This window comes from Cervus elaphus, chromosome 16, assembly GCF_910594005.1.
Source record: "Cervus elaphus chromosome 16, mCerEla1.1, whole genome shotgun sequence".
NCBI classification, from domain to species: Eukaryota; Metazoa; Chordata; class Mammalia; order Artiodactyla; family Cervidae; genus Cervus; species Cervus elaphus.
The window spans coordinates 9193482-9481839 of NC_057830.1; the positions used below are offsets into that span (position 1 = coordinate 9193482).

At 45.5% G+C, this 288358-nt stretch overlaps 3 protein-coding genes across 20 annotated transcripts; 2 read left to right on the forward strand and 1 right to left on the reverse strand.

Annotated features, from left to right (window-relative positions):
- The first annotated feature begins 2833 nt into the window (after positions 1–2833).
- Positions 2834–14212, forward strand: LOC122673050 (alpha-1-microglobulin/bikunin precursor). Its single transcript, XM_043870626.1, has 10 exons — positions 2834–3270; positions 4485–4627; positions 6248–6324; positions 7227–7343; positions 7798–7899; positions 8604–8650; positions 11452–11533; positions 12598–12765; positions 13038–13211; positions 14076–14212. The coding sequence occupies exons 1-10, from the start codon at positions 3154–3156 to the stop codon at positions 14105–14107; spliced, it is 1059 nt and encodes a 352-aa protein (XP_043726561.1). The 5' UTR covers positions 2834–3153; the 3' UTR covers positions 14108–14212.
- Positions 14213–18505: 4293 nt separating this feature from the next.
- ZNF618 (zinc finger protein 618) lies at positions 18506–219365 on the reverse strand. Of its 18 annotated transcripts, none has more exons than XM_043870599.1 (16): positions 219113–219365; positions 107848–107891; positions 89957–90219; positions 77246–77323; positions 76628–76666; positions 71970–72059; positions 71056–71091; positions 70887–70964; positions 61273–61332; positions 60644–60733; positions 51393–51632; positions 47336–47416; positions 45188–45232; positions 44215–44292; positions 27047–27148; positions 18506–26384 (listed from the first exon to the last, which is right to left on the reverse strand). In XM_043870599.1, the coding sequence occupies exons 1-16, from the start codon at positions 219143–219145 to the stop codon at positions 24868–24870; spliced, it is 2874 nt and encodes a 957-aa protein (XP_043726534.1). In that variant the 5' UTR covers positions 219146–219365; the 3' UTR covers positions 18506–24867. The 18 variants fall into 18 exon arrangements, with proteins under 18 accessions (XP_043726534.1, XP_043726533.1, XP_043726543.1 ...); XM_043870598.1 differs by having other exon boundaries at positions 47336–47419; XM_043870608.1 differs by lacking the exon at positions 219113–219365 and adding an exon at positions 172213–173851 and having other exon boundaries at positions 47336–47419.
- On the forward strand, positions 36560–37097 carry LOC122673054 (60S ribosomal protein L26-like). Its single transcript, XM_043870634.1, has one exon. It carries the CDS (start codon positions 36603–36605, stop codon positions 37038–37040), a length of 438 nt encoding a protein of 145 aa, XP_043726569.1. The 5' UTR covers positions 36560–36602; the 3' UTR covers positions 37041–37097.
- Positions 219366–288358: the final 68993 nt, after the last annotated feature.

Genomic DNA, 288358 nt, shown 5'->3' on the forward strand with positions numbered 1-288358 from the left:
AAGTCTAAGAGTTGGACACAACTTAGTGACCGAACAACAACAAATATATATAGTATGTGTAATATATGTATTTTAGAAAATTTATGTATTTTTGCCTAGCTGAAAACCTTATGACATTTTGATTCCTGTTGTTTTACTCAGTGTGAACAGAGTAAAATCTGTTCACAATCTAACAGAATGTTAGATTTCTAATTTATATTCACTCAAAACTTTAGTATAGTTCCATGTATTTTGGCATCTAGTATTACTGCCTAAAGTCTAGAAAATTTAGTATCTTAGTGATCTAAGAAAATTTGAATGAGGCTTGAAACTTTGAGTCCAGTTCTGAGAATATGAAGAAATACTATGTTGTAAAAAAAAAAAATCGGGAGATTAACAAGTGATACTGAGGAGCCTAGAGGGCTACAGTCCATGTGGTCACAAAGAGTCGGACACAACTGAACAGCTAACACTTTACTTTTCACAGTATTATTAACTAAAGTACAGATTTTGTTCAAACCCCACAAAATTTTATGCTGGTGTTCATTATTTGTTTTCATACCTTTTTTAAGACTCCGTGTTGCATTTAATTGCATGGAACAGCTTCAGCTGCATGCAACAAATTCTAGTAAATTCTCTTTTCATTTTTATTCTGTTACAAATATTTTCTAATCTTCCTTGTTATTGTTTCTTTGATACACCCATCATTTATTTTTTTTTAATTTTTATTTATTTATTTTTCTGATACACCCATCATTTAAAAGTGGACATCTAATTTCCAAATATATGGGATTTTGTTTAAAATATCTTTAATATTAATTTCTCATTTTATACAAAGTTCTCATTTAAATGCTTTCTTCTCTGCTATCACCGTCTGTGTTTTTTTTCAGTCTAACTTTACTGAGGCTTTCAATGGCTAAGTTGACGGTCTCTCTTGGTAAATGCCACATTGCACTTGAAAATATGTGGGTCATTTTCAAATATCTTTTGGTATTGATTTCTAATATAATTCCACAGTGATAAGAGAACAAACTCTGTACGATTTCAATATCTTTAGACTGAAAATTTTGCACCTTGTTTTACATCCCTGGATGTGTTTCAGTGTCTCCTGGCTTACAGTCTATGGGAACTTGAATAGAAATTGGTTCCTATTATTATGTGAAAATTGTATAAATCCTAATTATGTTGAATTGGTTTTCAGGTTGAAAACTGCTTCAGTGCTTTCCACGCTTTCATGCTTTTCAGGCTAATAGCGCTTTCGGTGCTTTTCATATCCTCCTACTTCTCTGAATATTCATTCTGTTAATGTTTGAGAGTTTGATATTGAAACTCCAACTAAAAATCTTCATTTATCTACTTAAAAAAAATTTTCTGTATTTTCCAAGTTTCATGTAAATTTGTCATCATACTTTCACAATTTAAAAAAAAATTTAAAAAACAGAGAGGACCTGCAGTATCACTGGCAAGAGTTTGATCTTTGGAGACAAATGGATTTGCTTTTTAAAAATTCCTGTTAAATATTTCAAGGGAATGAATGCTGACTTGTTTCCTAAGGCTGCCATTAATAGAATACCACAAAGTGGGTGGTGTAATAAAACAGAACTGCTTTTTCTCCCAGTTCCGGAGGTTGCAAGTTTGACAGCAAGCTGTCAGGAGGGCCACGTCCTTCCTGAAGGTTCTAGGGGAAAATCCTTCCTTGTTCTTCCCAGCTTCTGTCAGCAGCCCTTGGCATTCCTTGGCTTGCAGCCGCCTCATTCCAATCTCAGCCTCCGTCTTCCCGTGGCCATCTTCCCTATGTGTCTCTGAGTTCAAATCTCCCTCCTCTTTGTTTTATGAAGACATCAGTCCTTGGACTGAGGGTTCATCATCCTCCGGTAGGACCTCATCTGAACTCATTACATATGCAAGTAAGGTGTCTGAGGTCCCAGGTGCACTTGAATTTGTGGGGAGGGGACTTTATCCAACCCTCAGTGTACACATTCAGCTCCCGCCATGTGCCAGCTACTATCCTAGTGCTTTGCAAGCATGAACTTCTTCAGTCCTCATGACAATGTTCTGAACAGGAACTGCTACTATCCCATTTTCAAATGAAGACACAGATGTGGTGAAAGGTAAAGTCTTTCACCCAAGGCCACCCCCTCCCCCAGTGAGCAGCACAGAGAAACAGCCTGGCTCCCGAGCCCACGCTCTCAGTCACCATCAAAGGCTGCCTGTCTATAAAGGGGGAAAACAGCACTTGCTTGATGGGGCTGTTGTGGGGATGAGCCATTTCAGGGCAGGTGTAAAGTACTTGTGAATAGCTGGTCCATACTAGGTGCTCACTGCCTCGATGCTGTGGGCATCAGCAGCAGCATTATTATTTCTACTATTAATATTATTTGCTAGGGCTGTGGGAAGCCATGGGTCAGAGAAGGAGCTCCGGGGACAGGACATCTGAGCTCTAGTCTTATCTTTGCCATGGTGGCGGTGTTGTCGCTCAGTCAGGTCCAACTCTTTGCAAGTCCATGGACTGTAGCCTGCCAGGCTCATCTGTGCATGGGATTCTCCAGGCAAGAATACTGGAGTGGGTAGCCGTTCCCTTCTCCAGGGCATCTTCCCAACCTGGAGATTGAACCCGGGACTCCTGCCTTGCGGGCAGATTCTTTACTATCTGAGCCACAAGGGAAGCTAGCTTCACCATAGACCTGCTTATAGTCTCTGCTAAGCCACTTACTCTCCCCAGGCCCTAGATTTTTTTTCATATGGGAAATAGGCCCGTTGGGCTTGTCCTCCTGGCTCACAGGTGGAATGACTCAGCGGGAAGGGCTTGGGCTGCCCGCCTCTCCCATCCTGCCTGGGACAGGCGAGGAGTTTCTGGGGAAGTCCTTGTGATGCCTGAACCCAGCGTCCAGCTGCACCAGGGCCAGGTTGCATATGACCAGCGGCTCCTCTGAAACAGCTACCCTGGCCCCTGGGGGCTGTGACCCCGGCCAGGGTACAAAAAAGGATCGATCAGCCCTGGCCTTGGGGCTCTGATTGGTCCTGGCCGAGCAGGGCAAACAGCAAGGTCACCTACAGCCGCAGGCCCCTTTCCCAGCCCCAGTCCGTAGCTGCCTTGAGCAGGGAGCTGGTGGCTCTTCCATCCCCAGACCAGCCAAGCCCGTGAGTGACACCCCAGACAGAGGAACCTGAGCCATGCGGAGTCTCAGGGGCCTGCTGCTGTTACTGACCGCCTGCCTGGCGGTGAAGGCCAGCCCCGTGCCCACATTGCCTGATGACATTCAAGTGCAGGAGAACTTCGACCTGTCTAGGGTAAGACTGGCGTCTCTGGCAATGATTGTAGGTTGTCTGAGTGGCTGGGCCTTGCTGGCAGAGAGGGACAAGTCCTATGTGCCTTGGGGTCTCACTCTTTGCATCTGGAACTCCAGGGATGGGTCTCTGAGGGTCCTTCCTCCTGCTCAGACGGTCAGGATTTCATTGAAGCTGCAACTCTGCGCTCACCCTTTGGTGGGACTCTGGGCTGCCATTCTGAGTCAAAGATCCTGAAGTCTGAACCTGCACTGTTGGACTCCAAGGGAAATTGTGCTCTGATGAGAACCCACCCAGAGAAGGCTTGGTGCCAAGTCCTACTGCCCCTGCAGCGCCTCCCCCCAACAGCACCTGGCTTTGTGTGACTCTTCCGCCCACCCCCTAACCTGCATCCCTTCATCCTTTAACTGCTCACCTCCGCTGCAACATCTCTGGCAGCCCATCCTGGGCCCTCTGCCCTACCTGTAGGATCATGGGGATAAGAGGATCAGGACAGAAATCAGGCTGGGGGGACTAAGTGGCCTGGGCAGGGCGCTGTGCAAGGGAAGTCTGCCGTCCAGCCCCGGCTCCGCCCGAATCGCTGGGTGACCTGAGCAAAGCCTGTCCCTCCACCGCCGCCCCAGGTTCCTTCTGACCTTCGTAGCCGTGGTATGGGTTTTGTTTACGTTTAGCAATGAGGAAGGGTTGTGGGGAGCGGGGCATGAGGAACAGGTCTCTGGTGGTCTGGGATGGCGAAGGGTCTGCAGACACCTAAGTTCTCTTTCTAGAGGCAGCAGTCTCGTCCTGGGTCAGGCTCAGCTTAGGGAAAGGAGTTACTTTCTAACACAGAGGTACGGGCTGTGTGCAAGGTGGTGAGCACCCCATTCCTGGAGGAGTAAGAGACAGGACCCTGCTCTTGGGGAGCAGTGGTTGATGGTGACCCTGGGGCATGGGGATTTGGACCCTATCCAGTGAGCAGCCCAGAGCCTGCATCTCAGCAGAGTCAGGCCCTCTGCCAGTGGGCGGGGTGGGGTCTACCTGCCATCTCTCTCCTAAGCCAGCCATGATGCCTGGAGTTCCATCATCAGGGCTCCATCCTCCCTGGAAGCCTCGTAGCCTCCAGTTATCTGTAAGACATGATCACTTAGGAGGAGAAGTCATTGAGAGGGGGGAGGGGGACAGACGCCCTCCCAGTCTTGTCCAGGTCCAGATGCTTAGGGCTTGTGGCTGCCTCCTAGATCTATGGGAAGTGGTTCAATGTGGCCGTGGGCTCCACCTGCCCATGGCTGAAGAGGTTCAAGGACAAGATGACCGTGAGCACACTGGTGTTGAAAGAGGGGGCGACGAACAAGGAGATCAGCGTCACCAACACTCACAGGCGGTGAGTGGGGATGGGGTTAGAGGACTGGGACCCACCCCCACCCCCAACCCCACCCTGGCTTCAGCCTCCACCCTGTCCTGGAAAGTAGCAGGTCTCTACTTCCAGCCAGGACTCACTCCTGAGGGCCAGACTTCTCTGCTTCCTAACGCTGGGGCAGTCCATACTAACTGTCCCATCTACACCTCAAGGGCAATGCCCCCAACACTCTGCCTGTTTTCCAATCTACTCTTGCTCCTTGGCCTTCCATTAGCTCAGGAAAGGCACTTCTACACAACCTGGAAAGCTGGGTGGTTGGTGGATGTCCTAGACTCTTCTTTCCTCTGCCACGACCATTCGGTCCACCATCCAGCCTTATCCCTGCTCTTTCTTATTCCCTCCAGCCTGTTTACTTCTTCCCTATTCACCACCACTGCCCTGGACCAAGTCACCTTCACCTTTCTTTCCTACCGTTATCTATAGTATCCTCTCTACATTTCTCCCCACCTCTAACCTCCAGCTTTCCATCTAATCCACTCATCACCTCACAGCCAGGAAGTCCTTTCAAAAACTCAAATCTGCTTAAACCTTTCCAGAGTTCCTTCCCTATTGCCCTTGAGATAAACTTCAACTCCTTCAGCAGAGCCTTCCAGCCCTCTGTGACTCCCAAGAGCTCACTGTTCCCTTCCCCATGCACCCACATACTCTCTGACCCACCTAGCTGGATCTTCTTTCAGTTTCTGGAACCCTCCTTCCTCTGGGACTTTGCATCGAATATTTCTTCTACCTAGAAAACCTCTCCCCGCTTCCTGCGCTAACTCCTAGGGATCCTCCAGGACTCAGGTTCTTTGTTGCTTCCTCCAGGAAGGCCTCCCCGACTCCCTCCACCTATCCAGGTTCAGGTTATGTGCCTTCTCTGAGTACCTCGTGCTTCCCCCCACGTGGCAGTAACCACACCGACTGCATCTGCCTTTGGCCTGCCCACCCCCCTCACTGGATTTTACAGTCCAATGCTCCATGAGGAGACAGGGTCTCCCCTGCTTCTCTCTGAATCCCCAGCCTGTAGCACAGTACTTGGCACATAGACGATGCTCGTTAAATATTATTAAGATAAACGATAATCATTATAACAATAATGGGCTTCCCTGGTAACTCAGCTGGTAAAGATAGTAGTTAATGTATGCATAGTACTTACTCTAAGCTCTTTGCATAAAATATCTCATTTGATGCTCTCACCCACCACATGAGGTAGAAACTATCATTATCCCCATTTCTCAGATGAGGAAAATGAGGCAAAGAGAGACACAAAGTAATAAATGAATTAAGGTGTTAATGAATCGTTCTGATTTCCTGGCGTATATGCATACTGTGCAGATTTGGTTAAGGCAGCTGATTTTCAGTGCTGGGTTTGCCAAGAGGATGGCATCAATTAGTTCCTTTCTTCCCTCAGTCCCTCTGCTCTCTTATGTGAAACAGATGTCTCTCAGGACTGGTGGGAGAATTAAACCAGATATTTGGAAATGCTACTTTCCAAATTACAAAAAAAAAAAAAAAAGGTATTTGGAAAGACACTGCAGGAGAGCGGGGTGTCAGGACAATGGTCTCTACCAGATATTATCTTTCTTTTGGTTTGTTCATTTCCAGGAAAGGTGTCTGTGAATCGATCTCTGGTACTTATGAGAAGACAAGCACTGATGGGAAGTTTCTCTTTCACAAAGCCAGTAAGTTGAGTCAAAGGGGACACGCGCAGTTCTCTCCTTTGCTAAAAAAATGCCTGATGTCTTAAGCTCTCTTCCTCTCTGCCCCTACAACCATTCCTCCCATTTTTCTGCAATGTCATCTAGCCTCCCTCCAAATTCCCCCCTCCTTCTCCTTCTTCCTCTTTCTGTCTCTAGCCCCTACCCTCATGACCCTTGCCCCACCATGTACACGCTCATCAAGGGCTGGTTTTAAGTGATGAGCTGAAAACATTACTGAATTCAAGTGATGGTTCTGAGTGCTGAGGATAACATCAAGGTTTCATCAGTCTTCCTGTTTAGCCATCTGCGATCTACTGATAGCAATTTGCTAAGCATCTACCATGTACGGTGTGTGTGGTGCTAAGGGATAGACAGACATGGACTTGAGTTTATCATTAATCCAGCAAATGTTTATTAAATTTGCTCTATGCATCAAATAATTGTGTCAGGGCTTTAATGTTTGGGTAGATGAATGGTTGGGTAAATAAATGAGTGAGAGAATTAAAAATGGTAAGTGAATATATGTGTGATGGTAGATTAGTTGAGTAATCAATCAATCGTTAAATAGATAAACTGATGGATTAACAGATGGAGGAAAGAAAGAAGGAAAGAGGGAGGGAAGGAAGGAAAATGGATGTACTTATGGACTGATATACAGAGAGGATGGACAGATGAAATGATGGTGGATAAATTAATTGATGAATCTATGGAGGAGATGGATGGAGAGAGAGAGTGAAGATGGACGAATAGATAAACGAAATATTCAAAGGATGGGTGGACAGAAGGATGGATGAATAGATGATATGTGGGTGAATAGGTGAAGGATCTCAGGATAGAAGCCTTCTGACCACTGATCTTTTCATCTTCCTGCATCTTCCATGCAGAATGGAACATCACCATGGAGTCCTATGTGGTCCACACCAACTACGATGAGTATGCCATTTTTCTGACCAAGAAATTAAGCCGTCGCCATGGACCCACCATTACTGCCAAGCTCTACGGTAAAGACCTGGAGCTGGGGGTGGGAGGAGACCTGTCATTTGGGGAAATGAAGTGGGGAAGCTCAGGGAGTTTTGCGTTTTCCTTCCAACAAAACTCCAGTTACGGGAAAGGTGGAAACATCTACTCTCCCTGGAGGAGGTAGAGCTCAGTCTCCCCTTTGAGGCTGAAGCCTCTTCTTTTGATCTCAAAATATCCAGAGAATTCTAGCATCTCTGGGCCCTTAAAGAACCACTCTTGTGCTGGGTGGGGAGCTGGGAGACCTGGAATGGGGAGCCTGGGAAGGCTCCTCCTCCTCTTCTGGAGCTGAGCTTTCCGTAAGGGTGCCAAAGAGACCCAGTTGAGTCAGTAGGTCTCAAATGTCCCCGAAATGAAAATCCCTGGGCAAAATAATGCCAGGCCCTGGCGGCCCTGGCCCCTGTGGTTCTAGGCATCTCCCCTGCCTCCCACTTGCAGGGCGTGAGCCGCAGCTTCGGGAAAGCCTGCTGGAGGAGTTCAGGGAGGTGGCCCTGGGTGTGGGCATCCCCGAGGATGCCATCTTCACCATGCCCGACAGAGGTAACGGCACCCTGCCCCATCTCACACTTCTGTCCCCTCCTCGTCCTCTGTGGCCCCCAGAGCCCCTGGGTCTCTCCCACCCCCCTTTGAGGGAAACTGGGCTATACTTCCCCTCGTCTCTTTATAGAAAAGGCACGCTGGGTCCCTGGACTAGTTCCAGGTCACACGGCGTGGACCTGGCAGAGCTGAGACTAGAGCCAATTCAGCATTCACGCTGCGGCCACCTGCCAAGTGCGGGGACAGCCAGAATCCAGGGCCCCCTCTTGGGAGGTAATAGAGGGTAGGAGTTAGAGCCCCGAGTTTCGAACTGAGCTGAGCGGCTTCAGGTGGCTTTCAGAGCCTCATTTTCTCATCTGTAAAGTGGGGATGATAATGTGTACCCCCCCTTAGAAGTTGCTCTGAGGGGTCAATGAGATAAAGGCGTTAAATACAGTAGCACCGTGGTTTCTAGTAAGTGCTGGATAGATGTCAGCCTTGGGATGCTGGTGGCGGGATGGAGACAATAAGGGTGGCAACAGTGGTACTGCATCGCTTTTCCAGCGATGACCTTCAGCAAGCCGTGCGGGTGGAGCCGTCCCTGCAGTGGGCTGGTGCACGGGACAGGTCCCAGAGAGGGGGCCCGCCCGCCGCATGGCCATTAGTTCTGTGGAAGAAGCAAAGCCTGTCTGGGTCTTATTCCCTCTCTCTCCTGTCCTCTGACTCAGGCGAATGTGTCCCTGGAGAGCAGGATCCAGAGCCCACTCTACTCTCGGTGAGCCCCTCTGTTCCCCCGCCCCAGCCCCACCTTGCCCGCGTAGGGTCCCCTGCCGTGCTGGTGGGTGGGGTTGCTGACAGCAGGCAGCAGTGGGCATGGGTTGTGAAGTCAGACCCACCTGGGCTCAATCTCAGTTCTGCCATGAGGCTAGTTGCTGCCCCATACGGATGCCCCTTTCCTCATCTGTGGAATGGAGTGATTACCTTTACCTTCCAGGTGCTGGGATCCAGTGACATGTTAGAAGACTGCCTAAAAGCAGTGACAGACTCAATAATGAGATAAAGATACTCAATACTCAATAGATGAAAATAAAGTCAATTGAGCTCTGAAAAACAGCAAACCTGAGGGCAAGCAGCTTCTCAAGCCAGTGCCTCTTCTATGCTGACTTTTGATTTGGGGGGCTTCCTTCTTTTCCTGCCTTTGCCATATTGATTAAGTCTTCATTCTTTCTCTGATTATTTGGAAATTATGTATACTAATTTAGTCTACTGTTGTGTCTATGTGTGTGTGTGTAAAAATACATACATGTATTTATTTTAGAAACATATTTTTGAAATTTTTTTCACTTTAATCTTAATTTTTTTAATTATGAAAGTATATAAACATATATACAAGGGACTTGGAAAATACAGAACAAGGTTACATATGTTCCACTATACATTACAATTATTTTTTTAAATATATAAATTAAGGTTGTTAGTTGGAGTTTCAGTATCTAACTCTCAAAAATTAATAGAATGAATATACAGAGAAGTAGAAGGAGACAGCAGACCCGAAAAGCACTGAAAACCAACTCAACATAGTTAAGATTTATATAGTTTTCACACAACAGCAGAATACAAATTCTATTCAAGTTCCCATAGACTATAACCTAGGAGACACTGGAACATATCAAGGGACATAAGATGAGGCGCAAAAGTTTCATGGTCTGAAGATATTGAAATCATACAGAGTCTGTTCTCATCACTGTGGAATTATGTTAGAAATCAGTATCGAAAAACACTTGAAAATAATCCACATATTTTCAAGTGCAATGTGATATTTACCAACAGAAATCTTTGACTTAGCCACTGAAAGCCTCTATAAAGTTAGACTGGAGAAAACACAGAGGGTGACTGCAGAGAAGAAAGCATTTAAATAAGAAATTAGTATCAAAATGAGAGATTAATATTAAAGATACTTTAGACAAAAATGCCATGTATTTGGAAGTTAGATGTTCACTTTTAAATGATGGGTGTATCTAAGAAGTCGTAACAAGGAAGGTTAGAAAATACTTGTAATAGAATGAAAATGAAAAGAGAATTTACCAGAATTTGTTGCATGCAACTGAAAAAAATTTTAAAACTGAAAGAAAGCAAAAAAGGACAATAATGTCCTATTTCTACATAGAATTCATGGTTAACATATTTCTTTGCTTTCCTATTTTTTAAGAAAAATTACCATTGCTACTATAAAGCTAACATACTCTCATTATAAAGAATTAAAACAATGCAGTATAAAAAGTATAAAAAACAAGTTTTGAAAAATTGCACCACCTAGAAACTCTGAGCATTCACCTTATTCCAGGAATCTTGACCTGTATACACCTGGAGAGGGGCAGGGGGAAGGAAAGTTGGATAGACAGATGCACAGATTTAGATATGCTGTTATTAAATGGGATTCATTCCAGATGCTATTCCTGAATTTGAAAAGGCATTCATTGTTGTTTTACTTGAATTAAAAAAAAAATCTGAAGTTTGAAGGTTTAAAAAAAATCTTCAAATAATTATTTCTCCTTGCCAAGAGGTTTATTTCTTAAAGAATGCTCTGTCAAGGTTGGGCTTCCCTTATGGCTGAGCTGGTAAAGAATCCGCCTGCAATGCGGGAGACCTGGGTTCAATCTCTGGTTTGGGAAGATCCCCTGGAGAAGGGAAAGGCTACCCACTCCAGTATTCTGGCCTGGAGAATTCCATGGACTGTATAGTTCTTGGGGTCACAACTGAGCGACTTTAAATGTAAGTAAACACTTTTAGAGGGTATCTATTGTCTCTGGGACTTGGTAGACAGTCGTCTTTACTATCAAACTGTGTTCTATCTCCTCCTCCCTTTTTCTTTTACTGTGTCCAGATTGATACCATTCCCATTCTGTTCTGTCTCTGCAATTCCCAGACATTTAGTAATAGTTCTATAATTTAATGGATTCTACATTCTCTCCTAGTGAATACAACACAGCTTCACCATTCCTGAGTTATTATTTCTATTAATCTAATGCCATTTCTTCACAAAGTGCTGTGTTCGAGGAAGTTTTGAGTATTTTAATCCTGGAATTCTTCCCTGTTTGAGAATATCTTCCCGTTTCCTTCAACCTTGAATGAGATTTCTGAAGCGGGTCTGGATAGTTTCTGTTCCGCTTCTTTTTATCTGTCTCCTGCCTCTTCTGTTTTAGCCAGTTGTTTTTGTTGTTTGGTTTCAAAGTTGTGTCCAACTTTTTCGACTCCATGGACTGTAGCTTGCCAGGCTCCTCTGTCCATGGGATTCTCCAGGCAAGAATAGTAGAGTGGGTCGCCATGCCCTCCTCCAGGGGATCTTCTCGAACTAGAGACTGAACCCTTGTCTCTTGAATTGGCAGGCAGATTGTTTACCACTAGTGCCACCTGGGAAGCCTGATGCTTTGGGAAAAACAGGCCATTCATCAGTCTAGTAGCTGTGTTTCTGTCTACACCTTGATCCTCAGAGTAAATGGCATTTTACATTCCGGGGGTCTAGGGGAACAACCGTGACTACGTCCCTGAAACAGCTTCTTCTGTTTTTTCCCCCAGAGGGCTCGGCGGGCTGTGCTGACCCAGGAAGAGGAAGGCTCGGGGGCTGGACAACCAATAACTAATTTCAGCAAGAAAGAAGGTGAGTATCACTCTCTGTTTTTTTTTTTTAAACCCCCTTCTGCCACACTCCAGAGAGGAAGGGCCCACAGTTGGTTCACTCCAGCTGCCCTCATCACCATGAAGTCTTTCTTATTCTTCTACTAGAATGAAGAACCGAGCCTAGAAAAGGCAAATCCCGTCCTCTGCCCTGTGCCAGACATTGTTGAGAGAGGGAGGGGAGCATAAGGCATGGTCCCTGAGCTTAGAAACGTTCAGCTCTGTGATGAGAAGTGAGTTCTTGGCCTGTTTCACTTCGTGGCCTCCTGGCCTTGGTTTTCTCATCTGTACAATGGGATAACAGCCTGCTGAGCTGACCTCAAGGGCCCTTGTGGGAACACGTGTGTAGTTGATAGACCTATCACTCTTCAACTCTAAGCAAACACTGAACCACCCTGACCCTGCTTCACCCCCCAGGCCCTCTGCTGAGCACTGGGATCATGGACAAACACACCTTCTGGTCTAGTAGAGAAGGCAGTCAAGGAAGAAAATAAGGGACTTGAAAGAGGAGGGTCAGCTAAAGAGTTGAGGGAGCTCAGAAAAGGGAGGGGTGAAGTGGTCAAGGAGGACTTCCTGGATGAAGGAGAATTCATGTTATGTCCAGGTATGGTTTATGCAGGAAGGCATTCCAGCATTCTAGGGGCAGGATGATGAGAGCAAAGGCACAGGGCTGGGACATCTGGCAGAGAGGCCAGGCTGCCAGCATGCATGCTGGTGAATGTAGCCTCACCCACCATCTTTACAGAGCTCTTGGGCAGACAAGACCAAAGGGGGATGCCGGGCCTCTGGGTCATTGGCAACGCCTCATATTATGGCATGGGTTTTTGAAGTCCAACAAATATGACTTGGAATCTCAGCACTAGGTAACCCTGAGGAAATCTCTTTACCTCTCAGGGAGTCGATTTCCTTACCTTTAAAACGGGTTGAGAATGATTCCTCTTAATGCAGAGATGAAAACTAAATGAGGTGATACCCGTTGACGTGTCCGGCCTGGTGACAGGCACACAGTCAGCACTCCGCGAGCACTGCTGCTCTGCCCCTCCGCAGATTCCTGCCAGCTGGGCTACTCACAAGGGCCTTGCCTGGGGTTGTTCAAGAGGTATTTCTATAACGGTACGTCCATGGCCTGCGAGACCTTCGATTATGGCGGCTGCATGGGGAATGGCAACAACTTCCTCTCGGAAAAGGAGTGTCTACAGACCTGCCGGACCGTGGGTGAGTGCCACCCCATCTCCCCTGCCCTGCCCACTCCTGTCCTCCCAGCAGACCGCCTGCCCGCTGGACAGGTGGCCGAGAGAGGATGCTCCAGCGGTGGAATTCCAGGGCCAGTGTCCTGAAGGCATAGGAATCGAACACTTGGGTGTGGGTGACCCTCAGCACGTATGTCTTCTAGGTCTAGGTGTTCCAGGGGATAGGGGCCCTGCCGGGGGTCTCAGGTCAGCGATCATGAGGTTTTCTAAGGCTCTCTGCTCCCCCCCACCCCGCAGAGGCCTGTAACCTCCCCATAGTCCCCGGGCCATGCCGAGCCTACGTCGAGCTCTGGGCGTTTGATGCCGTCAAGGGGAAGTGCGTCCGCTTCAACTATGGGGGCTGCAAGGGCAATGGCAACAAATTCTACTCGGAGAAGGAGTGTAAGGAGTACTGTGGCATTCCTGGTGAAGGTAGGAGGCTCCGCAATGCCGGGCGGGGCTGAGGGGCCACCGGAGTCCGGGTCGGGGAGCCCTGGTGGGTGGTAGGGATCTGGAGAGCTGAGTCCTGGACTCTGTCCTGGTGACCAACACACCCACTCTCTCAGCTTCCCACCTGTAAAATGGGACCAAGCCCAAGGCCTTACCCCAGCTGGGATGGGGCACCTGGGGGGAGGTGCTGGCCTGAGCAGAGGGGGAGGCGGTGGGTTGAGTGGGCCAGAACCGGGCTCCAATCCTGGCATTCATTGCCACATTCGGACTGGCCACATCGTTACTCAAATGATTCAAATACTGCCAGCCACTGCTTCCTGAAGGCTCAGATCCCTGGGCCATCTCAATCCATGTCTGTCCCTGTTACAGTGCTTCGTGCTCAGTCATGCCCGCCCCTTTGTGGCCCCGCGGGCTGTACCAATTTAAACCTCAGTTTTCTCTTCTGTAAAGTGGGACAAAGGACCCACTTCCTAGGCGGCACAGTGCCTCGCCTGGTTCATACCCATCTAGCAGCAGCCCGTACTAGTAACGGTGGTAATGCTGCGATGATAACAAGAAGAGCATTCCAAGAAGCCGCAGCCATTGAAGATTTACGTGCCTTATCTCCCCACCGGAAAAACGGTGCCTAAAGTAAATCAGGAGGCAAAAAACCAGGTCATCCTGTGAAATGCATCTTGGAGTTACCAAGGCACCTGGCAAGCAGAAGTTTCTGGCCTCAGGCTCAGGCTCGAACTCAGTCCAGGCTGCCTTCCCTCCTCCCTGAGGCATCCCCATGCCCTGACCGCCCCCAACCACAGACCCTTGGGTGACCCCACACCTACTCCCCGAGCCTCTCTGTGTCCACAGGGGACGAGGAGCTGCTGCGCTTCTCCAACTGACCGGCCCGGAGGCCACTCCACAAGGCAGCAGGAAGTGGGAGGGTCAGAGTCTGCCCCGAGCCCTGCTGCAGGTTCCAATAAAAACCGAATTGTAGACTCCTGAAATTCCATGTCCTGACTGTTCATCACAAAGTATAATGAGACTGGGGGGATGGGAGGAGGAGATCAGCTGGGGAGGGGGCATGAACTTTCCCCAGAAATGAAAAATGTGTGTGTGGGAAATGTAATGGAGCCATCTTCAGGACATGAAATTGGCTATGCAAATTACGAAACATAAATCACAGTTCTGTATAAAATGGGATTATTTTGTTTTGTTTTAATAAAGCCAGGAGAGAAAAGAGGGAGCAACTCTGGATACTTGTTTCCCGGAGAGGTATGATGGAGGTCATCAGTGGCCCAGGGTCAGAAGAAATTACCATGCCTAGTGTGTGCCCAGGGGGTCAGATAAATGCCCACAAGTGCTTGGAAGAATTCCCCTGCCCTTGGCCACACAGAACCCCCACCCACCCACCCCTGCAGCCTTTTACTTTGTTCACAGCTTAATCCCCAGCTGTAGCTGCTGGAAAGCCTCAGGCTGTTCCTACACAAGGACCCTGGAGATCCCATCTCCTGCCATCCTCACTCTGGCCCTTGGCCCCGGAAGGAGACTATTAATTGCCCTTTTCACTGTGTCCAGGACGACCATCTGGCCCTGGACCACAGCTGCAAGTCCTAGGTCTAGCCCAGCTTCTCCTTCTCCTCCCTGGAGGAAGAGAGCAGGTAGGCTGTCCAGCATGGCTTGGGCACCAATTTGGCCCAAGCACAGGACTCCAGGAGCTCACACGCACCAGATCTACAAACATCAGATTCATAAACACCTCTTGCTGGCTCCATCCGCTCAGAGCCCTGAGGACTGCTGCTGCTGAGAGAGCCAAAAAATCCCAGCTTCGTGTGTGCTGAAATGGAACGCTGACCCTGGCAGCAGAAATCTAGGCAGAGACAGCACCTCTTCCCCGTGGGGTGAACAGCATGCTAAGGGCTGGCGGCTCACTTGGTCAAGAGTCCCTTTCATGCCATTAGCCCGTTGGATTAAGAGACCCTCAGGAAGGGAGAAGGGTGGGCACTGCACATCTCCGGTGGAGGGGACAAACCCAGAGGCAAGGATTCTGGGTGGACACAGCTTTGCAGCCCTCTTGACAGACCACATAAGAGACTCCTCTTCTTTTTCCCCAAAGCCCTGAGCTTAGGGCTTCCTGATTCCTGAGGGACAGCATTTGTGGGTGTAGCCAGGACTCTGTCTTGACAGAAGTGGCTGGAGTTGGGGACGGGGACACAAGGAGACGCGACAGGCTCTCCAGGCTGCAACTCACAAATGTCCTCATGTCCTGCGTCTATCCATACCTGCCCTTCCATGCACGCTTCATGCACTGGGGCCACCATCTACAGCAGTCTGAAGGTACCACTCTGAAGAGGGATATTTTGAAGTGACCCAAAGGACAAATGCCTAAAGCAGAGGATGCCAGCCACAGATGGGTCAGCCACCCTCAGCTCATCTGGTGGATGGGAGTTTTTGGCTCATAAGGTGTCTATTTCACAGTTCTGAATTCACCATTTAAAAGTGAACCTCTTGGGGACTTCCCAAGCAGGCCAGTGGTTAAGACTCTGCAATTCCACTTCAGGGGACACGGGTCTGATCCCAGGTTGGGGAACTAAGATCCCACATAGCACGCAGCATGACCAAAAAAAAAAAAAAGAATGTCCATATAAAAATTTAAGTTTCTCAATTTTCTTGAAAAATAGATTCTGGCAGCCCTGGGCCTCCATCCTGCACGCTAAGGTGCAGGAGCTGAACTGACATGGCCCGTTTACATGGAGCCGCCCTTGAGGGTCACCAGCCCCTGCCGCCACCCTGCCTGCTTCTGGAGACACGTCTCCACGACACGTGCTAAAACTTTCACTACACAAAATTCCCTTGGATCTGATCTTACCACCTCAGGGGACTCCTCCAGTCAGGAGGCACCAGAAGCATTCCCAGACAAACGCTGTGATGACCTATTTTTTTGTTTGTTTGTTTTTATTTTTGGTCGTGCTGGGTCTTTGTTGCTGCACAGGCTTTGGTCTAGTTGCAGCGAGCGGGGGCGACTCTCTAAGTTGCAGTGCATGGGCTTCTCATTGCAGTGGCTTGGAGAAGGAAATGGCAACCCACTCCAGTACCCTTGCCTGGAAAATCCCATGAATGGAGGGGCCTGGTAGGCTACAGTCCATGGGGTTGCAAAGAGTCGGACACGACTGAGCAACTCCACTTTCACTTTTCTGTTGTTGAGGAGCACGGGCTCTAGGGCCCTTGGGTTTCAGTAGCTGCTTCATGCAGGCTCCGTAGTTGGGGCCTCCAGGCTCCAGAGCACAGGCTCAAAAGCTGTGGCGCACAGCCTTTAGCTCCTCAGAGGCATGAGGCTCTTTCCAGGTTGGGGCTTGAACCCGTGTCTCCGGCCCTGGCAGGCAGATTCTTTACCGCTTAGCCACCAGGGAAGCCTCACCTGTTTGATTCTTAAACCGTCTCATCTCAAATTTTCTCTTAAAGATACAGGTCACATTCATCTCTTCTATAACATAGATGTGGCTACTTAGAAAAATGTGGTTTTTGTTTTTTAATTTTAAAATCCAGAGGCTGGCCCCTCAGCCACACCAAGGCTCTGGCCACACCCTGGCCTTACTGGATCCTGGTATTCTGAGGTGGGTGGAGGGAGTCTTTTTGCTCCAGCAGGGCTCCTGACTTTTGTTTCAGAGCCCATAGAAACTCCTTGGTTGAACTTCACCCACCGGCTCTAGGACATCCACATGGTATGCTGAACAGCAGGAAACTCCCGCAGAAGGGGAGGGCAGAGCTGATGCCTCTGGGAGGCTGGCCCAGACTCACAGCCCATTCATGCTGTGACCCCTGCGATCTGATTGATGGAAGTTGTTCAACTGACCTAGCAGTGCACCCTTTTAAGGGGAATGCACTGACAGCTGTTGGTAAAGAAATCCGCCTGCAATGCAGGAGACCCCAGTTTGATCCCTGGGTTGGGAACATCCCCTTGAGAAGGGAAAGGCTACCCACTCCAGTATTCTGGCCTGGAGAATTCCATGGACTGTGTAGTCCACGGGGTCGTAAAGAGTCGAACACGCCTGAGCAACTTTTTTTACTTTCACGGACTGTATCGGGTGAAGGACGGGGATGAAGCCCAAGGCACTGGCTGTTCTGGCAACAGCAGGTCTGCTTTAGGAGAAGCGGTCACCCCTCCTTCCCTGCTCCCGCTCAGGCCGCGGCTGCCTTCTGGTGGCGCTGTCACAGATGCGCCTTCAGTCCGACTGTCCAAGCCAAGCATCGATGAGCCTGTCTGCAGCGTGAGGCTCAGGGCGAGTCCACCCTGGCTGGGCCCTTGTGGCAGGTGCTGATTCTTAACCTGGCTAGAGTGATGGCCGCCCTGGGCAATCTGGAAGGGCCAGACACCCTTCCGCAGACACTTCGAGCTCCACACACGTGGTCTGGGAGGCCAATGCCGGGGGGCGGAGCACGAGGCCTGCAAGTGACCGCAGGGCAAGGCGCACGTGGACGTGCGCTTCACTTAGGAGATGGGTGTGCTAACTCCGGGCAGGTGGGGGACGACCGTCACCCCGTCCTGGAGGAGTGGGAGAGATGTCTGGGGGGCTGGCTCGGAGGACGGCAGCGTTTCAGCAGTCAGTAAATGGGGAGGGAGGTTCAGGGAAGGGGACGCTGTGAGAAAGCCACTGGGGAGCCTGGGTGGGCTGCCGCATTGGGACGCGGCTCAGAGCTTCAGGACAGAGAGGAGGCCACCCAAGGGACCTGGCCTGGCTGCCTGGCAGGCCCACCAGTCTCCGCGTTTGCACCCAGTGAGGTGTCTGGGCTCTGTCTGCACCTCTCCTGGGGTGGAGAGTGCCTTCCCTCCCCAGGCAGGCTTTCCACTCTGGACTGCATTGGAGACAGTGTGTCCAGACACTGGGTTTGAATGTGTCTACGACAGCTCCCACTGATTCTTCAGAGTCACAGATGCCATCTGGAACTTGGCAAAAGCCACGGCACCCTTCCTCAGAAAATGGACGGTACACACAACCCACAACATCACATAAAAGGCATCAGTCCAGGCAAAGCTGGGTGTGCTCCTTGGGGCCTGGGCCACCCTTCCTCCCCGGGACAGCGCTCAAGAGCAAGGCCCAGGGGGCCACGTGCTCTTGGGCCTCATTCATCAGATACCACAGGCTCGGCTCTGGTGTCCAGGGTCACCCCGACCTCATCCAATGTCCCCTCGGGATGGACTCCAGCTCCGTCACCCCCAGGCGACATCTCTGCTCTCTAGCGCCCTGCTCCTGCCTGGACGACATGGCCCAACCCCAAGCCCAAGAAATAACACCACACACTGCCATCTTCCTAAAGGTTGTTTTATTGTAAAACCATAAATACAACACTGACATGAAATCATTTATTTAAGCAACTGATTCTCTCTAACCATTAAAAGGATATCTTTTTGCCTTGGCATCAACCAACCAGGAAATAATGTTGCAAGAATCCGGGGGAGGAGGGTAGGGGGTGTTGAATTCTGGACTGGGGCTTTTGGCGATTTAAGGAACCAAGTGGACCCTTCCTCTTCACCCTGGGAATGTCCCACTTTTGGACAAGAACAGACAGGTAAAAACAGCAAACATTTAAACAGCTCAGTTTTAAATTTTATTACTCTGTAAAAATCTCTCTTTTTTTTTTTTTTCCTGTTCCTTTCCTCCATTTGACATCAGTAAAAGTTTTAAACACCACAAAACTGATTTGGCTATAAATGGAGAAACGGTACCCAAACCAAAATGAAACCGAAAACCCAAAGGACAAACAGAAAACCTTAAATAAACCCTCAAGTTTGGTCTCGGGGGTTTACAAATCACAAGAACCATCAACTCAACCCCCATGCAACGTGACTCCTTGCAGAGCTGCTGGATCCACATCAACGACAGAGGAGACCGCGAACAACGTCTTTTGTTAATTAACACAGCAAGGGTGACACTAGGTAACTTTTTTTTTTTTTTTAAATACAGTACATGGTACACAGGGTCCCAAGAAAACCCTGAACAAACCCCTTGTGGAGACTTGAGCCAAGCACTGGCTGTTTATAAAAATATTGTGTTGCTACAAAAGTATAAATTAATGCTACCGGTATTAAGAAATATTAAACACATAAAACTTATAAGGATTAAGAAAAATATTCATTAATACCTGTAGAAAACTCTGGCCTAAAAAAGATATTTTTTTCGTGTGTTTCTTTTTTTTGTAAATTTTTTTTTTTTTGTATTTTTTTAAGATGACTTGAGTTTCTTGCACTCGAAGAGAGAGACACAGTCAGATGTGTCCATGGTATTGCCTAGAACGTCTTTAACTACTGAGAAAGAATGGGGGGGTGCACACACGTGGTTACTGAGGGGGGCCTGGGAGGGAGGGGGCACCAAGGCTTTCATAAGATTTACCTGATGTGAAAGAATCACCGACATGAAGTTATGGGCAAAAAAAAAAAAAAAAAAGGTAGGGTCATCAGAGAACAACTGAAAATAATTTATGCTCTTTAAAAAATATCTCGCTTCAGGTGGTTGTACAAAATGACCTCCTGATGCTTGGAATCTGAATGGCCCTGGACACGCTGCCCAGTGGGTCTGGTAGCTTCCAGCCCCGCGGGGCCCTCTGTCTCCTGGCTGGCAAGTTCCAGCCCTGTGTCCACGAGCTCGCTCACCGCTTTGGAACCCGGCTACCCTGTCTGGGACCCCGTTTGGGTGGGAGGGAAGGGTCCTAGGCGGGGACCGGCTGGCACCTGGGTTGTGGGAGGAGCCCCCCTTCTGGCTGGCCTCAGACGTCATGGTCTCCGCCAACCTGGACTTTAGGAAGCGCCACGGGGATCCCAGGCCCCTGAGGTTGCGGACAAGGCTGGGCTGTGCCCCTAAAAGGAACTTTGGTTCGAAGAGTCGAAGGTGCCCGGTGGGACGTGTGGGTGGGGAGGCCCCCAGTGGGTCCTGATGCTGACACCCAGCTGCAGACCTAGCACATCTTCTCGGTACCGGAGGTGAATCTTAAAGCAACGCCCATGGTGGCGGCCGCGGTGGGGCCATGAAAACACAAATAGCAACCCGACGCCCTTCACCCTCATCAAAGCGGAGCAGGTGCCTCTGCACGGAAACTACAGGGCCCCTCTAGAGAACGATGGGGCGCCACGGACCACGATCCTCAAACCCAAATGAGAGAGGAAGGAAAACAACAACAAAATCCTCCAGAAAACCCCGAGAAGGGAAAACTGGGAGGGGAAACATAAGAGGGAGAACACTGTATCATTGGTTCACCATAACTGGCCTAGCAAACATTAGCCACAGTGACGAGGGGGCAGGCCCCTTCCCAGTTCTAACACGGGCCCGACTGGATAGAGGGGGCCGAGGTGGGGCCGGCAGGGCCCACACAGGAGCCCCCCTCCCCACCTACTGTCTCCAGGGGACAGCCTGAGCCTTACTGAGCCTCTTGGTTTCATCTAAGCCAGCAGCCTTTCTGGAAGCCCTCCCCCAGGAACAACCCAGGCACAGAGGAGCTGCCGCTGTTCCCCAGGCAAGGGCAGGGCTGTGAACTTGCCCAGCTCCATGCGGGCAGGAGGAGACTTCCGGGTGTGCCCTGCATGCCTCCTCACTCCATCTTTGCCAGCACACCCGTCGTCATGGCAACTCCCCAGTACTGTCCCCTTCTGGGTCATTCCTCATAGGCCCTCCCTTCTCCATCAGCATCCCAGGTTTGTTCCAAACCTTCCCTGTGAACCTGTGGCCTCCGAGAGTGCCTGCGGCATCCCCAACAGCTCTTCAGGTACCCACTTTCCAAGGAGTTTAGTCCAAGTTCAAGCACAAGCCTGGGTGACCCCTAAGGGCAGAGGGCCAGCTTCACGGTGGAAAACATGCCTTGCAGAGTGTTTCTCTGGTGTTTCTTGAAAGTGCAGGAGAGAAAAGAGCAAGCTGAAGGAGAGGAGGCTCACCAGCCTACAGAGCTGACGTCCGAGTCCTTCCCAGAAATCGGGAGATGCAAAACTTCTCAACTGTGTCATCGGACTGTTCTCTCCTCACCAGGAAACCTCAGCATCCTTTTCCCAGCCAAGAGCCAAAGCCAAGATGCCAACTATGAAGCTGCCAGGCAGGGTGATGGCAGTGTCCTTGGTCACAGACACAGTAGGTGGTTTTCTGCGCCATGAACCCTGAAATGAAGAGTAGCCACAAAGGAGCTTCATCTGATGGCCCCTCTGTTTCCCGGTTCCCAGCTACCATCTGGAGGGAGGCCTGGCTGGTGGACCTGGGCGGAGGGAAGAAGAACCACGTTGACACAAGTCCGGGCATCCATTCATGACAACTGGGATGGCACACCTGCTCTTGGTGGAGCAGAGACCACTCGGTTACTCCACATCTGTGGCCCCACCCATGAGGCTATGGTCCTTGGCTTGGGGTTTGGTGGTGAAGCCCACTGACCTCAGAGGAGGCGGGAAAATCCTGCAGAGTGGAGGTGTGTTTTCTCCGCCCCCTCGCTGGGGTCCATGCATATCAGCAGCAAGGCCCCTTCTGTCCTGGGAATCACATGCTTCTGGCAAATTGTGTCCAAGTCAGCAGGCAATCGACCGCCTTGAGCTGCAGAGTCCCATAGTGGTTAGTGGTCACAGAACTGGGAGGCAGAAGACAGAAACTTTCTGAAGGTCCAAGTCAGGCTAAGTGCCAGGAGATGAGCTGGAAGAGCCGACCTCAATCCTTTGGCTGAGCTAGAATTTGGATAGGGTGGATATTGCTGGAGATGAGGGGCCAGTGGCTGGGCCTGTGAGATCTTTGGGTTTTATTAAGCTGTTCACTGCAAGGGGATCTGCAGTATGCGAGCTGCCTGCGTGAGAAGGCAGACAGAAGGCGGGGGCACCTTGGTACAGCCCTTCCTATTGGCAACAACAGTGTCTGAAGAACCAAAGACTGGAAGAGAGAAATGATTACCTGCCACCCTCTGCCCGTACCTGGACAAGGCAGTCCCAGGAGACAGCCTTCAGAAACCTAGTGGCACTCACATCATCTCTGCAAAGCAAGCCAAGTCCTAAGGATCGAACTGAGGTGGAAAGGAGGGACAGAACAGGAGGTGACATGTGTAACTCGATACCTGGAATTTGGTGAAGACTTCCTCGAAACTTCATGCTGGAGGGCAGACATCCCCGAGTTCCAAGGACGCTGATACTTGGGCTTGGTCCTGATGGCTTTGCAAGACAGTGAAATGCCGATTTGCTGAGTGGCCCTGAAAATGAGGCAAGACCAGCACAGCTCCCCGCTCAAAAGGAGAGAGAGGATGGGCTCCGAGGCTTGACTCCCACCAACTACACAACACCGGCAGCTTCCACCCTCCTATGTGGCTCAGAGTGCCAGGTCTCCCCAGCAGCAAGGCTGGAGGCCTTTGGTTGTAGGCATCTCACCCATCAACAAGCCTGCAGCCCCCTTCTTGAATGTCTCCCAAAGTCTCATCAAATAGCCTGTCGATGCTCCCATACACTACAGAACGTGACACAAGGTGACGGTCCAGTGCAGATAAGAGGCTCTTCTGACCGTGTGAAACCCCTTGGAAATGTTGTGGAGTACGTGCCCAGAACTTCTCTGGGAGAGGAAATGGCATGGTGGTTCCTGAGACCATGGCTTGCTGCAGTGAACGTGGAAACGACCCTCTGGGATGCATTTCAGTATGTCCAAGACGCGGAGGGTTAGTTCTCATGAGGCAAACTGAGCAGGCTTGGCACCTGGGACAGTGTTCTGGTCCATGATCTTAAGCCTTGAGTTTTTAAATTAACTTCCCCAACGTTACTGCCATGGACCGGGGCGGGGGGAGAGGGCTGTTGTACAGTGCTTTTTGAAATCGAGGTATCTCGCAGTTGAACAATGTTTTATTACTAAGGAGGGATGTGGTGGACTTGGTCAACCCACCAGGATGGTAGAATGTGCCTTTGCAAATGGCGCCCCCCCAGCGATGGTGGGCACCGAGGGGATATGGGACCACCAGTACATATTCACTGAGAGGTGGGGTGGGAGGCTGAGCATTGATCCTGACAAAACCACCTCTTGAGAGGGGAAAGGGTCACCGTGTTGGCATTTAGGCTAAGTGTGTGGAACATAAACCGCTCACAGAGGAAGAAAAGCCTAAAACCGTCTTTCACAGCATCAAGTTGAATGTGGCCTAATGCCATTCCACCCTCAAACATCTGTCATTTGGCCCGCAAGGCACCATGCTCAACTACCATCCTAGAAGGAGGGCTGAGGCTCATGTGGGGGACCTCCAGGGCCGTGGGTAGTGGACCCCCCGGAATCTCCGGGGTCCTGGGGAGGAAGAGGAGGTTGTGGGTCTGAGGTGTGATGGATGTGAACATGGATCAACTCAGGATTCCCTGCTGAGCCGGAAGGGTCAGTGACGCGGCAAGTAGTGTAATGCACTCTGGGTATAGAAATCAGACATTCGCAGTACCAGACACAGCGAGCCAGGAGGGTGGTCTTCCACTTACAGTCAGCACTCCTAAGCCACATGTTTCTCTATGGCTTCCACCAAATCCCACGTCTGCGAGACCTGTGACTCCAACACCTCTCCTGGTCTCCAAACAGCACGGCCAAGTTCACAGTCTTGGCTGTTTCAAATACAGGAAAACTGGACTGTACAGGGAAGGTTGATAAAAACCTCAGGATACTGAATACACCACTGAGATGAGCTAGTTTACAGTGTGACTTGAGGAACAAAAAGGGCAATCAAAAAAAAAAAAAAAACCACAAAAAAACTCTCCAAAATATAAGTTATAGACATTCAGTGCCTCCTAGCAGAGTCTAAATCAAATTTGAAGAAAAAAAAAAAAAAGGCAAAAACTCCTAAAATGTTAGGGAAAAAATTATTAAGGAGTGGAGACAGTTATCTTATACTTCTTTGAAAATGTCTTTTTTTTTCTCTCTTATATTAAAAAGCAAAAGGTCAGCTTTATATTCTTAAAAGTCTCCTTTCCTGATTTGGGGAGATAGATAGGTGTGTTTCTAAGGCGGCTGCCCCCTGACACCCAGGGGTATCGCAAAGGCAGCAGCTCAATGCCCTGAAGGTGAACGAGAACAAAGTCCAGTGCAGAAGCTGTCCATCTGATGCAGTTTGGAGAATCCATGGCAGGGCAGCTGGGGAGGAGTGGGGCGTGATAGGGTCAGGAAGGCTGGGGGCAGGGGTGGTGGGCAGTGGGGGGGGGGAACCACAGGGTGAAGGACAGAGAGTGTCAAGTCACTTCAGATCTCAGCTGCCTGAACATTTCACAACATCAGTTTGTACAATCTGCACACCTGAAAATGGAATCTTTTAAAGCCCCCTCACTGAGAAAAGGAAGTGAAGCGTCTTCCCTCTTTCCCAAACACTCAGCTTTCCTGACACGCCCAGTTTAATGCACACGTGCCCACGAGGGGGCATGCATGCATGCACCAGGGGAGTATGTGTGTGCACACGTGTGCAACGCTTTGGTGGCCACGCAGATGAGCACAGAGCCGCCCGTGCACACACATGCACGCACACACTGAAAAAAAAGCACTTAAGTTTCCAGGGGGCATTTATAATGAGGTCCACAGTGTTTAGAACTTAAATTCCTTTTCTTTGTTTGCGACAGTGTTGTGTGGTTTTTTTTTTTTTTTTTCCTTCTTTGAACATTCTCTTTTCTTTTTCTCTTTCATTTTTTTTTTTTCCCAATCTGGAAGTCTTAAAGCATGTTGGATTTCAGAAACATGAGTTTGTTCATATCTTCTGGACTGAGCAGTCGCCTCCTTTTGATGAGAAGTGCTTGTTCACACATATTTACACACCCGCTCCTGGCCCCCACGGCCGGCACCGCGAGGAGCCAGAAGGCGAGCTTGGCGAGTTTCGTGTGCTTTTGGGTCACGCACGACCAGTACTGGAAGAGATCGGGGGTGGCCTGGAAGAGGGGCTCCTGCAGGTAATCGTACACTTCGTTCTTCCCGAGCCGGTCGTCCTCCTGCGTGGCAGGGTTTTCTCCGGGGGCGGAGCGGGGCTTCTTGGCTGCGGGCTCGAAGTCGGCCTCCTCGGTCCAGGACTCCTTGACCTCATTGATGAGCTCGCACACCTTGCCGATGATCTCCTCGTGCTGGTAGGGGGGGACGGGCCGCAGCTTCTGCTGCGGGTCCAGGATCATGGCCACCTTGTGCGCCGGGTGCACCTTGAAGTTCTCCTTGAGCGCCTCCAGGAAGAGGTGGCAGAGCTTGCTGACGGTGCCCGCGTCGTTGGCCTTGGCCGTGAACAGCTTCTCCAGCCGGACGTAGGTGGGGAGCACCAGCTGCAGGGTGGGCTGGCTCTCGTTGCTCAGCTCGATGACCGCCTGCTTCACCGGCGTCAGGATGGCGGCCAGGTTGCTGAGCAGGTGCTTGTTGAGGCTCTGGATGAGGTTCATCTTCTTGGCCCGGCTGTAGAACTCGCAGATCTGCTCGTAGCGCTCATGCACCAGCAGCAGCGAGTCCGTGACGGAGTTCCAGCAGGGCGGCGGCGAGGTCTCCTCCAGCGAGCCGAAGGTCTCCTTGGCGAGGCCGGTGGAGCCCGCCAGGTCCTCGCACACGTTGAGCAGCTCGATGACCTCGTGCATGCTGCGGGCCTGCAGCGTCCGCTTGCTCAGCACGCTCTGCACCACCGAGTTCAAGGCGCAGGCTGAGCAGCGCAGGCACATGCCGGCCTTGGAGAAGGCGGACGCGCTCACCCGGCAGTCCGTCACGTACACCGTCCTGATCTCCGACATCACGAACTCCGATAGCACATTCTGCACCCAGTGGTGCACCAGGTCGCCGCTGTCGCGGATGTCCGCGCCCTTCACGCCCAGCACGTAGCTCTTGATGTGGTTGCCCTCGGCCTGGTAGGCCGTGAGGATGTAGCAGGAGTCGGGGCCGACGCTCTGCGAGTGGCAGGTCACGCCGATGCCCAGGCAGGCGTTGCTGCCCAAGGCGCACGTCACCTTCACCTTCACCTGGTTGTACATGCGCGGCAGGTGCTTCAGCGCCAGCGTGTTGAAGTTGCCCAGGATCTCGGTGACCGAGAAGGCCCCGTAGCGGGCGCCGCTGTCCACCAGCGTCTGGGCCAGCTTCAGGAACTCCTTCCCGCTCACCACGCTCAGAGCACCCAGGTCGGCGCACATGACGCGCAGGAGCCGCTCTGCGATGTTCTGCCGCTCCTTCTCGGGGATCATGCTGTTGGGTGTCAAACCACTGGTCGTGGCTGGTGAGGGGGACACAAAGAGAGAAGTGATTAATCCTGGCATTCAAGGCTCCGTGGTCTGGCAGCAGCATAATACTCAAGCATCTAGTATTAGGCATTACGAAGCGATTTCATCTGGTGTGCAAACTGATGGTCGTGGCAAGTCTTTAACATGTGACAGTCTCCTGGGAATGAAGTTCTGTGATTGACTAGTAATGTCTGCCCTGGGCAGGGGAACGGAGTGTAGTGGTTATGTGTGCAAATAGTTGCTGCATGTGCCATTCAGCTCGGCCTCTGAAGCTAAGTAGTCTAACCTCTTCCTCAATCCAGAAACAGCCTCTGATACAGAAGGTGTTAGTGAATAAGATACATGAGGCCACAGTGTCAGGAAAAAGCAGACCAGAGAAATTGTGGAGAGTGAATTCTAACTCTGAATCTGTCATGAATTTGTGTTCTCTGATCACAAATAGATCACGTCTCCCCAGGCCGCCTCCATCCATCCCGTGAGGTCAAATTCCCATCAACTACGTCTCAGGTGTGAAAGTGCTTGACAAACCGTTACGCGTGGTCTTGCATCACCATGGGCGGTACAGGGGTGGGGAGGGGGGCAGAGGGGAACAAACTGGGGGAGGTGCTGGAGCAGACTTCCACCAGTTCCTGGCATCTGCCTGGGAAAGACCTACTGTTGTTGGCGCTGTTCCTCTGGGCTTGGGGCTTCCACTTCTCCTCCACGACAGCAGGGGGCGATCGGGACTGGTTGGAGGCGATGTTGTTTTCGTTGTCCGCTGTGGGCACAAAGGGGACAGTGTATTTCCCTGAAGTGCCAGAGGCCTGTCTGCTAACAAGGAGAGAACGAGAGCATGCAAGTGAAGGCAAGCCTGGTCTCTGGGACATGGGCCTGGGTTCAAATCCTGGCTCCTTAGACAACTATCTGATGCCTGCAAAGCATCATTTTCATCACTTGGAAGAATGAAGATAATCCCACAATTGCTGGAAGGACTAATAAGAGATAATATACGGAAAGAGCAGTGGGCACAGTGCCCAGCATGGAGTCAGCACTCGGGGAATGGGAAGTGCTGTGTTCTGAGTCTGGATGGGAGGCCCCCCAACACCCACAAGCACAAAGTTCTAACTGAGACTGCGGAGGGGGTGCCCATTATACCCCAAGAGGCAGAAAGCATCTCACACTTGCTTCTTTGAAGTGTGTCTTTTTGTCTTTTTAGTGTACTTACTAGAAACTTAATTAGATGAACACAACAAAACCAGAGCCCTATATGACATAAAGTATACAATTCTCAACCCCCTCGTTACATGCAGAAGGTGGAAACTAAAGGGCACACATAGCAAAGGATCTCCTCGGGATCACACGGAAAGCCAGCAGCAGAGCTGGGACGCACAGCCCAGGTCCTTTGGTACCGAGGTATGCCCTCCATGAATTTCCCTAATTTTTGTTAACATGTACATATACACTGGTGTTCAGTTTTAAGTAATGGGCACACGCCATACTCTTCTATGCACGATTACTTCTTGACATTTTTTTAGAACTGTCTTGAGTAGAAATCGTCTTGAGTTACCTATTTGCCATCAGAAATGACCACACAATCTTTTACTGCGCCATACTTTACCAATTATTAACTACACCCTAGGTCCTGAGTTTCAGGGCTGTGCCATTTCCAGTATGACTATTCTGCTATGAACCTATTTGCCCAATATTCTAATACTGTTTTTCTGTGCTCTTTTATTGTTGTGGGTGTACCTCCTTGAGACATCATCTGACAGGTAGAATTCACAATCTGAGGCTATCAGTGGGTCAGTGGCCTCTGTTCAGCATTGCCAGACATTGTTCTTCCTTTCTTCTCAATTTAAGGCATCAGACCATAGAGGTCAAGGCCAGAATTTTCATACCTAGAAAAGAGACTTCTCCAACTTCTACATATTCACAGTCAGCCATCTAGAAGACTCTGGGATGGGCATTCAAGGAATATTTTACAGCCACTAGAAAGGTGGCTGTGTACCCTGGAGAAACATGTGAAAATGCATAAGATAATGAAAAGCACACTCTAATCAGAACTTCATATGTATTTTTAGAGATATGTACTTAAGACTCACAAGTCAAAGAATGAACAGATTTATGCATCAAAATCTGGGGGGAGGGGACTTTCACTTCTGCCCATTAAGGATGACCTACCATAGGAACTGCTCTCCAGGTGCAAACAACTACTGATCATGATACAACTGCTTTCAAACAGGCAACCTGGGGTGTGAGCCCAGAAAAAGCAAATGTGGTGAGCTCTCTGACTGCCCTGCTTACCGCCTGTTTTCATGCTGCTGCATATAGGGGCAGGGAATTTAACAAGCACAGTGATCACCTTTAAGAGATAGAGATCAAAATTCAGGCAGAGACAGCTAGAATTTACAGGGGAAAGTACTAAGGCAGAAGAAGTGTCAGCAAGAGAGAGCTCTGGAGATTGTAGGGGGTTCCCTGGAGTTTTTGATGAAACTGATCTGCCTATTGCTGCTTACACGCTAAGTTGTGTCTGACTCTTTTGCGACCCCATGGACTGTAGCCTGCCAGGCTTTTCTGTCCATGGGATTTCCCCGGCAAGAATACTGGAGTGGGTGGCAATTTCCTTCTCCAGGGGATCTTCCTGACCAGGGATCAAACCTGCATCTCCTGCACTGACAGGTGAATTCTTTCCCACTGAGCCACCTGGGAAGCCCAATACATAGGACCAAATTCCACAGGAACGGGGCAAGAATCATTAAAATGCAGTAGGATGGTAATTCCTAGGGCTACCCCACTGGGGAAGTCACCTGCGTTCCCTCAACCAGAATGGAGAGACCAACCTCAATGCATGAGAAATTGGACAGTCCCCTTGTATGCGTGCGTATATGCTACGCCACTTCAGTCAGCTCCTCTGTCCATGGAATTTTCCAGGCAAGAATACTGGAGTGCGTTGCCATGCCCTCCTCCAGGGGATCTTCCTGACCCAGGGATTGAACCCAGGTCTCTTATGCCTCCTGCATCGGCAGGGGCTTCTTTACCGTTAGTGCCACCTGAGAAGCCCTGGACAGCCCCCTTATTATGCAGCTAAATTAGCCATAAGCGCTGCCCTAGACCTGCCCTAGTACATTTTAAGAACAAGCCTCAAATGTATTAAAGTGACTCCAGTTAACAAACTGTAAGCCAAATGTAATACTCTCTAAAAAAATTAAAAAACTAGCACCTAACAATATGAAATTCACAATGTCATTCATCTCATCAGTACTGCACATCCAAAATAGTAGGCAAGTATGACCTATAACCAGAAAAAAATAAACAAAAAACAAAAAAACAAAAACCAAAACCTAATCAACAGAAACAGACCTAGGAAGGACAGAGATGATATATTTAGCCAATAAGAAATCTTACAACAGCAGTTGTAGACATCATAAATATGCTCAAGATATGAAGGGAAACATGAATATCCTAAGGAGAGAAATGGGAGATGTGAAAAAGAGCAAACTAAACTACACTCAAGTGGAACTTCTAAATATAAAAATAAGTGGTATAGGAAAAATACACTGTATGGGACAAAAACTAATTAGATGCCACAAAGAAAAAAAAATTAGTGAAGTTGGAGACAGAACAAAAAAAAATATCCAGTGAAAACCAGACTGGGTAAAAGGTTGTAAATAAATAAAAGGGGTATGGACAATATTAAGCAGTTTAACACACTTGGAGTCCCAGAGAAAGGGGGTGAGGCAGAAAAAATATTTGAAGAAATGGCCAGAATTTTTCCAAATGAGATGAAAACCATAAAACCAAGTTCTAAAAGCTCAAAGGAAACACCACCAAGGCACAGTGTCATAATAAAATTGTTGAAAACCAATGACAGGAACAGTGAGAGAAGAGGAAAAATTAAGTACAGGTGAACAAAAGTAAGAATAACAACAGACCCAGCAGGCAACAGAACAAAGTTAAAGGAGAAGGTCAATCTAAAATTCTAAGGGCTGCCCTAGATGAACGGATAAAGAAGACATCATAATGCAGTTGATATAAACTATATTTATACAATGGGATATTACTCAGCTATAAAAAAGAATGAGGGACTTCTGTGGTCCAATGGCTAAGACTCCATGCTCCCGATGGAGGGAGCCCAAGTTCAATCCCTGCTCGGGGAACTAGATCCCACATGCCTCAACTTAGACCCTGTACAGCCAAATAAATAAATGAACATTAAAAAAATGAAATAATGCCATTTGCAGCAACACAGAAGGCCCTAGAGATGATCATACTAAGTGAAGTAAGCCAGACAATGACAAGTACCATATGATATCACTTACATGTGGAATCAAAAAAGAAAAAGGATACAAATAAACTTATATACAAAACAGAAATAGACCCATGACAGATAAAACAAACTTATGGTTACCAAAGGGAAAAAGGAAGGATGGACAAATTATGAGTTTGAGATTAACATATACATACTAATATATGTAAAGGAGATAAACAACAAGATACTATCTTTCACAAATGGAAATAAATAAGGGAAAAAAAAATTAGACCTGCAACTATAAGAAATACTAAAGGAAGTTCTTTAGGTATAAAAAAAAAAACGATACCAAATAAGAATCTGGATCTACAGAAAGAAAAGAAGAGTACTGGGAACTGTATATATATGAACATAAAAGATGTTTTCCCTCATTTTTAATCTCTTTAACAAGGTAACTGACTGCTCTATGGAAAATAGTAACAATGAATTGTGGTAATTACATGTAGTAATAAACTGTATGGCAACAATAATAGAAAGATTAGGAAAATGATATAGAAGATTTCGTTGAAAGTTTTTCACACAATATACAAAGGGGGCTAATATCCTTTGAAAGTAGACTTAATAAATTAGAAATGTATAGTGTAAAACTGACAGAAATCATTAAAAACACCCAAAGAATTACAGTTAATAAATTCATCGTAGAGATAAAAATGGAATCATAAAAAATTCTCAGTCCAAAATAAGGCAAAAAAATTAGAGAAAAAGGAAGAAAGAACAAATGAAACAGTAAACAAATAGGAAAATGGTAGATTTAAACCTAGGAATATTGAAATCACATTAAATGCAAATGATACGATCTCCACATTCCAAGTAAAAGTTAGAGAATGTCATACTTAAAAAAAAAACCAAGAATCCACTCTATACTATCTATAAGAAATCTATTTAAATATAAAGACATGGGTAAATTGAAAGTAAAAGGTTAAATAAAGGTATACTCCACAAAGAGGAATGAAGAGAAGGCAGGCGATGCATGTGGGAGTACTACAGAAAAAACAGACCTCAGAACAAGAAATACGACCAGGGGTAGTGAGAGACCTTTATCATGCTAAAGAAGTCAGATCACCAAGAATACATAATGATCCTATGTTGTGTGCAAGTGATGATAGAGCATCAAAATCACATGAAGCAAAAGCTGAGAAAACTGAACAAGAAACAGACAAACCAAACCCACAACTGGAAATTTCAAACTGTCTTCTCTCAGTAACTGTTCCTCTCATGAGAAAAGAAAAAGATTGAATACAAATGAGCAGAAAGCAGACAACATCAAGCAGTCCAATATACATACAATTGGATTCCCAGAGAAAGGCGGTAGAATACAAAAATACTGAAATCATATAAAGTATAGTCTCTGACCATAACTGAACTAAATTAGAAATCAATAACAAAAAGATATTTGGAAATATTTCAACTATTTGAATATTAAACATCACACCTGTAAGTAACTCAGAGGTCAGAGAAATATTAGGGAGGTCAGAAAATGCTTTGAGCTAAATACTAAAACATACAGATCTCAGATTTCAAAATTTGTGGATACATCTAAATGAATGTTATTTATAACATTAAAAGTTTTATTAGAAAAGAATAAAGGTTTAAAATCAGTGTCACAAAGCTTCAACACTAAGGGATCTAAAGACTAAGTTTAAAGAGTAAGTTAAGTCTAACATAAACAGAAGAAAATAATACAGATAAAAGCAGAAATGAATGAAACCGAAAATGGATAAACAATAGAAATCAAACTAAAAGCTAATTCTTGGTAGAAATCAGTAAAATTGATAATCCTCTAATAAGAAAGATTAAAAAAACAAAAGAGAGGAATGCAAATTACTAGTAGTAGGAATAAAAGAAGGGGACATCACTACAGATGCTAAACATATTAAAGGGATTAATGGGGACATGAATATAGGGATTTCCCTGGTGAGCCAGTTGTTAAGAATCCACCTTCTAATGCAGGGGACACAGGTTTGATCCCTGGTCGGAGAAATAAGATACCACATGCAATGCTAGGTAACTAAGCTCAAGCACTGCACCTAGAGAAGCCCCGCATGCTGTAAGTACTGAGCTCTAGCACTCCGGACACTACACACAACTAGAAAGCCCACGGACTGCAACTAAGACCTGATGCAGCCAAATAAATAAATATTTTAAAAAATGATTATGAACAATGTTATGCCAATAAATTCAACCATTTAAGTGATGCCCAAAAAAAAAAAACCTAAAAATATAAAGTATCTAAGTTCACTTCAGAAGAAATAGGCAATCTGAATCTTTCAAGTTCTGTAATTATTAAGAAATTCAGATCATAGCGCACATAATTTCCCACAAACAAAAACTCCTGCATGAGTTGACTGCAACGTTTCACCAAATATTTAAGGAAGGAATAATACGGATTCCAAACAAATTCTCCCAAGAATCAGAAGAGGAAAGAGCATTTCCCAATTCATTTTACAAGGCTGTCATTATCTCGATCCAAAACTAAAGAAAAAATTATAAGAAAAGAAAATCCAGGGACGTCCCTGGTGGTCCAGTGGCTAAGACTCCACACACCCAGTGCAGGGGGACCCCAGGTTCGATCTCTGGTCAAGGAACTAGATTCTACTTGCTGCAACTAAGAGTTTGCACACCTCAACTACAAAATCCCGCTGGAAGATCCTGCTTGCTTCTTCAACTAAGACCAGGCGCTGCCAAATAAGTACATAAATAAATATTCTTTTTTAAAAAAGAAAGAAACTACAGACCAATATCCCTCAACATATACACAAAATGCTTAACAAAATATTAGCAAATTAAATATAGCAATATATAAAAATTGTAACACATCATGGGAGCTCCCCGGTGGTCCAGAAGTTAGGACTCAGAACTTTCACTGCTGTGCCCTGGGTTCAATTGTAAGCCATGTGGGATAAAATAAAAAATAAAAGTAATAGCACATCACGAATAAGCAAAGTTAATTCCAGAAACGGGATAGTTAATAAAAGAAAACCAATCAGTGTAATTTCCTATACTGAGGGGAAAAAAATAAGAAAAATCATTTTATCTCCATAGATAAAATGCACTTTAAATGTGATAAAATCCAATACCCACCCATGATACAAAATCTCAGCAAGCTAGGAAGAGAAAGAAACTTTTTCAACTTGATAAAGGACATCTAAAAAAAAACCCTTGACTGATCTGATAGAAATAAAAAGGATTATTTATAAGGAAATACTATGAACAGTAGTATTCTAACCAATTAGACAACCTGGATGAAATAGACAAGTTCCTAGAAAACATAAACTATGAAAACTTATTTAAGCAGCAGAAAATCTGGATATATCTATACAAAAACTGAATTAGTAATCAAAGTACAGACCATAAAAAAGAAAAGCAAAGGAAAGCCTAGGCTCATTGATGAATTTTATCATACGTTAAAGAACTTTTCACAAATTCTTCTGAAAATAGGAGGGAACACTTCTCAATTTATTCTATGAGGCAGGTATTATTCTGATACCGAATCCAGACTAATAAGTCACAAGAAAATAAACTATAGTCCACTATGCCTTTTGAATATAGATACAAACATCCTCAATAAAGTACAGCTAACCAAATCCAACAACACACACAACAGGTTATATCCTATGACCAAGCAGCATTTATTCCAAGAATACAGGTTGGTTCAACATACAAAAACCAATACTATATTAACAGAATAAAGGACAAAAACTCCCTGATCATTTTAATTGATGCTGAAAAATTAAATGACAAAATTCAAAACTCTTTCATGATAAAAACACTCAACAAACTAGGAATTGAAGGGAATTTTCAACCTGATAAAGGGCATCTATGAAAAACCCATTGCTAACATTATAGTTAATGGTTAAACATTAAAAATTTTCCTCTTAAGATCAGGAACAAGGTAAAAATGAACACTCTATCTCTTTTATTCAATATGCATGAGAGGTTCCAGTCAGGGCAATTAGAAAAAAAGAAAGAAAAACAAAAAGAAAGGGAATCCAGATGAACAGAAGAAGTAAAATTATCTCTATTTATAGATTACAGACTACATCATTGTGTATATAGAAAATCCTACAGAGAACACAGATACACACACAACTATCAGACCTTGTAAATAAGTTCAGCAAGATTTCAAGATACAAGATCAATATATTAAAGAAATTATACTTCTGTACGTTAGCAATGGACACTCCAAAAATTAAAGTAAGGAAATAATTCCACTTACAATAGCTTCTAAAAGAGTTAAAATTCTTAGGAATAAATTCTAAAATAAGTATAAGACTGCACACTTAAAACTAAAAATATGTTTGAAAAATTCAAAGAAGGCTTAAATAAATGAAAAGGCATTCCATTTTCATAGATTAGAAGAGAATATTGTTAAAATGGCAATATTCCCTAAATTGATCCAGATTCAACCCAATCCCTATCAAAAGTCTTGCTGTCTTTTTTTGCAGGTATTGACAAGTTGATCCTTAAGTTTATGCAGAAGAGCCAAACACTCTTGAAAATGAACAAAGCTGGAGAGTTTAGACTTCCTGATTTCAAAGCTATTTTAAAGCCATGGTAATCCAGACAGTGTGGTACTGGCACAAAAATAGACATACAGACCAATGAAACAGAATTTAGAATCCATAAATAAACCCTCAAATTTTCAGTCAACTGATTTTTGACAAGGGTGCCAGGACAATGCAACAGGGAAACAAATAGTCTTTTCAAAAAATTGCGTTGTGACAACTGGATACCCACATGCAAAAGAATGAAGTTTGACCCCTACCTCACACCACATACAAAAATTAACACAAAATGGAATATGCGCCTAAATCTAAGAGCTAAAACTAGAAAACTCTTACAAGAAAACAGGAGTTAAGTCTTTGTGACCCTCGACCAGGCTATGATTTCTTACACATGACATCAAAAGCACAAACAATGAGAAAAAGTCTTCATCAAAAATGTTTGTGCTTCAAAGGACAGCATCAATAAAGTGAAAAGATAACCTACAGAATGGGAGAAGATATTTGTAAATCATCTATCTATAGAGGCCTCATGTCTCTAGAGATAAAAAGATCTCTTACAACTCAGCAATAAACCCCCGCAAAACACCCAATTAAAAAATGGGCAAAGGATTTGAACCAACATTTCTCCAAAGGAGATACTTAACTGGCCAATAAGCACATAAAAAAATGTTAAACATCATTTGCCATCAGGAATACACAGAAAAGGAAAGATACACCCATCTGAATGCAAAGTTCCAAAGAAAAGCAAGGAGAGATAAGAAAGCCTTCTTCAGCGATCAATGCAAAGAAATAGAGGAAAACAACAGAATGGGAAAGATCAGAGATCTCTTCAAGAAAATTCGAGATACCAAGGAAACATTTTATGCAAAGATGGGCTCAATAAAGGACAAATGGTATGGACCTAACAGAAGCAGAAGATACCAAGAAGAGGTGGCAAGAATACACAGAAGAACTGTACAAAAAGGATCTTCATGACCCAGATGATCAAGATGGTGTGATCCCTGACCTAGAGCCAGACATCCTAGAGTGTGAAGTCAGGTGGGCCTTAGGAAGCATCACTACAAACAGAGCTAGTGGAGGTGATGGAATTCCAGCTGAGCTATTTCAAATCCTAAAACATGATGTTGTTAAACTGCTGCACTCTATTTGCCAGCAAATTTGGAAATCTCAGCAGTGGCCACAGGACTGGAAAAGGTCAGTTTTCATTCCAATCCCAAAGAAAGGCCATGACAAAGAATGTTCAAACTATCGCACAGTTGCACTTATCTCACGCGCTAGCAAAGTAATGCTCAAAATTCTCCAAGCTAGGCTTCAACAGTATGTGAACCAAGAACTTCCAGATGTTCAAGCTGGATTTAGAAAAGGCAGAGGCAGATCTCTTCCCATCTGTGGCCATCGCTGAAGTGCCGGCGGCCAAAATGAAGTTCAATCCCTTTGTGACTTCTGACCGAAGCAAGAATCGAAAGAGGCATTTCAATGCGCCTTTCCACATTCGCAGGAAAATTATGTCTTCTCCTCTTTCTAAAGAGCTAAGACAGAAGTACAACGTTCGATCCATGCCCATGCGAAAGGATGATGAAGTTCAGGTTGTACGAGGGCACTACAAAGGGCAGCAAATTGGCAAAGTAGTCCAGGTTTACAGGAAGAAATACGTCATCTACATTGAACGAGTGCAGCGGGAGAAGGCCAATGGCACAACTGTCCATGTGGGCATTCACCCCAGCAAGGTGGTTATCACCAGACTAAAACTGGACAAAGACCACAAAAAGATCCTCGAACGTAAAGCCAAATCTCGCCAAGTAGGAAAGGAAAAGGGCAAATATAAGGAAGAAACAATTGAGAAGATGCAGGAATAAAGTCATCTTGTCTACAACTTTCATTAAAAACTGTTAAAATGAAAAAAAAAAAAAAAAGGCAGAGGAAACGGAGATCAAATTGCCAACATCTGTTGGATCACAGAAAAAGAAAGAGAATTCCAAAAAACATCTACTTCTGCTTCATTCACTATGCTAAATCCTTTAGCTGTGTGAATCACAACAAACTGTGGAAAATTCTTAAACAGATGGGAATACCAGACCACCTTATCTTCCTCCTGAGAAATCTATATGCAGGTCAAGAAGCAACAGTTAGAACTGGACATGAAACAACAGACTGGTTCCAAATTGGGAAAGGAATATGCCAAGTCTGTATACTGTCACCCTGCTTACTTAACTGATATGCAGAGTATGTCATGTGAAATGCTGGGCTGAATGAAGCACAAACTGGAATCAAGATTGCAGGGAGAAATATCAATAACCTCAGATATGCAGATGACACCACCCTTATGGCAGAAAGTGAAGAGGAACTAAAGAGCCTCTTCATGAAGGTAAAAGAGCAGAGTGAAAAAGCTGGCTTAAAATTTTTCAACATTCAAAAAACGAAGATCATGGCATCTGGTCCCATGACTTCAAGGCAAACAGATGGGGAAACAATGGAAACAGTGACAGACTTTATTTTCTTGGGCTCCAAAATCATGGCAGATGCTAACTGTAGCCATGAAATTAAAAGATGCTTGCTCCTTGGAAGAAAAGCTATGACAAACCTAGACAGCATATTAAAAAGTAGAGACATTACTTTGCCACCAAAGATCCCTATAGTCAAAGCTATAATTTTCCCAGTAGTCATGTATGGATGTGAGAGTGGGACCATAAAGAAGGTTGAGCACCAAAGAATTGGTGCTTTTGAACTGTGGTGTTAGAGAAGACTCTTGAGAGTCTTCTGGACTGCAAGGAGCTCAAACTAGTCAATCCTAAAGAAAAGCAATCCAGAATATTCATGGAAGGACTAGAATGAAAGAGGAAGCTTCAATTCCTTGGAAGTTCCAACACTTTGGCCACCTGATGTGAAGAGCCTACTCATTAGAAAAGACCCCAATGCTGGGAAAGATTGAAGACAGGAGGAGGAGAAGACCACAGAGGATGAGATGGTTGGATAGCATCACCGATTCAATGCACATGAGTTTGAACAAGCTCCGGGAGATGGTGAATGGCAGGGAAGTCTGGTGTGCTGCAGTCCATGGAGTTGCAAAGAGTCAGACACGACTGAGCAACTGAACAACAACAATAATACAGAGATTAAAATAACAATGAGGTATCAGTTAATGTGTGTGTGTTAAGTCGCTTCAGTCATGTCTGACTCTTTGTGACCCTATGGATTGTAGCCCGCCAGGATTCTCTGTCTATGGGATTCTCCAGGCAAGAATACTGGAATGGGTCGCCATGCTCTCCTCCAGGGGATCTTCTCGACCCAGGGACTGAACCCACATCTCCTTTGGCTCCTGCATGGCAGGCGGATTCTTTACGACTGAGCCACTGGGGAAACCTCTCACTTAATGTAGCAGTCCCCAAGCTTTTTGGCACCGGGGATCAGTTTCATAGAAGACAATTTTTCCACGGACTGGGGCGGGGGCACGGTTTCAGGATGATTCAAGCACACTGCATTTACTGTGCACTTTATTTCTCTTATTATTATTACATATATCAGCTCCACCTCAGATCACCAGGCATGAGATGCTAGGGGTTGGGGAACCCTTACTTAATGCATTAGAATGGCTATAACCAGTCAGATAGTAAGAAGCGTTATCAAGGATGTGGAGAAGTTGGACCCCTCATACACTGTTGGTGGGAATGTGAAAATGGTGCAGACACTTTAGTAAACAGGGGAAGCTCTTCAAAAGGTTAACTGCAGCCTGACTCTATGACCCAGAATTTCCACTCCTAGGTAACTACGTAGTAGTTAAAAACATGTCTCCACAGGGACTTGCACTTGGACATTCACAGCAACTTTATTCGTAATAGCTCCAAACTGGAGACAGCCTAAAAGTCCATCAGTTGGGGGAACGGGTAAACAAACCGTGGTATATCCAGACAATAAAATACTACTCAGAAATTAAAAGACTAGTATCATAGAATATGAATGAGTCTCAAAAGTATGCTAAGTGAAAGAAGTCAGACACCCAAGTCAGACACGAGGCTAAATATATAATCTATTTATACAAAACTGCAGGCTTCCCAAATGGCACTAGTGGTAAAGAACCTGTCTGCCAATGTAGAAGACTCAGGAGACACGGGTTCAATCCCTGGGTCAGGAAGATTCCCCTGGAAGAGGAAATGGCAACCCACTCCAGTATTCTTGCTTGGAGAACCCCATGGACACAGGAGCCTGGTAGGCTACAGTCCATAGGGTCGAACAGAGTCGGACACGGCTGAAGCAACTTAGCATGAACGCATGCACACAAAATTCCAGATACTGTAAGGAAAGAAAGCAGACAGTGGTTGCCAGCATGGGCGTCTGGGAAAGGGACTTTTTGGGTCAATGGTAACATTATACATTGTGCTTATGATGGTGGTTAAATGACTATACATTTATCAAGACCTATCAAACAGAACTCTTAAAACTGGTGAATCTTATTTATGTAAATTATAAATAAATACGATTTTAAAATAGACTGAAAAGAAACCATTAAAAGAGGAATAGTGGTTAGCTTTGAGTAGTAAGATTATGGGTGCAGGGTGGTTCCCTCATTCTCTGCCTTTATGCAAGCCTTGGAATCAGGATTACTCAATCTCAAATTTGATAACGATGTCTAGTATGGTTGATTAAAAAAAAAACCTTTTTTTCTCCTTATCTCACAGATAATGCTGCTGAATGGGTGAGGCACTCAGTAAATGCTCTGTGAATGGTCTGATTTATAGCTTGAGCTGGAAACAAGGTTTATTCAGTGTGGCTATTCCCATGTATCACAGATGCACATGTTCACACATGAACAGACAGACACGTCTGCAAAGGACTGGATGCAAAGCTGGAATAAAGAATGTCTCCCAGGGAGGGATCAGTTGCAGGAAGGAGAAAGCAGCTGTTTCCAGCAGTGGATGGAAAAGGAGAAACTTGTATTATTTGGTCTTATTTTAGAATGTGCCACAGTCCTCAATATTTTACATGCATCATCTCCAGAACCATCACCCAGGCTGTGGAGAATGGTGATGAACCCACTTTACAGATGAGAAGACTGACACCCAGAAAGGTGATTAGGTAATCCCTCAAAGGGACTAGAAGTTCAGTGTGGCCATTCCCACATCCTACCACTCTGAGTTGCCAATATGTTTGCCTCCTAGGAAAGTCCCCAGGCCTCACTTAGCTGAAAAGAGGCTAGAAGGGATGACCTCCGAGATGCTTCCCCTATCCCTAATCCTCCACCTCAACCACCCTGCTGAAAAGGGCACCTGGCTGTTGAGTTCATGAGAGGGTCAGAATTATAGTCTGATTCAGTGGTTGCAGAGCCTTGGGTAAGTTACTTAAGTCATTTTATTTTATAATTCACACATTTTATGAAAAGAACAAAAAAAATAAACAACATAGAAATAGCACACCAAAATGAACTGCATAATGTACACCTCTAAACACAAACAAGCAATATAGCACTACAACTTGGAAAAATTTTAAAAATCAGAGCATCTCCCCTACTGATAGCAGTTGAAGGAATGACCTATTGCATTCTGGAGGCAAAACATTATGGGAACAGCTTATGTTTATTAAATATGGCAATCATTATTTAAATCATTAACTGTTGGACAGGGCTAACAATTTTCTTATTGATAAATTGTGCTTCTTTTTTTTTTTTCTGCAGTGCTGAGCGGCATGGGGGATTGTAGTTCCCAAACTGGGGATCAAACCTGCGTCCCCCAAAGTGGAAGTGTGGATTCTTAACCACTGGGCTGCTAGGCAAGAAAGTCCCTGATAAATATTTTTTGACTGACGCTTTTCTGCCCACAATATGTGCTTCCATTTTCTATAAAGGATAGCTAATTCAAGCACTTAACTCAGAGGGATTTCTGAGGATCAAATGAGCTAATGTGTAAGAACTCAAACGATGTTAGGTATTACTTTTCACGAGCCGTGCAACTCTGGGCCAGCAATTGCATTTTCTGAGCCTCAGTTTCCTCATCTGTATAATGGGGATGATAACGCCAGCCAGCTTATTGAGGAGCCTTGATGCTATAACCAGGCCCGACACACAGTAATTGCTCACTAAGTGTTAGCTACCTTCAGTATCACTGCTGCCAAAACCCGCTCCTAAACTGTCACCAGGGACCAGGCAGGTTTCCGTACCGCACAGAAAGGAAGTTTATTAGCGGGAATTACTCTGTGCCATTCAGCAGCTTCTTAATGAGATTGGTGTTATTCGAGGTTGATCCCCCTTATCAGCGGCCCTGTGAACTGCGCAGATCATGACGCTTAATTTCTCTCTATGGAGTCAATCCTTTAATCCTGACTCAGCCTGGCTGGGCTTCAGCCTGGCTTTGCACTGGATTGCCGGCGAGGCATTCTCTGCTGGCACTGAACCAGAACAAAGCAGCCCAAAGCTCTTCTCGGGAAAACCAGTTGGGATGCCTGGGGGAGGCGGGGCCTCCACAGGCACATCCTTGATTTGCATGTTAATGGCCTCCGCCCAACTGCCTGAGGGTCAGAGAAGCCCGGGCACCCAGACTCTTCCCTAATGAGAGCTCAGCTCCCAGAGGTGGCGGGCTCCCCACGTGGCTCAGCGGTAAAGAATCCGCCGGCAGTGCAAGAGATGCAGGAGACACAGGTTCAATCCCTGATTAGGGACGATTCCCTGGAGGACGTAGTGGCAGCCCGCTCATGGACAGAGGAGCCTAGTGGGCTATAACCCAAAGGGTCACAAAGGGTCAGACAGGACTGAGCGACCAAGCACATTCCAGGGGTTGCAGGGGGGCAGAGGGCCTCGGCGGGGAGTGAGCAGGGGCTGGGTCATGGGGGTCTCGGGCCCAAGGGACCCAAGTGTTGTGCTCAGGCAAGGGTCCCCAGCAACCTTCCAATTTTGGCCACTGGTTCCCCAGGGTGAAGTCTAAACGCTCCGAAGGCCGTCCCTGCTGCAGGATGGCTGATGGCAAAGGCAAGCTGGAGGTGAGAGACACGTGGAGATGGAACGAACCTTGGTGTGAAGAGGGCAGCTGAGATCTGTGAGCCCTTGTTTCAGAAATGGAGACTCAGAGAGTAGGACAAGGTTTCCTGCTCGGTATGTGGTATGGAGACCCATGGGTTAGAGAGGACTGGAACTCACACCTCATGGAAGCCAATCCTGCTTTGCACTGATTTAATGAGTACATTACAAATAAATAATCTCCCCTCTCCACCTAAAATCATATGAATTGGCACCTAGTGTATAGCAGGTACCCAACAGATACATGCTGAGTAAGTGAACAAATGAAGAGAGGTAACACTAACAGAACAGTACCTGTCTAAAGAACATCTAGCCCTGTAATACTGTGCTAGTCAGGCCCAACCTGGAAGATGATATGAAAGATTTATAAACCTAAGAGAGATGAGCGTGCGTGGTAAGTCGCGTCAGTCGTGTCCGACTCTTTGTGACCCTACAGACTGTGGCCCACTAGACTCCTCTGTCCACAGGGATTTTCCAGGCAAGAATACTGGAGTGGGTTGCCATGCCCTCCTCCATGGGATCTTCCCGACCCAGGGATCGAACTTGCGTCTCCTCTGTCTCTGGCGGGTTCTTTACCACTAGCAGGTTCTTTTCCCACTTTCCCACTTAGGGAAGCCCTAAGCGAGAGACAGTAACAATAACAGTAACAGGAGAAATAACAGCAGCTTAACAAACACTCCGTCTCTACCTCCTATCTTTTTCCTGGTCAGCTTCTGTGTGGCCTGTCCTGATCCACCAACTGCTTTTCTCACATCACCTCCAGTGCCTCCGGAGGGTTACCCTGGAGGAGGGGCGGTGGGGTCAGCGAGCTGCTTCCCTCACATTCCCGCTTCCCTCCACGGAGTGTCAGGCTGCCCCTGGGCAGGGCTCTGGGCGTGCTTCCCAGAATTCCCCTGGAACTGGAGCATCTGTGTGTCATTTGTGGTCTAAAGGGTAAAGAAAGAAGGGTGCCCCTCTCTCTGCCCGCCAGTCAGAGGAAGAGGACTCTGTGACCCAGGGGAGGATGGAGACACACGAAGGAAGGAGTCTGGGTCCCTGAGTGGCCACGTGGAAGGTCATCTGCATCAGGCTGTGCTCTGGCTGAGATGTTAAGTGGTTATGTCAAACCACCGAGCATTTGGGATTTACCTGCTACGGCAAATAATGTCTCCCTGCCTACATAAAAAAATCAGTGCTACTATGATAAAAACCTAAAATTGGAGGCTGGATGGTCTAGTGAGGGAGCTGACACTGTAAGCTGGGCGGATGGAGAAACAGCTGATAAACAGGTTGTCCAGACAGCAGACTCCTAGCTTTGCCTCTGAAGTGAAAGTAAAAGTTGATCAGCTCTTTGCAACCCATGGACTGTAGCCTGCCAGGCTCCTCTGTCCACGGAATTCTTCAGACAGGAAGTATTGGAGAGAGTTGCCGTTTCCTTCTCCAGGGGACCTTCCCGACCCAGGGATTGAACCTAAGGCTCCTGCATTGCAGGCAGATTCTTTACCTCTATAGCAGTGGTTCTCAAAACATGGCCCCTGGACAAGCCGGGGGTGTGTGGCATGAGGACCTGCCAGTAATGCAAGTCCAGGCGCCACCCTAGACCCAGGAGTCTGAAATTCAGGGCAGAGCCTAGAAACCCGGGCTTCCACCAGCCCTCCTAGAGACTGAGGCACCCTCAGATTTGATGGCAGCTGCTTCGTGCGACAGGGCTTTCCCCTGAAAGCCACGGGGTTCACCCCAGGCTGCCCTGGGCTGAGCCTCTCCACTGCCCTCCCCACCTCCGCTCCCCTGGACCTCAGACCACACACCTCAACATCTGTCCTGCTCAGCTCCTATGTGGCCTCCAGGCTCCAGGCAGAAGCCACAGCCTCTGGAAGCTTCTTCAGCTCCACACTACCCTGGGTTACAACAGACTGACCGGGGCTCCCAGGCCCCCTGTGACGGTCTCCTGGGAGCGTGGCCCCCGGCTGGCCCTGCCTCTTGCAGGATCCGGGGGAAAGGGATCGGAGGGGGCTGCAGCATCCGGCCGGCGCCTGCCGCAGGGTCCTTACCCGCATGGGACTGCATGTGCTCCAGCAGGTTGTTGTAGAATTGGAACTGGATCCCACAGGCGCCGCACGTGTAGGGCTCTGCGGGGAGAAACAGAGCGGCCGTTTGAAGGGCCGCACAAACCCCAACGCCTTCCTGCTGGGTCGCTGCGGGCCGCTTGGGAGCTGGGCACCCAGACACGCAGGGGGCGGTGCCCTCGGGGCTCCCCATCACTAGCTAGCGAGGGAGAGGCTGGGGAGGAAGGAGCGACGGAGAGGGGAAGGTGGCCGGTGACAGGCCGTCGAGTGCAGCCACGGGGCATTTATCGAGGGCTCACTGTGTGCCGGGCACTGTTCGGGCGTTGGGGACGACGCAGGGCATGGACCGCATCTTCTCGGCTCCCCAGCCTACCTCTCTCTCTCGGCTGGCGGAGGCACACAGACGGCTTAGTCTGCTGAGCGGACGACTGAATGAAGGTATGAATGAACCAAAGACAAGACGAGCGACGCGGAGGGAAGGGCAGAGAAGGCAGGAAGGGACGAGAGAAAAGGGGAGAAGCGGAGAAACAGCGAAGGGCCAGAGGAGCAGGGATGAGGCGGAAGGGGCGCGGAGGGGACGGGAGGGTGGGAATTATGAGAGCGTATACAAACAGGGGCTCGTGTGCAGGGCCTGTTATCTTCCCATCTCTGCGTGCCTGGCACATGAATGCGGAAGGAAGAGAGAAGACACCAAAGACGAGGAAGGAAAAGAGCAGGATGATGGCGGAGGTGGGGCTCGGGAGCGGCGTCGTGAGGCCAGCCCCGTGGGCAGGAAGGGGAGGCTCTGTTTCTGCAGGGCTGCAGGCTGTCCACACCCCTCCACCCACCTGGGCTGGGCCTCCCCCTGCCTCCACCAGCTGCCGGGTCTGCCTGGGAGGGGTCCGGAGTATGTGGCGGCCTGAGTTCACTCCCTGCCCTGTCTCGCCCTCTCCAGCCCCCCGACGGGACCCTCACTTACTCTGTAGGAGAGGGAAAGGATTGGAAATCAGGGGACTTGCAGTTTCTGCAAAAGAGAAACAGTTTAGCTAAGTCTCTTCCAGTTCTGGTGCTCGGGGCTGTCATGATTTCTGTTCTTGGGCAGCAGCGAGCCAGATGGGCTCTCAGAGAAGGGGGAGGCGGGTGTCTGGGGTGGGACTGGGCATGGGGTGTCTGGGGTGGGGCTGGGCATGGGCAGGGTGAGATCAGCCAGGGCCATCCTTCCAGGACACCCTCAGCTCTCACACAGCGAGCCCACTGAACACCGTGAGAAAGTACCCACATGTGGCTGCCCGTCTCAGGACAGGGAGCTGGGACGGCTTCTAAGTCTGGGCACCCAGGGTGGACACGTTTGATACCAAACACCAGGGCAGCCAAGGGAGCGCTGCGCTTTCCCTTCGTGTGTCTCCATCCTGCCCTCTGTCTGCTGGCAGCTCCCCAAGCCTCTTGGTATCGTCAGGTGAGCCTTACAGGCAGTGGGCAGCAGAGTGGGGCAGACGGACCACCCCGGGGAATCCTGGCTCCACCACTTACAAGCTAGGGGCCCGGGGCGACAATCCACCTCTCCTGAGCCTCGATTTCCTCAACCGAAAAGCAGGGATAACAGAAACACTGACCCTCGCTGGCCGTGTGGCAAGGGTGAAAACAGGTAAGACACATACAGCTCTGAACAGGTGCCAGACACACAGTAAGCACTCAATAAATGGTGGCTGCCAGCAGGAGCGGTGCCTCGCACCGTCCCAGTTCTGAACATGGACTCTGATGGAAGGAGAGGCAGGGGCTGCCGCCTGGCTGGCTGACAGCAAAGGCTTGCAGGAGACCGGGGTTTTGGTCCCGGCTCTGCTGCTCATTCCTGCAAGGTCTGGACCAGTCACTCCGTCTCTTTAAGGCCCACCTTTCAGAGAGACATTACAGTTTTCAAAAGGATGAAGCAGTTTGGAACAGCTGATGTTCTCTCTAGTTTAAAGGACCATGTCAACATTCTCGGGGCTCCCACGGCATACTTCACTGCCTGCCTCGGACACTGACTCATGAAATCTCTTGGTTAACTTAACCCCGCCACCCCGCCCCCCCAAACAGTGTGGATACAATGTGGATGTGTCTCTCTTCTGCAGGGCCCCGACTGAATGATCCCCGACCACGGGGACGTGTGTTTCACTTCCACTCTGCAGCAGAGGAGAAACTCAGAGGCGAGCCCAAGCCACCAGCTTGTCGATGGTGGAGCTGGAGTCAAGCCTCAGCTGCAGCTCTGGGCACCGTGAGGAAGACTCCGCGTGCAAGCCTGAGCCCCCGCGTGTTTCATAAAGCCCCTGACTCACGGTCAAGTCGCGTTCATCATCCATCCACACCCAGCCAGGGCTCAGCAGGGCGCTGAGCACTGGCCAACACCTAATCTGGTGAGTGAAAACTTGGAGCAAGAAAGGGAGCGATGCCTTACCTTCGTGTAAAGGAGTATCAGAACAGAATCCTTTTCACGCTCTGCCTCGGCTGGCACTGTGCAGACCAGCCTGCTGTGCCTTTCTCGGACAGAAGCTGATTGTGACGGCTCAGGGCTCCGCCAGGCTGGCCCCAGGTCGGTCTGTCTGTCTGTCTGGGGGCAGCAGCCTTATGGCTGCTCAGTTCTAAGGTGCCAAGCCTCTGTCAGGGTCTGGCAAGAGGCAGCCACCAGGGGGCGCCAAAACACCACCCGGAACCTCAAGCAAACCTACTTGGGCTGGTAAGGCTAGAAGGGAACCTCTGGATGTTCCCAGGTCCAAAGGCGGACCAGAACATGGGGCCTCTGGCTCTTGGGCCACAGCTCTGTCTCCTGTACCCGCTTTGCTTCTCCTGGGGAAAAAGTGGCTGCAATGTTCACCCTATAAACACCAGCAATGGCTCAAAGAGGGCCATCCGACTTAATGTATCACAGGCTGTGGGCACGGGGGAGTTTTCTCTCTCCATGGCAAGATAAAGAGGAGCCACAGTCCCCAAGATGCTCCTGGGACCTAGTGGGACGTGCCTGGAAGAAAGGGACCCTCCGCTTCTACCTGGCCCTGGCCGCCTTCTAATTCTCTGCCCCCAGCCTCCCCCCAGCACAGACCACAAAGACCCCAGACGCACAGGACGGCGGTCCCGGGGCACACCAACTCACCGCTGGAGTTTTGGGAACTGCTATTCGTCTCTTCAAAGTGGTTTTGTGCTTTGCCTTCTACCCGCCGACTGAAAGCACTTTCTGCTGGGTGGGGGAGGGGAGAGAGCAAGAAAAAAAAAACCACCACGGTGACTGGTCAGTACCAGGTCCAAAGAGAGGGCACGCCAGAGAGGGGGGAGGGCTCGGAGGCCAGGGACGTGGGACCTGCCCCTGCCCCTGGACTGGGTGGTTCCCTTTATGCTTGGGAACCAGCACAGTGAGGGGCTCCAGAACCCCAAACCACACACTTCCAGCTTCTCAGGCTCACCTGAATTGCCTGACACTGCCTTGGGACCCCAGGAGATCCCCCAATAGTGCCCAGCGTGGGCGGAGGTCCAGGCGCCGTGGGGTGTGAGTGGGATGTGGGCACACACAAGAGGTAAAGCTGATGCAGCAGATGGCGAACGGGCCAGGGTCTCCCATCTCTGGCCCCTGGGGAGTCACAGGTGCCTTCTAAGTGATGTGGACCCACCAGAGCGCAGGGAGGGTGACAGCCTGCTTTCTGGTGGTGGCTTGGGCAGAGCAGAAGGGCCCGATGGCTGCTGGGGCCCCTGGGTGGCAGAGAAGTCGTGACAGGCAGAGCCGGGGTAGCTCCAAACCCTGGGAGGCCAGCGACCAGGTGAGGTCTGTCTGGTCAGGGTTCACTCAGGGAAACGGACTGGCTTCCCAAGTGATTTCTGGGGTGTCCCCACAGACAAGGGGCGCCTTCCTGAGTGGCTCCCATAACTCCCTGTAAATACTGGAGTCAGAGACAGGGCCCAACCAGGTGGGAAACACCAACTCGGTACCCATCCCCCACCTGCCGAGGCACTCAGACAGGGTATCTGAGCCGGCCACGGCTTTTCCAAGCTGCTCATCGGGGATGCTGGAGGCGCCAAGAGACAAAGGCTTCTGGGAACAAGTCAGTTTGGGATAAGCATCTGACCAACAACTTGGGTGAGGAGAGCAAAGGCTCTGAGAAGTTTGACCAGAGAGAGACCCGTCTAGCTTTTTCTAACCCAACCTTCTCAAACATAATTGACAACTGAAGCCCATTTAAAAAATATGAGGGACCTTCCTGGTGGTCTAATTGTTAAGAGTCTTAGCTTCCAATGCAGGAAGCACGGATTCAATCCCTGGTCAGGGAACTAAGACCCCATATACAGCCAAAAAAAAAAAAAAAAAAAGGAAAAAAGTAAAAATATGAGATTTCTTAGTGTCTCTCAAAAATGGTGATCCTGGGAACCAACTTTGGCAAGTGTCATTGTCCCAAGGCCGCCCGACACCAGGAAGGCAAGTGCTCAGACTGTCTGGGGCCAGTGTTCCAGACAATCATTGGGGTGATGGGAAAGAAAGCCAGAGATGGCTCCTACAGGCCCCACTCAATTCCCCTGTGCCTGACTCTGACAATGCCCTCTGATGCAGCTTCCTTTTTGCAGAGGCTGTCGAGGACATCACAGGCAAGACTGTCTCTTCCAAATGTGTCTGTAAAATGCCTGGGCTGAGCACTACACACCTGCCCGCTTCAAGATACCATCTGTAAATTGGCAAAGAAAGCCCTTCAATTCTTTATCTAGGGCAAAGGGGAGGGACTCTTACTTATGAAGCACCTGCTATGAGCCAGGCACTGATCCACGTGCATTATATCCATGGTCTCCCTTAACCCTCCAAGAGCTCTGTGAGATCCACGTTGTCACTCCCATTTTACAGGTGAAAACCCAGAGAAAGAGGCTGTCGATTTCCTGGGGCTAAGTTCCTAACCCCCGAAGATGGCAGAATAAGGAGATTTCATTCCCGGGACAGAGCCTTCCTCTTTAAAAAGGTCTGGGGCAGGGGAGTGATTCCCTTCTCCACCTTCTCTTGTACGCATGGAATGGTTACCCATCTGTGGAGGATTTTCATGCAGCCTGACCAATATATTGGTAGAATTTAGCACATCTGAGGTTACAAACTATTAGAATCAATCTCCTATGGCTCAGCTGATAATGCAGATTTTGATCAGCTATTCCTGCTATCGGCACCTCTGCCTGAAAACCACCGGGTGGCTCTGCAGGGGACATCCCCGTGCAGGCACACACACACGCATGGGAGGGGCTGCCTGTCTGTTCTAGCATGAGAGTTGCAGTGGCCACTTCCAGCTTCAACATGCCGGCTCCGGCTCACGTCCTGTGCAGCTGGTAACCCAGGTGTGACACCCACCGCGAGTCTCATATGTCACATAAAGGCAGCTAGAGGCAAGCCCCATGGCTTGCTGAAAGCTTCCATGGTGACACTGGGTTCCAAGAGCTGCCGCAAACCACACAAACCCTATAGGCAGTTCTCTGCAGAAACTGCAGAAACTCCCAGCCACAAGGTCAAGAGTAAAAGCAAGACATGAAAGCCATGATCCTTAGTTGAGCTGGTATCTACCACTAGTAAGTCTGTGATGACCAGCCTGTTTAACTCATTTATGACTACTGTTGCCAAACCCCAGCTCTTCTCTACACAGTACCTGAAAACGGTTACCTTCAAGGCTGATTACTTACTCTCCTTTCGGGAGATGTAAGCACAATGACTGAAGTTGCTCAGTCGTGTCCGATTCTTTGCGACCCCGTGGACTGTAGCCCACCAGGCTTCTCCGTCCATGGGATTTTCCAGGCAAGAATACTGGAGTGGGTTGCCATTTCCTTCTCTAGGGGATCTTCCCAACCCAGGGATCGAACCCAGGTATCCCGCATTGCAGGCAGACGCTTTAACCCTCTGAGCCACCAAGGAAGCCCAAAAAGCATAGCTTCAAAATTTGGGAGGGAGCTCCCCAGGTGGCGCTAGTGGTAAAGAACCCACCTGCCAATGTGGAGATGAACATTTTTAAGAACCACATCCTTGCTCCTGAACCAGAATAAGGCAGCACAGCTCATTCCTTGGCTGTCCCGGTCCAGCCTCCTGACTTATGTGAGTTCTCCATTGACTTGCTTGTACATTTCATGGGTGACTTTGGGCGTCCTGAAGGCACCTGAAGGGCCCGTAGTCCCAGAAGAACTATGTCACCACTCCATCCCTATATCCCACATATCTAGGCAGGTGGCCCAAGGCTCCTTCCACCCAGGCATGAATCAGGATTCCCAATTAGCTGGTTCTCAGCACACAGTATGTCTCAGCAGTTTCCCCTGATGACTGGTAAGAAATGGTTGGGGTGTGCCATTCACTACCTGTTCACCCTTCTGCAATCTGAGCCCTTCCTGCATAGACTCAGACAGGTTTCCTGTCTAGCAGGTTTCCTGTTAGGCCATGGTTCAAAGAGGGGTTTCACGAATAGTACCCGGTAGAGAGAGGCCAAGAGAAGAGAGCTCCCAGTCAACCACTCTTCTCCATGCAGAGCAGCTCTTTGTAGAAATGAGTTTTTAGACTGGGTTTTCTGAAAGATGGGGGAGGAGGTGCAAACTCATGCCAAGAAGTTCCAGGCAGGTGACGTAAATGGATGAACTGGGCTGGATGCGAGACAGACAACAGTGTGATCACAATGAGAAATGGCGCCTGCCACGTGGCCATTGTGCTGGGGAGGCGGGAGGGAGCGGCGGGGACTGTGGAAAACTGGAGAGCACATGCTCTGTGACTCCGCCTCAAGGCAACTGGCTGCCCTGCGGGAAAGTGAGCCCAGGACTGCCAGATCTGACTTTTCCACGTCAGCGAGAAATCAAGTTTCATAAGAACATCTAACGTTCAAAGGTTAGCAAATAATTAAAACAAATTTAAAATCCCGTAGGCCATGACTTATGAAAAAACACTCTCCTGCTTAAAAAAATTAGTTTGCAAACCATCTTTGACAACCCTCTGACTTAGGGTAAGAAAACCCAGACTCAGAGAGGCTAGATGGCTCGTTAGAATCACAGAGCCAGCAGGAGGCAGAGCAGGGACCCAGATCTGTCCCAGAGAGCCACGGGCCCTCTACCGTCGCTTTTGCAAGGGAACAATGACCGCGGGCACTGCTGTGGCGGGGGCGGGGGGGGGGGAGAGGGGCGGGGAGCGGAGGGAGCGTGAAGGGGACAGAAGCCGTTGGTACCTGCGGTCGCCTTGCTTGCCGGAGATCCCGAGTTTGGAGTGCGGAACGTCTGGGTTTGGGTGGCTGGAGGGGTGCGGTGTAAGAGGGTGGTGCATCGGACCACGGAGGCCGGAGCCTTTTTCCCCGACTGGTTCGTCTGGGTCTTCGCTGCCACGAAGCGTGGAGACGGGGAGACCTCTGGATGCGAACACTCGGAGCCCGTGTCTGGATCATCCGGTGGCTCCCACCCGGGGGCGGTACCTGAGAGGGTCACGCTCTCAGTCGCCGAGGACCCTTGGGGCTGAGCCACAGACCCCTACGCTCGAGGGCCGAAACGCCTCTCTGGCTACCACCCAAGAAAGTCTGGGAGTCTAGAACCTTCTCCGTCTTCTCCCTGAGTGAAACCTGATCGCCAGCTCACACTCACCATGACCTGGAGGCCACTGACCAGTCCACACTGTAACCCTTGACCAGCCCAGGCTCTGAGTGTCTAAGAACTCACCCTGGGACCCACGCTTGGGGCACCTGGATGAGTCAACCCAGGTTCAAATGCACTTTCTAAAATGTAGGTCCCTAAGCCTCTCTTCCTTCTAAGGCAGGCTGGCTCAGAAGTAACAGGCAACAGAGAGGCAGAGACTAGCAGGGCCGACTGGCTGGGGTGGGGCTGGGGAAGGGAAGAGCAGAGGGCTGATGTCGCCCCGTGGTTTCAGGGGAAGGGGTGCGTGGTGCTCCTGGACACTGCCTGGGATGGATGCTCTCAGGGGACAGTGGTCAACCCGATGACCGATGCTTTAAGGAAATTAAGTGCAGCATCTCCCTGGTGGTGTCAAGGGCAGCTTATGTCACCGATTCCCAGACCCCCTGCCTCCATCACCTGCATCCGCTGCAGAAGCTGGGCCTCCTGAGAGCAGGAGTGTGTGTCAGAGAGGACCTGACCCTCAGGTGGTCTCCAGCTCAGGTGGTCTCAGGTGGCATCAATCTGCCCCCTTCACACAGCACAGAGACATGGTTACTAGCGGTGGCAAGCCCTTGAACATGCCCACAGGGCCACCTTCAAACCAAGAGGGGAGGCAGTGGCTTTAGTCCACTGTAACTCTCTGCTGAGGATGAGAGTGGACCGGGCGGCAAGAGAAGGGGCCCCTCTGGTGCTGACCGGGGCTCACAGGACCCACGGCAGTGGGAACATCTGGAGGGCACCACCTTGCCACAGAGCTTGGCTGGGACCTGAAGGACCCTGCCCTGCAGCCTGCCTCGGGGGAGAGGAGAGGCCGCCTTACCCCCGCTCCCAGGGCAGTGCCCATCCTGGGCACAGATGCTGCACTTGCCGCTTTCACTGCCAAAGGGCAAACAGGCACTCTCTGTTCCTCCACTTCTGCCCATTCCTGGCCGGAGGGGAAGCACAGGCCCGGAGAAGCAGGAGGCAGGGCCGTGTTCACGGTCACACAGGACTCAAGGCCCTGAGGTGGGCTCGCAGGACTGAGGCTGCCCCCCTGTCCCTTTGGGGAGTGACTGCCTTCCCAGCACAGCAGTGGCCAGATGCCGAGAGCTGCGGGTGGAGAGTCCTTCAGTCATGGCCCCTAAGCAAGACCTCACCTGCCCCCCTGAACTCGGAAAGAAATCCCCCAGGCTCAGACTGCGGAGAACACAGCTGTCGTCCAGTATTCTCTCCCTAAGCCCCCGCCCCACGTTCTGGATTCTTACTTTCTCAATCACGACCTGGAGAGGGGCAAGTGGAGAAGGATACCTACAAAGGTCCCCTCTTTCCCTCTCCTTTCCTTTCAGAGAAAGGAACTTGAAGGCCCTGAATCCAACCGCAAGGCGGCTCATCTCACACTTTCCAATTTTTTTTTTTTTTGGCCACAGATTAAACCTACACATCAAACCTTGAGGGAGATATCCAGTGTCCCATCTCTGATTTCTCCCCCATTTCCCTGAAGCACAGTCTGGGGACCACAGCTCATGGTTCGCTGTAATGGAACCAACAGTGTGTGTGCTGTGAGCCCGGCCCACCTCTGAATTCCAGGTCAGTCACCTCTGGCCTCCGTGTCTTGGCCTCAACTCCGCCGATAAAAGTGGGGCACTCACCTCTGCACTATCGACCTCATGGGGATTTTATGAGAATCCACACAAGTCACAGAAGCACCTTGAATACTCTTCAAATGTAAACAGGTACGAAAGGTTATTTTTTTAGGATTAAGGAAGTTAAGGCCCAGAATGCTTAATAAGCTTACGGCCACACAGAAAGTCAGGGCCAGGATGGGATGGGGCCCAATGCTGCCAGCTTCCCATGGAAGCCTTTGTGCAAGACCACGTGGTCCCCTTAGGCACTAACACAAGCTCAAGGGACAGAGAATTTTTGAGCAAAGGACAGAGCACGTTGCTTGCCCTCTTAGGCCTCATCTCCAAATGCAGAATGGTTTCCAGGAGACCCTCTGGATCAGATCTCATGGTCTTCGAACCTGCTGTCAAAATCCTGGCACCCATGTGCAAGAGCCCCTGTGTCCCTGTGGCAGGGAGCTCAGGACACCCAAGAACACTTGATACAATGAACCCGAGGGCGTTACCTGCTTGCTTTGGCCTGGGACCTGCCCACCTTCTGCCCCCTCAATCTACAATGCCCTAATCTTCCAAGCTTCATGGCCTTTGCTCAGGCTATTCCCTCTGCCTAGCACGTTCTTCCCTCGTTTCTGCCTGGATCACTACTGCTGGTCCTACATACTTCCAAATAAACATCACTTCCATTGGAAGCACTCCCTGATACCTACTTGGTCATTTATCTTTCAGTCCCCTCCCCTCTTCCCTTCTAAGATCTGACCACCACCAATAGAGACACATGGTGTGATCTTTCAACCAATGTCTTTTGCCCGATTATCCTGCATGTTCTGTGAGGGAGGGACTCCGCCAGTTTGGCCCAACCAGGGCTCATTCCCTGGCACACAGGAAGTGCCAAAATAAGAGATTTCCACAACATTATTAACCACCTTAACCTAACTGACACTATACTCAGGGAACACTCTTCCCAGCTCACTTTATGAGGCCAGCATTACTCTGAAATCCAATTTAGACAAGGACATTACAAGGACATCTCATCTCATGACAAGATGAGATGGCTGGATGGCATCACTGACTCAATGGACATGAGTTTGAGCTCTGGGAGTTGGTGATGAACAGGGAAGCCTAGCATGCTGCAGTCCATGGGGTCACAGAGTCGGACGTGACTGAGATACTGAACTGATTACAAGAAAAGTAAAATACACTGCTGGTTGAAATGTAAAATGGCATATTGTCTGACTGTTTCTTAAAAGTTAAACATACACCTATCATATGATCCAGACTAGGTAGTTATACAAGAGAAATGAAAGCATCTGTCCATAGTAAGACACATTCAGAGCAGCTTTATTTATATTAGCTCCAAACTGGAAACCACCTAATGTCAATCCATAAGTAAACAGATGAAGGAAACCGTGGCATCCGTATCCAGACAACAGGGCACTACTGTTCATCAATCAAAAGGAATGAACTACTGATACATTTAAACATGGATGAATCTTTAAACAAAAGAAGCCAGACCCCACCACACATAGTAGATAAGATTCTGTATTTGCAAGATTCCAGAAAATGTTATGGGCCTTCTTCCCTGGTGGCTCAGTCAGTAAAAGAATCCGCCTGCAATGCAGGAGATGTAAGAGACAAGGGTTCGGTCCCTGGGTCGGGAAGATGCCCTGGAAGGAAATGGCAACCCACTCTAGTATTCTTGCCTGGAAAATTCCACGGACAGAGGAGCCTGGCAGGCATCAGCCCATGGGGTCGCAAGAGTTGGACACAACTGAGTGACTAAACCACCACCACAGAACATGCGTAAACTAACCTGTAGTAATAGGAAGCAGAGCAGTGCTCGCCTAGGAAGAGAGAAGAGGTGAGTGAGGGATTATAAAAGGGCACGAGGAAACTTCTGGGGGTGATGGCCATGTTCATTATCTTGACTGTGGTGATGGTTTCATGGCTGCATACATAGGACAATTTATTTACTTTAAATGAGGTACTTAATTGGATGATGACATATTAATACTTCTGGTATCTTAAAAACACCAGAAATATTTACTTTCTTCATTATGACCATGATTAATGGACCAATGACTGAATCTGGGGCACTCTCCTAATCCTAGGACTGTAGTTTCCCACTGTTGAAGGGTCAGTTTTGGAAATGATATTAAAAGCCAGGTAAAACCCTAGGGAATTTTAGATAGAAGTAATCAGAAGACACATACTTGATAACCGATTAACTCTACAAACTACCTTAGGTATCAAAGTAATTTAGATGCCTTTCCGAGAAAAAGAAGCTTAAAAAAAGAAGTCATTCTTCTGGAGAAGCATCTGAACTCTGCAATGTTTTTCAGTTCATTTCACGGTTTTCTGATAATCAATGTATTTTAATAAAGAACAGGCGTGATAACTTTTTTTTAGAAAAATCAATCCATGTAATTCACCACATTATCAGAATAAAAAATAAGAATCCTAGGATCAGCTCAATAGATGTAGAAAAAACACATAACACCAATTTATGATGAAAACTTTCATAAACCAGAAACAGAAGGTAACTTTCTTAACAGATAAAGAGGTATCTATGAAAATCTATTTCAGCTAATACGATGCTTAATGATGAAAATGATCAAATTTAATGATGAAAACTTGAACCCTATGATTAGGAACCAGGCAAAGACATCCACTCATTTCATTTATTCAACATCTAACTGGAAGGTCCTAATCAGCATAATAGGAAAGAATAATTAAAGGAATACAGATTAGAAAAAAAAGATGTAAAGCAGTCTTTATTAGTAGATGACATGAGTATGGACAAGAAAAATTTCAAGAAATTTACAAAAAAGCTAACAGAACTAACAGGTGAAGTTAACAAAATTGTAGGATGCAAATTCAATATATATAAATTAATTGTATGTAATAGCAACAAAAACTGAATATAAAAAAATCACAGTAGCATAAAAAAACACAAGAAACTCAGATATAATGTAATGAAATATGTGCAAGACCTCTATTCTGAAAATATAATTATTGCTAAGAGAAATGTAAACACACCTAAACCAGTGAAGAGACGTACTATGTTCATGAATTGGAAGATCAAATATCATGAGGTCTATTCTCCCCAGATTGGTCCATAGATTCAGTATAATCCTAAACAAAATCCAAGACATAATTTTGTTGCAGCAATTGGCAAGAAGACTAATATTTATACTGCAAGGCAAAGTTCCTTGTTTCGTAAAAGTATAAAAAGTTGAAAAACTGGAAGCACCTGATTTAAGACTTAGAGTAAATAAGACCACGTTGGCATAAACATAGGCAAATAGCTCAATGGAACAGAAATAGACTCATACTTACTCCTGCATTCAACTGATTTTCAACAAAGGTCCCAGTGTAATGTAATATATAAAGGACAATCTTTTCAACAAATGGTATTGGAATAACCAGATATCCATATGGCACAAAGTGAATCTCAAATCATACCTCTCACCATTCACAAAAATTAACTTGAAATGGATCAGACACTAAAATGCAGAAGCTGATAGTAGAAAGCTTCTAAATATAATAAAGGAGAATATCTTCGCTACCAAGGTAGAGAAGGATATCCTAAATAGAACTGAGAAAACACTAGTCATAAAAAATTGATAAATTAGATCATTAAAAATGAAAAACAGCTGCTCATCAAAAGATACTGAATGAAAATCAACAGTCACACCGAAGACTGACAGAAAATGTTCATTTTATATATATATACTCAAAGCTTCAGCTTTTCCAGTAGTCATGTATGGATGTGAGAGCTGGAACGTAAGGTTGAGAAGGTTGAGAGCCAAAGAATTGATGCTTTTGAACTGTGGTGTTGAAGAAGACTCTTGAGAGTCCCTTGGACTGCAAGGAGATCAAATGAGTAAATCCTAAAGGAAATCAACCCTGAATATTCACTGGAAGGACTGATGCTGAAGCTGAAGTTCCAATACTTTGGTTACCTGATGCAAAGAGCCAATTTATTAGAAAAGACCCTGATGCTGGGAAAGACTGAAGGCGGGAGGAGAAGGAGATGACAGAGGACAAGATGGTTGGATGGCATCACTGACACAATGGACATGAGTTTGAGCAAGTTCCAGGAAGTGGTGAAGGGCAGGGAAGCTTGGCGTGCTGCAGTCCATGGGGTCGCAGAGTCGGACACAACTGAGTGATGGAACAACAAAATATACATATATATATATGATGAAAAACCTGGATCTAGAATATATAAAGAACTCCTAGGGACCTCCCTGCTGGTCCAATAGTTAAGACTCTTGAGCTTCTAATGCAGGGGGCATGGGTTCAATCCCTCAGGGGAACTATGATTCCACATGCCATGGAGTGTGGCTAAAAAAAAGAGAACTCGTACATTTTAACAATCAAAACAACCCAACCAAAAAAATGGTCAAAAGACTTCAACAGTTCCCCAAGTAAAATATACAAATGGCCAATAAGCAAATGAAAAAACTCTCAACATCATTAGTCATTAAGAAAACATAAATTAACACGACAGTGAAATATCACTACACACTCACCAGACTAGCTCGAATTAAATAGCTTCCTACCACCAAATGTTGGCAAGAATTCGGAGCCAGTGGAACTCCCATCCGCGGCTGGTGGGAGTCTAAGGTGCTATAGTCATCTTGGGAAATGGTTTGTCAGTTTTTAAAAAGGTAAACACGCTCTCCCCTATGACCTGTCAATTCTACTCATTGGAATTTATCCAAGAGAAATGAACACATATGTCCACAGAAAGCCTGGTACAAGCATTTCCATAGCAGCTTTATTCGTTAATAGTCTAAAGCTGGAAACAACTCAAATGAACAAGCAAATGGCTAAACTGGTATTTTCACACAACAGAATATTGCTAAGTAGTAAAAAAAAAAAAAAAAAAAGAACTGATGTATACATGTATGAATCTTCTTCCACCCACAGTCAGCCTACATCCCTCATGCTGTCACCAGACCCAGGAGCTCTCAAGGCCTGGCCCTGGTTACCAGTTGATGAAGCCATCAAGTCTAGCCCCCAATTCCACACAGAACCTGTGGACATACAAATCGCTAGCTCCAAAGGCCACTGGAGGGGCTACTTCTTGGTCAGCTTTAAGAATCAGTCCTCTGTTGCATTTAGCCTAAATCTCTCATGCTGTATTTTTAAACACAGATGATCTCAGAGTCTCTAGACTTCAGCAATAAAGAGATGCATTCAACAAACAGATGCAAAAAGACAAAGAGAGTCCACAATAGAGAGAACAACAAAATGAGGAATGGAGAAAGAGGGGACAGCCCTTCAGGAGAGAAGTACCTGGATGTTAGGGGGAAAAGAATCAAGGAACAAATGAAGTACCCGTTCCCATTGTACCACTTGACACATGATGCACGAAAACGTCATAGTTACAAGTATGGGTCTGCAGGTTGCTTGTCAGGGCTATAAGCCAAGCCCTTCTTCTTCTTAACTCCATGATCTTATTCAACTTGTTCCAAGAGTCATTTGGGGGAAGAGAAGAAACAGCCCTGAAAGTTTCCTCCAAAGGCTGAAACCCAAGTCGCAGGCTGGCTTTGGAGCTAACACCACCGTAAGTGCACTTTAGGTAAGGAACTGTCAATGCACCCTGGGGAGCACAGGTAAGCAGGTGTCCATGCACAGATGCCCCTTTCCCCGCCCATGGAAAGCGGGGGCCTCAGAAGGGTCTGAGTGATGGAGCTCAAGCCACAGCCCTGATGCCTCAGCAGGAGCAACATGAATGGGCAAAATGGATGGGTCAGTGCCCACCAAGTGGACATTGGGTCCTCTCTCCCCCATGCGCAGGACCTTGCCAGGTAACCCACACATCCTTAGCATGGGTGCTGGGACATGTTCCTCTAGTTGGGCCACTGCAGATGCCCGCCTGAGGGTCCCCTTAAGGAAGAGATGACTTGAACCCAGACTCCTGGGCTGAAAAGACCTTGAGAGCTCCCATAGGAGGGAAACTTGAGCCCAGAGGAGGGAAGTGACAGACTCAAAGGTCATGCTGCAGTCAGGGGCCAAGCAGGACAAGAATCTTAGGAGAGCTGCCTCCACCACCTTCCGGGGCTCTGAACACCTCTCCCTGGGCACCTGGAGGCCCTCAGAGGGTCACATGCCTGTGCCATTGCCAAGGCTCAAGGAGGGTCAGGCCTCCCACACTCCGGACACCTTGAACCCTGATGACCTTGCATAATTCCTCCCCCTTCCTGAACCTAAATCTTTCCACCCACTGACTGTGGAGGGAGATCCCCACAGCTCTGTTGGGAAAAACAAAAGCAGAGATACTCGCAAAGAGCTCATAAACATTCCCCCCTACTGCCCTGTAATTCTGGTTAAGCCCCGCCCTGTCAGAACTCTGGTTGAGAACTGAGGGCTCATATAATTGGGGACCTAAGGATATAGCACCTCTGATACCCAGAAAGGAAGCTGGCAAATTGGAATGGAAGGCCAGGATGTCCCTGTGGTAGGGGTCCTTAGAACCCTTTCTCTCCCAAGCCAGAGGAGGAGGGAGAGATTGGGGGCCAGAGGCAGGATGGGGCCTGCCCAAGGCCACACACAAGCCTGTGACCCCACTGGAACTGATAACCCGGGGCTTCTGAGGCCTGGCCTGGCACTCCTTCTGACTTCTCACCCTTCCTACCTCCAAGGGCAAAGCCAAGGGCAAAGCCAAGTCTCATCTAGCCAACCATGCTCTAGCCTGCGTTAGGCCCTGCAATGGTTCAGACTGAAGGTGCTGGCTTCAGGGGTGGGGACTCAGGAACCACATGATGTAGAGGTGCTTAGAAGATGGCATCACTGACTCAAGGAACATGAGTGTGAGCAAACTCCAGGAGCAAGTGAAGGACAGGGAAGCCCACGTGCTGCAGTTCATGGGGTTGCAAAGAGTCACACATGACTTAGCAACTGAACAACAAGAAGAAGTAAGGACAAGGGCCCTGAGGGACTCGGGCAAGTGATGCCCACTGTTCCTAACCCCAGATCCCCGTGGGCCCCAGGCCTCTGAGACCTTTGGGGGAGGTCTCAGGCTTTCCTGGCTTAAGGGTGGGACTTCTAGCTCCTGCAGGCAGGTGGCCCCAAGTCAGACCTGGATACCAAGAGACTGGCCCACCCAGCATAAGTTCATCCTTGCTTTCGCCCTCCCCTGGGAAAACTCCAGAGCCTCAGCCTATGGCTGGCTCACCCCTCCCCCAGGCAGAGAAGGTACTCACTGATGGGGGCGTGTAAGGCCACGTGCTCCTGGTAGGGCGTGTAGTACTTGTACTGCTTTCCGCAGAATTCACAGGTGTAATTGCCGGTTTCTGTCCAAGAAGAGAGAAGTGTGAGAACGGGCGCCTGGTTCCCACCCAGAAGCAGCAGTGTGCTCCCTCCCCACAAACTCCTCATTCTGGGACCACCAGCTAGAATCAGCAGCCCCTTTCAGTCAGACTGCCTGGGTTCAAATCCCAACTCCTCTATCTCAAGCTGTGCGACTTTAGGCAAACCTCTTACCCTCTCTGTGCCTCAGCTTTCCTATCTGTAAAATGGGGGTAACAATAGGCCCACCTTATAGGGTTGCTGTGAGGATTAAATTTGTATGTCACATGCTTAGAACAGTACCTGGCACACACTGTCGTCAGCCATTGCTCCACCCCCAGACCCCGGTGCTCAGGAAACGTGTGGGGACCTGACTGACCTCCAGCGTCAACCTCTTCATCACCCCCTGTTCAGGCCTTGCCCTCTGCAATAGCCACACCTGGGTCCCCTCATCTCCAGGACCTGCCCTGCCCCCAAACACCCCCCACCCCCTGGCAGAAGGGGTCACCTCTTCCTCTCGGGTCCCACCAGACTTTGTCTTTACCTCTCTTTTGGCACTGCCTAACTTCTTTCTTCTTAAAAATTTCTGATGTAATATTGTTCACTGGGGGAAAATTATAAAATACTGATAAATACAAATACAAAATTTTAAATATAAGAGAAACTTCAATCATCTATAATCCCCAAACAAAGAGTAGCAGGTACCCCATGGGGTGGAACGTTCACCTGGCCACTTGCCCGAGACCCCGCCTCTCACTCCCATCTCATCTCTCACTGACATCAGCCTTCAGTCTTCTGCGGGCCTTGAATTAACCGGCCCTGATCTATATGCTCTTGGTAACCTGGTGCATTCAATTGACAATATTTTGTGGACATCTTGCTCAAATCAATAAGCATTGATCTCCACTGCATTTATTGGCTGTCTGGTTCCCACTGGACTTTGAAATTTGCTGAGCCAGTCTTCTAAACCAGAGGACACTGAGATTGTTTCAAAATTCTTTCCTTATTAAAAAAAAATGCTGCAATCTCCATCCTCGTAGAAATTTTTGCACATCTGCTCATTATTTTTGCACATCACTGCAAAATAAAGATTATCGCTCATAATCTGTGCACAATACTTCTTCAGGATAAATTAAGGGTGTGTATTTTTAAGGTTTTTGATCACCAAAGCACCAACTACTTATTGAAAGGTTGGGTCAATTTTCATCCCCATAAGAAAAATATGAAAACGATTGTTTCCAGAGTTAAGGACTATCATCTTCTTACTGTGCCTGAGAGGGAGAAATATATTGCACTGCTGATTTTATTTTCCATTTCTCTGAGTTCTAAGGAAGCGATTTTTCAGGATTAATGAACTACGGTTTTTATTCCTTGGCTTTCCTATTTGAATTTACAGTGAATGTTTCTATAGGCATGTTTACCTTGTTAAAATCGTTAAGAACTCTATAGATTAAGGACATCAACATTTTGTTCTGTAAGTTACATGTATTTTTTCTTGATTGGTTTCTTAGTCTGTTTACATTTTTTTCTTGGCATACAGAAGCTTTAAAAATTTTAGTAGCTAAATAATTTTTGTAACTGAATCACCAACACTGGGAAAGATATATTATTTGCTCTTTGTAGGCTTTTAAGTTGTTAGATCAACTGTTATTAATTGTCTTATTCAGACTCTATATAATCTTGTTTCTCTTCTCGCTCTGTCAAAGACTAAGTGCTGTGATCAATTCTTCCATTTGATTGTGTTTCTAAAATTATTTTGTAAATTAGATATAATGTCGTTTGATGCAGACAGGCTCATGAGATCAAAACCTCTGCTGTGAACTGGATCCTTTATTAATGTTACACTATTTTCTAACACTGCCACTGCTGTTTAGTCACTAAGTCATGTCCGACTCTTTTGGGACCTAATGGACTGTAGCCAACCAGTGTCCTCTGTCCATAGGATTTCTCAGGCAAGAGTACTGGAGTGGGTTACCATTTTCTTCTCCAGGGGATCTTCCGGACCCAGGGATTGAACCTGAGTCTCCGCCTTGGCAGGCAGATTCTTTACCTTTGAGCCACAGGGGAAGCTCTATTTTCTAACACAGTGCTCCTCAAATGATGGTGGTCCCTCATCAGTATCACCTGGGAACCTGTTAGGAATGCAAATCCTCGGGGCTTATTCAAGGTTTTCTGAAAGAAAAATCCTAGGTATGGGATCCAGCAAATTGTGTTTTAACAGGTCCTACAGAGAATCCTGAAGTGTGGGAAAGTTAGGAACTACTGCTGTAACTTTTAATTCTACTGTTTATTAGTTTGCCTGGTATTCATATTAATATTATTAATTCTTGAAATGACTTTGTTAGATTCTTCCTGCTACTTGTTCACACGTGTCTAAAGCCACTATCCTAAAACTTTTTGTACTTTCCTTTATCAAACAGGTACTCTTGCTAAATGCTGGCACAAAATGTTGAGCAAAAACAGTCATTGTTCCTGCCTTTAAGGAGCTTACAGTCTAGAAGTGGAGAAAGGACATTCAAATAATGACACAAATTTAAAGTTGGAACCACAACAGGTGTTCTTAAGGAGCTGTTAACAGTGCTATGGAAATCCTAGCAGGGAATTCAGTTTAGTTAAGAGAGCAGGGAAGTGTTCCCTGGGAAAGACAAGTAAAAAATAAGGAATTAACTAGTTATGTTTCTATTACACTAGCAGCAACTGGATGTTGTGTTTTTTTTTTTTGATTGCACCATGTGGCTTGCAGGATCTTAGTTCTCTGACCAGGGATTGAGACCAGGCCCGAGCAGTGAAAGCACTGAATCCTAATGATTGGACTTCCATGGACTATTTTAAATTAACCTGAGAATCTCTGTCCTCTAATAAAGGAAACTATGACATCTGCTTTTACTGCTATTATTGACTTGGTTTTACGATTCTCTTTTGTTTGTTTTTTTTCATGCTGTACCCTTTCTGGTTTATTCCCTTAGGTTTTGGTTGTTGGATGTATGAACTCGTTTCTTTGCCTTTCCATTATTCTCTGGTACTCCATCATTTTCCAATATTCTCCATTGCTTTTAGATGGTCTAAAAGATACATTTCTCTAATTTTTATAGTCAGGCAAGAAGTGCTATTTTTATATTTATTACGATTGACAAAGGCAGTTCAACTCAGTAACTCTCAAACTTCAGCCTGAATAAGAATCATCTAGAAAAGCTGTTACAACAGATTTCTGAGCCCCACCTTGGAGATTCTGATTCCACAGGTCTGGTGTAGGGCCTGAGAATTAATATTTCTAACAAGCCTCCAGGATATGCTGATGCTGCTGGCCTGGGGACTGCACTATGAGTAAGACAGGCTTAACCTACTTCATTGTATCCCTCACCTATTCCTTCCTTCTTGGTTTTGAAAGTTCATTCTTAATATTTTAGAATAATCTCTGTCTTCCTCATTTAATTTTATAATCAAATTTGCAACATTTTAAACTTACTTCTAGTTTACCTGGGTTCAGTATTCACAAGTCCTCCCGTACTATGAATTCAGTTCAGTTCAATTCAGTTGCTCAGTCGTGTCTGACTCTTTGCGACCCCATGAACTGCAGCACACCAGGCCTCCCTGTCCATCACCAACTCTCAGAGTTCACCCAAACCCATGTAAATTGAGTCAGTGATGCCATTCAACCACCTCATCCTTTGTCGTCCCCTTCTCCTCCTGCCCTCAATCTTTCCCAGAATCAGGTTGACTCATTTCAAATGATGCAGCTCTTTGCATCAGGTGGCCAAAGTACTATAGTTTCAGCTTCAACATCAGTCCTTCCAATGAACACCCAGGACTGATCTCCTTTAGGATGGACTGGTTGGATCGCCTTGCAGTCCAAGGGACTCTCAAGAGTCTTCTCCAACACCACAGTTCAAAAGCATCAATTCTTCGGTGCTCAGCTTTCTTAATAGTCCAACTCTCACATCCATACATGGCCACTGGAAAAACCATAGCCTTGACTAGACAGACCTTTGTTGACAAAGTAATGTCTCTGCTTTTTACTATGCTGTCTAGGTTGGTCATAACTTTCCTTCCAAGGAGTAAGCGTCTTTTAATTTCATGGCTGCAATCACCATCTACAATGATTTTGGAGCCCCCCAAAATAAAGTTAGCCACTGTTTCCCCATCTATTTGCCATGAAGTGATGGTACTATGAATTAATGTCTCATAACTGAGCCCTTAAATCTCTTCAACCAGTCAGTTCACTGGAGTATATCTTCAAGTAATTTTTTTTGAAGATGGGTTCATAGGAGAATCAGCCTGATTTTGAGCTCTTGCTTTTTTCTTTACACACAAATAAAAATTTGTCTAGATAGAAAATTCTTAAGATTGCAATCTTTCCCCTTCAGAACATACTCCACGATACTTCAGTATTTAGTATTGTAGGGAAATCCGAGGCAAGTCCACCTCGGAGTCACTGAGTCACTTGAAAATAACTTGCTTTTTTATTTCCAGGTGCCTGTATGGTTTTCCCCCTTATATTCATAAGGAGTCACTAATATCTTTCAGTTATGGGTCTTTTTATATTGACTACCTAACATATGACAAGCCTTTGAATCTGCATACATAGGTCTTCCTTTAGCTGAGCATTTATTTCTTCTCCTGAGTCTTTGGGGCATTGCTTCTGGCCCACTGGTAGAGGAACACCAATGACCTGGAACAGGTTTCCTATTCTCTGTATTTATCATGTTTTCCTCTTACGATGCTCATCTGTTCAAGTTTGTCTTTCACATCATTAATTCCGTCTCTGCAGACCAATTCTGCTCTTTACCATCTAAAATGAAGGCTTTAATTACATACCGATTCTGTTCTTCTATTCATCTCTCCCATTCTTCTCATCTCACTTCTCTCTCTCTGCCTTTTCATCTTGTTGCTTTGCTTCCTTTCTCACGCAGGTCATGTTATGGACTGAACTGTTTCCCACCCCCACATTTATATGTTGATGCCCTATCTCCAAAATTGATGTCAATGTAGTGCTATTTGGAGTTGGGGCCTTTGGGAAATAATTAGGTTTAGATGAGGTCATGAGGATGGAGGCGGGGGGTGGGGGGGTCCTTCATGATGGAATTAGTATCCTTATAACAAGAGGCACCAGAGAGCTTGCTCTCTTTTTCTTCTCACCATGTGGGAGTACAGCCAGAAAGAGGGTCCTTGGACCAGAACCCAACCATACTGTCACCCTGATCTCAGACTTCAGCCTCCAGAACTGTGAAAAAAATTAATTTCTGTTATGTAAGCCAGTCTGTGATACTTTGTTATGGCAGCCAGACTGAACTAAGGTCATATTTTCTCATACTTGACTGTGGTTGTCCAACAGGATTTTCTTCCAAGTTCATTAGTTCATCACTTTCAGAGGCATTCTCTTCCTCTAGGTCTCCTAAATTCCTTTTCTTGTCATGCAGAATTTTCGTAATTCCCAAGTTTTCTTTTTTAAAAAACAAAACCCCAAAACTTTTCAAGTCACTCTTCCTTCAGTTCAGTCACCACTCAGTCGTGTCCGACTCTTTGCGACCCCATAGACTGCAGCACGCCAGGCCTCCCTGTCCATCACCAACCCCTGGAGCTTACTCAAACTCATGTCTATCGAGTCGGTAATGCCATCCAACCATCTCATCCTCTCTCATCCCCTTCTCCTCTGGCCTTCAATCTTTCCCAGCATCAGCATCTTTTCAAGTGAGTCAGTTCTTCGCACCAGGTGGCCAAAGTATTGGAGTTTCAGCTTCAGCATCAGTCCCTCCAATGAACACCCAGGATTGATCTCCTTTAGGATGGACTGGTGGATCTTCTTGCTGTCCAAGGGACTCTCAAGAGTCTTCTCCAACACCACAGTTCAAAAGCATCAATTCTTCGGTGCTCAGCTTTCTGTATAGTCCAACTCTCACATCCATACGTGACCACTGGAAAAACCATAGCCTTGACTAGATGGACCTTTGTTGGCAAAGTAATGACTCTGTTTTTTAACATGCTGTCTAGGTTGGTCATAGCTTTTCTTCCAAGAAACAAGTGTCTTTTAATTTTATGGTTGCAGTCATCATCTGCAGTGATTTTGGAGCCCCCCAAAATAGTCTCTCACTGTTTCCATTGTTTCCCCATCTATTTGCCATGAAGTGATGGGACTGGATGCCATGATCTTCATTTTTTGAATGTTGAGTTTTAAGCCAACTTTTTCACTTTCCTCTTTCACTTTCCTCAAGAGGCTCTTTAGTTCTTCTTTGCTTTCTGCCATAAGGGTGGTATCATCCGCATATCTGAGGTTATTGTTATTTCTCCTGGCAATCTTGATTCCAGCTTGTGCTTCATCCAGCCTGGCATTTCTCAAGATGTACTCTGCATATAAGTTAAATAAGCAGAGTGACAATATACAGCCTTGACATACTCCTTTCCTGATTTGGAACCAGTCTGTTGTTCCATGTCCAGTTTTAACTGTTGCTTCTTGACCTGCATGCAGATTTCTCAGGAGGCAGGTCAGGTGGTCTGGTATTCCCATCTCTTGAAGAATTTTCCAAAGTTTACTGTGATCCACACAAAGGCTTTGGCATAGTCACTAAAGCAGAAATAGATGTTTTTCTGGAACTCTCTTGCTTTTTCGATGATTCAGCGGATGTTGGCAATTTGATCTCTGGTTCCTCTGCCTTTTCTAAATCCAGCTTGAACATCTGGAAGTTCTCGGTTCACATACTGTTGAAGCCTGACTTGAAGAATTCTGAGCAGTACTTTGCTAGTGTGTGAGATGAGTGCAACCGTGCGATAGTTTGAACATTCTTTGGCAATGCCTTCCTTTGGGACTGAACGCTTCCTTATCTAGGTATAAAAATCAAGTAACCTCTAAATCCAGATTTACTCTGTTTCAACAGACTTGAATGAATTGTCCTTGATCATCCCATTATCATGGCAGACCATCACCATGGGAGCAGTTCTCAGATCTACAGCTGAAGAGCAAGCTGACCCTGGGGGCCTCTTAGACCAACTCCCTCTTTCTGGCAGGACTCCTCTGCTCTGTTCTGGCTCTGGCTTCCTCCTCGTCGAGTACCTAGCTCTCTAGTTTGCACAACTGACGTGGGTGTGGAAGGCGTACTTCCCAGCATGCACTGCTGCTGCCGTTTCTCCTCTTCTCTTAACCTCCAGAGCTCTACCCATGGGGACTAGTCTCTCCACAGGGCACTGTACCTCTACCAGCTCCCCTTATTCTGTGGCTCATCACCATCACGGTGCTGTAGCACCAGCCAGCTTACAGAAAGTGGCAGAAGCCCAAGAAGCAGGATTCTTATCTCTCAAGGCAGCCTCTGAGTTGTAACTCTCATAGACATCTCAGTTCCACAGCGTCAAGCTGGGAGCCAAGCTCAGTTCAGTTTTCTCAATGCAATTCTATCCCATATAATTTGTGATAATTCCTCCCAGGTCCCAGCAACTGGCTGGCTGTCAGATGTAGATACTGACACAAAGAACAAGTTTCAGCTTGCTCTGTACCTTTCTGGGTAATTAATAGGTACCACGTATTTAATGTTTTCCATGTCAATGTCAAGGACTATGCTAATTCCTTTACAAATATAACCTCATCTAATCACCACAACAATCCTGAGAGGTGAGTTTTACTGTCACTACTGTGATTAGAGAGATTATAAAACCTGCAGGACGTCACGCAGGCATTAAGTGTAGAGCTGGGGTTCATCTTTGGGATGGCTCTAAATTCTCAACTATCTCTCAGCAACATCGCTCATTTGTTAAGCTCAGAACATGATCCAGGTGCTGCTGATGTGAGCAACCTCCAACAGCAATGAAGAAAAAATAGATGTTCTTTTCTTTTTTTAAAGTCTTTATTGGACATGTTACAACACTCCTTCTGTGTAATGTCTTGGTTCTGCGGCATGCGGGACAGCTCCCTGCCAGAGACTAACCTGGCCCCCCGGCACAGGAAGGTCAAGTCTTAACCACCGGACCACTAGGGAAGTTCTGAGATAGATGCTCTTGCTCCCAACTTACACACGCGTCAACGGACACTGAGAGGGAGTAAAAGAAAGTGCAAGTTGCTCAGTCGTGTCCAACTCTTTGTGACCCCATGGACTATACGGTGCATGGAGATGCTCCAGGCCAGAATACTGGAGAGGGCAGCCTTTCCCTTCTCCAGGGGATCTTCCCAACCCAGGGATCAAACCCAGGTTTCCTGCATTGCAGATGGAATCCAGGAGCCCCCAGTTCAATTCCTGGGTTGGGAAGATCTGCTGGAGAAGGGATAGGCTACCCACTCCAGTATTCTTGGGCTTCCCTGGTGGCTCAGCGGGTAGAGAATCCCCCTGAGATGTGGGAGACCTCGATTCGATCCCTGCGTTGGGAAGATCCCCTGGAGGAGGGAAAGGCTACCCACTCCAGTATTTTGGCCTAGAAAATTCCATGGACTGTCTAGTCCATGGGCTCGCAAAGAGTCGGACATGACTGAGCCACTTTCAGAAGCGGTAAGCAGCTAGTAAATTGGGGATGTCGGCATTCAAACCTGGGCTTGCGTGATTCTACAGCTTATGTAGCCTACACTCAATCTTCCTAATCATGATGCTACAGATGGAAGTAGGGTTGCTGTGCTGGTGCTGCTGTTAGATGGAACTGGAGCAGTGGGAGGGGAAGGTCAAGAGATCCCAATGTCCCTGTCCTGTACTGGTCAGGAATGTCTGTCATGGAGCATGTCTGATTTACCTCTGGGTTTTCCCACAGTCTAACTTCTAGCAGTTCCAGTGTGAAGGATCTCATCATTTTCTTCCAGATTACTTTAATGTCACTGTTTATCAGATGTTTGTCATGCACATGGCAAGCACTGTGGAACCCCTTTACAGATGTTATCACATCTCTAGTTCCCTGAGTGTTTTAAGAGGTAAAGAAAAGGAGAGGAAGGAGGAAGGTCCTTCTTCAGAGGTTCATCCAGCGCTTTTCCAGGGCCAGGACCAGGCCCCACCCTCTGAGACTTGTCTCTGGCCTCGCGGTCCCAGCTTCCTTGACTCTCCTTTGCTAAACTTCCTCATCCCTTCAATCTACGTATATGTGTATATTTTCACAAACTGCCGTAATCCTCACTGCAACAAGCAGCACCAGCGGAGGTCTCCTCTCGCTGATTAGTAAGAGAGGCATGGGAGACAGAGAGGAAGGAGCCAGTACGCAAATTCCTGAAGGGCTGGACCAGTCTCACCCGTGAGAACCCCGCCCCCACGCCCCACTCCAATCCATATTCCCTGCAGCAGTCAAAGTACCTTCCTAAAATGCCAGTCTGATCAAGTCCCTCTCCACGGGGTGAACTCTGGCTCAGTCCCCTCGGGATGAAGTCTGCCTTCTGGTTTCCAAGGCTCTGTTAAGACCTGAACTCAGAACCGACCTGCCTTTCAGTTTCTGGGACAAGTGCAGTTCTCCTGCCTTCACCTGGGGTGCAGGGGTTCGTCCCCACCCTCACCCCCACACAGAGGCCTCCTGGATTCCCAAGGCTGGCCAGTCACCTCCTGGCCTCGCTGCTCCCCGTGCTTCTATGTTGTAACTACTCGCTTATTGACCGACTGCCCGTCCCCCCACTCCCACCGTGTAAATTACCCAAAACAGGGCCACATCTGTCCTGCTCACTGCTGTGTCCCTACGACACTCAACACACGTGTTGCAAACAGGCAGGTCAAGCGAATGGCTCCTGTCCCCCAGGGGTTTACTGGGATGAGGACTAGAGCATCCGCAAGCGGCTCCCCTGGACAGCTTCACTGGCTAATAAACCCCCTCAACAAAAATAACAACAGTATTTTCCAAGCACTACTATGTACCAGGCACTGTGCTAATGAATAGGTGATTTACATCCATGATCTCATTTAATCCCCCAACAAACCTGCGGCAAAGTGTCCCCCTCACTCCACAGGTGAGGAGCCGGGGCTCAGAATGGCTAACACCAGCCACCAAGCACTGTGCTGTCCTGCTGCTTCTCAAAAGCTAAAGTCCTAAGCGTGACTGACCCATCTGACAGGTGGGCAAAGTGAGGTACAAGGAGGCCAGCGGCTCATTGGCCAGCGCTGTTGCTGCAGGATTCCCAACACTACCCCTTCCAGGAGGGGGACCTGCCCTGCTGCCCTCGGCCACCCCCGGCCTGTCTCCCCACCCAGCCCCGGCCCCAGACAGAGGCCTGCATACTTGGCCCGATTTTCTGGAATGGTTCCGGGGGCTCCTCCTTCACCTCGTCAGTGGCCACGACACCTTGGTCGAAGGGGTCTGTGGGAGAACATACGGCCCTTAGCACCCTGGTAACCAGGTCTCAGAGCTCAGCTGGGGACAGGGAGGTGGGCTGCCACCGAGGACTTACCTGCCCGATTCTCAGGGGCCCCTTCCACACTAAACACTGCGCCCGGGCGGGAGGCAGCAGCCGCAGAAGAAAAGAAGCAAACAGGAGCCCTGTTAGTCCCTGCCTCTGCCCGATGCCCCAGCCTCGGTCCCACGAGCCTGCCTTAGCCATTGTGGATGCCCCAAAAAACCAGGGGCCCCAGGAGGGCACGTCCTTCTGTTCCTCATCCTTCCCATGGGGCTGGGACCCTCCCCATAGGCTGGGACCATCCCAGGGCAGAAAGATGCTTGCTGGCTGGCCTGTTTTTAGATCTCTGCCACTCACTGGAGGGGCCAGGGCAGCAGAAAAAGAAAGGATAAGGGGGTGGGAAGGGAAAGAGGCGGAGAGAGGAGGGGTAGGACCTGGATGTCAGGGCTTGACTCCGGCTGGGGGTGTGGGGCTGAAGAGGGAACCTTCCAGGATCCTTTCCCAGGCAAAGACCCTATTTCCAGGATTCTTGAGATTCCAAAAATAAATTACCTAAATTTATCGTTCTAATTTCTAACTCAATAATCTAAGATGCTAAAATATCATCATTCATTTAAAAAAATTGGTTTAATTTCACCAGAGCATGTGAATACTCAACATGAAATCGCAAAACAAACTGATATAAAACTGCTGATATGCGACTGATTTTTGACCTACAAAAACGGCGATTTCACTTGGGTTACCCTAATCAGAAGTATATATAGAGGGAGCATGGTGGGGGCCTTCCCTCGCCCAGAATCCTTGCAAGCTGGTCACTCCGATTGCTCGCTTGTGGTCTGTCTGCGGCCTGACCTCCCCTGGGTGTGGGAGGGAGGGGAAGCTGAGGGCGGGGCGGGGGCCTGGTAAGAGCCCCGGAGAGAGGTCTGTTTACACGACTCTGCTCCCCAGGAGTGAGGGGCCTGACTCACCATCCACCGCGTGCAGGTCCCGGTGCTCCTGGAAACAGCTGTAGTATTTGTACTTCTTCCCGCAGATGTCACATGTGTACCTGAAGTTGTCTGTGGAGGATGGAAGGACACGGGGTTACCGGGCCTTCGGGCCCTTGGGGGCCGTGAGAGGTGGGTCTGGGCCAGACTGGGTCCAATTGGCGATCCGCAGAGAGGAGCCCCTGGGGTGTCAAAGAGTCTTCTCCGCAAGGAGACCGGGGAGCCTGGAAGTCACTTTCCAAGGCACTCCCAAAGGCACCCCGTGTGCGCTGAGCCCCGAAGGGCCGGGTTCATAACTGGCCTCCCTTCCTTTGTGAAGTTCCATGAGAATAACCATCCCGGGAGTTGGTGATGGACAGGGAGGCCTGGCGTGCTACAGTCCACGGGGTCGCAAAGAGTCGGACACGACTGAGAGACTGAACTGGTGGGGCAGTACTGCGCTGCGAGAAGCCAGGCCAGGAGCTGGCCGGGCATTCCCTGCATTTGTCCCTGCAGCCGAGGCTGGAAGTGGTAACCATTTCACACTCAAGGCTGCTGAGGACAGGAAGGGACCTCCGCGAGCCCCACAGCAAGGCAAGCCTGTGTGTGGCCCTTCACGGGGACCAGGCCGGGTCCAGGCGTCCACCATCCTACCAGGCCCTACCATCTCCAGGCCTCTGCCCCAGCCAGCCACGGAGTGGTGTGGGGAAGAGGTGGTGGGGGTGGGGAGGAGAGTCTCGGTCCTGGCCTGCCTCACCCAGACTGCCAGCAAGTACCAACCCCACCATGGGACTCAGAGTCCCCCATCTCCTCCCTAACGTGGGAGGGTGGAAGATGAGCCGACTCCCAGGGCCTCTCCTGTGCTGACAGCTCCAGAATTCCAAGGCTGGCACATGATCTTTGCCGGTGGCCAGCAATCCAGCATAGACAACCTCCCCTATCACGTGCCATCTGGACCATAATCCTTCTCGGACATCTGGCGGTGGGTAAGTAAAGGCCACCTGGGTCTGCTGGATCCAGGTGGGTTCCTGCCTCTGCAATGCCACCCCCCCATACTGGTCACTGCTGGTCGCCCTGCAGCTACCTGTCCCACATGTCTCATCTCTGTCCACACTCCTCTCCTACCCACTGGGCCACGTACATCTGCCACCTCCGATGAAATGCGAACCCCCAGCTTCCTGCCGCTGCAAAGTGCCCCTACGCTGCTCTGTCAAATCCCATACCACTGCAAGGATGGGGCCATATTCCCGGGCTCACCTAAGGCTGGAGGAATTAGGGTGAGAGTTATACCCAAGGGAAGAAAGGCAAAATGCGTTTCTTGTCAGTGAAACTTTATGTCTCCAGAACCCCAGGAGAGCTCGGTGTCTCGAGGAATGCCACGGCCAATCTGCCTTGGGAGGCAGGCAGGCCCTGTAGTCAGGCTCCCCAAGTCTGAAGTCAACTTCACCACCTTCAGGTGTCATTAATGTTGGACATGTGCCCTAAACTCTCCATACCTCGATTTTCTCATCTGCAAAATGGGAATGAAAAAAATAATAATTCTTCATCTCCCAGAATTGCAATAAAGAATAAATGAGCACAATAAATGAGCAATAAATACTCAGTAAATGGTACCTAATATTATAGCTGAACAAAGGGAATGAATGCAACAGCAGCCAGAAAGCTGGATGTGGAGCTCATCTTTGAGGTTTGTAGTTGACAGACTGGTAACTGGGTCTATGCCTCTATGTATGACTGTGCTATTTTTTTTTTTAACAAATACATGAAAGATCCCTGGACTAGAAGGAGACTTGGATTCTCTGCCCACCTCCACCCTGAACAAACTGCATGACTTCTATCTGGACTCGGTATCCTCCTTTGCAAAAACAATGAGGCTGGACTGAACCTTCTCCCCAGGACTCCACGGCCAGGCTCCTGTCACAAGACTGGGGTGTGAGGACGCCAGGCTTTCTGAGCAGATGCGGCTGCCCAGGGGTCAGGGCAGCAATGCTTTTGGACTGAGGGTCAAGTCAGGCACACTGGCCACGGGGAAAGAATACCGCAGGGAGGAAGAGAAAAGTGACGGAAGGACCAAAAATACCTCAGCCCCCAAGTCCTCCACAATCAGTGAGCCTCCGGGAATGACGGAAGCCAGACAGAGCATAACAGAGCATTGAGGGGCTGCCCGGAGAGGCGGGGGCCCAGAGCAGCCAAGGAAGGAAAGATAAATAGGGAAGTTCTTCAACTGTGTGGCTGACCACAGGCAGGCGAAGAGAAGGGAGCTATTGAGGGAGAAGGAGCCAGCGGCCAGGCAGGGGCAGGGTGGAGCTCAAGGAGTGGACACAGGATTCGCCACCTCCTGCTGCAGGCCTGGGGGCAGGTGCCTGGCCAATCTGATGCTCAGATTCTCCAGAAAACGGAGAGGTAGTCTCAGCCACACCGGCCTTTCATGTGGTGTAAGAATCACGTGGTGAGAGTCCCTTGGACAGCAAGCAGATCAAACCAGTCAATTCGAAACTAAGTCAACCTCGCATATTCATTGAAAGAATTGATGTTGAAGCTGAAGCTCCAAAACTTTGGCCACCTGATGCGAAGAGCCAGCTCACTGGAAAAGACCCTGATGCTGGGAAAGACTGAGGGGCAAAAGGAAAAGGGCAACAGAGGATGAGATGGTTGGATACCACCCCTGTTTCAAAGGACATGAGTTTGAGCCAACTCTCATGTTGGGAGATGGTGATGGTCAGGGAAGTCTGGTGTGCTGCAGTCCATGGGGTCACAAAGAGTCGGACATGACTTAGCGAATGAACAACAAGAAGAATCCAAAGAAAGAGTGGATGAGAAAGTGCCTCAGGAGAAATGCTATTAGACTCCAACGGAACTAAGGTCCTTCCTACCTCCTTAAACTACTGTTTTGGATTTTTAAGCAGTGGGGGAGTCCTGTTTATTTATTATTTTAACAAATATTTCTGGTGGTATACCAAACCAGTAGAACAGAAGTGCCCAAACTGTGGCCTGCCCAGCATCTGTTTTGGTAAAGAATTCATTTCCATATGGCCCTGACTGCGTTCATGCTCCATGGCAGAGCTGAGCAGATGTGATGGAGACATCTGGCCTGCGAAATCTAAAATATCTACTCTTTGGTCCCCTACCAAACAATACGCTGACCACTGATACAGCAAAATGTACAAATCCTAAAAGGTTCCACTCGTCACCCTGCCAGAAACTGCAAACATCTGTGTAACCAGTACCCAGCTCCATTCTTGAAACCCAGAAGCCCCTTTCTGAGGGTGACCGTGGCTCTGACTTCTTCCATCGTGAGTGAGTTTCCTTCCGTTTCTACACTTTCTGTACACAGATCGTAAGAGGAGGACCTCTGTGCAGGGCTCCTTCTGCTAATGTTCTGTCTGTGGGTAACACACACCACTGTGTGTAGCCGCCGTCTGTCCTTCTCACGGCTGTACTGTCGTCCTGCAGTTCTCTGTGAGAACACCCTCTGCGTTACTCACCTGTTCAGCTAGCGCTGGGTGGTTTTTGGTTTGAAGCTGTTATGAACAGTGCTGCTAAGGACATCTTTCTTTTTTTTTTTAATATATTTTTTGATGTGGACCCTTTTTAAAGTCTTTATTGAATCTGTTACAATATTGCTTCTGTTTTTTTTTTTTTTTTTTTTTTTGAGGCATGAAGGATCTCAGCTCACCAACTAAGGATCGAACCTGCACCCCCTGCATTGGAAGGTGAAGTCTTAACCACTGGACCCTCAGGGAAGTCCCTGCTAAGAATGTCTTAATTCCCATCTTTGGGTGGACATGCGCACACTACGCACCGGGGAGGGGAACTGCTGGGTTCTGGAGCTCAGGTCTGTTGAGTGTGGTGAGGTTCCACCCCCGCCTACACCCACTGGCTGGCTGCCCACCAGCCCTGTGGGTGTAGATCTGGAGCGAAGGCAAGCAGGGCCCCTGCAAGCAGCCAAGTGGAACCATCCCCAGATGCTGAGGCTCCGTGCATCCCCAGGGCTGGGACACCGCCCCCCAGGATTCGTGTCTGTGAGTGCTCCTGAAATAACTCTCCGAAGTAGCATTTCCCAAACATCAGTTACGGCGACCGACCCCTGAGCCACGCATGCGTGAGTGCGTGCTTAGTCGCTCAGTCCTGTCCCACTCTTTTGCGACCCCATGGACTGTAGCCCGCCAGGTTCCTCTGTCCGTGGGATTGTCCCGGTAAGAATGCTGGAGTGGGGTGCCATCTCCTCCTCTCTTCCTGACCCAGGGATTGATCTCGAGTCTCCTGCATTGGCAGGTGGATTCTTCAGCACTGGAGCCAACAGGAGAAGCCCCCCAACCCATGAGGGGGAGTCAGAAGAACAGAGTGCACACACTGGGTCCCTTTTGGGGTGCATGTACATATTTTGCCAGCGAAGGGCCCTGAGAAGTCTCCAGCAAAGAAACATGTTCATCTTAGCAGAACTCAAGGTTTCCCCAGGTGATCTGGCCAGAGCACCCTTCATCGCCTGTTAACTTCCCTAGGATGACTACGCCACGGAGCACGCTTTGGGAAAGGGTGCTCTCAGGCGCCTCCCAGGCCCACCTTGGGGTGTAGGGTTGAGCGCTTCACCCCGGCCCTGGCTCTCCCCCCACCCTGGCCCTCTCAGCCCCCATAGTTCAAGAGGAGGGCAAAATACTCACTGCCTTGGGAGGCTCCCTCCCCTGAGGTGGCTTCAGTGTCTGTAACAGAGAAGAAGCGGGTGAGCGGACCAGACAGTGGAAGGGCCGCTGCCAAGAGGGAGAGAAGCCGAGAAGGCAGGGCCAGGAGAGGCCGATCCTGCGAGCCCAGGGATGCCGCTGTTCCACTCAAGATGCGGGCACAAAGCCTTCCCTGTGTTTCCTGCTGCCTGGCAGGCCTTGACCTGGTGCCGTTCGTCCCTACCTGCCAGGGTCAGGCGCAGGGAGCGGCAAACACCGCCCTTCCTGTCCCCGGCGTCCTCATCTCCAGCAGGCTGCTATCCCGTGAGCAATATACGAGGTGATACATGAGTACCTTCCGCCGGGGCCGCTGACACCGAGCCATACCAAAGCCCCTTGGGAGGAAGCGGGCCCATGTGGGGCTGGCAGAAGCCTCCTCCCCACCCCATCCCCACCCCAGGGTGCTCCCCCAAGTTAAGGAGGCCTCTGCCCTTCGCCTCGGGTCCCACTTCCACTGCAAAAAGTGCTCTGAGGTCACCCTCGAGGGGTCAAGGTGGAAAAAACAGGCAGGGGATGGGGAGGTAGGGGCCCCTCGGCTCTGCCCCAGGCACACCCACCCACCTCGGTGTGCGCGGACGTGGGTCTGGAAACAGTTGTAATATTTGTACTTCTTGCCACAGATTCCACACTCGTAGGACCCTGGAAAACAGGAAAGGAAGAGACGGGTCAGCCAGCATCCAATGCGTACAACCACGAGGCCCCAGGACCCTTGGTGACAACTTGAGGTAACATGAGATGTGTATGTGCTCAGGGGTGTCCGACTCTTTGCAACCCCACAGACTGTAGCCCGCCAGGCTCCTCCGTCTGTGGAATTTTCCAGGCAAGAATACTGGAGCGGGTTGCTCTTTCCTCCTCCAGAGGATCTTTCTGACCCAGGGATCGAACCCGCATCTCTTACATCTCCTGCACTGGCAGGCAGGTTCTTTACCACTGCGCCACCTGGAAAGCCCCAGGTGACACCAACTCTGTGCCAACAGGCTATCTTGTTCCCTGCAAGCAAGAGGGCAGTAAGGACCAGCAAAGACAGCACTGAGCTGAAGGCTGGGAGGCTGGGGTCGAGTTCAGGGTTTCATCTCAACTCTCTGAGTGACCTTGGCAAGTCACTTCCCACCTCCGGGCCTCAGATTCCAAATCTGTAAGACACAGAATGTGACCTCTTAGGTTACTCAGTTATTCCTTGAACGGAAAAAGGAGATGAATGTGAAAGAATTTCAGGGTAAGGAATAAACTGCATCCATGTAAAGAAATCATCCCTCAGCTGCAATGGAATAATTTCCAGCTACTACTCCTCCTTGTCAGGATGGACAGAGGTTAAGAGGACAGGCTTTGCACCAGACACATCTAGATCCCTGTCCCTGTTCTGCCACCTGCCAGCAGTACGACCTTGGTCATCTCCTTGAACACACGAAGCCTCAGTCTGCTCCACTGTAAAATGGGGCTAAAAGTACCGACCTCATAGGGGTGGCTCCACGCTGTCCCCAGAAAGTGCCCAGCCCTACTACCCATGTGTTTGGCAAGGAGGGGACCCCTCTCGTCTGCTGAGGTGCCGTCTTACTCCCTCAGATGTGCAGAGATCAACCTGATGTATGTGCCCGACTCCAGCCCTCGTCCAGGCCCTTCTGGAGTGGGCAGCCATTCCCTTCCCCAGGGGATCTTCCTGATCCAAGGATCGAGCCCAGGTTCTTGCATTGCAGGGAGATTCTCTGCCATATGAGCCACTACGGAAGCCCTCTCCCAGAGGCAGGGAGACCGAAATGGCTGAGTTCCCAGTGGGCACCAAAGACTGGTCCAAGGCAGAGCCTAGCCATGCAGAGCAGGGCAAAAGCCCACAGCAGGGAAGCGAGCAGAGCCCATCAGACTCAGCCTGGCAGAGGCCCCAGGAGTTGGAAAGCCTGCCCATCCCTCACATGGGTCTGCCTGCCTCACAAAGACCTAGGCCCAGGCTCCATCCTTCCTAGCAGAACGGCCTGGGAGCCTGCACACACACACACACAGTCCCTGGCCCCACTCCACACTAAGGGTACCCGAATGGCGGGGCGGGGTCGGGGGGAGGGCCTAGGAATCTTCCTTTCCCCCAAGTATCCACAGAGGATTCTGATGCTCAGCAACTAGGTGTGGGAACCACTGGTTTAAAATCCAACAGCTCTGGGATGGAGTTTCAGCTTAACCGTATACTGGCCAGGCGTCAGTCTCCTTATTGGAAAAATGTACGGAAGATTGAATGAAGTATGCGTGGTGTTCCCACCACAAGTCCGGACAGTCAGTGAGTCGAGGCACCTCCAACTTCCCCTGCCGGGGGTCTCACCCGGACGCAGGGGCCCGTCTGTGTGAGTCGCTCAGTTGTGTCTGACTCTTTGCAACCCTATGGACTGTAACCCGCCAGGTTCTTCTGTCCATGGGATTCTCCAGGCAAGAATACTGGAGAGGTTTGTCATTCCCTTCTCCAGGTGATCTTCCCAGCCCGGGGATGGAACCCAGGTCTCCTGCATTGCAGGCAAACTCTTTAAGGTCTGAGCCACCACCGGGTGTGAACTCCAGGTATCAAGTTAAGTCAGAAGAGCACTGGGCTTGGAGCCTGATGGTGAGCTCGGCTCTGCCACTCCCTCCCTGGCTGTTTGATTGCAGGCACACTCCTTTTCCAGTTCGCGCTTCAGCTTCTTCACCTGTGAAACAAGACTGTGATGCCTGCGTCTCATGATCAAGGTCAGGATGAATGAGCTACAACCCATGAGTCAGCAGGCCCACCAGTGGGCCGTACCACTTGGCCCCCGTGGGTCACTCCAGGGAATGCTGTCCTCCAAACCAGCATGGGATTTAGCAGCCTGTTATTCAACAGTTTTATATGTGTTACCCTTGTCTCACTGGGAAAAATATACACAAACGGAGGGCAAAGATCAGAGTGTATATTTCCCTGTCTTTAGCCCCGTGACTGGCACACAGCAGGGGCTCAGTAAATTCACAGCGTCCTGCTGCTCTCCTCATCTGTCACCGAGTAATAAAGACCTGGACTGCCTCCCCGTGCGTCCACCCGCTCCTCAACAGCTTCTGCTGACTCCCCTTCAATGATCAGGAATTTGCAGAGCATCTTCAACATGCCAGGCACTGAGGCCCCAACCATGAGCAAGAAGCAATCACTGCCCTCCATCTATCTGATGGGAAGCAGACAGGCCACCAGGCAAGGGGACCTGCAGGGAGATGATGCTATGACAGCCAAGGGCAGGGCCTGGTGGCCACAGTGTGGGACCCTGACAAGGCTGCAGCAAAGGCAGCCAGACAGGGGACTTGAACAGGCGGGAGAAGGGAAAGGCAAGCGGGAGGTGGAAGGGCCGGAGTCCCATGGAAGGCGAGGCGGGGTGTCTCTCCCCAAAGGACCGAGGCCACAGTCTTGTTCAGACTTGACCTACTTCCCGATGAGGTCTCTGCCCTTCTCTGCCACAAGACCTGGGCCTCAGTTTCTCCAACTCCCCTCAATGACCTGAGCTCTTTCCTCAAACTGTACAGTAAGTGTAGGCAGATGGATGGAGCCTGCAGGCTGTGATGTCCCCAACTCATCCACCCAGTTGACACTGTTTATAAGCAGGTCAGTCCCACTGGCTTCTCCCTCGACCCACAGAGCGCCGAGGGTACCTGCAGCCTTGCTCACAGACCTCCGTCCATTCAGAGTCACAGGGGCACAGTTTGCCAGCCTCGGGCCCTCTCCTGGCGCCAGAGCAAAACGGACCCCCCCGACCCTGGCACGCTGAGTCTCAAGACTGAGCCCTGTGTTGGCAGAAGGGACACCTGAGCTCAAGGCCCTGCCTGCCCCTCACTCACCCTGGGACCCCAGGCTGCAGGTGCCCTGTCCGCAGAAGGGTCTGGATGGGCAGAGGGGGCTGCGGCATGGGGCCAGTGCAACAACGCCAGCGAACCTGGGTTCAAATCCCAGCTCACCACAAACCAGACAGGGCCCTGGACGAGCCAGGGAAAAACCCACACCTCAGGCTTCCTTTCTATAAAATGGACATGGTAAAATACCGCCCAGTTCATTGAGGGCGTGGGGGAGAAATAACATGAGCAATAACACTGAGATCCCTCAGCACAGTACCCAGTAGCCAGCAGGCACTCGGTAAAGGAGAGCTGCCATTACTGTCAGTTTTCCCCAAAGTGCTCTTGGACCCAACTTCCTGAATGGGTCCTGGGGAGAGGCACCCATGGTCAAGCAAGTGGGAGGCATGGCTCGTCTGGGTAGACACGATGCCCAGGAGCTGTGCCGACTGGAAGAGGACCTGCAGTAAAGGAACGCAACTGACTGTTAACCCCAGGTTTCCCAACCAATTTGACCACAGAACTCCTTTCTTTCCAAGGCTCGTTTCAGAGCTGTAGTCCACAGCAAGTTCTGCCAAAACGGGCCCCCACTCCCAACACCCAGATTCCTACACGCTCTACCAGCCCTCCAGCAGACAGCTTCCCGGGTCCCGGGCAGGCCCAGATTTGCTGACCGGGGGCACTGACAGGGTGGAGGAGGTTAGGGTCAGTCCCTGCAGATACTAACAGGCCTTGCACACTCAGGGGTCTGCAGCTGATGCCGACATTCAGCCGTGCCCCCACCCTCATGCTGGCCCCACTGGGTCCTCCTGCCCCTCAACCATCACATACCAGATGAGCATCTCAACGCTTGGTCAAAAATCCAGGTCCCCGAATACCGCCTCACACAGATCTGCCGTGGGGGCTGCCACTCTGAATTCCATCTGAATTATGTAAAAAATCAGAAAGAGCCCTTAAAGATGGGGTGGGTTGGGGGGGGGCCAGGTAAGGAGGACTCTTGAGTCTAGGGCTGGCCAGTCCCCTGAGCTCTCAGCACCTCAGTTTCCCCATCTGCACACGAGATGGATGGACAAGGTCATGCTGTCTGCTTTTTCACTAAAGAGTTTGTGCTGGCTAAGAGGCAGCCACGCTTCCCCAAGGGAGGCTGGGGTGTGGCAGAAGGCAGCAAGCAGCCCCAGGACCAAATGCCCCTGAAGTTTTGTGCTTCTTCTGTCCTGACTCATAATATGGATAGAATATAAAAGCATCCATCGTTGAGGTTCATTTTCAATTCAGTTCAGTCACTCAGTTGTGTCCGACTATTTGTGACCCCATGGACTGCAGTACGCCAGGCTTCCCTGCCCATCACCAACTCCCAGAACTTGCTCAAATTCATGTCTATTGAGTCAGTGATGCCATCCAACCATCTCATCCTCTGTCGTCCCCTTCTCCTCCCACCTTCAATCTTTCCCAGCATCAGAGTCTCTTCCAGTGAGTCAGTTCTTCGCATCAGGTGGCCAAAGTATTGGAACTTCAGCTTCAGCTTCAGTCTTTCCAATGAATATTCAGGACTGATCTCCTTGAGGATGGACTGGTTGGATCTCCTTGCAGTCCAAGGGAATCTCAAGAGTCTTCTCTAACACCACAGTTCAAAAGCATCAATTCTTTGGCGATCGTGAGGTTATAACCCAACGTTTCTTGCCATAATCCTGCCAGCAAAATGACCCTCCAGGGATGATATGCCTCATGTGTGCGGTGGCCTGGTATCCCCCTGGCCCATGGCCACCGTGTACCCGAGGCTGCTGCAGCGGCAGCTGGAGGGCCCTCTCAGGGACTCTCACTTCAGGCGGTCCCCGTTCCATCGTCTGACTCCCTGCCCCGCAGGCTTCCTCAGTCTGCTGCATTTCCCGACTACTCTCCTGTCCTCTGTCTCTCTCTACTAAGTGCTGGCGCTGCAAGTCTCCACTGTGCCTCTCCAACATCTCTTCATGGGCTGGTCTCTGACCCCCCTGCACCCCACTGCATGGGTGGGAAAGCAGCAATATACCCACACAGCCAGCAGGTGGGAGTAGGGCAGGGTGTGAACTCGGGGGCTTCCCACCTATCAGCTCAATCCATCCTCACAAGTCCAGCACAGAAAGGTGACGATTATTCCCATTTTTCAGACGACGGGGCAACACATCAGGCCAGAGGTGGCCTGATCTGTCCTGCTCCGGAGCCTGTGAGTGATCACCAGAGAGTCAGCCCCAGGGAGCAAGGAGAGAAGGCAGGGTGCCTGCTCACAGCTACCATTTACCAAGCATATCCAGGCTTTTCATTTCCACCTTCCACCTTCCCAGAAGTCCTTGGGTGTTGGGACAACTCAACACCCACTTCAACCATTAACGTGAAAAGTTTTAGGGGCCAGGTGGCCCAGGGCTGGGGCCACTCAGCTAGTGGTTAGTGAGCAGCTGGGCTCAAGGCTGGCCCTCAGGGATCCAGAGCCAACCCACCATCCTCACGCCGGGTCACCTCCAGATGCCGTGGGAGCCATGAACCCCTATTGGACATGGAGCTTCCCCAACACTGGGTAGCAGAACCCCCTATCATGTCTGGTACCACGACACAACCCCCCAGAGCGCCCGATCAAGGGCCTGAGAGTGGCTGGCAGAACATGCCAGGCACAGATTCAAGTCTTTTCCTCTCCCCCGTCCTGCTGTCACCAGTGGTACAAGAATCAGTAAGTACTGATGAAGAGCATCTGTCCAGCACTGTCTATAACCACCTGGCAGAAAGCCTGGCTTAAACGCCCTCACGGAAGCACTGGACAGACCAGGTGGGGCCAGGTGAGAGTAGGTGGGTCCAGCTCCCAAAGCCATGGAGGGGAGAAGTAGGAGGCCGAGGTAAAGGAGGAAAGTAGGCAGCAATCCTCAGCTCTATGCCTTGCACCCGTCGAGCTCCTGATCAGTTCCAATGCCTTGCAGGATACACAGATGCAACAAGGCAGAAATCCAGTGCAGCTGAAGGAGAGAAGAAAAACACAAGGCGGGCAGACAGAGAGACAGCTCCTTACAACAGGCAATCCTGTATTCAGCTCAAGGCAACTCAGGAGCTCACGTGCTCGGAAGCATCCTGCCCACTCGGTTCTAAGATGCCCCAGAGCTGGGCCCACGGCCTGCTGGGGGACAGGAACCCTGGAGAGGTAAGCTGGTAAAAGGACAAGTAGGTTTCCTGAGGTTCTCTAGTCTTGGACTCGAACAAATGTCCTCGGGCCAAGGTCCTCCATGTACAGTACAAATCCCCTGGGGGTGCTGGAGCACAGGGAATTTTAAGAGGATCAATTCCCAATTATCAATTGCCCAATGCATTTCTTCCTAAAACCCTAAAACCAGCAGGCCAGAGAACATAGCAGGCAGGGAGCATGCTCAACTGGTTCTCCTCACCGCCACCCACTTCCACATGGCAAACACGATGGTCTTTTCACGTACCCCTAATTCTCCTACGGTGGCATACAAGAGGGATGGACATCTAAGAGCTCCAAGCAAAGACTTGGAGTCCAGCTGCGCTGGACTTAGAATGCAGGTGCCTCGAATGACTGGGAACAATTCCTTTTGTAAACTGAGTGATTTCTAATTCTTTGCTTTCCACAAAACTGAAGAAGGATCTAATGGAGTTGTCAGTGAAGAGACCATTAAAAATAATGTCTGATGATAGACCCGTGTGATTTTTGGCATATAACTTGGAAGGAGTTCAAGGAATTGAGTGACACTGCTGAAACAAGATTCCATCCTATCCCTGGTTCTTTATTTATATGATCAAGGCTTCTAAGCACTTACACTTAAGAAAATGGAAAAAAAAGGAATTAAATTAATGCTGAATCTTGTCTCGCTCGACAATAAGAAATATTAATTCACAGAAACATGAGCCAATGGAAGAAGAAATAAAGCCCCATCCATTTCATTAAGAGGTGCATTTTCCATAATGTTTTACTTTTACGTTTGCTATTTATCTAAATTTGCTTTTGACAAATTGTATGCTAATAACAACTCGATCAGGGGAAAAAATGTTTTAAGACGTAGAGCTTTATGATCCCAACAAATTTTTTAGAAATTTCTATTTCAATTTACGTACATCTTGTTGTGGGAGATGAGTGTGAAACAGTGATCAATAAAAGACTCTCAAGCATAAAAAATATATTACAGTAGGATAAAATCCTGTGAGAGAAGCGGACTGGAAATATGAGTTCAAGGAGAAAAAGGAAAGATGTAAAATTTCTGACTGTTAAAGACGAGCCTGTTCATTATGTTTTTGTTTTGTTTTTTTTAAATGGATGATGGTGGATATCAGAAACGGTGGAGTTTGGAGTCCCCTGGATACATTTAAGAGTGGTTCACAGTTTTATTTCCAAAATGCCACATTTTAAAAACACAGTACTCCAGAAATTCTGTCCTTTGCAATTATTTAAACTTTGGATAGAAATGTTAGATGTCAACTCAAAAATGTGAAAGAGAGTATGATTCCTCAAAATTCTTCTAGGAGATACTGAAGGAAAGAAGTCTGAAGCCATCAGCCTTTCTGCTCCCAGAGGTAGCCCTGTACATGTCAACATCCAAGGCTTTGGCTAGCAGCACTGGCCTCTGTTTTGCATTTTTCATGTGCCAAGTCGCTTTAGTCGTGTTGTGTCCAACTCTTTGTGACCCGATGGACTGCAGCCCGCCAGGCTCCTCTGTCTCCAGAATACTGGAGTGGGTTGCCATGCCTTCTTCCAGGGGATCTTCCTGACCCAGGGATCGAACCCGCAACTCTTACATCTACCTGCATTGGCAGATGGGTTCTTTACCACCAGCGCCAGCTGGGAAGCCCCACTTTGCATTTTTTGTCCCCCCTTACAAACACTTTCACACCAATCGCTTTACTCTGACCTCAACAATCCTACTAGAAAGACAGGTAGATTTTATTATACCCACTGATCAATGAAGACCTAATGGCTTAGAGATGTTAAGGGGCCCTCACACAGCCCCACAAGGGGCAGACCCCAGGTCTCTTGGCTTACAGGCCGGGGGTCCTTTGCCATGGAGACCCTCCAATCAGCACCCCCAACCCACCTTGGACCACCTGATGAAGAGTCAGCAGCAGGGATAAGATATTCCTGGGAAGGAGGCCAGAACCCTTCCTTTCTGAGAGGCTGCAGCAAAGAGCCGAGGGTTGGTTCTGGCAGGCTCAAGCCCAAAGCACTGCCAACACCAACTGCAACAGGAAACTAACTATCAGCTGGCACTACGAAGCAGGACCTTCACTGCTCAGCTTCACAACAGACCAAAACCCACGTGGCTGTGTCTGAATGGCTGGCTGCTCTTCCGCGGCTCCTTCCAGAGCTGTGGCCAAGCCCCCACCTCCCTTTTCCCCTCCTCTCCTCCCCAGGCAGCCCTATGTGTGTGTGAAAGCACCCCCAGCCCTCCTGCCCAAAGCTCCCTGCCTAGAAACATCCTTGCAGGATCCAGGCTCCCAGCTGATTGACTCTCCCTCCTATACCAGATCTAGGGACCCCCTTCTGCTCACCCATTTCCAGGACAGGAACCGCCTCCCTCACAGGCCTGTCTTCAGTTACCAAACACTTTCTGTAATCACAGAGCCCTCCCTCGTACTGATTTGCAATCACCTCCTGGTGACTTTCCTGCACTGGGGTTGGGGCTACTTGGAATGTGTCTGCTCAGTTCCCTCCCATCAAAATGCTCTAAGTTGTGAACACTTCTATCCATCATCTCTTCTGCGCCATTCCTCCATGGGCTGCATGATTTTTGCTGTAAACCCAGTTTGTCTTGTCTTCATCACCTAGGACAAGGATGGCAGCAAGCGGGTGTCCATTTCAGATTTTTCAATTCTAGCTGACTGGCTGTGACTTCTTACTGTACTGTGCTGAGAAGGATTCTGATACACTGTTGGGACAGGTGCAGCCAAGAGTGAGGGATGCCTTTCATTTTTGGTTTTACCCAACAAAGTTGTCACAGTCAGTATTATCTCTGCTCTTCTTGCTAAAACAGAAACTTGATATGTTGCTCCCAAGCTCATATCAAGTGATTTCAATGGCAGTGACATTCTTTCAAGAGTGAGAAGTACCCTTTTCGGTACAAAGAATTTCTGGGCAGCAGGGAACGAGCAGAGACTACTTGCAAGCCTGGCAGCCAGCCTCCTGGGCACTGATGCCCCTCCCCATGCTCCTCGTCTGAGAAGCTGCCAAGTGCCATCCATGTGTCCATGACCCAGGCTCCTCCACGGGAAGTGCCTCGGATACTGTCTGTGTCACGGGGAACACTGTTTATCTGATGGCTGTTAAAGGGCCAGTGAGGACCTGGGGGTGGGGACCAGGGGGATGGAGCTCAGAGAGCAGGCAAACAGGAGGTTCCCTCATGAGACAGCACTGGCTGATTGAATAGGAACGCTCTTCTGTTCAGTGAAAGAGCTGGCCGGAGCCCTCTGCGCCCCTGCCAAGCGCCTTGGGGACATGTTAACTCCACAGCGCCCAGTCACACTGCAGCACAAACTCATTCAGAGAGTAACTCTAACCAGCATTCCGCCCTGGCCGCAGCCCAGGGAATGCCTTCCCTCCTTGTTTCACTTCTAGAAGCAGGTGGGACGGGGTGTTATGAAGTGGAGTTGCCAAGCCTCTTCCATCTCCCAGGGCTTTGCTTGCCCCTCTATAAAAGGAGGGCACCAAGTGCCAAATCTGTAGCACGTGGGGCTTCATTGCCCACTTCCACATCCATGGCAGACATCAATAATCAATCATGCCACCCTTCAGAACCTTCAACACGGAACTCCTAATAGCCAGCAGCGACTGCTTGGACTTGGCCCATAAGATAATGTCTACTTGCCATTCTGAGAAGGGATGAGTTCATAAGGTTCCATTCTAACATCAATTTTTTTTTAATTGCCTTTCATTCCTGCTACTAAAAGGCCAAGCCAGATTCCTTCGAGTCTGACCCTTGGCAGAAACTATACCCTCAAGACAGAAGGTCAGCCTTGATGGGTGTGAGCCAGCCGTCACCACCAGCAGGAAGCGCTCGGCTCCGGCTTTGGTACCAGCTCCCAAATGGCAGCTCCACAGCGAACCATGGCTTTTAAACCTTTTCCACAAGGGTCTTCAAAAGCAGTTTACTCAGAAATTTCACAACATCCTGAAAGTCCCTGGATTCTGGAGGGGCAGCAGGGAGCAGTACTAGGAGGAGCGCAGGTGAGAAAATCAAGAACCAACCAGAAGCCATGTCTTCTGACACCTCATCCAGGGCCGACTTTCTTCCCCATCCTATTTCTTCTCTACAGCACACTGGCTTGTTTCTCAGACTCGGGAAAAAAGCAGAAACTATTACTCCTCTTTCCTTTTGAAGGGGTACTTTATACTATCCACACTAGGATTACTGCGAACGATGGTGAATGATTAACTAAGTATGATGTTGAGTACTTTATACACATGATCACGGTGCATCCTCACATAGCCCCATGAATTTGCAATTGTGAGAACGAAGGCACACACAGGTCAAGCAGTCTGCCCAAGCTGTAACGGACGCTAAGTCAGGGAACCTGCGCTCCCAGGCTGAGGAGCCGAGGTTTTCCGCGCACAACACCGTTCCCCATCCCCTGCCCCTGTGTGTGGTTTCCACACCCGTGGGGTGTGGGGCTGGGAACCCGTGGGGCTCCCAGGACAGGGAGCATGCCTGCTTTAACAGAAGAGGAGAGCAAGGCACAACAAGGGCAAGGACCCTGCTGCTGAGAAGCAGCTGAGCTGGAACCCAGCATCCGTGGCTGGCATGGGGCCCTGGGGCCTCTCACGGTGCAGGCAGCTGGCCCAGGGAGGACCCCCTAGCATTTCCTTAGCATGGCTGCTCCAAGCTTCCCCCCGCTTGAAGCTGACCCCATCTCAAGATTCAGATTCAACTGCCCTTCACTGGACACCTCCTGGTGAAGGGCATACATAGCTCTTGGGTCCAGTGAGTCTTAAAACACCGGCTGCCCCGCAAAAGTGAGCCTGGGCAGGCCCTCTCCTTGATTAATTAACACCTCCCTTATAGGCTAACACAGTCCTTGGCCGTGGGGTGTGAACCCAGGTGGAGAGAGGTAAGACACAAGCCCTGCAGAAGACTCTTCTTTCACTTGACACCGGGCTAGGTCACTCATGCTCTTCAGCAAGTTATTTCTGGTTCATTCCCCTTCTGTCTGGGGGGAGGATGGCACTTTCCAGCCTCCCTGGGGATGCGTGTAGTCCCCTGACTAACCTGGACGATGCCAGAAGCAGGCTGCCAGCAGGACACTGGATCGACCCGGGTGGGGCGATGGAGGCCACAACAGCGCGGAAAGGGAGCTCGAGGCTGATCCCCAGTGGTCGGGGAAAAAAGGCAACAGGGCTTTAGTCTAAACTCAGGGAAAGAGCCAGGGGAACCTCCCCCCACCAGGCCCTGCCTGCCTCTCACGGGACAGGACAGGAGCCTGGAAGTCAGGAGGAGGTGGGCGGAGCTGCCCCAGGAGGGACAGGCAGGTGGCCTCCCGAGCATGCGAATGCGGTGGACAGCAAGGATGCAAATGGAGGTTTGGGAACTGACCAGGCAAGGCCTCTGTGCCAGGATGGAGCACGTGGACTATAATATTTTACAGGCCGGGGCTGCAAAACTGGTGGCCCATGGAACGATTCTGACCACAAATATGTTTCCTTTGGCAGATTTTAAAAGTCAAATTAGTCACCAATGTTTAAAGCCAGAAGAATTTACCTTAAAATTCTCATTTCTGGCACGTGCTGTGTCCAGAGATCTAGCCACACTGAGCCCATCTTCGCAGTTAGTTAACCGTAACTCTCCAGCTGGACCCGAGCCCCACCACCTGCCTGTCTGGCTCATCTCCACAATGCTAAATAAACGTATCTGTTGGGCCTTGTGGGCATCTGCGTTTGCAAACCTGGCAGGACTGCAGGCAGCCTTGGTGGGATATCCCCTGGCTCACGCTGAGAAGCGGGGAGAGATGGTTTCTAAGAAGCTCATTTCTCTGAGCTCCTCTGAGCCCGGCCCAGACCACAAAGAGGCAGAAGAAAGTGCCAGACTACGACTCATCCGATCCTGATCAGACAACTAATCTGAACAGGACCCATACTGAAAGTCGCCCCTGGGGAAACCCAGGAGGAAGAAATGCAGACGGGCATTTAGGACACTGAGTGATGTGGGCTATGCTGGATGCACAGTGGGAGGGATTCCACCAAGCCTGCAGAAAGTTCCAGGCATCTGACTTGAGCAAAATCTTAAAGGACAGGTAGGCTTTTGCCACGTTAAGTGGGAAGACAAGCGCTCCAGAGCAGAGCTGAGCAGATAAAGGCCAGTGTCAGGAGCCAAGGCCCTTCCCTGAGGGCAGAAGGGAGCCACAGAAGGCCCCTTAGGCCAGGGCGGGGCAGGGATCCCAGGCCTGTCTCCCCCAGCATTCAGCGGCACAGTCCGCCCTGGCCCCAGCCCGACCCTGCAGACAGGTGCTCACCCAGGGTCTGCTGGTTGCGGACGCCACCAATCACCACGCAGATCTCGGCGGGCACGTCGCCGGTGGTCCCATCCTTGCTGACGGCCTTCTTCTCCTCCTTGGCCTCGCCCTGCCAGATCACCTCCTGGATGTACTCGTCGGGCAGCTCCGTCTTGACCTTCACCTCCGTCATCGTTCCCTGCTCGGCGCTGAGCGAGGCCTCAGCGGGCGCGGGCTCTGGCCCCTCCAGCTTGGCGCTTTTCTGGCTGCGCTTCAAGCGCTCCCTAGCAAAGAAGAGAGTCTGCTCAGAGTGGACCCCAGCACTGCCCCAGGCCTACCTGGAAGTCCCCCCTCCCAGTCCAGGAGGTCGCAAAATGTTCAGCTGCAGACCCACCTCTCATGTAACCATTGCCTTAAAAAGTGCATGCCACTCAGCTGCTCCTGAGGATCCTCTAGGGAACCCTGGGGGCTTCAAGGAACACAGTTTGAAAATCACTGGGCTTGGATGGCTCCAATTCCACCCATTTTGCTGATGGAGAAGCTGAGGTCTAAACATGACCAGTCATTCTTATAACTGGAGCTACATGAGACCTGCAAGGAAAGCTCTGGCTGGGAGAACTCAGCTCTTTTCAAGCTTCAATGTGCCCATGAATCAGCTGGGAATCTTGGTAAGACGCAGATTTGGTTCAGCAGGTCTGGGGTCTGGCCTAAGAGTGCATTTCTAACAAGCCAGGGGGGCAGGTGCTCACTTGGAGCGGTAGGGGTCTCAGTGGCTTGATGTGTGCAGAGCGGGGTCTGCCCCTCCCTTTGCAGGAGGGCTGCAGAGTTCCCCCTGCTTTATAGACAGGAATGTACAAGCTGAAAGGCAGGGAAGCCATGGAACAATCTGGGCCCCTACCTCTGGGCCTCTAGGTGGCTCTTCAAATAAGAGAAACCATCCTCAAGTTAATATGCTCAATACTGAGGTGGGCACTGAGGTCTCGCGCAGAGCTGTGACCTGCCCAGGGCCACATGCAAGACTGGGGGCCAGCCAAGGCATGAAGCCAAGTCCCCATCATCCACTGGAACCACTCTCCTTTCAAGGAGACTCTGTGTTATCACAAGCACTCCTCATCCTTCTGGCGTGGGTTGGAAAAGCCAAGGTGGGCACAAGCTGGGGAATCTGATCATGTTCTAGGCCTGTGATGCTGCCTTGGCCAGGTCCAGCCCTTTCCACTGCTCCAGAAAGGCAGATGCACCGTGAACGTCAAGGCCCAGACTCAGGCAGGCTGAGTCAGGGCTGGTTAGCATACCCACTGGAGCTTAGTGGAGGTGTCTGGGCTGGGAGGCAGGACCTGGGGTCTCATCCTGGATCGATAGGAGGCTTGCTGTGTGACTCTAGACAAGACCCTTCCCCCTCTGGGCTTCCAGCTCCATCTACCCCAAGAGCATGGATTTTATCATGGCCACTGTCCCTCCCAGCTCTCAGCTTTCTCCCAGGTTGGGGAACTGAGCAGAGACAGAGAAGGAAGGCCCTAGCTGATGAGGAGGGGGCACATGAAGGCCATGGGGAGGTGCTGTGGACGGCACTGCACCCCCCACCCCCACTTCATATGGTGAAGTCCTAATCCCCAGTGAGACTGTATCTGGAGATAAGGTCTTCACCAATACCTGGAGAAGGAAATGGCAACCCACTCCAGTACTCTTGCCTGGAAAATTCCATGGACGGAGGAGCCTGGTAGGCTACAGTCCATGGGGTCACAAAGAGTCGGACACGACTGAGCGACTTCATTAATTCATTAAGGTTAAATAAGATCAGAACAGTGGGGCCCTTATCTGATAGGACTGTGGCCTTTGAAGAAGGAGAAAGACCTTTCCCACTCCCTCCCTACCAGGTAAGGATGCAGAGAGGAGGCTGTCTGGAAACCAAGAAGTGCAGAGGCAGCCTGACGGCCTGGCGGGAAAAGGATGTAGGAACTGAATTTGGATCATCCCAGGGCCCATCTCAACACTGCCATTCTCAAGTTGTGGGTTCCTGCTAAAGTGACTTCACTTCCCGAGCCTCAGTCTTCACACCCATACAATGGGGATAAACACAGCACCTACTCCACAGGGCTGTGATGCAGATACACAAGCCAGCGTCTGCAAGGGACCTAGAAGAGTGGCCCCGGTGGAGACGTCCTAAGGGTACCTGCCGTCTACAGGATGGTGGGAGGGAAAGGAAGCGTGCAGAGGCCACTGGAGAAGGGTCTTACATGGCATTGATTTTAGTGCAGGGTCTGTAGAAGTAAACCAGTGGGGCTTAAGCCCCAGTACTGCCATCCCAGCTTGGACCCCTGCGTGGGCCCTGACTTTCTCTAAGCCTGTTTCTGCCCAGGGAGGCAGGGAGCCCTGCACCTACTCAAAAGGCCTCGTGAGGATCAATTGTAAAAAATGTAGAACCAGAACACAATCTAGAGTGACTAAGAGAAACTTCTGATGGAAGTTGCTGAAACCCCTATTCCTGCCCTAAGACTAGTAGGAGATACTATTGGCCAGTCCTGCCCACCCTGAGGCTCGCGGGGCACAGAGATGGGACTCAGGGACTCTGTCTGACTCTCTGGGCCAGTCTGGCAAGAACACAGCCCACAGGTCCTGGGGCAGCTGGGCAGGCAGGCCGCTGAGGACCCTCCCTGGCTGGGCCCCAGCTGGCCCCAACCTTGCCTGGAGAAGGGCCTCAGCCTCAAGCTCAGGGCAGACATGCTTCCCAGGGCCGGAGAAGAGATCATCAGGGTGGAGGGGTTCTACCTGTCAGTGGTCCCTGCAGCTGATGTCACAGGGCAGGAAGGACAGCCCCCTGTCCAGAACACCCTCACCCTGGGGTCTGAGACTATCCCAGCTAAGCAGACTCAGGGTCCCTTCCTGCCCTCGAGGACCTCAATAGCATGTGCCGTCCTGGTGGGAGGGAGGGCTGTTGAGAATCTGACAGGCTGGGCTGTTGGGAGTCTGACAGGTTGGGTGTCCACAGACCCTGCAACCTCAGGCCAGACACTCCCCCCTCAGAGGCTCAGCATCCTTGTCTGTTAAAGGGGGACCATCAGGAACCTTGCCAGCGTGGGGTAGGAGGTGAGCCGGGGAGCTGCACAGATGGATGTGCATGGATGGCAGCTGCCATTATGATGACACTGGTCCACGATGACGTCCCTGCCTCCAAGAAGCCTTCCCTGATGGCTCAGGATGGAGTTAGCCCCGTCTCTGAATGCACCCACCCCCGCATCTGCCTGGCATGGGTGACTCTTACACCAGGAGCTACGTCAGCCCCTCTTCTCACCCATGGGCACAACGGCACACAACCAACCACTCCCTTAAAGGCGACACCCCCAAGCCCACGCTCCACTGAGAACATGGCGACTTCTCTTCCTCCGGCTTCACAGTTTAGATTTACAAGCCCAAATGTTGCTTTTCTTGGATGCTTTACATTTAATTAGGTGTCCTAATAACAATGGAATTGCAGAAGTACTTATATCACTTTGAATTAGTGGTGCAGCTCTTTCAAACTTCTTTAAAAATTTTTTTTCATATATCATTTTTTAAAATAGAGCTCATTATTTTAATTATATCCATTTAAATGTACAGTGGAGCCCTTGGATATTCTCAGCACGAATCATTAGGTATATTAGTGAAAAAGCACTTGGAATCTATCTACATGCTGACACTCCATAATCTATTCTATTTGTGTCGCTGTAAAATAGATTTATATATAGATAACTACAAAATAGTTGCTCAAGATATGCTATGAATTTTATATTTAACCCGAGTCACACTTCAACATAAAATCTAAAGTCAGGCACTAAAAGGATATTTCTCAGTAAGTACATGCTGTCTGTGGTCACTGCTTACTGCTCAGGCCAGAATGCCAGGATAAGAGCCAGACCAAGCAGGTTCCTGCCCAAGGAATTCTCTAAGAGACCTGGCCTTTCACTAAGGCAATGGTTCTCGAAGTGTGATCCTTGAAGGCCTATGGGTTCTAGAGTGATGGCCCTAAAGCACCCATGGGGCCTGAATTACAGGGGTGGTGGTGAGTAGGCCTCCAGGAACACCACTTTCTCTGTCTCTGATACCTACAGCTTTGCTTTTAGTGGTGATGGGGGGTAAATGGTGGCCCCTCCAAAAGACAAGAAGTGTGAGTCGTTCAGTGGTGTCCCGTTCTTTGTGACCCCATGGACTGTAGCCCGCCAGGCTCCTCTCTCCGTGGGACTCTCTAGGCAAGAATACTGGAGTGGGTAGCCATGCCCTCCTCCAGGGGATCTTCCGGACCCAAGGATCGAACACAGGTCTCCTGCTGCAGGCAGACTCTTTACTGTCTGGGTCACCAGGGAAGCCAAAAGATAGACCCCTGACCTAATCCCTGGAATCTGTGAATGTGAACTCATTTGGGAGAGGGCTCTTTGCAGATGTAATTCATTTCAGGATCTTGAGACAAGACTGTCCTGGATTCTCTGGGTGGGCTCTATATGCAGTGACAAGTGCCCTTATAAGAGACACAGGTGGGATCTGACAGACAGAAGCGGGGACAATACAGAGAAGATGAGAAGGCAGGAGAACCACATATTGGATGGATGTGGCCACAAGCCAAGGGATGCTGCAGCCACCTGAAGTTGGAGAAGCAAAGAGTAGATCCACCCCCAGAACCTCCAGACGGTGTGTAACGCTGGCCCAGACCTGGTTTCAGACTTCTGGCCTCCAGAACAGTGAGGGGTCTAATTTCTCTTGTTTTAAGCTACTCAGTTTGTGGTATTTGTTACAGCAGCCACAGGAAACTAATACACCATGTGTGACTGAATTAGAAGAAACAGCCCCAAAGCAGTTAACTCTGCAAACCCGTGGCTTCCGCCAGCCCCAAAGTTTTCTTTTGCTTCGTTCTTACTCATCCCCATGGTCGAGTCTGATCTGGTCAGTCAATGTGCCCGCATGCCTGCCCGGGAAGGTTTCAGAAACAAACCTCTTCCTCTGGGTCTTACCAGATGGTTCGCTGCTCACATCCACCCCATCACATCTGGCGCTCACGAGTGCCCTGTGGCCAGACAGGGAACCAGAGCAGAGGGCAGGGCCCATGTCTGTTCCCACCCCCTCCACATCCAGCCCCAGCCTGGGGCCTGCAGCACAGGACAGACTCATCAACATGATGCATAATGAACGGTGTGCCCAAGGGCACACAACCTCCAGCAGTGAATCTGAGACCAACTCTTGCAACTTCTGTCCTAGAGTCGTTCCCGCTGAGCCCTGCAGTCCAAGAGAGCCACCAAACAACTTCTCAGTGGACTGGAGGCCCAAGGACAAATGTCATTTCTGGCCACGTTGAAGGAAGAGTTCCAGCGATGCCAGTCAACCAAAGTTCTTTCTGGGTGGAATTTCTACATCATCGCACCACAGATGCTAACACTTATAATCCTAGCAAGTCTCAGGGGTCATGAGAAGTCCTCAGCACACTGGACTTCTGTCCTGCCCCAATTTGAGTCAGCTGTCCCATCTGATGATGACTGAGCTGGAGTCTGAGATGTCTAAGGCCCTGGTGGAGGCCAGACCTCTGCCCAACAGGTGTGTGAATCTCCTGTCTCTGCCGCAAGGCTCAGCCTCACGGCCACTCCACCTTCACCAAAGGCCACTGCTTATTTCCTCTGGTACTTTAGCCACTGAAACAATGCTAAAGCTGGTGGGGGGGGTGGGGATCTCTAATCACAGTGTGTAAGTAATGACTTGGTTAACTCTCTCTAGAATAAAACCTCATTAAAAGACTCTACTCATTACGAAAGAGGGTTAACAGGCCTCAAGCTGTGCTTAAATACAACACTGTCTATGAATGCATGGATGCATGTGGTGTTAAATGAATTAACACACATCCAGCCATGATGTCAGGGGCCGTGTGTACCCTGCTGCAGAGGCTGACCACTGACCTAGTCCTCCAGTTCTACCCAGCGGCCCACCTACCGATAACCGGAGCACAAATGATTATTATTTGCAAATGTTGGCAGGCTCCCCCTTGGCAATGCTTCCCAGGTCCAGTGAGGTTCCTGCTCCCAGCCCCCATTCCATCAGAGCAGTTCTTTCCAAGGCCTCCCAGGACCTCCAAGCTTCTAGATCCAACAGTCCCTACTCAGTCCGGACTGAATTCATCTCTATCAGCAGCCTTTAATGAGTTCCCCTCTCTTCTCCTCCAACTCTTTCCTCGCAATGCTCTGGGTCTTCCCCATGGGCCTCTCACCTTCCAGCCACTCCTCTTTCTTCTGATTCCTCTTCACTAACCCACCCTTTCCATGTCAACCTGTCCCAAGGATAAGCTCGAGAGCCTCTTCTTTTTACTCACACTCACTTCCTACATGATTGCACCTAGATTCATGCTTTTACGTGTGAACTATGTGATGATGAATTGCAAACCCTATCTCCAGCCTGGACCTCTCCCTGAGCTCCAGACCTGCCTGAACAACTGCCCGGTGGACACGTCCACCTGGATGCCCAACAGGCAGGCACCCCTAGTTACAGGTCCAAGCTGAGCTGCGGCTGTGCCCCTTCCCCCAAGCCAGGAAATTCTCCTGACTCCAACCCCAGTGCTCTTCCCGCTAAACCCTGCAGCTGAGGACACAGTCATCGGTTAACAGCGGTCTTCTCCGTCTCGGTTAGTACAATTCCACCACTCTGGGACCATCCTCGTCTCTTCCCTCTCACTCCCTACTCATCAGTCTACCCGCAAATCCTATCAACCCCACCTTCAAAATATGTCCAGAACCCGACACTGCTTACCAGCCCACCGCCACCACTCTCATCCAAGCTGCCTTCCCCTCTCTTGTCCTCCTGTAATATTCTCACAGCCCGTCTCTCTGTTCCTATCCTGGCCGGGCCAGCTCATGTCACTCCTTGGCTCAAAACCCACTTACGGTTCTGAATCTCACCCAGAGTAGCAGCCAGAGTCCTTGCTTCAACCCTCAGGGCTCTGAGACATGCCTCACGTGCCCACTGACTTCATCTGCTAACCTTGTCCCTCTCGTTTCCTCCCCCGGGGGCCACATCAGCCTCCTCCCTGTCCTCTGAGCAGGTGGGGCAGGCTCCTGCCTCAAGCCTTTGCATCTGCTCTTCGCTCTTTCTGAATACTCTCCCCGGTCCCCAAATGCCCACGGCCGGGTCTCCCCTCCTCCAGGTCTTCACTCAAATACCCACATCCCTTCCCTGCCCTACGTGTTCTGCTCAGCATTTACCCTGCACTCACGTACGACTCTTGTCACCGCTCGTCCTCCTCAACGTCTCCCCGACTAGAACGAGAGCTACAAGAGGACAGGGACGTTGTCTCCTCGATCTGCTGCCACCTGCAGCGCTGCCTGATATGGGCGAGGTGATCAATCAACACCTGCTCCCCTAAGAAGCCAAGCATGAACCTTGCAAAGGTCAATGCAGCATAGCCTTTGAGGTGTCTCCCTCTCTCCACCACTCAAAAGAATTGTCGAGGGCTGGACTGCTTCAGCTGACACCCAGAACTGAAGGCAGCAACGTCCCACCCATCTGGCCCTCGGGAGAACACGAGCTGGAGATGTTTCATTGGAGCCAATGTTCTGAATAAGGGAAGCTTCTTCCTGAAGTGTCATAGTCTTATCTTCATCCTTTCCAATGGAAATTTTCTTGAATGCAACAAGCTCTTCCTACTTTCTGAAATGCCAACAGGGCAGCCTTAGCAATGCTCTGACACCATCACTTTTTTTTTCTCCTCCAGCTTTGAGATACTATTGACATATAACATGCAAGTTCAAGGTGGATAGGGTGGTGATCTGGTATTACAAAATGACACCAGCCCCTGAAGATACAGGGTCACCATTATTTCTTCCATTAGCAGATTCAGGCCGCTGGGCAGGGGTGGGGCGCTGAGGTCTCAGGATGATACCCACAAAGGAGCCTGCAGCCTCAGACCAGTGGCTCTGGGAACGCCCCCTCTGCTTCTAACAGGGTCAGAGTCCAAATCTCACCGCCAATTCAACATGGCTCTACACTTCTGCCTTCTGTACCTGGACCTTGGCAGATGTCAGCAATGATGCAAGCAGTAAACAGCCAGATGCAAAAAAGCCAGCATGTGGAGCAGAGGAGATGCTGATGCAATGATACAGTCACGGGGTGAGGGAGGACAGGGCAGCTAGGACACGCTGAGCAGCTAGGAGGGGCCAGGCGGCGTGGCGCTGCTTCAGGCCGTATGCAAGCACCATCTCCTTGCTCTTCACGATGCCTTACGTGGCAGGTAGTTTTGTTCCACAAATAAGAAGACCAAAGATCAGAGAAACAGAGTGACTTTCTCATGGTCACACAGCTTTCTAGTGACAGAAGCAGGATTCAACCAGGTCTGTCTGATTCCAATCCCTAGGCTTTTTTTTTTTCCCCCTAGGCTTTTTTAAAACATCATCTGGATGATTTGCTTTTGTTTTTTTTCCTAGAGAAAATAATAAAAACACTTGTTGAATGAATGAAGAAATACAAGACTGAATGACCAGAAGCTCCAAGAGATGGGGAATGTGTGCATTTCCTTGTCTCCTACCGTATCCTTAGTATCTTGGCCGAACAGGCACATGCTCAATGCTAAAAACAGAAAACACAGAAATGCAAGAAAACAAAGAAATGGAGGGCTCCATCTCTGCCACAGAGAAAGGTGCTTGGGCTATGTTCAGCACTGACCTTTAGCTCTCCTTGATGTGCCCCAGAAGGGCGACTATGTTCACATTTGTCCTTTGGATGTAAAAAGTTTCCTGTTTTCAGCTACAAGAACAGAAATCATGAGGATAAAGGTCACAGCTTCACTACTCACCTGGAAGGGCCAAAAGAAAAAGAACTTACAGCAAAACCCCAGTTGCTGCAAACCCCAGTATCAAGGCAGCTGTATTTACTATTCCACCCGTGATCCAAATCTTCACGCCATCACCCATGCCTTAATAACCCTCAGAATTATCCACTTCTGTCATGTATCACTGAAATATCTTAATAAATAGTCAAGTACGAAAGATTAGATTAATAGATTAAAAACTATTAACCTATTAAACAACTCTTAACAGTCTAGAAATTCAAAATATCCTACAATGCATAAATATATCATTAGCCTGAATTAATTTTCAGGCACTTAATTTTCTTCAATGTATGGTTGTCAGTCAGCTACAACGCTGGGTAATACCGCAGCTCGGAAAGACAGCGTGAAGACTTAAATATTAAGAGTTAATTCCCTGGTTAATTTAAACCTAAAATAGAGAAGAGCAGGAGTCTTGAGCAACGGCTGTCAAGTCACAAACTCCGACATTTAGCAGGTGGGGCCCTCCAGGGAAAGCTGGAAGCTTCTTTCAAGGGAGTCATGGCACATGGAAGATTGGTCCAGGTCATTAATAAGAGCTGCTGTTAACAGTATCTTACACAGAGGCACTGGCTGTGTTTTCCAATGGGTCTGTCCGTGATATGACACGTATCAGCTAGCCATGAGCACAGCTCTCTAAAGACCCACTGTGCTGTGACTCTCCCCACACAACTTTTGGGATTCTGCAGACTCAGGAATTCTCACTCCCTTAGAATGCCCTTGACAGGCAGGTGGGAAAGGGGAGGCCACACAGGAGCCTGTGCCGACTGTCCGGTACCTTCCAGGGCACCCACGGTGTCCTACACAGATCCCGGGGAGCAGGTGACTCAACCATGAACAGTGAGGCTATAGCTAGGCTCTCACACTGGCTGTATAAACAGAGAATACACCCCTTCTGCCATCAACGTTATTTCCTACCGAGGTTGTGACTTAGCCTCGATCACTGATGCCCAACAGTCCTGACCATTCACCTTGGCATGAAATGTAAAGGGGCTTCCCGACAGGACTGCACCCCTTCTCTCCTGCCCACCTTGACAACTGATGCCAGGAGCTGCCCAGCTGCTTAGGAAGCTCTGCCGTCCCTCCACTGTGCTTGCCCCATCCTGGTACTACATCTGGCTTCCACCCCTCTGTTCTCCATCCACCAGATCAGCTGATGACCTTGTCTGGGATCTGGAATGCACAGCCAGCTCCATCCACACGGCCTACTATGAACACCCAAGCCTGGCCCCTTACTGCCCAAAGGTGTGCTGCCCCCAGATACACAAACGAGACTCTTCAATACACAGTCCAGTCTCCCCAAGGGGTTTGACGATGATAAACGAGGTGTGCGGGCTGTTGCCAGGCTTCCTAACCTGCACACACCTCCCTTTCCTGACGTGTAAGCACGAACCTCGAAGGGTTATTTAGAAGATTAAAGCACAGAGGTGTTCCTAAGGCGCCCAGCACAGCACCACACACATAGAGGGACTCAGTAACTGTTATTCTCTTCTCCTGTCTCTACCAAGCACTTGTCGGGCAAAACAAGAAAAGTGTGATCCAACTGTGGAAAAGAGGAGCTCTTAGGTCACAGGTGGAGAACTCACAAATGAAGGCAAGAGAGGAATGCTTTGCCCCTGTGAAAACCAAGGGAACGGAGGGCAGGAGCCCCTGCATACATCAGCAATGAATAGGAGGGAGAGGGGGGCACACACGTGGACAGGTTCACTGCAGGATGGGAAGGTGGTGTGATCAAGGTGGTGGGTGTGATGTACCCACGCCCTTTACCATCGTGGTTTGCGTGAAACCTGGAGGCGGTGGAAGCCGAGGGTGGGCAGAACAATATAAACAGTGAGGCTGTGGACATTTCCAGGGTTGCTTTCTCAGATTGAGGGCTTTTGTCATCAAAGGGTTCAAGGGACTTCCCTGGTGATCCAGGGGCTAAGATTCCATACTTCCAATGCAGGGGGCCTGGGTTCGGTCCCTGGTCAGGGAACTAGACCCCACATGCCACAGCTAAGACCTGGCACCATCAAATAAATTTTTTAAAAGGGGGAGTTTTTGAGAAGCAACCAGGTCATATCATCCTGGTTCCATTCTCAAGACCGAGTTTCTTCAGGACAAGATGAGACTTTCGGATGCTCTATACTGGTAACTGCAGCTTCAGGAGAACTTTCTTAAATTTGCTCAAGGAGCACAGGTAGGAAACTCAAGCTGGGTGGTTAGACATGTCCGGATTCCCTAGAGACCCCAATCACTTCCCATAGCTGGACCACCCCATGCTTGAGAACCACAGGGCCATTTGGAAAAATGATTCACCATTTTTGATACATAGGATTTGCAGTTTGCATTTCTGTGGCCGTCTCCAGAGGACAATCCCAAGGATGTGGATGTCTGAATTTTCCAGCATCTGCCTTCTTTGTGCAGTTAACAGTAACTGATTAAGCAGAGTGAACTCTGCCCACCAGAGAAGCAAGGGGCCCCTTTGGAGTAAGAAGATGAACTCTTAAGAAGCAGCATGCAATTTATGATTTTTATAGTCGAACTCTGGTCCCAAGTTTGGTAGTGTAAGAATACACATTTCTGGAAATCAAATGAGTTCCAATAACAGGAACACAAACCTACAGTCAAGATGAAGATGAAAGTGAAAAGTGAAAGTGAAGTCACTCAGTCATGTCTGACTCTTTGTGACCCCCATGGACTGTAGCCAACCAGGCTCCTCTGTCCATGGGATTTTCCTGGCAAGGGTTCTGGAGTGGGTTGCCCATTTCCTTCAGGGGATCTTCTAAACCCAGGGATTGAACCTGGGTCGCCCACATTGCAGGCAGACCCTTTACCATCTGAGCCACCTAGGAAGCCCCCAAGATGAAGATGGCATACCCAGAGCTGGTTCTCACATAATTCATTCTGCCAATACCATCCTGGTCACCGACCAGCATCAGGCCTACTGGTACTACGGAATTTTGTGCAAATAAGGTTAACTTGTTTAGGGCTACTTTAATTTCCCTGCTGAAAGCCAAAATGCTAAACAAGAAGAAGCTATTATTTAAAAACAATTCCACAGCCATACACATGCGGTTATGAGATTTAACTGTCCACCGGGGGGAAAACCTTGGCTTAAAGCACAAGACTCAGCGAGGCCCAAAGCCATCTGATTATTTGGTTGACCATGAACAAGTCTATTTCTCAGGCCCTGTGAGAAGGAGGGGTGCCAACTGCTGCCTCGGCGGGACCCTGGGAGGGTCACTTGAGATGTTCAAACCGCAGGACACAGGAAGCGGATCGTGGTGGGCCCTCAAACACAAGTTCCACCCCCACAGTCATCCCCGCCTGCAGGCTCCCTCTTACGTCCAGGCTCTATGAGAAGTCACCTGCCACCCACTGTTCCCTCCTCCTGGGAATGGAATCCAGTATTGCAGTGACGGTGGCAAAAAAAAAAAAAACAAGTATTTACTGAACATCTACTACAGACCAGGCATTGGGCTAAGGGTGTAATACCACTTAAAAAAAAAAAAAAAATTATCTGCCTGTGCCAGATCTTTGTTGCAGCAGACAGGATCTTTTTTTTTAAGTTGTGGCATGCAGCATCTTTTAGTTGTGGCATGTGGAATCTGTTTCCGTGACCAGGGATCAGACTCAGGCCCCCTGCATCAGGAGCATGGAGTCTTAGCCACTGGACCACCAGGGAAGTCCCTACATATCATCATTAGTGCCCTTCACCCTCACTGACACCGCTATGAGGGCAGAGTATGAATATAGCCCCCCATTTTACAGATGAGGAAACTGAGGTCAGGTAACTAGCCTAAGGTCATACAACCAGACAGCAGGTGGTGCCAGGATCTGCACCCAGGCTGTGTGGGCTCAGAGAGAGGGTGAGTGAGATGCCCCACAGGCTGGGCATGCAAAGTGGGAGCCACAGGGACCATCCTGTTCCACTCTGGGGCTCTCCCAGGACCAAGCAGAAGGCCGTGCATTTTGAATGCAGGACTCACAAAATGCTTTGCTGAAACAAATTCCTCAGGCCTGAAAAACATGGCCTTTCAGAAACTCCCTTCCAAGCCTACTGTCTAAGGTCCTGCCTGCCCCGAACTCTTGGCAGTACCTCTTTCACATCTTGCCCCCTGCAGTGTATTCTTCTGGCAGACAGAATGATCCTTTTAAAACCAAATCATGTCACTCCTCTGCTCAACACCCCCAGTGGTTCCCCGGTTCACACAGGGTAAGGGCCAAAGTCCTGACAAAAGTTTCCAAGGCCCTAGGCAGCCGTATCAGTCTCCCTGCGGTTGCTCCAACACATTGAGCACACTCCTGCCCCAGGGCCTTTGCACCGACTGTCCTCTCTGCCTAGAATGCACTTCCCCAAATGACTGCCTGAATCAGTCCCTCATTTCCCTCAAATCTCTGTTCAAATGTCACCTTCTTATTGATGCAATACTGCTTCTGACTCTCCCAGTCTCCCTCTCTGCCCTTCCCCCAAAGCACTTCTTACCATGTGACAGGCGAGGTACTTTCAGTATTTCTGTCTCCTCCATTCCCACAAGAACATGAGCTCCACAAGACCAGGGATTTCTGTTTTATTTGCCACTGTATTTACAACACCACGGTCAGACCCTAGCACTTAGCAGGCACTCAGTAAGTGTTTGTGGAATGAATGAATGAGCCTTGATCTTATCGCCTTCTCCTCCACCCCAGTCTCCCTGTCTATATGGCCCAGATCATTTGTTAGGCAACTGGAACACATGGCAAACAAACCAGTCCCTCACCGCCTCTATCCCTGGTCTGCCTTATCTCCAGATGAAAGGGCTGGACCAGATTATCGACAAAGTCCTTCCAACTCTGAAAACCTTCAACTGACCAAAAAAAGCAGGGGGGCGGGGAGGTGCCTAATTCTTCATTACAACAAAGCTGAAGCTACATTTACTTGATTATGAAAACTGCATTTAGAATGTTAGAATTTTCTACAGTTAAGGCCCCACAGCCCTCCACGCCTCTTAGAATAAGTGAGGTTTGGCTGCATTGTGGTACGTGATCTGTAACCTGCACACCAGGTTAGCATTAACCTCAAGTGCTGAGATCACTGGTCTTGTAAAACCGACCCAGGTTGGGTTACAGGGAAGTAAACCAAACCACTGGCGGTCGTCTCCTAGGATCAGAAACACCACCTCTCCTCCTCCCCCTCAACTTAACACTAATTCCTTAGCAGCCCATGCTGTTGCTTTTGGGGTTTAGCCAGAGGACCTCTGGAGAAGGAACAGCATGAGGTGTTCTGGGCCGAAAGGAAGGCGCTGGAACGAAAGCAGACCCTGGTGTGATGACACAGCATGCGTGGCAAAGCGTGGAGCGGAGGTCAGAGAGTCACAGGTCCTTCCAGGTCAGTCCCAACCAGGACCACTCAGCCTCACTCTTGACTTCGGGGAGCCTTGGGCTTTAGTCTCTCCATCTGAAGCAGGGACTGCATGAGTCTAACGCTCCACCAAGCACCCAAGACTCTTAAGCCCACCTGGCCAATCTAACCCGATATCCGGGCTCATGCCCGGATTGTCATGCCCGACAATCTCTGCAACCCCATGGACTGTAGCCCACCAGGCTCCTCTGCCCAAGGGTCAAATTCACCAGTGGCATCAGCTAAGGGCTATATTAATGTTCTCTGGACGTTTAAAGCAGAACTCACTTCTCACACCGATTACTGGGTCACTCGACAATAAAGCTGCTCTGGTCTTTCAAAGATGCTCTATTAGCTTTAATAACAGAATCAACATAAACTCCCTGGTGAGCTCCTTCAGAGGCCCCGCCTTCTGGACAGGACCCCAGTCGACGGCCCAGCCCTGGTCCCCTCCCAGGCTCCTCTCAGCTCTGTAAACTGATCACTTCCTACAGCAGCAGGAGGGCACGGTGGAGAGGCAGCTGCATCAGAAGACTCAGACCGGGATAGGCACCCTGGCTGTGCTGCTCACTTCCAACTGGATACCTCTCTGGGCCTCAGCAGCTTCCGTAGGAAAGTGGGAATAAGAAGATCATCCTCCACAGAGCTGCGATAAAGATTATGGGCTGTGCTGCATTTAGTTGCTCAGTCATGTCTGACTCTTTGCAACCCCACGGACGATAGCCCGCCAGGCTCCTCTGTCCCTGGGATTCTCTGGGCAAGAATACTGGACTGGGTATAGACTATCCTTTCTCCGGGAGATCTTCCCGAACTAGGAATCGAACCACAGGGTCTCCTGCACTGCATGCAGATTCTTTACTAGCTGAGCTACCAGGGAAGCCCCACAAAGATTCTATCATTTAGTAAATGTAAATCACTTAGCTCAGAGCCTGACTAAATGATAGTTATTATTAGAATTTTTTTTCCTACATCAGAAGTTACACAGTAAGGTCTGGGCTGACCCTTCTTGGTGTATACTCTGGCACTGTGGCAATAACATGGGGCTCCATTACTAAGTGTATGCAAACATAGGTTAATCAGGGAGAGCAAAGAGATGGCACACAGGCCACCTCCCACCTCCCACCTCCCCTGACCAGGCCAGGCATCTCTAGCTGATCTCAGCACTCTTCTCCCCGTCACTACAGCCTTGGGCTGATAAGACACAATATAGAGCTTCAGGCACCTATTAGCACTGTGGGGAAACCCATCTGCTGTTCTCCGATCACCAGGCAGAGATGGTGGCCTGGGAGAGATTCATGCATTAGAGAGTGAGGGCAAGGGCCACACCCACAGACAAGTGACGAGGAATGAAGGGAAATTTGTTCCCACTGCTGCAGACCCAGCACTTAATGGTGCCTGCCACAGAACAGGTGCTCAAATGTCTGTTGGATGAGTAAATGAACATCTAATCCACCTGAGTCCATAGCACAGAGCACTGGGTCTAACCTAGCAGGTGCTCAATGAACAAGAGAGGGTGGTGAGGGAGGCTGGCTAGACCCTCACTCGAGTACAGCGTCAGTAAGTAGACAGAGCACCAGCTTAGGGAGGGTCAAGGCCTGATACTGCTTTCCTCACTCAGCACATGACCCTGAGCAGGGCCTTCTCTCCCCATGTGTTCAATGAAGGGAGTGACTAGACAAAGCCAGGCCCCTTTCAGTCCTGACATTGAGATCTAGGAAGCATTTCCAGGCACTGGCAGTCTAGAGACTCCCACGACCCCACAAGCCACAGCCTCATATACTGTTCTTACGCAAGATTCTAGTATCAGGGGTCCAGGAGAGAAATCCAAGGGCGCTGGGCAGCCACTGGCTACATGAATCACTGTCCGGATTCCCAAGCCCAAGCTCGACTGTTCAGCCCTTCAATCTAGCCCACATTCCTTGCCCCTAGACTATCCCATCTTCTCCCACCTCAGTCAGGGTACCCATCCCATAAACACTCTCGAGTGCTGGCTGGGGATCAGCCCACAGCACTGAACAAGACAGAAGTGGCCTCTGGAGCTGGCACCTGAGAAGCAGAGAAAAGTACACAAATACGTGGAGTAAGTGAAGAGTGTAAACAGGCCACAGGGGACACAGGCCACAGGTGGGGTAGGCGGGGCTCAGAGAAGGCGTCTCGGAGGGGAGAATGAACTGAGACCTAAAGGATGACAGGGCGCTGATCATGGAAAGACTGGGGAAGGGGACATCCCAGGCAAAGGAACAGTGGTTGCAAAGACTCAGGCCGGGAACTGGCGAACCACGGCCATTCGTGTATTTACGTATCATCTGTGGCTGTTTCTGGATTATGCCGCCAGAGGTTCCAGAGAGACCTATGGCCTGTGGAGTGTGAAGGACTACCTGATCCTTTATTGGTAAAGATGGGCGACCCCTGGTTTACAGAGTTAGAGGGTCAGGGTAGCTAAAACAGACTGAGCAAGGAGGAGACATACGCGAAGACCAGGGAGGTGGGTGGAAGCCGGGCCATGCTGGCTTGGGTGGGTTACACTGATTTCCAGCCTGGTGTCAATGCCCCCTTTCAGGCCGTCTCCAATCCACCCTGCAACTGGGGGCCAGGGTGATCTCCCTACAACACAGAGCTGATCACCTTACCCTCCTGCTCCCATGGTTTCCCAAAGCACATTACAAGGAACACAGGCTCCACGGGATAAACGTCAATAAAAGCATGCCACACTTAAGTAAGTTTGAGCAACATGTCACTCTCCTCTCTCTCTCGGATGCTCTCAAGCAAGCACCCTAGCAAGTGAAATGTTTTGGAAAGTTCCACAGCAAAGAAATTGGTGGACTTTAACTTGCCAGTCTTCAAATTATTTGGCCAAAGAACCCTTTTTTTCCCCCCATAAAAATCTGTTAACATTTAAAGAACCAGTGTTCCATGAGCTGAAGGACATACTCCTGTGCTTGGCACACCCAGCTCCAGTAGGCAATCCTAGAGCCTGTCCTACACTTTGCGGATGTGGCCTGGGAAGCCTTCTCTCTAGGCTGTCCCTTGCTTTCTTCTTGCCATCAATGCCCTAAATAAAGGTCATCTGGCCACACCAGCTGCTCTATCTAATGGAACGGCAGGAACAGCACTAACATTTACACCAAGTGACTGCCCGCCTGCGCCCCTGGTGGGAGACGTCTACTCCATGGGTCTGTCCAGCATTGCTTTCCCCCATCTTCGGTCATGACACTCCCGCTCTCCTGTGGGGACCACGCTTCCGCCATCCCCTGCCAGCTCCAAGGGTGCGGTCTGGCTAAACACAATAGTCCACCCTCCTGATTTGGAGGGACAGGCTCAGGGGAGGAGCATAGGACCGAAGTTGGGCCAGTGAATTCCAAACTGGGCTGGGCGTCCTTGGAGTTCACGATGAGGCAGTCGAGATGGGATTCAATCCCAGGTCCTCCTGCCCCGTCTTGCACTTCAACCCCCAAGTCTCCCCTAACTTGAGCAGCCAAGTCCAGTTTGGCATAGAGTCATCCTTAAGATTCCAGTCACAGATGCCCACAGAGGAGGGCTGGAAAGTGCAACTCACAGCTCCATGTCCTCCAGGGAAGTATGGCTACTTCTCAGCAAAGGGGGCTAACCTGGACCATCCATTCTTTCAGGTAGTAGGTGATGATCGGACAGGGGTGGGTGTTGGTCCTGAGACCAGGGATGAAGGAAGGGGGAGTGGGGTGGGGGGCGGGGAGGGGGGCATACCTGCTAGCCGTGCTCTTCCTTCCAGCCGCACTGGCTCCGTCAGCCTGCGAAGGAAATCCAGAACAGCTACATCAGCCAAGAGGAAGACCCGGAGGCTACCCACTGTACCCTGCCAAGCGCCAGCTCAGACACCAGCTTTCAGAGGGGTGAGCGGGCCACCACCCGCTGCTCCATTCCTCCAGGCTAGAGAAATCTGCCCCCCAGTGGCAAGAGGGGGTCAGGACAGCCATCCCCCGACCCCGGCCCCGCCCCACCCTCCACCACCAATCTGCTTGGCCCTTTAAATCCATCTGAGCACCCACTGCCAACATAAACCCAGCAACCACAGAGCTCGTGGGACTCGGTGAAAAGTAAGTAACCAGCTAAATCTGAGATTGAATTGCACCATTTTTATTTTCAGCTGGGATTTCCAATAAAACAGTAGCCGCAGATTTATTCCTACCAACTGGAGGGGGGAAATCCTATTATGTTAAAATAGGCTGTCCCCCAACCCTGCAAGCAGAGGGAGGCAAGAGAATGCTGGTTTGTAATCGCTTTTATTTGGGGGGTGGAGGGGTGGGGAGATAAGGCTAACCAAACGAAATTTTCAGAAATCATAAAATTCTGGTTCAGATGGAGAGACTGAGGCCCCAGAAGAGAAGAGAGTTGCCTGAAGTCTCATGAGGACTGAGTGACAAATACCCAGGGATCCTGACACCTAGGCCCATGCTGGGGAGACCTCGATGCTAAGACCACGGACACGGGAGAAACTAAGGCCATGGGTTCTCCAACACCCCTGGTTGGAGATGCACTGCCCAGCTTTGGGGAAACATTTATGATAATAGTAATCACAGTTGGAATAATGCAGGTTCAAAACTCAAGCACACATGTGTTTCGAAATTCAGACGCTTTCCAATTTTAGAAAGGTAATGTGGTGCATGTGTTCTATATTTTGAAACAACCCTGGAAGGGTCTGGGGAGCCCCCAGTGCTCAAGCACGTTGATATTTCTATAGTGAAACATATGCAGTCAGCACATGGGTAACATGAAGCTGGCGCCTAGCCTCTTCTCCCTTCAGGTCAAGTTCTGTCGCCTCACCAGTTAGAAAACATCTTTTTGTTTCCAAGCTTTCTGAAATTCAGGGTTGCAAATGAAGGACTGAGGACCTAAAAACAGCAGCAGCTACCTGTTAAGGAGTGCCTCTGAGAAGCTGCAAACTGGCAAAACCAGATGGTGGACTTCGATTTAAACAGTTGATATATAAAAATAAAGGGATTTCATCCTCCCCAAAGCCAGATGTTCAGCTTCTGAAAGCAACACGCAGTCCCACGTGACCAATCAGCTTGACTTGACATACCTGGTTAGCCACAGTCCCCACCACTGCCTCTTGTCTACTTCCCCACCCCGTCCCCTGTGGGTACCAAGACTCACTCCCCCAGCTAACTTCCCACCCAGCACTAACGTATGGGCACTGAACGCCTCTCATTTAATCCTCTGGACAGGTTTCCCAACACACATACACAATCTCCCCATTTCACATGTGAGGCACTGAGGGTCAAAGAATTTAAGTCATTTATCCAACATCCCTTGTGGCTCAGCTAGTAAAGAATCCGCCTACAATGTGGAAGACCAGGATTCGATCCCTTGGTTGGGAAGACCCCCTAGAGAAGGGAAAGGCTACCCACTCCAGTATTCTGGCCTGGAGAATTCCATGGACTGTACAACAGTCCATGGGGTCACAAAGAGTCAGACACGACTGAGCAACTCTCATTTTCACTTTTATCCAACATCCCACAACTACAAGCCCAGATGTGGGTCACTCCAACACCCACCTTCCTCAGCTCTGGAATATTTTATCTCCCTCCAACACTCAAGAGAGCCAATTGGGAAATGGGGTGAATGTACAGAGCCCCCACTGCCCACAGGAAGCAAACGGACAGGTGAAGGACAAACAAGGAGGCAGAAATACAAGGCTTGGGAGGGAGCAGCTAATGGGATGCCAGCGTATTATTTCCATGGAAGAACCAAGAAAGCAGAAGATGGTTCACAAGTAATATCACTGGGAGCAAAAGAACAGGATCAAGTACAGCCTCTTTCCGACATCTTGCATTCCTCAAACTTGTAAAGAAAACAAATGCAAGGAGTTGTTCGAATGCTCGAATCAGAAAAGGCAAAAGGGGTGGAAGTTCTGTCCCCAGAGAGCTTAAACACAGTAAAACCCCCAAAGCACCTTTCAGACTCAACTCTACGCGTGTATTTATAGGATTTCATACCTATCTTTCATGTTATCTCTTTTTTGTCCTTTTCCTTCACACATAATTTCACACAAAGTTGACGAGTTCAAGTGTATTGAACATGCAACTGGGCAGGGAAAAGGAGTCTCTCTCTTTGGCACACCTGCCCATCTCCACGTGTGTTCCCATTTTCCCTTTTATTGTGTTCATGATATTTGAACTTCTCATCACTGGTAGCCACATACATTTTTGTTTTCCACTCATTTTTATCAAACTAAGACAAAGTGCTAAAAACGTTCAAAGAGCTGTCTAAGCAAATCTTTCTGTAGAAGCCTAGATGGGATGGGATAACTGGAGGGAAGAGCACATCCCTGCAGGGTGGGAAATGTCTGTTTATTGGCAGATATGGGAAGGCGGTAGAGATGGACCATGGGCCACGAGTGAGAGATGCTCAAGAGAGCAACTCTCAACCTCAGCTTTTGGGCCTGAGTCCAGACCTACCCGAAGCTCCAATACTTTGGCCACCTGATGTGAAGAGAGGACTCACTGCAAAAGACCCGGACACTGGGAAAGACTGAAGGCAAGAGAAGAGGACAACAGAGGATGAAGTGGTTGGATGGCATCACCGACTCAATGGACATGAGTTTGCGCAAACTCTGGGGGATGGTGAAGGACAGAGAAGCCTGGCATGCTGCAGTTCGTTGCAAAGAGTCAGACAAGACTTAGCAACTGAACTGAACCAAAGTGAACCAGACCACCTTAACGACAAGGGACAGCCTCTAGGGGCCTCCCACCCCCACCAGCCACAGTGCTGAGGACACCAATTCTCAGTTGTAGAGATCCCTAAGGAGCCAGGCTGGCTTTGTCTGTGTCCTCACAAATATCTCAAAGCAAGTCTTACTGTTTGAATTCAGTTGATAGTGCCATTTTCCTGGGCCCAAATGGTCTACTACCAGCAATTTCATTCAATTTGACCCAAACCACAAACTCACTTTTACCCAGTGTAATCTGATCTGATTCTCAATTTGAACCAAAGTTCAAGAACACTGGGCGTAGAGTCACAGGGTCTGAATTCAAGTCTTGGGTCTGCCATTTTTGAACGGTACAAACCCTGGCAAGTCATCTGTACTCTCTAGGACTCAGTTTCTTCATCTGCAAAATGGCAATTTTGCCAACACTAAGATCTATCTCTTGGGACTGGAGGGAGACTTAAACATGATAAATAAGCTAGACATGTAAAACTACTTAGTTTGAGCCCAGCTGTAATAATAATAATAATAATCGTTAACAACCCTAGATATAGCTATAAAGGTACCATTTATTGGGCTCAAGAAACTGAGGCACAGAAAAACAGAGTGACTTGTACAAGGGTACACAGCAGATGGGCAAGAGGCAGAGTCAGGCCTGGACCGAGCCACATTCCTTCCCAGCCTGTCCTGCGGCCTGATCTGAATCCTCAGCTGTAAGACAGAAGGTCATAAGCATCTACCAGACCCCGCGGCCCTGAGGCTTTCTCCAAAGGGCTGGTCAGTGACAGTGAATACAGTGATGTTGGCAAAGCACTAAGCAGAGGCCAAGTGTGTGTAGAAATGGAAACTACTGCTGATGGCGCCACTGGACCACGTGCATCTAAAGATGCAGCTTCTGCCTGGCTCTGTCTGGGTCTCCCCTTCAACCTTGGGCATGCTCTTTCCTTTCCCTGGACCTGAGGTTCTCACAGGTAAAAACAAGGACAGGAGGCACAAGAGTTCAATCAGATCATCGCACCTCCTCTCATCTCTGACGCTCTACGCGGAGTTGACCCAAACCTAACCAGACCGCTTAAGGGTAAATGAAATATGGTGGGGGGAGTAGGCTCATGAGAGACCTTCCTCCTCTTACGCAGGTGGGGGTAAAGGTACCCAAACCCAGGACCCCCACCCAGCTCCCCACAAGGGCACCCAGCCCCACCCATTCCTTACCACACCAGCTTCTTCTCAGGGCCTGGGCAAGGCTATTTTTGGTTTCATTCAACCCTCCTCTTCCCTCCCAAATGAACGTTGAGTTGTTCTTTTCCATTCTCTTATTAAGGATTTTCTTGGAAAGAAAATATTATTCCTAACCCAGAAATTTTATTTCTAAATTTGTGCAAATGTAAAGTTGTAAGACATCAGCTGCATTTCACATTTTGTGCAAACGGCAGAAACAGGCAATTCGTGTGCTACGCGATGGGGGCTGGCCAACGATTTCGATAAAATAAACCCTTTTTTAATTTAAATGCTAATGCACTGAATTAAAATTTAATAACTGAGGAAATTGAAAAGCCGAGCAGGAATATTGGAAATAAATCCAAGCAGAAACAGCTGAAATTAAAAATTCTAGAGAGTGGGAGGATAGCAGCTAAGCTGTCTTATATGATTACATTTTTTTTTTTTCAGAATGAAGCAAAAAAAAAAAAAAAAAAAAAAATCCTATCTCTCGCTGGCTCCAGGGCAGTAAATCCACAGCGCTGTGATTTATTGCTCAATTTTCCTGAGGGAAAAAGGCTTTCTTTCATGCTGAAATATTTCATAAATTTCAAGCCAGCATAAATTCTTAATTTAAAAGTTATGGAGGTCACATTTAGTGCACTGGTACGGTTCCAAAATCTTAAAGGAATAGCAGCAACCAAAAAAAAAAAAAAAGGCAAAAAGGAGGGGTAGAATTTGCTCCTTTTTTTTTTTTTTTTTCCTTTTTTCCATTTTGGTTTTAATTCATGAGTTGAAATTTCATTATTAAAGATTCTTCCTGGATGGATGGAACCCAAGCAAGCACGTGGGGAACTGGTGTGTGTTTGGAAATCTGCTGCAAAAGATGAAGAGATAAAGATTTAATTCAATTATAAAAAGGCATTTTTTTTTTTTTTTTTAAACCACTTGAGGAATTTCTGGTAAAAATTTCCTCCCTTCATTGCCCGGGAAGGGGTGAGAGTGGGGGAGGGTGGCCAATGTAATTGCTTCTCTTAGATCGCCGATCTTTTGTGCACACTGATATATTCATTTGTTATACAGCTGTTCAGCGGCGGAAAGAATGCTGGGGCGCCCATAATTCTAAGCAAATCAATCAAAAATTAATGATTTGTCATGCTTGCACAATGGAGGAAAACAGCTCCTTGGGTCCTGGCTGCCTGATCTGGAAGAATGAAATGCCTTTCTGCGATAAGAGAGCAGACCCAGAGGCTCAGGGGGGCCGAGGGGCCACTGGAAATGTGGGGGCTCGTGGCCCTGGAGCTCCGAGAAGATGGAGCGGGAACCTCCAAGATGGCACTTCAGCGGTCAAGCCCGGGACAGACCTGAGACAGCACATTTCCATGGTGGTATAATTAAGATCTTGCCTTTTCCCTCCCCCACTGCAACTCAAAAATTGCTTCCTCCCTGGAGACTTAAATGATCCCCATCCCCCCACCAGATCTGATTAGTCCCTGTTCATTGTTCTCCCAACAAGGCTAACACACTACCACCAGTGCCTTTCGCCAGCTCTACGGGATAGGGACCACAGTTCCGGGACAGCCTGTGTTGCCCCAGACTCCTCCTGGATAAAGACCACATCCCACATGTGGTTGTGTCTCTAGCACCCAGCTAGGGGCTTGGCACAAGCCAAATATTCAGCAAATATGGTTGAATCCATTAATTACTATTTCTCAGGTAATACTGATCAGCTGGTAAAGAATCCACCTGCAATGCAGGAGACCTGGGTTCAGTCCCTGGGTTGGGAAGATTCTCTGGAGAAGGGAAAAGCTACCCACTCCAGTATTCTGGCCTGGAGAATTCCATGGACTATAGTCCATGGGGTTGCAAAGAGTCGGACATGACTGAGTGACTTTCCCTTTCACTTTCTCTGATACTGAGGTTCCTTAGATGAATAATAAATTGCACTGGCAATTATACATGGGTAAGCTATGAAAATCGATCTTAAATAATCAATCATTCCTTCTTTCATTCAACATGTGTTTCTTGAAAGCCTACTATGTGTCACGTACTATGCTCGGCTTTGAATGGACAACCTCAAACCCACTGATGGACGATTCCATACCCCCAGTGTTCACTGCTTCTCGGCTTCCTTCCATCCTTGGAAGGGAAGAATCAACGTGAACCTGGGAGAGGAAGGGACGTTTCCTGATTGTTCAAATCCCTTTGAAGTCTCATCTTCTTTCTTACTAAGTCACGTGACTGTTATATTCGTAAGCACCAAATGCATAGTGGTCCAAAACATGTCTGTGTACTTTATACATATGTATATCATTTTGCACATAGAAATTGTTTTAAATTACCAACTGGTACAACTCACCCTGCAGGAAGATGCTCAGGCTCAGTGGTGAATGAAATCAAGTGCACTTGACCTGGAGGCCTGCGGGAGGCACCAAACCTTTGAGAAGAACCTACCAGAGCCTCAGGACCTGCCCAGAGGATGACTCTATGTCCCCTACCATTTACTGAGGACAGGGGGACAAATGGGTCTGAAAGAACTCAAGCCCTATTTACATATCTCTTTCCTTTCCAACCACCAATGGATCCCTCAAATCTAACTTGAACTTTTGTCCCAGTGAGTCACATGACTCAAGTCAGGAAAAAGTTGTTCACTCATCTCACAAGTATTTACTGAGCTCCTTCTATGTTCCAGACACTGTTCTAGGCAAATATGGTTGAACCTGTTATTATTTCCCTGTCCTCACGGTGATCACACTCAAGTATGTGTGGTAGTTGCTCAGTCGTGTCTGACTCTTTGCGACTCTATGGACTGTAGCCCACCAGCCTCCTCTGTCCATGGAATTATCCAGGCAAGAATGCTGGAGTGGGTTGCCATTTCCTACTCCAGGGGATCTTCCCGACCCAGATATCGAACCTGTATTTCTTGTTCTCCTGTACTGGCAGGCAGATTCTTTACCACTAGCGCCACCTGGGAAGCCCCATACTCTAGTATGCAGGTGTGTGTGCATGCTAAGTCGCTTCAGTCACATCAGACTTTACAACCCTATGGACTGTAGCCTGCCAGGCTCCTCTGTCCATGGGATTTCCCAGGCAAGAATACTGGAGTGGGTTGCCATGCCATCCTCCAGAGGATCTTCCTGACCCAGGGATCAAACCTGTATCTCCTGTGACTCCAGCATTGCAGGTGGATTCTTCACCGCTGAGCCACCGGGGAAGCCCATACTCACATATAATCAAGTATAATTGCACTCAAGGGCAGGCGGGTAATCAGAATGCTGGGCCAAGGGAAGAGCTGTGGGCTGCAATTTTAAATAAGTTGATCAGAGTAGGTGTCACTGGGAAAACAATGGAAGGTGAGGGGGCTGGCCATGCGGTGACTGGGAAAAGAGGAATGGCCAGTGGGAAGACCAAAGGGCAGACGTGTGCGTGGTGTGCTCAATGCACAGACAGGATGCCAGCGTGTCTAGGGCAGACCAAGCGAGGATGAGAGGTCAGCTGTGCAGAGCCTCGCAGCCACTGAAGGGCTTTGGCTTTTACTCTGCGGAGCCAAACCTTCCTGGAAGGTTTGGGCAGAGTCATACAATTTGACTTCCATTTTTAAAAAAATCACTGTGGTTGCTCTGTTGAGAACAGACCATGGGGCAAGGATGGAGACAGGTGGGAGGTTGGTAAGGAGGTTACTAGTAGCAATCCAGGTAAAAGATGAGGGTGGCTGGGACAAGGGTTGTGGGAGTGAGGGAATTGAGGAAGCATTCTCAGTTTTGAATATACGAGAAGGTAGAACCAACAGGACTTGCTGATAAACTGGATATGTGAACTGAAGAAAAGGAAGAATCAGGAAAGATTTTCAAAATCTTGGACCAAGAAAAATGGAATTGCATCCGTCTGGTGATGAGAATATTAATCATCAGCCTATCACTTTACAGATTGTTCCACCTCTTTGAATCCTCCAAATAACCCCATGAAGAAGACAATGCAGTTTATGCCCCTTTGACCAAGAATTAACGAAGCACCCAGAGGGGCCAAGTGACTAGCCCGAGGTCACACAGCTGGCCCAAGGCTTGGGCAGGGCTTATGCAGGTCTTCTTACCTAAGTCCATGGTCATTTCCTCTACAGACTTAGCCCTTCATCTCTAGAACTCATGAATCAACCCTGGCCCTAAACAATGTAGACGAACTATTTTCCTATCCAACCACTGGGCTCCAACTCAAACACAGGTAGTCCCTACTTTTACTCACCAGGTGTTCCTGAAAAACACCCATTAAGGGTGACTGTATCAGCACTGAACAACAAGCTTTGCAAGCTAAAAGAGGATTCCATTCCCAGGGAACTAAATATGTTATAAATTCCCTAATTAGATCCTGCTTCTTAGATCACAATCAGTGATATGTTCCTACCATGTGGTATGTGGTTTTATTTTCTATTTATTTTCCCAACTGAACACAGTTACTTAAAGCCACTAACTGAGTGCTTTAAGGGTCCGAAGCTTGCGGGATAGAGTGGAGGCTGCCTGAGAAGACTCTGGGTTAAAAGAACTGGAACCCAGGAGGCTGACACCATTTTTCAATAGATATTTATAGAGTTCAGACTAGATGTGTGATTCTGAGCAAGGCCTTGGGGGGATTGACACTATGATGAATCAGACATGGCTCCTTACTCATTCACCAAAATACTACCCATTAAGTGCCTACTATGTGCTGGGTACCAAGATTATTACTGGGGACACAATAGCAACAAGAACAGAGGGGGAGGCAGACCGTGATTATTCACTTCACACTCTCAATTTAGACACTTGCTCTGAAGAGAAAGGTCTGAGTTCCCTGAGTATCTCTGACAACAGGATCCACTGAGACAACAGAGTTGGGATGGGCTTTCCTGAGGGAAGGATGTTGGAACGGGGCTCACAGCACTCCCATTCAATAGTGGGAATGCAAAATCTAATGCAAATGGAGCTAACACAAGCTAGGTGCCAGGGAGCCAGCAGAAGGATGCCATCTGGCCCGGATGGAAAGCCCGGGTCTCTGAATCTTGTGGGGCTACAGCCTTCTCTGAGGGCCTCCACTTCTGGAGGAAGGGACCAGCCCACTGACATGGCCAGGCTCATACAGCAAGCTCCTGACCAGACCCCAGGCCAGAACCCAGAGGCTGAGGGAGGCAGGCCCCTCCCTGACTAGCCAGATTTCCAACTATAAGAGAAATCTATAGGAGATGACCAGTGTCTTTATTCCTCCAGGTTACCATGTCTTTCTGCTCTTTCCCAAGTCCGTGTTATCTGAAGACATGTGTCAAGAATACAGCAGGCTTCCTGGGAATGGAACCAGCACAGGCTGTCTCTGTTTTATGCAAGTTTCTCCTTCTCTCTGGTGGGCAGCCATGCAGACTGGAGCAGGGTCCTTTTACTGCCTTCATCATCACCACCACCACCATCATCATCACCACCACCACCATCATCACCACCACCACCACCATCATCACCACTATCACAGTCGCCATCACTGGCGTTACCACCATCATCACCACCACCACCATCATCACCACCACCACCACCATCATCACCACTATCACAGTTGCCATCACTGGCGTTACCACCATCATCACCATCATCATCACCACGACCACCATCATCACCACCATCATCACCACCACCACCATCATCACCACCACCACCATCATCACCACCACCACCACCACCATCATCATCACCACTGTCACAGTCACCATCACTGGCATCACCACCACCACCACCATCACCACCACCACCACCATCACCACCACCACCACCATCATCATCACCACCACCACCATCATCATCACCACCACCACCATCATCATCATCATCACCGCCACCATCATCATCATCACCACCACCACTATCACAGGTGCCATCACTGGCATTACCACCATCATCACCACCATCACCACCACCATCATCATCACCACCACCATCATCATCACCACCACCACCATCATCATCACCACCACCACCATCATCATCACCACCACCACCATCATCATCATCATCACCGCCACCATCATCATCATCACCACCACCATCACAGTCGCCATCACTGGCATTACCACCATCATCACCACCATCATCATCACCACCATCATCACCACCATCATCACCACCACCATCATCACAGTCGCCATCACTGGCATTACCACCACCATCACCACCACTGTCACTGTCACCATCACTGGCATTACCACCATCATCACCATCATCATCACCACCACCATCATCACCACCACCATCATCATCACCACCACCACCATCATCACCATCATCACCACCACCATCACCACCATCATCACCACCACCATCACCACCACCATCATCACCACCACCATCACCACCACCATCATCACCACCATCACCACCATCATCACCACCACCATCATCACCACCACCACCACCGTCATCACCACCACCATCACCACCATCACCATCATCATCACCACCACCACCATCATCACCATCATCACCACCATCACCACCACCATCATCAGCATCATCACAATCACAGTTGCCATCACTGGCATTACCACCACCATCACCACCACTGTCACTGTCACCATCACTGGCATTACCACCATCATCACCATCATCATCACCACCACCATCATCACCACCAGCACCATTATTACCACCAGCACCATCATCATCATTGACTTTGTCATTGCCACCAGCAGCTGGTAACTACTGAGCACCTGTAAGCCAGGCTGAGGCGTTTCAGATTTATTCTACGGCTCATAGGCTGCTCAAGAAGGCATGTGCACCTCCGAGAGCAACTACCGGTTACAGGGCGGAGGCAGGGAGCCCCACACAGAGGCCACTGTCATCTTCCAGAGAAGAGATGATGACGCTCTGGGAACCGCGGTGCAAGAGAGAATGCTCCAAGACCTAGAGCTATTGGGAGTGACAAAGATCTCCTGAGACAGCGTTTGGAAAGTGCCCGGGGTGGAGCTGGCATGCAGTGGTTGCTCAATAAATGACAGGTTTAAAAATAAAGGCACCATTGCAGCTGCTGAAAAACTCTGTCAGCCATGGACCGCATGCAGACGACTGGGAGTAAAAAGTGAATCCACTTCCACCCCTGAGGCCTGACTCGTGGGCCTCAGAAGAAGCGGGGAGTCCTGGTTCAGAGAGGAGAGGCAACAGCCTCCCCTGGGCTGCCGTGTGGGACTCACCCCTAGACCACAAGCCTCATTCTCATCCCAGGGTGCCAGATGCCACCACAATGGGAGCCCACAGTCCCTCCCTGGACCTAAAAGATCTAGAATAGTTCCTGGCTGCTTAATGAGTGTAAATTCTATTTGCTTAGCTGGGCTGGATCACAAAGAGTTCTAAGGTTGCATCAAAAAGTGTGAGGCTGTTCCTGGGGTCAGGCCCAGCAAGATTATTAGCTTTTGTTTTTCTTTCTTACTTTTTAAACTGAAATAATTTTGCATTTATAAGACAGTTGCAGAGAAACTACAGGGATTCTGTCTGTAAATGGGGCTGCAGGAGGAGGTGATACGCAGGGATTAAGACCAGTTCGGGGGCTGATGCCAGCACCCAGGGAGGGTCAGGTAAGACCTGAGCTAATCAAGGTGAAGCCCAGTCTCCCTCCCCAGGCCCAGCAGTCAAAAAGCCCTCAGGCTCTAAGGCTGATCCACGAAGAAGGGCCCCAGCAGCAGGGATGTTGGGCACTGGGAGTCAGGCAGGGGGCTGGGGGTGGGCACAAGCCCTGACACTTGCTAGCTGCACCCTGGCCAAGTGACTTGATCTCTCAGCGCCTCAGTGGCTTCCTCTGTAAAGCAGGAGTGATGCTAGTGGCCACCTCAGAGGCTGCGTGAGACAAAGTGAGCTCATCAGTCTCACACTTAGAGCAAGGCCTTCACTCCCGCACAGTGTCAGCCCGGATTATTAGTCCAGCACGAAGGGCCTCAAGGGGGATAACACCAGCAATCCCTAGCGTTCCACATCTACTGATCACCTCTGTATGCCAACCCAGAGCGCGGGCATCATGTGCGCCATTTCATCTCCATGACCACCCTGAGCGGTAGGGACCACCTTCACCCCCACTGCCCAGGCGAGGACCCAGAGTTTGCAGGGTGCTGGGACAGCGAGGAAGAGCTCCAGCCCAGCTTCCAATCCAGATGCTCCAAGTTCAAGTTCACATTCTCAAACCCAGTGCCATGCTGCTCCAAGGCCCAGCAGGGTGACCTTGGCGAGTGACATTCCCCACCTTGAGGAGAGGACCCACTCCTCTGCGCACACAAATGCTCTCTGCTTGTTTTCTTTTGAAAAAAGAACTGCATCTCAGTTCTCTACCATCACACAGTTAATCTCTCAATTTACAAAAGAGCGAGTCATGTGACTGGATTCCACAAAAATTCTCTCTCCAGGTTTATGATTTTACAGAAAACTCCAGGGAAAACCGCCTGGAGCGAGTTAAAACCAGATCAGCCATAAACTATGTCCTGGTACAGCCTCACCAAGCCAAGACTCAGATTACTCATTAAATACGTGATAAATATTCACTTCAGATCAGCAGGAACTTGGGGAGGGTGGGTAAAAAAAAATTTTTTTTGCTTCATGGGGGGAAAATCCATTATGAATACAGAGTGTGTCAAGCTTCAAATTAGTGAACCCAGAATTGGGGAATTGGGGGACAGAATTTTTTAAGTCAACCCCATTAAACCATGACCACCACCCTTAGGTATTTCCAAATAAGGCAGTAAGTAAGTGCTGCAGTTTATGGGGTTGCAAAGAGTCAGACATGACTTACACTGAACGACGACAACAAAGTAAGGGGACCTCAAACCTCTTCAAGAGGACCAAGCAAAGGGCGTGGTGATGCGCGCGTGCTCGGACAACCCTGAGGAAACAGCAGTAGCCCCCAAGCCAGGAGACCCTGCCTCTGGCTGCTGGCAGAGGCAATGTCTGGCCTCCATCTGCCCACCCATCCAGTGAGGCTGCTGGACTCACGACCTCTCAGAAACCTTCCAACTCTGACATCTGGAGTCCGGCAGACCTGATTTCAAACTCTGCCTGGAACATGATGTAGCTGTGTGATCTACCTACCTCCAGTCACATCACCCCTCACAGCCTCAGTTTCTTCATATGTAAAAGAGAGAAAAATCCCCATGAACCACAGCTGCTGGGTATATTAAAACATACAAAGTCTGTAACCTCCCAGCTGGTGCTCACAGTACAAGAGCAGAGATCTGGATGCTGTCATTATGATTCCACTGGTGGTGGTGGCAAGGAGGATTAATACAGTAAAAAAAAAAAAAAGAACAACATATTTTGATGACTCCCAACAGGATTCACTAGTCTCAGAAGTTCCCAGCAGCGACTCTGGAGCTGGATGGCCTAGGTTCAAATCCTGACTGCAGCACTTACAAGCCATGTGACACTGGGCGAATCACTTAACCCTCTGGGGCTCAGTTTTGTCACCTGTCCATACAGGAAAGACAATAGCGGTCACCTCGCAAGGTTACTTAGGACTAAATCAGCTAAGATACTAAAGCTCTCAAAACAATGCCTGACAGGACTTGCCCGGTGGTACAGTGGATAAGAATCCGCCTGCCAGTGCAGGGGGCACGGGTTCAATCCCTGGTCTGGGAAGATTCCACGTGCAGTGGAGCAATTACAGCCTGTGAGCCGCAACTAGTGAGCCCTGGTGCTGCACCTACTGAAGCCCATGAGCCTAGGTCTGTGCTCCACAACAAGAAAAACCACCGAAGTGAAAAGCCCACGTACCACAGCGAAGAATTGCCCCGGAACAATACAACTAGAGAAAGCCCGCGCACAGCAACGAAGACCCAGTGCAACCAAAAATACATAAATGTGCCTGACACAGAGCGCTGCATAAGTATTAACCATAGAAATAATGATCATTTATTAAAATGATCTATCATGTATTAAACGTTAGCTAAATAATGATCACTTATTAAAATTCGAGCAAGTCTTCTGAGCATTCGTTTCCCAAGCTATAATCTAGAGAGTTCTGACCACATGAGTTCTGAGGACCCTCCTAGTTCTGAAACTTGTTTTTCCTCCAGCTGTCCCACTGCCTAGACTACATTCCACTCTGACCCACTGGACCCCTTACCCTGCTCCAAAAAGGCTTCCCTGACCACAGCGGCAATCTCCTAGAGCACCAACGGTGCACCTGAGCATACCTGGGAACATCACCTCTCTCTGCAGCCTTGCCCCCAATCAAACTGCAAGTCCCATGAGGGTGGCCAGCGGCTGTGCAGCACATGGGAATGTAATAAAGGTCAGTCAACTGATTTAAGGGGTTTCCCTGGTGGCTCAGATGGCGAAGAATCTGCCTGCAATGTGGGAGACCCGGGTTCGATCCCTGGGTCGGGAAAATCCCTGAAGAAGGGAATGGCTACCCACTCCAGTACTCTGGCCTGGAGAATTCTGTGGACAGAGGAGCCTGGCGGGCTACAATCCATGGGGATCACAAAGAGTCGGGCAAGACTGAGGGACTATCACTTTCAATTTCAACTGATTTAAAGAATAAAGGAATTACATTGCCAATACTTAGAGAACCATTATGGTGAATGGGGTAGAAGGGATCTAATTAGTCCAAGAATGGCAAACAGGCAAATTTTTGTTCAGTGCCAGTTCTACACAATTAGTCGTGGCTGCCTGGGGCAATGTGCTGAGGATTCTGGGGCCACACTAGCACTCCTCAAGAAAAGTACTGTGATTGATTATTGATGTCTGTAGCGAGTGAGGTAAAGCTGGGGACAGTAGCATGCTTGCTCCCACAAATTTAGCCCAATATTATTCTTTTACAGATAGAGAGGTCTCCTGGTCCCTAAAGTGCCCTTTTTCCAGTCTTCACATTCTCATTTGCGAAAACATTCCTACATGAAGAAGGAATCATGGCTTTTTTAAATCGAGTTAAAAAGAGACACCAAAGGAGAGAGAAGACCAGAGACAAAAGAAATACACATTAAAAAACTATGCAAAACAGAAGGCTTACTTTGGTTGTGAAAGAGAAATAATTACAGAAGGGCAAAGGGGAAGCTCTACGAAAGATTTTTTATTTCTTTTTAAAGAAAGAAAAGTCTGGAACACATGCTCAAAGTAGAAATCTTACAAATTCCTATTGCAAAATAACTCCTGGTCAGCCAACCACAATCTCTATAAATATATCACAAGATCAACAGCCCAGGCAAATAGGGGGAGGGGGAAAGTGACTGCACACATTTTTTAAAAAATCAAAATAGTTCTTCTCACAGTTGGAAAGGAAGGAGTTGCCCATTACCCTCAAAATGAGAGGCCCATGAAGAAAAGAAAGATTGTAATTCTACACATCCCCATGGGTGCCTGCTGAAAAATCAAGACAGCCAGACTATTTTGAAATTATTCTACAATTCTGTTTTCTTTGCAGGGGAAAACAAAATCTGGTATCCTGAATTCATTAGGGCACCCATTATTTTACCATGGCTTCCATGGGATTATTCACAGTGGGAACAGCCAAAGGCTCCACAGGGTCTGATCTGGGTGGTACATCCTTCAGGGTCTGGGGCAGAAGAAGAGAAGCCACTCTAGATCTTTAAAGTGGAGGCAGTTTAATACAGGGATCTGAGTAGAGTAAGCTACTTCTTCCTTGATGGCTCAGTGGATAAAGAATCCACCTGCAATGCAGGAGACACAGGAGATGCAGGTTTGATCCCTGGGTCGGGAGATTCCCTGGAGTAGGGATTGGCAACCCACTCCAGTATTCTTGCCTGGAGAATCCCCATGGACAGAGGAGCCTGGCAGGCTACAGTCCAAAGGGTCGCAAAGAGTACATTCCAAAGGGTCGAAAAGAATAGGACATGACTAAGCATGCAAACTACTTCAATTCTGGGTAAAGAAGACCTATGGGGGCAAAAAGCAACTGCGGATTAGCAGGTGAGGAGCAGTCGCCATCCCCTCTAGGCCTGGAGAGAGAGAGGAACACGTGGTGTTAACCGGAGTTGGGACAGTTCCGTAAGCCCTGCTCAATGGGAGTGGTTCAGAGAGGGAGGCGCTGGAATTACAGGGAAAACACCACAAGAGGCAGGGAACGGGTGGGGAGAAACACCCTGGCTTCTCCCTCCTTCCCATCTCCCAGTGTTCCTGCTGTGAATCCTTCCGGCTAAACCATTCAAAGGCCAGAGAGCAAGGATATCTGAGAAACGTTGCTTCTGGCAATCCACAGCACACAGAGGAACAAGAGGGATGCAGCTGAGGGCCAGCCAACAGCAGATCAATTCCGATCGGAAAACTCCTGGAGGGCTGAAACCACTTGATGGTATCCTCACAGCCTACCACAGGGCCCACCTGGGTCCCACTGCCCCGTTTAGACTGCAACTTCCTCACAGGCAACGACTATCTTCCCTTGGCCTGCATCATCTTCCATGATATCCAGCAGTCACAGCTCAGGGCGGAAAGGACCCTGGCAGCCTGAGAAATGGAATCTCCTACTGACTGAGGAATCTCCTACTGACAGGAAGCACATAATGTGGACGTCTGTGAACACGTGTGCCAAGCCATCTCAGTCGTGTCTGACTCTCTGTGACCCTATGGACTGTAGCTTGCTGGGCTCCTCTGTCCAGGGGATACTCCAGGCAACAGTACTGGAGTGGGGGTTGCCATGCCCTCCTCCAGGGGATCTTCCCAATCCAGGCTTCGAACCCACATCTCCTGCATTGGCAGGCAGGTTCTTTACCAGGAATTTCACCTGAAAAGCTAGCTGTCCTTAATATTACTTGGAAGACCCAAGCACCCAGTGGACACTCTGGAAGCATCTCCTGACCAGATCTAGAACGCTGCGTTCCAAGGATCAGGAGTGGAGGCTCTGAGGTATCAAGTCTGATGCCAGCTGGGTGGGCTGTGAAGACCCCAGACGGTCCATCTTCAAAAGCTACTCCAGATGCACACTGCAATGGCATGGTGGTGGTTTCTGAACCGTATCACAGAAGACAGGTGTGTTCCTGTCCCCTGGGGCACAGACTCGACTCTGTCCCTCTTTGTCCCGGCTATTGCTGAAGGCGTAGTTTCACACTACATTCTGCAAAGAAAGAGAGGACCCTTCCCTTTCACCGAAGGCTCCATTTCCTAGGCCGACCTCGCTCCCCTGTTCTCTTATTGCCTGAGCCATTCAAACAGTATTGATCAACCAGCTGGTACACTCAGTCATCTTCTTATGACCTGTCTTTCCAGCTGGACCATACATCTTCCCCAGACAGACGCCATGCCTCTGGATTCCCCAGAGCCTACCACACAGCCCAACAGACAGAAAGCATCTACACAGTATCCTTAAAGAGGAAAATGACCCAGCTTCCCCAAATCCCGAGTCTGGGGTGAGGCAGGAATAACAGTCTCTATCAGTGACTCATATCTGTTTAGTGATTGATGGGACTTTTACATCCACTACTTCATTTAATTCTTTACAAGGTAGGAGCCACAATTTCCACTTCAGAAAGGAGGGAGTGGAGGTTAAGGAACTTTGCCCAAAGTTACTAGTTACTGGCAGGGCAGAATTTCAAATCCAAGTCTTCTTCCAGGACAAATACTAAGCTCCTTCTGTCTCCTGGCTCCAGTCTTCCTTTCCAAGATTCCCTGTCTTGCTTCTCTTTCATGAAATGAATTGATTAAATGAAATCATTAAGTGATAAAAGTTAATAAATGTAAGGCACTTAGAACAGTGCCTGGCACAGACTAAGTGCTATGTAAGTAACGGTTACCACTGTCTTCATTGTTAACACCATTATTTCTCCATCAATAAGCTTATTTCAAAAAGCCAACCCATCACAATATCTATAGTCAGCAAACTTGACAGCCAAAGCAGTAGAATATGGAAAATGCCTACATTTAATTAAAACTGGAAAACTACAGAAGCTCAAATGACTTAACAGTTAAGAGGCGGCATCGGAAGACATTGTATGATTCTCAGAAGTCTATTCAAAGCACTGACCTCCTCTGCACCAGGCAACCACTACCACTTTATTCAAAATTAAGCTTGAATCTCCTTCCCTGATGGACTTCAGTGGGGAACACTTTCGGTGCACAAAATACAGTACTTTCTCATCCATGCACAGTCTTTAGAGCCAGGGGTCTGTTATACAGATGGAAAATAAAGGCCCAGAGAGGAAGTAAAATGAGTGAGGTCACATGCATTTCAGTGCCATCTGCAAGTCCCTTTCACAGGTGTTAGCTTTATCAGGCATGGTGCTCTGCTAAGCCCAGTGTAGGACTCTGCAGTCATGGGCATACATGTTTTAGGCTGCTGCTGCTGCTAAGTCACTTCAGTCTTGTCCGACTCTGTGCGACCCCATAGATGGCAGCCCACCAGGCTCCACCCTCCCTGGGATTCTCCAGGCAAGAACACTGGAGTGGGTTGCCATTTCCTTCTCCAATGTATGAAAGTGAAAAGTGAAAGTGAAATCGCTCAGTCATGTCCGACTCTTCTCGGCCCGTGGACTGCAGCCTGCCAGGCTCCTCCGTCAGTGGGATTTTCCAGGAAAGAGTACTGGAGTGGGGTGCCATTGCCTTCTCCGTGGTTTTAGGCTAGGTATGTTTTAAAAAAAAAAAATCAATGTTCCAGCCACTAGTTCGAGGCTTGATCTGAAATCTTTGGGCAAATCAAACAAGTCATCGGCTTCCAACCCCAATTAAGACGGAGGATGAGAAGGAAGCATTCTGCCATGTCAATTTGCCCAAATGTGATTCTTCTAAAGAATCTCCAAAGCAGCTGTGTGCCCTCAGCTGTCACATCCACTGTCAACCTTTCTCTGATTTTAACGTGGTGCACCGTCACAACCAACTTACCCACTCTCATATTCTTTAACCACGTTGGGGAATAAATCCTATCAATATTGTACAAGAGAAAGAAAAGGCTTCATGAACAAAGATGTCCACTGTGTTACTTATAACAGTGGAAAGTAAAGTGAAGTCGCTCAGTCATGTCCGACTCTTTGCGACCCCTTGGACAGTAGCCCACCAGGCTTCTCCATCCATGGGATTTTCCAGGCAAGAATACTGGAGTGGGCTGCCATTTCCTTCTCTAGAGGATCTTCCCAACCCAGGGATTGAACCCGGGTCACCTGCATTATAGACAGATGCTTTACCGTCTGAGCCACCAGGGAAGCCCTTTTAATAGTGGACACTATTATAAATAAAGTCTTACGTGTACAAAAACGGAACACATTTTTGTGACCCTTATATGCATGCTTGCAAGGTTGCTCCAGTCATGTCCAATTCTTTGTGACCCTATGGACTATAGCCTGCCAGGCTCTTCTGTCCATGGGATTCTCCAGGCAAGAATACTGGAATAGGTTGCCATGCCCTCCTCCAGGGGATCTTCCCAACTCAGGGATTAAACCCACATCTCTTATGTCTCCTGCATTGGCAGGTGGGCTCTTTACCACTAGCGCCACCTGGGAAGCCCATGACCTATGTGTACAACAATATAAATAAATACCTTCTTACAATTTCATTAGAATGGATGCTTGTGAATGGTGGAGACCTACATGAAAAACGCTTATGTACTAAAGTGAAATATCAAGAACAGAGTCAAAAATATGTACACAACTTTATATAAACACTGCAAGCACATATACAATATGCCAAAAAGCACCAGCCCTGGATGACTAAAAACTATACGACTTTTTTCCTCTCCTTCCTAGTTAGCTTTCTATCACTATTACTTTTGAGGAAAAATTCACCGAACTTTAAAAGACCCAGTCTGCACATCTATAAAGGCAGGTATCTGGACAAGGAAATTTCCTGGGCTGCTACCCTTCTCCAGATTAAAGATCTGTGAATCTCCCAAGGCCTGCATCTACCTCATGTCCTTTGAGGATGCAGCCACTTGAGTAGACACGGTGGTTGGGCCCAGGTACACACCAATCCACTGGGAAGCATTCAGAGCAGCCAAGCTTCACCCAGGAGTGAGACAAGATGACCTGGGAATATCTTTAAGCACTGACCTTTTCCCTAAGAGGCTCTGGGGGGAGGTAATGTTTAGCCTACTGCCTTTTTAATACAGTAGACCCTGAGAGTGAGGTTTTTATGCTGTATGTAACTGCAACCACAAAATCTATATGACTGCTAGGGTGGATTGAGATACTGTGCTGTGCCAATGACTCGGAAAGGCTCATTAAATATGTGAGAAATCATGTAACATCCTCATTATCTAGAGATCATTCCTTCACTTCAGAACTGAGGAGACTGAGGTCCTGAGAGGCAGTGACTTGCTGTTGTAGGGAACCGGGTCCAAGTGAGAATGTTCACAGTTGAGTGGTCCAATGAACGGCACCGTCTGGAATGTGAGGCTGGCTTCTCCAGTTCAGTTCAGTCACTCAGTCGTGTCTGAATCTTTGCGACCCCATGAACCGCAGCACGGCAGGCCTCCCTGTCCATCACCAACTCCCGGAGTTTACCCAAACCCATGTCCATTGAGTCCGTGATGCCATCCATCCATCTCATCCTCTGTCGTCCCCTTCTCCTCCTGCCCTCAATCTTTCCCAGAATCAGGGTCTTTTCCAATGAGTCAGCACTTCACATCAGGTGGTCAAAGTATTGGAGTTTCAGCTTCAACATCACTCTTTCCAATGAACACCCAGGACTGATCTCCTTTAGGATGGACTGGTTGGATCTCCTTGCAGTCCAAGGGACTCTCAAGAGTCTTCTCCAACACCACAGTTCAAAAGCATCAATTCTTTGACACTCAGCTTTCTTTATAGTCTAACTCTCACATCCATACATGACCACTGGAAAAATCAGAACTTTGACTAGACGGACCTTTGGCAAAAGGTCCTTTTGGACCTTTACCTTTGGCAAAGTAATATCTCTAAACCATCTCATTTTATCCTTGCCACTTGTGTACAGTGAAGAATATTGTTGCCACGTTCCTGGGGCTTCCCAGAATCCCTAATATTACTGTGATTTTATACTAATAGATAAAGTGAGACTCAGAAAGGTAAAGTTACTTGCCCTGAATCACACAGCTAGTAAGCAAATCTGTACCCAAGCTTGCCTGGCCCCAAAGCCCATATACTCAACTACAGTGCCGTAACTAACTCATCCACCAAAAAAAATATGAAATAAGAGCACTATAAATAATCAGATTGCAACACAACATAAAGAAATAAGGGGACTTCCCTGGTGGTCCAATGGTTAATACTCTGCACTGACACGGCAGAGGCTGCGTGTTCAATCACTGGTCCGGGAAGCTCGGCATGCCACAGGGTGTGGCCCAAAGCAAGCAAAGAAAATAAAACAAGGAAATAATGTTTAGAGCCGCACAGTTTGCCCAGAAGTGGTGGGCTTCCAGGGGGAGGTGTGTCATTAGAGAAAAGACAGCCATCTGGAGAAAAAATTATCAATGTTACAAACAGAAGGATGGATCTGCTCTGGGGGGAGGGAATAAGAAGGAGAAGAGAGCAAAAGGGATGGTGTTCCTTGCTCCAGTTCTGGATTCTTCTGGAAGATCTCAGGCCTTTCAAATACTCCCACAGACCAGCTCTAGACATCCAGCTTTTCCATCCTCCATATTTAAGGACTACCAAATATTTCATTTCCTTTTTTCCCCTCTTCCCGACTTCGCAAGTGTAGTAAAAAGTTAATGAATCTATAAATTGCTCACTGGCTTTAAAAAATGAGAAAAAAAGCAGTTAATGGAAATTTTAATGAAAACACCCTATCCGCATAACTGATGGCAAACCGAGGGCTGAAATACCTGGGATTTCACGGCCCAAACTGGGTGTCACGAAGGCTTGCACACATTTATGGAAAGTGGGGTTCCAAGCTCATCAATATCTGAAAGACGACCAAGTCTCCCCGTCAGGCTTCAAAGCGGCACTGTGCGTGACAGCTACCCTAAGGAAAACATCGTCAGCACGTTCCATCGTCAAACTGGGAGACCCTGTTTCTGAGAAAAGGAAGATGGCAGAGAACCAGGAATCTGTACCGAGGCAAGACGCCAAGGTTTGGGACTCGGCTCCAGAAATGGTAAAAGTCGTGATAATTGAGGAGCTATCACGTTCTGCTGGGGTTCTCAAGAAGTCCATCACCATGTAATTGCCTGAGTTTCCCTCCCCTGGAAATGAAAGTTGATAAGATGGGGGTACCTGCATTCTGGAAAAATATCCCAGGCCACGTGGGCACATCCTCCCTATTCAAAAGTACCACTTCAATGTTTATTCTACATCAAGCACAGAGCCAGAAACTTTACAGACTATATTTCTCATACACACCCCCCACAACATGGAAAGGTAAATATGACTAGCCTCATTTTAATCTCGCAAGGAGAGGAAGGTTCAGAGAAGTGAAGTGACCTTCTCAAAGTCACACAACACAGCCAGTGGATCGACATCAAGGCAGGCAGATACTTGGGCAGTCAGCAAAAAAAAAAAAAAATCACCAGGCTTTCTTCAAAAGCCTCTAACGGGCCTCCAGCCTCCATTCAAGGCCCTCCAGTCCAACAGCCTCCACCGACAGCCTGCATGGTCTTTGTAAGATGTAAATATGACCATTCCCATTTAAACCCTTCACAGGCTCCCCTTCTCCTGCAAGGCAAACACCACGCTTCTTTACAGTTCCCATTACCCCAACCCTTACACCTAATGTTCCAGCCACACCAGGCTTCCTGCATCTACTCCCCACACTCACTGCCTGGCTAACTCTCCTCCTTGTCCTTCAAGTCTCATCCTAGACATCACCTCCATCTAGAAACTTCTCAACATCCCCACCCTGCCCTACTCCACCTCCCATCCCTGTCCCAAGCCACCCTAGGCAGGGCTGGATCCCCTCTGATGTACATTCTTCTCAATGGCCCCACTGCTCCACGACCTACCTGCCTGCCTTCTTCCCCAGGCCATGGGTGGCCCCCAACGCTTGTTTACCTCTGAGCACATACAGTTCCTGGCCAGGAAAAGAGGCCGGGAAAATGCTGAGGATGGATGGGCAGGGTGGCAGGAGATCTCTCTACAGCATCCTTGTCACATGACAGGCTCAAACCCTGAACCAGGTCTGGCTCCATCCAGCCTCCCCAAGGGAGATCACACGAACCAGGAGCCTACAGATACTGGCGATGATGGAGTGTTGGCAAGGGCAGGAAGAAATGTCATTTTCCCCAAAACATCCACCTCCTTGCTTGTTCATCCTTTTCTCAGTGGCTCTAAAAGTATAAAAAGGGTTGAGATAGAGAGTCAAAGAAATGAGAGCCAGAGGAGCAGAGAGAGTCAGTAAAGTACAGGAGGACAGGAAGAGGATACCACAAGCACGTGCAGAGAGGAGCGGGGACAGGCCAGAGTTTGTTCTAAGGCTGCTGGGGACCAAAGGCAGAGCTACTGGACGCAGACTCCAGGGCTCCCAAGGAAACCCAAGGGGGCAAGAAATACCTGGAAATGATAACAGCCGCTTTCAGTTTCCAGAGATTTTGAAGCCTCTTTCTCTTTGTTTTTCCCCTAAACCAGTTACAATTAGCATTGAGGGATATAATTACGTTGTTAGTCTAATTGCCTGTTTGAAGCAGGATCTACGGGGGTTTAATGGAAGATTTGAGGAGGGAGGGCAGATAAAATAAAAAGTCAGGATAATCACAGAAGAGACGTGCAATGTGACTTTCTTCCCAGGTAAGAGACGAGGCCTGAACTGCACCAGAGACCGGGGAATTGCCTCCCGCGCCAACTCACTCGCCCGGCTGGGCAGGGAACGGCGCTACCGGGCGGCGCGACTTCACTGGAAATTGATTTTGGAGACGCTGACCTAATTAATCAGGAAACGATCCTAGAAAGGCCCTCGGATTTGGAGCCTTTGCACTATTATTGGCAGTGACACATTTACACATTGGCGGGCAGTGCTCTCCCCAGCGGAAGCCAGTGCGGTGGCAGCTGATGGAGCAGGGCTGTGTGGGGCCAGAGACCTGCCTCCAGGATGGGAGGGTGGTCCCGTGCAGAGGGAGCATACGGTTCTGTGGCCCTGGGCACAGAAGTCAGAGGCAGGCAGCTCTGAGCTCGGGATGAAGAGGAACTTTCTCCTCCAGGCAAAGAGGACAGCTGAGGGGTAGTGAGCACCCTGACCACAGAGGCATTCAAGTCGGATGACCTTGGGGTGAGGATGCAGAGGAATCAACCTGGAGGAAGAACCAAGTGTCTTTGAGGGACTGTACAAACCACTCCATGGGCGTCCCAGGTGGCATAGCGGTAAAGAATCCACCTGCCACTGTAGGAGACACAGGGATGTGGGTTCGATCCCTGGGTCAGGAAGATCCCCTGGAGTAGAAAATGGCAGCCCACTCAGGTATTCTTGTCTGGAAAATTCCACGGACAGAGGAGCCTGGTACGCTACAGTTGCACACCACTGAAAAGAAAGTGGAAGTGTTAGCCGCTCAGTCGTGTCTGACTGTGTGCGACCCCACAGACTGTAGGCCGTCAGGCTCCTCTGTCCATGGGATTCTCCAGGCAAGAATACTGGAATGGGTTGCCACTTCCCATTTTCTTCTCCAGGGGATCTTCCCGACCCAGGTATCGAACCTCGGTCTCCTGCATTGTAGGCAGATTCTTTAACGTCTGAGCACACACACCAAACCACTCCTATCTCCAGATCACAGAGAGGAAATCCAGGAAAGCAGCACACTTTCCAACCCAAGCCAGTAAGTGTAGCGATACGCCACCACACGTATCTGAGCCTGTATACACACCTCATCCACGGCGGGCACTCCCTTCTGAATCATTACACCTGGCATCGCCGTGATGCCAGGGGTCCCCATCTGCTCACCTCAGCACAGCTGGCTCCCAGCACAAGGCCTTGCACAGAGCAGGCACCCAGAAGTAGGTGGATCAATCTACTTACGCACCAACCACAGCTGATGAAATGACACATGTCCTTTTAATCAAGTAAGTTTCTGTCTGTAAACATCTCAGCTGCACATTCAGAGGAGAGGGCTTTTTGTTGCTTAGTCGTTAAGTCGTGTCTGACTCTTTTGCGACCCAATGGACTATAGCCCACCAGGCTCCGTCCAAGGGATTTCCCAGGCAAGAATACTGGAGTGGGTTGCCAGTTCCTTCTCCAGAGGCTCTTTCCAACCCAGGGATCGAACCAGCAGGTGATTGAACACAGAGAGGGTTTAGATTCTTTCTAGAACCCTCCAATTCCCAAGGCCACACACATTCTCAGATCCTCCTCTGAGTCTGACGACTGCAAAGCTGTGAGGCCCAGGGGGCAAATCTCTTTAAAGCCTTGAAACATTCCACAGAAAAGTGTGAGGCTTTGGGTCTGGAGGCGAAGACTGCTTGCCACTCCACATCTGCCTTGCTCCCCCACCCCACATCCTGACTAGCTTGTGCCTACAGGACAAGAACAGTCATATTCTAAACCTCAGGGATGCCTGAGAGAAGTGAGTTCTGCTGAATTTTCTGCATTTTCCACATTTGGGTTGACAATGGGGCTAGAGTGCGCTTGAGGCCCTCCATACAAAGGGAGCAGAAATTCTACCACACCGTTTATGGGGCTGCACTGAACATATGACCCAGGGCAGACAGATTCATTGAAATCCAATAAAGATGAGAGGCCGGGAAGGCTGCTCTGCCTGGAGAGAGCCACAGCATCTCCTTCCATGCAACCTGCCCGGCTCTGCCAACGACCAATGGGAAGACAAACAGCTGATTGGATGCTCTTTGCCAAGGGCAACAAGATGATGGCCAAGGGGATACCCCGGACTCACCCTTTCCCCCCATGTTGCTCCAGGGTTCCAATTTTAAGGCCTTTTAAATGTCTGAGGCAGCTGTGCGGGTTTTTCTTTTTCTTTTTTGGAGGGGGATGGGGCAGGAGGAAGAGTAAAAGTTTAACTTCTAAAACAAAAACAGAGCCATGGCACTTGTTTTTTGAGTGGAGACTACGGTTGGCTCTTTTCACTCGATAGAAGGCTAGGAGACCTTGTACCTGCTCAAAAGCGCCCACATCAGGGCTGGTCCCAGCTGCAGAGGGCAGTCAGGGAGATGTGGCAGGCCTGGTCCCAAACCAGAAATGTGACCCTAAGCTTTGTAACAGAGGCCAAAACTCTTCATTCAGTTCAGTTCCATTGAACAATCACTTCATCAGAGGAGGAGGCATGTGGCCATAGGAATTGGAAAGTTCTAGAAGCCTACATGTCTAGTCTTGTGCGGGACTTAACGGACACCTAAGGAACTTGCTATGGAGGGGGGCCAGGATGCCGTCTCCTGGAAATTGCATCAGTATTGTGTTGTTGTTGTTCAGTCGCTAAGTTGTGCCCAACTCTTTTTGACCCCATGGACTACCTACAGCACACCAGGCTTCCCTGTCCTTCACTATCTCCTGGAGTTAGCCCAAACTCATGTCCATTGAGTTCGTGATGCCATCCAACCATCTCAGCCTCTGTTGCCTCCCTCTCCTCTTGCCCTCAATCTTTCCCAGCATCAGGGTCTTTCCCAGTGTATCAGCTCTTCTCATCAGGTGGCCAAAGTATTGGCGCTTCAGCTTCAGCATCAAGTCCTTCCAGTGACTATTCAGGGTTGATTTCCTTTAGGACTGACTGGTTTGATCTCCCTGCTATCCAAGGGACTTTCAAGAGTCTTCTCCAGCACCACAATCCGAAAGCATCAATTCTTCAGTGCTCAGCCTTTCTTATGGTCCAACTCTGACATACGCACCGTGAGTGGAGGGTAATCCCTGGTACCAGAGTGTTCACTGTGCATGTACTAAGTACTTTACACACATCACCTCTTTTAATCCTTACAGTAATGCTGCAGGGTAGGTATTCTACAACCCAACTGTCCGGATGAGGAAACAGAACTACTAAGATTTAAGTATCTTGTTTACATGAATGAGCCCAGGTTCAAATCCATCTCTACTGGATTCCCAAATACCCTGGAAGATCCCAACCCATGGCTGGATAAGGATTCACCAAAAAGCCCCAGGACAGACTGTCAAGAGACCCAGATGGGCACGAGCTTGCTTCTCTCCTTCATTCTATAAACCTCCTGTGAGCCCCTTCTCTTAATCAGACACTCAACCTACACGGTTTGAGTGAAGGGCGGGGTGTAAAAACAGTGGGTCCACTTGGAAGGGGAGAGAAGAGATTAATCTTGAAAACAGAACAAGAATTAGAGAATCACGGACAGGAGAAGGCAGGCCCTCCCAGAGCCATGCAAAACAGAATGAATGGGCTGCTGGAAGAATCGGGTGAAGGCCATCACTGGAAATGAGAAGGACCACCCTAGCTGGGACTCCTGTCTCAGGGACAGACATTTGGGAAGCTTCCTTTGGATAACCAACTGGCCACCCATGTCTCCCCTTCAGCTCTGTGAGTACAGATGAGTCTAAGAGCATGAGGCCCCCAGCTTGCAAGCTGCCACTTACACACACTCTGCCACCCACCTGCTCCCCATCATGCCCCTGCAAGGGGTGTTTTCCCACCCTGCTGCAGAGAAGAGACAGAAGCACACAGATCCTCACTGCTTGGCCCACAATCAGTAGAGAAATGTAAGGGTCTGTGATGGTGATTAACATCCCAGCTTGCCCCCCACCTCGCGGAAGTAATTACACACGGGGTCAGGTCTGGAGCTCTTCCCTGTAGGTACTGTGTCTGCAGTCAGGGGAATGATGGGGGAGGGTGTGTGTCTTGAAGGAGCAAGAGGCTGTCTGTCTCTCTGAACTCACAGGAAGTCCCAGGACTCCTTGTTTCTGTGGCAAACAGTTTCTAGACCCATCACCGATAAATTGCCTGAATTCTTTTTTTTTGGAAGGTTTTCCCCACTTCACTAATTGCTTTCACTGCCTTTTTCTCTACAAATTTAATTAACCTGCTATGTGACCACAGGTTAGGTAAGCTTCCACCCCTCTTCAAACTCAGTTTCCCCTTCTGTAAAGTGAGAGTGGGCCCTAACCTCTCAGAGGTCTGACAGCTCAACAGGATTCTGTGACCAGGCTCGGGCTAAGCACGTGACCTTGATGTTCCTGCCTGCTTCGATGGCCCGGAGCTCCCTGGAGCACCAAGACTGCTCTGCTCTGAAGCACTCCTGGCCCTGATTTGGTGGCGCCAGCTCTCAAGGCCTGGCATTATCCTCTATGAAAAGGCAGGACGACCTCACTTGGCTAAGTCCCTCTGTCCCTGATGGAGCCCCAAAGCTCAACTTTGCCTCTGGCATTTCAGCAGAGCTGCCAGTCCCCGGGTGTAGGAGAAACTCCAGATCAGGGGCTGGATCAAGAGCATAAGCGTGAGGCTGAAATTGTAATAATAATAACTGACATTTATATCACGCCTTTCATCCCCAAATCCCAAATTAATTAACTTTTTACGAGACATTTTTAAACTAGTGCCATTTAATAAAATTCTATTAGGAGAAGTCTTTTTTTTTTTTTTCCCCCAGCCCTATATTTTTATTAACAGCCACCAAAAATATAATTTACAGGCAACTGAAAGCCAGTCAAGAGGGGGACAGGGAGTGGTGGGTTCTGCCAGTGAGAAAGCAGGAGATCAGCATTGACCACAGGGGTGGACGCCCCCCACCCCGCCCACCACCTCACTGCCATGGGTCTGGGCCCTCTGGGGTCCACGGCCCCTGGTTCCTCTGCAAGACTGAATCTCAGTCTTGCATCATCATATTTTCTAATAGTCTATTTTCTGCAGCCGCCACAGGAGCTGCTGTGCATAAAACAAGCAAACAAAGCACTCACGGTCCTTGCATTCTTGGGGCGCACGATCTAACGGGGCAGGGGGATGTTCAATGATTATCTCACTGATAACTGGATAATTATGATTGTGCTGGGTGCCGAGAAGAAAGGACAGCATTAAACAGGGAAACTTAATCTAGCCTGGAGTTTGGGGCCTGAGGATCAAGGAAGAAAGACCGTCCTAAAAATGGACATTTAACCTGAAAACTGATTAGATGCAGCAAGGTCAAGGAGGGGGTGGAAACTGGGGAGGCACTATTCAGGTAAGGGGAACAGCCTGTGTAAGGGCTCAGAGGCTAGAAGGCGCCTGGCATGTTGAAGAAAAACAGAAGGCCCGTCTTGTAAGACAGAGGGAGAGAGGGTGAGAGATGGAGCTGAAGGGAGGACAGAGTCCATAGAATTCCATCCTGTGGGGAAGGGAGAGCTACCCAAGCAGGGGAAAAGCATCATTATATGTGCCCTTTTGTTAAAAATATTATTTATTTATGGCTGTGTTGGGTCTTCGACGCTGCATGCGGGCTTTCTCCAGTTGTGGTTCTTGGGCTCTAAAGCTCGGGCTTCAGTAGTTGTGGCCCACAGGCTTAGCTGCCCCCAGGCATTTGAAATCTTCCCAGACCAGGGATCGAACCCATGTCCCCTGCATTGGCAGGCAGATTCTTAACCACTGGACCACCGGGGAAGTTGGTTCACAGCTGGCTTTTATATATATATTTTTTAAGACTTTTGGGGGACCATTTTTAAAGTCTTTATTGAATTTGCTACAATATTGCTTCTGTATTATGTTTCGGTTTTTTGGTCAGAAGGCACGTGGGATCTTAGCCCTCCCAACCAGGGATCGAACCTACACCCCCTGCATTGCAAAGGAGAAGTCTTAACCACTGGACCGCCAGTGAAGTCCTCGGTCTGTATATTCCTTTGTGTCTGTGGGGTATCACCTTCTCACATGCACCTGTTACAGCCACACTTGTCCAACATGACAGCCACTAGCCACATGTGACTTTGCATTCGAAATGTTGTAATGAATCCAAAGTGAGACGGGCTATACATGGAAAATATAGATTTCAAGGACTTTGTACAACATTAAAAATATAGTAATATAGTATATAATATAAATATAGTAACTTAAAAGAATTTTTATATTGATTACATGTTGAAGTGATAACATTTTGGAGGTATAGGGCTAAATAAATTATATTACTAACATTAATTTCAACTGTCATTTTCCCCTCTGTTGTGGATACTAGAAAATTTAAATTATCTATGTGGCTTACATTATATTTCGAATGGACACCTCTGTGTTATGAATTTAAGAACAAGAATTTTAAACAAAATCTTTATCCATCTACTTCAGGGAAAGATAAGCATATGTGGCTACTGTGGCTAGTTTAGGCTCAAGAGTATATTTACCGGGCCCTATCTCCATTATCCCACAAAACAGAACAAAAGGGTGGGAAGGGGAGAAATTCCACGTGGGACCAGAACCATGCAGGGCAGGAGCATGTGGCAAGGGGGTTTAAAAGTTCTGAGAGGCAAACCAGCTCCATCTGTCACCATCACATTCCCCATGCAGTTTTAGCAAAGGAAAAAAAAAAGGGGAGTGGGTAGTAATAAAGAGAAAACCTAAAAGCCCAAAACTTCTGACTCCCATTCCCTGAGTCAAAGTAAATAAGGTTAGGGAAGATCAGGTTTCTCCAGAGACCTATCCGTTTCAAAATTCAAGGCCAAGCTCTCTTTCCTGACATTTGCAATGGACAGGACACAGATCATGGCGGGCTGAGTCCCTCTTCGTCCTTGTTTCTCTCAACCTCCCACAACAGGTTTCACCAGCTAGTGGCCTGCAATGGGTTTGGGGGGGTTTGACATTATTTTAAAATTTTTCAATGAGCTGCCACAATTAGAAATTTAGGAAATGTTACATAAAATTTTAGATCTAGAGCTTCTCTTAAAAAAAAAAAAAATCCAAAGCTCTGGCCACCCTGGGCCTATGTTTTGATGTGGCCACCGGCAGGTAGAGCTAAGAGGCAACAGCTCCCCTTAGACGGAACACAGGGGCTCCCGGCCATATTGCACGCGAGGCTGCACCCTGCAGACACGCTTTACCTCTCACTGTGCTCGCTTAGGGTGCTCCGTTTGTGCAGTGACCACTGTCCAGAAGGCCCTTCCCTCTCTCATCCATGGCGAGGCCCTCTGTATCCAACACGGCCCTCACCCCTCCAGCTCTCCTGAGTCGGTCGGGTGCGGGGTTTATACTGACCACGCTCTACTGCACTAATTCAGGCCCATCCTCCCTCCCTCCCCTGTCTCATCAGTGCCAGGCAGAAGAGACGCTCAAAATGTGAACCGTGCCAAGAGCAGAGAAAATAAGTTGGGAATCATACCCTACCCATATCTCCTCCCCAGCCGAATTTCTCCTGTGATGTTTCCAGATGTGCCTGGGACGGTCGGCAACTTGGTGAAACCAACCTAGAACACTCCTGTAAATAAACTTTCACCAATTACCTCAGAGGCCAAAAAAGCCATTAGAAGTTGGAATTATATGGAGTTTGGAGCGACTCTGAATCCATGTAACCACTCTAAATAGTTCTTTCTGTTGAGCAAACAAGAATTTCTTGATTGCCCTTTTTGAAGTTGCCAGAGCCCTGTCTCCTTGCTATTAAAACGGAGTTTCACAATGGTCCAAACCAGTTCTTCCCGTTTTCTGAAAGAACTGTCTGTCATTCGATCACAAATAAAACCTTTTATAAAACAGCAAAAGCAAAGGCACCTGCCCAGTGAAGTGAGACGCAATCATGTCTCCAAGCAGGAAACATGGAGCACTGATTCACCGCATGCTCCGTAAGCTTTTCCAGAGCACCTACTGTATGCAAGCCCTGGGGACGTGCTGGACAGTTTGTAGCCCAGGAGAGTGGCAACAGATAAAGAGGAGACACCAGAGGGCAAGTCAGATGCAGATCATGCGCAGACGTCCAACTTTTCCTTTAGTCACCTAAAACAGGCTCTGATAGGCAAGTCTGAAGTCCTTTCTCTTCAGCAAATTAAAGGTTCTTCGAACCCCTGGATCCAGGTGGCGCTAGTGGTAAAGAAGCTGTTTGCCAATGCAGGAGACATAAGAGACACGGGTTTGACCCCTGGGTAGAGAAAATCCCCTGGAGGAGGGCATGGCAACCCACTCCAGTATTGTTGCCTGGAGAATCCCTGGACAGAGGAGCCTAGTGGGCTACAGTCCACAGGATCACAAAGAATAGGACACGACAGAAGCAACTTAGCATGCATGCAACCAGAAAGACCAAATACTGGGTTGGCCAAAAAGTTCGTTCAGTTCTATACAGTCTTATGAGGAAAAGGGAACAAACTTTTTGGCCAACCCAATAAAATTGATAAAAGGAAAGAACAAGAGAGAAAGAAGAGAGGAGAAAGAAGAGAAGAGGCTTAAGATTCCAAAGTGCTTCAAGTCATATCCCTCTGTGTAAAATTAAAAAAAAAAAAGAATAATGATTACCTATAAACTTATCAAGCTCCATCATCTTGAGTAGAGAGACTGAGGCTCAGAGCAGGTTCCCATCTTGTCCATTCGTCAAAGTCCAGTTCAAAAGCCCATTTGTTCCTCCATCTCTGCTGCCTTCAGGGGACTACAGAGACAGCAGCTGCCACCACTGACTACTTCCTCCATGCAGGCACTCCCAAGTGTTTTTCTGTGTTCTGTTTCATCTCCCGACCACCCTATTGACAAGAGCTGTTCTCACTGCCTTCTACAGATGAGAAGTGGGTGGTTTGTAGAGGGTCGACCAGCTGTCCAGCTGCATGCATTCCCAAGTCATCTGGCTAACAGGGCTTCACTGTGTCTCTACCCTAGACCCACTGCTGCTGCTGCTAAGTCGCTTCAGTCATGTCCAACTCTGTGCGACCCCATAGATGGCAGCCCACCATGCTCCCCGTACAGGCCCAATATTCACTCATTTCTCCAGAGTGAAGAACAAAACAGAAATAAAGTCTGGAGTTTTTGGAGCACAAAAGCCAAGTGCTGAGGATGAAGAATGAAACAAGATTCTCAAGACACACCCTGACAAAATTTCCTAACTCCTAGAACAAAGAGAAATCCTTAAATGGTTCCATAGAGGGGGGAAAAAAAAACCTACAGAGAAATAGGACTTAAGTCTAGCATCAGACTTCTCAAGAGCAGAAGATAAAGACTGCAAGGGTGACAAAGCTCCAAGCAAAAGAGCTTTAAACCTAAAACTCAACTGTAAACCAACTCATCAATCAAGTAGAGTGAAAAATATATATATATCTGACTTCTCAGGTATACAAAGATTCTGGAGTCATCCCAGCACCTTTTCTGAAAAACATAAAGGAAATTAAGTATAAGAAAGAAGACATCAAACAAAATTTTAGAAAGAAGAGAAAGAAATTCAACAAAATAGAGTTAAGTCTACAAAGAGTGACTGAAAATGTAGCTGTGAAACTCAAGGCAGCTCTTACATAATTTCCAAAACCACAATGCAGAATTTTGTAAAGCTGGAAATAAAATTCCATATCATATTAACCAAGAACCGATTATAGAGAGAGGATAAGGAAACCATGGTACATTTAAAGGTCAAATATTTGTGTGTAGGCGGGGGATCTTTGAGGGTAGAGATAATAATTTATTCTTGCCCAAGTTTAAATATGTTTGCTAAAAATCTTAGCCTTAGTGAAAAAAGTGAGAAATAAGATTATGACTTCCAAATGAGTAAGAATGGAGCTGGGGGGTGGGATTCAAGCAGCAAGGGTAGAAAGGATAAAAAATGGAAGTAAGAAAAACGGAGACTAAAGAAAACTTTGGCAATCCAACAATAAGCAGGAGAAAAACATCATGGAAAACCCAAAACAAATTAAGGTGGCAGAAGGAAGTTGAAACTTAAAACAAGCAAACACAATAAATATGGATGGCTCAGATGGCCAAGAATCTGCCTGCTATGCAGGAGACCAGTTTGATCCCTGGGTGGAGAAGATCCCTCGAAGAAGGGAATGGCTACCCACTCCAGTATTCTGGCCTGGGGAGTCCCATGGACTGAGGAGCCTGGCAGGCTATAGCACAAAGAATGTCGAAGGAGTTAGACATAACTGAACTATTAACACACTCTGCGTCTACACATAAATTCCCCGATTAAAAAAACAGTGTATCACAGATGGGGGGATGTAGCGCAGGACAGAAGCTAAAACAAAAAGACGCAGAAAGGCTAAAATAGAAAGGATTATGATGACATGAGATGATATCAATGAGGAAAGCTGAGTGAAGGGTACATGCAGACTATGAGCATTCTTGCTGCAACTCTTCATGAAGTCTTAAATTACTTTAAAACAAATTTTTTAAAAAAATAACAAGGAATTGACAAAATGACACCAGGCATATGTCATAAAATGCAGAAATGGCAACAGACTTCAAGGTAAAAAATAAGAATCACAAACGGCAAAAGTAATTTTTCAATTGATACTAAATTTAACCACTAAAAAACTATTACTATATTCATTACGTACACAGAGCAGAAATTGTTGAAAATACAAGAAATGTAAAAAAAATTAGTTATAATAAGAGACAGTGGCAAACTTCCCAGAAATGGACAGATTATGAGGATTTAAAAAATGGGGGTAAAAAATAAATAAGTAAAAAATAAAATAAAATAAATAAAAAACAGGGGTGGGCAATAAAAGACTTGAAAAACACAAAGTTTAATATATTTTTGTATGTGTTTATAAAACAATGCACATCTTTTCAAAAATCCATGGAACAATTACAAATTGATCATGTGATGGGCCACAAAGAAAACCTCAATAATTTTTTTTTTAAGTCAGAAACTACACAGGCCATATTCTCTGACCACGAAGCAATAAAACTAAAAATTAAACAAAGAGAGAGCCACAAAAAATTTAACTACTTGGAAATGTAATCCAAAGGTTATTTAGAGGAATATTTTTTAAAGAGAAGTTAAAATAAACTGCAGCCTGTTTAAAAATGAACAATGAGAATACTATACAGCAAAACCCATGGGATACTTCTGAACTGTCATTCAAAAAATAAGTGAATAAATGAAAAATGGAAATAGACTGAAAGTCAAAAATGAAGAAAAATAACCAGAAGTTAAAGAAACAGAAAACAAAAGACCTGACAACAAAAGCAAGGGCAAGTCCTCTGAAATTATGAATAAAATAGCTAACCCTGCCTGCTCCCACAATATGTCTGGACAAGAAAATAAAAAGATACATTTAAAACACTAAGAAATGAGAAGGAGGCGGTAACTTAGAACCAAAAGGATGGGTAGAAAGAGAGAAAGAAGAAGAAAGACTTTTTATTAAATGCATACAAAACAGATCTGTTTCTAAATAGAAAACTTGAATAGACCAAGAATTAGATGAAGCAATTCGAATTATAAAATTATTGGGAATATTCAAATAATTTTACTGGCAAATTCTACCAAATCCTCAATTAACAGATTATATTTATATTTTCTAAATTGTTGGGGGGAGAATAACATCCCAGTTCTTTCTACAAAGCCAAAATACTTCTCCAACTAAAACTGGGCACTGATCATTTAAAAGATAAAATTATAGATAAATCTTATATAAATTCAGACCCCAAAATCCTACATAATTGTTAGCAAATAAGTGGCTGTTGTTTAGTCTCTAAGTCATGTCGACTCTTTTTGACCCCATAGACTGTAGCCCACCAGGCTCCTCTGTTCATGGGGATATCCAGGCAAGAATACTGGAGTGGGTTGCCATTTCCTTCTCCAGGGGATCTTCCAGATCAGGGATCAAATCTGTGTCTCCTGCGTTGGCAAGTGGATTCTTTACCCACTGAGCCACCAGAGAAGCCTTAGCAAATAAAACATGGCACTAAATTACAAAAGTAATACAACTCTAAAAATAAGCATCAACCTACGTCTTCTGGATTTTGAGTTTCATTTTTTTGTTTTTTTTAAAGATCAACATAATTCACTAGGAATTTTTTAAAACCTCCACATGAAGGGTATCTCTCCAAAATCTCCCTCCAATACTTAATATAACGCCAGAGCTACTTCAGTTAAAGTCAGGAATAACCAAGAATGCCCAATATCGCTATCGTATTATTCAAAACTATTCCGGAGATCTCAGCCAATGTAAAAAGACTGGAGAAAAGAAAACAGAAGTATAAAGGAAGACACAAACCTGCCATGATTTGCAGATAAAACTGTCTACATTTAAAAAAATATTCCAAGAGAATCAACTGAAAAAGATTAGAATAAAAGAGAATTCAGCAAACCAGCCAGATCCAGGAAAAATATTCACAAGTCAGTGGTTTTCCAACATCAACAATACTCAATTAGAAAATTTAATGGAGGAAGAATTCCCTTCCCATGCGTAACTTAAGTTATAAAACACCAAGAACCAAACCTAGTACAGTTTGAAGGTATCATATAGTAACAGGCTTTATCTTCTTAGGCTTCAAAATCACTGTGGACAGTGACTGCAGCCATGAAATTAAAAGATGTCTGCTCCTTGGAAGAAAAGCTGTGACAAACCTAGACAGCATATTAAAAAGCAGAGACATCACTTTGCTGACAAAGGTCCGTATAGACAAACTATGATTTTTCCCAACAGTCATGTATGGATGTGAGTGTTGGACCATAAAGAAGGCTTAGCAGCAAAGAATTGATGCTTTTGAATTGTGGTGTTGGAGAAGTCTCTTGAGAGTCCTTTGGATAGCAAAGAGATGAAACCAGTCAATCCTAAAGGAAAGAAACCCTGAATACTCACTGGAAGGACTGATGCAGAAGCTGAAGCTAGAATAGTCTGGCTACTTGATGCAAAGAGCAACTCACTGGAAAAGACCCTGAGGCTGGGAAAGACTGAGGACAGGAGGAAAAGGGGGCAGCAGAGGACGAGATGGTTGGATGGAATCATAGACTCAGTGGACCGCAGTCTGAGCAAACTCTGGGAGATGGTGAATGACAGGGAAGCCTGGCATGCTGTAGCCCATGGGATCACAAAGAGTCGGACACAATTGAGTGACTGAACAACAATTATTATAAAACAGCTGGGGAAAAATGGCACAGAATTAGATAAACTGATCAGTTGAGAAGAACTGCAAGTCCAGAGGCAGACTTATGAACATGTGAGAATTTAGACAGTTGTGAACGTGTAATTTCAGATCAATGGGAGAAGGACAGACTATTCACTAACAATAATGATGCTTTCTGATACTAGTACTGAGAAGGTTATATCTCCACGTCCAGGTATTCCTGCAAAAATTGCTTGGCCCGAATCTCTGAACAAGGAAACATCAGAAATATCCAAATGGAGGGATAGTCTACAAAATAACAACAACAACAACAAAATCAAGGTCAGGAAAGACAAAAGGAAGACTGAAGAAGTGATCCAGATGTAAAAAGACGAAAGAGACGGGACAATGGAAAATTTAGCTTGTGACCTGAGGTTTTCTTTTCCTACAGAGCAGGGGTCCCCAACCCCTGGGCCAAGGACCAGTACCATGTTAGGAACCCAGCTGCAGAGCAGGAGGTGAGCGGTGAGTGAGCCAGCAAAGTTTCATCTGCATTTACAGTTGCTCCCCAGTGCTGTATTTCCACCTGAGCTCCGCCTCCTGTCAGATCAGGGGCAGCGTATTTTCCTAGGAGCTGTCAGATCAGGGGCAGCGTTAGATTTTCCTAGGAGCTCGTATACTGCTGTGAACTGCATATGCATGAGATCTAGGTTTCCTGCTCTATGAGAATCATTCTGAAACCATTCGCCACCCGCTCCGATCCGCGGAAAAATTGTCTTCCACGGAACCAGACCCTGGTGCCAAAAAGGTTGGGGACCCCTGCTACAGAGGACATTACTGAAACAGATGGTTAAACAGGAATAAAGTTTGTAGACTTGCTAATAGTATTCCACCAGTGTTAATTTCCTGATTTTGATCACTGAACTGTAGTATTATAAGCAAATATCCTTGTTTTTAAGAAATACACCCTCAAGTATTTAAGGGTAAAGGGACATCAGGCCTGCAACTGTATCTCAGATGGTTTAGAAAAAGGATTAAACGGAGACCTGTAGTGGGGGCAGAGTGAGGGGGTGGGAAAGCAAACACGGGAATGTTAATTTTGGGGTAACTGGAGTGAAAGTGATACAGAAATTCTTTGCACTAGTTGTAAACTTTTCTATAAGCCTGAAATTATGACAAAATAAGTTTTTTTAAAAAAAATGTAAGTTGCAAGATCCCTTGGGATAGTTGTGGTTTCATCCTTATTCAGCATTATTATAAACATGTCTGGGAATTATAAACACCAATCTGTAGATTCCTGGTACCTCTGGAGGGAGTGCACTGACCCTGGAGAAGGGGGTCTCAACTCTGTCAAGTTTTATTAAATAAAATCAGATGTGGCAAAAACAAATAAATAAAATTTAGAAATAGATAAGAGTGGGACACCTGGAAAAATACATAAAAATAAATGCCAGAAGGATTAAATAGCAAAACAGGAAAGAAAACACTACATAAATACAGGAGATTTTTTAAAATAATATTGGAGGTATTTCTAAGCATCTTCAGAAAATAAAGTAGGAAAAGAAGTAAAGAAAGTGAGTCACTCAGTTGTGTCCAACTCTTTGTGACCCCATGGACTGTAGCCCGCCAGGCTCCTCTGTCCATGGGATTTTCCAGACAAGAATATTGGAGTGGGTTGCCATTTCCTTCTCCAAGGGATCTTCCCATCCCAGGGATCGAACCCAGGTCTCCTGCATTGCAGGCAGATTCTTTACTGTCTGAGCCACTAGGGGAAGATAAAATAAAACAATGACAAAAATTAATATAACACTTACCAATCTGCTAGGCTTTAAGCATTCTGTACACATAGTATCTCAACTGATCCTTAGAACAACCCGATGATATAGGTGCTATTATTCCCAATACACAGATGAGGTCAGGGAGAAGCTTTGGTCACAGGTCCAAGCCACCTTCCCAACTCCAAAGTCTGCACCAATACCCATCCTCCTATGTTGCTCAAGGCAGAAATTCCCCAGTTCTTGCATTTTACACACAGCAAGCCAAAGAAAATCAAGGAGTAGCCAGATTCCAAAAGGTTCCAGAGGATTCTCATTCTTTATTTCAGCAAATATTTACTACTCATAACAACAACAAGCTACCTTCTTCTATTGTCTCCATAGTAGGCATGTCATTTATTTGATTTGATCGGCACACCACCATTATGAGGTGGGTTTTTCTATTCCTGTTTTTGAGCTGAGATAACAGGCTCAGATTCTGGGAGAGGGTTGTTCAAGGTAACAGCTGGTCTGGCAGAGTTGAGATTTGAATCCAGGTCTGTCTGCCTACAGAGCCTGGTCCCTGATCACCTAGTTGTACTGCCTTTTCTATGCATGCTCCATGTGCTGGGTTCTGCAAGAGAGGCTTCCCCTGGAGTAGGAGAAAGAATCCCAGCCTGTGGTTTCAAGTCAACCACCCCCTTCCCTGGAACATTAGGCAAAACAGGCCCCATTTGCTTCTGCTCCAGCAGCTGAGCCCCCAAGTGATGGAGTACCCAGGGCCACAAGTAATGTGCATGTGATCCATTCAGCGAACATTTGCGGAGCAGCTTTTATGTGCCAGGTCCTGGGGACACAGAGGGGAGAACAACTTCACCCCATCCTCAAAGAACTTGCAGTCTAGAGCAGGGGTCCCCAACCTCCAGGATCTAACGGCTGATGATCTCAGGTGGAGCTGATGTAATAGTAACAGAAATAAAGTGCACAATACATGTAATGCGCTTGAATCCTCCTGAAACCCACCTCTCACCTTAACCCTGGTGCCAAAGAGGTTGGGGACCACTGATCTAGAGAACTGAGCAGCCGTAATTATGGATGAAACCAATCAAGACTGACTAGGGTAGGAGGAGAAGCGAGGCGGTAAGGGGGCTTCAAGAGGCCCCAACACCCCCTCTTCTTTCAGAAGGAACACAGAGGCCCAGAAAGAATTCTCTGTCCAAAGGTGAGGCAGCCAGGAAGTGGAAAACTGAAATGCAAGGTTTCCAACAAAGTCCTGGCGGTATGCTCCTTTTCTGGGGTGAAGCAACATGGAGACACGCCCTGGGCACAGCACCAGGGGTTTCCAGAGCCAGGGAGACAGCAGACGGTGCTTCTTTGCCTGAGAACAGCCCTCATCCCAATGCAGCCTTGCGGGAAGCCAGCCAGAGGCCACGAGCTGTGTCCCTCCCAGGGACTGGCAGCTCCCACCTGGGCTTCTAAAATGACTCACCTTCGTGATCCTGTCGTTGGCCATGGTGGAGACTGAGAGGAAAAGCCCTGCTGCTTCCACAGGGGCACTGGTCACCAAGCTCAGAGGAGCCAGGGCAGGCCTCTCCTCCCCACGGTCTGGGCCCCAAAGCAGCTTCCCACCAGGCAGGGCATGCTGGTGGCAGCCCCCCGGCAGCCACAGGGGCTCCAGCCAGGCCACCTGCACGCATATCCGCTCAGACCTGACCAGCGAACCGGCTTGGGGCCATTCATAAAACCATGTCCTGGGTCTGAGGCCACTCACACCTGCACTTGGGGAGGGCTGGAGCTGGTAAGGGATGCTGACTCTGGCTCAACCCTTCTGAGCCCCATTCTTCTGTTCATCCTGCCACGGCTCTTTCACAGAGGTGCCATAGCAAATGAGCTTATCAAGCATAAAGGACTCTACAAATAGGATACCCCGGCGGCCCCAGTCTTCCATGCTCAGGCCAAGGCCAAGAGCATTCTCAGAGCCAAGGGCTCCCTGATTCTTGTCTGCACAAGTCACACGCTGCTCAGGAATTAACTTAATCCAGCTTGTATCATTATCTACACTCTGTGCCTAGAGAACCACACTTCACCCATGGGCCTGAACGCGTTATGATGACCTTCAAAGTGCCCTTGGGAAGCTGCATTCCCATTCCAACAATCCCACTTTAGGGGAGCACCTCGACGGATCCCTCCCTCTCTGGGAACAAACTGTCCTCATTTAAGGACAGCTCTGTTTTGGAGAAAACAGTTACCAGTCCCCGGCACGTACCATAAACCAAGCACTGGGCCTAACCATGCTGCATGTATTCTGTCCAATTAATCCCTGCAGTGGATGGATGAGGCCAGTGCAATGAGTAACCCCCCTTTTCAGACGAGGAAGCCACCTGCCCAATGGCAAACACTGATGCAGAGCCAAGGCGGGCCTGGGGTGGGCTGACTCGGTCTGTGGGAAGTTCTCCTTGCTACTCAGCCAGCTCCGGGGCATCTCTCATCCAGCCCCCGCTTTGAACTTGGGAACAACACTGAAACACCCAGCTCAGGCAGCTCCTGCCACCAGCTCTCCTGGTGGCATCTCCATAGACACCTCATGCTGAAGACGTCAGCCCAGGCTCCCAGAGCCTGTCTTCCCTCCGTGAACAGCCCCTGTGACTCTGGCCAATCTGTTCTTTAATCTCCTTTTCCTCCAGAGCCTTCCATGCACCTCCCTGCCACCCAGCTCAACTACCCACTCCCTCACTCACACCTTGACCTTGCCCTCGTCAATGACACCATCACACCTCCAGCATCTTAACCTCCAGCATCCAGGGCCCAGACTCACGGTCCCTGCCCTGAGTCCTTGCCCCAGTGGGACCTCCCACTCACAACCCTGTCTCCCCCTTCTCACTGCCATCCTTCCCCGGCCAAGACCAGGCCCGTGGCGATCACCCTCCCTCCGGCATAATCTTTCAACTCTCCAGCTCTCTCTAGCCTTTCACTCCCTGGCAAAACCCCAAGTCAACCGCTTGCACACCTCGCGCTGGAGGAACGCACACAACCATGTGGATTGTCTCACTTTAAATTTATGACCACAAACCTCAAGTGGGTCCTTACTATAGCCCAACCATTTCCCTCCTCAATTTACTCTCCTAGATGAGCACGTGAGACTTTCCGCTTTCTCCTCAAACCTCAACAAACCTGCTTTCTCTTCACCGACAATTCCTTTCTCTGAGAAAAGAAAAGCAATCAGAAGAAAAAGACTCATCTCTCCATCCCCAAACCTAACAGGCTGCTCCATCTGGACTGAAGAGTCCCCTTTTCCTGCCTGTTACACCGGCCCAAGCCGAGCCCTCACTCAGCACTGGGTCCCATCCCCTCTTCCCAAACCAAGGTCACTGCTCCGGTAATTCCCCATGTACCCACCCCCTCCCAGAACAGTGTTCCCTTCTCCACCAGAACCTGCCCACAGCACACAACAGGCACAGGTACCAGCACCAGGGCCCACATTCTCTCCTCCTAACTCTGCCCTCTTTGGAGCAAAAATCCCTTACTCCGGCCCAAGCTCTCCAGCTCCACCTCCTCCCTCCCATTCTTTGAGTCCACACCACTCTAATCAGCTACCATGGCCCCCGGCATGCTGAAATCATTCTCCCCAAGGTCATCGGTGACTGACCCTCCCACTGTTGCAGCAAGCCCAGGGGACCTCCCTCAACCCTCACCTTGGCTAGCTTGGTTCTCTCTCCTTCCTTCCTGAAACTCTTTTCTTGGCTTTGAAGACCCCTCACCTCCTGGTGTTGCTCCCACCTCATGGGCCATTCCCTGGGCTGGCCCCCCCAACCCCGTCCCTTCCCAAGTAAGGGGCTCAGTTTTGGGACTCTCTCTCGCTATACTCACTTCATAGGTGACCTCAGGAAGTCCCAGAGTCTAATGCTATCTACACACTGAAGAATCACCAATTTAATATTCAGCTCTGATCACTGCTCACCTAACTCCAGATTCTTCCATCCGACCACTTACTTATCTCAGAGGCATCCTACACTTCACAAGTCTAAAGGGTCCCACTTCCTATCCCCACCCCAGCACGACCTGCTCCTTCCCGAGTCTCTTGATTCGTTCCTCTTTCCCTCCCACTCGACACCCAACTGGTGCTAAGTCCCACTGATTCTGATATCGAGATGCATCCCACCTCTGATCCCTCCTCAGCATCTCTCCATCACCTCTCCCCCACCCTCCCAACAGCATCTCCTCTCACCTAGACTCCCTCTAAGTTTCCAAGCCAGTCTTCTCATGTCCATTCTTTCCCTTCCAACAGCCCAGGGAATCCTTTAAAAACGGGAATCAATTCCTGTGAACAACCCAGTACAAAACCTTATAAAAATCTTCCACCCGCTTCATGGTGGTCTGCTAGGTGATCCTCCAGGATTCAGTTGACCCTGTCTATCCGGCTGGGTCATCTCCTGCACCCCTCAGTTCTGCCAACCATTCACAGTTGCCTTTACTGTTTCCCAAACACACCACACTCACTCCTACCCCAGGGCCTTTGCACGCACTGTTTCCTTCACCTAGGCTGTTTTTCCCCATCAGTCACAGGTTTATTTCCTCATTCCATCCAAGCTTCTGCTTGTCAGTGGTCTTTGCTGATCCAATCTCAAAGAACCCCAGACCCCATTCCCTGTATATTACCACAGTATCCCAAGTGTATCCCATTTCATTCATCTTCATGCCACTTAACATTATTTGAATTCCATTACTTACTTGTTATGGTTATTAAGTCTCTGTGAGGGCAAGGGCCTTGCCTTCTTCACTACTGCATTCCCAATGCCCACAAAAACCCCCGGCCCACAGCAGGTGACCTACGTGCCACGTGCTTGGTTGCTCAGCTGTGTCTGACTCTGCAGCTCCATAGACCACAGCCCGCCAGGTTCCTCTGTCCACAGGGATTCTCCACGCAAGAATACTGGAGTGGGTTGCCATGCCCTCCTCCAGGAGGTGATCGATAAATAGATATAAATGTGTGAATAAATGAATTCACAAATGAACAAATCAACTGACACACTAACTAGCTTCCCATCAGCCCAGAGAGTGGAGAACAGCACTGTCCACCAGATAAATAATGTGAACCTCACATGTGATTGTTAATCTTCCAGGAGCCACATTTTTAAAAGAAACAGCAAAATTAATTCTAATATATTTTTTTATTTAACCCAATACATCCATAATGTTTTTTGAGTATGACATCAATCCCGAGAGAACTATTCACGCATTATCTCACTCTGTTTCATACGATGCCTTTGAAAACAGGTGTGTATTTTAAAGCACATCTGAACTTGGATTAGCCACGTTTCGGAGGCTTAATAGCCACATGTGGTGAGTGGCTGCCATACCAGCCAGCACAGATCCAAAACATGAGTCTGACCAGGTCACTAATGAACCCAAACTACCCCCTGAAACCTCACTGTTCTCAGGATGAAGTCCCAGCTCCTCCACCAGGCATGAAATGTGTCTTACAACCTGCCCCTCTGGGCTCTGAACATCCCCCTGTACCAACCACACCTTCAGATCTTTGAATGTGCTGTCTGTTCACTTGCCTCTGAGCCTTAGCACATGCTGTTCCTGCTGCCTTGAGGTTCCTTTCCTATTCAACAGAAACCTCCTACTCAATCTTCAACACTCCTTCACCCAGGAAGCCCTGGTTGACACCTAAGTTTGTGCTCCCAAGCTGCCAATCACTCTGACTTGTGTGTGGTCCCCAAAAGAAGTGACTACCTTGCTCACCTGTGCTGAGCACACAGCAGGTGCATGGTGATTGTTGAATTAATGACTGAATGGGGCTCCCCTTTGAGCCAGTTCACAACTCATTCGTACTTCTGCTCACTTCATTTCTCAACATCTCTCTGTCCTTACTCAAGGCCTAAGAAGGGAGCCAGAGTCGTGTTCTCAACTCCACAACCTACCCTATTCCTTCTAAATCTAGTAATTTTTGTTGAATTTTATCCTAAGAAAGTAAAATTCCATATTTCCCCCAGGATTCTGATTTGGGGGGAGGGGAATGCTGGACATATATTTTAATGTCAAATATATGCCTATGATTATCTCTTTCCCTTTCCCTCTACTTCCCTTTCCTACCCAAACAAGGCTAAAATCCAGGCAAGACAAATAACCGTATGTGAAAACTGATCCTATTGAGTAAGCATCCATCTTCAGCTTAAGAAAGCATCAGTTCAATACCAACACCAGAGATACTGGCAGGTACCACTGTTGCCAAAAGATGAGACAGACGAGAGGCCTGAGCAAGGAAGGCAAGGAATCAGAGCCTGCTCTGCTTGTGGGCATCTTTGTGTCAAGTTTTGATAGACCAACATGTGGGTATGTTACTATATTCACCAACTCACTCAACAAACATTAATGTGTACTTTCTCTTTGCATGTACCATGCTAAGGTGCTGGGATACAGAATGAAAATTATGCCTCTGGGTTTGTTCTGCTAAAACAGCAATAATGTCCTGTCCATTCAAGGACCAATCTGCTTCTTTGGAACAAGTTTCTTAAAAAATAGGAAATCCCTAAAATTACAAAGCTCACCATCATGAGGTTCAGTGCATGTCCAAAATTTTTTAAATTTTAAAAGGAAATTCACAGAGAGTAGAATTGGAATAATGACATAAACTAACTGTGGTTTTAAATGCATGAATGTTTTTATGAGCAAGGAGAACATATGCAACGCTTTTCCCGCCCCAAATGACTTTAAGTGACATCATATCTAAGAAAATTTACAAACATTAACCCCAACATATATTTCCATTCCTCTCCCCCTCATATTTCAGCTTTCCAAAAAGGAAAGCAATTTCCCCATTTTGGCTTCAGAACCCACAGAGAATGTGTAACACTAAGTCTCCTGTGCAAATAAGGAGGAATGAATGAAGGTCACTGGTTTATCGCACCCTGGAAACACCCCATCCCTCTCACAAGGCGTGGAAGCCCCGTAAGCCAGGCCTGTTATCAGAGGAAATGCTTTTTAAAAAACACTCATCATGGGAAGAACAGTCCAAGATAAACTTGCTCCGAGTTACTGGTTATTCATTTGCCTGCACATGACTGCTGTCTCCACTCTTTCTATTAGGAAGCCTTTTTACTAGTTAACAGTAACACCAAAGGCAAAGCTGGCGTCTGGAAATACTTCCATAAAACACACAGTCATTACAAAATCATTTCCTCAGCTTGGACGATGTATCAACTAAAGCTGGTGTTATTCTCACAAGAGCATGCAGTTCTAGAAGGGGTTCCACCCTCTCCCCACTGCACAGATGGAAAAACTGAGGCCCAGAGGGCACAGCTCACCCCTGAACACAGTACCCTCAGCCCAACTTGGTTTACCCTCACTCATTCCCCAAATAAGAGCCAGGAGTACTAATCAGACCACAGACTGTGACCGTCTAGTCCGGCCAGACAGGGCCAAGAGGAAGAGGGAAGGCAACAGAATCATGACATGCCCAGGCCCTCGCTGTGTCCCCACCACCCAGAAAACCGAAGGCCACCAAGTCCTCCAGCACAACTATGACCTAAGAGAACAAAACTGACAAAATCCACCCGGTGGGGACTTCCGGTTTTCGCTTCCATATGTAAAGAGCACGGACGTCATCACTCCCACTCTCATAAGAAGAAACAAGATGCCGGAACTGAAAACCCACAACTTTCTCTGAATGGAGAATCGAGGTCACCCAGCGAACCATCACTCTGACAACTGGACAGACAAGCAAATACAGAGAAGTACAGCTTGCTGGGAATAGTCACAGAGCTACAGGCAGTAACTGGTGGGTCACTTTAACCATAACTGCCTAATTGCTGGAAGCTGAGTGTCCGCTGGTTTGGGACCCCTGGGGACCCAGTCTCAGGGGAGCCACCATTTTGTGGGAGCCTCAACAGGTTCATACTTCCGGGAGAAGGGAAACCGTTTTTGAATCAGTGCAGAACTCTCTGTTCTCCAGAACAAAATCCTGTCCTCCAGAGGAAGTACTTCTCACAGACTTATCGGAACTACTGTGCTGTACACTCTCCTCTGTCCATGGGATTTTGCAGGCAAGAATATTGGAGTGGGTATTTCCTCCTCCATGGAATCTTCCTGACCCAGAGATCAAACCTGCATCTCCTGCATCTCCCACATAAGCAAGGGGATTCTTCACTCCTTAGCCACCTGGAAAGCCCTATCTGACCTGGGGGAAGGGCAATGGGACCACGTCAGCCCCTTTAACCATCATGTCTCACATAAGGGGAGAGAAGGAAAAGGCTCAGAAACTCTTCTAGAGGTCCCAGCCCAATAACTAGCGAGAGCTTTAATCCTAAAATTTAATCCTTTCCCCAAGAACTTACCACCACATCATAAAGACGAGAGCACAACAGTGGACTGCAACTGAGAGCTGCAAGACACAAATTCTATTTAAGAAGGAGTCCTTAAGGAAACCCAAAGACAACAGGAAGAGGGGAGGGGGATAAACAAGGAGCGAACTGAAACCTCTGGCATCTACAGGTACGTGTGTGAGTGCTAAGTTGCTTCAGTTGTGTCTTTGTGACTCTTTGTGACCCTGTGGACTGTAGCCTGCCAGGCTCCTCTGTCGATGGGATTCTCCAGCAGAGAACACTAGAGTGGGTCACCATGTCCTCCTCCTGGGGATCTTCCCAACCCAGGGATCAAACCCGAGTCTCTTATGTCTCCTGCATTGTCAGGCGGGTTCTTTATTAACTAGTCCCACCTGGGAAGCCCATCTATAGGTACAAAAAGCATTAAACGTGGTCCAGTAACATCACATAGCCATAAAAACAAAGTTTTACACTAAAATTCTCACAATCTCAGTTCTTATTAAATTCATAATGTCTGGCTTTTAACAAAAAATCATAAGACATGCTAGAAGACAAGAAAAAATAGTCTGGAGAGTAAGCAGACTGGAATAGTCTGGAAAGTAAGCATCAGAATCAGATACAGATATGACACAGGTTTTGAATTGTAATTTAAAATAACTATGATTAATATGTTAAGGGCTCTAACAGAAAAAAATAGATAATATGTAAAAACAAATGGGTGACATAAAAGAAGAAATCAAAACTCTAAGAAAAAATGCTAGAAACCAAATACAGAGCAATAAAAATGAAGAATGCCTTTGACAGGCTCCTCAGCAGACTGGACACAGCTGAGGAAAGAATCACTGAGTTGGAAGGTGGGTTACACAATACCCAAACTGAAATATGAAGAGATAAAGAATGAGATGATAAAAACTTTTGGTTTCCATTTCTGGTTCCCACTCTTGGAAGGAGTTCACAAGAGAGAAGCTAAGGACTTTCCTGCTGGTCCAGTGGTTAAGAATCCTCCTTGCTATGCAGGGGACGCAGGTTCAATTCATGGCCAGGGAACTAATATCCCACATGCCACAGAACAACTAAGCCTGCCAACCACAACTACTAAGCCTGCACGCTACAACTAGGGTCTATGTGCTGCAACAGAAGATCCCCCATGCCGCAACTAGGACCCGACACAGCTAAAACAAATAAACACATCTTTTTTAAAAGAGAGAAAGAAAAACTAGACAAACTGAAAACTCAATAACTTATCTTAGGCCATCAGAGAACAGAGACCTCCAGACCCTGAAATCTGGAGAGACAGGTGAATAAAAAGACTCATAGCTTACCACGAGCTGAAGCTGCCCCCTGGAGCCAGGAGCTGGTAGGAACACTTGGGGGTAATTGCGGAGACAGCACATATGGGCTTGAGGGAGAAAAAAACTCCTGGGGGTTGCAACTCCTTCCTGAGTTTTATCTCCAGGAGACCTACCAGCTTCTCAGGGTTTTAAGATGGAAGAAAGTTCTCCTCTTGGTGAAAAGTAACAATTTTTAAATATACCCAGAACATTCTGTGCTATTTAACAAAGGCCTACCCTCAAGGGAAAATATTTATGGAGTTTAACCAAAATGAGTCCTACAAGGAACTAACTGACATTAGGGCAGGGGAATACCCAAATCCAGTCCCCTCTGACCTTCCGGTCTGACCTAAAGAGGAAAAAAAATAGAGAAGCACTTGTTAAGGTCACAGGCCAGGGACCCAGGCCCACTAAAAGACTGAACACTAATCACAAGAGTCTAAAATGCTTCTCCTATCCCCACACCCCACCACATCAGTAGGGCTCCTGAACAATTAATAGAGGATTATAGCTAAAAGACCTGCAAGGATCAGACTCTACTTAAGCAGTCTCAAAGGAAACCTGAAAAATACAGGGAAGACAAAAACAAGGCCACCAGAGGAAATTCTAGTCTCTGACACCTACAATTATAGCAAATTGTTAGCACAGCCCAACTCCTAACCAGATAGACATAAAACCTCAAACTAAAATGCTGATTACCTCAGTTCCTGTTACTAGTTATATCATGTCTGGCTTTCAATCAAAAATTACAGGGCATGATTAAAGGCAAAAGACAAGTCTAAAGAGACACAGCAGACATCATAGTCAGACTCAGATATGAAACAGACTTTAGAATTATCAAGCCAGGAATTTAATACAACTATGATTAATATATTAAGGGCTCAAAAATGGAAAAGGTGGACAACACATAAAAATGGAAAGCAACATAAGCAAAGAGATGGAAACTCTTAACAAAGAATTTGAAACTTCTCAAATGCCAGAAATTGAAACTTCTCAAAATGATAAAGCAAAGACACGAAAGAACGTAAAAAAAAGAAAAAAAATAACGTGAATGTCCAAGAACTATGGGATAATTACAAAAGGTGTAACATACACATAATAAGAATGTCAGGAGAAGAAAGAAAAGGAAAACAAAAGAAATATGTGAAATGATAATGGCTGAGAGTCTTCCAAAATTAATGACAAGACACTCAACCACAAATCCAGAAAGCTCAGAGAGCAGCAAGCAAAATAAGTAACAAAAAATCTACACCTAGGCATATCATATTCAAAGGACAGAAAAATCAGAGACAAAGAGGAAATCATGAAAGCAGCCAGAAGTCATTAGAAACAAATGAACAACAACAAGAAAAGCCTGCTTACCTACAGAGTAACAAAGACAAGAATCACCCTGGAGCTCTCACCAAACACCATGCAAGCAAGAAAACAGTGGAGTGAAATACTCAAGGTGTGGAAAGAAAACAACTACCAACTTAGTAAACTATATCAAGTAAGATTCTCTTTTAAAGGTGAAGAAGAAATACAGACAAAAATTTAAGGAAATCTGTCACCAGCAGATTCCTAAAAGAAATGTTAAAAAGTTCTTCAGAGAGAAGGAAAATAACAGGTCAGAAACTCAACATACACAAAGAAAGGAATGGTGTGGGAGAAGGAAAAAATGAAAGTAAAATAAAATTTTTATATGTCTTATTCTTAAGTTACCTAGTAGATAACTTTGTTCAAAATAGTAAGAAAACAATATATTGACATTAACTACAACTTATGAATTAGTGAGATGAATAACAGCAGTTTCATAAAAGATTATTATTGTTGTTGATGAATTGCTAAGTCGTGTCTGACTCTTTGTGACCCAATGGACTGCAGCATGCCAGGCCTCCCCCATCCTTCACTATCTCCTGGAATTTGCTCAAACTCACGTTCATTGAGTCGGTAATGCAATCCAACCATCTCATCCTCACAAGACATGGAAGGGAACAACTAGGAATCCTGTTATAAGGTACCTGCACTACCTGAAGCAGAATAGTGTTATTTTTAAATGGACTTAGATTAAATGTTAATGTATGTTGCAAAGTCTTGGGCAATCACTAAAAAAAAAAAAAAAAAAAAAAATTTAAGGACTTCAGATGCTATGAGAGGGGAGAATATAGAATCATATAAAATGCTCAATTAAAACCAGAGGAAGCAGAAAAAAGGGAAAGACAAAAAAGAAAAATTCAAGAACAACAAATAGAAAATGGTTCCAAATATGGTACACATTAATAATCACTTTAAATATGAGTGGCCTAAATACACTGATTAAAAGACAGAGACTATCAGAACAGATTTAAAAAAAAAAAAAAAAAAACCTCAAGATCCAACTATATTTTGTGTACTAAAGACAAAATCCACTTACATATTGATATAAAAACATATATATGTAGATTAAACATATAGGGAAAAATATACCATGCTAACACAAATTAAAAGAAATCTAGAGTAATACTAATTTCAGACAAAGCAAGAATCAGAGCAAGAAAAACAGGGATAAAAAGGAGTATTATGTAATGACAAAAGGGTCAATTCTGCAAGACATGACAATCTTTAACATACATGCACCTAACAACACAGCATGAAAATATATGAGGCAAAACTGACAGAACTGCAAAGTGAAGCCTAACATCAGTAAGGATATAGCTAAACTGAATAGCACCATCAATCAACTGGATCTAACTGACATATATAGAGTACTTCATCCAACAACAACAGAATACACATTTTTCTCAAGCTCACATAAAACAGTCACCAAAACAGATCACATTCTAGGCTAAAACACACCTTAACAAGTTTAAAAAAAGAAAAAAACAGAAACCATACAAAATACGCTCTCAGACCACAATGGATTTAACCAGAAATAAATAACAGAAAACTGTAGTTAAATTTCAAAATATTTGCTGGAAATATTGATGGAAAACTTAAATATTTGGAGATTAAACAACCGTCTTCTAAAAAACACAGGGGTCAAAGTGGAAGTCTCAAGAGAAATGTTTAAATATTTTTAACTAAATGAAAATGAAAATACAATTATTAGAATTTGTGGAACGCAGTGAATGCAGTGCTTAGAGGGAATTTTATAGAACTGAATACATATGTTAGAAAAAAGCTAGATCTAAAATCATTCATACATGCATCCATCTTAGGAAACTAGAGAAAGTAGAACAGTATAAACTTAAAACAATCATAAGAAAAAAAAACAATCATAAGAAAAGAAATATTAGAGCAGAAATCAATGAAACTGCAAACTGGAAATCAATAGCAAAAATTAACGAAAGCAAAGGCTGGTCATTTGAAAAGACCAATAAAACTGATAAACCTCTAGCCATGATCAGTTCAGTTCAGCTCAGTCACTCAGTCGTGTCCAACTCTTTGTGACCCCACGGACTGCAGCACACCAGGCTTCCATGATCATCACCCCTCCTGGAGCTGGCTCAAACTCATGTCCATCAAGTCAGTGATGCCATCCAATCATCTCATCTTCTGTCATCCCCTTCTCCTCCTGCCCTCAATCTTTCCTAGCATCAGGGTCTTTTCAAAAGAGTCAGCTCTTCACATCAGGTGGCCAAAGTATTGGCGTTTCAGCTTCAACACCAGTCCTTCCAATGAACATCCAGGACTGATCTCCTTTAGGATGGACTGGTTGGATCTCCTTGCAGTCCAAGGGACTCTCAAGAGCCTTCTCCAACACCACAGTTCAAAAGCATCAATTCTTCAGCACTCAGCTTTCTTTATAGTCCAACTCTCACATCCATACAAGACTAATGGAAAAACCCTAGCTTTGACTACACAGACCTTTGCTGGTAAAGTAACATCTCTGATTTTTAACATGCTGTCTAGGTTGGTCATAGCTTCCCTTGTAGCTCAGCTGGTAAAGAATCCACCTGCAATGTGGAAGACCTGGGTTTGATCCCTGGGTTGGGAAGATCCCCAGGAGAAGGGAAAGGCTACCCACTCCAGCATTCTGGCCTGGAGAAGCCAAGGACTGTATAGTCCATGGGATCGCAAAGAGTTGGACACAACTGAGCGACTTTCACTTTCACTTTTCTTCCAAGGAACAAGCGTCTTTTAATTTCATGGCTGCAGTCACCATCTGCAGTGATTTTGAGGCCCAGAAAAATAAATTCTCTCACTGTTTCCATTGTTTCCCCATGTATTTGCCATGAAGGGGGGACCAGATGCCATGATCTTAGTTTTCTGAATGTTGAGTTTTAAGCCAACTTTTTCACTCTCCTCTTTCACTTTCATCAAGAGGCTCTTTAGTTCTTCTTCGCTTTCTGCCATAAACGTGGTGACATCTGCATATCTGAGGTTATAGATATTTCTCCCGGCAGTCTTGATTCCAGTATGTGCTTCATCTAGCCCAGCATTTTGCATGATGTATATAAGTTAAATAAGCAGAGTGACAGTATACAGCCTTGACATACTCCTTTTCCTATTTGGAACCAGTCTGCTGTTTCATGTCCAGTTCTAACTGTTTCTTCTTGACCTGCATACAGATTTCTCAGAAGGCAGGTTAGGTGGTCTAGTATTAGCATCTTTTGAATAATTTTCCAATTTGTTGTGATCTACACAGTCAAAGGCTTTGGCATAATCAACAATGCAGAAGCAGATGTTTTTCTATAACTCTTTTGCTTTAGTTTGATCTCTGGTTCTTCTGCCTTCTCTAAATCCAGCTTGAACATCTAGAAGTTCATGGTTCATGTACTGTTGAAGCCCAGCTTGGAGAATTTTGAGCATTACTTTGCTAGTGTGTGAGATTAGTGCAACTATGCAGTAGTTTGAGTATTATTTGGCATTTCCTTTCTTTGGAATTGGAATGAAAACTGACCTTTTCCAGTCCTGTGGCCACTGCTGAGTTTTCCAAATTTGCTGGCATATTGGGTGCAGCACTTCCACAGCATCATCTTTTAGGATTTGAAAAAGCTCAACTGGAATTCCATCCCCTCCACTAGCTTTGTTCGTAGTGATGCTTCCTAAGGCCCACTTGACTTCAAATTCCAGGATGCCTGGCTCTAGGTGAGTGATCACACCATTGTGGTTATCTGGGTCATGAAGATCTTTTTAGTACAGTTCTTCTGTATATTCTTGCTACCTCTTCTTGATATCTTCTGCTTCTGTTAGGTCCATACCATTTGTCCTTTATTGTGCCCATCTTTGCATGAAATGTTCCCTTGGTATCTCTAATTTTCTGGAGGAGATCTCTAGTCTTTCCTGTTCTATTGTTTTCCTCTATTTCTTTGCATTGATCACTGAGGAAGGCTTTCTTCTCTCTCCTTGCTATTCTTTGGAACTCTGCATTCAAATGGGTATCCTCCTTTGCCTTTAACTTCTCTTTTCTCAGCTATTTGTAAAGCCCCCTCAGACAACCATTTTGCCTTTCTGCATTCTTTTTCTTGGGGATGGTCTTGATCACTGCCTTCTGTACAACTCACAAACCTCCGTCCATAGTTCTTCAGGCACTTTGTCTATCAGATCTAATCTCTTGAATCTATTTCTCACTTCCACTGTATAATTGTAAGGGATTTGATTTAGGTCATACCTGAATGGTCTAGTGGCTTTCCCTAGTTTCTTGAATTTAAGTCTGAATTTTACAATAAGGAGTTCATGATCTGAGCCACAGTCATGTGGCTAGCCATGATAACCAAGAAAATAAAACAGAAACACAAATCACTAATATCCAACGTGGGAAAAAGGCTATCAGCATTGACCTCATGGATATAAAAGAATAAACAAATATTATAAACTCTTTGCACATAAATCTAACTTAGATGAAATGGACCAATTAATTCCTTGAAAGACACAATTTAGTAAAATTCACATAAGGAGAAACAAATTATCTATTTCATATATATATTATATACACAACTGAATCAATAAAAAGAGCCTTTCAAAAAAAAGCAAAAAAAAGGTACCACGTCCAGATGGTTTCAGTGGTGCATTCTGACACTTCGGGATGAAATGATACCAATTCTCTACAATCTTCTCCAAGAAAAAGAAGCATAGGGGACAGTTCTCAACTCATTATATGAAGTCAGCATTACTCTAACACCACGACCAGATAAAGATAATACAAGAAAGGAAAACCACAAATGATTCTCTCTCCTGAACACTGATGCATAAATCACCAATAAAATATCAGCAAACTGAGTTGAACGAGGTATAAAAAGAGGCATGTGTGTGAAAGTTGTTCAGTCATGTCTGACTTTGCAACCCCATGGACTGTAGCCTGCCGGGATCCTCTGTCCATGGAATTCTCCAGGCCAGAATACTGGAGAGGTAGTCATTCCCTTCTCCAGGGGATCTTTCCAACCCAGGGATTGAAGTCAGGTCTCTTGCATTGCAGGTGGATTCTTTACCATCTGGGCCACCAGGGAAGCAAAAAGAAGTATATACCATAACCAATGAGATATATTCCAGGTATGCAAGGCTGGCTTAAACACTGAAAAATAAATTCACATACTCCATCACATCTACAGGCTAAAGAAGAAAAATCACACTGTCATATCAATAGCTGTGCATCTGACAAGATCCAACATCTATTCATGATAAAAAAAAACTCTCAGAAAACTAGGAATAGAGGGGAACTTCCTCAACTTGATGAAGAATATGTATCAGAAAACCTACAGCTAAGATCATACTTAATGGTGAGAAACCAGATGTCTTCTCCTGGAAGCAAGGCAAGGATGGAAAGACCAGAAACAAGGCAAGGATGTCCCCTTCTCCATTCCTATTCAACATCATACTGAAGTCCTAGCTAATGCAATAAGATAAGAAAAGTAAATTAAAAGTATATAGACTGAGAAGGAAGAAATAAAATTTTCTTTAGTCAAAGATATATGACTACTATTTAGAAAATCCAAAAGAAAAACCTTGATATTTAAAAAAAACTGGAATAAATAATATAAGAAGGTGGCAGGATCCCAGCTTAGTATTTTAAAAAGTCAATTGCTTTTATATGTACTAACAGTGCATTGTAAATGGAAATTTAAATTTAAAACACAATACCACTTATATTGGCACTAATAAAAGAAAGCATTACTTAGGTATAAATCTAACAAAATATGTAAATGATACATGAAGACTATAAAGCTTTGATGGAATAAATTAACAAGACTCTAAATAAATGAAGAAATATTCCATATTCATGAAAGAAAAACTCAATATTGTTAAGATGTTGGTTGTCAACTTAATCTATGGAATCAACACAATTTCAATCAAAATTCCAGCAAGTTATTTTGTGACTGTTGACAAGCTAATGGTAAAGTATATATGGAAAGACCAGAAGACCCAGAGTAGCCAGCAGAGCACTGAAGAAGAACAAAGTCAAAAAACTCACACTATCTGACTTCGAGACTTGATGTAAAACTATGGTAATCAAGGGTGTGGTATTGGTGAAAGAACAGACAAATAGATCAGCAGAACAGAATAGAAAGCTCAGAAAAAGACCCACAAATACAATTAAATGATCTTTGAAAAAGGCAATTCAATGGAGAAAGGATAGTCTTTCAACAAATGGTACTATCAACAGAACAACTAGATGGCAACGTGAAAAAAAAAAAAACAAAAAAACTCAGCTCAGTTCTGTCCTTGTTCCCCCAGTATACAGACACCAACCACTACCACTTTCTTTGGGCAGTTTGTATCAGCTCTCCTGGAAGCTGTCAATATATCCTCCCTCTCCCCGATCCAGCCATTTCAGGCCCAACCATTCCCGAGTCAGGTCAAAACTCGCAGAGGTCATGACAACTTTTACTTTCAGTTTCAGATCTTTCCTTAGTCCCAATTCCACGTCAATTTCTTTCCTTCCTTTTGTCTACATAAATTACTTCCTGGAGGAATGGTATCTATTTTTTGCTCCCTGGTTTCTCTCCAACACTGTGCCCAGGGTAGAAGTTCAGTAAACACTTCCTAAAAGAGTGAACTTTTATGTTCTGCACGTCATATGTCTCCTGATACATCAAATTATCAATACATCAAATATCAACATCCAGAGGGATTATCTCCAGGTTCTGGGAAGGTTACAGGCGACCTTGATTTTTTTATTCCTTTTTTTGCTCATCTGGACTTCCTAACTGTTCAGTAGTGAACATGCATTCCTTTGGTTAATAAAAATAATAACAGAAATAAAAAGGAAAAAAAAGCAAGAAAACAACATAAGAAAGGTCAGGTTTACACAAAGGAAATATCAGGAGTGATGATTCACTTTACAGAAGGTACTTTTTGCTTTGTAAAAAAAGCTCTGTCATAAAAATCTTTTATGCAGGGAATAGTCCAAAAAAGGGTTTGATAAGCAGGGAACTTTTCAGGATGATGTGAAGTTCAGAAAGTCTTGTTTGCCCTAAGGGAAACAAAGAAGCTGTGCCTTCTTCCTTCCTTCCAGCCATGTGTTGTTTCCTCTGTCTCCTCAAAGGAGGTCACGGCAAATCCCAACTCATCAGTTCTGAACTCAGTGACCTCTGACCCCATCAGCCTCGGAGGGCTTTTCCTTCAGATGTGGATGTCTTGAGACTCTGGGAATAGAGACTGGATCCTCAGTTGCTGTATCCAGGAAGAAACCTTTGACCCACTGGATGGAGACAGAACATCCTTGGCCTGACAGGCAAAAGGCTAGAGTAATTCTCTGGCCTCAGAATAGAAACCAGGTGCCTAACTCTCACCTGGTTTGAGAGGTGGGGAAACAGACCAGAAAGGAGAAGTAATTTACCTACCCTAGCCATTAAGCAAAAGAAACAGGGCTCAGGATTCCAATCTCATCTGACAGATACGAAAGCTTCATGATAAATGAAGCTTTATGGTCAAGGAACTTTAAAAAATGGCAAAAGTACTGAGTGCCTGATTCACGCCAGGTTCTGAGCCAAGACCACCAACAGGAAAGTCACCGGCCCTGTCCCTGGGGAGTCTGCAAACAAGCAAGAGAAAATCATCCCATCACACAACGCCTAATAACCACAGAACTGCCAGTCATCATACAACCGACTTCCGCCTGTGAAATGAACTACCAGGCAGAGCTCATGCCTTCAAGCCAAGTAGAACACAAAGACACCTAAGCTACCACCAGCCACACAGCAATCTGCAGAAACCCACCGCTAAATCCTACTGGGACTACTACAAACTGTCACTGTGGCTCCTCTCATATGCCAGGCACTGTGCTTAGCACTTCCTATTCAGTACTTCACTTCGTCATCACGACCACCCTATATTGTAAGCTCACTTCTCCTCATTTTGTGTTAGCCACTCAGTCATGTCCGACTCTTTGGGACCCCATGGACGGTAGCCCGCCAGGCTCCTCTGTCCATGAGATTCTCCATGCTGCAGTGGGTAGCCAGGAGCTCCTCCAACAGAGATTCTCCGTTTTGGACCCAGATGATGCAGAGGCTTCCATGCCCAGCCCAGGGCTCCATTTGCTCCCCAGCTGCAACCAGGCATCAAGCCCCTGCCTGGTTCAGACGGGACAAGACTCTGGCCACAGGCCCTCAGCATCCACACTCACTCCTGTTCACAATAAGTCAGGGAGGCTGGGGTGATGGAAAGTCTGTCCATTTAGCCACGGACTGACTGTTAACACACTGGCCAGCTCCTTCCTTCACTGGGGAGTCGAGCCCGTGGGCTCCAACGTGGCTTTGCTATCTGCTGGCGAAGTCAACATCTGAGCTTCAGCGTCCTCATCAGTAAAAGGAGACGACGAGAGCATCTATTTCAGAGTTGTCCTGAGGATGAGGCACGTGGACAAGAGGGGCCTTCTACAAACCCCTGGATTGCCACCACCAGAGCACTTACCCTACATACTGGAAAACTGCCTGCCTGTTTACTAGTGAACCCCACAGGGCAGGGGTCCTGTGGTCTAATTCGCCCTGGTATCTAGTACAGTGCTGGACCTACTGCAGGCACGCAATAAACTCTTCTGGGATGGATGGATAAATGACTGAAAAGAATGCTAGAATGGGACCCCTCGCGACTCTGGGCCACACGTACCCTGGGGAGGTGTATGCTGAGTGCTAAGCTGGGGGCATACACAGCTCACCAGTGCTTGGCTTTGCTGACGGCTGCATCCCCAGGCTGAGCGAACAGGCCTCCAGTATCCCTGACCAGAGACCACGGAAGGCGTGCCGTCCTTGACAGGTAGTCTTCCATCACCTGCTGGGATCTCTCCATGTTCTTGCCCCTGTTAGGTATCACATCGTATACGTGCTTGATAAATACAGACTCAAGGCAAGCTGACACTGCCCTCTCCCTCCCAGAAGGCCTACTCTAAGAACTCTTAACTCTTCCTCCTGCTCTTCCCCTGTCTCCTCCATCCACATAAACCTTTGCTATGTTACCCCAACCCAGGAGAGCCCTGAGGAGCTGGCAACTCCACCTGGGCACTGTGACATTTTAAAACATGTTTATGCTTCCCAGACCCTTAAGCACGATGGAGAGGCAGTCATTTCCCTTTTCCTGGGACTCTGTCTCTCTGCCTGCAAACTGAGACAACCATGCCCGCCTGGCCCAGTTCCCAGGACCGCCCTGCAGAACTGGTGAGAACACAAGACATCACGGTGCTCTGCAAAGCTGAACCGCTGGGTAGAGGTGGTATCGGAGAAGGTACTGCCCTATGAAGGGGCCTGTGCCGTTCTCAGGGGCACCAGCAACGGCATCTCAGGAGCCGGCCAGGCCTCTCCTGACTCGGAAAAGGGGCTACCACTTGCCAAGGCTGCTCCTGGCCCAGAAATGTGCCAGAAGGGTCGGCAAGAAAGCCTGGCAGCCAGTTCCCCTCTTCAGGGGCATGCGCACACATAGTCCAACTCATAAATAAAAATCTGATTATCACAAGCTTTTCCAAAGCCAACGTGACTGAGTTTTAATCTTTTATAAAGAAAAACTCATAAAATATTCAAGCGAGACCTGTGCATCTCAGGAGACCAGGAGTGGCTCTTGGCAGCCCCCCAGCTACAGACACGCCGGCGGGGGTCCCCGGACCTCTGCCGTCAACTGCTGGAGCCTCCTGCCTGCCGCGGCTGGTGTTCAACCAAGTCATTAGCAGCGAGCAGGCCCGGCTCTGCCAGCCCCAGCTAGCTCTCCAGCCAGCCTGCTCCTCTTGGCTGCTTTCCCCGCCTTTGGCTCTTTCTACTCGACAAGATCTATTTCTACAAGATCGGGGATGCCCTGGGATCCTTCTCACACTGTGCAGCAAGGAGAACAGGCCGAAAGTGACAAAATGGGTCTGTCAAAGCCCCTGAGGCTCACAGGAGAGGAAAACAGGGAGAACCCTCCCTTTCTAAATCATTCATTCAGGCTTATCAGGAGGAGACTAGGAAAAGTATGAACTGTATGGAGCCTCTGTACCCAGCCGGTGGAATCTTCCTTCCCAGGGTTCACGCATTCATCCAAAAATTATTTGAGGTGAACCTACTACATGCCAGACCCTGTGAGCACTAGGATGCAACAGAATGAAGAACACAGACAAAAACCCCTGCCTGCCTTCATAGAGAAAGGGTTGATTCCGGGGCTGGGACTGCACAGGAGAAGCCCTGAATACCTTGCTGAGTATAAGGACAAGCTCAAAGAATAATGGGCATTTTTCCAAAGGACAGAGGAGCCTGCATGAAGGGGCTGTCACTGGCCAAATCTGGAACAATTTGAGCAATAGAATATGATAGTAATGGATTATAATCCATAAAATAAACAGCCAGGAGTTAAACCGGTATAAATAACTAAATGAATAAATGAGGGAGAAAGGAAAGCTCTTTCTACAGTAGAATTCCAACTAATAAATGTACAAAGAATGACAGAAATAGGAAATCACTATTTGGCAAACACCACAGTAATAACTGTTGAAGGCAAGAATCATCTAAGGATGTCAGGGAGAAAAAGTGTGATGAGAATCAAGTTATTCGCATAGTCGCAAAGTATCTCCCCAGAAGATACTTCTTAATATAAAACGTAAGACAGTAACTTGGGAAACCAGGCAGACACCACCATAACTAAGTGTTCAAAGTTCACATCACTAATGATAAGTCATACCAACATCCCATATCTTCTGCTGTGATGCCCAGGGTGGGTACCAGTCCTTGTGGGTGAGCTATGACCAGAACCACAGAACCCAACTCAGTGATCCAGCAAATATCTGGCAAACCTATGAGGGGCATTCTACAAAATAATTAGTAAGGACACTTTAAAGGGGTCAAGGGCACAGAATTCAAAGAAAGGCCCACGATCTGTCCCAGACTGGTGAAAATTGAGGGGACATGACAACTAAAGGCAATAGTGGATTCTGGATTGAATCCTGGACTATTCATGGGGCCACTGGTGAAGCCTGAATAAGGTCTGTGGCTTAGTACACAGGATTGCATTGCTATTCATTTCCTGTGCTAACACAAATTTCATAACATAATTGAAGCATTATGCCATGGTCATGTAAGGTGCTAACATTTGAGGAAGCTGAGTGTAGGATACATGGAAATTCTTTGCATTACTTTTGCAAAATTTTATGTCTAAACTGCTTTCAAAAGAAAAAGTTATTTTTTTAAAGTGTTTTTTAAGCCCTGCCTTCACAAAGTTTATATCCCTGGAAAAGCAAAGGAGGGAGACAGAAAGGAAGCATAATTTCTTTCTAAAGGTAAAATAGAAAACAGTACTATGGAGGAAAATGGAGCAAAAAAGGGTGATGGGATGAATGGAGGACATAACTTTAAATATCAAGGTCAGAGGAGGCTTACTGAGAAGACTAAATCAAAATGAGAGAAGAGTCAAGAAAATAACTGGGGAATGCCTTCTAGGCAGAGGAACAGCAAGCGCAAAGGCCCCGAGGTTGCAGTGCCTAGTGTAAAAGAGGAAAAACAGGGCCCGAGTGAGCCAGGACTATCTCTCAGCTCCATCCCTGCTTCCAGGGGAGTCTGCCACTCTATTCCACCCTCTTCACACTTCCCAGTTCTTCCCGAACAAGCTGCCAGGTCAGCCACCAGCAGGCAAGGCAGGGTGACATCTTAGGGGAGGTTAAGTCCTAAAGCCAGTACATAAACCTGGGATCTCACAGTTAAAACTTGCAAAATCACTGTGAACTGTGACTACAGCCATGAAATTTAAAAACGCTTGCTCCTTGGAAGGAAAGCTATGACAAACCGACTGCTAAGTTGCTTCAGTCGTGTCTGACTCTTCGCGACCCCGCCAGGCTCCTCTGTCCATGGGATTCTCCAGGCAAGAATACTGGAGTGGGTTGCCATGCCTTCCTCCAGGGAATCTTCCCGACCCAGGGATTGAACCCTTGTCTCTTAGGTCTCCTGCATTGGCAGGCAAGTTCTTGACCACTAGCACCACCTGGGAAGGCTAGACAAACCTAGACAGCATACTAAAAAGCAGAGACATCACTTTGCCGACAAAGGTCTGTATACTCAAAGCTGTGGTTTTCCCAGTAGTCATGTACAGATGTGAGAGCTGGACCATGAAGAAGGCTGAGCACCAAAGAACTGATGCTTTTGAATTGTGGTGCTGGAGAAGACTCTTGAGAGTCCCTTGGACTGCAATGAGATCAAACCAGTCAATCCTAAAGGAAGTCAATCCTGAATATTCATTGGAAGGACTGATGCAGAAGCTGAAGCTCCAATACTTTGGCCACCTGATGCAAAGAGCCAACTCACTGGAAAAGACCCTGACGCTGGAAAAGAGTGAAGGCAAAAGGAGAAGAGGGTGGCAGAGGATGAGATGGTTAGATAGCACCACCGACTCAATGGACATGAATTTGAGCGAACTCTGGGAGATAGTGATGGACAGGGAAGTCTGGTGTGCTGCAGTCCATGAGGTCACAAAGAGTCGGCCAGAACTTAGAGACTGAACAACAAACTTGCAACCAGTGACTCCTTGGGAAGGCATCATGTTGGAGACTGTCTTCCCATTTTTCCAGAAACCCAGTGGCCAGTTGGTCCTCTAGAGTTGGAACAGAGCAATGTTTTTCTGGTTGGGCACCTGATGAAGATGCTGACTTGCATTAAAGGACCCTATTGTATGAAAGACACATATCTTGCACCATAACAATCACAGTCAGTGGGTCAATATGCTCTCATTCTGAGAGGGACCCAGAGAACACCAGTTCTCACCTCCTGGTCATCTCACCCCGGGACACCTGCCACAGGCACAATACATATTCTCCGGAGTTAAGCGCATTTCTGTTGAGATGTCATGGTACCCATTCATGAAATCACATCCCTGCTTCAAAACCTTCCCATGGGACAATTCTCAGGCTAGACTGGTACTCTTTACATCTACAACTAAACAACACTGGACATTTCCTAATTGCAGGAGAACCGCAAACCAAACTGACGTTAAGCTTGTCTTCTATAAATTTTCTGCTGGGACCTATTACCTCCTACCTGAAACAGAGCTCATCACTGGCACCAGGAAGGAACAAGAGCAACCTAACACTGGCAGAAAGACAGGGAGTCAGCGGGTCCTGCCTACACCGTCAGTTTGCTTCGCTTTCTGAGCCTGGGCTCACGGCTGTGATTTTTTATTGCAGCCATATAACACGGTCATATTTTCCGCTAGTAAAATTGTCCCTGTGTCATACAATAGAATCAAATTGATCAATATTTCATGGTACTGCAACAACAAAAAAAACCTTTCTGGTAGCCCTGTGTTCCCCCCCACCACCATAATACACACACATACACATAAACACACACACAAACTCACACCTCTAAGAATGGTTCAAAGGAGTAACAACATCTTTTCATAGGGTTACCATAAAGAGAAATGTGATAAATACTGACTAGGTACCTTCATTCACTCACTCAACAAATAATTAGTAAGCATTCACCATGTCAAGGCCTTGCTGGGAACTGAGGACACAGTAATGAACAAGACAGACTGTGCCCTCATGGGTCTTAAGACCGGTTATACGTATTTCCTTAGTTAGCAAAATTCTTCACTTCGTTCTCAGGGTCCTCCACCAAGACAGCTGGTACGTCTCCATCCATCCATCCATCCACCTCTCTCTTTCTCTTCCTCTCCTTCCATCCCCATCCCCTCCCCAACAAGCAGACCACCTGCTATTTTCATCTCCTGATATTTTTTATGCATTTGCAAATATAATTCACATATAAAGCCTCTGCTAATTATCATCTTCCCACCTCCTCATTAGAGCCTGGGATGGTCTCTCCTCTCCCCTCGGCCTGTCCAACGTTAACCACCCCTCAAGGTCACACACCTCCTCTGGCAGGTCCCTAACCCCTCCCTTCCCCCACCCCCTTTCCCTTTCCTCTCCCCACGCCCACATCTCACATACCCAGAGCTCAAAGGGACCCCACAGTCTCACTTCTCAGGAGTTCACCTCGCCCTTCATCTCATCTCTCTACAAAGGCAGGTCAAGGGCAAGGACCTCATCCACCCTTTGAGAATCCTCTGCCCCAATTCAAGGCACGCAGGACGGGCGCTCTGGGTGACACCTGGCTGGTGGCTGCACCGCATCCCCCACTACACTCCTCCACGGCCAGCAGGAAGGTTTATCTCAACCCCACGTGGAGATAAGACATCTGCACAGAACCTGATGTCTAGTAGATGTCCAATAAAAAGACACTTGGTTGTTTATCTTCGAAAGTTTTGCTGAACAAGGCAGAAGACTTCCTCCACAGTTAATGGAGAGGAAATGAGCAGTGACATGCTAACTATACTCTTAAGATATTTGGGGAAAGTGTTAGAAAGGCAGGGGTGTACATTCCAAGGGGTGGGGCGGTGCAAGTCACTCCCACAAATAAACCAGGCTGGGAAGACAAGGAAGCCACCCTTAACCTTTTACTGCTGACAGCTGGCCAGGAGGAACTCATGTCCACTGCTGCCTGGGCATTCAGGCTGTCAAAACTAGTGGGAAATCTGAATTGCTAAAGATGGACAACCAACTCAACTAGTGTGGACCGACAGTGTTTAAACTCTGGTTGAACCTCTGTTCAGACACTCGTTCCCTCCTCCACCCAGCTCCCATCTTGTTTACCCGAGTTTTGAACAGAAAAGGTGTTTTTATAATTAGCATAGTGTTTGTGTTCCACAAATGGGTGCTTTCAAAAGGCTTAAAAATAGACTGATTCCTCACACACCTTACAGTTCTTCCCCTGAAGATCTTGTTTACACTAGCATTTTCCTAAGCAAATCTTCTTTTGGAAAGGTCCGCCGCAGTTCACAAATTCTTTAACAGGCAGCTCCGGATTATCAGGACATCATGATATACCTTCAGGCAACTTCCGAGCTCCACCAATGGGCTCCTCTGCCTGCTGGTATAAAGTGGGAAGGAGGGTTTCTCTGAAACACCAAATACTATAGCTAATACAAAGGGAACCCCAAGTAGAGGATAATCCAGAGCTGGAGGGCCTGGCTACTCGCGGGGGTAGAGAAGCTCCTGGAACATGGCCAGCCTCTGGGATCTGAGGACAACATGGACTTCAGTTTAAGAAAACCCAGCTTAAGGGAGTCAGACACCACCTTGCTAAAGGCTGGTTTGTCCTATTTACAGAAAGGATGTCCATGACAAAAAGAACCACCATAAAAAAGCCACTCTCTCCAGGGTAATATTTTAGGCTTTCATGTCTATTCAGGTTGTTAAATAAAAGGTGTGCTTGGACAGGGAAAGAGTGGCCAGGTTGGCAAAGGCCAGATAAACAAAGCTGATCTCCTTTCTTGACTGCAGGACCTTTCAGAGCCTTTAAAGGTCCAATGCCTGCTATTACTTCCCTGGTGATTCAGATGGTAAAGAATCTGCCTGTAATGCGGGAGTCTAGGGTTTGATCCCTGGGCCGGGAAGATCCCCTGGAGAAGGAAATGGCAACCCATTCCAGTATTCTTGCCTGGAGTATTCTATGGACAGAGGAGCCTGGTGGGTCCATGGGGTTGCAAAGCGTTGGACATAACTGAGTGCAACTAACACACACCACACACTCTTTAAGATTGTATATGCTCCATTTAGAAGTGTATCTGGCCCTAAACTCATCCTCCTCATTCTTCCTCTCGCTAGGGACCACCTCCTAAGCATACTGTCTGAGCTGCCTTTCAGAGATGAGGGAACTAACCTAAACTTCTAGCATCAGGAGAAGAAGAGCCTTGCCAAAAATCTACCGTTGGTTAATTTAAAACAGACGCTTCCCTCGAACCCAGGACCACAGTCATACTCAAGACCAGCACTATCCAGCCTACCGGTCTGGCTAAACAAGACCTGATCTGACAGAAAATAAGACAGTAAATCCAGTGCTCACGCGCCAGGGAGCAACTGCTGCTGAATTCCCAGCCTGCCCTTAGCACAAAAATGCTGAAAATAGTATAAACCAACAGCTGGGCCCAGAGTGGCAGGATCTTGGTTCTAACGGGCCTATCGGAGTGGTCAGCCAACCACTGCTTACACACCTCTAGGGACGGGGTTGTCACTCCCTCTCCTCAGTTCCTCCTGTCTGGATACTAATTAGACAAAAAGAACACTTCTCGTGTATTCGTTCCCACACTTGCAATGTGGCACGAAGCTGGGCACAGAGTTGAGAAGACAAGGAAACCCGCTTACCTGTTCCTGCTGATGGCTGGCCAGTAGGAATTAATGTTCACTGTTGCTGGGCATCCAGGTTGTCAAAACAAGTGGCAAATCTGAATTTCTAAAGACAAGCAACTAACTCAACTAGTGTGGACCAGGTTTGGCCATGGGATGCAGCTTTATTTTAAATATGTCTACAGAGGAAGGAGGGCTTCCCTGGTGGCTTGGAGGTAAAGAATCCACCTGGCAATGCAGGAGACTTGGGTTCGATTCCCGGGTTGGGAAGATACCCTGGAGAAGGAAACAGCAAGCCACTCCAGTATTCTTGCCTGAAAAATCCCATGGACAGAGGAGCCTGGCAGCACTACAGTCCATGGCATCGCAAAAGAGCCGGACACGACTGAGCAACTAAACAACTGCAAGCAGTCAGCCAAGGGACTTTGAGGCACGGCAGCCCTGAGCTGACATCTCAGCACCACCAGGTACCCATGGGGAGGTCGCATGGAGACCTGGGACCCTCCGGATCCTCACCCGCAAGAGCGTGGGTACCAGCCCCAGCCTGGGGAGGGGGCGCCGAAGGAGACCCCGTGAGCAGTCCCTGACCCCAGCACAGGGTTAGGGCTTAGGTGAAATTCACTCTGCTTACTCTCTCTCCAGAGCTTGCACTTCCCCTCTGGGTCATCTGTCCACACAGCCAACCCAAGAAAGAGCCCAGACAAACTTGATGAGAAGGGAGAGCAGCGAAAAGGGCAGTGCCTCTGCAGCAACAGCTCCCTCTGACCCGACGCGACTGGCAAATCCTAATAACCCTGGTGCTGAAGGGGTGTTCAAGAACCAGTCCACCACTCAGCTCTGCAGGAGGGAAACGGAAGCCTGGGGCGGGGGCGGGTGGCGGGGGCAGGACCTGCCTTGGCACACACAGCAGGTCATCAGGGGTACCAGACAGAGCATCCCCACTCACATTAGGGGAGGAAGCCAAGGGAAGAGCCAGAAGGTGGAGCAGCAACCCCAAACCCTCATCACGTCCCACTGATTTTTTAATAGACTTTAACAATTTACTGACACCAGCGGAGCTTATAAAGTAGTTTAATTGAATTAATTAGGCAGTCACGACTTACTCCCGAGTTCCCCCTTTTGGCTCCGGGGAGGCTGTGCCAGCCGCCTGTTTAACCCCTCGCGTCCTAGAGGGGCTGTCACTCACTCTCGTTTAAGATGATTCACTACGGTCTCCGCCGGTGTCTTTCCTAAACTGGTTCTCACCCTGGCCCCCATCTGTATCCCAACACTAAGTTCACCTCTGCATCTGCCTGCCCTGAGTGGCTGGATGGAGGAGATTCTCTATCCTTGGGTGCATGAAGGCTGCCTTCTCTTGCAGGTTCCCCAGGCAGCAGGGGCAGCAAAGGGTAGGGGTCCCTGACCGAGCGTGGGAACCGCCCACTGGTCCCCCCGGGCAAGGGCCACCCACCCCCTCCACTGTCCTGACTCATCAGCCTCAACTTCACCACCCAGGAGAGGCTGGTCGATGCCACCTGGAGTGTGGTCCATTTACGAGTATCACTGGCACCGCCAGGAAGCTTGTTAAAACCCAGACTCTCGGGCACCACCCTCACCCACTGAACCAGAGTCTCTGAGGGGTGAGGCTCAGAGAGCTGGGTTCAACAAGCCCTTCAGGTGATGCTAACACACACTACCGCTGGAGAAGTGGTCTGGGTGATCACAAAGATGCCTTCTAGATGACGAAGTCTGGGAAACAATCCAAACGTGAAAACCAATTCACTTACAAGATATTCTTCACAGCATTATTTACAACAGGGGAAGACTGGAAATAGCACAACATCCCCCAACTGGGCACTATTGTGTAAACTAGGATGCAGCCACTTCATGGAACACCGTACAGCCAAAACCACGGAGTTTACAATAAAACTGGGAAATGCAAATCCTGTGAGCTGAGCCTTTTTTTTCTTCTAAGCGGGAAAGAAGCTGAACCTATTGCAGTCATTGGTTTAAAAAAAGGAAAACAGTCAAAACGTCCAAGATGTAAACCTCGGGTACAAATCTATAGGTGACTTTCTTTCTTCCTCAGACTTCTCTGTGTTTTCCAACTTTTCCTATAAAAATATTTGCTACTTTTTATAAGGAAGGAAAAACAAACTGTTTTAAATAAAACAGAAAGTTTCTGAGAGAAGTTACTACCAACAACGCAGGAAGTGCTGCACTAACTTGAAACTCACTCTGCATCTGGCTTCCTGGGCCTCCCGCTGGACCATGAGGTCCCTGCTGCCTGGGACAGAAGGACAGGACAGCCCTGCTCACAGAAGGTGTGAAGGGAGGGAGGGGGGAGGGAGGGATGGAGAAAACTGGCTTCAGACGAACTGCCCTACTAAACTAGCTTTCCCTTGGCATAAAATCGGAGGAGTTATTTAAGCAAAAATGTCAAGATGTAATGGCAAGAGAGAATATAGCCCTGAAGAGCCAGACCCAAGAGAAAAGGGGAAAATTCACCCCGTGCCCATGAAAATGTCCTGTCCAGCAGCTCACATGCTCATGCTTTTTCCTGGACACACCTGGCTGGCAGAGACACGCTCATTAGGGGAGTAATAAGTCACTGTTTCCAGGAACTTCTAAGCTGGACGGCCAGTCCACCCCAGCTGGCTCACGGTAAGCGGACGCGGCAGGAATCAATAATTACAAAGTGCAGAGCAGGAGCCAGGTGAGCAAACACCAGGCTGGGCAGGACGTTCCCCCACTTGAAGGCCAGGGTGGGGGACTCACCCCGCACCCCACTCTCCGTGGGCACCCACCGCACCAACTGCCCTGGCGGGAGGGACGATAAGAACCAAGCGTGGAGGTTGAGAAACCACAGGTGGGTCCAGGAGAGCCGTCTAGTGCGGTAGGGACGAGGGGTGGATGGGGGGCTCATAAAGATACGCTGGGCCATGAGGACTGCGGACAGGGGCTGGGGCGCACCCCTCTCCCAAGCAACAGGAACTAGGGGAGGCCGGATGGGAAAGGGGGGAGGAGAAGAAATATCCCACGCTGGCGAGCTCCCGTTTGTCTCTAAGCAAGTCCAGGCTTTGAGGCCAGCAGGCCTCAAGGAAGAAATCACCATTCTTATTCTCCTCTCCCCCAACCCGAGCGGACAAGTGCCTGGCACCATGAGGGTGCCATGGACAGGTGCCCACGGGGTTCCAGGGTGGCCATGTGTCCCGAAATCTCAAGAAAAAGGCAACCAGACGGAGGGCCCAGGAGTGGAATGGTCATCCTAAAACCACCTGACCCTTCCCCTCTTATCCAAATTTTCTCCTGTGGTCTAACAGTGCCCCACCCGGACCCAGGGGGACAGGGACATACAGAGTCTCTGGCCCCAGATCTCTGAGCAAAAGCTCTACATCCCAGAAGAACCTGGGCTACAGGCAATCCCTGCCCAGGACAAGCCTTGGTCTCACTTTACCATCACAAACGGCGGAGGGGGGAGGGGCAAAAGTTGCACCTTAAACCCCAACTCCTGACTCCCTCCTGGGCTCCGCAGGATTCTCTGGCTTAGGGGACAAATGGGGATCAACCCAGAGGTATGCTGGGTACCATGACGCCCTACAGAACTGGGTCGGAAAGAAGGCAAGCACGCTAAGGCGCTCCCTGTCCCTAGAGAGGCTCAAGCAGAGGCTGGACAGTTGACCTCTTGGTATGAATGATGCTCAAGAGATTGAGTTGGGGGCAGAGGGCAAAAAGGAGAATGACTGACATTCCATGCTTACTCTGATATGTTTTGATTCTTCCCCAGTGAGACAGACAAGCATCTGATAAGGTTTGAGCGATGAATCTGTGCAAGGGTCTTCCAAATGGGTCCCTCTCCTCCAGCATGCTTATGAGCCACCCAGGAGGCGGTCAGGCCAGGATCTGTCCCCTCAGGGCCCACACCTCCCCGCTGGACAGAGAAGACACAGTGTATAGGGTCCACAAAAAAAAGCTTTGATTTCTTTAAAACCAGAATAAAGTACTGAACTTTCAGGTCAGAGAAAATGCCTGCCATATAATATTACCACAATCATCATTTATACCAATGAAGTCATAAAAAGTAATTTAAAAAATTTTTTTTAGATTTTTTTTTATGTGGACCATTTTTAAAGTCTTTATTGAATTTGTTACAATATTTTTTCTGATTTATGTTTTGTTTTTATGGCCAAGAGACATGTAGGATCTTTGCTCCCCAACCAGGAATTGAACCCACACCCCCTGCATTGGAAAGCAAATTCTCAACCACAGGACGGGCAGAGAAGTCCTCAGATTTTACATATATTTTAATGAAGGAAGCCGATCACAAAGACAAAAGTACCTGGGGCCCACGAAAGTCATAATGTGACTGTCCCTCTCCAATTAAAAAAAAAAAATCACTTTTATCTATTTGATATACTGAGCTCCTCTGTAAGACTTCATTTGTGAAAAGGTTCTTTGGCGAAAAATATTTTTGAAATCTCCCAGTGAGTAAAAGTAGTATTTTACTCACCCGAGTGCTAGGATCTTAATTTATGAACCAATGAAATGTGGTCCCAGGGTAGTCACTGAGTTTTTCCCAGCTCTCACAACCAACCCTGATATGTCACTGGCTTTAGGCATCAGTGGTTCGTAGTAGGCATGCGGGCTCACTGTGCACTACCCTCTCTTTTCATGTTATTTCCAATGTATGTCGTGAGACACAGAAAGTTTTAGATGGAGAATAATAATGCTGATCTCTTCAAAAAGGGATTCCACACTTCAGACTCTCTCCCAAGCTCAGTGACACCTCCTTCCTCTGGAAGTGAAGTGAAAGTCGCTCAGTCGTGTCCGACTCTTTGCGACCCTGTAGACTATACAGTCTATGGAATTCTCCAGGTCAGAATACTGGAGTGAGTAAGCCTATCCCTCCTCCAGTGGAACTTCCCGACCCAGGAATTGAACTGGGGTCTCCTGCATTGCAGGCGGATTCTTTACCAACTGAGCTATCAGGGGAGGAACAGTTCAAATCTGAAGGAGGGAAATCCCTGAACTGGATAAACCAGGTGAATAGTCCCATCAGGAGAAAGGAGAATCCTTTAAAGAAAAACCTAAGGCAGCGGGAAACTCAGCCAATTCAAAGACAGTCATCAGCCGTAGGACCTCAGCCCGCAGCATGTGAAAGCAATGCTCGGGGAGCTGGTTAAAAGCTCAGATTCTGGGACTTCCCTGGCAATCCAGCGGTTAAGGCTCCTTGCTCCCAGCGCAGGGGGCTTAGGTTCCATCCCTGGTTGGGGAACTAAGATACCACAGGCCACACAGTGCAGCCAAAAAAAAAAAAAAACCCAAAACTTAAACAAAAAACCCTCCGATTCTCCACCTCCCCCACCCACTATGATTTCAGAAACAGCAGGGGGAAGCTGAATGTGCCAGCTGCTTTTAGTGCAGGAGGTCCCAGACCTCCCTTGGAAAGGAGCTCATCTACTAAAGAGAAAAGAGAATTTGAGGGAGTCCCCACCCTGTTGGGCTCTTGTTTCCTGGTGCCAATTAGAGGGTAAGGCCCCCAGGGGGCCTCTTGTTTTGTAGCCTCAGAGTGGAATGGTAAGCTTCTCTCAACATGCAACACCCACCCTCCCCACACACACACACACACACACACACTTCCTCTGCTCTCCCAGCTTTACCTTCCCGGGGAGCGGTTCACACACACACACACACACACACACACACACACACACACACACACACTTCCTCTGCTCTCCCAGCTTTACCTTCCCGGGGAGCGGCTCTCTCTCACACACACACACACACACACACACACACACACTTCCCGGGGAGCGGCTCTCACACACACACACACACACACACACACACACACACACACACACACACTTCCTCTGCTCTCCCAGCTTTACCTTCCCGGGGAGCGGCTCTCACACACACACACACACACACACACACACACACACACTTCCTCTGCTGGGACACACACACACACACACACACACACACACACACACACTTCCTCTGCTGGGACACACACACACACACACACACACACTTCCTCTGCTGGGACACACACACACACACACACACACACACACACACACACTTCCTCTGCTGGGACACACACACACACACACACACACACACTTCCTCTGCTGGGACACACACACACACACACACACACACACACACACTTCCTCTGCTGGGACACACACACACACACACACACACTTCCTCTGCTGGGACACACACACACACACACACACACACACACACTTCCTCTGCTCTCCCAGCTTTACCTTCCCGGGGAGCGGCTCTCACACACACACACACACACACACACACACACACACACACACACACACACACACTTCCTCTGCTCTCCCAGCTTTACCTTCCCGGGGAGCGGCTCTCACACACACACACACACACACACACACACACACACACACACACACACACACACTTCCTCTGCTCTCCCAGCTTTACCTTCCCGGGGAGCGGCTCTCACACACACACACACACACACACACACACACACACACACACACACACACACACTTCCTCTGCTCTCCCAGCTTTACCTTCCCGGGGAGCGGCTCTCACACACACACACACACACACACACACACACACACACACACACACACACACACACTTCCTCTGCTCTCCCAGCTTTACCTTCCCGGGGAGCGGCTCTCACACACACACACACACACACACACACACACACACACACACACACACACACTTCCTCTGCTCTCCCAGCTTTACCTTCCCGGGGAGCGGCTCTCACACACACACACACACACACACACACACACACACACACACACACACACACACACACACACACACACACACACACACTTCCTCTGCTCTCCCAGCTTTACCTTCCCGGGGAGCGGCTCCCCTCCACCCCGGGGAGCGGCTCTCACACACACACACACACACACACACACACACACACACACACACACACACACACACACACACACACACACACACACACACACACACACACACACACACACACACACACACACACACACACACACACACACACACACACACACACACACTTCCTCTGCTCTCCCAGCTTTACCTTCCCGGGGAGCGGCTCCCCTCCACCCCGGGGGCTGAAGAATGGGGGCTCCAGCACTGAAAAGTCAAGGCCCGACATCTCCCCCCGTCCGCTCAGTGTCAATGTGGTGCAGCTGTGGGCGGAAGCTGACCCATGTCAGAGGGAGTGATGGCCTGGAAGCCTCACCCGCCCCAGGTGGTGAGAGAGAACAACTGATGGAAACCGGAAGGAGGAATGCCATTGTCAAACCAAGGCCAGAGGAGAGAAGTCGCTCAGCAGGTGCCAAGTAAGCACCAAGGATGAGGGACACTTTTATTTCTGCCTATTCAGCATCCCTGATTCCAACAAAGAACTTTCTTGTCCTCTCAGGAATCTACAATCCCAGTCCCCAAGACCAGGAGACTCAAATGACCCCCATGTCCATGAGTTAGAACAACACGCCCTCCTGCACCGTGGCTGGTTCAGGGATATGTCTGTGACTCAAGCTGGGCCAACAGGAGCCTTCCTTAGGACTTCGGTTGAAACCCTTGGGAAACAGGTCCTCTCTTTTCACTAGGATGAGCTACTCCAGTGGGGTGAGAAATAAGGCTGGGGACACTACAGCCATTTCCGCCACCACTGGGGGAAGGCCTGCAAGAAGAGCAAGTCAACACAAGGACACAAGAGCTGAGAGATGCAGAGCAACACACTCCTGATAACCCCAACGAAGTTACCTGACCCCAGCCCTGGACTTTTCAGTAGGTATGTCAACAAATGAGCTCCCCTGGAGGCACAGTGGTGAAGAGTCCACCTGCCACTTCAGGAGACACAGGTTCAATCCCTGGGTCAGGAAGATCCCCTGGAGAAGGAAATGGCAACCCATTCCAGTATCCTTGCCTAGGAAATCCCATGGACAGAGGGGTCTGGCAAGCTACAGTCCACAGGGTCACAAAACAGACACAATTTAACAACTAAACAACAACAACGTCAACAAATATCCCTTTTCATGTTATCACGTTTTAGATTTAGATATACTTTGAGTATCTATCATTTGCAATCTAAACGATCTAGAAAGACCTTTTTGAGAAAAAATGGACAGTCAGTTGCATGAACCAGTAGATTTGGTTTAAAGGCAGAAAGAATCCTCACTTTCCTGGGACCTTGAGCAAGCCATGCCACCTCTCTCAGCTTCCATTTCATCCCAAGCTCCCAAGGTTGTGGTGGACATTTAAATTACATCACAACGACTACACGAAACACTCAGGACATGATTTAGCATTTGTAGGTGCTCAACAGATGTCAGGGAAGAAAGTCTCAGCCTAACAGTAGATCCCCTCCGGCATCCCCATTTGCTACGGAAATAATATTAGTCCTACGAAGCCAAGCTGGTGGAGAGTCTGGCAAGGCAAAATGGCCACCAGGGACACAAGTCAAGAGAGAAACAGCTAGGAGAAGCCCTTTCTTAAGAAGCATAAGCCCTGGCATGTTCCCAGCACTTTACAGAGCTCAAAGCAATTTCATATCATCGTCTATTCCCACAACCTCTGCTATTAGAATGAGACTCTCAAAGTATAAAGTGGCACACCCTTTACAAGGGCCAATTTGGTAACATCGTTTAAAATGCACAGCCTCTGACACCATGATGCCTGTTCCAGTACTCTATCTTTTCAAAGTACCCTCAAAGTACTTTCAAAGATGTAAAATAACATTGCTATAAAAAGTGCTGGTGGCTTCTGGTCATGAAGGAGTCAGCAGAACCAGATTCGCCACCCACCTTAAACAACCAAGAAACTGGACAAAACATTTGAAACAATTATTTCTAGACACTGGGCGGCAGGCTTACAGGACAGTAACCCCGAAGAGAGGAAAAGCAAACATGCTGGGTCCTACAATTGTCCCAGGTGACTGCTCAGAGAATTTCTAAACTGCGGTGCTGAGAGGAAGCACTCAAGCAGAGTTCAAGGGTTCCCCTGAGTTGAGCAGACAGTTTAAAACAGGGGAGGCCAAGGAAGCTAGACAGAATAGAGTCAGAGGAGAGAGAGGGGCCCAGAGAATGAGCTCCAATTCTCCAGCTGTTTCAGTGCTGATCACACATGCATATAAGGAAACTACCTAAGGCTGGAGCAAGAAAGAGAGAACCCAGCAGAACAATTCTCAGAACTCACAACAAGGCTAAGAATAGGTCATAGCGCAACCAGCCAAAGGGAAGAAATCTCCTAATACACAAGGGCATTGGGGAGGGTACTCAAAAAGGTATGTCCTCAATAGTGGGGAGAAGACTCCTGAGAGTCCTTGGACAGCAAAGAGATCAAACCAGTCCATCCTAATGGAAATCAACCTTGAATATTCACAGGAAGGACTGATGCTGAAGCTGAAACTCCAGTACTTTGGCCACCTGATGCGAAGAACTGACTCACTGGAAAAGACCCTGATGCTGGGAAAGACTGAAGGTGGGAGGAGAGGGGGATGACAGAGGATGAGATGGTTGGTTGGATGGCATCTCCGACTCATGGACATGAGTTTGAGCCAACTGGGAGATGGTGAAGGACAGGGAAGCTTGGTGTGCTGCAGCCCATGGGGTGGCAAAGAGTCAGATATGACTTACCGACTGAACAGCATTAACAACACTGAGGAAAAATTAGCACTAGGCCAGGATTCACAACACCTTTTCTATAAAGGTCCAGAAAGTCAACATTTCAGCCTTTGTGGGCCACTGCAGAAGGAAAGCAGCCAGAGACAACACTTAAACCAATGAGCATACCTGTGTTCCAATAAAACTGTATTTACCAAAACAGGCCAAGGACTTCCCTGGTGATCCAATGGCTAAGACTTCAACTCCCAATGCAGGGGGCCCACGTTCAATCCCTGGTCAGGGAATAAGACCTCACATGCTGCAACTAAGACCCAGTGCCCCCACCAAAAAAGGTCGGACTTGCCCCATGGACCAGAGTCTGCCAAACTGTCCTCTATTTTAAACCCAGCTCTTGTCCTTCACAACAATTTAACTGCTGTGGTAGGCAGAATGTGTGTGTTTCAGTCGCTGAGTCATGTCTGACTCTTAGGAACCCCATGGACTGTAGCCCACCAGGCTGTCCCTGAAATTTTCCAGGAAAGAATACTGGAGTGGGTAGCCATTCCCTTCTCCAGGGCATCTTCCCAATCCAGGGATCAAAGCCAGGTCTCCTGCACTGCAGGCAGATTCTTTACCATCTGAGCCACCAGGAAAGCCTGGTAGGCAGAGAGTGGGCTCCCAAAGATGTCCACATCCTAATCCCCAGAACCTGTGAACATGTGAGGATACATGCAAAGGAAATGAGGCTTACTAGTCAAATGACCTTGAGATGGAGAGATTATCTGGATGGGCTCAATAAAACAGTCCTTCTAAATAGAAAAGGGAAGCAGAAAAGAGATGGCAGCATAAGAAGGACTCTGTCCAACATTGCTGGCTTTGAAGATGGAGAAGGGAGCCACAGGCCAAGGAATGCAGGTAGCCTCTAGAAGATGGAAAAGGAAATAGATTCACTCTTACAGCTTCCAGAAGGAACAGAGCTTTGCCAACACCTCAATTTGAGCCTAGTGAGACCTTGGACTTCCAATCCCCAGAGCTGTAAGATAATAAATCTGAGTGGCTTTCAACCACTAAAATCGTGATAATCTGTTACAGCAGCAATAGTAAACTAATACAAAAATGATAACAGAATAAAGTACAAAATAAAGGAATGTTAATACATCCAGCACTTAACAATGTAAAAGTCACTATCTATGTAGTCACTATCACTATCAATGTAAAAGCATCTATCAATCAAAAATCACTAGGCCTGGAAGAAGCAGAAAAATCAATTAACAGGAAGAGACCAATGTCCTTAATGTTGATAGACTTTAATGTCCTTCAAGTTGATAGACTCTAAGGACATTAAGACTGCTGTCATAAACATACTCCATAAATTCAAGAAGGTAGGGAAGCACATGAGCACATTAGTGACCAATCTTTCTATTTAAAAGATACAAGTCAAACTTCTCCAGACAAAGAATGCAATGCCTGGCATGAAGAAGAGATTAGATAGTGAAGAAGAAAAGACTGACATACTTGAAGACACAGCCATAGAAACTAACAGTAATAAAACAAAGAGGAAAAAAAGATGGACAGAAATAAACATAGCATCCACATGCTGTAGGACTTCTTTAAGCTACAGAAAGGGAAAAAAAGAAAATCTCTGTCAACCTAGCAAATACCTAGCAAAAATAGCTTTCAAAAATATAGATGTACAAAGCTAAAGGAATTCATCGCCAGCAGACTAACATCACAAGAAGCACTGGTTCTTTATTAAATAGCCAGAAAACTGGCTACATCCAAAATGCCAATCAGGAAGGGACTAGCCACATAAACTATGTTAGACACTTAACATGGAACACGGAGCACGATGAAAACTGAGGTAGATGTGCTGGGGCTATGGTGGAATGCCCTCATGACATGCTATTAAGTGAGAAAAGCTAGGCTGTATAATGGTATAAAAGTTCACATTTGTGCCTATAAGTATATTTGTCGTTCAATCACTAAGTCGTGTCTGACTCCGTGCTCCCATGGACTGCAGCACACCAGGCTTCCCTAGTGAAGGAGGCCTTCACTGTCTCCCAGAGTTTGCTCAAATTCATCACATCCACTGAGTCGGTGATGCCATCCAACCATCTCATCCTCTGTCACCCCCGTCTCCTCCTGCCCTCAATCTTTCCCAGCATCAGGGTCTTTCCAATGAGTTGGCTTTAGTCCACTATCACCAGTGCTTAACTCCTCAAAATGGGGCTTAGGAGGATGGGAGGCACGGTGAAAGAGTCCTTTCCATTTTTAGTCTTTCTTCTACTTACTTCTGTGTCATCTAGACTGTTTTCAAAGAATATGTATTCATGTGATTTTTAATTAAAAATTTTAAAAACAAGAGTCTTTTGCTGGGGTTCAAAGCAAGCTCAGTAGATGGTTAACTTAACTGGCCAATTGTTGTTTAAGATTTTATTCAATTCAGGGCATGAGAATATCCATTCCATTTGCTTCCTTCAACTATTCTCCATTTTATTCTAAATTCCACACCTGGGCACACATAGCAAGGTCTTACGGGGATCCACATGGGAACATGCATAGGGCAGTTCACCACAACTCTTTTTGGGGTCGGGGGGTTAGGGGGGAGTTAAGGAGCCTTGGTTGGGAAAAATGTGGTGGTTGCACCACAGAGAGAAATAATGTGATAGATTTCAAAAACTCAGAGCTGAGGGACAAAAGTGAGAAACAGAATGAGATCCAGACACTAAAGCACTGACATCAATTTTTGAAACACGCACAGGAAACAACAGCACAAATTTTTTAAGAACACATAAAAACAAAACAAAAAAAGCATGTTAAAAACACAGAATTAATAGCTTGGAGATAGGGGAGAAACAGGAGGGGCCAATGAGAATACAAAGAAGTAACTAAATAAAGCAAGAAAAGGTTATAATGAGCCAAAAATGATCATGCACCCTCAACTGAGCATAATTAACTTCACCTGTTGCATATGAGTTTAAAAAGGAGGAAGTAAAAACAGGTACTATTTGAATACTTATTATGTGTCTGTGCATTATATGTACTACCTCATTTAATCTTCATAACTAGCTCTCATGGGGTTCTCTGATCTCCAGTTTCTGCAGAGGAAACGAAGGCCCAGAGAGGTTCAGCAACTTGCCCAAGGTCACACAGGGTAAAAGCAAGACTTGAATCCAGGTTGGTTGGCCCCCAAACTTGTGCTCTTCACCCCCACCAAGGTAGCTGACTCTACGCAATGAAAACAATGGAAGCCCTGCCTTTTCTTCTCAGGAAGTTAGAATGTAATATACAGTCTATATTACACCCCCTCAGACCTCTTATCTGAATGCAAACAAGCGTGTAAGTCACTTCAGTTATGTCTTTCAACCCTATGGACTGGAACCCTGCAGGGTCCTCTGTCCATGGGATTCTCCAAGCAAGAATACTGGAGTGGGTTGCCACTTCCTCCTCCAGCGAATCTTCCCAACCCAGACATCAAACCCTTGTCTCTTATGTCTCCTGGATTGACAGGGGGGTTCCTTACCACTAGCGCCACCTGGGAAGTCCTCGAATCCAAAAAACAAGCCCAAAAAGGCTCTGCAGGAGGCACCCTGAGGCCGAGAAAACCCAAGCCAACATCCCTCCCTCTGCGGTACACTTAGTCTGGCTGCTTCAAGACTAGTTAGGAACAAAACAAAAATAATCTGAACAACAGTAACTTGGAACAAAAGACATGAAAGGCTAGCGACCAAGGGGCTGAAGCGAGAGAGGACAAATCTTGCCTCCAGGCTTGTGACCCAGTCCCAGAGATGATGGCAAGAAAGCCTGGGGTCCCGCCACGACAAGGCGGCAGGACCCCGGGGAGGCCCTGCACCTTGGCTGGGCCTGCCTCTCAGCTGGGACGGGGACTCGGGCCAGGGAACAAGGGGCTTTGCTGGGCCTGGGTTCGTCACGTCCCGGAAAAGCCCGTGAGGCCCTGGCACGGGTGCTGATGTATCAGCTAATGTCTCATTCAAGTTGTCAGCGTTTTGTTAGAGCCAATTCAGTGGGTAATTAAGGAAAAAGTTGGGACCAGATGGGGAAGCAGATGCTCACTCAGCCGCAAGCACAGTTCCCTGCAAGTGTCTGGGAACGCGCCGGGCCGGCCAAGCGCAGGAGGGGAGGGCTGAAGCAACAGGGCCCGGAGAGGAGGAGGGGAAAGGAGATGCCCATTTTAAAGATGAAGAAAGTGAGGCCCAGAGAGGCAAGAGGACCTGGAGACGGCTGGAAGGACGACAGAGAATAAGGATGAAAGGAAGACCAGAAGCTTAAAGCAAAGGGGGTGATCCTGCTGCGCCGCAGTGCCAGACACAAGGCAGAACTACCCCCACCCAAGCACAGCGGAGGGTTTCCGGAAAAAGCGGGAAAGGATGATGCCGGAGGCAGGAGCCTGGGTTCCAGCCTCAGCTCTGTCACTTCCTTGCCGCGTCACCTCAGTGAAGTCACTTTTCTGTGCCTCAGTTTACGCATCTGTAAAATGGAAGAAGGGACCCCTGCAGAGTCCACTCAAAGGAATGATGAAGTTAGTTACTGTGCCTAAGTGTTGGGGACAGGAGCCAGCATGCCTGGGTTTGGTTCCTGGCTTCCCTGCCCACCAAATGTGTGACTAATTTCAAACCTGTGAATTGAGAGGAACAGTAAGTACTTCACAGGTACGTTGTGAGGATCCAGTGAGTTAATAAGACTTAGTACAGTGCAAGACAGTGTAAGAGCTCAAATGACAGACCCCCTACAGCAACTATGGAGCCGATAAAAAATGATTACTGACGTCCATGTAGCAAGCTAAAATTACTGCTGTTTCAGTGTTGGGTGAAAAAAGCAGGATATAAAATTGTATGCACTATGATGATAGCTGTAAAAAAGTACACCTAGAAAAAAGACAAATTTAACAGAGAACCACTAATCATGATTATGAAGTGCTGTTAACACTGATGGATTTATTTTCCTTTAATTCTCAAGTTTTTAACATGTGAATAACTGTTTTTATAGGTAAAAGAGGAGTAAAATACAATGAGTTTTAAATGCGGGGGAAATGCTGGGGGTTCTTCATTGGGTTCCTAAGTTATAACACTAGCAGGATAGAATAAAAACAAAAACCAAAGGCAGTGATTACCTAACAGGACCTTGAACCCCAAACCTGCAAAAAGGTGAAAGAAGAGAGTCCTACAAGGCAAGTGACACAGGGCCACCAACACACTCACAGATGGACCACAGGAATATAAAAACAGGAGGCGTGGTTTATGTAAATTCTATATCTAGACCAGGTGAATTAGTCTAACATGAAGGCAATCTGCCTTCTGGGGGAGGAGGTGGCAACTGACAAAGGACACAGGGACACCTTCTGAGAGGCGGAAAGGTTCTATGCTGCAGCAGATATACGAGTCACTCGAGTGCATGGATGTGAGAGCTGGACCATAAAGAAGGCTGAACACCGAAGGACTGATGCTTTTCAACAGTGGGGCTGGAAAAGACTCTTGAGAGACCCTTGGATTGCAAAGATCAAACCAGTCAATCCTAAAGGAAAGCAATCCTGAGCATTCATTAGAAGGACTGATGCTGAAGCTGAAGCTCCAACACTTTGGCCACCTGATGTGAAGACCCAACTCATTAGAAAAGACCTTGATGCTGGGAAAGACTGAAGGCAGGAGGAGAAGGGGACGACAGAGGATGAGATGGTTGGATGGCATCACTGACTCAATGGACATGAGTTTGAGCAAGCTCTGGGAGATGGTGAAGGACAGGGAAGCCTGGCGTGCTACAGTCCATGGGGTCACAAAGAGTTGGACACGACCGAGCCACTGAACAACAAATCTCTTTACCGAAACCTTCACTTACTTATGTCCATTTTACTTATGAAAGTTTTTCCTGAATCAGCTGTAATAGTTTAATAACCACCGTCATCACTGTGTGGGGAGAGTAGGTGGAGGTACACATGATGAAAGATTAGCAATATATGTTGATGGCTGTTGAAGCTGGACAATCAGGCATGATGGGTCCTTATACAACTTTGTTTGCTCTGCATATTTGAAATTCTCCATAATCACGTTTTTAAATAGGAGAAAAATAGTATAGTGGCTTCCTCAAAAAATTAAACATGGAATTACTATATGATCCGGCAATTTCACTTCTGGGTATATACCCCAAAGAATTGAAAACAGAATCTCAAAGAGACAATATTATACTCATGTTCACTGAGGCATTATTCAAGATAGTCAAAATGTGGAAGCAACCCAAGTGTCCACAGATATATATAAACAAACAAAATTTGGTATATACATGCAATGGGATATTACTCAGCCTGAAAAAGGAAGGAAATTCTGACACATGCTATAATGTGAATGAACTTTTGAGAACATTATGCTAAGTGAAATAAGCCAGTCACAAAAAGACACACACTGTATGATTCCTTTCATATAAGACACTCAGAGTAGTCAAATTCATAGACAAAAAGTAGAATGGGAGTTGCCAGGGGCCAGGAGAAGTGGGCGATGAGGAGTTGGCTAATGAATAGAGTTTCAGTTTTGCAAGATGAGAAAGTTCTAGAGATTGACAGCACAGCCACATGAATGTACTTAACACTACTGAACGGCACACATAAAAATGGTGAAGATGATAAATTTTATGTTCTGAATATTTTACCACAATTAAAAACTAAAAGGAGATCCTAAAATTTAGAAGATGATTTCACACACACACGCTGCCTACTGATGGCTCTGTGCTAGACGTCAGGAACATGGGAACAAATCAAAGAGCATCCCAGTAGATCATCTCACAGCCACCCTCCTTGAGATTCCAACCCAGAATTGCTAAGATAAAAGCCAAAGGCAGCTGGGGGTGAAATGGAGGGGCTGTGACAGAAGCTACTGAAAACCCTCCTTGATGGCATTTCCACAGAGAAATCCCAGGAGCAGCTAAGCTTCCTCCAGGAAGAGCTTTTCAACTCAACCCTAATCCCATCAGGAAAGAATCTGAGCATAGCCCCCTGGGTACATCACAGTGTTGCTCCATTCAACCAAACGATGGTACCCAGACTGAGAAAACTTACAGCCCCATCAACGTCAGGCTACCGCATCACTCATCCATCATATCAGCTTTTACCATCTGGCCCTCCCCTTTCACCTCAAGATCTAACGAAGCAGTTACCAACATCATTTTAAAGTACATGCCAGACCAAAACATACCTTTCCTTATTTAACATGAATAAATAACACAACTAGGGGGAGGGCAAATGAAACAAAACTGTGTGAACAAAAAGAAGGAGACAAGCCTTCCATTCAAGACACAGAGATGGGACATATAAAACATAGTTTTACTCCAGGAAATGGAAATAAACTTGAGATACACTCTGTTTTGCTCCCTCAATAAAATTAAATAAGAGCAGAGTGAAATGAAAAGGTTAAGCTCAAGGAATTAAGAAGAGAGAACAAGGAACCAAATAATGCCACTGAAGAATTAAAACCAGCATCAGAAGTAATAAACAAACTATCAGTACAGAAAACTATGTGATGCAAAGGATAAGCTTGAGAAGCACTCATAAAACTCAGAGGAAATAAATAGAGGTTACAATCATCAAAAGAAGAGATCATTATGGAAAACAAACAGCAGGGATACATGGATATAAATGATGAAATTTCAAAAAAAGATGAGACCAGGGGAACATATGGAACAAAAATTTCTCTATTATTAAGACCTAAGTCTGCAGACTTAATGTACATAACCATGTATTTAGCTAATGAATTGCGTGCGTGCACGCTAAGTCTCTCCAGTCACGTCCAACTCTCTGCGACTGCATAGACTGTAGTTCGCCAGGCTCCTCTGTCCGTGGGGATTCTCCAGGCAAGAATACTGGAGTGGATTTCCACGCCCTCCTCCAAAGGATCTTCCCAACCCAGGGATCAAACCTGCATCTTCTGTGGCTCCTGCATTGCAGGCAGATTCTTTACCACTGAGCCACCAGGGAAGCAAGCCCAGCAAATGAATTAAAAGACACCAAACACAGATACTGCCCGAAATAACCCTGGGATTTCAAGGGTGAAAAAGAATAGGACAGGCATTCAGGAAGGTCGGGGATGGGGTGCAGGAATCAACCACAAAAGTGAAATACCACGTGGCCTCTGAATTACCTTCTTTGATATTAACAACATAAGACTACAGAACATCCGTAGAGTACTGAAAGAAAAAATATGTAACACAAAATGCCCTATTCATTAAAAGATGCCATTTACATAAGAAGGAATCAAAAATGTCTTCTTAGTTACACAAATACTTAGCAAAAAAAAAAAAAAGAAATTATAGAAAAAAGATGTTTAAAAAACCACATTAAGTATTACGATAAACAGAAACAGGGGTAAGTTCCAAGACACAGATATTCAGACTCTTGAGTTTTTAAATATAAAAAACTACAAGCAATCTGACAGAAATATAGCAACTGTTAAAGGGCACAGAAAGGTTAAAAGTGAAATAAATATATAAAATTTTATCAGGTAAATTCCAACAACACAAAGTAGGAAGTGCTTTATAAATTTCACTAAAGTTAAAGGTGAAAACAGAAAAAGCATAATAAAAATCAGAAAAACTAGAACTGAAAGTAGAAAGCATAAAATAGTCAAAGTGAAAGTGAAAGTCGCTCAGCCATGTCTGACTCTTTGTGACCCCATGGACTATACAGTTCACGGAATTCTCCAGGCCAGAATACTGAAGTGGCTGGCCTTTCCCTTCTCCAGGGGATCTTCCCAACCCAGGACTGAACCCAGGTCTCCTGCGTTGCAGGCAGATTCTTTACCAGCTGAGCCACAACGGAAGCCCAAGAATACTGGAGAGGGTAGCCTGTCCCTTCTCCAGCGGATCTTCCCGACCCAGGAATCGAACCAGGGTCTCCTGTATTGCAGGCAGTTTCTTTACCAACTGAGCTATGAGGGAAGTCCTATAAAGTAGGTCAAGGAGGGCTGATTTTTACAGATTAAGGGTACAATCCATAATAACATGTAGTAAGCAGGTAAATTTCTGTTAACCTAACCTAAGTAACAAAAATATAAAGTAAAATATAAAGAAAAACAGGTAAAATCAAAAGAAACATAGTATGGAGAGACAGTAAGAAATTCTCAAAATATAAATGGAAAAGCAACATGACTGGGGTACCACAAGGGATCTGAAGAATGTAATTAATAATGCTGATGACATAAAATTGAGAAATATATGTATATGGCAAATAATAAACCCTAAAAGTGGACAGCAAGGAGATCAAACCAGTCAATCCTAAAGGAAATCAACCCTGAATTTTCAATGGAAGGACTGATGCTGAAGCTGAAGCTCCAATGCTTTGGCCACCTGATGCAAAGAGCCGTCTCACTGGAGAAGACCCTGACGATGGGAAAGATCGAAGGCAAAAGGAGAAGGTGGCGGCAGAGGATGAGATGGTTAGATAGTATTACCAACTCAATGGACATGAATTTGAGCAAGCTCCAGGAGACAGCAGAGGACAGGGAAGTCTGGCGCGCTGCAGTCCACGGGGTCACAAAGAGTCGGACACGACTTAAGAGACTGAACAACAAAAAAAGGAGAAATTACTACTTTTACAAGCAAATGAAATATTTACACAAACTAATACTTAGAAAGGAACCCAATAATGTCTATAAATTACCAAAAGCAGAACTAACACTAGCAACATTCTCTTACAATAAACTAAAAATGAATAAAAATAAACAGCAGTGTAAAAAAGGGACTCATACAAAAATTTAAATTATACTCTGAAATAATCTGCAGGCTAAAGAGCATCAAAACTAAAATTACAGAATATTCAGAGGAGAAAATAGTAACAATACTTCACAGTAAGGTTTATGGAATGTGACCAAAAAGGTACTCAGAGGAAAATTCATTGATTAAGCACTGTTATTACTAAACAGAAAAAAGTAAAATGGATTTAAAAATGGATTCCATTTTTTAAAAATCTAAAGAAAGTAGAAGGGTGGATTTATTTAACATATATATAATAATATGGAAATATTTTAAGTAGCTAGAATTGATAAATAACTTTAAAATTATAAGAGGTGGGATACAAAAATAATAAGTAGGCCCAGATACTAGTATTCAGCCAAAAACTAAAGAGAAAAATTATACAAGAAAATCAGATGAAGAAATATAAACAGAGAACACTATATTATATATATATATATATATGTACACACACACACATTCTGGTCTATGCAAATACAATTCAAATTCTTGATGAAATAAATAAATTTCTAAGAAAATATAAATGACCCAAACTATTTCAACAAGAGCAAAAGCCAAAAAGTTATTAAAGAAAGGGAAACAGTGGAAAATAATTATCTCTAAAGCCTAAAAAGATAGAAAAGTTTTAAAGACAAGTCTTCTTAAACTTTCAAAAGATAGATAATTCCCGTGCAATATAAATCATTCCTGGCAAGGACTACAAATAAACATCTGGCATGCATGCTTAAACTCTCATTTCCTACACTCTTCCAAAACACTAAATTGTTTACACATGACAGGGACTCAGAATCCTTCTCAACACAGCAGTCTCAGCAGCCACCACCAATAGGAACACAATCTGAAATGTATTTATCCTCCTGTTCCAGATCATTGAAAATGATGGAAAGCTTTCCAATTTACAACCCACTGTACTAGCAAACTTCGCATTAAAAAAAAATGCCAAAAACAGACACGAAAAATAAAACTGCAGGACAATCTCCCCAATGAATATAGACACAAAACACTTCAAAATGGACTCAGGATGTATAAAAATAATGAAACACCATGAACAAAATGGGCTCCTTCTAGGATGGTTTAATATTAGGAAATCTATTAATATAATTCATCACATCAGCAGATCAAAGTAAGAAAAACATATGGCCATCTGGGTACATAATGAAAAGACATTTGTTAAAAATTCATCATCCCTTCCCCCGCCCCCATTACTAAATAGCTTTATAGTGGGGGAGGGGATGATTCACACTCCACTGCAAAGGAAAAATTCAAACACAGAAAAGTAAAAATCACTCCTAAATCATACCACTCACCTTCATCTTGAAACAACTTTAAAAAGAAGGAAAGAGAAGGAGGGAGAGAGAGACAGAGAGAAGAGAAAGAAAGAGAAACTAACTCTTAGCAACTCAGAGAGATACTTACTCAAAGATAAAGAATACACATCGGAAACCAAAATAAAACTTCGTACTTGATTATGAAACGCTAGAATGCTTCCCACTAAAATAAGAAATAAGATAATACAAGAATACCTGCTATCCCCACAATTATGCAAATGGCTCTAGAAGATCTAGTCATCCCCTACTACACAGGGGGAAAAAAGGACAATACTGTAGAATAAGAAGGGAAATGAGTATTGAATGCATATATTATCGCCTACCTAGAAACCACAAGAAACTACTGGAACTAAGAAGACACTATAGTACATTATACATTTCAACAAAAAAAACCAGCACATAAAAACCGGTAGCTTTTCTATTATTTGCGTTAATTAGGTAAGCTATACAATGAGGGAAACTATCCCACCTACAACTGCAGTCAAAAATATTAAATGCCTAGGAATATACTTAGAAATAAATGTTCAAAACTTATGTGGCAGACTACAGAATTTTACTGAGGGTTGTATAAAGGAACGTGAATGAATAGAGACCCTGTTACTGGGCAGAGAAACACAGTACTAGGACTATGTCCTTCCCACCCAGTTTCATGCATACATGTCTTTAATGCGATGCAAGTCAGAAGGCAATTTTTACCTTGAAGAACGTGACTCTCAAGTTCATCTGGTAGAATATAAGAGAAAGACAAAGGAGAATTTTGAAAACAAGACAGTTGGGAGAGATGTTCACTAAATTATCTTAAAAGCAACGTTATCCGAAATAGGGTGGTACCAGAACTAAAGTTTATACACAGCAGGATCCATCGGGTCTGTTTCTGGACTGTAATCTGTTCTATTTATCTCCCTGTTCAATGTCCATGCCAGTTCCACCCACATTTCATTATCATAGCTTTAAGATATTTTAATGTATATAATTGGAAAAGATGACCTCCCATCTCCTGGTTACAGTACTATACAGTTAATTCAATTCCTCAATAACCATAGAACCACCCAGCCACGGACTAGGTGGGGCCCAGGAAGCCGTGCAGCCCTGAGGTAGCAAAGGTGAGCTAAGCCACCACCACACTTCCTTCCAGTGGCAGACATCACCAATCAATCTCAGCACCTCTTTCCCACTATGGGCTATCCACAGAACCCATTTCCACAACCAGAGACAGAATTCACAATAAACCCACTGGACATCTCTAAAGTTCAATCTCTTCATTTTATGGATGTGGTTTTTGTTTTTTTGTTTTTTTTCCTAATCCTCATGACAATTCTGCAAAGCAGAGCAGAAAAAGGCTCGTTATCTTATACTTTAGACAACAATGTTTCCAACAGGGAAAATAATACCCTAAACTCAGCTAAAGTCTGATAAGGGGCAGAACCCTCAACGTTCTATCTTTCACATCCAGTCCTATAGTCCTTCCACTCTCTATGTCCTACTCTCCAAATGGAGGCAGACACATGACAAGTGAGCCTACACAAAGTTTCCATCCTCTGTGCAAGGAAAAAAAACAAAACAGAATTAATTAGCCAACCAGAGCCTCACGCAGGACTTAGTGTGTGTCAAGCACTGTTCTCCTGTTCTCAGTATTTCCTCACCTAATTCTCACCAAACCCATTTTACAGATGAGGAAACTGACACAAAGAAGGTTAAGTAATTTTCCCAGAGGCGTGTGGTCTAAAAGGGGCAGATCTGGATTTTGAATCCAGGTAGTCTCACTATGGGCTTCCCTGGTGGCTCAGATCCACCAGGGATCCACCTGCAATGCGGGAGACCTGGAATTGATCCCTGGGTTGGGAAGATCCCCTGGAGGAGGGCATGGCAACCCACTCCAGTATTCTTGCCTGGAGAATCCCATGGACAGAGGAGCCTGGTGGGTACAGTCCATGGGGTTGCAAAGTCAGACGCGACTGAGAGACTAATGAACACAGCAGAGCCTGACTATAAAGTGTACATCCTTAGTCATCCTGCTTCTCAGAGCAGTCACCCAGTGACTGTTTCTCCTGGGCCCAGAGCAGCACCAGCATCTGTACTTGGTCCCACACTGCATACTCCTACCAGACCTAATGCTGGGCCTATGTAAAATTACACTGTAATGAACATCTTCATACACAAAATATTTTTATATTTTAAAATCCTCTCCTTTGGATATATTCCAAAAGATGGATTACTGGGTCAAGAAGTGATATTAGTTCAACACATTTCCATAATACACACAAACACACACACCCCCCAGAGTTTTGGTCATTCCTTACATAGGTGACTACTGGTACTAAGTTTTGGGAATCTCTGTTGATTTGGAAAAGAAATATAGTAAATTCTTCAAAAAGTGTTTTGTCAACTCACTCTATTATTATGAAAGAGGTTCACGTTCAATGAAGAAAAATAGACCTATACTCCTATACACCTCTGAGATAATCTCCATTAATAATTTTGCTCCTTGTGGCTCACTGGAACCCCTGAGCCTTCTAATCAGTGTTGGAAACTGCTCCAAGCTCATCACCAAGTTCAGCTCACCAATTCAGGAGCTCCACAGCTGCCTGCTTCAGGCATTCACATCTTCAATGAGAAGTGACAAAAATCACCATTCATCATGAGGACAGGGGAGCCAGGCAGGCAGGACATACCGGATTTATTCCTCACCTGCTGGACAGGAGGGGAAAAGAAGCTCTGGGTTCCACTTCCTCAGGACAGCTGGGAGGTCCTGGCAGGGGAATCTGACGCCAGGCTTTCAGGGTCCTTCAGAGTAGCAGTTTTCAAATAGCAGGTCATGACCCACTGTTGGGTCTTGAAATCACTTTAATGAGTCACAGGCAGTATTTTTTAAAAAACAGAATAGGAATTATCACAATGTACTGCAAGTGGTTAAGTATAAATACTGTTCCCTGCTTTTGCTTTATTTCTATGAGTACATATGTGTATGTAAGTGAAAGTGAAAAAGTGAAAGTCGCTCAGTAGTATCCAACTCTTTGCAATCCCATGGACTATACAGTCCATGGAATTCTCCAGGCCAGAATCCTGGAGTGGGTAGCCTTTCCCTTCTCCAGGGGATCGTCCCAACTCAGGGATCGAACCCAGATCTCCCGCATGGCAGGAGGATTCTTTACCAGCTGAGCCACAATGGAAGCAGTTTTCAAATAGCAGGTCATGACCCACTGTTGGGTCTTGAAATCAATTTAACGAGTCACAGCCAGAATTTTAAAAAAACAGAATAGGAATTACCACAATGTATCGCAAGTGGTTAAGTGTAAATACTGTTCCCTACTTTTGCTTTATTTCAATGAGTGTAAGAATGTGTAAGAGGATGATATAAAATGTATTTCCTCCTATGGGTCAGTCATGAAAGTCTGAGAGCCAGTGCCCAGCACAGCTCCTCCCTTGCTCTGAGACTCTGAACAAGTCACAGGCCTCGCGGGGGTCGGTTCTGTCAGGACACCAGGAGGGAGCAATGAGACTGCATTTGCAGAAGCACTTTGCAGAGTTAAAATACCGTTCTACCTGATACCAGTTTACCAAAGACTGGCTTTCTTCCCGTCTTCCCTTGCCCCTTTCTTCCCCCAGCCCCTCAGAGACAACAGTTAGGATTTAACTGAACATTCTGGTGGGACCACATAAGGGATAACCATATTTGGGCAGAATTTTGTGATGTATCAGCTTTCAAAGAATTAGATTTATAATAAAATATACTGGGCTTCCCTGGTAGCTCAGTCAGTAAAGAATCTGCCTGCAGTGCAGGAGACCTGGGTTCAATTCCTGGGTCAGGAAGATCCCCTGGAGAAGAAAATGACAACCCACTCCAATATTCTTGCCTATAGAATCCTGTGGACAGAGGAGCCTGGCGGACTACAGTCCGTGAGGTCTCAAGAGTCAGACACAACTTAGCAATTAAACCACCATCATATTTTGACACTAAAAATTCACTAAAAGTTAAGCTCATCTTTCTTTGGTGATTCATACTATTTCACTGGCCCAAAATGTACTGTTCCATCCTTTCTCCTACAGATTCTTTTTTAGACCTGAAAGCCCTATCTATCCTTCAAAGCCAAGCACAAATGCCACTTCCTCCAGAAAGCTGCCCAGGATTTAACAGGATTCATCCTTCCCTCCACCAAACACCCTCAGTATCCAGTTTCAGAGCACTAAGCACTTTCTGCAGCACATTACAGATGGCTGTGAAGGGAATCCATGTTGATTCAACACCTTGGCACCTATCAAGGGTTGTCACCCATAGTTGGAACAAATATTTAATGGATGGTTGAAATAATTCTGAAGATATTTAGGATGTCAAAAGACAAAGGATCATCATCCAAATATGGATTATCAACATAAATGCAGGAAAAAAATTATTAGAGAATTCTGGCTAATAAAATGAAATTTAAAAGTTTACTCAAAAATACATAGTGATATAAATAAACAAGGATAAATGAAATTATCAGAGATCATCTTGGAAAATATGAAATTATGGAATCCTTTCTTTTTTGTATATATATTTTAGGTCTCCTCATTGAACAGGAATTCCTTTCATGATAATAAGGTCAACAAAACATGTGTTTGAAGAATTGACTGCAGTTCTTTTCCAAATTAGCAGAGGTTCCTAAAGCTCAGAGACAATAAATACCCAAAACTAGTATCTACCCTTGACCCAGTAACCTCTCTTTGGGAATATATCCAAAAGGGATGGCTTTAAAATATCAGAATATTTAATATAAGATGTTCATTGCAATGTAATTTTTAAATTTTATGTACTCATGTCTATGCTGTTGCACAGACTTTCTTTAGTTGCATCAAGTGGAGCTTACTCTCCAGCTGCAGTGCGAGGCTTCAGTAGGTGCAATACCTGGGCTCAGCAGTTGTGGCCCATGGGCTTAGATGCCCTGAGGCATGTGGGATCCTCCGGGATCAGGGATCAACCTAGTGTCCCCTGCACTGCAAGGCAGAATCCCAACCACTGGACCACCAGGAGAGCACCTTTTACAGCGTCATTTTATCAAAGAGAAAAAACAGGACTAATCTAAATGTTCACCAACAGCCTATGGGTTAAGCAATCTATTTTTGCTCTCTTCTGTGAATACTGTGCAATCTTGAAAAATGATGGATTATGAAAACAAAGAAAACATGGGAGAAGGAAAAGACAGGACGCGGAACTCTAATTCATTATGATTCAAACAATAAAAATACGCTTATTAAATAATTAGAAGGAAATGCACCGAAACAGTGAATATATGGGGGCTGGAATATATTTAGCACAATTTTTTTCTCTACTTTCTGATTTACCTGTAATATCATTAGGTTACTTTAATTATTTAAAAATTAATTTATTAAAACAAACATTAGCATACATCTAACTGCAGCCAGGGAATAATCTGTTTTAATAATACCTGTTTTGGATAAGCCATGAATTGCTTCCCTTTCAAGTAGCACATACTAGCACCACTCTATGCCAGGCACGATGAGGATCAAGGCATGTACGATCTCTAAGGGAAGATATCTGTGCATCCAAAGACACAGCATGTTGTTAAAGGAACTCCACGGGCTCTAAAGTTGTTCAGACTCAGCCTCCAATCTCCACTCTGCCACGTCCCAGTGGTGAACAAAAGCGCCAATTACCTACCCATGGCAAGTTATCTAACCTTATGAACCACAGTTTCCATTTCTATAATGGCAGTGATGCCAGTGTGGGTATCAATGAGAGCCTGTCCAATCAGAGAGCCCACCAGAAAGCTGCCCCAATGTGGTAGGCACGGCAGGTGGCAATTTATATGCTAGTTTATGTCTGTTCTTAAAATATGATTAACATTTATTTTAAAGTGATCAAATTAAAACAGTGCTATACCTGTACAGCCAGAGAACATAAGAGTCCAAAAATAGACCTAAGTATATGGAAATTTAATATAAGATTAAAATGGCATTTCAAATCGGGGAGGAAAAGATGGATCATTCAATTATTGATGTTGCAGCAAGCAGCTCACCATTTGGAAAAAAATATAGATCCTGATCCCTATGCCCCTCTCTATACCTTTAATGTATTAAAACAAATACATTCCAGATGGACGAACAATTTAAATGTAAGAAAACAAAACCTACATGAAATAATAGAAAAAATAAGGGTGACTATTTCCAGAGACAGACTTAGAACCGTATGATACCAAAGGGGAAAGGTGGGGTGGGATGAACTGGGACACCAGGACTGACATATATACACTACCAATAATAAGTATAAAACAGATAAGTAATGAGAACCTACTATATAGCACAGGGAACTCTACTCAATGCTCTGCTGGGACCTAAATGGGAAGGAAATCCAAAAAAGAAGGGATACATGTATACACATGGGCTTCCCAGGTGGTGCTAGTGGTAAAGAACCCTGCTGTCAATGCAGAAGACAAAAGAGATGCTGGTCTGATCCCTGAGTCAGGAAGATCCCCTGGAGGAGGGTATGGCAACCCATTCCAATATTCTTGCCTGGAGAATCCCATGGACAGAGGAGCCTGGTGGGCTACAGTGCATGGGGTCACAAAGAGTCAGACAGGGCTGAAGCCACTTGGCACACAGGCACGCATGTACACATTCCGCTGACTCATTTTGCCGTACAGCAGAAACTAACACAATATTGCAAAGCAACTATACGCCAATAAAAATTAATTTTTAAAAAAAATGGTGACTATTTCTATAAAATCTTTTTGTGTTGTTTCCAGGTATTTGATATTATACACAATTCTATTGTGAGCACTTAGGCACATTTCCAGTGGTGTAGAAGTACAAGTATTTCTTGTGTGTCTGTTCCAGCAAGACAAACTGCTTATTTGTTAAATAAATGTTCATTTTTTCTAAAACCATCTTAAAACATTTCAAAGTGTGTAGTTCAGTAGAGCTAAGCACATTCCCAGTGTTGTGCAACAGACATCTAGAACTTTTTCAACTTGCAAAACTGAAACTCTATACCCACTACACACCCCCTCTGCATTTCCCCCTTCCCCCACCCCGTCAACCACCATTCTACTTTCTGTTTCTATGAGCTCCACTACTTTAGATGCCTCACATGAGTAGAATCATATACAATATTTATTAGAGACTGGCTTATTTCCTGTAGCATAATGTCCTCAAGGTTTATCCATATTGTAGCATATGACAGGATTTCCTTCCTTTTAAAGGCTGAATAATATTCCATTGTATGTCTATCCTACATTTTATTTATCCATTCATTGAAGAACAAATGAGTTACTTCCACCTCTTGACTACTGTGAATAATGTGGCAATAAATGGATGTACAAGTATTTCTTTGAGATCCTGCTTTAAATTCTTTCAGATATATACCCAGGAGTAGGATTACTGAACCACACAGTAATTCTGTTTTTACTTTTTGAGGAACTTCCATATTGTTTTTCACAGAAGCAGCATCAACAGTACATGAGGGTTACCAATTTCTCAACATTTTCACCAACACTTATTTTCTGACAGTGGCCATCCTAATGGGTGCAAAATGATATCTCATTGTTTTTTAATTGTGTTTCTCTGATGATAAGTGATGTTGAACACATTTTCATATGCTTGGTGGCCATCTGCATATCGTCTTTGGAGAAATGTCTACTCAAGTCCTTTACCCAGTTTTTTTAAAGTTGTATTTACTGTTGTGGTTGCTAAGTTGTAGGAGTTCTTTATGTATCTTGGAAACTAACCCATTACCAGATACTGAATTTGCAAATACGTTCTCCCATTCTGCAGGCTGCCTTTTCACTATGAATTCTTAATGTCTTTTAATTAAATTAATTAATGTTAATTGCATTAATTAATGTTAAATGCATTAAAATCAAATTCATTTAGCTATATTCATTAGATTCTTAATGTCTTTTCAAGTGTGACATACACAAAAAATAGAATCCAAAACATAAATATTAAAAACTAAACATTTTATTTAACATCACTAAATATTTTTTTCAAAAAAGAAAAACTTAGAATTTAAATAGCAAAGAGTCAATATCTCTAAAATCCAAAGAGTTTTTTTTTTTTAAAAAAAAAAAGGGAAAAACAAACACCCCGAAAGAAAAAAGGGCAAAATGCTTGAACAGGCAATTCACAAAAGAAGAAACACGAGTAGCTAATAAAATATACCAACAGATGTTCAGCCTCATTAATTTGTCTACTGGGACATCAAAGATATTTGGCAATACAAGATGATGGCCACAATGTGCACAGTGAGCACTCACAATCTCCTGGTAGAAACGTAAACTGATACGACCTGTACAATGTGAACATGCTGGGATTCAGCTATGGACCTCTTCACAAGTGATGTCAAGGAGATTACCATACAAATGAATGTAAAATCAAATGCAAAAGGGTCAGAAATAACCAAAATCCTGCAGGCACTGATTTTGAAGACACATACACAGTAGAAGCACAATGCAGGCAGTAAAGTAATAACAAATTTACTGATGAAAAAGGTGTCAATGAGTTTTAAAATGAAAAAAGCTGGCTACTGAACAGCATGAAGAATATAGTCTCATTTCTATAAATATTTACATATATATTTTAATAATGTCCATCAAAATGAAAACAGTGGTAGGATTTGGGGTGGTTTTTTTAAAAAATAATCTTGCTTTTCTGTATGCTTGAATGTTTTTGTATTGAACATATTTTTCTATAATTGGGGGGAAAAAGAACCTATTTTTACTTAGAAAAAAAAAGGAGAGAAGAGTAAAACCAACTCTTGGACAGCCATTTTATACTCAGAATCAGAATGGAAATAACCTGGGACAGGGTGATGAGGAAGTCCTGGGTTTACATTCTGGCTCAGACACTAGTCAGCTGAATGACCTTGGGCAAGTTACTTCTTTGTACCTTGGTTCCTTCACCAGTAAATAAACATGATAATAATTCTACATTATGGTGTTACTTTGAGGATAGAGGGACCAACGCTGAGTAGAGTCTCAATAAACGTTAGTTTCATTTTCTCCTTTAGTTCATTATTCAAAGTACCTAGCTGTCCCTCTCATGTTTCCTTACTGGTGAGGAAACCAAGGCACAAGAAGTAACTTGCCCAAGGTCATGCAGCTGATTAGCTGCAATCAAGGTTGTCAGGAGAAATATCAATAACCTCAGATACACAGATGACACCACCCTTATGGCAGAAAGCAAAGAACTAAAGAGCCTCTTGATGAAAGTCATAGAGGAGAGTGAAAAAGTTGGCTTAAAACTCAACATTCAGAAAACTAAGATCATGGTATCCAGTCCCATCACTTCAAGGCAAATAGATGGGGAAACAGTGCAAACAATGAGAGGCTTTATTTTGGGGGGCTCCAAAATCACTGCAGATGGTGACTACAGCCATGAAATTAAAAGACGCTTGCTCCCTGGAAGAAAAGCTATGACAAACCTAGACAGCATATTAAAAAGCAGAGACATTACTTCTCCAACAAAAGTCCGTCTAGTCCAAGTTGTGCTTTTTCCAGTAGTCAAGTATGGATGTGAGAGTTGGACTATAAGGAAAGCTGAGCATTGAAGAATTGATGCTTTTGAACTGAGGTGTTGGAGAAGACTCTTGAGAGTCCCCTGGACTGCAAGGAGATCCAACCAGTCCATCCTAAAGGAAATCAGTCCTGAATATTCATTGGAGGGACTGATGCTCAAGCTGAATCTCCAATACTGTGGCCAGCTGATGCAAAGAACTGACTAACTGGAAAAGACCCTGATGCTGGGAAAGACTGAAGGCGGGAGGAGAAGGGGACAACAGAGGATGAGATGGTTGGATGGCATCACCAACTCGATGGACATAAGTTTGAGTAAGCTCCAGGAGTTGGTGATGGACAGGGAGGCCTGGCGTGCTGCAGTCCATGGGGTCGCAAAGAGTTGGACACGACCGAGTGACTGAACTGAGCTGAGCTGTCCCTGGCTCATATTAGGTTGCTGGAGATTTGTTTGGTGACTGAATGGGATGGATGGATAAGCAGATAGTAGTAAGGAAGGACAGACATCTGAAGGATGGAAAGATGAAATGGGTAGATGAATGGGTCTGTGGAGAGAAGGATGAATAGGTGAACAGCTAGACAGATGGGTTGGTGAGTAGACAGATGGAATGTCAGCCTGAGTTTTCCAAAGAGCCACATTGATATATATCCCATCCTACATACTCAGCATGATGTCGACACAACTCCATGGAGAGGTGGAGTTTATGTCTCTCCTCTTGAACTGGGGCACACTTTTACAATTGCTTCAACCAAAAGACTAACATGGAAGTTGTGCTGCATGAGGTCTGAGGCTAGATGATTCAAGGAGATGCTGCAATTGCTTGACCCTATGCCTTCATAGGACATGGGCTTTCAGAGCCTCAAGGTGCCATGTAGAAGTCCAGTCAAATATCTCTATGCTGGAGAGACCACACGGAGATACATGGAAAGGCAGAAAGATGGATTAGATAGATATACGTTAGATACATAGATGGACAGATTAGAAAGATATATGTATATAAAGTAGATGGATGGCTAGAAAGACATATATAAATAGATAGAGAGATCAGTGGGTGGGAAGGTGAATGGATGATGGATAGATGGAGGGATACTCCAGGAGCCCCAGCTGTTCTGAGTCTTCCAAACATGAGAGCAGAGAACCCTTTAAGATGACCCCCGCCCCAGCCATCTGGCCACAACCACTGAGAGACCCCGAACCAGACTGACCAACTGGGTCACTTCCACATTCTCAACCCACAGAAACCATGAGAGGCAATAAATGACTATTGTTCGGTTAAGCCAAAGTTTTGAGGTGATGTCTTATACAGTAATAGATAACTAATACAGATGGTGAGATGGGTATATATGGGTAGGAGGAGGGACTGATACGGAATAAATAACTTCTCTACGTGGAGCCCTGGAAACTACAAACTTCTTGTCGAGATACCAGACCTTGTCTCGTACACCTCTGTTCCACCAGCCTCCTGCTTACCTACCAGTCACAAGCCTTTCTCACCTCGATGGTTAATACTCCCAAAAGCGAGCATCCCAAGCTCTGACTTCCTGATTAACTGCCCGCTTGCCCCTGAACAAACTACAGCATGTACTTTCTGAGACTACCCAGTGGACCACCCAGCCTAAGCCTTTATATTGCATAGTGGGGGAAACTGAGGCCCAAAGAGGGAAAAGAGATTCCCCCTACCACGGCTGAATTAGAAGCAGGGCTCAGACTAGAGACCACAATTCCTGCCTTAAAGCTCAGTGCTATTTCTCCTCCAAAAGCCTGTGGGCTCCTGGTACCCCCGAGTTTGAGTCCTGCCTCTCCCACTCACTGCCTGTGATGACATTCCCATCAGGGCAGTGAGCGAAGCCACACGCCCTAGCGGGGACGTGCCAGAGCTCTTGGCTCCAAGCATACCTTACATCTGTCTGGGCATAAATTTGCATTCTGAATCCAGGAGGCCCCGATTCCAAGTATGTCAAATGTAATTAATTACAGCAAACCTTCTGCAACTGTTTTCAAACGCGGTATTAAAGGCTCTGCGCGTGAAACACAGCCCAGGTCCACCGAGGCGAGCTGGGAGCTGAGGAACAGGAGACGGCAAGTGCCATACAAGGTCCTCGGAGTCGGGAGGGCAACTTCCCATGAAGCAGGGTTCAGACAACCCCCCACAGTAAGGTCTGGGGCAGGGCATGGGCAGAGCATCTACTGGGGTTCAGGTTCCAGCCAATCACCAACTCCACATTTTGGCCATGTTACTTCACTTTCCTCAAAGGAATGTTGTGAGCCTGGAATCTGGCATCCATCTGAATTTGAATCACCGATGGCTCAGCGGGTAAAGAACAGTCTGCAAGGCAGGAGACACCAGAGACTCAGGTTCAGTTCCTAGGTTGAGAAGATCCTCTAGAGAAAGAAATGGCAACCCACTCCAGTAATCTTGCCTCTGGAAAATCCTATGGACAGAGGAGCCTGGTGGGCTACACAGTCCATGGGGTTGCAATGAGTCAGACACGACTGACAGCTAAGTACTGGGCAATTCCATTTACTTCAATTTCAATTCTTTCATTTTATAAAGAAAAGAAAGAAAAGAAAAATCCCTGCTTCCCAGGGTGGTTGTATTAAATGAGATAATAGATGTTAAATGCTTAATCCAGTACCTGGCATATAACAAGTCAACAAATGTGCAATGATTATAGTTCAAGGCAGACAAATTCTACTTTGCAAAAATCAAGTGAGATAGAATGCTAAACTTCAGCCTTTTGACAGAAAGAGTTCCTGATTAAAGAACAAAAACTTGTAAGGCTGAATTTCCAATGCATTGCTCAAACTCCTTTCAAAACACTAACAGCAGGAGAACCAGGCTGGAAAGGTAGGCCCGGGTTCAAGTTTAGCTTTGCTGCTTCCCGCAAGGTTAGTCACCCTCCTCCAGGTTCCTACGTCAGGGGAGCTAGGTGACCTTCTCACCCTGCCGGCTCTGTCCACTAGGCAATATGCCCTCTGGGTTTTCTAGAAGCCTTCCTTCCCAAATCATTACAGGGAGCAGATCCAACTTAGTAAGAGAATGGCTTCCAGCCCCCCAGGATCCAAAACCCACAGACCCAAATGGGACCTGGATTTCTATGCCCAAACCAGTCCTGAATTGTGTACTCTGATTCAAAAAGACTGTAGAAGACTAAATAGACTGAAATTCTTTTGGCAATCAGAAAAACTGTCAGGGGTGATCTTTTAGATTTGTTATTGCTCATCTTGTTAGGTTTACTTTCTTCCAAAGTGTTTAATTAATGTTTAGGGGAATGGATAAGGAAAGTGGGAAGCATTTTAATTCCCTCCCTCAAATGACTAGTATCTCACTCTCTCTGTCTGTCCCTCTCTCAAGTTCCCATGACCCCTCCATTTTAACCACCCAGTTATGCTGTTACCTATACCACTACATCATCTTCCCTTCCACCCCAAACTCTTCAGTCTTGTTGTCTGTCCAATGAGCTGATGAAGCTGCCCTGTGACCTAACCCTCGAGAACAAGTTACTCCTTCTGTCTGGGGGGTTCAGGTTGCCTTAGCTCAGTACGGTCCAACAGAAATGGAATATAAGTCACTAGGTAATTTCAAATTTCCTAGTGGCCACATGTAAGAAATGAAATAAAAACAAGTGAAATGTTTAATACCTTATTTCACACAACATACAAAATACTATCATTTTAACCCTATTTTAAAAAATGATGACTGAGACCGTCTACAGTCATTTTTTTTTTCCTACTGAGTCTTCAAGATCCTGATCTAGAGAAGAGAAAATGACAATTGACCAAAAAAACAAATAAATAAAACAAAACCCAGTGTGAATTTTTACACTTGCAGCGCATCTCAGTTCAGGTTAGCCACACTTCAACTGCTCGACAGCCACCCGTGGCTAGTGGTTGCCAGTACGTATTGGATGGCACAGACTTCAATCATCTCCATGAGCCGTGTTAGCTCTAGACTCCTGCGACCCAAAAAGACGAGCCTCACGACAACTTCCAGCTCAAGCTAGCAGCACCCCAGGGAAGTTTCCCTTCCCTGAGGCCTCATTTTCAGGCCAGTTTCAGTTTTACTTCAGATCAGTTTCACTTTCTGCTTTTCTAGCATACATTAAAAAAACAAAAAACAAAAAAACCACCCACATAAATGCACTGGAATTTTTATAGTTATTTTTTTCCCCCAGTTGATGAAATTTTTTTTAAAAAAGTCTCCAGCATCCAAAATGCCTTCAATTATTGTCTCTGGGTATTCCAAGGGCTCTGGTTATGTCCCCTCATCTTGCAAAACTCTGAGCCCAAACAAATTCTCGGCAAAATTTCACCAGATAAAAATTCCCATTCTCAATTCTCTTTAAGAATATTGGGGCTGGTGGGAATTTGACCAGAAGGAGGCTCAAAGCGGAATATGCAGATGACACCACCCTTATCGCAGAAAGCAAAGAAAAACTAAAGAGCCTCTTGATCAAAGTAAAAGAGGAGAGTGAAAAAGCTGGCTTAAAACTCAACATTCAAAAAATGAAGATCATGGCATCTTCATTCGAAGTGATCATCCCATCACTTCATGGCAAACAGACGGGGAAACAATGGAGACAGTGACAGACTGTATTTTCTTGGCCTCCAAAATCACTGTGGACTGTGACTGCAGCCATGAAATTAAAAGACGCTTGCTCCTTGGAAAAAAAGCTATGACAAACCTAGACAGCATAGTAAAAAGCAAAGACATTACTTTGCCAACAAAGGTCCATCTACTCAAATCTATGGTTTTTCCAGTAGTAATGTATGAATGGGAGAGTTGGACCATAAAGAAAGCTGAACTCCGAAAAACTGATGCTTTTGAACTGTATGTTGCGTTGGAGAAGACTCTTGAGAGTCCCCTGACATGCAAGGAGATCAAAGCAGTCAATCCTAAAGGAAATCAGTCCTGAATATTCATTGGAAGGACTGAAGCTGAAGTTGAAAAGCCAATACTTTGGCCACCTGAGGCGAAGAACTGATTCATTGGAAAAGACCCTGATGCTGGGAAAGATTGAGGACAGGAGGAGAAGGGGACAACTGAGGATGAGACGTTTGGAAGGCATCACTGACTCGATGGACATGAGTTTGAGCAAGCTCTGGTAGTTGGCGATGGACAGGGAAGCCTGACGTGCTGCAGTCCATGGGATCACAAAGACTCAGACATGACTGAGCGACTGAATTGAACTAAGAAGGGCTGGCCCCTCAGGCATACTGTCTTAGACAATAACACATCCAGAAAAAGAACCAAAACAGCTTCTGATTTTTAATGTTACCAGCAAACTGCAAGCCAGGGGTTTGATGAGGGCCACTCAGACCTCCTCCACCTGTTAGGAGTCATTTCCCACCCACAGGGGAGACATCAGATTTGGTTTCTCCCTGGATCCCCCCCGCCCCCACGAGCAGGGCTGGCCCTGGGAATCAGAGATTCCACCCCTAACACAGAACGTCACTTCACTAGAAAGCAGGTGTTCCTGTGCTTTCCACAGCAGACTGGAGAGCGGAGCGTCACCTGACTCGATTTTTTTCTCTTTAGCTTATATATGTGGGGAAGGAAATGGCATTTTTGCCTGGGAAATCGCATGGACAGAGGTGCCTGGCAGGCTACAATCCATGGGGTTGCAAAGAGTCGGACACAACTGAGCGACTAAGCATAGCACAGATTATATATGAAGCCTCCTCCTGCTTCGTCAGCCAAAATATTTATATCATTTTTCTGTCGACTCAATACCATCCTCACCTTGGCCTCCCTCCTTTCCTTTTTAAGAAAAGAAAGGAGTTGTCGCCAATACGTTTCCCTGTTTATGAAGCACTTTTGAGTCTGTTAACTCATGGGATGCTTGCAGGAAGCCTGTGAGGGGTATACAAGTGAACTGTTGTGCACGCAGCCGATCAACAAACAGAGGTGCATCGGGGCTCCCACATGCCGGTGCCTTCCGGGGTGCAGCAGGTCACACACAAAGCTGAAACAGGCCCTACGCTGCAAAGGCCTGAAAGTTCTGAATGTTTTAAATCTTAGGCTGGCAAATCAAATAAAATAAAACAAGATAAGGGGCCAATTCACCTTGCGTGCACCCATCTGTGACTCTGGGTTTATACAATTTACCCAACAGGGCATTGATGATCAGGGATTAGCTCTAGCTATAAAAATTAACACGTATAAAACAAAACAAAATAAACCACACACAGGGCTTCCGAGTTTAAAAAACATTTTCAAACACACTGTCTCACGTCATTCCTGTGAAGGATTGTGTCCATCTCGGGTCCCAGATGTAGAAATTAAGATTCCCAGGAACGGCTGGTGTGTAAACCGCAAACCCAGGTGCTCCTGTAGGAACCCCAGGGCGGGCCCTGCCCCCACCCCACCCCCCCGGCCACGTCATCTGTACCGTACCATACGTGTGAGCAAGCGGGCAACACCACCCAACCCAGTGGCCCAGCCACCACATCTTCCCTTTGAAACCTGATCACGCGGGGATCAGACAGAGAAGCAGGTCATCCAGCACCGCTTTGCTGACAACCCCGAGGGGATCTAATTATAACAGGGAAGGGAGGAGTCAAGACCCTCTCACGATTTCTCAAGACCAAATTAACTCTAATTCCTTTTGACAGAGTGTTTGTGCAAATAATAGGAAAAAGCACTGGTTGAGGAGTTAAGAAATCTGAGGTTTGAAGTGACTCCGCCTAGCCACTGAGGTTCTGGGCAAGTAACTCCACCTCTCTTCCCAGGCGTGCATGCGTGCACGCGCGCGTGTGTGTGTGTGTGTCTAAATCAGAAATGACAAACTGGCTTCATGTGGTAGCGTCTTACTAAGAAGGATTCTAAGGCCACTGGCCAGGTTCCATGGAAAAGACTGCCATGATTGATTAGCAATGTCTGCCACAGGCTTAAAAATGGGGAGTGGTGGCATGTATATTACTTATTTACCATCCCTGGATTAGATGCATAAAAAACATGCTGCAAGTGAAAAGTACTCTGCGTTTTACAAACTTTTTTCTCACACCCCTCGCAACTTTTCAGCAGAACCCTGTGCCGCACTTGTTACTATCGTCATCATCATCACTGCTATCATCACCACTTTACAGATGTGGAAAACAAAGTGTAATATTATACCTGGACAAATCTCACAATATGATTAAGGAGTAGAGCAGAGAGGGGAGCAGAGCCTTGCCCCCCAACTTCAATCTGTTTGTTCTACCCTTGGAAATGTCCAGCTGGTGTTCTGCCACTGGCAGGACAGTTCATCCACGTGGCCATACAGAAGGGATCACCTGTTTCCAAGGCTTCACCTTCCTCCCACTGGCTGCTTCAGCCTTTCAGAGAAGGGACCACAGCAAGACACGGAAGGAAAGTGAGGCAAATTCAGAGTTCCAGATGCTTCCTCAGAAGGCAAAGTTCCAGTCTCACTTATAGGTGGAGACACCAAACCCAGAGATAAGTGAGGTTAAAATAAAAGGGCAGAATTGGAAGTCCCTAATTGTCACAGCTCACCCCACCAGGAACAGGACACTCTTTATCCTCAATTCCAAGGTGCCTTAGACTGTCAGATACACCATCGATTTTATAATAGCTTTCTGAGACCAAAAAAAAAAAAAAAAAAAGAGGGAGAAACAGTGCTGAAATAGAACACACACATCTACTGTAAAACACATCCCAATTTCAGAAATAAGAAAATGTGGGAACTTGACCATGCAGGAAATATGGGACTCTGTGCTCACTTACTGAGCTGGGCTATACAAGGTTAACAATGACAGCGCTTTCTAAAACTTATAGGGAAAAACAATTAAGCAAATAAACAGAATATTCTCAGTTTTCCTCCATAAATTTTCCCTGAATCCTTGGCATGTGCAAATGGGAATCTGACCAAAGATGGGGCCTGGTTGAACATCAAACCACACATTAAGCTACTTCACATTGAAGGGTTCTGTGTATCTACAAACAATCCTCTGACATCCAATTCTAGGGCCTACAGCCAATACCAGCTCCAGGAGCAAGGACAGGGAATTATCAAGTGCCCTCCACCTCAAGGCGCCCCCTCCTTTTCCACCTCCTTGGACATGGTGGGCCCCATTCTTCATACCTACAAATCTGGATGTCTCCATCTATTTTAAGGAAATGGTTCTTACATCATGAGAGAAAAAGGATGGGAACTTTTTAAAATTCTCCACAATATGTGAAGTCAAAGGAGCATTAGTCCCATCCAGGGAGCCCTCTCTGATTTATTATTATTTATTTATTATTACTCCCAGGGAGCCATGGGCTTTGGAGCCAGTTCTAAGAAATCTATTTACAGCTCCCTAACAAAACACGGACGTTGACCAAATGGCCAAACCCAAACTGGTCACCTACTCTTCATTAGATCCAAATCCAAATGATCTGAGCTTTTTCCAAAAAATAAGATTAAGTCATCAAACATTTATTGAGCTGCTGCTCAGTGCCAGACCCTAAAATGAATAACCCATGATCTCTGCCCTCAAGGAACTCGCAAGCTGGCTGCTGAGTCAGAAATGTGAACAACCAACTCCCATCTGTGAGCCCAGAGTATCTGGACAGTCCTGCAGGCTGCAGAGGTCCAGGGGGCTCCAGAGAAGAGAACATGCAGGTGGGTCTCAAGGGGGTCTGGTTTCTCATGGAACAGAGAAAAATGAGGGAGAGGTCATGAGAGACAGAAGGCGTGGTGTGAACTGAATCTCAAAGGTAGGCAGTTTAGGGCTTCCCTAGTGGTCCAGTGGTTAAGAATTTGCCTTGTAATGCAAGGGACACCAGTTCGATCCCTGGTCCAGGAGGATCCCACATGCAATGGAGCAACTAAGCCTGTACGCCAGAGCCCATGGCCCATAGCAAGAGAAGCTGCTGCAATGAGAAGCCCACGCACCACATTAGAGAGTAGCCCCACTCACCACAACTAGTGCAGCAATGGACTCAGCACAGCCAAAAAATAAAATAAATCATCCAAAAAAAAAAGGTAGACAGTTCACCCCGGATTAAGATTTATCCCTTTAAACTGTGCCACAGGCTTTGAAACAAACCCAGAAATATCTGGAGGAGCCAGAGCATCCTTGGAATGAAAGCACTGACAACACTTTGGACAGGAAAGATGTGTAAGGTCCAAGAGATGTCTCATCCTAGTCTGTTTTAAAATCAAACAACACACAAAAAATGCACATTTTCTGTCGTTACTTAACTCTACCTACTAAAGATAAGTCACCAAGTTTGCAGAACAACCAAAACTGCTGTCAACCTCCATAAATGGAGACCACTGGATCAAGAGATTACTAACAAGTATTGACCACCTTCTAAGGAGTGGCTGGATATAACACGTGAATTGCTTCATTTAATCATAAAACAACCTTTCAAGGTCAAGATTATTTCACCCCTTCTTCCAGATGCAGAAGTTGTGGTTCCAAAACCAAAGGAGACTTTTCCAAAGTAACACAAGGCTAACCACGCAATGAGGTTGGATTTCAAACTCTGGTCTGGCTGACCTCACATCCACCTTTCCATTTCACCAATTGGGTGGCTGTTAGAAATTTTCTATGCTTTGTATTTAAGGCCTTCCCTGGGGGGAATTTCCTGGTGGTTCCATGTTCAGTTCAGAAATGAACTGCACTGGCTGACCGTCTTTGCACCCAGATCTCCTCCCACCCCTCGGACCCCCAACCCTGGTCCTACGCACCTGCTGTCTTCTTCCATCTTCATCCTTTTTCCAAGCAATACTTTTTAAACCAACCTCCTAGGACAGACTCCTCCACTTCTTAACTTCAATGGCACACATGAGTTTCGAGCCATCATCTGTCACTTCTGGCTAAAGCATTCTGGCCTAACCTTGGCAGAAGACTGCTTTAGGGCAGGTACAAGGGAGGCGTGGACCATTTTGGCCAGAAGAGGCTATATGGATGAAATGCCTCAGCGCACAGAGTTCAGAAAGGAAGTCCCACCAACAAAACCAAGGGCTTTCAAAGATGTGTTATAACCTTCTGAGGCCACCCAGTAATGATGAAATGGAACACTGGTCTGGTTCTATGCTGTCCAATACAGAGCCACTAGCCACATGTGGTTACTAGCACATGAAATGTGGCTAGTCAGAAAAGACTCAGTACCCCTCCAAAGAAAGAATGTAAAATAGCACATTAATAATTTTTATATTAATACTGAAATGATAGCATTGTGGATATGCTGTTACATAAGCCATATTATTAAAATTAATTTCATCTACTTCTTGGTTTTTTTAAAGTGTGACTAGAAAATTTAAAATGACACATGTGGCTCGCATTTGTGGCTTGAATTTTATTTCGATTGGACAGCATCGGCCTGACACATTTAAAAGATGAGAAGACCAAGACAGCAATTCTTGAGTTTTTTAGGAAGTGCATACACATAAAAATACAGACGTTCACTCAGAGTCTGAAGGTATTTAAATATAGCACAGACATGAACTTTCTTAACTCCAAAAAAAGTCCACTGGCAATGTGAAGTAAGTGAGGAATAAAAGTAACTGGGGCTGCTCTCCCTCCCATCAAGACTGGGATCCCACACTACTTAAAAAGTCTCCTTCCCAGCCAGAGAACCTGGCCAAGATGCCACTTCACTCTGGAAGGACACATTAATAGCACCTGCCCTTCCTGTCTCATCCAAGGCCAACAAGCCGGGGTGCATGCCTGACTGCCACCTACACGGTCGAGATGTCTTCACAGCTGGCCCTTCAGCTAAGTTCGACCAGAGAATTAAAAAAAAAATGTGACCCAGGACACCTATCCCAAAGGATTCATGTGAAAGTCAACTGGGGTAATAAATAAGAAAATGAAGTACAAGCAGCAATATGAGGGATTCCTGGAGCACATCATTGTCGATCATCTAGACCAGCACCTGTCAAATTCTTTAAACCATAACTCACAGTAGGACTTACATTTATCGTGCACACGCATCAGCATATGTAAATAAAACTAAAGTTTCGTTAAGACAACACTTACCTTGAGTATATAGCTATGCCTCTGCTAGTGTGTGTTCCCCTGTATCCTACTCTGTTCTTTTTGTGTGCGTGCTGACTGTGATCCACTGAACTGATCTTACAACCCACTAATGGGTCGTGAGTCACAACCTAGCCTGGGTATGGTGAGCAGTGGTACACCCCCCACTCTGGGACGGACACTGCTACGTTACCACTGCCCCCCATGCTCCACAATATCGGAGTCCAGATGTGACCTCAGAATCCTTCTCAACACAGTGATCCAGGCAGCTATAGCCCATTGCATGGAGTCAGAATCAGAGAAGAAAACAACTTATTAGTATCACTGCTGTGTTCCAAAGCTCTCCTATGACAAACACAAAGACCGAGGGCTCAGAAGGGAAAAAAAGCAGTTTGTCCAAGATCATACACAAGACCTTGGGCAAACTAGGCCTCCTGTGTACCCACAAAGCCACTTCACCTTCCATCACCAGGGAGGAGACATCACTAACATGAAACATTACAAGAACACAGAAAAATTTCAAAATTTCACCATGACCGTGAAAAGTCCCCTTACACATCCAATGAAACACACAAGGAAGTTCTTATCACCCTTCCAAGGAGACGACATGAGCCTTCTGAAGTCAGAGAAAGCAGTATGCCAACAGCTGAGTCAAAGGTGGAGGGGGAGAATGGTATCTGACAATGCAGGAGTTTTTAAACTGTTTCTCAAACAAAACAAACCATTGGCTGTTTATTTCCTAGGACCAGGGAGAGGTCACACTCACCCTGACCAGCCATCTTTGTTGCTTTCCTTCTACAACAGCAAGAGCCCTTGTTCAAGTTCACCTCTGAACAGAGCTGAAAGTATAAGCAAACCCTTTTTCTTAGCTTGGTCTGAAGTCAAGCAATAAAGCAAGCCCTTGAAATTTCAAACCTTAGTAGAAAATTAAAAAAAAAAAAAAACCTCCTTAGGCAGAAAAGCAAAACATTAATAAGAGTCTCCTCTGTGAAACTGAGCATAAATGATCTTTCACCAAAATAACTCAGTCCATCATCAAATTACCACCCCTCAAGTCCAATTTGCCAGATTTTTCGCCCAAGACGACAAGAGTTTGGTGAACTGACATGGCCTAATAAAAATCAGCTGATATATATCCATTCCTGGTCACACTTCCATCCACCATAGGAGATGAGAAAGGCAAGGCCCAGGTCACCGTCTCAATCCTGAGAGACGCCAATAGAAACAAAAGAAAATTGACCCCGCCCCCAACAGTACCATCATGCACCTCTATTTCCTTTAAAACAAACATGATCAGAATAACCAATTTAAAAAGAAAAAAGAAAAAACAAGCCTCCAAAACAGAGATGATTTTCCATTTCTAGTCAGGGGTTCCCTTTAAACCATAGACAACACAACAAAATTTCAAGAGAATGGAATGAAGGAATTTGAGTTGTGTGTCAGGAGATCCAGGGCACACAAAGGAACATGCTGCAATATTTTTATTCCTTGCACCAGAAATAACCTGTTATCTACAACCCTGAGTCTTTCTCAGATGCCTGGTAGGGGTGCCCACCCATCCCTCCTCAGTGCAGGACACAGTTCTCCTCCCATCACCTGCTAAACTGGCTCTCCTGTCTCGTGAGACCTCCTGAGCCCTTGGAAATTATAAATTCCTTGCCTGTCCTAGGCATCGGCCTAAATAATTCAACAGAAAAAAAAATTAATTACGCTACTTTAAAAAAAAAAAAAAAAAAAAGCTCATTCCAAATATGTCAGAATGTGGCCAGTCAGCCCTGAAGGATTTTGTTACTAAAAAAGTAAAAATCTCCCAAATGCAATGGCGGTGATGGGAAATGTCAAACCTCTGCACTGTCAAATATATTTCCCAAGAATTTGTATCCCCTTAGAAATCTGAATTTCCGCAAAACAGGGTTGGGAATTCATGGACCAGGGCCATCATTTCTTCCAAGACCAGCTGGTGGCTGGCAAAAGGGAACAGGATTTTCTGCCCTAGCCCTGTGTGACCCACCACCAGGTCCCATCCAAGAAACCACTCCACAAATGCTAACATTTCCCCCTCCTTTCGGATAGAAAAATTGGAACTTTCTTTTTTTGATGCAAAATCCCCAGCAAGTTCAGACAGTAATTTATCACAAATAACCCTTCAACTTTGGGTAGGTACCTTATCTTCCTTTGTTAAATTTCAATTCGGCCAATATTTGTCTTCCCAAAGGAAAAAAAAATTTTTTTTTGGCTTCACCTTGACTTTTTCGAAGGCCAAAAACTATCTAATAGTATGTGCACATATGCTTTCATGGTCCAAAGACAAGTATCTTTGGGTTTTGGCTTTTGTTTATATTTTGATTTTTTTCCCTAAAAAAAAAATTTTAAATTTGATGCTAGAATCAAGTTGAATTGGTGTTTTACCCCATTTTTCCAGCAAAGTAAGTATTCCACTACAGGAGATGGATAAAAATCCGAATTTTCATCTCTTCTCTGTCCTTCCCTTTTTTATCTTTCCTTCCTAAGTCAGTAAAATTTGTGCTTTTGAAAAAAAAATTAGACCCCCCCCCCCACTAAATGATCAAGCTTAATGGATTTTTTCCCCCTTTGAAAGTAATCAGATTTGTGAAAAATACCAAATGTTAGTAAACTACCAACCCCACAGCACAATCAAAGAGGCCTGAAACCAAACTGGATATATATTTTTAATAATAAAATTTTCAAATTGAAAGATTGAGCAAGCCACAGAAAGGAAAATTTTCTTCTTACCAAGGATTCTTCAACCCTCGTCTTTACCAACTGATTCAGTTGCATGTCATAAAAAATGAGCTTCTGTGAATCCACTGTTAGTTTTTTCATAATAATGTTAATTATGCATATCTTATTTTAATGGCGGTCTCTCCTACAAATCTGTGGACTACTCAATTTGTATAATGTAATGAATTTACATTTTTTTCCCACTGAATATTGCTCAGAAAAGGTGGCTGACATTTTCTGTATAAAACAACAGCAAAAAAAGAAATGCCTAGACCTTTCAGCAAACAAAATCAGAAAACAGTCTTAATTATTCCATCAAAGCAAAAAAAAAAAAAACACACAACCCAACAAATGCAGGGAAAAAATGGATTTCACTCTAACTTTTCCAGTTTCTGCTTTTCTTTAGAACCTTGGGATTTAAACGCAGTAAAATGTAAATGAAAAATTAAAAAAATAAAACCTACAATTTTTGGGTGTGTCCAAAGCCAACATTTTAGGCTCTATTTCTCTTTTAAACCCTTCCTTCTTGGAAATAGAAAAACTTTAAATATTGCCAAATGGCAAAATTAGTCTTTTATGCCCACTGAGCTAAACAAGTTCCAAATTACAATGAAGTACAATTTCTAATTGCTTCAATAAAGCCAATTCTCCCAGTTTTCCCCTAAACTCAACAATTTCCCTCCTTTCCTCATTCCAAATAGTTTTTTCTCAAACTACAATGAGTTGGGCAGCCAAATCGACTTTGGTTTTAAAAGGCTTTTTGCCTTCTCCCCTTCAAAAACTGAATTCATTCAAATTCTAGCTTAATTTTCATTTACATATTATCTGGATTTGGCTTCAGAAATAAAAATTGTCTCTATGCTCCTGGAAAGATCAAAGTGAAAATTGTCACCCTCAAAAAGAAAAAAAAAGAATCTCTGTCCTCTCCGCTGCCTTATAGAGGAAACTTCTGAAAAAATAAGAAATAAAAAATATTTCTTTTCAATTTTAATTTCTTTTTTATTTACAAAATAGTATCCTCTAGGTGGCGTCGTTTTAATGGGAAAAAACTACCGTTTGAAGAAAAATTAGAAAAAAAATTGAGAAAAGGAAATATGGCCTAAAAAAAAAAAAAAAAGATTGTTGCAAAGATAGGAAGCCAGGGGGGAAAGACCTCCCGAGGGGTCATCGGGGACCCCGAGCGCACAGAGGGTCAGGGGGAAATTGCAAATTTAGAGGGGAGGGGGGAGATCTGGAAGGGGTTGCATTTTTGCAAAATGTGAATTGTCCAAACTGAAATGGCTGCTCTGTTCTCTCGCCGCTTTGTTTTCTGGGCTCCGGTCCGAGCCAGGGGCTGGAGGGGGCGCCGGGTGGGGGCCCGAAAAGACCCCCGCGTCACCCCCACCCTCCGCACACCCCGCTGCGCCCGGGGGGGGCTCACCAGACCCCGACTCTCCCGTTTGCGCCCACAAAAAAGCCCGCAAACGTGCCCAGGCACTTTGCATTTTGCAAATCTTGCAATGAAGTGGCGCAGCGCCCCGGGCCCCGGCCCCCCGGGGTCCCCCGCGCGGTGCATGCCCCCGGCCCCCCGCCGTACCTGCGGAGCCGCCGCGCCGCCCGGCTGGTTCATGGGTCCGTGCGGGAGGAGGCGGCCCCGGCGCGTCCTGCTCCTCCCGGGCCGGGCTGCTGGTGCGCGCACAATGCCACCACCGCCGCCGCCGCCGCCGCCGCCGCCGCCGCTCCCTCCTCCGCCCGCCCCGCTCAGGCCGGGGGGGCGGGGGCGCTGGGGGCGCGCGGGGGGGGCGCCCGGCCCTCGCCCCCACCCCCGGCCCGCACCGGCCGCCGCCGCCGCCGCCGCCGCCGAGCCGCCCCTCTCGGGGCTGCGGCCGCCCCCCGCCGCCCTGCCCGCCCCCGGGCCGGCCTCGCCGCGCGGCCCGCGAGCTCCGGGCCTCGGCCTCGGCCTCCGCGCCACCGGCCTCCGCGCCGCACACAAAGCCGGCCGGCCCCCGGGCGCGCGGCTCCCGCCCGCCCGCCTGCCCCCGGGCCGAGGCGCACCCGCCCCCCAAACTTTCCCGCGCCGCGCCCCCCGCGCCCGCCCCTCAGAGCCTTCCTGCCCTGCCCCCGCTCCCCAGCCCCTCCGAGAGGTCATTTTCACGTTGGAAAAAAAGTTTGGGGCGCCTTCTCTGGGCGGAACACAAGGGGTTAATGGGAACTCTTTGGCTCCCCCCACCCACCCCCCCAAAAAAATCAGATTGATTTTTTAAATAAAGTTTGAAGAGCTGGCCTTATGGAAGAATCGGAAGACTCAATGGGGATATTATCATTGCCCCTGCCACCCTTCCAAAAAAATCTAATGTAACTGAAGAATAAAAGTTTGAAGAACTAGCCCTATGTCAGACAAGAGGGGTTAAGGGGACTCTTTCTAGCCCCCCCAGTCAGATTGATTTTAAAAATAAATATCTGAGCTGCTTTTATGTGAAATGCAAGATAAAGGGAATGTTTCTCTCTATCCCTGTCAATTTTTTTAAGAATATATTTATTTTAAAAGTTAAAGTTTGAAGAACTGGTCCCATGTTGGACAAGAAGGGTGAAAGGTTAGACACCCCCACCCCCCATCCACACGCCCAATCAAATTGATTTTAAAAAGAAAAATTTGTGAAACTCTGGGTGAAGTAAATGGTGAACAAGAATATTTCTATTCAACACCCTAAAAAATCAGATTATTTTTAAATTTGAGGAACGGGCATTGTTGTAACTTGGTAAGGTTTAAAGGGAATTCCCCCCTTCCTCCTCACCCTCCAAAAATACCAGATTTTTTTTAAAAAATTTATGTGTGAAGGACTTGCCCCATATAGAAACAGAAGGGATTAATGGATCCATCCTGCATCTCCCACAATTGATTGTTTTTTAGAATAAAAATTTGTAAAACTGCGAGTCTATGAGATGAGAGAAGTCTTTATTTACCCCTCCCTAGTAGAAAAATAGGATACCTTTTTTAATTGGTGTCACTTGTCCATATTAATTTTTTTATTTATTTATGTATTTATTTATTGGTTGTGCCAGGTCTTCGTCGCTGCACAGGCTATTCTCTAGTTGTGGCAATTGAGGGCTAATCTCTAGTTGTGGTGCACCGGCTTCCCACTGCAGTGACTTCTCTTATTTCCGAGCATGGGCTCTAGGGCTCAGGGGCTTCAGGAGTTGCAGCCCGTGAACTCAGTGGTTGCAGCTCCCAGGCTCTAGAGCACAGGTCCAATAATTATGGCACATGTAGTTGGCTGCTCCCTGGCAGGTAGGATCTTCCAGGATCAGGGATTGAACCTGTGTCTCCTGCCTTGGCAGGCGCATTCTTTACCACTGAGCCACCTGGGAACTGAGCCACCTGGGAAGCTGCCAGAATACTTTTTAAAAATACAACCATGGGAAATTAAGGGCAAAGAGGTGTCATTTCTCTACACCCACCTTAAAAAATCAAATAGGGTTTTTTTGTTTGTTTGTTTGTTTTAATGTTTAAGGAGTTGGGTTAATATGAGACAGGAAGAGTTACAGAAATTTTTTTCCCTGGACCCTCTAGCCAAGCTATTTTTTAAATATCCAGAAACTATAAGATTGTATTGAAGACGCTGTCTCTCCCTAAAGGATGAAAGTGAGAATTTAGCAGAGAATTGAGGCACACTCTCCTCCAGACTAAATACACACACGAGATTAAGAGGAATCTTCAAACCATTTCCCTACCACCCAAAAAGCTGGAGAATCGTTGAAAATAAAAAGTGGTCATTTCTCTTCCTGCCAGCCTGGCAGGTGTGTCCCTGGCCAGGGTTTGGCAGCCTCTGCCAAGGCTGGTGTAGGGCAGGCGCCGAGGGGAACAGGGCAGCCTGTGGAGTTTGGCAGTGCTGGGTTCTCAGGGACCCGGGACATACATACAGGCCAGGCAGCCCCCCCTGTCCATCTGCCCCTCAGCCATCAGATGACTGAGGCCCCGTTACCCAGAGAAATGGTCCAGGTTTGGTGTCTCTCTGGCTCCATCCCTGTGTGAAAGTTTCAAGGCACCTGTCTCAAGACCAGACCCCCTGCTCTACCTAGCAGAGTCACGCCTGACTTAAGGCCCTGGAGTAGAAAGAAACTGGATCCAAAATAACATTAGATCTCAGTCAGCACGTCTGAGAGCTATGGGTACCAAGGGGGAAAAGGAATCTTGCCCTGGGAGTCAGGAAAACGTGATGCAATGAATATTCATTGAGCACTTACTATGTGCCAGGCATGTTGTGTCCAGCAGGGCAGCCTCACCTTCGAGAAGAGGACGGGTTGTAGCAACCCTTCTCAAACCTGAGTGATCCTCAACATCACGGTAAGAGCCCATTCCAACACTGATCGCGGAGCCCCATCCAAACTGGTCAGGGGTAGGGAGCAAGAATTTGCATTTCTAACAAGTTCTCAGGTGATGCTAATGCTGCTGGTAGGAGGACCACATTTTAAAAGCCTTTGCCAGGACTTCCCTAGTGGTCCAGTGGCCAAGACTCCCAAAGCAGGGGACCTGGGGTTCTAGCTTGCTCAGGGAACTAGATCCCACATGCCACAACTGAGTTTGCATGCCTCAACTGAAGATTCCCCATGCCGCAACAAAGATCAAAGATATTGCATGCAGCAGCTAAGACCCAGCACAGCCAAATAAATAAATAAAAATATTTTAAAAATAACAGCCTCCAACTAATAAAAAAATTAAAAAAAAATAAATAAATAAAAGCCATTGTCATAGTGTTAACAGCAAAATTGCACAGGCATAAGAGAAAGAGAAAGGACCCACCCCAGCTCCAACAGGGTCGACAAAGACTCCTAGAGGAATAGCACCCTGCAGGAAGGCGGGATAGAGGCATCCTTCCCCTCTAGGTCTGCATCGGATGGCAGTCTCTCTAGATCAGGGATTTTTCAGTAGTGTCCTTAGTAGGTTTGTGGATCCACGAAGTAAGAAATTTTACGTCTTAAGCAAATTTATCTCTACATGTGCATTCTGGGGAAGAAAATCTCTGACTTTCACCGATTTCCCTAAAGGGTCAGTGACCCCAACCTAGACTGATTTTCAGCCTGTTTCCAGGCACCTCTGGCCTGGAAAATCCTTGCGGGTCCTTCTCAGCCTCTTTCTGGAATCACTGCCAGCCTTTTCTGCTTCCTTACCACCCACGGCCACAAGAAGCAGGCCTTCTCTTCCATGAGGACATCTGGACAGAGTGCGCATAGAGTGCATTTAGCACCTGGGATAGGTGAGGCAAGTTCACAACAGGTGTCCTGACCTGGAGAGTCATCTGTCCCTTCTTTAGTCTATCTCTCCTGGGTCATGAAGGGTATAGATAGGTTAAGGGGACGAAGACTGGGCTTGGTATCTTCTTGACAAAATCCAGGTTCTAAATGAACTCGCACATATCCCAAAACCACAGTGGAAACGACACAGTCACCCACAGCTGTGATTTATCCCTGTTCAGGAGGTTAACTAAGAGTATACTCACCACAAGCAGCAGTGGAGTTTGGGAGCGGGGGGTGGGGGTGGGGGGGACAGGGAGTATTTAGTGAGCAGGGCAAGACCTGCTCAATGATGGAAGAGGCATCACAATATCACAGGGGCGGGATGCCATCTGTCAGAGCTGCTGAGAACAGACGCATTAGGTGGAAGCGTAACCCAGTAGGGACCTCCAAGGGCTTACCCATCCCCTAAGGGTTCATGATTCAACTCAACATACCTGTGTTTATCAAATTCTAGAGACCTCTGCCCTCTTCTAGCCCCCAAACCAGCACTGCTTTATTTACTAAGAGCCCAAATGGCAACCCACTCCAGTACTCTTGCCTGGAAAATCCCACGGATGGAGGAACCTGGTAGGCTACAGTCCATGGGGTCGCAAAGAGTTGGACACGGCTGAGCGACTTCACTTCACTTCAAACAGTGGAGTCAGCGTCTGGGTCCCCACCCCGGCTCTGGCACTCAAATGCTACCTGATCTTCAGCAGACAACTCAATCTCCCCTTGTTTCAATTTCCCCGTCCTTCAAATGGTGCTGATAGGTGGGGTGATTTGGGGATAAAATGAGATAATACGTATAAAACTTCTGAAAAAGTGCCTAGTACATGAGACTTCCTGGTGGTCCAGAAGCTAAAAGTCTGCACTCCCAATGCAAGGGGCCCAGTTTCCATCCTTGGATGGGGAATTAAATCCCATATCCTGAAACTAAAGATCCCTCGTGCCACAACTAAGACCCGGAACAGCCAAATAAAATGAATAAATAAAGAGAAAATGCCTAGAATAAAGAAAGCACTCCATACATATCAGCTATGGGAATCAGAGGCACGTGTTTCCATCCTCTGCATGGACTAGCTGTGTGACGCTGGGCTCCTGGCTTAATTTCTGTGCCTTAGTTTCAGTTCAGTTGCTCAGTTGTGTCAGACTCTTTGTGACCCCATGGACTGCAGGCTTCCCTGTTCATCACCAACTCCCAGAGCTTGCTCAAACTCATGTCCATCAAGTCGGTGATGCCATCCAACCATCTCATCCTCTGTCGTCCCCGTCTCCTCCTGCCTTCAATCTTTCCCAGCATCAGGGTCTTTTCCAATGAGTCAATTCTCTGCATCAGGTGGCCAAAGTATTGGAGCTTCAGTTTCTTAGTTTCTGTCTCTGCAAAATGGAGACGCTAAAGTCTTACCAACACTCTTTTAGTTATAATCAGTAGGAACAAAATCTTGCCTTTTTTTTTTAAGTGTTATTTTATTAAACAAAATCATGGTACCCAAGGGCAGAAAGGAAATGAAGCCTCCAGAGGTTTGGAGCCAGGAACTAGAAAACCATCAGGAACAGGCTTGCTCTCTCCATGACTCTGTGCCACCGTCTCTGGACGTCTCAGCTCCAATCCATTCTCCCTATCTCTCTGCCCCCGTGCCTCTCCGCCTTCCCTTTCTCCAGGTGGGTGTTCTCTGCCTCTCTGGGCACACAGTCACAATGGCCTCAGTGCCAACAGGTGCTGACTGGTGTCTCTGTGTTCCAGTCTGAATTCTCGGGATAGACAATGTGGTTGGCAGAGCTTGACCCAGATGCCACCAGGAGCCAGTCATTGAAGAACAAGGCATCTGACATCACACCGTGTGCAGAGACTTTGGAAACCCAACCCTGAGGAAAGGGGGTGTGGTAGGTTGGGCAGCCCCCTCAGATGTTGAACGTCATTGAGACGTGAGAATTGGCTGAGATTAGGGGTTTAAACAGAGAAGGCAATGGCAACCCACTCCAGTACTCTTGCCTGGAAGATCCCATGGACGGAGGAGCCTGGTGGGCTGCAGTTCATGGGGTCGCGAAGAGTCGGACACGACTGAGCGACTTCACTTTCCCTTTTCACTTTCATGCACTGGAGAAGGAAATGGCAACCCACTCCAGTGTTCTTGCCTGGAGAATCCCAGGGACGGCGGAGCCTGGTGGGCTGCCGTCTATGGGGTCGCACAGAGTCGGACACGACTGATGAGACTTAGCAGCAGCAGGGGTTTAAAGGACTTAGTTCAGGACCTGGCATGAGAAGATACATTTCCTCCTGGTGGAATCGGGAGATTTCAAGGTAATCAGGGACTGAGAGTGGTGAGATTTGGACATTTTGTCAGGAGGTGCAAGGTAGATGAGGCTTGTCAGGTGAGGTGAATCGGGAAACAGGAATTGCTCCAAAAATAGCCTTTGGATCTGAAACAGAACTTGGGTCTTGGCTAAAATCTTGTGGGTAGATCCTGGTGAAGAAAATGCCTTTAGAGTGAAACAGTAGGTTCTCAGGGGTGTGGAACAGAAAGCAAGGACTTCACAAAATGATGTCTTCTTCCTCAAGCTGAGTTTCTTTTCTAAGCCCAAACAATCCTCAGTGAAACCCTTGCCAGGGAGACTTGGGCTGCCTAAATCTGCATGACAAGAGAGAACCACACAATCTGGTCTTATACACTCTCTTAGCAATCTACCAAACAAGATGGCAGCATTTTCTTATTTGACCCACTACTTCTCTGGGATCGGTGGAGAAGGTACAGTCACCCATATTTTAAAGATGAGGAATGTGAGGCTCAAGTACCTGGCCGAACCAGCCAATGGCAGCCCCATCTGACTCTCAGGCAGGGCTCTGCTCTGGCTGCCCCCATGAAAGTTTCTTGAGATTGGAATCATTCGGGAATTCCCTGGCAGTCCAGTGGTTAGGACAAAGCACTTTCACTGCTGAGACCCAGGTTCAGTCTCTAGTCAGGGAAATAAGATCCCACAAGCCTCAAGGTGTGGCCAAACAAAACAAAAACAAAACCAACAGATTCACTAAATCGTCCTGCTCTGACTGAAGAATTTTCTTCTTTTCCTTCCTTCCCCGCCTCTTCATCCCCCTCCCTACAAAAGAAGAAGTTGAGAAGATGTGGCATCAAGTTATTTCTTTAAGAGAGGTCCTTCCTAGTCACGATGAAGTCTCCAGAGACACAGGTACTTGAGGTCTAGCAGTCCCCCTGGGAGGCCAGAAAGAACAAAGGTCCAAGACATACCGCTGGCAAATCAAGAGAGAAGAGATCAAGCTGACAGCCCAGAGCAAAAATCAGAATTAAAGCCATATCTGAGTAGCCCATCCACGGATTCAACATAGCGCATTAAAATATACCGTGTGTTTCAAAAACTTATTCCTTGTGCCTGCCATCTTATGAAGCCTAGAGAAGGTCTAGCATGCTGGTGAAGATCTCATCCAATCTCGGCAATTAGATCTGCATAGGAATCCCTGCTCTGTACTCACCAAATTGTGACCTTAACCAAGCCCCAGTTTCCTCATCTGCAAAAAGGGCAAAATAAGGTACCTAACATACAGGGTGATTTAAAGCATTAATTCAAGTTACACACTCAACAAGGTAGCTATTATTCTTAGTCCCAGCTCGTTTCCACTTTAACACATATTGGAAATTCTGGCTTCTGGGAGGGGGTGGGATGGAATCGCCACATTTGAGCAGCATTAGCCCTGGTGGCTCAGATGGTAAAGAATCTGCCGGCATTGAAGGAGGCTCAGGTTCAGTCTCTGTTTGGGAAGATTCCCTGAAGTAAGGAAATGGCAGCCCACTCCAGTATTCCTGCCTGGAGAATTCCATGGACCAAGGAACCTGGCAGGCTATAGTCCATGGGGTCTCAAAGAGTTGGACACAACTGACCAGCTAATACTTTCTACTTTCTTCTTTTTATCCAGTCAAGAAGGGAACAAAATCAGCTTTTGAGCCAGCTGCCCCATGTCCAGCAGGTATGCCCCCGAATCTGGCAGCAATCCTGACCTTAGTTCTGCTGGATCTCAGAAGGGAAAGACCCAGGACAGGGGAAGGAGGGAGAGGAACAAAGATGGAAGGAGCTGGCCCATCCTGTTTTCCCTTATGCCACCAGGACATCCCCAAAGGAGGCTTTAATCTGTCCTTTCTGCCATCAGGTACATTTGCAAATGGGATTAAGTGACAGTGTGGACAGAGGAGCCTGGCAGGCTACAGCCCATAGAGTCACAAAGAGTTGGACACGGCGGAAACGACTTGTCACGCACGCACATGGCATGGTGTGGCACTTAGACTCTGGACTAGATCATGCTGGGCTCAAATCCCAACTCAGCTGTCTCTGAGCCTCAGTTTCCTTAACTGTTAAGTGGGAATAATAACATACATATTCATATTTTGCATGAAGGTTCGGAAAAAGTGACAAGTGCCAGCACACAGTAGGTATCCTAGATGTTAGCAATGATCATAACTAATCGTGGCGTGAACTCAACGACTTGTATTTGCCAAAGTTGTCCAGTGGGTGGAGCATGTCTGAAATGACCATTCAGCCATGGCACTGTGCAGTTATGCTCCTGAGTTATCTCCAGGAACAGATGAGGAGAGTGAGGCACAGACAATAAAATGGAATCTATCTTTCACCGGTAAATGGACAAATGGACTTGATGTACTCTTCCTATGTGAGGCAGCAAGAACCAACGGCACTCACATAGAGTTCCTGCCAAAAACGCGTAACCCAAATCTAATCATGAGCAAATGTCACATGAAGCCAGATAGAGCAGGGATTCTACCAAACAACTGGCCTCTCCCTCAAAAATATCATTGTTATGAAAGATGAAGAAAGGCTGAGGAACTGTTTCAAATTAAAGGAGACTAAAGTCATATGACCACTAAAGGCAAAAAGAGTGATCTGGAATTGGACCCTAGATCATAGTTTTTAAAAAATTGCTATAAAGGACATTATGGGGGCAATTGGTGAAATATGGATATGGTAAGATTATTAGATAGAGTATTTGTTCATGTTAAATTTTTGACTTGATAGATGTTCTCTGGGTTGTATAAGATGATTTCTTGCCCTTAGAAAGTACAAACTTGTGACGCAAAGGGACATGGTGTCTGCAACTCTCAAATGGTTAAAGAGAACAAATTATTTATATATGTATACACCTATCAACCCTAACCCTATATGTGTGCATAAAGAAAATGGCAACCCACTCCAATATTCTTTTTTTTTCCCCAATATTCTTGCCTGGAAAATTCCATGGATTGAGGAGCCCGGTAGGCTATAGTCCACAGGGTCGCAAAGAGTCGGACACGACAGCAATTTCGCTTTCGCTTTCACACCTATCTACCATAACCCTATATGTGTGCATATATCACATATAATTTAAGATAACATACTAATATGTGACTGCATTTAACAATTACAAATCTTGGTAAAGGATATGCAAGAGTTATTTGCACTATTCTTTCAACTCTTCAATATAATTTTGAAATTATTTCAAAATAAGAATTTAAGAAAAGTAATGCATCTGAAATGTTCAAAAGCATTAGAAGCCTACAGTGACATTTTTTTCTTCAGAACTGTCTCATTTCAATGTATGTCTGACAACAAAATTTGATTCACTGATCAGTGGTTTGACCCCATCAAAAATTGCTGATTTTTTTCCCCTAATAACATAGTTTTCTTCTGTGACTCTTATTCCTACTAGGTTCAATTTTCCCAGGCCAATTTTGTTTTCTAAATTTTGTCAAGAAGATTTAGGGTCTTCTTCCATTTTTAGTCAATAATAATTTTCAATATGTGCAATATTAGTCTTTGTCAGTTTCATTTTCTGTTGCTTATTTCTACCGAGTAAAAATTTTTTTCGATTTTCAGTGTTACCAATAAGATTTAATTCTTTAATTTTTTTCCCCTGATATTAATCCATGTATAGTTTAGAAGGATTTTCGACCTGGCTGTACTTCTGAATTACCTATGAGGCTTGTGAAAAAGATAGGTTTCCCACTGCCAATGCCTCCAAGATTCTGAATTAATAGGTCAGGAGGGACCTTTATCTGTATTTTTAATCAGCCCTTCAAGTTCTGTAGCAGTTATTGGCCATTGCTTGATGTGGAGTCCAACTTGCCTTGTGTTATTGGTAAGAAATATTGTAAACTCTCTGGGCTTTGTTATCCTTATGATTTTAATGTTTCAATTCCCCAATTTGACTACGAGATTTGTGAGGAGAGGACCAAGTTCATGGTTTCTATATGACCAGCATACCCATCTGTCAGGTTAGGGAGCAAAAATGTAAGCTGGTTGGCTGTTGGCTCAATCAACACCTTGAATATCAGTGTCAAAGGAAGGAATGACTTTTTCTTATTGTGGTAAAATGTACAAACCTATAATTTATTATTTGAACCACTTTTAAGTGCAGTTTAGTGACATGAAGTGCATTCACATTGCTGTGAATCGCTACTACTCATCACAAGGATTTTTCATCATCCCAGGCTGAAACTACGTACCCACTAAGCAATAACTCTCTGTTACCTCCTCCCAGCCCTGGCAACCACTATTCTACTCTCTGTTGCTGTGCATTTGACTATTCTAGGGACCGCATATAAGTAGGACTCATGCAATATTTGTCCTTTTTTGTCCTTCTGATTTCACTTAGCATAATGTCTTCAACCCTGCAGAAGGGAATAGCTTCTGTATTCCTGTGTTGGAATGGAAAACATTCCAGTATTCTTACCTGGTTCATTTATGACATAGGATGTATCAGATGATTTATCATAAATTCACATGCTAGCAAAGTATTGCTCAAAATCCTTCAAGCTAGGTTTCAACAGTATGTGAACTGAGAAATTCCAGATATACAAGCTGGATTTAGAAAAGGCAGAGGAACCAGAGATCAGATTGCCAATATCCATTGGATCATAGAAAAAGCAAGGGAATTCTAGAAAAAAACATATACTTCTTCTTTATTGACTATGTTAAAGGCTTTGGCAGTGTAGATCACAACAAACTGTGGAAAATTCGTAAAGACATGAGAATACCAGACCACCTGACCTGCCTCCTGCGAAACCTGTGTACAGGTCAAGAAGTAACAGAAATGAACATGGAACAATGAAGTAGCTCAAAATTGGGAAAGGAATACAACAAGGCTGTATATTGTCACTCTTCTGATGTAACTTCATCATGTAGAGTTCATCATGCAAAATGTCGGGCTGGATGAAGCACAATCTGAAATCAAGATTGCAGGGAGAAATATCAATAACCTTATATATGCAGATGATACCATCCTTATGCAGATGAAGTTGAAAGAGAAGAGTGAAAAAGTTGGCTTAAAACTCAACATTCAAAAAATGAAGGTCATGGGATCTGCTCCCATCACTTCATGGCAAATAGATGGGAAAACAATGGAAACAGTGACAGACTTTATTTTGGGGGGCTCTAAAATCATTGTGGATAGTGACTGCAGCCACGAAATTAAAAGATGCTTGCTCCTTGGAAGAAAAGCAATGACAAACCTAGACAGCATATTAAAAAGCAGAGACATTACTTTGCCAACAAAAAGGTCTGTATAGTCAAAGCTATGGTTTTCCAGTAGTCATGTGTGGATGTGAGAGTTTGACCATAAAGAAAGCTGAGCACTGAAGAATTGATGCTTTTGAACTGTGGTGTTGGAGAAGACTCTTGAGAGTCCCTTGGACTGCAAGGAGACCAAACCAGTCAATCCTAAAGGAAATCAACCCGAATTTTCACTGGAAGGACTGATGCTGAAGCTGAAGTTCCAGTACTTTGGCTACCTGATGCAAAGACTTGACTCATTGGAAAAGACTTCATTGCTGGGAAAGACTGATGGTAGGAAGAGAAGGGGATGACAGAGGACGAGAAGGTTGGATGGCATCATTGACACAAGGGACATGAGTTTGAGCGAGTTACGGGAGATGGTGAACGACAGGGAAGCCTGATATGCTGTAGTCCAAGGGGTATCAAAGAGTCAGACATGACTGAGCGACTGAACAACAACAAATGTATCAGAATTTCATTTCTTTTTATGGATAAGTAATATTCCATTGTATACATATATCACATTTGTGTGATATATGTAATATTCCATTGTATACATATATCACATTTTGTCTATTCATTTATTCATCAACAGATATTTGTTTATTTCCACCTTTTGGCTATTGCGAATAATGCTGCTATAAACATGATTGTGCAAGTTTCCGTTCAAATGCCTGCTTTCACTTCTTTTGGGTGTATACCCAGAAGTGGAATTGTTGGATCACATGGTAATGCTATGTTTAATTTTTTGAGGAACCACTATAATGTTCTCTTCAGCAGCTGAGGAAGAACTATTTTTAAACATTGCTTTAATAAAGGTAGAAAGATGATTATCTTTCATGACTTTTATCCCAAGCTTATTGAGATTTATTTATTAAAGATTTATTTATTATTTATTTATTAAAAAACTAGTAAATTTATCTTTAGCAACCTGAAAGGATCATACACGTCCCCTTTCTGCACATCTCCTTGCATCTATCCCTGTTTGACACATGACCTTGAAGCTCTTTTGCCTAAAAAGGTGGAGTCTATGTTCCCATCCCTTGATCTTGAGTTTGCTCATGTGACTTGCTTTGGTCAATGGGATATTAACAAATTCCACATAAGCAGAGGCTTTAAAGGTGCTTATACGACTGGATTTGCACTAGCTCTTACATTTCTGCCTTTATCATAAGAATATACCCAAGCTAGCCTCCTGGAAGACTAGGAGAATAAAGTGAAACAGTTTGGTTTTTCCAGTTGACCACAAAATGCCACACTCAGAGTTAGATTAGAAGAACTATTCAGATTAAATCCCCAAGCCACAGTCTCATGAGTTAAATAAATGCTTATTGTCTTATATCACTGAGTTTTGGGGTGGTATGTTATACAGACTTATTGTGTATCAGATAACTAATGCACCTTCCCTCCTCTGCCAATCTGTTGCAGTTTCTGCATCTGTTGAAGAGTGACGAAATGAGACTGATTTCACTGAATTTACAGAGATATCATGAGAAGTAAATGCCAGAATTCCTGGAGAAAGGAATGGCAACCCACTCCAGTATTCTTGCCTGGAGAATCCCCATGGGCAGAGGAACCTGGCGAGCTTCGGTCCATAGGGTCTCAAAGAGTCGGACACGACTGAAGTGACTTAGCACAAATGCCAGAACTGGCCAGGTCTGGCAACTGCCAGTTACAACCTGAAGTTCTAGTTCTCTCTTCTCTTTTGAAAGTTTAGTTCAGTTCAGTTCAGTCGCTCAGTCGTGTCTGACTCTTTGCGACCCCATCTAAAGTTACCCCTCTCCCCTTTTATTTCTGGTGGAACGAGGGCTGTAGAGGTCCCCCGTTTTCCATTGTAACATATTTTAGTGACAAAATCTCAATGTTCTATTCCTTGGAGAACAAGATCTCCATCATGCTCAGTTTCTGTATCCTGGGTGGAGTCTCTCTACTCACCCGAGTACCATCAGCAAATGACTCAGGCCTAGCTAATCAATGTATTTCATCCCCTTTGCCCCAAATTGGTTCAGGAAGAATCACATGGCAGGCCAAGTCAATGAGATCACTTTCAAGAATGTGGATTGCAAAGTTTCCCTTTCCACTTAGATTACTGTGTCATCCCTGATTCTCCACTCCCCCCTGCCCCCCCCCACACACACAATTAAAGCTGAACAGTAGTTTCAGACTTTACTAAAGGGTTGGAAGAACAGCATCAGAGGCATGACAGAGCTCAAAGATGGCTACCAGCATATCTCCCATCCCACTGCTCTTCTACAAAGTCTTTGCCTCTACTCCTAAGGGCTGGAGTCTACTTCTCTTCTATTTGAATTCAGGTGAACTTGTGACTGCTTCAACCAATAGACCACTATAGTCTCTCTGGTAGGCAGCCAGGCAGGCAGGCTCTAAGGTGGCCCTCACTTATCCCCACTTCTGGTATCCATGCACACCTTCACACTGAGTGAAACTGAGACTTGCTTCTAATCAGCAGAATACTGCAAATTATGCGCTTTCACTTCCATGGTTATATTACTTAAGACTATAACCTCTTTCTGTTCAGTAGACTCAACCTTGCTGACTTTGATGAAGCAAGTTTGCCATATCAAGGAGTTCCATGTGGCAAGGAACTGGGAATAGCTTCTGGCCAACACCGCTCAGGAAATATAGCACTCTGTCCAACATCTCAGAAGGAACTGACTCCTGTGAACAACCAGGTAAGCAAGCCTGGAAGCAGATCCTTCCGCCATTGAGCCTTCAGTGAGACACCAGCCATTGCTTGCAGCCTCACGAGAGACCCCAAAGCAGATTCTTGACCCATGGAAATTGTGAGATAATAAATGTGTGTTGAAGATTACTTCTCTATTTCAATACTTTGGGATGGAAATCCTTCACAGACTCTTTAACAGTGGATAGCATCATCTCTGCTGTCCTTCTTGGAAGCTCACATTGAGCACTGCCCCAGAACTTATGCCATCTTAGTAAGAACTTAGTAAGGTGAATTGACTGAGCCGAGGATATAAACACAATAGAGTGAATTTTTCCAAAGAAAAGCATTTTTTCCTTGGATTTTTGAGAGCTGTTGAGTATGCATTCAACTTTGCAGAAGTCGATGTTTGACTCTATGAAATGAAAAACAGTCCTCCATGATCTAAATGTATCCTTCCTACTGAAGAACAAACGTAATCCGGAAGTCTCCCAGGCCTTCCTAGCCTGCGGGTGTAAATGAGGTCACGTTTTATTTACTTATTTAACAAATACTTACCCAGGGCTTGCAGTGAGCTATTCTAAGTGCATTAAAATCATCAATTCCTCTAACAATTTGATGAGGTAGGTACTATTTATTATCCTCCCAGCTTTATAAATGATGAAACGGAGGTACAAAGAGGTGAAATAACTTGCCCAAGGACCCAGAGCTCCTCCGTGGATCTCAGTTTTAGACTCAGGCATCCAGCGGCAGAGCCTGTGCTCATCTTCCCTTTGCGACCCTGAATCTCACTGGTGTAGAGCCCCACCTGCCAAGTGGAGGCATTTGAGCCTCCCTGGTAAAAGTTCCTCTTTCCTTTAATTCTCACAGTTTCCAGAGTCCTTGAGAGGTGCTGCATGTGGACTCGGTGCTCCCTTGAATATTTTTCCTGGAGGGAAAGTTTGCTTATTCCATAAACTATCTATTGCTGTTTAGTTGCTAAGTCGTGTCCAATTCTTTTAACACCCCATGGACTCCTCTGTTCATGGGGTTTCCTAGGCAAGGAAACTGGAGTGGGATGCCATGTCCTTCTCCAGGGGATCTTCCCAAGCCAGGCATCGAACCCGGGTCTCCTCCAGTGCAGGTGGATTCTTCACTGTCTGAGCCACTGGGGAAGCCATAAGCTATTTATTACAACAATGTTACCTAACAAACAGCCCCAAGACTCAATGGCTTCAAATAATTTCCATGAGTTTAATTTGTGAGCCTGCTGATCAGTTGAAAGTTTCCTGTGATCATGGGTGGGCTTGTCCACATACCTGGGGTGGGCTGACTCTTGGCTGATCTCCATTGGCCATGGCTGGGAAAACGAGGGCCACATGATTCTGGTCCACACACTTATCCTCTAGCAGCCTAGTCTATGCGTGTTCACTTGGCCATGGCAGAGGGGAAAAGCAGACAAGCCCAACTGCACAGGCACATTACAAACTCCTGTCTAAGTCACATCTGTGAACATCCTATGGACCAAACAAGTCATGCAGCTGGGCCCAGAGTCCACGCAGGAGAATACTGCATAGTCACATGGTGCCAGGCATGGATCCAGGGAGGAATAAAGAATTGGGGCCGTTAATGCAATCAATCTACCATACTTACCACCAATTTTCTTTATTCTCCAAAAATGTTAGGGCAAAATTAAATTTCAAAATAAAAAAAACATTAAGATAAAGCTGCCCAAGACTCTATACATTAAAGCTGTGCTCTGAGAGATAGTAAAGAAGAAAGCCAAACCGGGAGCCATCTATACAAATGGTTTCTTTCTAAAAGGAAAATAGCAGCGTTCCTCTGGATCAGTGGGAAATGAAACTGAGAATTCAGAACTCAGCCCGGCCGTGTGTCAGGGAGGCCCACATTCTGGTGGCAGAGTGGCAGTCAGCAGGGTAGGCATTGTGCAGGCCTCCTGTCTGAGCAATAATATTAACGCACAAGTCACATCAGAGCAGATGACAGCAAAACTGGCTCAGTTAGCAACTTTTTAGCATATCAATGTTTCTTTCTGTTTCTCTGGCAGAAAGCTCAGATATTGGCTTGCCTGATTCAAAAGTGGCCCCTGAGCAACCTGTTTCTCTAGGAGGGAATGAGTGAATATATACTTTATTCTCACTCCTGGAAAGCAGGAGCTGACATTTTCTGGGCTCGCACATAGCCTGATCATGATTAGTTCTCTGAGAAATAGGGGAGCCCTGTTAAGGTGGCTCAGCGGTGAAGAATCCTCCTACCAATGCAAGAGACAAGGATTCAATCCCAGGGTCAGGAAGATCCCCTGGAGAAGGAAATGGCAACCCACTCCAGCATTCTTGCCTGGAGAAATCTCATGGACAGAGGAGCCTGGTGGACTACAGTCCATGCAGTTCCAAGAGTCGGACATGACTTAGCGACTAAACAACAACAGATTAAGACAGTCAAATGAGTCTGTAAACCTACAGCCCCATGGCCCCGTTCTTCTACCATGAGAATAAACTGGAAATATCACCCTCCTCGAGGGGGCAAAGGTCAAGACCTAGGAATAAATATTGACTGATGCTTTTTTGGAAATACTGGAAAAGCTTCAGTAGACAGTAAAACTTACCCCCAAAGCAGAGCTAAAGAGCTTGGAGTATTTCACTTTCCATTCAGCGACATTAGGACATTTACAATGACAGCTCATTGCCTTAAAATGGGAGGCTTAATGAAAGAACACCGATCACACTCACTGGGTCCCAGGCCCATCCTGGACTATGTCAGAGCTGGGAGGAACTTCTGCAATCCTATGACTCCTTTCTGAAATCATTTACCTTATTTGAGGTACTTTACTCACATTACCTCTTTTAATTCGTAAAGAATCGCTATGAGAGAGATCGATATGTAAACCCATTTTAGAGATGAGGAAACTGAGGCAAAAAGTTTCAGCAGAAGAAGTTTACCCAAGTCACAAAGTACATTCTGAGGCTGTCTGACAGCAGAACTGGCTTTGCTGTGAAAGCTCCCATCCAGGGATGTCCTGTAAAGTAGGGGACACATCCACTGGGGATCCAATTTTGAAAGAGTAGTCGACACAGAGAGTTTTAAAAGCGTGGATATCTAGATTGTCAACTGCTACCTGTATGGCTTCCTATCACCAACCTGCCTGAGAGCTCCGATGTGAAGGCATGAATCTGGTTTTCCTTGCTCACTGTCCCTTCCTTGGTTGCCCTTCTCCTATTTGACAAAATAAAGGTGCATTCCTTTTGCATCCAGTCTTACTGTGGGGTATTGCCCTGGGTGGATCACCCTGGGTTGGGAGTGGGTGGGGAGAGGACACCAGAAAGAGGCCTGATTTCAAATGCTGAGACTTTCCTTTAATCCCAATATTACAGTCCTGCCTCTATCCAGCCCACTAAGAGATGGATTTCTATTAATTTCATTTTTGTTTAACAATTATTAAAATTTTGATCAACTGTATCCTAAAATTAATTGTGGTGATGACTTAATTCAGAAAAGTGCTTAACACTTAGAGCCTTAGGATCACAAGAAATATAAACATTTTTCAATTTTTGTCTACAAACATATTTTTGATTTAGAGACTATGCCAAGATGATCCATATGAGGCTTACAAGCAGAAGAATATATTACATTCCTATAAAACTCTGTGAGGGGAGTGGAATGGAAAAAAATGATTTAAAGGAGAAAGAAGAACATTGTAAAATTTCTAACTGTTAAGAGTTTGTTCATCTATTTTTTTAAAATGGATGACGGTGGACATAAAATCAGCATGATATTTAAATTCCGTTGGATATATTTTAAAGAGTAAAGTAACAGTTTTATTTTTAAACACTAATATTTACAATACGCAGGACATTATGCCCTTTACAACTATTTAAAATTGTGATGACAAATTTTTAAAATATGTGATTATGTGGTTTTTCAGAATTCTTCTGGAGGGACATGAGCAAAAAAAATGTGCTGTGTTCTCTGATTTTGTCCAACCACTCTTTTTATAGATGAGGCATTCAATCCAGAGAATAAAGTGGATTTACCCAAGGTCACATAGCGAAATAGTAACTGAGCGAGGCCCCAAAGTAACGCTGCAGGACTCCCAATTTGACCCCCTTTTCTTAACCATCCTGGCTTTCTGTATCAGTCAGAGTCATTCGCAGCACTCCAAAAGATAAAAAGCAGGAAAGCTAATCACGTGTCTATTTACAGAGGTAAGGCCAGAGTTAAGGAAAACAACAGGGGATGCCGAAGAACCAGGGGCTAGCAGAGGTAGAAAGCCATTTCCACCCCTGGGCCAAAGGGGCAAAGAGAAATAGCCCTTCCTGGACCCTGTGAGACTGTAGTTGTAGGAGCGGGCCACCAACAGGAGGACTTCCCTGGTGGCTCAGACAATAAAGAATCTGCCTGCAATGCGGGGCACCCAGGGTTCGATCCCTGGGTGGGGAAGATCCTCTGGAGAAGGGAATGGCAACCCACTCCAGTATTCTTGCTTGGAGAATCCCATGGACAGAGGAGTCTGGTGGGCTACAATCCATGGGTCGCAGAGAGTCTAACACGACTGAGTGACTAACACTTTCACCTCCAGGAGGAATGTGCCATAAATAGAGGAACAAGGCCGCTGTTAAGCCACAGCCAGCAAGGAGAATGCTGGGGAATAAGCACAACCTCTCTCTTCTCCTGCGTGGTTTTCCAAGCTGGTTCCTCCCATTGGTCAAGTCTCCCAGACGCCAGAGGGCAAGGAAGCTGGTTAATACATTCCTCAGAGATCAACCTCCTTGGCACAGAGCAAAATACAGAAGGAGAGAGGGTAGATCTGGAGAGACAACCAGAAATATCCACCACGTTTTCCATTTGAACTTGACATTTGTAGTTAAACAAAAAGACTTCGCTTGCGAGTCAAGGTAAGCCACAGCAAACTAAAGAGATCTTCCCCTCAGAGGAATCCAAAAGCCAAAAAACAAACAAACAAACAAAGCCCATTAACATTAAAAAGAATCTAAAAAGAATTATTTTTTAGAACAATTAAAAAAATAAACAAAAGTTTGTGTGTATGAGTTAGAAGAAATTTCAGAGCACTTTAAAAGGATTTTTATTTTTCATATTGTAACTTTGATACACATATATCTTCTTGTTTTAATACTATAATTTTTTTGGCATCTCCTTTCGTTGGAAACTGATCTTTATTTCTCTAAAAAGTGCCTTGCTAAATCCCCACTCATGGATGCTTTCATAGACTGCTGCAAACTCCAAGTAAAACTCAGGAGTTGAGGGGAAGTTCCTGAGAAAAGTAACTGGCAAATGGACATTTTAAACAGAACTACATTATTAAAGATAACAATATAAATTATTAATAGTATCTATTAAAGGCAGATTAAGAATGAATAATGAAGTCACTCAGTCGTGTCCAACTCTTTACGACCCCACAGACTGTAGCCTACCAGGTTCCTCCATCCATGGGATTTTCCAGGCAAGAATACTGGAGTGGGTTGCCATTTCCTTCTCCAGGAGATCTTCCCGACCCAGGGATTGAACCTAGGTCTCCGTATTGTAGGCAGACGCTTTACCATCTGAGCCACCAGGGAAGCTCAAAGACAGATGAGTCCTATATAATTAGATTGAAAGAATGCTTGCAATTGACATAACCCAAAATGCTTAAACATTTAAATTACCTTTCTAGGCAACCTGTGCTCCTTTTCTAGAAAGAGCAGCGCCCTCTAGGGGCAGGGATCTCCAGTGATCTAATGCCCTTTGACCTGTCTTTTTTCTTCACGGGGGTTAAGTCATAGAGGGAGTGAGGTGTAGTAGAGTGGATAAGAGAAGCGGGTAGTGAGAAGGGGTCGTCTTGTCCCAAATCATCCCCCAACAGAAAAGAGTTGGATGGTACACAAAGATCCTCATCTGGGAAATGGATGAGGTTCTAGTCCTCATTCTAGCCCAGGTTCTAATCCTAGTGGTGATTGACTCCACTGTATATGCTTGGCTACATTCTTCTCTCGATATGACCTTTTTCACCTGTAAATATTAATTCCAGTACCTCTTACACCTCAACTGCCTTAGCTCCAACAGTAGAATAATTAAGACAAACTTTTTACAGAATTGTCCTGGACACTACATAAAGTTAATACTTATAAAAAAAAAGAAAGAAAGAAAAGGCTATTAAGCACTAAACCAAAATAATGATGGCCACATGGTACTATAGAAAGAACACATGCTCAGGATCCGTTAACTTAGGTTTAAAATTATAGACTCAAATCACAGATTTTGGCTATGACGAAGTAGTTCACTTCAGTCGCTCAGTCATGTCTGACTTTGCAACCTTGTGGACTGCAGCATGCCAGGCTTCCCTGTCCATCACCAACTCATAGAGCTTACTCAAACTCATGTCCATCAAATCAGTGATGCCATCCAACCATCTCACCCTCTGTCATCTCCTTCTCCTCCTGCCTTTAATCTTGCCCAGCATCACAGCCTTTTCCAATGAGGCAGTTCTTTGCCTCAAGTGGCCAAAGTATTGGAGCTTCAGCTTCAGCATCAATCCTTCCAATGAATATTCAGGACTGATTTCCTTTAGGATTGACTTCTCTGATCTCCTTGCTGTCCAAGGGACTCTCAAGAGTCTTCTCCAACACAGTTCAAAAACATCAATTCTTTAAGGTCAGCTTTTTTTATAGTGCTCAGCATTTTTATGGTCCAACTCTCCCATCTATACATGACTTCTGGAAAAACCATAGCCTTGACTAGACAGATATTTCTTGAAAAGTAATGTCTTTGCTTTTTAATATGCTGTCTAGTTTGGTCATAGCTTTTCTTCCAAGAAGCAAGCGTCTTTTAATTTCATGGCTGCAGTCACCATCTGCAGTGATTTTGGAGCCCCCCAAAATAAAGTCTCTCACTGTTTCCATTGTTTCCCCATCTTTATGCCATGAAGTGATGGGACCAGATGCCATTATTTTCTTTTTCTGAATGTTGAGTTTTAAGCCAGCTTTTTCACTCTCCTCTTTCACCTTCGTCAAGAAGCTCTTTAGTTCTCCTTTGCTTTCTGCCTTACGGGTGTTGTCATCTGCATATGTGAGGTTATTGATATTTCTGTTGGCAATCTTGATTCCAGCTTGTGCTTCATCCAGCCTGGTGTTTCGCATGATGTGCTCTGCATGTAAGTTAAATAAGCAGGGTGACAATATACAGCCTTGCCATACTACTTTCCCAATTTGGAACCAGTCTGTTGTTCCATGTTCAGTTCTAACTGTTGCTTCTTGACCTGCATACAGAGTTCTCAGGAGGTAGATCAGGTGGTTTGGTATTCCCATCCCTTGAAGAATTTTCCACAGTTTGTTGTGATCCACACAGTCAAAGGCTTTGACAAAGTCAATAAAGCAGAAATAGATGTTTTTTTCTGGAATTCTCTTGCTTTTTTGATGATCCAACAGATGCTGGGAATTTGAACTCTGGTTCCTCTGCCTTTTCTAAATCCAGCTTCAACATCTAAAAGTTCTCGGTTCATATATTACTGAAGCCTAGTTTGGAGAACTTTAAGCATTACTTTACTAGTGTGTGAGATGAGTGCAATTGTATGGTAGTTTGAGCATTCTTTGGCATTGCCTTTCTTTGGGATTGGAATGAAAACTGACCTTTTCCAGTCCTGTGGCCACTGCTGAGTTTTGCAAATTTGCTGGGATATTGACTGCACCACTTTAACAGCATCGTCTTTTAGGATTTGGAATGGCCAGTAAGAGGTCAGCAAGTATTCTCCCACAGAGAAACCATAAAGCTCAACAAAAACAACCTTTTCAATTGATAAAAGCAACTTTTTCAACCCTCTGGAAACCAGCTGAAGACCTACACCAGTCTGAGAAGCATTTGTTTGACAAACTACTGAACTTTGGTAAGAAGAGTGGCAGCGTGTTCTTCCTGCCTGCAGCGGCTCCTAACTCTCAACTTCCTCCTAGTTCAGTTGGTTCAGAGATTCCACCAGGAGATGGTGGGCAGGAGTCTAGGCAGCGGCACTGCTGAAATCGAAGAGGACTTACTCAATTTGGGTAGTAAGTCCAGCAACACTGGTGAAAGTGATTATTTCGGTGGTAAGTGAGCAGAGAGGGCCAATGGCTCCAGCAGTCTGAGATTATAGTCATGGTTAGACCAAGTATATTCCTGGCTGAGCCCACGTTTATGAGCAGCTGAGGGCACAAGCTCATCACACAATCCTGACTGACCCTGAGGCTACACACATGTGTTTCAGAGACCAAAAGGGGTCCACAGAAAGTAAAATGACCTGCCTCTGAATGTGCTCCTTTACCCACACATAGATTTCAACAGAAGACAGAACCTTGACTAGCTTGCAGTATTTTAGCACAGCCTCTGTTCAATCATTGACAGACTACTAAGCAACATAGACACAAGGATGGCCCTTAGGAAGCCAGGCTTAGAAAGAAACGACAAAAAACCAAAAGCCTGGGAAGAGATAGCAGCAGTAGCTGCATATCACTAGGGAGACAGATTTAGCTCAGGCAGATTATTAAACAAACAAAAAAAATTAACAATAATAACTTTCAGGGGGGAAATACAGAATCCAGACTTGTTAAATATATTATCTAGAATGTTCAGGTTTCAACAGCAACAAAAAGTATGAGACATGCAAAGAAACAAAAGTGTGACCCACACTTGGGGAAAAAGGAAACAGTCAAAACTGCCTCTGAGTGCCTCCAGGTATTTGGTTTGGCAGATAAAAACTTCATAGGTGCGTGCTAAGTCACTCCAGTTGCGTCCAACTCTTTGTGACCCTATGGACTGTAGCCTGCCGGACTCCTCTGTCCATGGGATTCTCTAGACAAGAATAGCGGAATGGGTTGCCATGACCTCCTCCAGGGGCCAAACCTGTGTCTCTTTATGTCTCCTGCAGTGGCAGGCAGGTTCTTTACTGCTAGAGCCATCTGGGAACCCCTAATGATTTCATGTTGTTGTTCAATTGCTAAGTCATGTCCAACTCCTTGCCACCCCATGGACTGCAGCATGCCAGGCTTCCCTGTCCTTCACTGTCTCCCAGATCTTGTTCAAATTCATGTCCATTGAGTTGGTGATGCCATCCAAGTATCTCATCCTCTGTTGTCCCCTTCTCTTCCTACTCTCAGTCTTTCCCAGCATCAGGGTCTTTTCCAGTGAAGTGGAAGGGTCTCTTCACACCAGGTGGCCCAAGTATTGAAGCTTCAGCTTTAGAATTGGTCCTTCCAATGAATATTTGGGGTTGATTTCCTTTAGGACTGACTGCTTTGGTGATCTTCCTGTCCAAGGGACTCTCAAGAGTCTTCTCTAGCACCACAATTCGAAAGCATCAGTTCTTCAGTGCTTAGCTTTCTTTATGGTCCAACTCTTCCATCCACACATGACTACTGGAAAAACCATAGCTTTGACTATACAGAGCTTCGTCAACAAAGTGATGTCTTTGCTTTTTAATATGTAGCAGTTATTTAAATATATTCAGAGACCTAAAGAAAATAATGTTTAAAACATTAAAGTATAGCAACAATGAAAAAAATAATCTCAATAAAGAGATAAGAATTATTGCAAGGAACAAAAAGGAAATTCTGAAATTGAAAGTATAATAACTGCTCTCTGAGCAATTTAAAGATTATTTATTTAAGGTTCATTAATTTATGAAAAAGATCCATACCTAGACACATCAGAGTTGAACTGTACAAAGACAAAGAGAAGATCTTGAAAACAGCAAGAGAAAAATGTATGCTGCTGCTGCTGCTAAGTCGCTTCAGTCATGTCCGACTCCATGCGACCCCATAGATGGCAGCCCACCAGGCTCCCCCAACCTTGGGATTCTCCAGGCAAGAACACTGGAGTGGGTTGCCATTTCCTTCTCCAATGCATGAAAGTGAAAAGTGAAAGTGAAGTCACTCAGTCGTGTCGGACTCTTGAGACCCCATGGACTGTAGCCTACCAGGCTCCTCCGTCCATGGGATTTTCCAGACAAGAGTATTGGAATGGGGTGCCATTGCCTTCTCTATTCATCACATATAGAAAGCATCAATACCTTTACTGACTTCTCATGTAAAATAACGGAGACCTAGAAGGACATACTGAAAGTACTGGGGAAAAATCTGTCAACTAAGAATTCCATATTAAACAAAACTCCTTCAAGAATGTAAGCTAAATAAAGATGTACTCAGCTTTTTTTTTTTTTTTTAGAAAAAGACAGAGAATTCATGAATTCATGCTTATCAGACCAACCTTACCAGATACTACAAGAAGTCCTTTGGGCCCAAAAGAATTGACACCAGATGGCAATTTGAATCTACTGGAAGAAATAAAAGCCATCAGAAATGATAAATATGTCATGAGTTAGAATAAGATACCTTGGGTCTACAGGGTGACCAAAACAATAAGACTTCCTCAGGCATAGTTGTAAAGAATCTGCCTGCCAACGCAAGAGACGAAAGAGACACAGGTTCGATCTCTGAGTCGGGAAGATCCCCTGGAGAAGGAAATGGCAACCCACTCCAGTATTCTTGCCTAGAGAATCCCATGGACAGAGGAGCCTGGCAGACTGCAGTCCATGGAGTTGCAAAGGGTTGGACATGACGGAGAGACTAACACATCACAACAACAATAAGAACATCTAACTTGATGTTACTAACATCTATAGAACACCCCACCAACAACAGTATAATTTGCCTGCTTTTCAAGCACACATGAAACATTTTCCAAGACAGACCATAAGCTGGGCCATTAAAAAAAGTCTCAGTAAACTTAAAAGGATTGAAATCATAGAAAGTATGCTCTCTAATTACATTGGAATTACATTAGAAATCAATAATACAGGGAAACTTGGAAAATTAACATATAGTTGGAAATTAAATGACACACTTCTAAACAACAAATTGGTTAAACCAGAAATCACAAGGGAAATTAAAAAAGATTTTAACTGATTGAAAATGAAGGAATAATATATCAAAATTCATAGGCTATAACTAAACAAAAGAGGGAAATGTATAACTTTAAATGCCTATATCAGACATATAAATTAGGAAGGAAAAGTAAAGTTACCTTTATTTACAGGTGACATGAATCCCAGGAATTCTCAGGACTCCACAAAAGAACCCCACTGCAAGGAAGAAACAATTGGAGAAAGGTCACAGGATACAAGTTCAATATATGAAAATTAATTATATTTTTAAATACTTAAACCATTCAATTACATGGTTCCATTAATAAAATGCAAAAGAATAAAATACTTAGTAATGAATTTAACAAAAGAAGTGCTAGATGTGTAGACGAAAAACTACAAATCATTGATGAAATTCAAGAAGAGCTAAATAAATCGAGACATTCTATGTTCATGGATTGGAAATCTCAATTTTGTTAGCATGGCAATTCTCCCCTAACTGATTTACAAATTCATTCTCTTCCTTTGGGCCTGTTCCCCAAATAAACCTTTAGACCTAGTTCCTCATCTGCAAAATGGACAGAATAATCTCTCCTCACAAAGTGATAGTGTGGATTAAATGAGGTAAGAGATGTCAAGTGACTGATATAGTATCTGGCACCAAATAAAACCTCAATAGTTTCCAAGGTGGCGTTAGTGTTAAAGAATCCACATACCAATGCAGGAGACATAAAAGACTTGGGTTTGATCCCTGGGTTGGGAAAGTCCCCTGGAGGAGGGCACTGCCTCCCACTCCACTATTGTTGCCTGGAGATTCCCGCAGACAGAGGAGCCTGGTGGGCCACAGTTGACGGGGTCACAAAGAGCTGGACATGACCAAAATGCATGCACACAAGAGCTCAATAAATGGGAAGAGAAAGACAGGGATATGCAGGTGGGACTTCTGATGAAGGTGTGAGCTATTTTAAGAAGTTGGCTGCATTTCTGTTTCCATTTTAACAACCGTTTTTGCTTTTGCTAAATTTTAGCAGACTGTATTAATTTCCCTTTTCACAGAGCTCTTTTTAATTTGTACAACCAAGTCAAAGTTAACACCGGCTGGCTAAGAAATTCATGTCTGAGATTAAAGAAATTATCCCGGACCACTTTTTGGTTGACATCCAAGAAAACTTTCTTACTGTGAGGTTGGGCACTGAAGTCTTTTGCAGGGCTGTTCATCTGTTCAACAGCATCTATTGAGCCCTAATATGTGCTGGAGACTGGAAGTATAACCATAAAATGGCACCATTTTCCACCATGGAGCTCACATTCTAGAGAAGGAGATGAATGGTCACACGACACAAACTGTGTATCACATGATAAGTGCTATGGTGAAACAGAAAGCAAGGTGAATTTACAGAGTTGTGGGGTGTTGTCTTAGCCAGGGGGCCAGGAAGTTTTTCTAAGAAGACATTTCATCGGAGACCAGAAAGAAGTGAAGAAGCCAACTAAGTTAATGGCTATTTTGCACTTTCAAGGGCTTCCCTGATGGCTCAGACAGTCAAGAATTGGCCTGCAATGTGGGAGACCTGGGTTCAATCCCTGGGTCAGCAAGATCCCCTGGAAAAGGAAATGGCAACCTACTCCAATATTCTTACCTGGAGAATTCCATGCACAGAGGAGCCTGGTGGGCTACAGTCTGTGGGTCACGAAGAGTTGGACATGACTGAGCAACTAACACTTGCACTTTTAAAAGTGATCAAATACATTTGGAAAATGTATGTTCCATGTGAGTTGACAGATCCCTTTCTGAGCATTCTTCGGGGGTTATTACGCCAATTTGCAATGAGCATCTCCAGAAGGGAAATGTGGTTTGACTTCTTCCCAACTACTCTGCTCATGTCATCCTCTATCCCAGGGCCAAGGGATAGAGGATGCTGGATTGGGAACCTCAGAGGATGGGAAATGATGATCCTTACCAACTGGTGGTCTTGTTGAGAACAGGTGCTGGCATCCAACACCCAGCACACAGTGCAATGGTTCATAAGCCACAAGAGGCTAATGGCAGCTTCCAGCCAAGAGACATCTTTTTTCCTGAAGAGAAGGAGAGCCTGTCTCTGCCAGCTCTTCTTAGTGAGCCTGTTCAGGGTGTGCTAGTGCACAGCGGCTGAGCTGGAGTGAGCAAGTGCAAAATACATCAGAAAAGAGCAACCCGGCTTCACACCCATGAATGGCGCAAAGCCGGCTATCCCAGAGAAATTCAAGTCAAGGCAAGAGAATGGGGGCAATCCTTCTCTTCTTTTTGGAGCTTAATGCTTTTTAAAGGCTCGACTCTTCCTCAGAGAAAACATGTGTTTTGATGGAAGGCAAGTGCCTGGGAGGCAAAAAGACCTAGATCTTGATGGCCATGGCAACAGGCTCCCTGGTACATCTTGGGCAAATCTCGTCTCCTCCAGCCTCAGTAGCCTTGTCTGTCACATGGGAGTTCTCAGGTTTCACCATGACCCAAGTTGACAGGAATGCAAGGTAATGGTGGGGTCTCAAGTAAGTCCATCAGGCCCATCAGAGCTGATCCATTGAATATCATAACCATAAGGAAAATAACAGCAACAACAAAAGCTCCACTTATGGAGCCTGTCTATGAACTTTACATACATTATTTCACATAATACTGTACTCCAAACTATTCTGTGAGGCATGCATTATTATTAGACCCAAGCTTGCAGGTGAGAAAGCAGGCTCAGAGAGGTAAAGTCAGTTTCCCGAGGTCACACAGCTCCTAAGCACTTGAGTTGTTTTTGATCCCCCAATCCTGTGCTCTTGGAACACTCTGCGAAGCCTTGGCTCGCCTCTCTTGTTGAGGGAGCCAGGCAGAAGGAGCAAGAGAAAGGCAGCCAGCTCATTCTCAGCCTGTGCCAAGACTCTAGTCATTCTGGTTTCTCACCAGTCACTGAAAAGGAAGGTTTTTGCCAGCTGCTGGTTGGCACTAGTTAGACAGAAAGGCAGGTATGTGTCAGGCATGGAGATGTTCCTCGATGAACACTTGTTGGTTAGTATGTGGCATTCAGGAACAGCAGGCGAATGAAATTTCATCCCAAATTTCCAAGGATTAGTAACAAGTTACCACATTTAGCCAAGTGCTAGGGTCTCAGATACAAATCAGGTGGGTTCCTTGGCTGATGTAAGCCTGAGTCTGATGCAAGATACAGATGTAGTCAATGAGTTACTGGATTTAGGTAAGACTTGAAAGTGAAAGTATTAGTCATTTAGTCATGGGACTCTTTGTGACCCCGTGGACTGTAGCTAACCAGGTTCCTCTGTCCAGGGAATTCTCCAGGCAAGAATACTGGAGTGGGTAGCCATTTCCTTCTCCAGGAGATCTTCCTGACAGGATTGAACCCTGTCAAAGGCAGATTCTTTACCATCTGAGCCACCAGGGACACCTGTAATGCATACATGGTACATAAGCAGATAGTAATGTGGGGTGGTAAGTCACTTGGTTGTGATGGAGTTACAATGCAGAGTTCCAAAGAATAGCAAGGAGAGATAAGAAAGCCTTCCTCAGTGATCAGTGCAAAGAAATAGAGCAAAACAATAGAATGGGAAAGATTAGAGATCTCTTCAAGAAAATTAGAGATACCAAGGGAATATGTCATGCAAAGGTGGGCTCAATAAAGGATAGAAATGTTATGGACCTAACAGAAGCAGAAGACATTAAGAAGAGGTGGCAAGAACACACAGAAGACCTATACAAAAAAGATCTTCATGGCCCAGATAATCACTATGGTATGATAACTCACTTAGAGCCAGACATCCTGGAATTCAAAGTCAAGTGGGCCTTAGGAAGCATCACTATGAATAAAGCTAGTGGAGGTGATGGAATTCCAGTTGAGCTATTTCAAATCCTAAAAGATGATGCTGTGAGAGTGCTGCACTCAATATGTCAGCAAATTTGGAAAACTCAGCAGTGGTCACAGGGCTGGAAAAGGTCAGTTTTCATTCCAATCCCTAAGAAAGACAATGCCAAAGAATGCTCAAACTACCACACAATTGCACTCATCTCACATACTAGTAAAGTAATGGTCAAAATTCTCCAAGCCAGGCTTCAACAGCATCTGAACCGTGAACTTCCAGATGTTCAAGCTGGTTTTAGAAAAGACAGAGAAACCAGAGATCAAATTGCCAACATCTGTTGGATCATCGAAAAAACAAGAGACTTGCAGAAAAACATCTATTTCTGCTTTACTGACTTTGCCAAAGACTTTGACTGTGTGGATCACCACAAACTGTGGAAAATTCTTCAGGAGACAGGAATACCAGACCACCTGACCTGCCTCTTGAGAAATATGTATGCAGGTCAGGAAGCAATGGTTAGAACTGGTTATGGAACAACAGACTAGTTCCAAATAGGAAAAGGAGTACATCAAGGCTGTATATTGTCACCTTAATTATTTAACTTATATGCAGAGTACATCATGAGAAACGCTGGGCTGGATGAAGCACAAGCTGGAATCAATATTCCTGGGAGAAATATCAATAACCTCAGATATGCAGATGACAACGCCCTTATGGCAGAAAGCAAAGAAGAACTAAAGAGCCTTTTGATGAAAGTGAAAGAGGAGAGTGAAAAAGTTGGCTTAAAGCTCAACATTCAGAAAACTAAGATCATGGCATCTGGTCCCATCATTTCATGGCAAATAGATGGGGAAACAGTGGAAACAGTGAGAGATTTTATTTTGGGGGGTTCCAAAATCACTGCAGATGGTGAGTGAAGCCATGCAATTAAAAGACATTTGCTTCTTGGAAGAAAAATTATGACCAACCTAGACAGCATATTAAAAAGCAGAGACATTACTTTGCCAACAAAGGTCCATCTAGTCAAGGCTATGGTTTTTCCAGTAGTCATGTATGGATGTGAGAGTTGGACTATAATGAAAGCTGAGCGCTGAAGAATTGATGCTTTTGAACCTTGGTGTTGGAGAAGACTCTTGAGAGTCCCTTGGGCTTCAAGGAGATCCAACCAGTCCATCCTAAAGGTGATCAGTCCTGAATATTCATTGGAAGGACTGGTACTGAAGCTGAAACTCCAATACTTTGGCCACCTGATCGGAAGAACTGGCTCATTTGAAAAGACCCCGATGCTGGGAAAGATTGAGGGCGCAAGGAAAAGGGGACGACAGAGGATGAGATGGGTGGATGGCATCACCGACTTGATGAACATGAGTCTGAGTAAACTCCGGGAGCTGGTGATGGATAGGGAGGCCTGGCGTGCTGCAGTCCATGGGGTCACAAAGAGCTTTGAATAGGACTGAACAACTGAACTGAACTGAGCTGAAGTCACTTGGCTGTGTTCTGTGCAAAGGGCTTGGTGAGGGTGGAAGATGTGACGGGTGAACTGCGCATGCTCACATCTGCCCTTCTCAGTGGCTCTGCGGGATCTGAAAGGGAATGGAGGTTGGTCATCACGAAAACAGAGAATGCAACCAGAGTGGTGTGCAGAGCCCATGCTCTGGGGGACTGATGTCTGGTCTTCTGGTAGAAGGGATAGAAGTCACAGGTCCATGAGATGGAGCAACTCAACACACAGATCACTCCTACCTGTCTCGGAGTCTGGGATTCCCAGGGTGTTCTGTCTCCAGCCTGAGGAGGATACACTTGGGCTCTAGCACCCAGCAGCCAGGTGGCTTGGGAATCTCCTCTCCTAGCACGTTTATACCATCAATACTGGCCAACAACACAGTCTCCCAAAGCCTCATTTAGTCCTTTCGTGAACAATGCCCTCCATTTCCCCACATGTGGAGCTGACAGACCGTACGTATCCGAAGTATTATTAAAGACCAAACTTAGTTGGGTAGCAGCCTAAGCAAGATTTAAAAATACTTATTATTGGTGAAAGTCATGTCTAGTGTTGAAAAAATTATACATCAGCCCAAACAGCAAAAAAGTAAAATCATCTTTAAGCTTACCACAAAAGCTAATGAGTGTCATTACTATAAAGCCTGACACTTTCTACATTTCTATATAATACAGACATGAGAATAATAACCTTTCAGAACAATGAAATCAGAGTCTTTGTGCTGCCTGGGATGGTGCTTTTTATATCTGTATCACCAACCTGTCTCCAAGTCAATAAATATGTATTTATAACATATTTAATGATAGCATAATAGTTCATCATATGAATATACCATACCCTTATTATATGGCATATATGAATAGAGCAAATTCTTATTATTGACCAGTTAGGTGTTTCTGATATTTTTACTGATAGAGACAATATTATGAAGAGCTTCTAGGAGATCCTTTGTTAGGAAACTTCCTGAATATTTCCTTAAAAATGGAACTGCTGCATCAAAGTTTATGGGGTGTTTTAAGAACTTAACCAAACACTTCCAAATCTACTTCCATCCTATCCAAAGCTATTGCTCCAGCTTACACTTCCCTTTCTCGATACACTAACCAATTGTTGGCATGATTCTTTTTACTCTTGACTAATGTGATAGGTGAAAACTGATATGCTGTTTTTACGTTTATTCTTTGATTACAACTGAGTTGAGCTTCTTTTTTGTGCTTGCTGGACACCTGTGTTTATTCATAAATATGCTCCTGTCTACTTTTCTGTTGGAGTTGTCAGCTTTATTATTGATTATTTTGTTCTTTCTTTTTTTTCCTTTTTCATTATTTTTATGCAGTTTTGCATTATGTGATCAAATCTTTTTTTTTTTCCTATGCTTTGGAGAGTTTGTACTATTTCAGGATTCTATATTTCTCTTTATTTTTGTCTAATTACTCTATGAATATCTCACTGATAGTTAAATCTTTAATGCTACTGGGATTTGCTTTGGTGTTTGGGCTTCCCTGGAGACTCATTGGTAAAGAATCCGCCTGCCAATGCAGGAGATGCGGGTTTGATCCCTGGGTTGGGAAGATCCCCTGGAGAAGTAAATGGCAACCCATTCCAGTTTTCTTGCCTGGGAAATCCCACGGACAAAGGAGCCTGGCAGACTACAGTCCAGGGGGCCGCAAGAGTCAGACACAACTTAGTGACTAAACAACAGCAGCGACTTGATGAGAGCTAGGCATTCAACTTATTTTTTTCAAAGTGGCTAGCCAGTTGTACCACTGTTCATTGAAGAATAATTTTTTCCTTTGAATTTGAGATGCTCTCCTTGTTACATATTAAACTGGTATACACCTTGGGTCTTTTGGGAACTTTCTATTCTGTTTCATTAATGTGTCTATTTATTTGGTCTTAAAACCACATTATTTTCATTCTGCAAATGTTTAACACATGTTAACATTTAATAAAACAAACCCAATATTCTTTGCCCTACCCTTTTTTCCAGATTTTGTTTTGCTATTCCTACATTTTAAAAAATCAAATTTAATACTATACGAAAATCTTTAAAATAATTTTATCAATTTCAAAAATAATAGCATTATTTTGATAGAGATAATATTAAATATATAGATTAACTTGGGGAGAGCTACATTATCAAACCCTTTCATCTAGGACAATACCGTATCTCCTTTTATATTCAGAGTCAAATTTCTTCTTCATACATGTTCTGCATATTTTTTTATTAAGTTTGAATATCCTTGCTATATAGTTAAGCTAGATACAGATGTTGATAAACAAACATATACATTTTTATTTTGCAATAGATTTTTTTTTCTTTTACTAAGTGCCCTAATTACTTTGAACTTTTTTTTTTTAATCTTCTTGGCTTTCTTCTGTCAATACCTCACTGACAAATAATGACAATTATTCATATAACTCTCCATTTAAAATATTATAGTCTCAACAAAGCTGATATTCCATGGTACTTACCAATGTGATTTACCGGTCTTTAAATTTTGAAAAGTTTCCATACTAGTTGGTAAATAGTGTACCAGTAGGGACAAGGTGGACTTTCCTGGTGTCTCATTGGTAAAGAATTCGCCTGTAATGCAGGAGATGCAGGTTCCATCCCTGAGTGGGTAAGATCCCCTGAAGGAGGGCATGGCAACCCACTCCAGTATTCTTGTCTGGAAAATCCCATGAATGGAGGAGCCTGGTGGGCTACAGTCCATGGGGTCACAAAGATTTGGACATGACTGAGCACACGTGGGCAGCAGCAAGTTACAGCAAAATGAGTTAATAATTTGGGTCCTAATATAAATCCGTTAGTTCAAGCTAATGATGGTAGCATGTAACAACTGCCAATAAATGAACTTCCCATCAGAATGACGTCTGAGCACTTTTGCAGCATTTCCAGGCAGCTTGGCCCATTTCATAGAAGGCAGCATGGCTTCATGGCACATACTTTAGGACAATCTATAGGACAGTGGTTCTCAACCTGTGGGTTGTTGACCTCTGGGGGAGTCTCTCAGACCCACTTCAGGGTGTCTTTACAGAACTTTCAAGAATAATACCAAGACATCTTTGTCTTTTTCACAGTCATTCTCCCAGGAGTGTAAGTGGAGTTTTCCTGAGGCTACGTGATGTGTGATATCAAGAGATTAAATGCAGAAGCAGATTTCAGAGCCCAGCTGAATTCTATTAAGCCAGACATTAAAGAGATTTGAAAAATGTAAAACAATGGTGCTTTTCCACTATTTTTTCCATTTGGAAAATAAAGTAATTTTCACAAAAATGTTATTTATGTTAATATTTAATAGGCTTAGTATTGTGATTTTTAACTGAATAAGAACAAAATTAAAAATTCTCAGTTATAACGTCTAATAGTGTAAGTATCAATAGATGTAACTGCTATAAACAAAAGATCTAGAGCTATCTGAAGTAATTCTTCACACTGTGAAATGATTATGAGACCAAAAAGACTGAAAACCACTGCTTTGGGAAAATTCACAACTTACTCGGTGCTCAGTTGCTCAGTTGTGTCTGACGTTTTGCGGCCCCAGGGACTGTAGCCTGCTAGGCTCTTCTGCCTGCAGAATTTTCCAGGCAAGAATACTGGAATGGGGTGCCATTTCCTACTCCAGGGGCTCTTCCCCACCTAGGGACTGAACCCATGTCTCTTGCATCTCCTGCATTGGCAGGCGGGAGACATGGACACAACTGAGCGTCTAAGGACTAAATACTGAGTTTAGTTTATACTTTCGTTTTATAGTTAATGTGCTGTAATTCTTTGTGTAAGTAGTAATTGTATAATATTCTGATGTTTATAAATTTAAGGATTTATAATAAAATATCAAAGATGAAATCCAGAATGAAGATACAGCAGAGTTTGGATACATTTTTTAATGTTCTTTTTGAATATTGTAAACATAAATCTTATGACTGTGGAAGAATAGAGAAGAAATGCTATTTAATAATGAACTCTGCCAGGAATAGCTTCTTACTGTTATGTACAAACCAGAACCCAGGATATCTTTTGAAACAGTGTAGAAACAATGCAAAATAAATAACCTGTATATATGTGAAATGAAAACAACCCAGTTACTTCAGTAAAAATAATGAGTGACTTTTTATAGTCAGTGTGTACATGTGACTCAAATAATGAGTGCAAAATTTGTATGCAATTAATTATAGGTCCATGTTTCATCAAAATGGCAGTTACATTCTGTTAAAACTGATGGTTTAAATAAAGAAAAATTTCTCTCATCAATGAGGAAAATTATACGTACATTTTAAATCAGTTTCAAGTAAAAACATTAGCAGTATAAAAACTTCCAGAAAAAAATGATCAGAATATTGATAAAACAAATGAAAAGCACCTAGAAAATTCCACTCAAAAGGTTAAAAATAATTGTTGTTCAGTTGCTCAGTTGTATCCAACTCTTTGGGATACCATGGACTGCATGGGTTTGTCTGTCCTTCACCATCTCCTGGAGCTTGCTCAAACTCATGTCCATTAAGTCAGTGATGCCATCCAACCGTCTCATCCTCTGTTGCCTCTTTCTCCTCCTGCCCTCAATCTTTCCCAGCACCGGGGTCTTTTCCAATGAGTCGGCTCTTCACATCAGGTGGCCAAAGTATTGGAGCTTCAGTTTCAGCATCAGTCTTCCCATTGTCAAATATAAAATACTTTTAAAAGTTTGTTCTTCAAAAAAAAAGCAATATTAGTATTGCTTACATGGGCTTATCATAGCAGTCTAAATTTATGGACTTGCTTGTTGCCAAATATTTATCTACTGATATGAGGAAATAACTTTTTGGAAAATATATAAATCAAAGCAGTAAAATTTCAATTATTATTGATGTAGCTTCAATTGTTCCATATAAAATAGTTTTAATAATTTACTTAAAATGTGAAACTCAAGACTTTGGAGATAATTTAATGGTTTTTGTTGATCTCATGAAACAGAAAGTAACAACATCTGAAATAATTTATCAAAATTTATTGTTGTTAATGAGAAAAATGGTTTCAATGGAACTATTTCCATGAAAATCTTATTGGATTTTACACAAACACTGCCTGTGAATAGCTAGGGAGAGTGTCTGCAGTTTCAGCCAAAATTTAGGAAAATTTTTGGATGTTTCAGTTTGGCACTATCCAAGTCACTGAATTTAATTATCCCAGAATGATGCAATAAAATGCATAAAGCAAGTAAGTAATTATAAATGTTTTCTTAATTTATCACTATGCATCAAACAACATCAGGAAAAATTTATAACTGAAAATTTGGCAATTTAGACAATAAAAAGTAGAATGCTTGGGCTATGATGCTATAATTACAAAAGCAGTTTAAAAAATTATGTCAGATTTATCATTTGAGCAAAAATTATGTAATAGAAGCAAATAATTTAAAAATTATCCATTTTAAACAGGATATTTTACTTTAAGCTAATTTATTAAGACATCAAAAATATATTTAGCTTAATAGAAAGCTTTATTGAGCATAGAGTACAATTAGTGCCCCCAAATTAAAAATGTTTGAACATATAAAACCAGAAGAAAATGGAGATTTTGCAGAAATTTTAAAAGTATACCCTTTTAAATAAAGTTTTAATTCAGAGAAAAATATATTAAATGGATAGATTATCAGGAATATATTTGTTGTTTAATGACTAAAAGGAAAACAAATAATAATTTTTGTTTTTATTTTATCTTTCTTTAATAAAACATGGCCTTTCATTTATTAAGTTATTAATATTGCCTTGGCCATTATTTGTGTTCATAAACACTATATTTCATGTATGTTCATATATTATGCTTATAAATGCAATAGTATTTATGAAAAGCCATTGATTGAAAGTAAATGAACATAAATAAATGATTATTGTGATTAAATACAATGTTATAATAAGTAAACAATTTTGATAATAAAAATTAAATATATAAAAATCCAAATATTTCAAGGGATATAAAAATTCCAGGTTAATTGCTAGAAGCTCAACAGAAGCTGAGAGATGACTCAGCACTATGAACAATATTTTGGACCTTAAGAGACATGCATTTCCCAAGTCACTCACTGACTACCAATTAATGGTAAATTGTTGAAAGATTTTGGTGTGATTCATGTGTCAGATTATAGTTTGGAGAGATTATCATATAATTAGGAAAGCTATATTCTTAAAAGTTACACCAACAGTTTCTAAAAACTAAAAAATGATTTGGAAATTCTTAGAATGATTTGATGAACAATTTTAACTATAATCTCTTTTAATTGGAGAGCAATTTTATGAATATACTTCAGTTTCCTTGGAGAATAAAAAGGACTACATTTAAATATTTTTAATGAATTTATGTGTTATGTTACTAAAATCCTTGTTAAATATTTTGAATATCACCCATGTTTTTGTTACAGTTTATCATCTAGTTGCCTAGGCAGTCACTTTATAGTGAAGTTAAGTAACATTGATGGTTAACGCCTTTTCTTCTTTGGATTTTAATTATAGTGTTTCTACTGCCTTACCACTAAGCATCATGCTGATTTGATGTATGCTTTAAAAATTCAAGTTGCATAAGTATTATCTTTGGTATGTAAAAAACTTCATATGGTTTTCTATCTTTGACATTAATATGATTTGGTTATAATAGTGGATTTTTAATATTGACTTGACCTTTCATTCTCATAATGAGTCTTATTTGGTGGTTGTGTATTATTTTTTAAATGTACATCTGGATCCAATTACTCTTTTATTTTTTTAAAAGAAACTTTATATCCATAACCCACAGCATGACTGGTTATTAGTTTTTTTCTATATATGTGTATAAGTGTTATCAGACTTGAGTCTGAAAGATCTACTGATGACAAAATATAGATTTAATGCCTTTTTGGTACAGTTCTTTGACAACCATCTCAAATTCAGTTATGGTTTTAAGTCTATGCACATTTTCTTTTTTTCTTTTTAGTCCATTTGGGGAAGATATATTCTTATAAAATAAATTCATTAAAATTCCCAGTTTTTAGAGCATAGGATTTTTGTAATTTCTGTGTAATATCCACTTACAAGTAACATTTTCCCCTCTAGATCTTTGGTTAAAACTGATATGTCATATCAAATACTATACATTTTTATTGAGATATAATTCACACATCATAAAATTTACTGGTTTTTAATACATTCATAAGTTTACAAGCGTCAGCACTGTCTAATCCCAGAATGTTTTCATCTCTCCAAGAAGAACACTGGCGTTCAGTAAGCTGTCGTTCCCCATTGTTCCCTCCCTCTCAGCTCCTGGCAACCACTAAACATACTTTCTATCTCTATGGATTTGCCTAATCTGACATTTCATATAAATGGGATCTGGTCTTTCTTGTCTGGCTTCTTTCATTTAGCATATAATATTTTCAAGATTCATCCACAGTGTAGAAAGTAACAGTATATCATTTCTTGTTCGTGGCTGAATAATACTCCACTGTGTGGATATATGACATTTTTTCCCTATCCACTCACCTTTGTTGGCCATCTGGGTTGTTTCCACTTCCTAGATATTATGAACGTTGAATATTATGAATAAGGCTGAACATAAATGTACAAGTTTTTTGTGTGAACACATATTTCCAATTCTCTACAATATATACCTAGAAGTATAATTGCTGAGTCATATGAACTCTGTGTTTAACTCTTTGAGGAACTGATAAACTATTTTTCAAGATCGCTGTTCCATCATACATTACTTCCAGCATGCATGACGGTTCCAATCGTTCCACATCCTTGTCATCACCTTTTATTGTCTGTCTTTATATTAATTTTTTTTGGACTGCATCGTGTGGCATGTGAAACTTCCCTGACCATGGATTGAACCTGCACCTTCTGCAGTGGAAGTATAGAGTCTTAACCCCTGGACCATCAGGGAAGTTCATGTCTATCTTTTAAATTATGGCCATTCTGGTGAGTGTAGAATGGAATCTTGGTGTGGTTTTTATTTGTATTTCTCTTCTTTGGAGAAATGCCTATTCACACCCTTTACCTTTTAGGTTAATTTAAATTGGTTTATTTGTCTTTTTATTTTTGAATTGTAGAAGTTATTCATATAGTCTGGACATAAAACAGTTATCAGATATACAATTATCACATATTTTGCAAATTTTCCTCCCATTCTGTGGGTTGTCTTTTTAATTTCTTGATCATCTATTTTGAAGCATAAAAGTTTCAAATTCTGATGAAATCTAATTTATCTGTTATTTTCCCCATTGGTTGCTTAGCAGTAGATGTTTTATCTAAGAAAATACTGCTTAATCAAAAATCATAAAATTTTACATTTATGTTTTCTAAGAGTCTTATAAGTTTAGCCATTGTGGTTTTTTTTTTTTTTTGATCCATTTTGAGTTAATTTTTGTATATGGTGTGAAGTTGGGATCCAATTTCATTTTTATGCATATGGATGACCAGTTATCCCTGTACCATTTATTGAAAAGACTATTCTTTCCCCATTGAAATTTGTTGGCACCATATTGGAAATCAATTGACCGTAGATTACCATAATTTATTTCTGAGCTCTCAATTCTATACCGTTGATCTATATGTCTCTTCTTATGCCAATACCACATTGCCTTTGATTATTGTAGCTTTGTATTAAGTTTTGAAATTGGTAAGTGTGAGTCTTCCAACTTTTTTTTTTCAAAGTTGTTTTGGCCACTCTCAGTTCCTTTCATTTCTATGTGAATTTTAGGATAAGCTTGTGAATTTCTGCAAAAAAAAAAAAGCGGCTGAATTTTAATGTAATGTCAGAGTTTTTCAAAGCCCCAGTGCACATATCATCCCCTAGATTCTCCTATTAAATTTATTTTCTTTTGATTTATCTGTTATTTGGTCTAACTATTATCTACCACTTTAGGAAGCCAGAAAGTTAAAGAATTGACTATAATTGTTTTCGACAAATGTTTCTAGGGAAAAGGTTTTTTTGCAGTGGGCAAATACTGAATCAGGTCAAATAAAGAGAGCCTTGAACATGCTGTTTTCCTGGTATTAACGTTAGATCAAATAATGAAAACTGGTTGGGAATGAGGCTTTGAAGGAGCTATAGTCCTGTTCTGCTCCCTCTAGAAGCTGCCTGCTGGTTTTCACCACAAATGGAAGCTGTTTGTTTTCAAGACAACTGCCAAACTGAAGAATGGAAGATTAGATTAAAGCAATTAAAATACCACAGTCTTCTGTTCCTCCTGAGATTCAGCTGTTTTTCTTGAACAAACACTCCCCATATTGCTACAAGCCTTTAGTAATTTCTGGAATTCTAAAAAATTGATTCTGACCACTTTTGCTAATTTCCTCATAGCTTTTAGGGAGGAAAGAATTTTTAGACATCGTTACTTTGCCGTATTCATTGCCATCACTCAAATAATGTTAATTTAACTTTTCTATCTCTTCCTGTATTTTTGATTAGTTTTGCCATAACTTTGAATTAATATTAATATTTTAAAAAATCAAACTTGATTTTATTAATTCTCTTTTTTCCCATTTTCCATTTCATTAACTTTAACCTTATCAATTATTTTCTCTTTCTTTAGTTAAATCCAGTTTATTTTTCTTTTTTTACTTTTAAAAATAAATGTTTATTTCATTTATTTTGACTCTTTATTTCCTAATAAACAATGTTAAAAGAATATGATTTATCCTCTGAGCATTATCTTGGACTTTCGTACACAGTGTTATCAAAACTATTTTCCAGCCTGTAGTTGCAATGTTATTTTGGTTTTGACTTAAGCTTTATTTATGAGGACATTTAAAATTTTCCAAGTGATGTTTATTTATAATTTTGCAATCCAGTTTTTATTTTATTGCCTTGCAACATGTAAATGTGTCAGTGAAATCCTACTCTTGTAGGATTAATTTTTTTCCTTGGTAACCTATGAGATCATCAAATTAAAAACTCTTCTGTGAACGTCTGAAAGTAATATATTTATAAAATATTCTCTCTCTAGCACTCATTTGTCATAATTAAATATATTATTCAGTTCCTCTATTTACTTCTTTGATCTGTCAAAGACTGAGAATTATTTTCAATCAATTTTATCAATTTAAACAAAAATTTGTGTGTAAATTAGATACATTAAAATATACACATTTTAAGCTTACGTTTGATTAGTGTGACCCATGCTGCAGTCAAGATAGAGAACATTTCCATCATGCCAGAAAGTTCCCTTGTGGCCCTTCCAATCCAACCTCTCTCCTGTCCCCTCAACACTGGTTCCAGGTAGCAAGTCTTCTGTTTTCTGTCCGAAGATTAAATTTACCTCTTTGGAACTTTATATGAAGAGACTAATACAGATTGTACTCTTTTGTGTCTGATTTCTTTGCTTGGCATAATATTTTTAGATTCATCCATGTAGTTGCTAGAGTCACTAGTGACTTCCCCTTTGTCATTGAGCTTCATTGTGTGGATGGATATACCACAATTTCTTTATGCACTCATCAACTGATGGACATTTGGATTTTTTTCAGTTTGGGTTACTATGATTAAAGCTGCTTTAAATATTTATGTACAAGTCTTCAGGTAACAGATGGTTTTACTTCTCCAGGTTGCATTTTAAGTGTATATTTAACTTTGTAAGAAACTGCTAAAACTTTTTCCATAATGGCCATACATTTTACATTCTCACTGGCAACATAGGAGTTCCAGTGGTTCTACATTCTGACTAATTTTTAATTTGCGCCACTAAAGTGACTATACAGAGGTACCTCATTGAGATTTTGATCTACACTTCCCAGATGATGTTTGTGTACTAACATTTTATATATCTTCTTCTGTGAAATAATCTGCTTCAATCTTTGCCATTTAAAAAACTGAATTGTTTTCCTTCTTGTAATTGAGTTGTAAAGAATTCTTTATATATTCTTGATATAAGTCCCCGGTCCGATATAGGTCTTGATTACTGCAACTATGTAAGTCTTGAAATCAGACAGATTGATTCCTTCCACTTTATTTTTTTGAAAATTGTTTTAGCTCTTCTAATTTCTTTGCCTTTTCAAATAAATTTTAAAAAATCTTGTATATATCTACAAAAAGTCTTGCTGATATTTTGATAGAAATTGCATTAAATCTGTATATCAATTTGAGGAGAATTAATACTTTACTGTGTTGAGACTTCCAAAACATGAATGTGATGTCTTTCTTATTTAGATCTTTGATTCCTTTCATTGGCATGTTACAGTTTTCAAGACTTCAAATCTTAAGAATGTTTTGTCAAATTTACACCAAAGTATTTCATTTTGTTTTGAACAGTTTTAAGTGGTACTGCATTTAAAATTTCAGTTCCACACACTTATTGCTAATATATATATAAATACAGCTGAGTTTGACATAGTAGACATTCTTCCCTTCTTCCCAGTCTTAGGCAAAAATCATTCAGTCTTTCACCATTGAGCATAATGTTGGCAGCAGATTTATTTGTAGATGCAGTTTATCAACCTGAGCAAATAACCCTCTATTCCTGATTTTCTGAAATTTTAAATCATGAGTAGGTGTTGAATTTTGCCAAAAACTTTATTTGCATTACTTGATGTGATCATGTGATTTTGTTCCTTAGCCCATTAACATCATGGGCCATATTGACTGACTTTGGTTATTGAATCAGCCTTGCATCTCTGAAATAAATTCTCTTAGTTATGGTGTATAATTCTTCAATACATTGCTAAATTCTATTTGTCATTGTATTTTAAGGATCTTTTTGTCTGTATTGAAGGGATATTGATCTGTGATATCTTTTTTGTAGAGTATTTGTCTGGTTTTGGTAGAAGAGTACTACTACCTTCCTTAAATGCACTTGAAGTAATCCCCTCTTTTCTATTCTTGGAAAGAGATTGTGTTGAATTCTTGTTAAATCTTCTTTATATGTTTGATGGGATTCTCCAGTGAAACTCTCTGGGTCTGATGATTTTTATGAGAGGAATTTTTAAATTACAAATTTAATTTCTTATGAGTTACAGGAATATTCAAATTATCTATTTAATACTTGATGAGTTGTTTGGTTTTTACAGCAATTTTGAGTCTTTAAAATTAAAAAAAAATAGTTTTTAATTTATAGCTGTGCTGGGTGTTTGTTGCTGCCCAGGTTTTTCACCAGCTGCAGGAAGCGGGGGCTACTCTCTAGCTGTGCTCCTCGGGCTTCTCACTGTGGTGGCTTCTCTTGTTGCAGAGTGCAGGCTCTAGGGCATGCAAGCTTCAGTAGTTGCAGCACATGAGCTCAGTAGTTGCGGCTCTCAGGCTCCAGAGCACAAGCTCAATGGTCATGGTGCACCGGCTTAGCTGCTTTGCGGCATGTGGAATCTTCCTGGGCCAGGGACGCAAACCACGTCTCTTGCATTGGCGGGCGGACTCTTTACCACTGAGCCACCAGGGAAGCCCCTGTGTCTGTGTTTTTCAAGATTAGTCTGCTTCGTCTTCATTTTTGAGTGTATGTGTACAGAGTTGTTTTTAGTATTTCCATGTCGTCCTTTTGATGTCTTCAGAATCTGTAGTGATCCCTCTTGGTTGATTACTAATGTTGGTAAACATATCTCTCTCTCTGTCTCTCTATTTTGTTTGCTGTTGTTCAGTCACTAAGTCGTGTCTGGCTCTGCAACCCCACAGACTGCATGCCTCCCATGAAGCTTCCCCATCCTTCACTATCTCCTGGAGTTTGCTCAAACTCAAGTCCATTGAGTCAGTGATACTATCCAACCATCTCATTCTCTATTGACCCCGTCTCCTCCTTAGTATTGCTAAAAGTTTCTCAACTGTATTGATCTTTTCAAAGAATAAACTTTTGTCTCATTTATTTTCTTTAATGTTTTTCATTGGAAAATCTCACTGATTTCTGTTCTTATGTTTATTTCCTCCCTTCTTGCTTTGGGTTTATTTTTTTCTCTTTTCCTAGATTCTTGATGTGGGAGCTTCAATAATTGATTTGAGACTTTTCCTCTTTCCTAATGTGTACATTTAGTTATACATTTCCCTCTCAGCACTTTTGTAGCTGTGTCTCATAAATTTTGATATGTTGTGTTTTCACTCTTATTCATTTTGAAGTATTTTTAAATTTCTCTTGAGATTTCCTATCTGATCCATGGATTGTTAAGAAGTCATTTAGTACTGTTTGGAGATTTTTCCTGTTATCTGTTACTGGTTTCTAGTTTGATTCCATGTAGTTGAACACACTATTATTCCAATTCTTTTGAATTTGTTGATGTTTCTTTCATGACCCCAAATATGGTCTATTTTGGTATATGTTCTGCAGGTACTTGAACAGAATGTATGTTCTTTTCATGTTGAGTAAAATGTCCTATATATGTTGATTAAATTTTATTGGTTGATGGTGTTGTTGAGTTCTGTATTCCTGCTGATTTTCTGTCTAGCTGTTTTATTTTTTTTTTATTTTTTTTTTATTTTTTTTTTTCCAGTGGGTTTGTCATACATTGATATGAATCAGCCATGGATTTACATGTATTCCCAATCCCGATCCCCCCTCCCACCTCCCTCTCCACCCGATTCCTCTGGGTCTTCCCAGTGCACCAGGCCCGAGCACTTGTCTCATGCATCCCACCTGGGCTGGTGATCTGTTTCACCATAGATAGTATACATGCTGTTCTTTTGAAATATCCCACCCTCACCTTCTCCCACAGAGTTCAAAAGTCTGTTCTGTACTTCTGTGTCTCTTTTTCTGTTTTGCATATAGGGTTATCGTTATCACCTTTCTAAATTCCATATATATGTGTTAGTATGCTGTAATGTTCTTTATCTTTCTGGCTTACTTCACTCTGTATAATGGGCTCCAGCTTCATCCATCTCATTAGGACTGGTTCAAATGAATTCTTTTTAATGGCTGAGTAATATTCCATGGTGTATATGTACCACAGCTTCCTTATCCATTCATCTGCTGATGGGCATCTAGGTTGCTTCCATGTCCTGGCTATTATAAACAGTGCTGCGATAAACATTGGGGTGCACGTGTCTCTTTCAGATCTGGTTTCCTCAGTGTGTATGCCCAGAAGTGGGATTGCTGGGTCATATGGCAGTTCTATTTCCAGTTTTTTAAGAAATCTCCACACTGTTTTCCATAGCGGCTGTACTAGTTTGCATTCCCACCAACAGTGTAAGAGGGTTCCCTTTTCTCCACACCCTCTCCAGCATTTATTGCTTGTAGACTTTTGGATAGCAGCCATCCTGACTGGCGTGTAATGGTACCTCATTGTGGTTTTGATTTGCATTTCTCTAACAATGAGTGATGTTGAACATCTTTTCATGTGTTTGTTAGCCATCTGTATGTCTTCTTTGGAGAAATGTCTGTTTAGTTCTTTGGCCCATTTTTTGATTGGGTCATTTATTTTTCTGGAATTGAGCTGCAGGAGTTGCTTGTATATTTTTGAGATTAATCCTTTGTCTGTTTCTTCATTTGCTATTATTTTCTCCCAATCTGAGGGCTGTCTTTTCACCTTACTTATAGTTTCCTTTGTAGTGCAAAAGCTTTTAAGTTTCATTAGGTCCCATTTGTTTATTTTTGCTTTTATTTCCAATATTCTGGGAGGTGGGTCATAGAGGATCTTGCTGTGATTTATGTCAGAGAGTGTTTTGCCTATGTTCTCCTCTAGGAGTTTTATAGTTTCTGGTCTTACATTTAGATCTTTGATCCATTTTGAGTTTATTTTTGTGTATGGTGTTAGAAAGTGTTCTAGTTTCATTCTTTTACAAGTGGTTGACCAGTTTTCCCAGCACCACTTGTTAAAGAGGTTGTCTTTTTTCCATTGTATATCCTTGCCTCCTTTGTCAAAGATAAGGTGTCCATAGGTTCATGGATTTATCTCTGGGCTTTCTATTCTGTTCCATTGATCTATATTTCTGTCTTTGTGCCAGTACCATACTGTCTTGATGACTGTGGCTTTGTAGTAGAGCCTGAAGTCAGGCAGGTTGATTCCTCCAGTTCCATTCTTCTTTCTCAAGATTACTTTGGCTATTCGAGGTTTTTTGTATTTCCATACAAATTGTGAAATTCTTTGGTCTAGTTCTGTGAAAAATACAGTTGGTAGCTTGATAGGGATTGCATTGAATCTATAGACTGCTTCGGGTAGAATAGCCATTTTGACAATATTGATTCTTCCAATCCATGAACACGGTATGTTTCTCCATCTGTTTGTGTCCTCTTTGATTTCTTTCATCAGTGTTTTATAGTTTTCTATGTATAGGTCTTTTGTTTCTTTAGGTAGATATACTCCTAAGTATTTTATTCTTTTTGTTGCAATAGTGAATGGTATTGTTTCCTTAATTTCTCTTTCTGTTTTTTCATTGTTAGTATATAGGAATGCAAGGGATTTCTGTGTGTTAATTTTATATCCTGCAACTTTACTATATTCATTGATTAGCTCTAGTAATTTTCTGGTAGAGTCTTTAGGGTTTTCTATATAGAGGATCATGTCATCTGCAAACAGTGAGAGTTTCACTTCTTCTTTTCCTATCTGGATTCCTTTTACTTCTTTTTCTGCTCTGATTGCTGTGGTCAGAACTTCCAACACTATGTTGAATAGTAGTGGTGAGAGTGGGCACCCTTGTCTTGTTCCTAATTTCAGGGGAAATGCCTTCAATTTTTCACCATTGAGGGTGATGCTTGCTGTGGGTTTGTCATATATGGCTTTTATTATGTTGAGGTATGTTCCTTCTATTCCTGCTTTTTGGAGAGTTTTAATCATAAATGAGTGTTGAATTTTGTCAAAGGCTTTTTCTGCATCTATTGAGATAATCATATGGTTTTTATCTTTCAATTTGTTAATGTGGTGTATTACATTGATTGATTTGCGGATATTAAAGAATCCTTGCATTCCTGGGATAAAGCCCACTTGGTCATGGTGTATGATTTTTTTAATATGTTGTTGGATTCTGTTTGCTAGAATTTTGTTAAGGATTTTTGCATCTATGTTCATCAGTGATATTGGCCTGTAGTTTTCTTTTTTTGTGGCATCTTTGTCTGGTTTTGGAATTAGGGTGATGGCGGCCTCATAGAATGAGTTTGGAAGCTTACCTTCATCTGCAATTTTCTGGAAGAGTTTGAGTAAGATAGGTGTTAGCTCTTCTCTAAATTTTTGGTAGAATTCAGCTGTGAAGCCATCTGGTCCTGGGCTTTTGTTTGCTGGAAGAGTTCTGATTACAGTTTCGATTTCCTTGCTTGTGATGGGTCTGTTAAGATCTTCTATTTCTTCCTGGTTCAGTTTGGGAAAGTTATACTTTTCTAAGAATTTGTCCATTTCATCCAAGTTGTCCATTTTATTGGCGTAGAGCTGCTGGTAGTAGTCTCTTATGATCCTTTGTATTTCAGTGTTGTCTGTTGTGATCTCTCCATTTTCATTTCTAATTTTGTTAATTTGGTTTTTCTCTCTTTGTTTCTTAATGAGTCTTGCTAATGGTTTGTCAATTTTGTTTATTTTTTCAAAAAACCAGCTTTTAGCTTTGTTGATTTTTGCTATGGTCTCTTTAGTTTCTTTTGCATTTATTTCTGCCCTGATTTTTTAAGATTTCTTTCCTTCTGCTAACTCTGGGGTTCTTCATTTCTTCCTTCTCTAATTGCTTTAGGTGTAGAGTTAGGTTATTTATTTGGTTTTTTTCTTGTTTCTTGATGTAAGCCTGTAATGCTATGAACCTTCCCCTTAGCACTGCTTTTACAGTGTCCCATAGGTTTTGGGTTGTTGTGTTTTCATTTTCATTCATTTCTATACATATTTTGATTTTTTTGATTTCTTCTATGATTTGTTGGTTATTCAGAAGCGTGTTATTTAGCCTCCATATGTTTGAAGTTTTAACAATTTTTTTTCCTGTAATTGAGATCTAATCTTACTGCACTGTGGTCAGAAAAGATAACTGGAATGATTTCAATTTTTTTGAATTTTCCAAGACCAGATTTATGGCCCAGGATGTGATCTATTCTGGAGAAGGTTCCGTGTGCACTTGAGAAAAAGGTGAAGTTGATTGTTTTGGGGTGAAATGTCCTATAGATATCAATTAGGTCTAGCTGGTCCATTGTGTCATTTAAGGTTTGTGTTTCCTTGTTAATTTTCTGTTTAGTTGATCTATCCATAGTTGTGAGTGGGGTATTAAAGTCTCCCACTCTTATTGTGTTACTATTAATTTCCTCTTTCATACTCGTTAGTGTTTGCCGCACATATTGCGGTGCTCCTATGTTGGGTGCATATATATTTATAATTGTTATATCTTCTTCTTTGATTGATCCTTTGATCATTATGTAGTGTCCTTCTTTGTCTCTTTTCACATCCTTTATTTGAAAGTCTATTTTATCTGATATGAGTATTGCGACTCCTGCTTTCTTTTGGTCTCCGTTTGCATGAAATATTTTTTTCCAGCCCTTCACTTTTAGTCTGTATGTGTCTCTTGTTTTGAGGTGGGTCTCTTGTAGACAGCATATATAGGGGTCTTGTTTTTGTATCCATTCAGCCAATCTTCGTCTTTTGGTTGGGGCATTCAACCCATTTACATTTAGGGTAATTATTGATAGGTGTGGTCCCGTTGCCATTTACTTTGTTGTTTTGGGTTCACGTTTATACAACCTTTCTGCATTTCCTGTCTAGAGAAGATCCTTTAGCATTTGTTGAAGAGCTGGTTTGGTGGTGCTGAATTCTCTCAGCTTTTGCTTATCTGTAAAGCTTTTGAATTCTCCTTCATATCTGAATGAGATCCTTGCTGGATACAGTAATCTAGGTTGTAGGTTATTCTCTTTCATTACTTTCAGTACGTCCTGCCATTCCCTTCTGGCCTGGAGGGTTTCTATTGATAGATCAGCTGTTATCCTTATGGGAATCCCTTTGTGTGTTTTTTGTTGTTTTTCCCTTGCTGCTTTTAATATTTGTTCTTTGTGTTTGATCTTTGTTAATTTGATTAATATGTGTCTTGGGGTGTTTCGCCTTGGGTTTATCCTGTTTGGGACTCTCTGGGTTTCTTGGACTTGGGTGGCTACTTCCTTCCCCATTTTAGGGAAGTTTTCAGCTATTATCTCCTCGAGTATTTTCTCATGGCCTTTCTTTTTGTCTTCTTCTTCTGGAACTCCTATGATTCGAATGTTGGGGCGTTTCACAGTGTCCCAGAGGTCCCTGAGGTTGTCCTCATTTCTTTTGATCCTTTTTTCTTTTTTCCTCTCTGCTTCATTTATTTCCACCATTTTATCTTCTACCTCACTTATCCTATCTTCTGCCTCCGTTATTCTACTCTTGGTTCCCTCCAAAGTGTTTTTGATCTCATTCATTGCATTATTCATTTTTAATTGACTTTTTTATTTCTTCTAGGTCTTTATTAAACAGTTCTTGAATCTTTTCAATCTTTGTTTCCAGGCTATTTATCTGTAACTCCATTTTGTTTTCAAGATTTTGGATCATTTTTATTATCATTATTCTAAATTCTTTTTCAGGTAGATTCCCTATCTCCTCCTCTTTTGTTTGACTTGGTGGGCATTTTTCATGTTCCTTTACCTGTTGGGTATTTCTTTGCCTTTTCATCTTGTTTAGATTGCTGTATCTGGAGTGGGCTTTCTGTATTCTGGAGGTCTGTGGTTCCTTTTTGTTGCGGAGGATTAACCCAGTGGGTGGGGTTAGACGATTGGCTTGTCAAGATTTCCTGGTTAGGGAAGCGTGCGTCAGTGTTCTGGTGCGTGGAACTTGATTTCTTCTCTTTGGAGAGCAATGGAGTGCCCAGTAATGAGTTTTGAGATGGGTCTATGTGTTAGGTGTGACCTTGGGCAGCCTGTATGTTGATGTTCAGGGCTATGTTCCTGCGTTGCTGGAGAATTTGCCTGGTATGTCTTGCTCTACAACTTATTGGCTCTTGGGTGGTGGTTGGTTTCAGTGTAGGTATGAAGGCTTTTGGACAGTCACTTATTACTTAAAGTTCCATGTAGTCAGGAGTTTTCTGGTGTTCTCAGGTTTTGGGCTTAAGTCTCCTGCCTCTGGATTTCAGTTTTATTCTTCCTGTAGTCTCAGGACTTCTCCAACTATACAGCCCTGATAAGAAAACTTCTAGGTTAATGGCTAAAAGATTCTCCCCCGTTAGGGACACCCAGAGAGGTTCACAGAGTTACATGAAGAAGAGGAGAGGGAGGAGGGAGATAGAGATGAGCAGGAGGAGAAAAAGGGGGACTCAAGAGGAGAGAGACAGATCTACGCAGCTGTCTGTTCCCAGAGTGTTCTCCGTAGCCCAGTCACCTACAAACATTCACAGAATTGGATTGGGAGGAGAAGGGGAAAGGAGGAAATAGAGGTGTTCTGAGGTAGAAAACAGAGAGTCAAGATTGGGAGAGAATAATCTTCGGTTTAAAAATAGGGCTTCTCTTCTTTTTTTTTTTTGTAAGGTTATAGTGTATTGAAAATGAAAATTAAGGAGTAGTAGAGGAGTACTAGAGGACTTTAAAATAAATAAGAGAAAAAGAAAAATAGAAAATAGAAGAGAAAAAGGAAAGAAAAAAAAGAAGAAAAAAGAAAAAAAAAAGAAAGAAAAAAAAATTTTTTTTTTCCCCTAATTAAAAAATCATAAAAGTCTATGGAAATGAAAGTTAAGGAGTAATGGGGGAGTAATAGGGGATTTTAAAGGAAAATAAAAGAGAAAAAATAAAAAAGAAAAAATTAAAAAAAAGAAAAAGAGAGAAAAGTAAAATTATATCTAGGAGTTTCTCTGGAGCTGTTGCGGTCAGTGTGGGTTCGGCTCAGTTTCAGATAGCTCCTCGTTCCAGCTTACGCTTCTCGATATCTACAGGCCCCTTCCGGTGTAGTCAATGTTTCCTAGAGGGATTTTAATCTGTTGCACCAGTCCCTTCTGAAGCGGTTCCCTTTGTTTATTTGGCTTCTGTTTGCCGGTCTCTTCAGAGCCTCATTTCCGCCCTGACACCGGCGGGCGGAGGTGGACTCTTATTCAGGTAGCTAGTTCCGTCGCGCTGCCGGGAGGGGCTGGCGCTGCCGGGAGTGGCTGGCGCTGCGGGGCGGGGCTGACGCTGCGGGGAGGGGCTGGCCCTGCGGGGGCGGGCTGGCGCTGCCGGGAGGGGCTGACGCTGCGGGGATGGGCTGGCGCTGCCGGGAGTGGCTGGCGCTATGGGGACGGGCTTGCGCCGCGGGGTCGGACTGGCGCTGCCGGGAGGGGCTGACGCTGCTTTCTCCGTCTGTGCTGCTCAGGCTTCCGGCTGCTCTATATGGAGCGCGCCCCGCGCTGCGCGAGGTTCCAGCCCTCCGGTGTTCCACAAAAGCGCGGAACGAAAAGCCGCGCCTGCTCTCTGTGCCTTCCCCGGCAGAGCGGTCCAGGCAGCCAGGGGCTTGGTGGGCGCACTCTCCCCAGGTGTGGCGCTCCCACTCCCTTCCGCGGACCCAGTCTCAGTTTCCGCTGGCGCCAGTCGGGTGCGCGCGCCTTCCGCCCTCTGCGTCCCCAGCCCCAGTCCCCGCCCGCGCCGGTCGGGTGCCTGCGCCCTGTGTCTTGCTGCGACCTTCCCCTCCCCCCTGCCTCCTGCCTCCGGCGGGGCTGGGCCGGTCCGCAGCCTGCGAGCTCCTCTCTGGACCCTCTCGGTCTCTTTGTTCTGCGAGCAGCCGGCAGTGTGTTCGGGCCGGTTAATTTACTCTCTCTCTTTTGGTCTCCCACAGTTCAAGTTGGCAACTCACAGAAGCTCCCTCCGATTGTCCTCAGGGCACTCAGGCCCGGACCCTACCCCAAGCAATGCCGCCTAAGAGTTCCCGGGACGGATCTCCGTCCTTAGCTCTTTTGTCTCACTTTTTATCTTTTATATTTTGTCCTACCTCCTTTCGAAGACAATGGGCTGCTTTTCTGGGCGCCTGATGACCTCAGCTAGCGATCAGAAGTTGTTTCGCGAAGTTTGCTCTGTGTTCAGTTACTCTTTTGATGAATTTGTAGGAGAGAAAGTGGTCTCCCCGTCCTACTCCTCCGCCATCTTGGCTCCTCCCTCTAGCTGTTTTCTTGATTGTTGAGAGAAGTGTATGGAAGTCTTCAACTATAATTGTGGATTTTTCTATTTCTCCTTTAAGTGGGATCAGTTTTCACTTCACATTTTTGCAGCTCCATATTTTGGTGCATACATATTAAGGATTACTGTATCTTCTCTGTGGATTAATTTTTCATCATTATATAACATCTCACTCTGTCTTTAATAAGGAGATAATAGACATGGAAGCCTGGCGTGCTGCAGTTCACGGGGCTGCAAAGAGTCAGATAGGACTTAGCGACAGAGCAACAACAACAATATAGAGATTCCTGATTTCTTTTGATCAGTGTTTGCATGATGTATCTTTTTACAGTCTTTTACTTCAACTTGTCCATATTATTATATTTGAAATGAGTTTCTTGTAGTTTGCTCCCTTTTTTTTTTTTTTTGGCTGCACCGTGCTGTTTTGTAGGATCATAGTTCCCCTACCAGGAATCTAACCTGGGCCCCAGAAATGGAAGTGTTGAGCCCTAACCACTGGACTGCCTGGACTGCCAGTGAATTCCCTTTGTTTATGTGTTTTAACCTTCTCGATCAACATCTGTTTCTTAATTGGTATATCTAGACCATTTATATGTAATGAAATTATTAAGATATTGGGGCTTAAGTCTCCCATTTAATTTTTTGCTTTCTGTTTGTTTTCTCTGTTTTTCACTTACCTGTTTTCTATTTATTACCACCTGTGGCTTACTTGAACATTTTTTACTTATCTACAGTGAGATCAGTCCTGGGTGTTCATTGGAAGGACTGATGCTGAAGCTGAAACTCCAATACTTTGGCCACCTCATGCGAAGAGTTCGCTCATTGGAAAAGACCCTGATGCTGGGAGGGATTAGAGGCAGAGAGGAGAAGGGGACGAGAGAGGATGAGATGGCTGGATGGCATCACTGACTCAATGGACAAGAGTCTAAGTAAACTCCGGGAGTTGGTGGTGGACAGGGAGCCTTGCGTGCTGCGATTCATGGGGTAGCAAAGAGTCAGACATGACTGAGCGACTGAACTGAGCTGAACTGATAGTGTTTATCTTTTTATAGATCTTTTACTGGCTACTCTTAACTATTACTTAGATTTCTATGGGTATTACACATGCACATATATGCATAACTTATCAGAGTGTGCTGGTATTCCTGTTTTATCAGTTTGAAACCTTACTTCTCTCTATGTCCTTAACCCTCCTCTATTCATATGTCACTGTTGGTGCCTGCGAGTCCCAAGGTGGAGCTCTCTTCAGGGCTTTTGGGCTGCAAGCTAATTCCAGCTTCCCACTAGGCCTCTACTGATACCTTCCTGGTTGGACGAGTCAGGAATGCTCCTCACATGGCCTCTATCGGCTCAACGGGAAGGAATGGACTTTTTACAGCTGAGCAGTGATGAAAGTCCCCGCTCTCTGCTCAGCTTCCTCTGACACCATCCCAGTAAGAGAAAGCACCTCATCACTGCCAGTTGGAGTGTGAAGTCCATGTTCTCCACAAGGTCTCCGTTGATGTGGTGAAAGGGTGCCTCTTTATTACCTAGCAGGGACGAAAGTCCATCTTGATCTTCTCTGATACTATCCTAGTAGAAGTACTGCAGTGTCTCATCACAGTCTGACAAAGGCAGACGTCTAGGCTGTCCACTCAGCCTTCTCTATACTGTGTTGGAGTGGGGCCCCAGAGTTTTCTGTGGCGTTTGATACAGCTAAGCAATTGTCTAAAATTTCTTTGTCCTCCTAGGCTGCAGTTTTCCTAGTACTCTGGCTAGAGGAAGAAGGTTCTTATCAAGGCCTTTTTTTTTTCCCCTTCTTCTATTAGTGTTTCCAGGTTGCCCGTTGGCTGTTAATTTTTTATTAGATGTCATATATGCTGTTCACTTTTCTATCTATTTATGACAGGAGAGATTGTCTGTTTTCAGTCACTCCATCATGATCAGAAGTGAAAGTGTGGATAGAGTAGTGTCTTTAAAGCCTCTCATTATTATTGTTTGCTTGTTATTTAGTGACTAAGTTTCATGACATCATAAATGAGGATTTTAATCTTATCAGAATAACTCTATCCCATTTGAAAGTTTGGTCTGGATTCAGCTTTTTATGTTGATATCATCCCTGTATTGCTTTTGCAGACTAACAGTTGCCTTATATCTTTTTACCTATTCCTTTATTTTAAACATTATCATTTTTTAGTGCAGTATACTTTTAGACTCAGTATGATCATCTTTGTCTTTTGATAGAGAAGTTTGATCTGTTTATATTTATTGTGATGACTAACATCTTTCTTTTTTATTTCATCACTGTATCCTATATTGTTTCTTATATTCTTTCCCAGTCTTTGGTTATATTGTTCACATTTTCCACTTTCTTCCTCCTACTCTTTCAGAAGTTACATATACTCTCTTATTTTTATTTTGTTGATTCTATTTTTAAAACTTAAACCCTATTAATCCTTGACTCCTTTCCTATATCTTTGACATTTGGAAATTTCACCAGGATGTACCAAGATGCAGATTCTTTCAATTAATTTTATCTGCTCTTGGTGGCTTTTCTCTCAAATTGTTATCGCCACTTTTAGATTTACTGTGATGTTTTTGCTCATCTTTCATCTCACTATGTTCCTCTCTGAATTCTAGGAGATTTTCTCTTTCAATAGATGATTTAAATTATTAATTCAGTTTTCTTCAATGTTTAATATGCTCTTCACTTTCCTTACTACATCTTAAAATTCTGTAATCATGGTTTACACCTTAAAGTAAAATTGTCTTATCTCAGAGGATTACCTTTTCATACATGCAATATATTATCTAATCGCATGGAAAATATAAATTTTATATTAATATTTTTCCTTCTGCTTCTTAGAGTAAGTCTGTCTCACAGGGGGACATCTGTACAGATTCTATATAGGATTTGATTCCTTTTTTTGTCCTCATAAAAGTAACATTCTGATGATTGTTCTTGTTTTACTCTTTCTTCAGAGGCAGGCCTGGGTTTGCAGATAACGTCTGTTAGAGGAAGACCTGTTACTGTTCTTTTGATCTCAGGCATAGGAAAATTTCATATTTCTGAGGGGTTAGGCGGCCAGTCGGTGCATTCAACTGACCATAAGATGTAGGTTATAAGTACAGTGAGGCAGTCATCTGGCAGGGATGCTCTCCTCTTTGTGGACACGTCCTGATTTCACCCTCTCTGGGTGTGGGTGTGGGCAGACACAGTTCCCTGTCATTCTCGGGCCTGTGAGTAGTTCACTTCTTACTCTCTCTTGGTTCCGTCTCAATGCCAGGCCCTAATTCTAGGCATCTGGAAGACGTCTAAGGTCCAGATGCCAATGGGAATTGAAAAAGGTCTCTACCAAAGGGCCCTGCAGACCAGGGGCATTCACAGTTCAATCAGGCATATTTGGTTTTGATGTCTGAGTTAGTGAGGGACACTGTGTTCCTTCTTTAACTGGTCTGTCCATCTCTACTTAGTGCACCAGCTTTGAGAGCACCGTAAAAAAGATGGTGGCAGATTCTGAAGTTGTGTGTGCTGAGTGTGTGCTGAGCGTGCGCCTGTAGCAGTCCCCATAGTCTTTTGGTTTGCCCCTGTTGACTTTTGTGTGGATATCCACAGCCATGATCTGCTGAATTTTAGGGTTTTCAGGCTTATTTCTCTTTGCTTCTTAGGTGTGTCTTTCTTTGTCTTTACCCATCCATCCCTCTAACTATCTGATATTTATTAAAGGGTTACTATGTGCCAAGTACTGTCTGAATGCTAGAGATTCAGTAGTGGAAGAAAAAAGATGTGGCGCTTACTTTCTAGAAAAGAGTTGCATTACTTTTGTAAGGGCTTTTACCTCCTTCAATCCGAGTTCATTTTTATCATAGTACTTTAAAATATCCTTGCAGCCTAGCACTGATATAGATATTTTGAACACTTTATGAGTCTGTAAAGACATGGGGAAGAAGCCAGCTTGCATCATGATCATGAAGTACAAGAATCACCTGCTTGAAGGAAAGAAGAAAAAGGAGAAAAAGAAAGCGGGAGAGGAAAAGCAACCTCGAGTTCGTCACAGAAGTTCCTAGGGCCCTCCTTGTCTCCTGTGCACAATTAGATCGTCAGGAGTCCTGAATTTGAGTTGCAGCCCCTAAGCCCCTTTCTCATTTTCCATTACATTATGATGCTTAGCACAGAATGCTTAGCATAGAATACAACTTTTTATGTACAACATTAAGGGAAACTTTAAAAAATTAATTTATCATTCATCACTTTTGAAAAAAAATTATACAATTCTATTTTCTAAGTTAGCATATCATAACCATGTTCTTATTTTCATCATTTCCAATGTAATGGCAATACTTTGTTACTTTATATGGATTCCCAAAATTGTTTAGCTGTCACCCTGCCCTTTCTTTGAATATTTAGAGAATTCTAACGGTGTGAGGAGGGCTTCCCAGGTGGCACTAGTGTTAAAGAATCTGCCTGCCAATGCAGGAGATGTAAGAGACACGGGTTTCATCTCTGGGTTGAGAAGATCCCCTGGAGGAGGGCACAGCAGTCCACTCCAGTATTCTTGCCTGGAGAATCCCATGGACAGAGGAGACTGGCAGGCTAAAGTCCATAGTGTCACAAAGAGTCAGACACGACTAAAGCAACTTAGCCCGGCACGGAGCAATGGGGTGAGGAGCATCTTTGAGGAACCTGATTCTTAAAATTTATTTCATGGGTATGAATTCCTAGAAAAAGAGCAATTAGATCAAAAAAATACTGATGTTCTGAGGCTCTTGTGAGGTACTTGAAACTACTTTTCAAAAAGGACCGGCAATGTGGCAACTTTCCTGAAATCTCATCAACATTAGTTTGCATTAGTTTTATACCAATCTGATAATTTACTGGACAAAAAATGAAGCGTATTTTATGCCTATAGATCATTTTTCCTTGCATTTAACTATTTCTATTTCCTTTTCCATGAGTTGTTTGGTCATGCTTTTTGCTCATTTATTTGTTTGGCTTTGGGGTATTGTTACATATTTTAATACACTCTATTCTGTCCAGATGAGGTATTCTTAAACTTGAGACCAAGAAGTTTAGGGAGTCCACCAGCCCTACACAAGTATATCTATTGCTTCCGTGTGTGTATCTGTGTATATCTGCCTATGTCACTACGAATGTTTCTGTGTGTTCCTGTGGGTGTGTAGTCATGTCTGCAAGTATATGTGAAAGGGCCCTAAATTTCTTTAGATTCTCAAGAGTGTCAAATTTTAAAAAATAGTTAAGAGCCCATTTGATATAAGTCTTTTCCCTAGTGTATTCTTTTTCTTTTAGTTTGTGTATACATTTAGTATTTTAATATGGCTTAATCTGTCCACTTTTCCTCTTTGTAATTTCTTCTATTTCTTCTATCCTTAGCCTGTTGTTATTTCTTAGATGGGATAAATGAATCATTTTAATTATATACGTTTTCAATTGATCTCTTCTAAATCTGGAATTATTTTTAGGTGTAGACCTTAGTTTCTTTGTTTATCTACCATCCAACTGTTCATTACATGATGTTTCCCTTCTCTATCACTCTGAGACATTCTTTTTGTATACTGCTGCTGCTGCTGCCAAGTCACTTCAGTCGTGTCTGACTCTGTGAGACCCCATAGACTGCAGCCCATCAGGCTCCTCTGTCCCTGGGATTCTCCAGGCAAGAAAACTGGAGTGGGTTGCCATTTCCTTCTCCACTTTTCATATATTAGTTTCTTATGTCATCAAGTCTGTTTTGGTACCTTTGATTTCATTAAGGTTTAGATCTACTTTTGCTCTAGTACCACACCATTTCAATTATTGTTCTTAACGACTTACTTATATGTTAACCATTATCATTGCTCTTTTTTTCAGAATAATCTTTGCTATTTTGCTTGTTCTTTCCAAAATTATTTTTAAATGCATGTTGTCAAATTCTGTAAGAAATTCTTTTGTATTATTTTGAGACTATCTTGAATCATTAAATCAGACAGTTAAAGTAAAGACTTTCTGTTAAAAATATGATATGTTTTCTATTATTCATGTTTTCTATTATGCTTTCCAGGAAAACTGAAATTTTTTTGTATGTCTTGCTATGTCTTAGTATTTAATTAGTTGTGTTTGGTTGCAACTTGAACTTCATTAAAAAAGATTTTCTTTTCTGTCTTGTTATTGCACTTATTTTAAAAAGTTATTGATTTTTAAAATATTTACCATGTATCCATATATAGCAAGTTATTAAACTTTTGTATTACCATTAATGGTAATTGAGATGAGAACATCAGATTTTTAAAAGAATGTAATCATATCACCTGTGAATGAAGACTTTTTATCTTTCTAAAAAGTATTCCAATGGTTTGTTTTTCACGTCTTATTACATCAGCCAGATTTATCAATACAACATTAAATGATTATGGTGTTAGAGAGCTTATTTATTTTGTTTCCTTTTTTAATGGGAAAATCTCTAATGCTTTTCCATTGAAAAGGATACTGGCTAAGTTTTAAATAGATCCTTACTATGTTAAGGAAGTGTCATTCTATTCCTACTTTCGAAAATGTTTTGACATTTACTGAAATGCATTTTTTGGCATCCATTTGGGTGATCATATGGTTCACATTATTTAATCTATTGATCTGATGTGTTGTATTAATAGATACCCTTGTGCTGAACTTTCCTTGCATTGTTGGAGAAACCCTTTGTGGTCATGGTATTTTAGTCTCTTGATATGCTGGTGAACACTGTACCCTGGGACTGTACTTAAAATTATACTGGACCTTGGTTTTCCTTTAAAAAAAAAAATTCTGTATCAGGGCTTAAAATCAGGACTGCATTTGCTTTGCAAAACAAATTAGCAGTTTCTTTTAAACCGTTCTTTCTATGTTAAAGAATAATTTATGTAACATGGAAATGCACTCTTCTGTAAAATTTGGGTAGATTTCACCAGAGATTCCAGTTCAGTTCAGTTCAGTTGCTCAGTCATGTCCAACTCTTTGCGACCCCATGGACTGTAGCACCGCCAGGCCTTCCTGTCCATCACCAAATCCCAGAGCTTACTCAAACTCATGTCCATCGAGTCAGTGATGCCATCCTACCATCTCATCCTCTGTCGACCCCTTCTCCTCCCGCCTTCAGTCTTTCCCAGCATCAGGGTCTTTTCAAATGAGTCAGTTCTTCACATCAGGTGGCCAAATTGTTGGAGTTTCAGCTTCAGCACCAGTCCTTCCAATGAATGTTCAGAACTGATTTCCTTTAGGATTGACGGGTTGGATCTCCATGCAGTCCAAGGGACTCTCAAGAGTTTTCTCCAACAACAGAGGCTCCAGGGTGGGTACAAATGTCAGGGGGTGGGGTTGGGTGGTGGTGTTCCTGGTAGGGTTGTTCTTTAACAAATTTCTCATTCTTAGAGGCTTCCTTGTTTGCTGATCTAACCTATATTTCTTATTGGATTATTTTATATATTTGTAGACTATTGTCTGTTTAACTGATAATTTAAAACAAATTTGCTATGGCATTATGTACAATGTCCCCCCTCAATATTTGTCATCTTTTTGATTAGTCATTGTAAACACTTCCTCAATTCTGCTTTTGTTTGCGTCTCTTTTTTTTCCCTTAATTATACTGTACTTGCCAGGGGTTGGTCTTTTTTATTAGCTCTCTCAAAGAATCAGCTCTTGGTTTTATTTACTGGCTCCCCTGTTTTTGCGTTTCCTAATTTGTTTATTCCCACTATTATCTTTCTTTCCTGCCAACTATTTTCTGTGTGTGTGGTGGGGATGGAGTAGAGAAATCTGTTTTTCAAGATAGAAAGCGGTAAGCTCAGTTCATTGGTTTATTTTATTTCCTAATTTAAAAAGCATCTAAAGCAGAATTTACCTCTTGTACTAGCTGAGTTGCTTTCATGCCACAAGGCCCTCCCTGTTCTCCGCCCAGCCTGTCCTGTGTCCCCTCCCCACCTTGAGCCTCACGGTGCCTCAGTCTTTGTGTGTGTTCCTGTGTTTGAAAAGGAGACATTTTCCCCCAAAAGACAGTGGTGAGTATGGGCCGCTTCATTATTAATAAAAACAGTTTTGAACACCTGCAGGGCCTAGTAACCTGAGATGTACGGTTAGAATTCAGGAGGTCTGCAAACTTGGATGGGGAAAAAACCCTATGCCTATTTTTCTTTATTTTCATTCGTTTTGCAGCTAAAATTTAGCATTGTCTTCCCTTTTGAACGTAAGTGACAAATCACAGATACATTAACAGTACTATGACTCCCACCAATGAAAATCACAAATGTTTTCCTATCACAATAGAGTTGTTGCAGCTACCTGGAAATATTAGTATTCCATGTTATTTCAAAATCATGTTAGCTGTTAAACTTGTTGCTAGAGCTTGTTATTCAATGCATTAATAAAGAAACATACTTATTACTATTTCCTGTATTTGTTCTTTTAATATGTTGAAAACTATATTCCAATATAATTGATTTTCTTTGCAATCCCATAATATATTTTCATCAAAAATGCATATGCATTTTATATACACACTATTTCCATTTAAAAACATTACTCTGAGGATGGGAGGATCTATGGGCTCCCCCAGGCTGCCAAAAAGGTCAATGGCTCAAAAAAAAAGCCACACACACACACACACACGAAACAATCAGGAACTCTGCCGCAATGCCTGATTGTAACCAGACCTTCCAGGACTTTCTGTGGGGTTTCAGGAGGATGCAAAGACCTTGTCAACTTTTGAAGAGATCTATGATGTGACTTTTGAAGAGATCTCTGGGGCTTGACTGGTAGCTCAGGTGGTAAAGAATCTGCCTGCAATGCAGGAGACCTGGGTTCAATCCCCGGGTCAGGAAGATCCCCTGGAGAAAGAAATGTCAACCCACTCCAGTACTCTTGCCTGGAAAATCCCGCACGGACAGAGGAGCCTGGTAGGCCACAGTCCACGGGGTTGCAAAGAGTCAGACATGACTGAGCAACTTCACTCTTACTCTCATGATGCAAAAGAGAAGAGAAGGGGAGTTCTCCCTAGACCTGCTTTAAAAGACTGTTATTATTTCCTTCTTTCTTTCAAAATGGAGTGTCTGCTACGTGCCTGGCCCAGCCGGAGACCTTTCATTCATCAGGCTAACAGGGGAGAAGGGAGTTACCGAGGAGCCTCCCATTCCCACCCCTGCCCCCAGGCTTCCCGGCTGAGTCGGATTCCTAATAATAAAGGAGTCACTTTTATTTCATGCTGGGCTCTTCCCTACTCCTCAGTGCCCTCCTATGGGCAGGCTGTGTATCCTTGTTTCCGTACGCACTGCGCTTCAGGCAGGAGCTGGTGTGTGATAGGTAGTAAGGAAATAGAGGTTATAGGTCAGGAAATGGACCTGCCGAAAGATCTGCTTTCCACCCTGCACTTTTCAGGCAAAATCCCCAGCATTCGTATAGACCTTTACAAAACTCAGTTCCTTACATTGTCTCCCTTGAATAAGCCTTGGAGGGAGTAGTTCCAGTTTACAGACGGGGAAACTGAGTCTCTGAGATGTTAGGATGACTATTTCAAGGCCAAATTGCTCACTTAGGAAAGGGCTGAGAGTTAGACTCAACTTCTCTGACTCCTCGGCTCCTCTGACTCCTAATTAATTGCTTTGCCTCCTTTGCTGCAGTGCTCTCTGTAAATTTCCATTTTCTCTAATCACACATGTAACACTATGATTGTGGGAGTTTTTCTTCATTTTCAATACTACTCTCTTCTTATTTTAAATGGGATGTCCAAATAGGCTTGAGGCTTTTCTAGGCAATGGAGATGCCACCAACCAATCTTCTCCTCTGAGCTCCAGGGAAAATCTGCAGATCTGGAAAGTTCTCTTTGATCTCTCTTTGTTTGTAGTCTCAACCCTCCAAATACCACTGGAACTTTGCTTTAATTAAAAAATAATAATCAGCTTTCACTTTTCATGCATTTATTCAAAAATTTTAATTGAATACCTACTAGATGCCGGGCTCTTCACCCGAAATAATAGATTCATTGTAGAAAACCTAGAGGACATAGAGAAGACAACCCAGATACCCACCAGCATTAGAATGGATAGATGAATTGCAGTTGTTGTTGTTTAGTTGCTAAGCCGCGTCCCACTCTGCAACCCCATGGACTGCAACATGCAAGGCCTTCCTGTCCCTCGCCATCTCCTGGAATTTGCCCAAGTTCATGTTCATTGAATCAGTGGCGCCATCCAACCATCTCATCCTCTGTCACCCTCTTGTCCTCCTGCCTTCAGTCTTTCCCAGCATCAGGGTCTTCTCCAGTGAGTCAGCTGTTCGTATCAGGTGGCCAAAGTAGTGGAGCTTCAACTTCAGCTTCAGCATCAGTATGTGAATTGCAGTATAGAGATAAAATTTACTTCAGTACAGCATCAGAAATGCACCGTCTTTAACCATATGCACTACAAGGATCCATCTGAAAAATATTGATTTAAAGAAGATGAATACATTCCCACAAAGCCCGTATAATTCCATGTTTATAAATTTCAAAAAATAGGAAAAACCAACTATTTTTTAAGGATGCCTACTAAGAGAGTAGAACTCTGAAAAATAAAGACAGATAATTGGTAAAAAGCTGCCTGTCAAAATGCAGGAATGGCTTTGTAGAGAAGAACACTTGGGAGGTTTCTAGAGAGGAGCAATGACGATGGTGCCATAAATGTTCACTTTATCGTTATTCCTTAAACTCTGCATTTATGTCCCATGCACTCTCCTTTATGTGTGCTTTATTTTGTGTGTGTGTGTTTGCTTTTTTGTGTGTGTGTTTTTTTGCTTTTTTTTAAGTGTGTTTCAGTTTTTTAAAAAAGGTCTAAAATTTCAGATAATAATAAGAGGAAAATCAGCCCAATTCTAGTGCTTCCCAGGTGGTGTTAGTAGTAAAGAATCCGCCTGCCAATGCAGGAGATGAAAGAGACATGGGCTCGATCCCTGGGTTAGGAGGGTACCCTGGAGTAGGAAATGGCCACCCACTCCGGTGTTCTTGCCTGGAGAATTCCATGCAAAGAGCATCCTGGCAGTCTACAGTCCATGGGGCCACAAAGAGTCAGACGCAACTGAGCACCTCCAAATTCTACCCATGACTGTGAGCATTTTGGGTACATTCTCCTAGTCATTTTTTTTTTCTGTGTATATATCATCTTTCCTAAGAAAAATGAGATCACACTTTAATAAAAGTTTGAGTTTTCATTTTGTTCCTTTACCAAAGATGGTTACCCACCTTCCTCCCCAGGAGCCCTCGCATAAGCCTTGCACACAGCAGACGGTGGGGCTGCCCCTTTATCACGGGCAAGTACAAGGACATGAGATGAGCTTCCAGGTAGCTTATTTTGCCATCAAACAACCACCTTTGAAATGCTCATGAGAGACTGAGCCTCTGGTCACAGTTTACAAGGCAACAAAGCCATGGGCCATTGCCCCATTTTACAGTTGGAGAAACAGAGGACCAGAGGGGTGGAGTGGCTTGCCCAAGGGCACAGAGCACGCAAGCCCGTGGCAGATGTGACACCTACTTCTTCACCTCTCGCATCTTTCGAATCCCCACCCCTCACCCCCATCCCCACCCCTGCTGACCCATTGTAATCCCAAAGGCCAGCTCCAGCTCTCACCGGAAATAAAACGACTCCACCCTACACCACCTAGTCCTTCTCCTTGCAGGGAGTCACCAGATGCTTCCCCAGCGAGGGAGCTGCCTGCAGCCACCACTCCAGGGAGGGTGCAGGGACCGCTCCGGGCTCCGGGCCACGGCCTGGCCCCGGCTCCCAGCACAACTGATTGCATCATCACTCACGCCTTGTCAAGTCTTATTGCTCCAACATCCCCTAAATGACAAAGTTGGATTCATTAAGTGCAAATTCAATCAAACTTGAGAGAGAGAAAGAAAATAAAAGTGACTAGGAAGAAGAGAAATGGAAGGGCTGGTAAGCGGTTGTTGCTTTTCTTCGGAGAAGGGGCCCCGCAGCCTTTTCTGTGCTCCAGGCAACATGTCAGCAACATCTTCCAGTGAGGCTGGCTCTGCTCCAGACCTTCTTTGGGAACCTGCTGGCCGTGAGGCCTTGGGCAAGTCACATCACCTCTCTAAGCCTCAGTTTTCTCATCTGTAGATGGGGGAATATCTACCATGGGTGATTGTTTTAAGGATAAATAACACTGTGCACATTCTCAGAGCGTTAAATGAAGGAAGACAGGAGTTTACTAGACCTTTCTGCTGTTGAGACATCAAATTGCCTAAAGTAGAAATAACAAGTATAGGGATTCCTGGACAGCTTGGGGTTGGCTTGCAGATGTGCAGCTGATGTGCAAGAAAACTTTGGGTTGCAGAATAGAGAGTTAGAATCGCCCTTAGACTGGATTCTCAGAGCTGTGAGACTGTGAAGAATAAGATGAAATGCCTTTCATATCAGGACCCTGTACACACACATACACATCACACGCATACACAGACACCATACAGACACACACACATGGAGACACAGAGACACACGCTCATAAGGACACAAGATTTTCACACCTGTCTGTGCGCATATAAAAATGAAACAAAAAAAATCCAAAGTTTAGCTGTACTATGGCAGACATATGCTAGCATTTAAAAAATTCTTTTCTTTTACAATTAAATACCCACTATATTGAGCTCATGATCTACTAATAAGGGTATCGGTCATATCTTGGTGTCTTGGTGACATCAGAGCTAGACCCACGTCTCTCAGCCTCTAGTCCATCCAGGGTGCTTTCCGCCATTTCACCAGTGTCCAGTTTAGACAGAGTGAGTCCTTATCCCAGTGAGTACAGCCCAGGAAGCAGTGGGAGGTGGCCCGATAGGGTTGGGAATCAGTAAATACAATAAAACTCACGACAAAGGCCTCACATAAGCGTTTATACCCAGTGCGTGCTAAGTCACTTCAGTTGTGTCCAGCTCTTTGCGACGCTATGGACCGTAGCCCACCGGGCTCCTCTGTCTATGGGGATTCTCCAGGCAAGAATACTGAAGTGGGTTGCGTAACTTTCTCCAGGGGATCTTCCCAACCCGGGGATCGAACCCGCGTCTCTTATGTCCCCTGCACTGGCCGGCAGGTTCTTTACCACTAGCGCCACCTGGGAAGCCCTTTGTACCCAGTAGGAACCACCGTAAATAGAGGTTGAATGAAGGCAGACGTTCAGAGACCCACCAACCTGGGGTCTGATCCAGGCTCTGCCATTGGGTTAGGATGGGTTCTTGAAAGCGGTGCTTCTGTCCTCTGAGTGTCACTTTTCCCTTTTTAGATGTTTGTATGGAGTGAGGGACTAAGGTTTCACAGACCTAAAGAGGAAAGGTTAGGAGGACCCTCCTTCAGGCATCCCGCAGGCTGCTTTGAAGCACTGCCACCTACTGGTCACTCCCTCTCATTACACCCCATCGCTTCCCCAGGGCTCTTACCTTGGTGCTAACTCCTTAAATGCTTAGTCTGTTCTGCGGTTCATCGCATTCTGCCTCATGTCTGCAAGTTCTTTGACTCCTCAGAAAAATCTTGTGAGAAAAATATATATCCTTATATCCTTCTTACATATGAGGAATTTGGGGACCAGAAAGGTTCAGTGATTTATTCAAGGACACACAGGAATTTCACACATTGGATGCCCTGCGTCCCAGTCCAGTGCTCCTTCTGCCCATACCAAGTAACAAGCCCCCTCAGGCTGATTAGCTAAAGGCTGAAAGAGAGGAGCAGGAGGGCAGATCTCTGACTCATCAGAGAGGAGGAGAGGATGGGACAGCTTCTATAGGAAACGTTGTCCAGTGTAGCACTTTTCAGATTGGCTAGCCAGGGGTTTGGGGCACTCCAGAAACCTAGATAGAAGAGTGATTCTGAACAGTGATGTCATCTGGTTCCATTCCGCATGAAGGGGTTTGGGAATGTGACAATGACCAGGTTAACTTAGGCCTGGGCACTCCAGACAGCTCAAATGTCCACCTTAGACTCTGGCAGAATCTGATTTCATTTCCTTTCACATGCAATAAGCAGAGAGGGGATGGTGGGATGACTAAGAGGCTGGTTCTAGCACCACACTACCTCAGTTCAAGTCCCACCTCTGCCATTTTACTAGCTGGAAACTTGGGTGAAGTACTCAAGCTCCATGTCAGATGGGGAATCTTCATTTCTTCATTTGTAAAATGGAGATACCAGCTGAACTTTATCTCCTTGGCTGCTGTAAGAATTAAAGGAGCTAATGTATACTAAGCATTAGAGAGCATCTGGAACATGGTAGGTACTGTCACATGTGCGTGCTCAGTCATGTCCAGCTCTCCGTGACCCCATGGACTGTAGCCTGCCAGGCTCCTCTGTCCATGGCGTTTTTCCATGCAAGAATACTGGAGTGGGTTGCCATTTCCTGCTCCAGGGCATCTTCCTGACCCAGGGATCAAACCCTAGTCTCTTGCATCTCTTGCATTGGCAGGTGGATTCTTTACCACTGCGCCTCCTGGGCAGCCCAGGTAGGTACTGAATAAATATTAAATAGTTTTATGAGTTGAGAGGAGGAGCTGGAGTTATACCAACCTGGCTGAAAAATTCTAACTTTGTCACTGACTCATTTCACAGCCTTGAGCAATCCTTTCCGTCTCTGGGCCTTCCCAACTCAGGCGGCGGGACCACCCTACTCCACTATTCTCTGACTCCCGTGACTGCTGTGTGGTGAAAGCCCAGAGTCAAGGTCAGCTGGGCGGTGGGCTCAGTGGTCTGCAGAGGGCGGCTGAGAAGGCGGTGTACTGGAACACGTCTGCTCTCTTGGCTAGAATCGTGTTCTTCTGTTCTTCCCCTTTGGAACTATTTAATGCATCAAGGTCAAGCCAGCAGGACTACAAATCAATTTAAACAAAAGCTCTGAGGCAGATACCCTTGAACTCCGGTGACTTAAAATAGCCTCGTCGTCATCCTTAGCCAAACACCCAGTACCTGAGTTCACTTAGCCTGTCATCGCCCACTAATAAACTGTCCTCCTCATGGAAACCAACCCAAATGAAACCTTTGAATCAAAGTGGATGTGAGACCGGCTTGGATGAAGCCTCCCCCCTCTGTTCCCAGGATGGCTAAAGCGGTAGATGCATTCTTAGGGAAATGAATATCTTATTCATTAATATCAGGGGAGACCAGCCCAGTCGTCTTAATAATGACTCTGACTGCTCTGTGAGTAGCCAGGCATACCATAGCCTTCTTTGTGGAATGCCTCCAAGTTCTGCCTTAGACACTGGGTGGAATTGCTTAAAGAGGGTTGGTGGGGGAGAGGTGGGAGAGTTGGGAGAGAGAGGTGGGAGAATAATTCAAAGATTATTTCTTTGAAAAGGAAAGAAAACTCACACTTAGCACTTACTGTGTGCCTAGCACTGTACTAAGGGTTTTAGATTCAATGCATCATTTCTTCTCCATGATGACCCTGTATGGTGGTTGTTTTGAAACCAGTTTTAAAAACAACAGCCTTATTGAGATAGACTTCACATATATGTGTATTAGGGTTCTCCAGAGAAACAGAATCAATAGGATGCATTTGTGTCTCTGTGTGTGTGTGTTTGTATGTGTGTGTGTGTTCGGTTGCTCAGTCATGTTCTGACTCTTTGTGACCCCATGAACTGTAGCCCACAACGCTCCTCTATCCATTGAACTTTCCAGGCAAGAATACTGGAATGGGTTGCCATTTTTCTACTCCAGGGGATCTTCCCAACCCAGGGATCAAACCCACGTCTCTTGCATCTCCTGCATTGGCAGGCAAATTCTTTACCACTAGCACTACCTGGAGAGCCCCTAGTCATATATACATACATATCTATCTATCTATCTATATATATATATATATATTTCTAAGTGAAATATAAAATAGATTTATTATAAGGAATTACCTCCCATGATTATGGAGGCTAAAAAGCCCCACAATCTGCCATTTGTAAGCTGGAGACACAAGAATGTCCATGGTGTATTTCTAGTTCAAGACCAAAGGTCTGAGAGCAAAGTACACCAATGGTTTAAGTCCAAGGGCAAGAGAAGTCAGGCAGAGAGAATTCAGCCTTCTGCCTTTTTGCTCTATTCAGGCCCTCAGCGTGTTGGAGGATACCCACCCACACTGGGGAGGGCAATCTGCCTCACCAAGTCCAACAATTCAAATGCTAATCTTTTCCAGAAACACTCTGCGAGATCTGCCCAAAATAATGTTTAACAAAAGATCTGGGTCTCTCCTGTCCTCTAGTCAAATTGACACATAAGTGTAACCATCACACCATCAATTCACCTTTTAAAGTATCCAGATCAGTGGTTTCAGCCTATTTACCAAGTTTTGCAACCGTACCATTATCTAATTTCAGAGCCCTTCATCATCCCACAAAGAAATGCCACACCATAAACAGTCACTCCCCATTGCTCCCTGCCCCCAGCCCCTAGAAACCACTAATCTACTTTCTGTCTCTAGAGATCTGTCAGATCTAGACATTTCAAATAAATGGGACCATATAATATGTGGACTTTAGTGACTGATTCTTTTACTCAGCATGACGTCTTCAAAGTTCATCCTTGCTGCTGTATGTAGCAGTACTCCATTCTTTTTTACGGCTGAATGACATTCGATTGTACAGATACAACACATCTTGTTTATCTGATTTTCAGTTGATGGACACTTGAGCAGTTTCCACTTTTTGCCCCTTATGAATAATGCTGTTATGAACATTCATGTACACATTTTTGGATGGATATATGTTTTCAATTCTTTGAAATTAGGAGTGAAATTGCTGAGAGTGGAATTGCTGGGTCATATGGTAACTCTATTTTAACTTTTTGAAGAACTGCCATACTGTTTTCTAAAGTGACTGCACCATTTTTCCTTCCAGTTGCAACTTCTTCCCATCTTTATCAGTGCTTGTTGTTATCCATCTTTTCGGTTATGGCCATCCTAGTGGGTGTGAAGTGGTATCTCACTGTGGTTTTTTTATTTGCATTTCCTAATGACTAATGATGTTGAGCATCTTTTATATGCTCACTGATTATTTGTATGTCTTCTTTTGAAGACAGAACACATTCGAGAAACGTATACTCAAATCTTTCAACATCTGATGACAAATGCAATTTTAATTGGGTTATTTCACTTCTTATTACTGAATTGTAAGATATCTTTATATATTCTGTATACAATTCCCTTGTCAGCTATATGATTTGTAAATATTCCCTTCCTTTCTCTTTGCAAGTTTCTTGATAATGTAGTCGCAAATAAACGTAACTTTAGTATAGTTGATTTCCAATACTGTGTGAGTTTCATGGATGCAGCAAAGTGATGCAGATATATGTATATACGCATATCTGAACATATATGTGTGCTGTGCTGTACTTAGTCCCTCGGTCATGTCCGCTCTTTGCGACCCCTTGGACTCCTCTGCCCACGGGGATTCTCCAGGCAAGAATACTAAAGTGGGTAGCCTATCCCTTCTCCAGGGGATTTTTCCAATCCAGGAATCGAACCAGGGTCTCCGGCATTGCAGGTGGATTCTTTACCAGCTAAGCTTCCAGGGAAGCATGTGTGTGTGTGTATATATATATATATTGTTGTTGTTTAATCGCTAAGTCGTGTCTGACTCTTTGTGACCCCATGAACTGCAGCCTGACAGGCTTCCCTGTCTTTCACCCTCTCCTGGAGTTTGCTCAAACTCATGTCCTTTGAGTTGGTGATGCCATCCAGCCATCTCATTCACTGTAACCCCATTCTCCTCCTGCCCTCAACTTTTCCCAGCATCAGGGTCTTTTCTAACGAGTCAGCTCTTCTTATCAGGTGGCCAAACTGTTGGAGCTTCAGCTTCAGCACCAGTTTTTCCAATGAATATTTAGGGTTGATTTCCTTCAGGATAGATACATATAAATACATATATATGTGTCTTCTTTTTATGCTCTTTTCCATGATATTACAAGATATTGAATACAGTGCGCTGTGCAATGCAGTAAATCCTGTGGTTTATTTTATATAAATGTGTATCTGTTAATCCTAATTTATACCTTCCTGCTTCCCCTCTGGTAACCATAATTTTGTTTTCTATGTCTCTGAGTCTGTTTCCATTTTGTAAATAAGTTCATTTGTATTTTTTTAGAGTCCACACAAAAGTGATGGGCTTCCCTGGTGGCTGGCAAAGCATCCCCCTGCAATGCAGGAGACCTGGGTTCTCTCCCTGGGTTGG

Coding starts and splice junctions, on each gene's coding strand:
- ZNF618 (XM_043870598.1), bottom strand. CDS start 219,145: ATGAACCAGCCGGGCGGCGCGGCGGCTCCGCAG. Junction 90,220..107,847: donor AGGAAGAGCACGGCTAGCAG/GTATGCCCCCCT, acceptor CTTCTTTGCTAG/GGAGCGCTTGAAGCGCAGCC. Junction 77,324..89,956: donor CCGCAACCAGCAGACCCTGG/GTGAGCACCTGT, acceptor CCTGTTTTCCAG/GGTCCTACGAGTGTGGAATC.
- LOC122673050 (XM_043870626.1), top strand. CDS start 3,154: ATGCGGAGTCTCAGGGGCCTGCTGCTGTTACTGACCGCCTGCCTGGCG. Junction 4,628..6,247: donor GTCACCAACACTCACAGGCG/GTGAGTGGGGAT, acceptor GTTCATTTCCAG/GAAAGGTGTCTGTGAATCGA. Junction 8,651..11,451: donor CAGAGCCCACTCTACTCTCG/GTGAGCCCCTCT, acceptor TTTTTCCCCCAG/AGGGCTCGGCGGGCTGTGCT.
- LOC122673054 (XM_043870634.1), top strand. CDS start 36,603: ATGAAGTTCAATCCCTTTGTGACTTCTGACCGAAGCAAGAATCGAAAG.